General features: G+C 35.8%; 2 protein-coding genes across 9 annotated transcripts; one reads left to right on the top strand and one right to left on the bottom strand.

The window, feature by feature from the left end:
• Positions 1–31,607: 31,607 nt before the first annotated feature.
• On the bottom strand, positions 31,608–80,267 carry LOC149797646 (histidine--tRNA ligase, cytoplasmic-like). 2 transcript variants are annotated; one of them, XM_089962548.1, is made up of 14 exons: positions 79,956–80,267; positions 77,180–77,269; positions 73,673–73,792; positions 72,988–73,083; positions 68,506–68,631; positions 58,457–58,564; positions 56,679–56,777; positions 47,361–47,454; positions 46,589–46,716; positions 44,952–45,024; positions 39,348–39,526; positions 38,526–38,642; positions 36,405–36,551; positions 31,608–35,305 (listed from the first exon to the last, which is right to left on the bottom strand). In XM_089962548.1, exons 1-14 carry the CDS (start codon positions 80,049–80,051, stop codon positions 35,231–35,233), a joined length of 1,548 nt encoding a protein of 515 aa, XP_089818674.1. In that variant the 5' UTR covers positions 80,052–80,267; the 3' UTR covers positions 31,608–35,230. The 2 variants fall into 2 exon arrangements, with proteins under 2 accessions (XP_089818674.1, XP_089818676.1); XM_089962550.1 differs by having other exon boundaries at positions 77,180–77,239; positions 79,956–80,266.
• A 12,384-nt stretch (positions 80,268–92,651) lies between these two features.
• Positions 92,652–194,004, top strand: LOC149797645 (histidine ammonia-lyase-like). Of its 7 annotated transcripts, none has more exons than XM_089962544.1 (23): positions 92,652–92,729; positions 174,143–174,176; positions 176,093–176,159; positions 176,958–176,988; positions 177,394–177,468; positions 178,316–178,388; positions 180,099–180,165; positions 180,693–180,730; positions 181,661–181,786; positions 182,323–182,462; positions 183,124–183,171; positions 183,472–183,523; positions 184,088–184,183; positions 184,519–184,614; positions 186,548–186,606; positions 187,458–187,538; positions 187,882–187,947; positions 188,421–188,499; positions 188,911–188,997; positions 189,528–189,662; positions 190,060–190,168; positions 191,013–191,082; positions 193,424–194,004. In XM_089962544.1, the coding sequence occupies exons 3-23, from the start codon at positions 176,107–176,109 to the stop codon at positions 193,475–193,477; spliced, it is 1,635 nt and encodes a 544-aa protein (XP_089818670.1). In that variant the 5' UTR covers positions 92,652–92,729; positions 174,143–174,176; positions 176,093–176,106; the 3' UTR covers positions 193,478–194,004. The 7 variants fall into 7 exon arrangements, with proteins under 7 accessions (XP_089818670.1, XP_089818668.1, XP_089818673.1 ...); XM_089962542.1 differs by lacking the exon at positions 92,652–92,729 and adding an exon at positions 171,838–171,922; XM_089962541.1 differs by lacking the exon at positions 92,652–92,729 and adding an exon at positions 171,843–171,949.
• Positions 194,005–250,484: the final 56,480 nt, after the last annotated feature.

The following is a 250,484-nucleotide window of genomic DNA, read 5'->3' as shown; positions in this document are numbered from 1 at the left end:
TCAAATATGCATGCACCATGAAAATGGGACCTATTTCTATAGTAGTACAGAAATGGGGCTTTTTTACTCAATCGATACCCTATCGGTACCTGGCCACCCTTTCTCACCCTCTTACCTCCATGAAAAGTTATCCATCATGCAACCTACCAAGGTTTGGTTACATTTGTATTGAGGTGTTGGTAGAGGTCTAAACACCCATGTGATTCGGGCACCAGTCATGGGGGTTAGAGTCTTGTATGAGTGTATATGTCCAAATGGGGTATCAAATAAGGTCAAATAGCTACTTAGGTATTACTCTGTGCTAGTTTGCAGCAATTGTGGAAAAGGAAAATCTTTGCAGAGAGAAAGACAAAAGATCTATAGGAATTATCAATATGTACATGCAGCCAAGCCTACTACAATGAATGAAAAAAATATACTATATGGTTCTGTTGTGTATTGATTTTTTTCTACAGTGCATTATATGTATATTGTTCATTTTATGTTGTTGAACAGAAAAATGTAGCCAAGTTGTGAAATAGAAAATGTTGAGTGACAGACTGTAAATTGATTGATAAAGCATTAGGAATGAGTTTATTGATGTTACAAGCAATAATGTAATGCTGCCTTAGGGGAAAAAATTAAATCGCTGTATCGTTTGAATGCATAAGACAAATTATCTGCAAAAATTGCAGAGTACAGTGATAAGCTGTTAAATTTTGATAGTGACCTTAGAATTACCACAAAATGGCAGATTTTTGAGGCAAACAAAATTAAAAAGAAATTGCAGAATGTCATGAGTCAAAGATTATACCCTCAAAAGAAACATAATAACTTGCCCACTACATCTGAAGCAAGTGACATTTTTGGACAAGGCCAGTGATGAAGACATTTCAGAGCAGGCAAATTAGACACATGCTTCAGGGCCATAACAAGAGCATCTAAACTCAGTTTATTTTAGAAAGCACTTTACTGCACCAAAAACAGAAAAATGTGCCAGTGTTTTTGTTAATTAGATAAACGTGCACACATGTGTAGATAGGAAGCTCTTTGGCTTTAGAACTCAGAAATCCCATGGAATTTGGACCGAAATATGCGGCAGTAGCAACAACAACAAAAACCAACAAAACAACTGTAAAACATAATTTTCATTTGAACTTAATATCTGAATACCCAGAGGTGCAAGAAAAGCTGACCTCCTTGTGATAGTAGACTTGTATGAACAAAACCGTCTTCATGCTGAGGAAGAACAAAAATGTATCATCTCTGCTAGAACTACTGAAGTGGCTGAATATGTTTGTGTAAAAACACAACAATCACAAGTGCCTAAATTGAAATTTCAAAAACATTGTTTGAAAATCACATGGCCAGTAACCAGCCCAACTAAACACCTGGCAAGGATGCTTGACAGCTGCTGTCGAATCTGGTGACTGTAATCGTTGTGGTGTGACAAAACTTTGGCCATGCTGGGGTTAAAGCAGACATTGTTCTCAGTTTCTATCTGTGCATCTGGTCATGCTGCTTAGTCATGACAAGGACGGATTCAAAACTACTACTCCATGAATTCACAGTGGCACCCTCATGATACTGAACTGCAAAGATAGCAGAGCCATCAGCAATGAAATTGACAGAGGCATCAAAAAGATTCTTGAAACACTGGAAAAATGCACCAATGTAGGGTCAGGATTGACACTCGAGGGCTATTGCCAGGCCAAGGACCATCTCTCGCTGTATCACCCGTTTCATGGATCCATTTACATAGCAACACCAAACTAGGTCCTGCTAAGGTCAGTGATCAGTGTGAAGAATTTTGATAATCATTGTTTTGAGTGTGCCATCTCGTTGGCACTATATGCATCCAGCAACAATCAAGACATGCCTCAAAATGTTTGGCAACACCTGGTTAAACTCATTTTTGAAGTTATCAAGTTTCCCGTGCAAGTGAAAAAAGACACATTGGAGAAATTTGAAACACAGTGAAATGAAAGATTCAGAATTGGTATCGCACTACTTATGGATAAACAAACTTGGTTTGCTGCTTAACTGGCACAGCAAATACAAGGGTAAAAAGTATATGTGCAGATATTGCATGCGTGTTTTTAGCACTCAAGAACTGCTCACCAGTCATGACTTTTACTGCGGCTGTATCAGTGAAAATCCACAACACAAAACATGCCCAGGTTTGGTAAAAACACTGTCAAATTTACTGCGGTGCAGCAAAGATGAATAGTATGTCATCTATTAAGATTTTGAATGCATGAATGTGGCAGTAGAAAGCAACTCTGCTGACAAAGACATGAATGCTCCTGATATAGACCAGACAGTACAAGTCGCAGAACGGATTCCATTCAGGTTTTGTTATGCTGTGGTTCGATGTGATAGTAAAACAGAGCCTTTATTGTATCAAGGGTACTTCAGACACAGTGGAGGTATTTCTCTGCTCTATCAAAGTCACATCAAAATGGTTTTGACCACAGCTCGATTCATCAGCACACCTTATTATGACAGCTGATAAAACTCATGAGTGCTGCAGCCACTTACTGTTGGATTTGTGACAAAGCTTTCAATGACAGAGAGCAAAGCCTGTCTACTGGCACAGAACAAAGCCTGTCCGGTGATGTAAGTAAAAGTCCTGGTTCCAAAGCTCTTGATCACTGCCACATCACTGACACCTATAGAGTTGCCACACACAACGCGTGTAATCTACATCTGAGACTGTATCACAACAAAACTAAAATCAATATGGTGTTGCTTAACCTGTGTGGGTACTTTGGCCACTTGATCATGCAAGTGGTAGCCACGGCATCAGACTCCCCAACAACATAGATACTAAGGTATTTCCGCCGCTGACTACGAACATGAGAAAAATGTTTGGTCTGCGTTCGAGTGCAAAAACCTCGGCGACTATCACGATCTGTATCCGCACACGGATGTGTTGTTGTTTGCTGACATGTTTGATGCATTCCTTGACACCGACATACATGTGTACAAGCTCGATCCCACACATTACTTTTCATCACCGGGGCTGGGCTGGGCTGGGCTGCACTGTTGTCAAAGACCAGCATCTAGCTGGAATTGCTCATGGACATTGACCAGCAGTCAATCTTGGACACATTGTAGTGATGAACTCGAAAGGATTTTCCTTGTAGGCTCCGTTAAAGACTGAATATTTGACGATGCCAATGATCAAACGCTTAGGTAACTGCCCTTGGAACAGATGATCTTCGATCATGGATTGATGGTGAGCGGGAATGGTGAAAGTTTTCACTTCCTCACGTCGGATTGGATACTTGGCGGTCGTTCTGCTCAAAGTGTGACTGATGTCCTTTACCACTTTAGGTTACACTTCCACACGTCGCTCGTTAAGTCTTGCTTCTTGGACAATGGTTTTGTAATCGGCAGTTGCAGCCATCAAATGGAAAACGTTACTGCTACAATTCAGTCTCAGGCGATTGTCTACACCATTCAGCAAATATGTTTCTTGCAATCACATGTCCAAATGCAAATGATCTATTAGTTCCAAACTACGGTTTATTTTGATTTGTTTTGCCATCCAGTAAATCTCTTATTGTCTTCATCTAGTTCGGTGAATTTGCTTGCCGTGTCAGGTTTCCATATCACACAGGCATCCAGATGAGTCTTTTTAGCCTCTGTTCCGTACGTTAAGAGATTTTCCAGGTACGCTCGGTAAGGGTAAGTATCCATGCTGCTGCTGACAAGTTTGTTATTTGAGTACAAATCTACTTCGCTGAACAAGTGCATGAAGTTGTTGATGGGGGCTACAATATTCATTTCCTTTAGATTGGGACCGTCCGTTGATGTGTCTTCCATTTTGACTTTCAGGTACAAGTAACTTCTGTGCAGATCGATGTAATCGTCGGGCTGTCCTTTGATTTTAAACTCGATGGGAGCTGAGGCTGTCAAAAACGAGATGGGATGAAATTCGACCCCTTGCGATTCTCGCATCGTCATCATGGTGGGTGGCATGGCAAACAGATCCAGTTCCAACTTGGAACAGGCACAAGACTCTCGGTGCATCATTTTTGTTTCTATGATTTAATATTCCAAAACGTCTAAATCTCGGACGATTCTTCTTTTCTTAGTCTTTATAGCTTTGTGAGTATGAAGTCCTCTGAAGGGGTGTTTTCTTCTCCGTCTCTTTCTGCCTTGTCCTTGCTGTTTCATCAGGGAAGCAGGAATGCCTGACTCGGCAGTGTGCAGGGCATTTATAGGAGTTTCTCGTCCGCCCAAAATGTCTTTGCCCGTTTGAATCAAAATATTGTTCCTGCTCTCAAGAAAGTTTCTTTAGGAGTTTGTTTGTCGATGATGACATTTTGGAGAAATTCTTTGCCTTGCGTCTTTGCAGCATCTTTCAAGGCATGCAATCCTCATGTCACCATCGGTTTCAAAACGGGAGCCACTGAACGAAAGGCTGATTTCAACATATCTCAGAAACCATGTTCTCGCTGTCTTGCGACGCCTCGGTACACTGGATACGTGACTTACGAGTCGTTAGAGAATCGTTTTCGAAAATGGAGTTTCACCGTGATGTTCCCTTGGGTGAATGAGATATTTTGTCCAAGATCTCCTTTTATAGTAATGTTGACAGTGTCAAAGTACGACTTGCTGACGGGTAAATAATGAGGATGTACAAATTCGCGGTGAACGTGATAGGTGTTTCCACCTCCTTCGTCAGCGTTCGCGGCAGAATCTACTTTGAAAGGAATGACACAGTAATGGTACGGAGGTGTGTCCCAAAAAGTTGTACTCCATCACATCGGAATACACAAAGATCAAATTAACTGTACTATTTAATTAGACTGTTCGGTAGAATGGGCTTAGCGTCAGCTGTAGTTTAAACAGCTGAGTGACTGATCAAGTATTCTCGCACTTGGTCGTCATAAACTTCCACCACATTAGTGTTTTGCTTTTCAGTGATGTTTTTGATTTGTGTAAGGCAAGTGATTTCCACCGAAGCCACTTCCCAATGGGCTTCGTGATCTAATTGGATGGCCTGAGGTAATTTGGTCGTGTAACAACACAAAGTGCTATTGGGAAACATCTCTGTGGAACTGTCACTGGGTAAGGTTAAGTAAAATTGGTGATTGTTCTTCATAATTCCAGAGTTTTGTGGCTGTCCGAGGGGTCACTGGAAATTAGAGGAGTGTCTCCGGCCAAAATGAGGTTTTTGTTCTCGCAGTGGTGACTGACAGATGACGCAAGATTCCCGTTGTTGCCGTTCGAGGATAATTTCAGGAATGGATTGGGAAAAAGGTAACCGATGCAACTGCTCAATAAAATGTTCCAAAATTGTTTTTGTCTCCTTGTTACAAGCTCAAGTTGGCGATGGCCGCGCCGATGACACAATACACCACAAAGATTTGGCAGAAAAAGACGATTTGCGTTTTAGGCACACGTTCTCCACACCACATCTACAAGGGTTGCTTTGTAGATCTTGCAGAGAAACTTTGGGTGAAGGAGTGGTAGCTGTAGTGGTAGCAGTAGCTGAGGCTGCCTGGAAGGGCACGATGGTCACTTCTTTTATAGTCGACGACATGCGAAGCGTCAATCCAAGAATCAAAACTGGAGGACATCCATTTCAACTCACTTTGACTTCTTTGACACGTCGTTTTCCCACTTTTTGGGTTCTTCGTTCGAGAATGCTTTCGATGTTGTACAAGTCGTCTTCTATTTTGGTAACGTGTTGTAACTCGGGCAAGTAAAACGTTCCTTTTAACACTTCCTCGTTCATGTCTTCCAATTTATAGACGGAAGGATGACGACCATGCACTCGTCCAGTGACACGAAACAATTCGGTGGTCCAGTTGGGTAAGGAAGCTTTGTTGAAAGTGCGTTTGGTTTTGCCAATGCGCATCCAATCTCCTACGGTCAACACTCCACTTTTCTTAGGGATAGTCAACGTTGGGGACGTACCAAACAATCAATCAGAAACGAGCACTTGGTTGTTCGGAGTCACTTCTTAGGGGGCACGTCCAATGCTTCGATGGTAAGATTGGTTGTACGCTTGATCCAGGTGCGGTAGGATGTCGATGTACTTGAGGGTGTGGTGATGTGTAAAATATTTCCACATGCGTTCTTTCAAGGTGCGTTGAAAACGTTCCACGATGCTGGCTTTGGTTTCGGGATCCTCGGTGGTGAAAAAATGAATTCTTTAACTCTTTTTTGAAAGCTTGGTTCAAAAATTAGGTGCATCTGTCAGTTTGCCATCAAAGAGGATGACGACAGTTTTGTTTCAACGCCTGTTGGAGGGGTTGCATTAACTCACTGCTCGATTTGGAAGTCAATGGCACGACCCAAGCATATTTGGAAAAGACGTCGATGACACAAAACAAATATTTGTATCCGCGATTGTAAGTGGACAAATGAGAGACATCGGCTAAATCGGCTTGCCATTGATGATCAATGCCTTCCACTTGTGTGCGACTTATGGAATATTTTCGTCGGACGGGCGTGTGTAAAGTGTAGATAGCTTGTTCTTGTAACCATCGTTGTACTTGAGGCAAACGGAGACCTTTCTGTCGAGTTTTGGCAGCACCATACGATTTCTGAACTCCGTAGTAACCTGCAGGATTGGATGGATCGTACTAAACGTAGAAGTCGAAGCTAGTGGTGGAAGTGGTAATGGAATGTCTTTGGTCTTCTTTACTTTTTTCACTTCTGGTTTCCTTTCTTTCTTTTTCACTTCTGTCGAAGGAGAAGTGGACATGATCTTTTTAACCCAAACTTTCATTTCCTCTCGTTGGGGTGCGGTGGAAGGGGTCAACAAGGACGCTGAAATCTTACTAGGGATGGAAGCTGCTGACGGTGTTTGAAAAAACTTATCGTACCTCTTTTTCCTCAGGCTTTTGTCGGGTTGCGTCTCTCATGACCAGTGGGGTGGTGGTGGTAGTGGTGTGGGTGATGGACTTTTCATCAAGGTTTTGAAATGTTTCAGAGTGAGTAGAGCTGTTTCGTCTAATGCTTTCTGGTGAAAGAGTTGTAGTCGTTGCAAGAGTTGACTGTTCTTTTGTGATTTTTCTGTTTCGGACAAATCGTGGCGATCCATCAGTGACTGCAATTCGTGTTGTAACTGGGACATCTCGGTCACATTTGGATTGGGAGGCAAATGCGGGGTCCGTTGTTCTTGCCAACGATGGTATTCCATCCATCGTTCGTAAGGCACTAAAGCCAATTTTCATCCTTCCATTCGATTTCAGTGGTCACGTCTGAGATCTTTGGACTCCAGAGGTCCCTTTTATCTTGCTCCCACGAGTACTCCCAACATAGTTCCCAATACTCCTTTCAGCAAAGGTCCTAACAACAGAGGCAAAATTCCTTCGCGTTGGACCAACATATTCTTCTTTTGACGAATGGGTATTTTCTTTTGAATCATTTGGCCAAGAACGTGATGATGTTTGCCTAAGTATTGTTTCTGGTGTTTAGACAAAGGTAACATGCCTTATAAGACGTTCAAACAACATTCGCACACGGGATCAATTAAATCTTTGGAGGCGGTTTGAATGAGTTGTTTTCGCATGGGTGGAGAGGCCTTGGACAGGACGGACAATATGTCCCCATGTTTGACTAAACGAGGAGTCAGTCCTTTCCTTTTCTTTCATTTGGGTTTAGAAGAGGGATGTTTTCGGGGTGGGGTGGGGTGACATCTTTGCTTGTTGGTTCCGGGACACATACCAAAAAATACACTGATGTCGATGTTTTATCACACCCATTTATCTTTTTTTGGACCATCGCTTCGTCAAAACGGTGACAATGTGTTTTCCAAAATCACCAAAGAATCCTCCCCTTTGGTTACTCCTCTTTTTCTTTGGACTACTGTGTCTTTTCTTGGGGTAACGTCGACGCTTGGCTAAGCGCTTTGTCAGAGACGAGACTGTCGATGTCTCTTTTCCTTTTGGACAGGAGAATGACGATAGTGACGGTGTGCACTTCTTTGAGGTGACATCTTTGGGCGTTCAGGAGCACCAAAAAAAAAAAAACCCCACTGATACCCATGCTTTGCCTCAGGTCTTTTTTTTATACTGGAACGCGTCGCCACTGATTGTCTTTAAGTTGGATCAACTTGATGACAGGCATCACGCGTCATTGAGGGGTTGGCAAAGGACTAAATCGGGACAGTTCTTGCTTGGACAAATCCAGTAAGCTCAGTAACATGCTCGATCTCTCTTGGACTTTGATTTTTGGAGTATGTACTTTGTGTGCAGCTGCCACTGCAGCTAAAGAGGAGGAAGGTGTCACCGCTGGAGTTAAAGTTCTTGGAGACGCGGGTTTCCTTGGTTTCATCAAATGATGACGAACGGGTGTCAAATGGGGTTGGGCTGGCATCACCAGCAACGGAGAAGTGGAAGAACCTGAGGCTACCGGAGACGCGGTCACCGTCGATGTAGGTCGTGGTTTGTGACTGTAACGTTGCGTCCTTGCCGAAGTGTCTCTCTTGCGAGTAGAAGCTCTTTTCTGAGGGCTTTTCTTTTTCTGGGGACTTATCGTTTTTTTTCTTCTGTGGGCTTTTCTTTTCCTGAGGTTGTGACCTGGTCTTGACACCGCTGCTCTTTTTCTTCTTTGGGCTTCGTTTGGGTTTTCTTTGAGTGGCTTTTGTCTTGGGGAGAACTTTGGGGGCATTAGGATCACACTTTAAGAGGGAGCGGATGATGACACCTCCTAGAGTACCGCTCCCTCCAGGTTTCAAAATGATTTGCTTTTTGGTTTGAGTGTCGATGCGGGGATCGGCCAGTTGCGTCAAGGCTACTTTGTTTCTGTCAAAAATGCGTTTGGTTTGATGAGGAATCTGAATGATGAATTGCAGTAATTGACGTGCTGTCACCGTTAACCATCGTAAGACTTCTTTGAGACTGGCTTCTAATACGCGAGCACGTATTTGTTGATTTTTTTAGAGACTGATGCCATACAAGGCACGAATCAATTTGACGGGAAGATGAGACTGAAGGGACGTCATGTTGACGATGTGTGAGACAGACGATAAGTGTCAAAGGTTTTTATAGATTTTTTGGTTACGTTGACGACGGAGACATGTACAGGACAGGTCCTCCGTCTTGACACCAGTGGTGAAACAAATGTGTACGAAATCGCAAATAATCGGGGGTAGTGGGTTTCAAATCGACGTGTAGATAGGCGTGTGGGGTTTGAGTGGCATCGGCTTACGCATGAGTCAATAAAGGTGTTCCTAACTGTTTGGCTAAGACTTGCACTTGCAATTTATCTCCAGGGCTTTTAAACAAGACCATGTAATGAACATTCAGACTGATGGTGCGATGGGCTTTCCCTTGTCGAAACAAATTATGAGCGATGTAAATGACACTGGCATTACGATGATGCCCTTTGCGCGTAAACCTCAGTTTAATTTCTTTTTCGTCTTCTCCTATCTTGTCGTCGAAAATGACCAGATGGGTTTGATTGGGGTCAGACACGATTCAGTCATCTTCGTTCGTAATGCCTTCCGCAAACATGATGGAATCGCCTTGACTTTGTCGCATGAGACTGTACTCCGATTGCCACTCTTTGTAACACCACACGATTCGTTTAGGTGGACGATCGATCAAATGATGTTTATGTTCGATCAAACGTTTGACAAATTCATTTTCGCCTAAACCACTAGGTCCAATAATTAACATTGTTAAAGGGATGGCGAAGATACAAGGCCTCCCAACTGGCACGAGCTAAGTGTTGGTTGATGACTTTGAAAGTCGACTAAGATCGAGAAGAATACAGCAGAGGTAGCCATAGTGCAATGATTGTCACTTGTGACACGAAGACAGACAAGACAAGTGTTTTTATACTTTTTCAGGACACGTTTGTTGTTTGTTTAAAAATAAACACGAAAGCCAAAACTACATAAAAGCCAAAATGTTAAGTACCACGATAACATACACATCAAAACGATCAAAGTGGAATAGAAACAAGTCTCTGTACAACACGTGTTTGGTAACCACGGTGTCCTAGGGACAATGTGTAATGTTCTTACAGACTCTGCATGAGGTAATGGCACACAAGTGTCCTCCCGGAATGGTCTTACGGGAATGTCCATGACAGTCCTGTCCTGAAGGGAGCGGTTGTCCTCCGTGACGGGTTCTTCTGTCACTGTCACTAACACAGGTTTAAAAGTGACTTTCTTCCTAGGACGCTTGAGCGGAGGATCACAACTCTCGAGCATAATGGGCCACTTCTTGTGTCCAAGCCTCAAAACCCCAATTTTTCCAGTCACGAACATCTGTCCAATGAGGGTGTAAGCCACAATCTGTTGCATCACTTCTGATAATGGTCGTGGCATGGTAGCGTGTTTTTATACCCTCTTTTTTCGGAAGCAATAAATGTAATTTCTGCACATAGATAATCGTACTCCAGTAGCGAATCCAAATGGTTTTATCACTAAGATACAGATCACAGTTCGTTCAGAAGCTTCCTCTTCCACTAATTTCACGTTGTGCAAAATATTTTGGTAATCCTCCAACCCTTCTTCTGGAATTAGTTGCAGTATGTGTATCTCGTAGTAACAAAAGGCATTAACATTCCGATACTTCTCGTCCTCGAACAGTTTAACAAGCTCTGACCACTGAAACACTTTCTCCTGAATCAGTTCTCTTATAGCATTCAGGTACCGGTGGTTTAAACATCGGTGACGTAACGGATACAATCGTTCTTTACGTTTCACTAGAATTGTGACCTTTTCTCGGTAAATCCGTGCTCTGAACTCCTCAGGCAAGCCAAAAATATTCTCTTGTAAGGTATCCATAATCATATACTCTTTTGGAATCACTGGGTTGTGACCAATAGCCTCGTTTACCTTTGTGACTGAGGTAGTATCCACTCATAATCAGTCTTCTTATACTTTGGAAAAGTGCATACTTTAAAAATCGAGAAATGATTCTGAGTTTGCGATTCATTTGTATTTTGACCAACTCTCGGTAAATGCGCTCTCTCAACTCCACAGGCAAACCCCGAATGTTCTCTTGTAAAGTATCCATGATCATATCAGTCAGTATTATTGTATTTAAAATCTTCTTCTAGAGCGAAAGTAATGAACATAGTGAATAATTTCTGACCACTGCCATTCCGGGTAACGAGCAAGAATGTCACTGAAATCTTCTGATGTAAACAGTCTAAGGCAGAATAATAGGGTGAACGCCCACTTGGTCCAGAACAATCTAATCCGTTTGTTGACTTCTTTCACTTTCTTCTTGTGAGTTTCTCGACACAAAGGTTCTACAGTCACCCATTGAGATTTTGCTCTGGCAAGTCCCTGCCAAACTTCCATGTAGATCTTCTCTTGCAGTTCGATTGGTAATGTTTGAATATCTTTTTTTAAATGGGGTTTAAATACTGGTCTTGGTGGTATCCAACGTTTGACTACTAGCCAATCTGGTTTCTTAAACGACATGGTAGGTCACTTCAATGACTCGGTCCCACTAAAGGTAGGTAGTGACAATTCGGAGACCATTGAGCATGTTCCAGGTATGCTAAATCTTGTTGTTCACTCTGGTGTAGAGACACACTGCAACTGAAGCACTTCACTTTATCCCCTTCGTCCAAGTAGAAACATCCGGCTCTGGCTAATTCTTCAGGGGTCGGTCCTCCCAGATATTTAGGCAAACACACAGGTAACGAATATTCGTTTTTCACAGGTTTGTTTCGTTGAGGGTAGGGTGACATCGACAGGAGTTTGCTCAGTGCTGGATGATATCCGTAGGGTGGTAAACGTGAAGGTTGACATCCACAATGAAAACCAGTAAAGAGTCCACTATCACGAGTGGTCTCGCTTTCGCAGCCGTCAGGTTTGACACGCACATCATCACTTTCTATGGTAGGTGTAGTGGTAGTAGCAGTAGTGAGAACACAGTTCCCATAATGCTTTACTGCATCGCTCTCATAGCATCGCACAGCACGGTACTCCACTGCAAACTCCTTTACGCAATTACAATGGTAACCGCATGCACACTTACAATTTCATTCCGGACAATTTCCGTCGCAATGCATGGGTCTTATCCATCCACTACTAGTCACACTATGGGAAGGTAAATTTTCTTCGAACTTGAATGATGTCTGTTTTAAAAGATTCATTTTGATCGCTTGGTCTTGGTAGTCACAATGAACTGTCGATCTTGGACATTGTCCCTTTTTATACTAGTCGCAGTGAAGTCTCAAGCTTGTACAAAGTTCCTTTATTATGCCCAGTTTTGGAAGTCTTCCTTTTTTTCTTCCTTGACAACGGTACTACCTTCTCTAAGTTACCGTCATATATGTACCAAAGTGTGATGGCTAGAAAGGTAAGGACAGTGCGGAGATCATCGAGTATGTTCCAGAATAGCTTAATCTTTATAGATACATAGATCCATTCGTAACTTCAGGCCGCAACTGAAACACTGTACTTCGTATCCCAATTCAGTCTCAGGTCCCAGTAGACAAATCCTGTTTAAACTAAAACATTCGAAGTAGGTAATCCTTCCCTATCCGTGGGCCATGTTTGAAACGTTTCCAATCGACGGGCACAATCACAATAGTCTGGTAAGAAGACAGGAAAATGGTATGGTTTGAACTTGTTCTCATTGGCTCTCTCACTCGATTCTTGCTGTGGCGAAGTCATCCTTCTTGTTAGTGACTCTCCTCTTTGACATGTCCATACGGTAAAATGAAGTGATTGGAAAGACGCACTCTCTTCTGGTACACGATTTGGTACAGTTTTTCCAAGGGTCGACTAACGATTTGGTGAGTGGGTAAACGTACAATCTTGTTCGGTCCGTAGGTGGTCACTTTAAAGTTTCCATCCTCTCCATACTGCAAGGCTTCTTTCAATACTCCAAAGTTTACCACTCGACTGGTGAGATAATTGAGAGTCAATCCTTTCACTTTACACTCGGCGTGCACTTCTCCTTGTTTGTCTCGGTATTCGTAGCCGTAATTTTTAGGACCGCCACTGGCAAAACTTAAAATCTTCTCGTCGGGGTGCTCGTCTGTCCAGGCTACAAAACGGTCTCCTTCGATGTTCGGGTGACGTTGACCCCGGCGATCGATGTAGATGCAACTGTCGGTGTCAAAGTACAGGGCGCGATCACCTAACAGTTCTAAAACTTCGTACAATTTTAAGCGAGCATGGGCTGTCACGTAAGCCGCAATGATGACATTTCCAAATTCATCGGCATGTCCAAAGTCCAGATCTTCTTCGTAATTGACTAAGATCAAATCCTCGCAAACGACATCCACCTGTTTCATCTATTTGGTTTTATCGTGAATCATCTGAAAGTACTGGGACGTTTCTGTCAAGTACTCCGTCTTGGGTAAACACCGTCGTTGTGCCATATTGCCCCACAAGCAATTTGTTATCCCTTTGGCAAACGATCGCCTGCCTTCGTTTTTCTCGATGTGGTCTAAAGTGATGCCTTCTTATTCCCTGTATTTCTCTTTGGATGCATTTTGATCTTCGGTAGTGTGACACCAGTAAGGATCGCCGTTGGCTTCTTGTTTCAGTTTCAAAAAGGCATCCACGTAGTCTGCGAAAATACCTTTCTGAGTCTCGTCGCCCTTGTCGTATTTGTGTCTTGGGAAAGTGGTAAATTTTGTACACTTCTTACAGTTCGTATCCCATGTCCAGAGCTTTGAACAATTCCACGCTGACCAACATTCCCGTCAAAGCATGTTCTTCCTTGGTGTGCTGACAAGGCTGATGTTGGTTACACGTTTCGGCACAAATACGGCACAAGAGAAACATCAGTTGTCCTTGGCAATATTGAGGTAACACGGGATGGTACAAGTCCGTTGGAGGCAAGACTTTGCACTTGATCAAGCCTTCATATTGTCGAACGTTGTCCAAATCGATGTGTTCCGTCAGCAATTGCGGGTGCCCTGGAAGAAACTGACAATATTTGCACACGTAGTGATACAGTGAACACACGTCCAAGTATTTGATTTCTTCTCCTTTCTCTTCGTCATCATGGTACAGCAAACAGGTGGCATTTGTCCGTCCTCCGTACAAACTATCCATTGGGTTCAGTGGGTCCATCAACTTGTATCTTTCTACGATGCGTTTAAATTCGGGATCAGATATCTAACGGTGATCGTATTCGTGTTCCCACATTTCCACCACTTGGTATCCTTGCTGTTCTAACTTCAAGCGTCGCTGACAAGTAGCCTGGTACAAGTCTTCCATCGTTCGTTGTAAAAACTGATTTTTAGTGCCGCGTTAAGTGTAACAGATGGGACATCCGAGAAATAAGCAACCGTTAAACTCGTACAAGATCTTGCGGTTTTCCCAGCTAACCATCGAATACGTTCCGATAGTCTTTTCGCCTCCTCCGTTGCGGGAATGTTGGATCCATTTGTCTTCCTTGTCACACAAGTAATGTAAGAAGCGTAGGGCTTTGACCGAGTATTGACGTTTGTCAATGTTGGTTGTTTGTGGACTGATGACAGCCAGGGTGTTTTCGGGCATGAATCGATGACGGTACACTAAGGAACATGCTTTAGCAATGGTGCAAGCTTCTTTCAAAGGATCGACCCCTTCGTGTTCCATGAACAGTTCTCAAAATGTTCCACAGCAACATCGTAAAATGTCCACGTCGGAGCGACAATACTTTAACATTTCTTCCTGAAAGTCGAAGGGGTCCGAAGCATCAGCCTGGTACCAAGCGTAGAATGCTTATCGTTGTTCGGTACGCATGTTTTCTGGATCGAAATCGTGAGCCTCATGCAAATTGGGTAGAACGGCATGTTGATCGGCTTTGGTATTGAAAAAGTGAGGAAAGTAGCCTTTGGCCATTTCTGTCATTCCAAACGTTTTAGGCTTTCGACTCAAAGGCATGGCCAGGTAGCTCATCGAATCTTTAAACTGTACTTGTATCACTTGCAAGGAAATGATTTTGGCTCCGTTCAAAGTCACTTTAGGACGTTCGGTGCCTTGTTCCATATAGTATCTCAAAAGAAACTGTCCGTCGTATCCCGAGAAATTGTGTGCCGTCACTTTGGCATGACGAAGACAATCTCCGTAACGTTCGATGTCCTCTTGGCTCCACGTGTTGTCGATGATGTCCAAGATTCATTGGACGAAATCGGCCAGCGTGTTCGGTCCCCGAAAGATATTTTCTCGTCCTCCAGGAATCTTACTACAGTGAGGGCAATGGGGTTCTTGGATGAACTTTTCGCGCGCTCGATGAGCCACACATAAATTAGGAATGTGTATGCCGGTCTTTTGCATGCATTCGAAATAGAAAAAGATGAAATTCCCTTTCTTCTGGTCATCTTTCTCTTGTTGTGGTTGGTATTTCTGAACGTAGCATTAGTGTTCCAAGTCCACGATTTGGTGACAAATGTGACATGGTTTCTTTCCTGAACATGCCTGTGACTTGGCATTATTGGCAACTATGCCTTGTCCACAAGTGGGGCACAATCTCAAGAGTTGACAAGCACTTTTCTATTGTGAACCTTGCGTTTTTAGATTGGTAACAGGCAGGGCTGCGAAAAGTGCGCTGACAAGCAGAGCAATGCACACGTTCTTGTCCTTCGTCCAGACTGGGTTGAGACACCAAACATCCTGAGCATTTCGATCCACAATGTGTTGTGTTGCTCTCGATTGTTATAGCCATAGGTACATTTCTTACAGTAATAACCCATGAATCCAGTGATGTTGTTGTTGTAGTGTTTAACGCCATTTTTGAGCACAAGATAGGCTATACATGGCGGCCAGTATAATTGATGGAGGAAGAACCCTGGAAAACCCCGGGAAGAACCACCTACCCAAGAGAAGCTACTGGCAGGCATTCTCACGTACCAACGTTAGCCGAGGCTGAGACTCGAACTCACGCAGACAGAGGTGAGATGGCAGTGATCCGTAACGGTGAGCGCTTTAGACCACTCGGCCAGTCGGGGCCCCCTGTGATATTGGTAATGGAGTCGAAATGTTCATTGGGATAATAAACGTGAATGTATTTTCCGTCTTGGAAATCTTTGCCTCGAAACAACAAAGGTCCGCGCACTTCTTGAGGGTGTACTTTCAAGGTGTAGCTTGGAGCTAGGGCACCTTTCAATTTTTGCATTTCAGGAATGCCACAGGGTGTGTCTTTGGACATCCCAGCTTGATGTTACAGGAGTTCTGCTTCACTTCGTTGTTTGGCTCGGTCCAATTTTCGAATGTTCTCCCAGGCCCTTTTCCATTCTTCCGTGTCGTTTTCGTCGGCGTATGACCGTCCCATCACGATGGCACGGGCTTCACATATGGTCTTGAGTGTTGTTAATTCGAACGAGACTACGCTTAATGCTACGAAGGTCGTCCACGAATAACACCTTTCTGTCCGGTCCCCTTGGGGAGAGACACGTGGGTCATGAACAGTGTCGCTTTACCATCGGTGATGTGCATCTGGTAATTGGATTGTTGCACGTGTTGAATCTTGTCGATGACTTTGGACGGTGTCAATTCTGCTGGGCTGCTAAACTCGATCCAAACGTGGGATTTCAGACTGTCGTGATGAATGGAAAGTCTCAAGCGATCGTCTTTTTTGGCTTGACATAACGTTTCAGAAGTGGTGGAAAAACCTGTGAAAGTGAAGAAATTAATATAAACAGAGAGAGTATACATAGACATAGAAGAAACCTATGAACTATTTTAAGTGTTATGTTGTACTGTGAATTGGATTGTAAAATATGTACCAGGATAGACCAGAAAGAAGACGTAAATCTCTCTTGGTTTTGACTTTTAGAATATGGACCTACACGCACGAACTCACACGTTCATCATGGGTTAGAAAGGTCGCATGGGCTTCATTCAGGATCCATGTTTGACGTGGCGCAAAAACGTTTATGTTTGTGGCAGGCAAGCCTGCTCTTTGTCATCGTACTTCCAGGTTAATCGGTGGAACTGAAAATTCAGGTTTTTAAACAATTGGCGGTGTTGATGTCGCTGCTGCATTAACAAAATTACCGCGTACACCATGGGGTAAATATGCTGGTGAAAACTATATTTGGATGCAATTATTGTGTAACTGGTACAATACTTTATATGCGATTTAATTTTAATAACCATCCAAAGCTTGGTGAAGTATCTACGAACTGTGTTGATGTTACCGACATTACATTGTTTAAAAATCCTCAAATGATATCCATGTATGTCAATGTGCCAGTAAAAATCTTATTCATGACTTGAATGTGATTATTCCATCACTTGCAGAACGAATCGATGGATGGATCTTCAAAGCTTCAAAGGGGGTTTTAAAGCCAGGATTGCACTTGGAGGCAAATCCTCTCATGGACAGAGTTCGTTCCGTAAAGTATTTTGATTTAATGTTTTCTGAGCGGATGTTTTGCAAAATAAGTTACTATCCTCGCGGTTATTGGAAAGGTGAAGAAGCTTTTTAAATATTAGAAAGGGCAGAAAAGGTCGCACATGGCTCTACTTGAGCACGGTTGGCCAAATAAGTATTGTGGTAAATTTACCAGTGCCATGAAAAAAAATTGATGTTGGTTTGATATGCAAATACCAATTGATGTTCATCAAGCAATATTGTATTACTTCCACATCATCATCGACATGGTTGTGAACAACTATAGAAATACGTCTGAACTATTGTCGATATTGCAAGCAGATACAAAGACGCCGAGTCGCTGACATCAGTAGATTCAGCATGTATCTCTGATGTGCTTACACATTTATGCACATTGACCATTAACAGGGCCATGATTATGGCAAGTCCTTCCAGGCAAGCAGTTTCTTGGAGCTGTTGATACACTGTTATCAAAATATGTGCAAATTCGTGATGGGCATGTTAATATACATCATGACCAAGCCATTGTGGAATGATTGAATTGCACATTACTGAAATGATTATTTGGACATTAATATAAGCTAGAATTATTAACGTGATCGCGGACCACAGCAATTACACATATCGTTAACACAACTTCAACTAGTTATTCTTGCACAAAATAATGAAATAACACTGTAATTCGGTTAAAACCAGCTGATATTATTCGAAAAAGACTCGGTGTTACCCAGCAACTGATTTCACAACCACTGCCATAAAAACCACTTGGAAAGAATTTTGCTAGGTATTTGTATGCAACAGTAGAGCTGGAAGGCAGGCAACATTATGCTACTGACCTTGTATGGCCCATTAATTTATTTACAATTTGAAACATAATTGATTTTCCATGACGACCAGTATACTATCATATGGTACTGTCAATGAGTAAACTAAAACCACAAAGCAAAGCATATATGCGAGAGGAACTGCAAGTTGTTCCAGCGAACACGGAATTACAGTCAATATCTATTTTATTACATTAATAAATCTTTTTGCGATTTGCAATTGCATGATGGACAAATGCGTCGGTGATAACATCATCAAGAAATATCCATAGCTTGTTATCAAGCGGTGAAAAGGTCACTTTGATACATTTGTAAACACCTATGTCATGGTTATTTGACTTAATAATATTTTCTGTTTATCTGAATTCACGTTGCTCTTGGAGACATTCCACATACATCTCATACCAGAGATCCATTTTTTGCAATAGGCAATGGAATACCTTTAACCTTTTTCATGTATTTCATTTCCACCACTATCTGGCACATTTTGGTTTCGAAGTCCAACATGTTCGTTGAATGGTTTACCCAAGGATTCATCTTTGAATTTGCCAACAACCTTTTCTTTGTGTTACTAAACAATGGGTATCATTTCGGAGAATCGCTGTTATCAAATTCGCTCGCAATTGTATTCGGTGCATTATTTAAACAAAAAGTAGTATGTAGCAGCAGCGAGTCAGTGTCTGTATAATACATCTTGACATGTTTCTGATAAAACCGTTTGATCTTGTCATAATGAAACTCATAAATGAGCAGCATCAAAAAGTCAAGTTCTGACATACCAAAATAGATAGGTTTTATCAATTTGGGTGTTGTTTTTCTACTATAAACGGCAGAAGTCCACAATCAATGATCATAGGAATTCAAATGCTGTATCAGCAATACACTTTCGAAGCTTGTTCACTATGACGAACAAGGTTGACTCGAATTCAGTTTTTTTTTTACAAATTTTCCATCGTTTTACCAAATATGGAATTATTCATAAGTTTAAAGAAATCTTCAAAGTCGTTGATGGCCTTAGTTCTGAAATCCATATTGATTTGAATACATGGGGCTATCCAAATTTGTCGGCGCCATTTCAACACTTGAAGGATTTTAAATACACACATTCTTAATTGCAAGTAAAGCTGCAGATTTGGTATATGCACAACATAATTATTTTTGGTCCTCAGAATTGGAATAAACTTCGTTTATTCAGTAAACTTATACTCTGATTCACTCATGATTGCACACTGATAAGGTGACAATGACTCAAAGGTACTGAAAACGCTTCTGGTGTCAGCAGATAATCCTTCTGAGCATTGTTAATTTCTTCAGGGTACTATAAATCAATTTCGAGGAAAAATCTGTGGTCACTATTGTTATTATGATCATGTACGAATTTCTGTCAATTTCTTGTAGGATCTATCCATTAAGGCCCACTAATATATATATATATATATATATATATATATATATATATATATATATATATATATATATATATATATACAATGAAAAGTATGATAATATTTTATTTTACTCTAGTAGGATTAAAAACAATAATCGCCTAAGTCCTGGCTTATTATTTCATCATCAGATATACTTGAAACAGTAGGTTCCATATATATTGTGTCAGCAATGTTTAGCAGATAATACTTGCAAATAGATCCACTTGGTTGGCAAAGTTTATTATATGATTTTATTCCGATGTAACATTTCAGACTTAGTAAAGCATCTGTACCAACTCATAACACCAGCAATGTGATTTGCAGTATGCATAAGTTCTGCCACATAGTTAATATTTTCCTATGTGCACACCTTGACACTTAATTACATACTAATGCTATTGAACTACTTATCTATATTTACAAATCATATTTTTCTAATAGAAAATCATGTTATTTATCATATACATTTTTGATTGATTGTGCATTTACCTCTGATATTATAAGTTCGTCATCAATATAATGGGTCTTGTAGTGGATAGTATGGCCATTTGCTATGAATGGCTTTTCCCATTTATAAATAATTTGCAAATGCTTGGAATCGCAGCCCGTTACAACTTGTTCGCCAGGAATCATCGATGAAACATCAACACAAAATATTTTGTGGTGTTAATATCATGTTTTTTTTATATAAAAAAAATAAAATTCAGTATTTGGCCAGACCACTTGGAGTCTCCATACTGGTCATTTAGTCTTCTTTTCAAAAAATCTTATTCCAACTGTTACGAGTAGATGCTCTTAAAATAAGTAACAGAAAAGAGCGAAAGACAACAAGCTTTGTAAAATTTAACAAATAATTTATTTCCCTTGACTAAAAAGTGAAAATGAGAAGAAAGAACATATGGTATTGCGAATTAAATCCCAAAATAATCCAAGAATTTCAGACACAAGTCTTAGTGATTTAAGGTTATAATAAAATTCAGTACAAGTCCCAAAGAAATCCAGACCTGGAGTAGATGACCTGTCTGTTGTAGCTCTTATTAAAGTGCTGATATTACAACAGTCTTTTGTTGAGTCACAGAAATATAATTCCAGGTTTGAATTCAGTATGAATTCCAGTTAATCTCTTCATCGAAGAATTTTATCAGATCACTTTTGTTTTTCTAGAAAAAATAATCACTAAAATTCAATAATTTGAATAAAATAAAATTCAGCCCAATGGGTCACAGCATAATACAACTTGAAAGTGCTAGATGTTAAAGCACAAATGGTAAAATCCTCACAGTTACAATATATATATATATATAGTTCTCTACTTGACCTCATGGAAAATAGCCTTCTAGAGTGATGTAATGAGCCTTGTTTACTCACAACACAATAACCTGTAAAATTCACTTAGAAAACTCCAAACACCCGATCAAAATAAACATATGTGTTCCTTCTTGTTTGCCTGAATAACTATCCTGATATCAACCTCATACATGAAGAGAATGATTTAGTTATGTATTAGTTATTGACATAAAATGAAAAATAAATAAATAATTAAACGGTCGATAAGATCGAGCAGAAGTGAGCTCAATTTTGGACAAGATCAAGTCCAGCATACCATATTACATTACAATAGCATTTGATGAAGTATATTGTTTTAACACTAACTAACAAACAAACAATTAAATTAAATATACATAACACAACACGTAAATACTCATCACTTGTACAATGAAATCCAATGACTTCAAAGGAACTACATTTATTATATATTGCCTCCGTAGTTTCTGTTTCTTTGCATGAAGATATCTTTTAAAAAATTTAAACGTATGTGTCAGTTGTTTATTCATTTCATTATACTCTTCATTACTACAAACAAACGTTTCTGTAATTCCATATTTTAATACCAAAAGCATTTTCTTGTATTTTATTTACCCTTGGTGATCGTCTGCACTTAATGTATATTCAGTTGATGTTTCAATGTCATTATCATCATCATCTGTACTCATCATTTGTACCTTTCTTTCTTGTACAATATCCGATAATGACTTTTCAGTTTTTTTCTCAATCTGCTTACGAAGCTCAACTCATTGCTGTTCTAAGATAATACCTAAGTTAATAAATTGATCAAAACGTTCTAGATATGTGTTTGAAAACACATATAAAATATTTTGGGCCACTTTGATAAATCTATATGATTCATTGAAAGGAAACAGAGATTTAATCTTTTTTTGTAATGTTTGTTTCAATACTGCAATACTGCAATCATCCTGCAAAATAATACAGCGAATATGTGACTTCATAAAGTCTTTAAAAAACCGATGTGCATCTATCTGTGAATTTGTTTGCCATTTTATGTTATCGTAATTCTTTAATATAATAATATTCTCAGCCACAGTTGGTAAAATATTCTTTGCCAATATATTATATATCTCTTCTACATTGTGTTGTGGTGATGAATGATTCCATTTCTGCAACACTGTAGAGATCGTTAATATAGCCATGACTGAAAATTTTACTAAGTGATAGTGATTTTAACCATTATTGACTTAAGCTCACTAGCTATCAGCTGAATTTTAGTTGTAAAAATCATTAAGGTAAACCACCGTAATTTGCTTTTGTTTTATGTTTGGTTTGGCAGTTATTTTTTATGAATCCTTGGTGAGTACATATGCTGGCGTGTGACAGTGAAAATAAATTCATGGGGATTTAGGCTGTTGTCTATGTAAAACAATCCAGTTTTAACAAAAAAATCTAAAATGCCCAATTGTACTACCTGCATATGTACACCAAATTATTATTAGAAAGGGTTGGGTATGTGTAGTGTTCTATTATCAATTTTTTTCCGTCTCATTTTCGTGTGTGGTACCACTTAAGATCATGTTTGAAGAAATACCGAAAGAGTTGCCCTGATGAGCAGAGACACCATATAAATTAACAGCCAATAGTCTGTTGGGGACAAGTGTTGATCAGCGAAATCTTTTACCAATAGCACACACACACTATGATGGCAGAGTGTTTATATACATGAAACTTGAAACAGAAAATCTATTTGAAGGAACTGGGGTTGTTCCCTCTGTTTCATCACAAAATATCATAAACATGGAAAATATTTCTGCTGTTGTATGTCATGGTTGAACGGCCAACAAGACTTATAAGCATTTAATACTAAATCAAATAGGATTTAGATTTTACATCAATAAATATAAGACCTAAATTGGAATGCAAGATATATATATATATATATATATATATATATATATATATATATATATATATATATATATATATATATATATATATATATGTATATATATATATATATATATATATATATATATATATATATATGTATATATATATATATATATATATATATATATATATATATATATATATATATATATATATATTCCATATTCTGTCGTCATACTGTGCATGTTTGGGAACTCAGACAAAAATCAAAACAGAAATTGTTTTATGCCTGACAACAATTTGTGGAGCTGACTATTCTGTGATTTTGTTCTCAATACAATTGTTCTTTTCACGCAGAAGATAACATGATTAATATCCAATTTACACAAAGAACAGCTGAATGCATACAATTGTTTTGTGTTTCCTTGAATTGTGATGATGTTGACAGTGCTTCTACATTCTCAAGATCTTTTTGTTCTGAAACAAACTTGTATCAGCTATTACATGTTTTCGATAATGAATATAAATAAGAAATGATATCATAACATTACAGGCTATGAAGCAAAGAGAAACTATCCTCATTTAACAGTACCATGCAGCTGAAATAAATGCAAATATGGTTAAATATAGTCTGTACCCAAGACAAATGTATAGTCCATCTATTTCTTACTGAATGTAAGTATTCTCCTTGTGGACAAATATTTTTCACATTGTTGTCTTTTTCTTTGTAGGTTGTAGGTGTTTTCTTAGGTGTGGGTTGTAGGTATTATCTTAATTCTCTTTCCTCGTCATTAATATTGCTTACAGTATATCTCAATATTAGGACTAATCGCATCTTATTCCAATTAAATGATCAATTATTCTCAGGAAATAGATTATACCTTTAATTTTCGCTTGCATTTATTTTCGTAGCATCCATTGCACTGTCTGCTTAGTACATTTTTGACTGATTTCCAATGTAAATGTCATTTATTTGTTCCAATTAATTAATATATAATTCCTATTAATTGCAGGTGTAAGGGGCATTAATAAATTTGGATCATGTACAAAAGTTTTAGCTATCAGATAATCACCTATTCTGTATTATTTGTACTGGGTGACAATCAGACAATATATGTGAAAGTTGTACTATGTGGATGGAGCGCATATCTGCCACCGTTTTGACCCAACAACTGTCATGGGCTAGCATGAAAGCCATAAAGTAGTGTTAAAAAATGTAGATACTCTCAGTGAACTTTTTAATACTGCAGTCACCTCAAGCAGAGAAGTAGCCAGTGAGAAGGGTAGGTATGGAGTGTCTTCACCTGATGTCAGCAAATACATCATCCACCCCAGCCCAATATTTCTCTCGACTTGTGAACAGTTTTTCCAGTTATAAACAATGTTTTCTGTTTTTATGACATAACCACTCCTGGACCCAACATGTACATACCATTGAACACCTGGTCCTGCCACTTCCAACCCTGGCTTTGTCATGGGTGTCCAGCACAACCAGCACTGGATCTGGTGGTGATCGAGCTATCATGATATCCAGTACTGGCAATGCGGACTGAAACTGAATCAATCCATTACAGGTTTTGGCTATGTTGTGACCAAGACCTGTAATGATGATTTCATTTTCCAAGTTAAAAGTTAATGGTATCCGTCTCAGACATTCGAAAACATTCAAAGTCAATGATTGGAGATTACTATTGGAATGACTCTCAGCCCCACTTACTGTCTTTCACTACCAACTTACGCTGCAAACCTTGCTGTTCTCAAATATACTTCTTGGTCACCCCACGCTTCTGATATTGTAGAAGTGTGATCGCAATCCCCTTCATTTTTTTTGATCCGACAATGATCGCGTTTTGTGACTTTTTGAATACTGGGATGCGGGTTGTTAAACACAGAAGAGGCGCATGAATGAAGTCAAACCACCATCACCACAACAAAAATCAAAAAAAAAAAAAACAACAAAAACAAACAAAAAAAAAAAAAACAACAAACAAACGATACAATAGTATTATGTTACTAATGGGGTCTAAAATATATTGAAATAATGGTAGAAATAATAATACTGTGTATCTTTTCCTCACCATGATCGTTTTGAATGACATTTATTGTTTTAATTCGTTTTGTAGACTATATTATACCCATGTTTGAATTTACAATCTTGAACTCTGAAAACCTCATCAGAATATGAAATAATGATGTGAATGATACACATGCAAGATGTGAATTCAGCATTTAACGCATTTAAAATACAATGTAACCTTATTCATTATTTCCCATTTGATGACTGAATTCAGTACACAAGTTTACAGTATCCTCTCCTGAAGACTAGATATTTGTCTCCAGCTGAGAATAAAATGGAAAATGTAAAATGGGAATACCATTATGCATTTTGTCGCAATCTTTATGTTTTTTCCACCTCATTATGTCTTTCTATTGCTTATATATGGATTACGCTTTCTTGGTACATTGAAATAGTAGAGAAAAAATGAAGCCAAAAAACTATGGTTATCATCTTTATGATCATTTCTTTAATTCCACTCATCAAATAAATTTGAGAATATTCTAAAAAGAAGGCTGCATATATATATATATATATATATATATATATATATATATATATATGTGTGTGTGTGTGTGTGTGTGTGTGTGAGTGTGTGTATAGAGAGATAGATAGATAGAGAGAGAGAGAATTATAAATATACACCAGACAGAAATAAAGATGTTGTCCTTGGATTCTATAGAAGAATGCTTGATAATAGTAGGCAGAATTAATATTGAATATAAATAATACTATCATACAGATTAGAGAACGTTTAATTCGTACTCTACGGTGATTGAAACCCAGGTCCGCGGGTAAACTGTACCCATCGCCTTGTCTGCACACGAGAGCCTATATTGCCTTACAACTAAGCACAGATCACCAAACATGATACTACTCAGTTGGTGCTATATGCACTAGTGTGTAGCAGACACACTCGCATCACTCGGTCGTCATGCGAGTGTGTCTGCTACATTTGTTGTTTTTTCTTTTCTTTTTTTTTCTTTAGTGATTTAAATTTGTTCCTCCAGCGCTATTTCTTTCTTTCTGTCTTTCTTTCCACTGCCATCCATCCATAGATTTGAATTAGCTCAAGAATAACCCTAAAATCAGTTTATTTTTCAATACTGGTATTAGTTTCTTGCATTTTTCTAATTATCTAGTGCATTATTCTCTATCGTTCCATTCGTTTCTTATGTTGATTAGTACATATGTTTTGCTCCTGACCATTCACATGTGTGTGTGTGTGTGTGTGTTTGTGAGAAAGAGAGGGAGAGATGAGCAATAAGAATGCACATATAAGAATAGAAAAGAGGCCTTCCATAACTGCTTCCTTTTAACAACTTGAATTATAAACGGACAATTCAGTTGTGGGTCTTAGCACTGATAACAAAATCTCCTTAATCCTTGAGTGAGTACACAGCCTCTTTTAAAAAGTCTCATTGTCCCTGGACTGGTATAAAATGGGTGTATTCATGTGTGTGTGTATGTGCAAGCGTGATTCGCCTGGTTCACGAATCTGTGAGTATATATAAATATATAAATTATTCATATGTATAAAGTCCATATTGGTGCACAAGTAAAACATTTTTGGACATAGTTTGCAAATTTTTTTTGATGATTTCATTTTTGATTGTTCATTATCAGATCAATATAAAAAATGGTATACGTCTTTTAAAGGTTTAGTTCTATGTCTTCATGCGTACAGGAAGATACATGTTACTATTATCAACTTGAAAGTCAGTGCCATATGACCTTGTTTATTTGAAGCACAAATGCTCGGGAATTTAAACTTCATAAAAAGAAGATACTATGGTGTATATCTGGATGCTTAGAAATGACAATCTCTAATTTCCATGTAATTAAATATGACCTTTAAAAACTTGGGGAAAATAACTTCAATAATATCGCAATATTTTCTGAAAAACCGAAATCTTCAGACATTTGATGATTATATTAACCACAGAATATACAGGAGCTTAAGGGATAAATCACATGTATTAAAAACTAAAACATGAGATAAAGTTGAATTCTTATTGGGTATGCCACAGTAATAATACTGATAATATAATGGTTAAGGGGAGCATTGCGCACTGTATCATGACTCTATGATATTAAAAAATCAACAGCGAGAGGAAACAAGCTTTGTAAAATTCAACAAATAAATTATTTCCCTAGAATACAAGGCGAAATGTAAAAAAAGATCTTACGTTATTGTAAATTGAATCCCAAATAATCCTAGAATTACAGATACAAGTTCTAATGATTAAAGTTCTAAATAAACTTTAGTGCAAGTCCATATTGAATCCAATGTTGAAGATACTGATGTGCCTCTGGTGGCCCGTGTAGTGGTGATGTGCCAACAGTCTTTTGTGGGATCACCATAATACTATCCAAGAAGATATTATTATTATCTGAGATTTTACTATCAAACGAGGTCTATTTCAAAGAATGCTATTTTTGATGAACACGTTGTATCTCCAGTGAATACATAATTTGAATAAATAAATTCCAGCCCATGTGAATTACTGGATACCACGATAATACAGTTGACTCTGCTAACATCTTAAAGAAGATTTAATTATTTCTAGAAAAACAAGATTTTATAGTCCTCCACGTGACCTGATGTCACAATTAACATTTTCAAAAAACTATGACCTTATGGGAAATAACCTTGCATAATCTTGTTGAGAAGATTGTTAAAATTAAAAAATATAATGTTGTGACTACAATGTCCTTGACACGGTCAAACATAACAAACCTGATAGATAAAACACATTGAAGGGAAACCTTTTAACTATGTGTTAGTCGTTTACAGAACAAAAAATAAATCAATGATTCAAGTCAAATAGAAAATGAACCTGAATTTGGACTTGATCAGGTCCAATTTACAATGTATTGTTATCAATGGCATGTAATGGAATTGAAAAAAGGAAAGAAACTAATTATGCAAATCAAATATACATAACACATCCCATCATAAAGGAAAAGAAAGATGTATGCCATAAAGCGTTATTTTAATTCATTCTTAGTCAGATCTATATGTCATAAAAAATTACATAAAATGAAATCTTAGGAACGACACAATGTATACATGAAACAATATAATATTTATATACATGTGAAAGTGCATCCGCTGTTAGATTGTAATTTTCCTTGATGTGCCCGTTGTCAATATTGTGTTCCTGTAATATCAGACTAAATCTTAATAATTTTGATATATTTCATCTTGTCAATGAAATTAAGGAGGGGGTCATGTTCAGTAAAGACAATAATTGGAGAAAAAAATGAACTAATATGCACTTCAAAATGTTGCAATGCCAGTATCGAAGCCAAACATTCCTTATCTATTGTTGAATAATTTCTCTGGTGCTTATTTTATATTGTTAGACAAATAGCACACTGAAGGATCAAATTATTTTTGTCTTCGTGAATCAATACTGTACCAACCCCAACATCACTTGCATCAACAGACATTTTAACTGATTTACTTAAGTTTGAAGCTGGAAGAACCGGTGCCATCTTAAGTTTAGCCTATCAAAAGTTGCATGACATGTTTCAGACCACTGAAGCTTGGTTTTCTTACTCAGCAGATTAGTCAGGGGTTTCTGAAAAAATTGGAGCAGAGTTTCCGATACTATGCAGCCATGCCTAAAAATCGCATAAGATGTTAATAGCTCATAGTCACAGGGAATTAACAGATAGTCTTGACCTATGAATTTTTAGGTTTAACTTGTTGATATCCTTCGATACGTCCTAGAAATGTAACACAAGCACACCAAAACTCACTTTTGTATAAAATGAGTATTAAATGTGCATCTGTGAGTCAAATAAGTTAGAAACCGTCTCTAAATGATCTTTCCAGGTGTTGTTGAAGATGATACCATCGATGTAAGCATCACAATTACCTAGAATAGATGAATCATTGAAAACACAGCGCGAACTCCTAATCCCAAACGGCATCACTTTATATTATCAAAGTTCATCTAGAGTCACTATTGTCGAAATTTCCATTGTCCTTTCCGTCAGTGGAATTTGCGAGAATCCTTTCAGAAAGGTCAAATTTGGTGACATATTTTGCATTTTCAAATTTTGTCAATGCCGTCACTGATTCATGACAATGAAATGGATTTGTTTTGTCACATTGTTCCCCTGTCTATAGTCAGTGCAAATGCGGAAACTATTATCTGGTTTCGGTACAAGTATACACGATGAACCCAGTCTCGTTTACTCGGTGCTATGAAATCATTCTTCAACAGATACTGAATTTCATTTTTCAAACATTTCTATTCAATTTGATTCGTCCTGTATGGATGATCATTCACGGGTGTGGAATTTATGATTTAAACGTCATGGTAGATTTTTTATTGATCGTGTAGGAAATCTGGAAAAAAAGTGCTAATATTTAAGTAATGATTGTTTTATTTCATTCTTTTCTTGTTGTTGCAGATGTAAAAGTCTCTTTTTGAGATTATTCATAGTTTCTAAATTCCGCAGATAGGTTACACCAAAGTCATGACAGTCCGATTGCATTCCATCGCTTAAACCCTCACAATTTGGAACATGTACAACTAACTTGACTGCATGGTGAATCTGGCTATCACTATCAACATTCTCATTTAACATTTTTATATTGAAAAGTTGTTTTTGTTTTCGTCTCCCGGGAGAATCAATGATATAATTTAAATCACTCACTTTCTTTAAACTGTGTAAGGACCATAGTACTTAGCCCGAGTAGCATTTTGTGGTATGGGAAAGAAAGCAATGACTCTGTCACCAGGCTGAAAACTCCTTTTCCTTGTATTTACGTCATACCTTAATTTCATTTTTGACTCAGTAGAGTGCAAATCAGTTCTTGGACCCTCATAAGCCTTTGACAACTCATATTTAAAATTGGAAACATAGTCGAGAAGATTAATTTCTGAGAAGATTAATTTCTGTATGATTTGAAAGAAATTTCTTTTAACAACATCAGTGGTCCCCGCACAGTATGTCCAAAAACTAGCTCAAAGGGACTAAGACCTCAAGATTTCTGAACTGATTTCCTAACAGCAAAAATGAGTAAATGAACACCTTCGTCCGAATATTTTCCGGTATCAAAACAATATGACTGAATCATATTTTTCAAAGTTTGATGAAATCTGTCTAAATTCCCCTGGCTTTCACGGTTATAGGTAGATGACCTAATTTGCTGCATGCCTAATTCATGAATTGATTGCTGGAAAATTCCAGAAATAAAATTTGATCTTCGATCAGATTGGACTGATTTGGGAAAGCCAAAATTGAGTAAAAAAACTTTAACGAAATTTTTACTATTGTTTTAGTTTTAATATTCCTTGAAAGAATTGTCTCTGGTAATCTTGTAGACGTACACACTATGGTCTCCATTTTCTCATATGGACCCAGTTTGTAGCAAATTAACAAACAGGAACTTCCGTGGCTTACGTTTCACTAATAGCCTTCTGAAAAAAACAGGCGATCCCAGGATCTTGTCCCTGTTCGAGAAGTGGTTGTCGTTTGTCACCCTGATTAGAATAAAGAAAATGACCAATACCTGTTGATTGATCAATACGAGGAGCAGAAGTGACTTCAACAAAAAACTAACCAATACATATGTCCGTTAAAGAAATATTTCCTGATCAACACGATTTCAAGAGCTTTCTGTACCATAGCTTTTGTAACTGCACATGCTGGATTTAAATCTTGGATTTCTTTCTCACTAGATTAACCCTAATCTTATCTCCAGCTAGGTCATTTCCTAGTAATAGATGAATACCATCGATGGGTGAAGACGACACTGTTCCGACTGTAACGGATCCCATTGATTGAGTCTTCATTAGAAGAAGACTTCTCATAACAATGCAAGATACCTGATAATACAAGACTGAGAAGATCATGTGTCTCTCAAATTTATAATAGGGATAGGATTGGCAGAATCATCTATGAGTGAATAGAACACTTCGACATGAATGGTTCATAACAAAATCAGGCTGGGGTTTGTTAGACCCAACAAGTGTATTGCTTTCAATACATGACCGTGTCCTTGACCTCTTATAAATAAGAGCATTAGGAAAAGGTCTGTCTTGATTATGTTGCTTAGTTTTTAATTTGTATCAATCTGAAATAACGTGCCTTTTCTTCTTGCAATAGTTACATATAGGAAGAAATAAAGACTTCTAATCAATCGTATCAGAAACTTGATTTCTACACGCTATGCCAGATTGAAATTTGGAAATGCTCGTATTGAATTGAAATATTAATATATTTTTAACCAAGTGATTGCTGGAGGAAGATTTGCTGAGAAAATAAACTGTATGAGCTCATTATGAGCCAAGGAATATTCGTTAGCTATACGAGGATTATTTTCTAACGTTTTGACCTTGTGCTCATCAAGGCAAGTCTTAATGTAAATATGGAGGCTAATATTGACATTTTCAACTAATATGAGTTGTCTGAGTTTTTCGTAATCTTGATCAACTTTCTTGGCTAAGTACCACCTATGAAATAATTGTTCTTGTTCTCTTGCAAACTGGACGCGGGCTTTGTCCAGTTTATTTTTTATATTTCCTTTCTTTGTTGATAATGCTCTGGTACCAATTCATACCCTTCAAGATACGTTCTTTAACCAGATCATACCCAGTACTTGGCAGTACAGACAGAAGTTTACATATCACGAGCTTTGCCAAAAAATTGCACTTTGTTATAACTTTCTTTTTAAATTCTATTTTTCTTAATTTGAAAGATAACGATCCTTCATGTATAACTGAAACTATACACAGACAGACCAACACTGTGGCAATGGCTGTTTCTTGGATTGAAACTAGGAGGGCCTGGAAGTAAAGCCGATACATTATGTCACAGAAAATATATAACATCAACACATGACCTCTTCAAATGTGATTTATTCACAAGAAAATCCACACAAAATTTGTTTGTGCTCATATCCTAAAAAGGGTAATTCTGTTTAAGGTTTGTATGAAAATGAAATGAGAGGAAATCAGAAATTTTATATTTTGTCTATCCAATTTTCAATGTTATTGCAATTGAATTTAAAAAAATCTGTTTTGTGAATCTGCATGCAGTCCTCAGATAGCTCGGCAATTGTAGCAGCATAACACATTTCTTATAAAGCTAAGTTATGGGCTCAGTAAAACATAGTCCTCACATAGCACAGCTATGGTTTCATTGCAACAGTCCTGATATAACATGGATATTGACTCAGTGTAAGACAGTCCCCATATATAATTGTAGGTGCAGATGTAGCTCAGTTAGTATAGTGTCTCCACTCGTAAGACAAAAGTTGCAGCTGCGAGACATGCCAGTCCAGTTGGTATTAGCTGCCTTAATTTGTCTTTGGGAAATTGGATTAATGTGTTTATGGTGCCATTAAAACCCACAAAACAATCATATAACTTTGCTATAGTAAAAAGTCCAATTTTCATGGTCCATTGGTTTGGAGACTGAGTATATGTCACCATAAGTGAACCTCACTTACAAAGCAGTAAACTTCATTTCACTACCATGAACACCATTTTAATGAGAGACAACTATAGCATCTTCCTATTATTAATTTGCTCATGAATTTGAAACTTTGATGCCTGTTATAGTGCACACAATCTGAATAGGTAGTCAACATCTTCTGTGACGACAGGGAATAAGTCAGTTGTTTGATTGTGCTTTTAATCGCATAGCAATAGAAGTAAGTTATTTCATGCTGAGTCAATCTGAGTTAAGTGCTTTGTCCAAGGACACATCATGGTAGCTGACCCATAAGCCGGTTGTTAGAGTTGAGCTAGCTGGTCTGTGTTTACATCAATTTATATTTTTTCCATGTAATATTTGAAGTATAAGCATAAAACTATATGACTCAATCCAAAAGATTTTGTTTAATTCTTTACATGCACTGACAACAAAATGATACTATATATACTATACAAAGTAATACATAAAAGAAAACATTATATAGACAAGCGTTTGTTTATATTACAAAACATTAATTAAAGCGTTACAAAGATCAGCAAAATGAGCAATGTTCATATCAATATTAGAACAAAGACTTGCCCTAATTTATTTTTAAATTACCTTGCTGTCATGTCAGTATAGATAAATTATCAACCCGCATACGGTACATATACAGGCAATATTCAATGGCATAGTACTACACTCCTGTTATGGACACAGTTATCAGTGTAAAGAGACATCATTTGCAACATTTGTCACTAGGAACAGCGTTATAATGATGGAATATTGGATCACACGAATACTAATTGAAACATATCCGTCTCATAGCGACACTGCTGTATTTGGCCAGAACTTAAGTCCCAGTAGGTGATAATCCTTTAGACTTCTATAATAATTACGAACTCCGAAAGAAGCACATTAATAATGACTACTTTTCGTAATTGATTGGGTTGGTTTGCTGGTTTTACGGCACTCTCGGCACACTATTTGCTATATTGTGCTGCTTTGATAGGAGTTAATTTTGCTAGGACACAATGTGACAAATGGATTACGAATCTGATGCTATTGAAACTGAGCAGGAACTCGTAATCCAAAGGGTCACGGGTTTTATATCTACCCAGGGTTGGTTTCTTTAGTGAGTCCTTAGAAAGGCACTTATCCCCATGGTCCTTAGCATAATATAGTCAATTATGTGTTAATTAATAGTGCAATTAAAATGTGGGGCTCACATTAGGCCCTTAAGGTGACCTAGGAAAATGTCTGGCACATGGCTAAAATCACTATTGGTATCTTAAAGAACCGCTTGCATTAACAACACTCATACTTCTAGCTTTGATACAAAAATTATTATAAGGCATATTGTCTAGCCAAGTTTTGGATTTTTATATTTTCTAATGGAAAAAAATTGTAAATGCCTTTGCACTTACGGTGCACCTGTTGTAACATACAAAATAGTATGCGTCGTTGGCTGAAATTGAGGTCAATGAGGTCCAAAATGGATGCATTGTTCGCATGTACATCCATACATTTTGCGTAGGGTCTATTCCAATATGTCCCTTCTAGATATTTGAATAGAGCAGATTTGTCAGAACTGAATGTGCATTTGTTTAATATGACGCAACCTGGAGAAGTTCTAAAAATAGTGGCAGAAATCTTTGGATTTGGTTCCATTGCCTTTTGAGTTAAATTATACCAGCAAGGTTGTAGGAAAGAAATATACTCTCATTTCAAGATACTTTAACCTGCCACAATAAAATGAGATGAAGTCTGTTGGAGTCCGAGACCTTTTGATTGTTCCCCTTAACAAAGTTCTGCCTATAACTAATGTGCCTTAATCAGTGTAAGGGCTATGCATGGGACTTACTCCTAAGCGTGTCTGTCAGACAGGTCTCCGTGGTGAGATTTAGACTGTACGAAATTTGCTCCAGAATTGTTATGGAGACCAGAACGTACATGGGATTAATAAATGCAATGTTGCGACCCAGCTGTTGTGTGTCTCACAAATGTCTCCAGTCCACGCATATGCAAAACGTTTCGATATTTACAGATCAGCAATATCTCTGTCGATGGATGTGAAATTTTTGAGAATAAATGATCATTTACTTGAAATAAGATGCAATCAGGGATAGAACTGAACTATACAGCACGCACTGTTGATGATTAGACAATATAATTAGTTATTTTACCGTACAACTAAATAAACACAGACTAACGATACTTTTCTATGATGAGAACAGAATGAACGTGGGTGAGAAATGTTTGCAGTATACTTTAATCTTAGAGAGAAGACCACCTTTTAACATTGTATGTATTTATTTCAACTGCATGAAAGCGTCCAAAGGAAATGATTTCTCTTTAATTAGTGGCCACAATAGTGTTCAGCTATGATATCACTATTTATTGAAATTCATAACGTTAGACGTCTTTCTAAATAATGTATAACACAGAAAACGTGTATGTGCTATTACTATTTTCTAAAACAGACAAAAACAGAGAACATGCGAATATAAAAAGCATTACAATGCATTATTTTATTTCAAGATTATCATAATTCATATGTACTCTGCCCACCACCAAAAAGCAATTATATGGTTTCAAAAACGTTTTTTGTGCAAAAAGGCTGCATGAAAGTCTGAATTACCAAACATGCACAGTGTGATTGCAGAATATGGCTTATATGTCATTCTGTTGCAGGTGGAAGATTTTTTGACCAAATAAGTAAATCCTTTTTGATTTAATATTTAATGAATTTAAATCCCTTTGACCATTCACATTTAAAATACAACATCAGACATAGTTTGCAAGTTCATGACTGGATATTAGGAACTCGAATATGGGAATCACGTCTAGTTCCATCATTCAGATTATTATTATGTTTCATATATATATATATATATATATATATATATATATATATATATATATATATATATATATATATATATATATATATATATATATATTATGCAATCATATTGTGCATGTACTGTTTCTCATAAGAGATTGTGCTCTTTAAAATTTGTCCCCATCACCATGTTGGCTTTTCATTTATTTGGTGTCCAAGCTCATCTGGGTAAGCTCTTTTCTTACTTCGTCAACCAGGATCTTACGAGGCACCACCCGCTAAAATGGAAAACAAAAATTGAGGGAAAACTATACAACAATACACAAAGGAAATTGATTTTTTTCTCTTTTGCATCATGATCATTACAGTGTCTTTTGGTACTTTGGATACATGTGCATAGTGTATAATCTGGCATTAATGCCGGGACGTGAAATATGTGAGCTATTTCTTACTGGTTTTCTACAGATTAGCGTCCCAAAACAATAACAGTTAATCCGTGGTAATCACTTCACTATGAAGTCAGATTAAAAATTACATTATATTAACAAATGTGTTATTAGGCTTTGTACGCTAGAAAGTTATGTACTAGCAAACAAATGCATATACTAAAAATGAAAATTAACCGGGACCTTAGTCCTTTCAGTCACCGAGACCTTGACATTTTGAAACCAAAACAAAAATTAATTTTTTTCTGAAGTACATGCCACCCACAATGCTTGCTCAAGTTTTATTATATACATATAATTTCACTGATTAGAAACTGTTCCTTCCGTTACAATGCTTTTGAAGTTTGACATGTTAACATCAATCGACATACGTCTTCCTTGCCATTAGAACAAGCCATTGACACATTTTGTGGTTTGTTCTAGGTTCGTGATGCAAAGTTACTGCTACTGCGTGAAGCCATAATTCTTAATTATTCTTTCAGTCACAATGCCCTGAATCTTTGATATTTTAAATCAAAGTTACTAGCTTATTTTACCCAAAATGTAAAGCATCGATAACATTGGCCATCTTACTTAATGTATAACAATTGCTATTCTGTTAAAACCGTATGTCTTCGTTCAGTCATAACCATCTTGAACTTTGACCTTTGACTCCGAAAATCAAAAGCGTTATTCCTGCTTACCCATCGAACAATCCATCCACATAGTTTGGTAACTCTAAATGCCAAAAACTGAAACCTATTGTACAGAAAGGATATTGCTAACATAATGATAGACGTTCTAACATACACCACTCTGTCTTGAAAAATAAACACTGTCTTGAGACAAAAAGGTAACACTGGAAAAGTAAAATACACTCTGAACGAGATTTAAAACGCAACATATATTTTAATGCTAATTACAATTACTATGAATACCCAGACTGTCATACCTCTTTTCTTGTTGCCACAACCCTCAGCTTTACTACCCCTTCTTGTATCTCTGACTGACCAATAATAACAGCCAAGGGGATGCCATTGTTCTCACAGTATTGAAATTGATCCAGTGGCTTCGGGTCTTTCTTATATGACTGCTCCGTCTGGAAAGAGAGAAATACCATACACATAGCTTATTGTGATTCAAATGAAACATCTGCAAGAAGTTCATTTGGCACCTAAAGATATTTCTAAGAAACGAGAGCGAGAAAATCCACATACAAAAATCTTATTGTTAAAATATTTTGAAATTGTAGACAGCGAAGTTAAAGTTAATCTTGAATGATCATGAATTCTGGGGATATGTTTAAAACATACAATCCCCAATCATTGATTGATTGGAATGCATCCACACATATAACAAATTTGCTATTAGAGACAACACTACGTGGTAAACAAGCAGTAGATAAGTTTAGACTGTAATCCATGGTAAACATGCATGCGTTTTATATTACAGACATATATCCATAATATACATGCAACATTTATATGGTTAACTGGCATCATATACATTTTTATTACAGCCAGTTTTACATTGTTCACAAGCATCATAAAGGGAGTTTGACAGTTGAAGTACATGGTAAATGCTTTAAATTCGTTTTCTGGCACAGAATGCTTTAAATCGTAAACTTGCATCAACCAAATTTTATATTAGATTTCATTACATGGTAAACATGCGTCAGACAAGTTACTGCTCCAGTGGCCTGATGGTTAGAGTGTCCGCCTCGGAAGCGGGAGGTTGTGGGTTAGATCCCCGGCCTAGTCATGCCAAAGACCTACAAAAATGGTACTAACAGCTGCCTCGCTAGGCGCTCAGCATTTAGAGGTTAGTGTTAGGACTGGTCGGCCTGGTGTCAGGATAATGTGACTGGGTGGGACATCATGCTATGTGTGTGCGGAGTGATGCCCCTGTGTTAGACTCACTATAAACTGCCAAACTGCAGATATCGTAGCGATCTGACTGAAAAATTGTTAAATCTACGTTAAAAATCCAAATCTCTCTCTCTCTCTCTCTCTCTCTCTCTCTCTCTCTCTCTCTCTTTCTCTCTCTCTCTCTCTCTCACACACACACACACACACACACATACAGAGCCTGTTTTATATTATTCACATGTATCATACAGGGAGTTTGACAGTTGAAGTACATGGTAAATGCTTTAAATTCGTTTTCTGTCACATAATGTTTAAATCGTAAACTTGCATAAACCAAATATTCTGTTAGATTTCATTACATGGTAAACATGCGTCAGACGAATTACTATTACAGACCATTATACAAGACAGCCATGCAACAGTTACATTTCCTTTTCCAACTGCATTGCAAGCATTATAAAATATTTTTTTTTGATAGACTGATACGCATGGTATACATGCGTCAAACAAGTTTTCTGTTATATATATATATATATATATATATATATATATATATATATATATATATATATATATATATATATATGAATGAATGAAAAAATGTACCAACCAATTATTTTTGTTACAGACTGCTATGCATGATATATGAACATCCGACAAACGTTATTATTTGAATAAATTGTACAAGCACATCCGATACCTCTTCTCATCACCAAAACATCAGTAAACGAAAGTCCGTTTGAATGGAACTATCTGTCTGGTAATGAATTCCATTTCTTTGCCTGGGATTAGCTTAGTATTTTAAACTTCACTCAAAACTGAAACCTGACATCCATTAAAATAGAAATAATTATCTGCACCCACACTTCCATTATCTTTCCTAAAATCAGATTAGTTAACTGACAATCACTCATCAAACCAAAATCCTTTGTAATGGAAATAGACAGCTGGTCCGAAATATCATCTAACATTAGATTTGCAAGTTGCTAGTATCTTAATACAGAAACCAACAAACTAAATCATTAAAATAAAAATGTCGTCTCGTTCCAAATGTCCCTCTTTGTGATAAAATTATCACTGACAGTAAACTGTAAAATATATATATTTACGTAATTGTAAAAACTCAGATAACGTACAAATACGTAATTGTGGAGGTATATGTCTGTATTTTTATTCAGACAAATTCCACAGAATCTTAGTCTGACCTTGATATCAGCATCCCACAATTCCTTGCATAGCTTCATTCTCTCCTCTGTAAGATTCTTCTGGGCTGAAACAACAAACACCTCTGTTTCTGTTGTCCGGATTTTTGCATTTGATGTCTGCAAATAGCCACAGAACATTTGCATGAAACGGGGAAGTATACATACATACGCATCTACAAACGCATATCACCATGACTTGAACTAAGTTCAATTTTACAAGTCCAGCCATGATGTTTATAATTCTAACTACAGAAGACTGTAAGATGTTTTGGAAGGCCTTATTCTTATCGTTGCCAATAATCGTATGTTCCATATATATAATCAGATCTAAAACAGACAAATATTTCGAAGCAGTTTGATATTACACATGAAATACCGGAAGTTTCGAGATTTGCCATCAGTAAGTCCCAGGAAGAATTTTAAGTAACAATTAAATATTATGCTACACGCTGTAAAACTATATATGACACTGAAACATTATATGCTTAGTATGTTACGCATGCAAATATTAATATTAATACCTTAGTTCAGAGAATGTGTTAGATAACATGTACAAGTGGAAGACTAGTAAAAATGGGGTAATGACAAAATAGAAGCGTTTCATTAAGTGCATTGTCTAACGGCATAACTTCTTATATACTCACTTGTTAAGAGTAATCAGTAGAACAAATTTTGTCAGGGTCTTTGTGGTTTACAGTTGGTATGTATGTACGGTAAGAAAGCCAACAAGATCATTTAATATTCTGAAGGTTTGTTATAGATTCCATTTATTGACACATTCACTGCACATGCTATGCCACTAGTTTTTACAGAGACACCTACCAAAACTCTTTGTTCCAGAATAGAAAAGACCCTTTCAATTCCAATGCTGACACCCACACATGGTACCATCTTTCCGTTGGGATCAAACATCCCCACAAGGCCGTCGTAGCGTCCTCCTCCAGCAACACTTCCAACGTTGAGACTTTCCTCCTCCTTTGTCCCAGGCTTATTAGTGTATCCTGAAATTCATTGGTCGAATTTCAACATTTGTGATTGTGTAAATCAGCAGTACATTAGGCTGCATTGAATAACACATTATATACTCAGCTTATATTGATTATTCTTCAATGCAAGCACATGTAGGGCATAGTTGACTCTGGAGATTATTGTCCAATGAACCTTATCGACCAGGGCTCCGGTCAAGGTAGGTGATTTTTAACTAAACTATTCATTTCTTATTAGATTAATCATGACCATGACATATGGACTTTAGACTCCTGAATATTGATATTTTTTATTACATGAAGCTATTGTTAAACTCGTAAACTAAAGTTTTTCTGCAACAACACATATTGTTTTGTCCCACAGTGATCCCGACCATTCACCGGAGCTCAAGTGCAAGCCCTCTATAAACATTGGTTAACATACATGGTCGATAAGTAAAGTTATAATGCATAAACCAATTCTCATCTTTCAGCCATAGTAATCGTGATCGTTGATCTACGAACTTAAAATCAAAAGGGCTTGATCCTTACCCAATGTGTTAGTTATTAACAGAATTTGGTAAAGGCAACTGTTCGAGAACTTAACTTTACTTAAAAAATATTGTTGTTATTTCAGTCATAATGAACTTGTCCCATTTACCTTTGGATCTTAAAACCGATTGACTACTTTATGAACTAAGCGCAGTCCGTCCAAAAAGTCTTGTCCCGATTTGTAATGTAGAATAAAATGATGTTAATAAGCAGAAATCGAGCATCTTCTTTCTGTTATAGTCAACGTAAAGAGGTAACTTTGTAGCACACAATTAATTGATTTTACTTTACTCTAAGAGCAAGACAACGTCAAAGTTTGGTCCAGATCTACAAGATTGCACTATGTTATTTTGTACAAATCATTTTTATACTTTCTGTTGTAGTGATCTTGACATTGGGCATTTTGGCTGCTAAATGGTCAGACTTCATCCCCACTTAAAGTGAAAGCAACTCATAAAGCATGATATAGATGTGCGATGTAGATCTAATGTTATGGGACTAAAATGATTTTTGATTTCGGTGACGGTGATCATACCCTCGAGCCGTTTGATCATGGTATTAAAATCATTATTTTGCCCCCAAGTGCAAGCCGTCCACAAAGTAACTGTTCATAGTTACGAAATGTTGCTTTGCATAAATGTATATTGTTGATAGACAGACATCATGACATAACAAGTTCTGCCAAGGCGGGCATACGCAAATTGTAAATATGTATAACTGTAAGCACACTGTACCATTTGTAATATGGAACAAGCAATAATGCTACTTTAAAAAGTGGTGAAAGTAATCATGTATCTGATGCTAAGAGTAGAAACAAGTCCAAACAAATTCAGAAAATTAATAGGGCTTAAGCGTGATTAAACATTCAGGAAAAATGACTTCTTTCCCTCATCTTTATGGAAGAGGGCGATGAGAAGCGATTAAACAGTCAAGTTGTGTAAAATCTTTTTCCAGCAACTGATGTTTACTGGTTCTGACAGACCAATAACAAAATTAAACAGACACGACATTTAACAAAATTATGAACAATTATGCCTTGAAATTGAAGTTTTGTATCTCTCTGGAATATTAGTAAAGGCAATAAAAACATTGCGTAATATCCAGCCGGTTGATAGGGGGATAAGCTGACTTCGAACCGATCATAGTCTCCTCGTGCATTGCCATTGGTAGCCCGTGAAACTTGGTCCGCGATGAGAAAAAGGGATCGAAAGCGGTGTTCCACATTCAGCATAACTTGGGAGTTGGGGCGTTGAGTTTATTTCATCCCTCCTAGGCCACGATTGGTGGGCTATGTACCACTGATAATGAGCGAGGTTTTTTTTGGTTACCTGTTGCAATCAAAGAATGACGTTGTGTTGATTATACAGGATAGTAGACACAGCGAGGTATACATCTCTGTCCACAAGCTGTCGATTAGTGGATTTAGTTATGGCTGTGGGAATTTAATGTTGAGTGCTATGTTAGCACAAGAGCCATCTTGGAAACTGACTCTCAAGTCTAACTGTCACCGGGGATATTGACGAGACAGTGTAGGCTATATTCAGAATGATGTAAAACAGTTATAAAAACAACGTCGAATATCAACTCTCTTGCTACTATTCAAATCAGTTGTTGTGTGTCGAGGAAGGATTTCCAGTTTACACTCGCATAAGGAGGTAGAAAAGTCTCAGGTCGGCATTGTCTATGTCGATATCTGGGAACTTAGAGCATATACTGTAGCTCACTGGGTTAAAATTTGATGCAAGTTGTTGTGAATAAGGAAATGCCAATTGACATTTGGGTAATGAAGCGACCTTTAAAAAATACAAAGATTGTCACTAACTCGACCAGAGTGTGGCTTGAGTGGTGGCTGGTCTTTCATGATGAAAGATCAATGGCTGCAGGAATTGGTAAGAACCTATATGCAATTTGCAGGCAGACAAAACTAGGGTGGTAGCAGCTGGGAAAATCTCTTTGACTGATGCACAGGAGGCTGAGTTTTCTCTGGTTGTTGGATCGAAAAGGAAGATGGCATATTTGCACTTGAATCGTCACAATTAGAAGAGTGTGCTGGTAGGAGAGACTTTTGTAAGGCACGTAACGACAGAGGGCAACATAAGCTATTCAGGACGGTTAAAAAGGCTCAGAATCCATCCTTGTTGTATCACGTTTATATCCAGGTATTCACTGCATAATCTACTGTCCAGGACTGGTGATGGAACTGTCCAGTGACGATCTACTTGCTATACGTTCATAGGATTGGTACTTAGGAACTTGAGACTAGTCACCGACTGTGATACCGCGTTGTTAAAGCCAGGACTGGACATAGTTCGAAAATCCCGTCACGTTCCCGATTCCAATGCCAGATATACTTATGTACATAGATCCGGGTCAGCGAATGAGCTGAAACTTTGATGGCCAATTGCCAGGCGCTATGTGTGTCTTCACGTTAGCATGTGCAAAACAGGAACATGCATGACAGCATCCGGTCTTATAGGTTAAAAGTGCTAGTTGAGGCAGTGCCGAAGTTGAATGTAATTAATTGGCATTTGGTATCTAAGTCCAGCACTGGATGTCCTTAGAAACAACATCGTAGTCAATACAGGATTAAGTCTGTGTTGACTTCGGTTCTGCTGTTGGTTTAGAGGGGCCACCAGATCATGTCTCGGTACTGGTCCAAGGTACAGCATATAAAAGCGGAACTATCTGCAGCGTCGGAAGTGTCCACGGAGGTAGCGTTGTCAGTGAGACCAATGGCATCCACATCAGTGATAGTGTATTTCCCACATTGCAAGTCGTTTGATATGATAATTTTCCATACATAGGTACGAACTGCTCCCCATACAATGGATATACAGGCATAGTGATCAGTCATCATTTATCTCGAAATGTTTACAACACACGTTCTAAATCCTGCCCATTGAATTTAGAAAAATCATATACATATCAAATCAATTAAAGATTTAAAATTTATGGGAAAGGGCAGTAAAGATAACGAATTTTATACGGAAATTACATGCATGACTTTGCACCATGTTACAAAAGATAACTTAAATAGAATTCAAGACAAGGTCAAGGGAAGAGTTGAACTTATATAATATGGACCGAATGTGAAGCAATTAAAATCGTATTGAGCTGCTAATTACAATGAAGTTAGATAGGTTAAATGCAGACTATTCTTGTCTGATAAAGATGCAGCGAGATATAGACAGAAATATAGCTGGAGTATACTTCCCTGTTGCAAGAAATCTCAGATGATGGAACGGCGGAAGTGGATTTGGTATTTATAAGGTCTTGAGATGAGTGCGATTCAGATTAGGAACTGTTTGCATGTATGTAAATTTAAAAGCATGTCATCACTTTAATTTCTGTGTTGTGGTAACTAAAGATAAAGTTATACAGATATAAAACAAATGTTCCAAACAACTTTATATAAGCCCGTCTGTGTAAAGGTAAAGGTGAAATTTCACAAGGTTAAAGGTACAAGGTAAACAATGGAAAATTTGTAAAATAGATATTAACGAAAATATCAATGTACAAACACAAATCTTTAAACAATAGGGTCAAAATTAATTATTTAAACTACATTCCTTGAAAGAGCTTAATTTGTATTTGGTGGTGCACGTTACCAAAATTCAATGATGAATAAATAAAGGAAATTTGTCTCACAGAGTGAATGCCAATACACACAACCAAAACGTTTTCATTGTCAATGGACACTGGCAGGTTATGAACTGTGAGGTTCATCTTCAGAAGGAGTGCATGAGTCAGGTAGATGTGAACCTAAGCGATTGGCACATACCACTTCATCTCTGCAACTTGTTCTATATGAGACATACCACTCTCCAGTAATGGGCTTTTATTGTAATGTTCCAGTACCTGTTTTCAGAGATTTAATTCAAAATATTTTGCCAATTATATAGAACATGTTACTTTAAAAGTATTAACTAATGAATTTATACGATTTGGTGCCAATGAATATATTCAAAGGGATATTTCGTTTACCTTCTGTTCACCTTGGTAAACATGGTTTAAACAGTTCTGTTCTTAAAACATGCCTGGGAGTATGTATTTGTCAGGAACGTGACGTACGTCTAATGGACCGCGTTAGGGTAATGTAGTTAAAGAAGAAATCTGCTGGTGTGTACATCTTGTATTATCATGCTCAAATAGTCCAAATTTTAGTGCATTGTTGTCTTTCTTTCAATAGGAGTCAGAAGTGTCAAAACACCATTTTGTCTGACTATTTGCCCCTGTGTCAATGTTCAGTGTGAGATTTAATTGATTTTAGTATATAACTAATAGCTTAGGTTACATCCGTTCTGCCATTTCACTTGTGCGATGAGTCATCTGCACTCTGAAATTAAATTGTTTAATATTGGTTCAAGTTTTGAAGTAATAAAAGTCTGAACTTTAGTAAGGGCTTGGAGTTTCAGGTCCCAACCAACGAGGTTACCTTCCCGGAATAAAATCCATCGTGACTTATTGACACAAATCTCAAGTTCATACTAACATATTTTAAGGTTTAAAAATTTTATGCTTTTAAAGGACTGCTGTTCAAAATGATATGCCTTTGCTTATATCCAGTATCTGTATTACGTTAATAAGTTTAATATATAACGTCTCTCGGTTCAAACATAATACTTCAAATCTGTATAGACGTAATTTGCAAATGTTCATTGTTTAGATACTGAAGCAAGAGCAACATGACTGTGATGAGTATAGACTTGACTATTCAGTGTATATTTACATCACTATAATTATTATTAGGTATACAGGTATTGTCAACATGAATCAGACAAAAAGTTTCATTTATTTGACAATCGAAACATCAACATTTTCTCTCTTTGTGTCCCGCTCTCTTGGCTTAAAAGAAATAATGTATACTGCACATGTGCATTTCATCAGTTTCTAGGACATACATACGTACCTAGCAAAACAGCTTCATAAATCACGCCTGTATAATAGTCTAAACCCCTGGCTAGGCTCAAATGAAACCTAACCTGAAAAGAGAAAGCAAGAAACGCTCATTTTAAGTTCTAATTTTGTTCAGACAGAACTTGAAATAAAGCTTCATTGTGGTTTACATGAAAGACAAAAACAAACTTTCCCACTGACATAAATCTATTTTGTTAACACAAAGACTAATGTAAGGACATACTGCAAGATTCATATAATCAATGTATTGCTTTGTTGAGTTCCTAATTAGGCCGATTCAAGCAAACAATACAACAGTATACAAAAAACAGTGCTAGAGGAACAAATTTATCAGAGAATGGAAATTTAAGGGTACGTGTTTGCAAGAGGAGACAATTGTTATGACTCATGAGGCTGAGACATTTATGGTATCAGAATATACATTTAGTTTCCTCTTTCTTAAATTTATACATGAAGTTGAGCATAGAAGCGAACAATATATGAAAAATAACAATGTGGATAAGTTTGCTTTCTTCTCTTTACATTTCTTTTTAAATTAATGTATCAAGATAACTAGATCAAGTTGAAAAATCAACACTGCTTATTTTCTACACATTATCATTAAATGATCACATATCAGTAATATAAATAACATAGAGATTCATATGGAAATCTGTAACATAATAATAGATTGCTAATAGTGACTACATGACATATGATTTAATACCAAATCTATCACATGACATAAGATTATGTTATTTATAATCAAGGATACTGAAGCTGCGAACAGTCAAGTATAAAGTAGCACTGCATAATACATTCAGCAATTAAATGTACCTATATTTCTCTAACTTAAATCAGAATAGATTAGACATAAATATTTAAGTGAACGAAGTTAGCAAATAGGTCAACAACAATGCAAAGTCTGACTTGTCAGTTATTCATGTAGTATTCATGTAGCAAGATGTAGATTAGAAGAACGCATTGTAAGTACTTCCTTTAATATTGTAGCTAGATCTGTTTCTTATGAAAAAATATTGTGACTACGTATATGAATTTCATTGGCATACGTGATTTTGGTTTTGCTTCATCATGCTTGATTCACATTTAAAACAAATTCATGCTCCCACAAAAATCACAGCCCAAAAATCTAAGCTTAAAAAGTTCACAAATGTGTAAACAATTGAAAAAGCGTCTGGCCTGAAGCTTGAATCAGATTATCAAGATACAACTATGTAAACTAAATGTATTTTGCATTAATGGGGCTGTGCCTAATCATGATTAAATTTGTTTTGTTGCAAAGCATTTAATCACAATGGTCCAAATAGTTTCTTCTTTTAAGATACAAAAATCAAATATTAAATAATCGGTATAATCTCTTGAAAATCTGTTCAAACTATCTAAAATAAATAAGTAAAATGTATTTTTCCTAAGTTGCTTTTTATTGTGCAATCTTGCTAAACAAGCTTTTCTGTATGCCAGATGAACAGATAGACCTATATACAGACTGGCGATCTTGACTCAATCAAGACTCAATGGCTGTAAGCAATGAGACATAACACAAATATGTACCCTATGAAAAAGGTGATTTTATTTGTTCGGTTACAGTATGTGCCTACAAGACAACGTTATATAGGTGTTAATCATTACCTTTTCTGCCATGCCATATAATTCACAGTAAAGGAAAAGCAGCTTCAATTCCTCTAGACCTTCTACAGCTGCCTGTTGATTCTGAAGATTTTCGTCTTTCAAGAGCAGTTCTATTGATTCCATGCTACCTGCATGACGAGAAAAAAAGTATTCAATATTATCAAAAATAAATTAAAAAAACCAGGCTTGTGATAGAAAGAAAGTTAAAGAATACTGCTCCAGCAGGTACTATTTTGAGTCCACAATTGGTAGCAGAACAAAATAACACATTATTGCTCCTACTGGTAAAATTAAGTAAACATCACGACGAGTTAATTATAGAATGTACATAAGTACACTGGTCATAATAATTAGATTTGAAACAATAAGCGCATTTTATGAGTTAGCCATCTGTCAACAATGAGGGTAGTGATACAGTCTGTTTATACCACTGCTGTCTATCAACCTTAAATTATTCGTGCGAAACTATAACATGTTTAATTTCATTTTTAAATTAAAAATTAAAACCGTAAACTATATTGAAAATTTAAAAGATTACGTTTTAGCTTATTATCAATGTCATATAATCGCTGTTAATGCCTGTTGTTAATGTCAATAAACTGCGCACTTGTGCTTAATTGGTAAATTGAATGTTATACACATATCGGATCTACAAAAGAAAGAAAGAGTCAAAAATAGGTTTAATGAAGCATAACTTGTACATTTCCTTTTGAGCCATGAGCAGGCATATACCAGAACGATGACACCAAATTCCTTTACTGATGGAACTTACCCTGAAATTTAACATAATATCCGATCCTGTCTGCAGTTTCTGGGTTTAATCCTTTCTCATCCACCATCTCTGCTCGAACATCTTCCCAACTTGCCTGTCAAACGAGAAAGAGAAACCAATTTTTGGAGTAAAATATGTTTATTCGATAATAATCACCTGAACATTATCTATATATATATATATATATAAAATCAAGCCTGTTTTTAGCAAGAAATGTTCTTAAGTTTGTCTTCCACCTTCTTGGAAGTAGAAATTGGCAATATCCGCATGGAGAGACTGGTGTCAAATTATTCTTCATACTTCAGTTACTTTTCAAGCAAATATGCACTGCCTGTCTTGATTACAAATGTAAAAGAAGAAGGATTCGGATAATGTATCCATATTATTATCCAGTAAATATTATCAAGCAAACAAGAGAAAACTGTTTTGCTTCATAAATGTTTCCATCTTCAAAGATATCAACCCATTATAATACCTACGCAAATTCAGTGATACTTAAGTGGCTATCTCATTGTGAAGCTTAATGATCCTACAAGGTACCACGGAACCGCCCCGGTGGCCTAGAGCGTCCGCCTCGTATGCGGGAGATTGTGGGTTCGATCCCCTGCCGAGTCATACCAAAGACTTACAAAAATGGTACTAACAGCTGCCTCGCTTGGCGTTATGCATTAAGAGATTAGTGTTAGGACTGGTCGGCCTGGCGTCAGGATAACGGGACTGGGTGGGACATGACGCTACATGTCTGTGGCATGATGCCCCAGTGCTAGACATCACTATAAACTGTTACACTGCAGACATCGTAGCGACATCACTGAAACATTGTTAAGGCTACGTTAAAAATCCAAGTCACGCACACACACACACACACACACACACACACACACACACACACACACACACACACACACACACACACACACATGGTACCACGGACTGTTCAGAACATATACCATTTGTGAGACAGATTTGAGTTTCATAACATTATTGACAGTATCGACCAGCATCTCGGAAATCCCACGATTTTGTTGATATCGGTCAAGTTATTACGACTGTCTAGCAGCTTAAGAAAACAAGCCCCAATAAAAAAAAACTAAAATGAAAACCCCAAAGAAAACAAAACAAAAAGAAACAAGAAAATAAACAAAAAAAAAAACCCAAAAAAGTTTACCAGATTGATCTCGTAAAATCACAAACTCTGAAACGTCGACGTCAACAACAACCCTACCTTTTCCTATTTTATAGGATGATGTTTTTGAGATAATCATTTGTTTGACCTCATGAAGTTGATCTAGTTGTGTTTGGGTCAATTGCACGTGGATAATTCCATTACACTTTGCTGGGGAAAGTTTCAATTTGACCCCACCATCATTTTGTTTTGAGCCCTTTATTTTCGCAAGTTGCTTGGGTTTTGACTAAACTTAACCTTGTGATATCATATTGGTTTAATTGTGCTGTTTAATTACAGCCACTGCAAAGGTTCAATAGACGAGTCCATGACACGAAATCGGCCAAATGTGATTCCAACAACATAGCCTTAGCGAAGAATCACAGCATATGAATCTGTAACATGGAACAGCCTGGGGGACCAATAAGATAAGTTACAGGTGCATGAAAGTACATGTCGACGACGGACGGCTTAACCGACTTCAGATGTTCGAAGGAAAAGTAATGAAACGGGCACAGATCTTTGAATCTATAAAGAGCATTTTGCAGAGCTGTGACAATTGTTGCTGATGACCATTTAATGTTAGAGAAACACTAGACACTCTTAACTTTGCAAAAATTGTTGTGCTACTGGTTTGGTAGTCAGCCAGAGCTGCATCTTGAAAGGCCTAAAATACGTGTTTTGGTGGGCTGAGCTTATGTGGGCATTATTTGTTGTGTAAACAGCCCTGGACGAATTGTCTTTGTGTATGTGGTGAACGCAAGCGATGATAGATCTGACGCGTTTCCAGACTTCATAATCGACAATAAAAGGTCTTCTGTGGTCATTGAAAGATTAGCACATACATCCACGCTGTTAATATTGACAACACAACTAGACCAGCATTACTTTCGTCTCCATGCAAACGTCTCTGCAAAACTAAAATATGTGACTGAGAGGAATCGCACACGAAAACAACAATTGAAGTCCATGAAGTAGTAATCGATGCTTTACATAACAAAGTTTAAATTCAACTTTGTATTTTACATAGAGGTGCCGGCAGCACTAGGTCTGGCATCCGGCTCAACTTAATGATGGTTTAAGGGAATCTCCTCAGCTATACGTTGTTGAGTGGTTTCATTGATGATTATACTAACTGGAGCTGCCATTGCTTCTGTTGATGGAAATGTAAATGCTTTTGTGATGCTCGAGGCACTAATTGCCATAGTCTATCTCGAACCATTTGCAATCCAGGTTATTTAACATATCCATCGAAACGCCTTCGGTGCTATGAACGACTTACATTGCCTAGCAATCCTTGCAGCGCATGAGAATATGGATGTTAGAATATTTGGCGCGCCCGTGAACAATCTTCGGACAACGCCGACAACACCTTTTCCGTAATATCACGCTTAAGCGGGGTTTCTCGCGTTGACAACACGCACAGTCATAGATCGTCCACGTGTGATCATCACTGTATTTAAACAACATATCGATCTCAAATATACAGTTCTTTTGTTGGGGGTTCCACGCGCCGTTCTAATACGTCCTCACCCTGTTCTACACGAATGCAATCAAGATGCACCAACCGGTCTCTGTGGCATGGAAGATACACGGGCATTGTCGGCATAATCGAGGACAGATCACCCGGTATTACATTTGAATAAAACCGAAACAATCTGAAACCACGAGAGGCCGAGTTTGCGGAAGCTTTGCTTTTGCAAATACCATTGATTGCATCACAAGCGAGATTAATCTGAATCATTGAAGTAATCTGACAATATCTGGCACGATATAGCATCTAAACCATCAAGGTCGTGTTTTTAAGATTTGATTCTTTACATGAATATCATTAATATCTTCAGGCCAGGCGACGTACACTGCGAACGGTGCAGATTTATTCGAGATGGCAGAGCTGAGTTTGGGGTCGTGTTCGCGTATGAAAATTGTAGAGTCTTTTCCAGTCATGAATACGAGCTTCTATCGAATCTCTTCATCAATCGATTCCATGTCGTATACTGCTTCTATCTCGAGTGTGCGGGATGCCCTCGCGACGATTAATGTAGAGCAATCCTAGTTGAATTCTGGTTTTGTTAACCAACGTTCTCAGCTTTAAAGCAAGTGTTCTCTTAATATAATCCCACTTTTCCCCAGTGTCATATGTATACAAAGTAATGTCCCTGTATGTCCACTTGGTGCTTACATCATGTACGTTTGATGGTATTTTGAGTACCGCTTGTTTCCATTGCTGGTATAGAATAAAACGGCAGATACGGGGTTTTCAAAGATACTTCTGTATTAAATAATTGTTGTGGTGTTTTCAACATTGACTAGTACACAGGTGGAAGCGGCAGTGGAATATTCTCAAGTGTTGTTTTGACGTCTTGGTCAAGTACATGGTAATTGTACCAATGGTTTCTCCATTTCTCTGATGTCATCTCGGATTTCAGCAATCGCCCTGGTATGCTTTCATCGGCTTGCACTGTCCTGACAATCAGACCCGGTTGTTCTTCTGTTCACGTCATTTCTGTCACTTGTTCTGTGGTTTTCGTGTGGGATTTGTCAATGTTTGTTCAAAGTCCTTTGTGAGGTATACTGTTGCAAACTGTCTCGACTGCAATATATCTTTGAGACTCTGCGGCCAATAGTCTATGAATATGTTCAGCTGTTCGCGATAAGCTTTATGGCGTCACTCTCCATCCTTTGATAGGATATAACTGTAGGATCTGAGATTATATTTGTCATGCTCGTTTAAACTGTTATACAAAACACGCTCGTGTACAGACCAGTGTGATACGCTACCCGATGGAGCTGGAAGGAACCGTGAAGTTTATCTTGAGAACACTATACGTATCCCGGGTTATTCGCACAATCATATTCCGAAACTAATACCAACAGAACACAAAGGCCAACGAATTTTGAAAGGGCCATGCGCGTTACCACCATGACATAGCACCAATATGTTGTAGATTTATTAATGACCAGACTAACTTTTTCTTAAACACCGTTAGAGAATTTAAAAGAATCGTAGTGGGAAGTTTATTGCGGAATGAATGCTTTCGAGTCCGTCCAGGTTGTAATGGAGACACCTCAGCGAGCCACTAGGCTGTAGTTGTCCAAGCCGAAACGTATTTTTCCATATTATTTGGGAAAACGTTCACTGATGTATTCAAAGCTGTTTGACCGGTGGTTATCAAGAACCACAGAGATTCTCGATTTGCTGGGGTAAATTCTGAACTGTAGATTGCATGGACTGTGGGCCGCTCATCTGTTGCAGTGATGTGGCAGCGATCTCAAACTCTGGCATCATTCTCAAAATGGAATTTGACATATTCATAAAGTAAATGACCACGGAACATTCGCGACTGTGATAATGTAACTATTGTCGTATCTGTTTCACTGTAACCTATGTCGATTTGAAAACGAAATACCTTAAGTGAGTCCTGACCTACAGTCGCTCTATGACATAGGGCAACAATGTAGTGAAACTCGTATGTAATTTGTTGAGCGACTTGCCAAATATTTGATGGAACCTCAGAGATCGCATAGAGAAGCGAAGCGGGAATGTTTAAGTCCGCGTAGATGATACACGGGGATTTCATTTTCTTCTGCCTAGTTATTTTCAAAACATTCTTGCCGTATTTTGGTATAATCAAATGCTGCGGATTTTCGCTAATTCTACCGAAACTGTTGCGTCAGTATTGTACCTCAACCTTCTCACCTCAGATAGTCAAACTGGCTGCAGACTTATTCCAAACTAACACAGTAACAGCGATAACAAAGATAAATCGGACAAACTTACAGCTTGAAGTAACTTGTACAGGAAATTCAATTTGATCAAACTTTAGTTCTCCCACGTTTAATCAGCAGCAACAAAGGAGATTTTGGCTCGCCAGGTCAACAAAGGAATTGTGATACCTAGTTGTGCTGACGTTCTACGAGACTTAGTTATGCAAGTTATGCAACTGTATCATATATTCTTGGTCCCTCTCGGTACTTTATTCCGCGTTCTCGCGCGGAATAAGTTGTTTCACTGTTAGAATCTGATGTCCTTCATCCAGGGGAAGTTATCTCATTAAACGATTCCAGTTTTCAAGTCCTAACATATGTTTATCTTTCTCGTGCTGCTTTTGGAACCAATATTCCATGCTCTTGTACGAGTTTCTTGAGTAGATTCACAGCAGGTATGCTAATTTATTAGGGAAAATCATTGTCTAATTGCTTATTCCGGCAAGATACTTGTTAAAATAGTGTTATTTTACCGGAATCACAAACCGCAATCGCTTCAATATAGGCTTTTATAATATTGATTTATTTATCGTTTTACTATACAGATTCGTTGGGTTTGTCCAGGACGGTGTTGCTGGTAAGTATCGGCGCGCGCGATAATAATCGTAAAGAGATCTATATGGTCGGCAAAGCTGATCACACGATTTCACTACCATACCACATCGAGGGCATGGTCAAGCATCGAGACTAACACATGATGCGAGCAAACGTGAGTTACATTATTCCTAATATGACATGTTACGCCGCAGAGTCGACGTCCTCCAAGAATGCTTTGGATTGATTGCGTCCTAAAATCTTGAAACTTCTTATATGCACTCACAGTAATTTAATTTGTTGATTTTTCAAGCCGTCGCCGTTTTATCTCCTCATTGGTATGGCTGATATCTGAATCAAGAGGAAAAGGCAAATGTATCATATAAACTGTATATATATTTCATCGAGTACCAAATATATTTTGGCGTTATGGCAGCACGAATTTGCAGATCATCCCTTTGCAAATATGCAGGCTTATTCTTTTCGGAGTCATGAAATTCATTTTGAAGACTGGAAATATTTTTCTATGAAATCAGTCTTAGCCCGATAGAGATCAATTTACCTGTCACAGAGGCTGATGCCAACTCGAACACAATGAGACATTGTCCGTTTATATTAAACATGTTCGAGTACTGTCTTTTCTCCGTCAGAGTTTCTTATGGCTTCGGATAATTTCTCTCTTTGCTTGAGCTGCTCCGCTTTTGCGATTTAGTACATAGATTCATACTATGCCTCATGTAAGTCGGGTGTTGAAGCATTGATGAATTTCAAAAGCATGTTTGTAATTGATCTTCTTAATATTGTCCTTATTACCATTGGTGTATTCATTATCTTCGGTTAACGTCATCGATTTGAAGTTTTCTTCTACGCTATGATATAATGACTTTTTACAATTTTTGCTATAAGTTCAGCAAGGGCGCGTGGGCTTTTAATACAAAATAATTCCTAACTTGATTAATGTGTCAAGAGGGTCTGGATATATATCTGCCTAATGCAACACATTTTTCCGTTTAGGAAAAGAGTCATTTTAAGTTAACATTCCTTTGCCTATTATTTGCATATCCATAATTGGTCCCGTGTATGCTAAATGTTTAAGATCGCTTATATAGTGATGGAATGGTAATGTACGCCTCAAATATTGATTAGCAGTTCCATCAAAAAATAATTTTTTGTCGCTTTTTACATAGTTGCTCGATAGTTTGTATAAGACATGAAATGATCGAGACTGCTTTGCAAATGATAGTCAGACCAGATTGTATGCATTTCCCCCTTGTGAAATGAAGGAAAAAATAATTTTTGTTTTATTTTTTTAATATTACGTGTTATAGAATACACGGTCCTGCGACTCACTGCAACAGAGCACAGCGGTTATACTCATCCAACGTTTGTATATACTGATTAGTCACTAGCAGGGGCTGTATCAACATGACTGGGGCGCAGCATGAGCATTTGAATTGTGGAGCTCACGCCGGTTACACTCGTGTCCTGCAAAATTCCTCTAGAGAAAACATTCACGTAGTGTATTGAAGGAGTTGAGGGATTCGAACCGTAATTGGCCGGCTAAATGTACTTATGCATAAACTCGTGTTTTTGTATGTCACGTCGACAGAGAGTATATCGCGATCTTAGAGACTTGAACAGTATGATAATTGCGGTCGTGACATATGACCAATCACGGTTCGTACCGTGACGCCTCTTGGAGTGAATCACGCTGGTTACACTGGTCTGCAAACATCTTCAGTGGAACAATTTTCACGTGTGTATGGATTTGGAACAGTGACTGGTTGTCCCAATCGTACGCCACTATTATCAAACTATTATTGATTTTTCAAGTTTCATGTCACACTTTACTTGCCAACAAACATTTTACCTTTGAAGCGTAGCTTGTCCGTAAGAACAAATTTACTTCTCAGACAATATACATAATGGATTTTTACAATTCCATATAGCATGCCATGAACACATTTTTGTTTTGAGGCAAACATTAAAACTTAATATAACCTAATAATATCTGGAATGTATATCACTATCATCTTCTTTTGAGTTAAGGCTATGGCACTAACGGATATGCATGCAATCATCGTATTAATATAGCATGACATATGGGGTGACCTACGTTTATAATGTGGGAGTAGTTCTCTCTCCAAGTTTCATGAATCTAGGTATAAGTGTATTCATACAGGGTTGAAGGACTATTTAATCTTGAGCTAAATGCAGACCAAATAAACTAAACTATTAACATGTGAAAGGTAGATTACACCGACATTATTTTGATTGTAAGGGTGGTTTACTAATAAAGATACGTGCGATCATGGTGCTTAATAAAGAAACACAAAATTGAAGGAAAGTATATAGTGCAACGAACCTATTTGGTTGTGAGCAAAACTCAAAATCTTAACATAAGCCAGTACAATGCAAAATGTGGGGTCACATTCACCTTCCTATGCAGCAAGAGCGTGATACTAATAGATACATAAAATCGTCTAGTTGACAAGAGCTTGAGAAAAAAGAAGCAAATCAGGCACAACATTTAATCAAAGTCAGGAAGGCATGATAAATGTCACATTAACATACTTTGATGATGACAGTGTAGTACCCAAGATTGATCACATTTTTCACATTTCCAGGTATAACAGTATTCACACAGTTTGGAAATACCTGAGCTGAAACAAACATTTAATCAGGAATGTATAAAGGGTGTACAAGTAGTTGCAATGAAATACGCTCCAGAATGTTGTCTAAAACTCGGTAAGAAAGAATGCCTAAAAATCAATTAGAGTTTACATACGTACATGATGTTACCGGTGCAGATGTTAATGCCAGTGCCAATGATAATTCAAGAGATTATCTGTACAGGTGAGCAAAAAAGGAGGAACATTTTAGTCTACCTTAAGGAATGTTAACATATTGGTCAACTTTGGATACAAGAGTGTTACATTGAGAAAAATGCATCCATATATCAATGACCCAGCAGGCAACAGCGTGCAGGAGACTGTCGTAAGTAGAAACCTTACTCAAAGTGTAATGCAGCATTACATATGTTATATTTACTGCTGTTTAGTGAAAAAATCTGCCACTCATTAGCAACACAAAATAAACTTCATTTGACGCGATACCAAAACAACCATATTTTTTAACTGGAGCCATATAATACAATTATCATCATGTGTATTTGGTTGAAGATCAGAGACTTCTATTTTCAGGTACAAGCCGAAAAGTGCATTTTGTGTGATTTCATTTATTATAGCGCAATTATTGAAATTACATCGGTTCTGCACATCAGAAATCGTGCTCAGTCGATTTACGGCAGGTAGTAATTCGCTCATTCACAGAACTGTGATTAGAACTGTAAACGTTATACACAAAGATTCAAAAGTAAAATATATGTCCTTTTATGCATACTCTCTCGTAGCGTTCAGAACAACATCACAGGCAAAAATCGGCATCGTATCAATGACATCAATACATAATGATGGTTATTTCTGGCTGTGCAGCAAATGCTGATTTTAGAAAAAGAGACTAAAGAAAAAAGACATACTGCATTAGAAATGTTGAATATTTTCCATTAAATAATGTTAGAATGAGGGATTTCAGTAATACCTTGTAACATTTCAGATCATTGGTTTTATATTCTATTATGCATAAGTATGTAATACTAAACCACAATTGTATAATTTTTTCAACGTGTGAAAATCAGAGTGGGTTGGATTCAAACGTTCTCCGTAATGGTTAGTCAATGAATATTTCGTTTCAGATAGTTTGACCAAGTATATAAAGAAAGAATGATTGAAAACGGACAAATAAAGTCTTCTGATACTTGTGCAAACCTCATAAGTAATGATATTGGTTACCTTATCTAGTTTATCTACACTTGAGGATATGGTCCTGAATTTGTCATCTGGTACGCCACACGCAGCAAACATTCCATCCAGCAGCTTTCTGTGATTCACCTGTCAGAGTAAATGATATAGGATAATGAAAGATATTGTGCTTTAAATAAACAAATCGAAGATAAAAGTTGTAATTTGACAGGCATCTTCTATTATATATCATCTTTTTTTGTTGCATATGAAATGGTGGACGCAGTATTTGCAATTCCATCGCTCAAATATGTCAAGTTATCCATCCATCTGTCCATCGATTCACTGTCTGTTGGATATATATATATATATATTCACACAAGAATTTTAAGGATATAATGTCTGATTTCTGTTTTATGGTACGAGTGAATAAAGAAGAAAATGTATGACTTATGTCAGTTTTGTCGCACATATGATGCCGAGTGATGTTTCAATACAATTTGTGAAATCAAAAAATCAATAGTTCTTAGAGCTGTGTATGCATCATAAATTACTCCACCCTCCACAACTAGCTTGGCATGTCTTAACCAGATGAACATTAGCTGGAAAACTAAAGTTTCGAGATGGACAATCAGTGCTTGTAATTGTTCAGATTGATTATTTGGAATGCTAGAAATTCGACACATTCCATGTTTCAAATATAACATGGTGTGCAATAACTTTGGATGAAATGTAAAATACCTTTATTTGAATTCTGCTGTAGATAGCAACTTTAGGATAATGGAAAATACAGGCTATATATTGTCAGACTGATAACATTGAACATCTGATGTTAGGCACATACAATGTACAACGAATATAAGCATGCAATCCAAATTAGGATGAATTCCAAGAGTTCAAAATAAGGTATCCTGTGGAAACAAAAGTAAGGATGACATCAATCCTGCGTCATAACTCCAGTAAGTTATGTCGTGAAAAGATGCATTCAAACTTACTCAGGGTCTTATTAATCTAAAATCACATGCCAAAGTTCTATAAACGAGGACCATTTTGCGTGTGGTTATACTACATAAACCAAAGTTAGGTACATAGGTCATCGAGGGGCCCTATCTCTTATACATGATATTAATTTTAAATAAGTCACTCGTAAGACTTTGGACAACATTAACCTACCAAACTGAATCAAAATACGCTGAAGGGCTTTGTAACTATGGCGATTACAATCAACATTCCATGTGAAGATATGGAGATAAATATTAAACACAGCGATTGCAACCGCTACAAGAAGTGAAATGGACGGACAGAGTAATGGACGGACAGATGGAATGAAATGGTAATTACTTTAATGCTTCAGCATTGAAAATTAATGGCACTAACAAATTTTATTAAGAACTACATCGGTCTCTAAGCATCTATAATTGCTCAACATATACAAAAAATGTGACCAATGTACATTGCAAATCTGGTGACACGTTGTTCAAAACGTAAAGTGATATTTTTACAAATTACTTGTACATTTGTAATTGTATGCCATGGACGCCATGAATTCACTATTAATTCATGGATTACAATTTTGTTTTAAAAAATGGATTTCGTGATCGACACAGATCACGAATTTAAAGACTGGGTGAACAATAGTCCAGTTTTTGAAACTATGGAACTCCCTTTCTCTATCCAGAAAATATGCCATTATTAGTAAAATGTAGAAAAATATTCTTAAGAAAAGAATCTCAATATAAGTAGATCCACATTTGTTCATTAATCATACTGCAGACTGATTGTAAACAGTGGAGAGAGCAATACACATGCTGAAGAGAATGTATTGTTACCTTAATCTCGTAGTTTCCAAGGTCAAGGCTGGTTAGTATTTCTGCTACAATTTTCACACACTCTGCATCCGGTATCATCGGGTCATACTGGCCAGCAATGTCAAAGTCCTGCAAACCCAACACATAATACAGACACAATCAATAAGTCGTGCTCTCTGTATCAATGTACATTGAACTCTGAATAATTCAAACTCCAAGGGGCCAAATAGTCAATTGACCTTTGAGGGAACAAAATACTTTGATTTATCAGCTACTCTTGATATTATGCACTTCATACACTAGCCAATAAAAATATATCTCCATCAGTAGTGTGACAATATATGTGTTACATAATGATTGCTGACATGATTGATAATAAGTCACCACAATCTATTCGCATGACTTTGTGCTGATATGACGAAAATCCAGTGTGTATGCGCACTCCAATGGATTGTTATTAATAATGACCAACACGCGTCCATACAAGGGAACAGTCATGGGGTATATAAATCGGTGATATATATAAATGATATCTCAGTAACCAATAAAACATACATTCTCACACTATTATGGTGAACACGGTTGTTTATTGTGATTTGATTTGCATGGTAATGTTGTGAGACAGGTCAATGTTATTGATTGTGGCTATACTTTAAATTCCTGGGCTGGTACATAAATAGGATCATTGAACGCCACTACAAAGTGTGAATATCTTCTCGTGCAGAGAATATTTTCTGTTGCAGATGATATTGTTTTTTAACTGGCAAAAATATTTTGTGTAAATCTATTTCCTTGGTATATAATGGCTAACATTTTTTACAAATAGATGAGTATATGGGTTTGAGAGAATTTATGGCGATATCTTACCGTGACAGTATTTTACCAGATAAGTGAACTGATCGCTACGTTGATGAAAAGATTAAACAGCTGTTTTATTCGAATGCATCACACCTTTTTATCAAAGAGGCCTAAAAAATGTTATTTGCGTTTTCCAACATAAATTAAAAATACATTATTACATTCACTAATGTAGGACTTAGTTTGGATAGGATGGATGCAAACTTGATGCATATTGTGCAAGAAAAACATAAAGGAGTTAACGTTGAGTATAGCTGAATGCTACAATGATGATGACGACGACGACATTGAGATATAAAGCGAAATATCACCAATGGTAAATCAATTAGACAAATGCCTTTTAATATTAATATAGTGATTGCATCCGTAGTCTCCAGTTCTAGTCGGAATTGCTACGAAATATCGTACAGCAAAGGAGAAAAGGAACAGAGCAATCACTAAAACATATTCTTAGACGCTATTACTGAAAACAGTGAAGCAAAATATTTTGAGAAAAGCTACAAAGCGCGCCAAGACATTGGGCTTCATTGGATAAAAACGAACACAGTCTCTTCTTGTTGGAGTTAACGCAATACTCAGTTTCTGGCCATTTGTGAGAATATTGGTTGACACAATTTTGGAAGATAATTTAATCGACTTACCAGATGAATCTTATGATGCCAAAAAATATGCACGAGTATTTGCAAAGTGTGTGGATTTTAATGTATACTTTTGATATTGAACTCCATAGTCATGATGAAAAATGTGATGCAGTTCAAACAATAAAAGATTTAATGGCATTGGGTTAGGGTTTCTGTCAATGACATTTGTTAGTGTTAGAAGATCACGACGGGCAAATCACTAGAGGAATGTTGTTTATTATTAATATATGGGCTCAAGAACGATAGTTCTACGTAAATGTGAGATATTGTTAGACCATGAAAGAATCTTAGCAAATTTTTCAATGTCAGGAGCTTTGTAAAAATAGATTGACGTGCAAAGACATAGAATCTATGGAGTCAGGATTCAAGCGGTGTAGTCAGGTGCCAAATCATCAGATGTCATTGTACAAGCGGCGGTCATTCATGAGCTGGAATATATTTTTAAACAGCATTAATTGATTTTGCCAATTAGTGAATTGAAGCAAATTATAATCAAATACCAAAATCTATTTGACATGGATTCTCGGATGATGCAGTATGTTTTAACAATTATGTTATACTGATTGCCAAATATATTTTGCTAATTAGTGTCAAATGCAAACTTATTTCGCAGCAAATTAACGTAAAATGGAATGCTATCCATTGCAAGTATTTTTGTGACCCTGATATTGGAGGAGGAGTGCATAAGTATGACGTTATGTACGTCATCAGTTGAAAAAAAAATTTGATGATTTTGATGGCAACGGAGAAAATTATTTCTGTTGGGGAATACCCTTTTTAAATACATGAAATGTTCAATAGCATTGGAACTTAATAACTGCAAAGGTGTATACCATGGACAATATGAGCTATGCAACATAACATGTCATTATAAATACTTTATTGGATATTTCCGATATTTGTTTCTTACAAGAATTGTGGCTTCTCGACAGTGAGTTAGACTATCATCCGTACACGACGAGTTCTATGGATCAGGGGAATCGCTGATTGAATTTTCTAACGATATCCATACAGGTAGACCTTACGGAGGTATCGGGGTATTATACCGTAGACCTCTCGCAAGTATTATAGAAGCACAACACCTCGATGATCCCAGATTAATAGGTATTACTATCCATACGGGGGATTCCTCCTTGGTTTTTGTCAATATCTATTTACCTTGTGATCTTGCGGAAAATTTTGGCGAACTTGTAGATTATTTGGACAAAATTAATTCTATTGTAGAAAATGTTAATACTCTAAATGCTTATGTAGTAGGTGATTAGAATTCTAATGCGCTCAAATCCACTCCCTTTGGAGATGAACTTCGCCTATTTTATGACGAATATGATTATATCATATCGGACTTAAAACTAATAGTAGACCACTCAACAAATCTGACTTACGTCAGTGATTCACACAATACAGTGTCTTGGTTGGATCATTGTGTCTCTAGACAGTCTGCTCATTCCGCTATAAGTGATATGAGAATACTTCACACCCTAGTAGGGTCCGACCATCGTCCTACTTTAATGTCTATCAAGACGGATTTGCTTCCCAGATTTGATTCTTGCCCCAGTGAACTCTTAGACTTGAAATACAACATCAATTGGTCAGACATTACTTCTGACGAGAAACTGAATTATACTCAGACATCTGCATTCTTATTAAACGAGAATGAGATCCCACATTGTGTTGCGATCTGTAAGGACCACGGCTGCACTAATCAGGTGCACATGAACCAGATAAATAGATTTTACACTGATATGGTAAAAGCTTTGTCGAACTAAGGTGATAATTTGACTAGTAAATCCAAACGTGGCCAACGGGTTATACCAGGCTTGAATGACTGTGTCAAAGAACTACAAGACTTTGCACGAAATGCTTACCTTATGTGGCGTGATAACTGTAAACCTCGTCACGGCCATCCCATTAACCAAATGCGCCAAACAAGAGCCCAATTTAAGTACCCTCTTAGATTATGTAAGAAGGAGGAAGTAAAACACAGAGCAGACTCGCTAGCACAAAAATTTGAAAATGTCGACCAACGTGAATTCTAGAAGCAAGTTAAACAAAATACTACGACAACTTCCAATAAGCTACGAATTTGCATTGATGGGAACGATGGTCCGAATAATATATGCAACATGTGGAAAAATCATTTTGAAGACTTACTCAATAGTGTTGAAAATGAATCGAATAAGATGCATGTGGTTTCAGCATTGAATACCCATTCTGCTCGTATTGAGGTAATCACATTATCTGAGATCCAAAGTGCAATTACAAGTCAAAAAGGTGGTAAATTTCCAGGATTAGATTTTTTATCTATGGAACATTTTAAATTTTCAGATACTAGACTTCATGTGCTATTGATGATTTTATTTAATTGTATGTTTGTGCATATCTTTGTACCAGATGATTTCACAAAAGTTACAATTATACCACTACTAAAGAGCAAAATTGGTAACCTGGCAGATAAAACTAACTAAATACCTATAGCTCTTACGACTATTATTTCAAAATATTTGAATGCATCACACTGCAAAGATGTGAAGTCATAATCTCCGATAATCAGTTTGGTTTTAAAAAGCAACATTCAACAGATTTATACAGATATGCCTTTAAGGAAACTGTCAGCTGTTATGTAGAACATGGCAGCCCAGTGTTTGCATGCTTTTTAGACGCTAGCAAGGCATTTGATAGGGTCAATCGCTGGACACTCTTTAAAAAGTTGATTGATATTAAAATATCTGTCTGCATAGCTCATACTTTAGTTAACTGGTATGACAAACAGTTGTATTGTGTGCGATGGGAAAGTGTAATAACCAGCACTTTCCATGTCACCAATGGGGTGGGACCAGTTAAATTGTATGCGCGGTCAGTGTTACGTGGGGTTTCGTCTGCTATCAAATGCGCTGTTTCTTAATAATTTTAGTTTTGCTGATGATATGTCATTGATAAGTCCTTCTATCACTGGTTTGAGGAAATTATTAAAGATATGTGAACAATAAGCATTTGAGAATGACATCATCTATAATACAAAGAAATCAGTATGCATGGTCTTTCAGCCAACTTCTTTCAAATTACCATCTCCTCCCCCCTGTACATCTTAACGGCATTGCTCATACATATGTCAACAGTTATACCTGTTTGGGTCATATTTTGAAATCCAATCGGTCGGATAATGAAGATATGATGAGACATTACCGATTTTTGTGTACTTGAACAAACATGCTTCTACGTAAATTTAAGAATTGTTCATTGAATATCAAAATTAGATTATTCAAATCTTATTGATGCACTATGTATTGTGCTCTTCTGTGGACAAACTTTAGTGAATGTATGAAAAGAAATCTAGTTATTGGTTATAATAATAGTCTTCGTTTTCTGTTAGGTCTTCCTAGGTGGAACAGAGCCTCCAACATGTTTGTAAATTATAATGTTTTCAGTTTGGATGAAGTAATGAGAAAGTATGTATTCTCAATGATGACAAGAATATCTAATAGTTAGAACTGTATATTGAAATCTCTTTTGGAACTATGACATTCATTTAAATTCTCGTTTTATTAGTAGATGGAACAAATTACTTTTTAAATGTACCATTTAATTTCATTCTTAACAATGCATGGCGCAGTTAATTGTTGTGGATGTATCTGCATACTTGTATGTATGATATATATGTTCTTTTATGTTTACAATGTTTCTACTTTATAATTATATTTTAATTTAGAGGTATGGACTTTGTAGTCTGAAATAAAGAATTCTTATCTTAAATAACTTTATTCGCGTTTCTTTTTTGGCACAACAGCTTGAATATGTCTTAAATGTTGTATCGGAGCCATCTTTGCCAGCCATGCAGATATGTTTGCTATTATAATTGCGCTCGTCGAAGAAGATTTGCTGGCATATGATTGGTAAAACATCCTACTCTTTTGAGGAAACATTTACATATGTAAATGAAATAATACTCAAGATTGAAGAGATGCAGTTTCTGATCTTGGTAGAGTAAACATTTCTAAAACTATTTATCGACGAAATTTGCAATTAGAGAACGCATTTCGCTTTTACATAAAAATCCCTACTGCGATTCAACTAACACGAATCGCGCAACAGCGTGGAATACGAATACCAAGCCATATGCGTAAAGTGGACATACTTGCGTTATAAGGACCCATAGTTACACCAGGTCAGCCACAACCACAACTAGTTATATCGGATTATACACACCCATTATTAACGCTTAATCAAAAAAGATTCAACTTTTGTTGGTTTGGGATGGTTAACATGGGATCGGTTGTACGTAATTCCACCGTCAGCTAATGATCAACAGAGTGATGATCTCAAAGATTTTAAGGTGGTGCTTGATGACAAGTTGTTTAGTGACAGTTCTGCAAGAGAACCAAATTATCTATTAATTTCGTTTGCACAACCGATGAAGCTTTTGCCATTGTAGATATTGGTTCACATGCAGATAATCTTGTTTGTGTACGACAAAGTGATGCTTGAAAACCATGGTCAATCCAGCAAGAATATGTTCACAAAGTCGACACAAAGCACCGATGTGATCTATTAGACTCAATGATATGCACACATGTTTAAAGTAATCCTAGAAAACTGTAACATGTTGATGATATATCGAGGTAGTGACACGCATGGTCTTGCAAATATTTACTGGACTTGTGTTGCCGACCCATCGTGGGATGAATTTCATGATAGTTTGCTGCAATCACTAAGCACTCGAACAAATTTCACAAAATTAATTTGACATGTCGACGCCAAGAAACATATCTTGCGGGTTTAGACGCTACAATTTAACAATCATGAGATATAAAAAATGATGCTTTCCACCAGTGATGTCAAAGAAGAATATCGAAAGCGACGCCATACAGCTGCCACGAACTGATTCGTAATGATATAAAAGACCGCAAAATTGTCAAAGATACGTTACAGTCAAGTCAAAGTGTCCGAGAAAATCTCACAATGGGCGTTTAACAAACATTTGCATCGATAACTAAACCCACAAAGGAAACTGAGGAACGTACTAAACGTATTAAGAAGGCCACAAGAACAACGGCTGAACAAGTGTCAGCACTAACGGGAACAGAAAAAGATCCGGATCTAATTCGCAAAATAGCTAAATAGCTAAGCCACTAGTGCAATTGCAAAGACTGTTGAACGCTCACTAGCGGCAGTTGTTCGAGTCAAAGAAGACGTCCAAGAAATTAAAAAGATCGCAGAAGGTAACTTCATCAAAGAATTACTACGAAAGCTTCCATCTCCACCACCCGCATATTAGTCAATGCTGCAAACAACAAATATTCGAATGAATATGATCGCGGATCTTTGAAAATTATATATATATATATCGGTATTTTTCGTCCACAACTAGTGAAATTTGTGAGCAATTATGTTAAGTTAAACAATTATATGAGAAGCAACAACGTGTAAATGAAGATCATTGGCATATGACAGGCAACAACTAAAACAAAGCGTACGCAGAAACAATAATGTATATATAACTAATACAACAACTTGCATATGAGGAAAAACATATACGAAAAACACAACCTAAACCCTTGTATGAATATGACCCTGAACTCGAAGAATTTGCCCTGGATATAGAAAAACAACCAAACGAAGAAAAGGTCTTGGTGGACTATGTGTGCCTCGCGACCATGGGGATCTATTTGATACACACGTGGAATCAATGCGAGCGGACAACAACACACTAGAAGTCATTATTGTTGCCATATCGTTATTTCAGCGATTGCTCACCAACAATATCATGGACCGGAACAAATTTCGCACGTTGATGCATGAATTCACAAAAGATATTGATGAAGTATATTCCAACACTAATGATCTGTTCTGATGTGATTTAATGTGATTTGGCCGTTTCATTATTTCTAGCCTCGTGAGTAAATAATTTTCATTTCTTTACATCTAATTTCGTATTCCATAACATGTTAGGCTATCTGAAGAGGCAAATTGCAAATGAATTAAGAGTATCGGTAAATTTTGTAGTAATCGGGGTCCAAGAAAAACGAAGTTAGACATCAGCATTAACAGTTACGATGGGGGATGGGCGGGAACTATCTCCCACGAACCACCACCCCTCACTTCGTAACTATTTGTGTCGGCGTCTTCCATTGTAGGAATATGGGTCCAATCGTAATAATGTTTGTATTTGTAACCATTCCTTCCAATCCCTATATCTACTTACCTATGGTTTTAAGTTCAGCCGCAGTGAAAGACAGAGATCTAGATTAGATGCGACCTATTTTCCACAGATTTAGATCCGATCGTGAAAGAATGAATGATTTATTTTCAGAAAAATGCATGTATTTAATCCGTACAGTTTATACAGAAATAAACGGAGCTCGGTGTGATCACATGGTTACATTCTATCAATGGAAATGTTCGCTATATTCGCTTATTAATGCAATCACCGTTATGTGGTCCTAGATGATATTTGCAGGTTTATCGCATTATCAACACTTGTTCTGCGTATTACGGGAATCACGAAAACGATAACCCATCATAGGTGAACTAATCTGAATTTATGTCGGAACTAAATCGATAGTAATCGGTGTCTCTGGTGGTGCTTGAAACATAATTTCGATACTTTTACATTCATCAGTACGTGTTTGTTCAAACCTTTTTGTAGCAGCACAATAACGTCTCAATACGATTGGTAAACTATGCTTGGTGGCTATTAAGGATACAATAATTAAAATGGCCGAGTTCAAGACTGTATTAAGGGAAATGGGCATTCAGGGACAACTCTGAGAACAAATTAGTGTGAGCTGATTTACAGACAATACAAACCGAGTAATGTCCCTTAAAATCGAAAAGTATACAAATTCCCTCCCAAAAAACTGTCATGTAACATTCTCCAAGATACTTACCATAGTATTGTGCAAATGTATGTTTTCTTGGTTACTGGCATATGGTTGATACAGGTCACCACCTTCTATGGCCTATGAATGTTATCTTGTTTGGTCTCATATGGATCGCTTTCGTGATTACAGTCTGTTAGCGTGCGCATACACATGCGATTTTTGTCTTATAAGCACAAACTCATAGAGAATAGAAGACGGTGACCTATTATCAACCAGATGTCAGTACCCGCTGTCCAATACATATATTCTCGCACTACTCAAATATATAGATTGTTACTGAGCAGCAAACATTATCTGACCCTTTCTATTCTTTCCGCTAAATAAATTACTTTGCTAACAGTTCTTCGTAGTCAAGATTGCCATGTACGCAAATTGTCGCTCAAAGCTTAGCAGACTGAATATATAAATTCCATCCAATAGCTTGGGGTGAATTCTGCTGAGTAGTGATTTTCAAAACAATTATCACATTAATCTGTTAGTGACACATCGGCCCGTGCTTTCCCTAACAAACTTATGATAATTCAGTCGTAGCATCTAAGACAGATGCATTGTTTCAAAGTATTTGTTAAATATGCAAATGCTTGCAACAAAGATGTAAGGTTATATAATTAATTCAAGTCTTAACAGGAATTGAAGCTAACAACATTTATTTTGCCTCAAAATTAGCTTTTCAATATGATGTCTAATTTTTTGTAAAATTTATTAAAAATATTTAGAGGAGACACAACAAATTCTGATTAAATAGAAAACATTGTTTTATCTAGTTAAAAAAAGGTACTAGAAATAGTGTTATTTTGAATTCTGGATTTACTACTGGCTTTTTGTTTATTCAAAGTGACTTATTGCCACGAAAATATGTAACACATAACCAATGGGTATTTCCTGCAAAATTGGATGGTCGTACTTGATAAGGTACCCATTTAAGTGTTGGAGGATGTTAATAAACCCTCTTATGGTTTGCTATGTGTTGCGCATGCGCAATCGGGAAAACCGACACTTCTGTTCATTGTTTGAGAAAGTAACAACGTGTAAATTAGACTCTGTCCCCACCGTAGTAAGCTTAGTCCCCACATTTGTATTCAAATACACTGTTGACTTGACTTTTTAATTTTACTTTATTAAGGTCCTGATCTGGCAGTTAAATAGAGAACCAAACTACAGACAAGTTCATGTGATGATATTTTGTGAACACATTACCGATATTTGGCTGCTCATAGAATGTGTGTAACATTATTGTGCTCCAAATGCTGATATTCGCTGTTTTCACAAATAAGTAACTATATTTACAGTATATCAAGATCGATCTTTGGTCTGTTTATTAAGAATATCCTGTGCCAGTTGTGTTTGTTTGTGCAGGATGTCTGATGACATATACATATGTTTATAAAGAAAGTCCAGTGAAACAGATGTTTTGTTTTTGATGTCTTGAGACCCACGTATTCGTACTTATTAACGATGTCATTATTATTAAGGAGATTCGGTCACACAGTTGAAAGTTTATTAAGAAAGATATCTGACACTTATGTTTGTTTAAAGTACTTTAAAGCATAATAAACCAACCCTTCAGCGAGGGAAGGGATAAGACCTTTTTGAATTGTTCGGGTATGGAATTAATGCATCCAACTACTTCTACAATTGTGGAGTGGAACAGGAATTTTCAGATCAGCTAAAGGGACACTCCAGGACTTACACACTGGTAGAATTCTCTGAACCTTCCCTTGGTCATAGCTGGGTTATCTCTCCTGTACACCTTGGCTATGTGGTATCTCTTGATATTGGCAATTTTGTTCATGGCTAGATAACGAGCAAATGGAACCTACCCATTAGTTAAGGCCAATGAACTTGATGAATGCATCTTTCAACATATATTTACTGCTTACGCATGGTATGGACTCTGTAAGATAATATTCTTATAACATAAGAATTTACTAGGCAAGAATTTTGTTACATATGAGAAAGCGGATAAACAGTTCCGCAACAGCATGCATCATCCCTATTTTATTACTTTGTTTTATGTCATGAACACCAGGCTCCAAGATCACAAAGACAGGTTCGAGCCCAAATTCAAACTCAAATCTAAATTCTGATGGCAGTTTATGTAATGTGAACTCACTTAATCAAAGCCAAATCACTAGTAATCAAAAAGTAATATTCTTATTACATTCAAAGAGTAACGATATAACGTAGTTAATCTGCTCCAATGTGAGAATGGCACTCATTCAGTCGAAGGTCTTTCATCATGACATGTTTCATATTACATGGGGAGAATAGTTATAGCCTCCATTTTAATAAGTTGTAGTTAATTATGCTTACAATGAATTTTATTATAAGGCAATCTCATATAAGGCGCTACACTAAATGGCTTCCATAAATTTCATTGTAATGAGGGAGTGATATATCATGTATTTCATTACACTGGTCAACAGTGAAATCATTACTGACTTGAAAAGGCCCTAATCTGTAGTATTTTGGTGTGCCGAACACGAATATAACCGTGAAAAATTTGTATTGGCTCTCGTTTTGAAGATATTCATATACCTCATTTTCTATGTTTCACTGTGTAAATTTCTCCAGTAGGACTGCAGCAACATCCGGAATAATGATGTAACATTGCATAATACCATCATGCTCACATCATCCACAGTTGATTGCATCATTTTCTGATGCAATGCAATACTAATGCCATGCGGCTGCTGAAGTAGGTTGACGTCAGCAGTGTACTATACATGTGTAGGCCTATTATACTAATGCCAGGCGGCTGCTGAAGCTGACGTAAGCAGTGTACTATATAAAGCCCAATCAGATAGGTTCAGCATTTAAAATATTTTAGACGTTGTGCGAGACAGTTCAAGCTACTGTTACATAAAACTTATTATTTTATCCATTTACGTACAATAAAGAACAGTAATGCCTCGAAAGTGTGTTAATACCGCGGACAATTTTTGCTATATTTGTGGGGAAGTGACATTTGCCAACCAGAAGAAAAGTATCAATTCTCAAGTGAAGAAGGCATATCATCTTTACTTCGAATGTAAGGTTGGTGACCAAGACAAGCCTTGGGCTCCGCATATATGCTGTGCTACATGTACAACACAGCTTTCACAGTGGTTGAATTGCAAAAAGTCATCAATGCCGTTTGCAGTCCCAATGGTGTGGAGAGAGCCAAGCAACCACCTAAATGACTGTTACTTCTGCTTGGTTCCTCCTCTTTCCGGCGGAATAACGAAGCGAAAGAAGTCGAGAATAGTCTACCCAAACATTCCGTCTGCATTGAGACCAGTTCCACATGGTGAGGGACTTCCTATTCCAGAACCTCCAGCAGAATATTCTCTTGATTCATCTGACGAAGACAAAGGTGAGTCAACCTGTTCTTCTCCTGGTCCATCAGCATGCAGTGATCCAGATTTTCACTGTGGTGCATCATCAACCCCACACAGAATAACACAGGAAGAACTAAATGACCTGATTCGTGATTTGGACTTATCAAAGAACAAGGCAGAATTGCTAGGATCAAGACTCCAACAATGGAATCTTCTAGAAGAAGATGTCACAATTACTGCATATCGAAAGCGCCACCAGCAATTGGAGCCTTTCTTCAGAAAGGAAAGTAATCTGATATTCTGTTCCGATATTGAGGGCCTCATGAATGCTTTAAAAATCACTCATGACCCACAAGAATGGAGACTATTTGTGGACTCTTCGAAACTGAGTCTCAAGGCTGTGCTTTTGCACAATGGAAACATTCTTCCATCTATTCCAGTAGCGTATGCTGTCCACATGAAAGAGACATACGATAACTTAAGGCAGCTACTGAATTCCATTGAGTATAACAAGTTCAGCTGGCACCTCTGTGGTGATTTGAAGGTAGTTGCCCTTTTAATGGGACTGCAGCAAGGATATACAAAATACATGTGTTTCTTATGCGAGTGGGATAGCCGAGCAAAGGAAATGCACTTCATGAGGAAGGAATGGACTCACAGGCAGAATGTAGCCATTGGAGAGAAGAATATCCAACACCCAGCTCTGGTTGAGGCTCAGAAAATCTTGCTACCACCCCTTCACATCAAACTAGGTTTGATGAAGAACTTCGTGAAAGCCATTGACCGGACTTTGCCAGCATTCCGATACCTGCATGAAAAATTCCCTCGACTCAGCGAAGCAAAGATTAAAGAGGGAGTTTTTGTGGGTCCTCAGATTCGAGAGCTTTTCAAAGATGACCGGTTCAACAACTTGCTGGAAGGTGACGCGAAACAAGCATGGAATGCTTTTCGCCTAGTTTCTACAAACTTCCTCGGAAATGTTAGGGCAGAAAACTATAAGGAACTAGTAGAAGACATGTTGATGAAGTATAAGAAACTTGGCTGCAATATGTCTCTAAAGATTCACTTCCTTCATTCCCATTTGGATTTCTTTCCTAGCAACTGTGGTATTGTTAGTGATGAACACGGCGAACGTTTTCATCAAGATATCGCAACAATGGAACAAAGATACCAGGGAAAATGGTCCACTACAATGCTGGCTGACTACTGCTGGACACTCCTCAGAGATGCTCCCGAACAGCTGTACAAGAGACAGGCGAAGAAATCTAAGATGTAGTCAATGACTTGATTTTTTATAGGTAGGCTATTACAGTTGACCTTTTACTATTGGAATGCATTTCGTTATGTAAACATTAATTTCTTGCAGATTACAAAAAAACTAGAGCCAATTTTGCAATTTGACTGTCATATTCGTGTTCAGCACATAAAAATTGATAAGAATTGACTAATTTTATTTCAGTAACATGACTTTTGTAAAAATTTGTTGTCCAGTGTTATCAGACAGCCTCAGTATACGGCGGATTTCTATATTGCTGCAATAGACATTGTTATACTGTTGAAGTACCGTAGCATTTGTTTCATTATTAGGTGCTCCCACTACAATGCAGTATACTTTATAGCTGCCACGAATAGTGATATAATGAGAAAGGACTGTAATTATGACCAACATTTTTAAATATAATAATTTAATAGATTAAATTTTAAAGTAAATAACCCCAGATATATCATTTTAATGGATTTCATGTTGTTCTAACGAGCGATACATTTACTGACTGAATATAACCGTGATCCGCCTAAATATAAAACAGTAACACACTTTTAACAGAAATATAGCAACACACGAAAGTACTCTCAAAAATCCATTTTGTATTAAACTTATTAGAAATGACAGAGAATCCTAAACATTACCTCCTCCGCCTTAACATATTGCAAGAACCTCAAACTTATGACTTTACATACAAAGAGACAGCACAACTGAGATATATGCAAAATCGGAACGTATTTAATTAAGCATGAATAAAGGTCACCACGACAGCCTCTGAGATGTTAAGTTGTATTCTTCATGACGGTACAGTGTCAGCAAAATTGAGCTGAATACAAAACAGACATACACGCTGGAGTGTCAAAAGAGGTCACTGGGAGAATATACTGACCATTATGAGCTGTACACCTCACCATGAAGATAGGTATCGACTGTCATGACGGCATATACATTAGTGAGCCAAATGTAATAACATAATTGCTGGTGCATGAAAAATAGGCTACTATGACCCGTGTTGCCGGCAGTAGTTGCACCCTCTAACATGAATAAACTCATCTTCAGAGCAACTGAGTTAAATGCAAAATCCAGACGTATAAATCGAGCGTGAGAAGTAGGGCACAAACGAACTATTTTTGCATTTGGCAAGTTGTAAATTCATATGCATTAAGCATCACGACTGAAAATGTAACAATGTCAGAAAAAATAATCTAAAAGCAAATACTTAATGTGACGTTTAGCTTGCATAGGTCAATAGGACTGGCTTTTAGTCACAATAAACAGAATCAACAAAGATAATCACACCTGATAGTTTAAAGCTAAACTTACAACAGTATCAGAGTAACTGTGTTAAATCCAAAACGTTAGCATTTAAACTTTTAACAAAAAAGCGTCATAAACATGATACCTGTGCCTCTATCCCACTTGTGATTCGCAATATAAACAAAAGCCTGATTCAAACATTTTTTTTTTACTTTGGAAAAGTATCCCTTTAATAGGATTCATTTAATTTGTAATGATATAATGAACCTCATCCATCGACAAAGTTGAAGAAACTTCGATTTTCAGGTAATCATATGCAAAAAAAGGATACAGTAAGATCATATCTAAGTGACAAGAGTTCTCCCCCTTGGTCCTTCAGGTCATATATCAGCTTCGAGTCTTCTCCATATTTCCCTGTGAGAGTTTCCTTTGAAGAAATGACGAAAGAAAATGGAAGTGGATGATAATATGTGAAAATGTCAATACCTCTGGGGTGCATCCAAATATATAAATATAGGTCTATCTTTGAATATGTATAATCCATGACATAATGAAAACTAATCCTATCGCCCAAAAAGCAAATACGAGCAATCATGCTTTATTTTTCCATCTCTGCATTTATAGAAAAACTAACTTCCGGACCATCCTTTTGTTTGCTTCACTCATTTTTACATGCCATGTTTGCACGTTTATCAATTCATGCATACATTACTATATACAGATTTACCCAGTCTTAATATATTTCATGAGCATATCAGAAAGTTTGAAATTGGATCAATTATAAGAACCCACACAACACATTACTTAACTAGGTATAAGTCAACAATGTTTAGTACTGGTTATATTTTCTAAGATTCTGCAATACATTTTGAACAAAAAAAGCAAATTAAATAATTGGTACTTGAAGTGACAAAAGAAAATCATAGTAACTCTTTTTGAATAAGTCTTTCTAAGAAGGAAGGTAGAGAAGTATGCTTTTGACCATTTAATAAGTGAACATTCCAAATTTGGATTACCTTCAATTCAAACACTGGGGTATCTATTGTTTCAGCTCCGTGACGCTTAAAAGACTTGATGATGGTGTCGAAGACTCCCTCTCTGATTGCCATCTGTTGGGGATTGAAATCTCTTGTCCCCTACAATCAAAGACATAAACATATTTCATTATCAGCCTCTGTTCCTCGGATAGGAAATGTATGCATCTATATTAATCTGTCATTAAACAGTTGAAACTATACAGTTTGGTAAGGACTCATTGCATCCGCCTTCGTACAAATCAAAATTCGAGATATGCGAACCAATCAAATTTGCTTAAAAGTAGGAAAAACGATCACAGATGGAAGTTGACAGTCTGAGAACAAAGATCTCTATAAAGTTTGATTTAATGACATATCATGTAACAAGCGCACCAAAAGAACATACTGCAAAATATTAACATGAATATGTGCATGTGAATAGAAGTAAACGTTCTTCAACGGAGCCGCAATTTTAGACAATGGCAATTAAGCTGTTTGATATTGAGAAGTCGTGGCCTTTTCTTGCGCCTTATCAAGCTCGTTCTATGCACCGACTCGGAGCAAATAACTTATTTTGTTTTGCATTTAGTATATATCCCATTTTTATATAAACATCTTATAGCTGTTTAATGTGCACGTTTAAAATGAACAAGGCATTTGGCGTTTAATGAACGATATTATACAATCCATCACCATGTACGCATCCAGGGCTAGGCCTTAATATCTAATGTGATCATGTGTTATGGACCAGAAAGGTCACCTTTTGTTATACTCCACTCACTGAACTGACGTTCTACTTCCAACAAATTTCAGAGAAATTGTACAGACCAACGGTAATTATATAGATTAAAGTGTACACAGAAAGCTCTTGCATTTGCTTTCAAAATCTCTACTTTTTATATTTTCATTTAAAACAAGAAATTATTGATCCATTCAACTTAAAGTGTTAATTTACCTTATCTTTTCAAGAAATCTAAAAATTCAGTCTCTTTCCAAAATGCGGACTAGATTTTTAGTATTCAGTTGTATATAATTAACAAATAAATTCTGAACAATATTGCAATATTGTTCTGTTTTCTTCTCTATTTTCTACTAAACGGTCGCAAGAATTAAAATGTACGCATAGAGTTCTCTCTGTGTGTCAAAGTAATGAAAAGCCTCAACACAATGTTACAATATGTAATTATTGTAAATCTGCATCACAATCAAAACAGCTGCTGCTCTATGCGATACGTCTACCTTTACGTTGCAAATGCTTTGTCAGTCTTATCGTCAGATTTACTAAACACATTCAATATTTCTGTACTTTTTGTAGACAAGTTGAAAGTACAGCCGCTTAAACTTTCTCCTTAAAGATATAAATCGGCAGACTATAGTTTTTAAACTCTGAAGCTGAAATGGTACTACGTTTAGTATTTTAGTTGATTACAGGGAGGGCTTATTCATCAAAAGTATTGATGTTAGTCCAATAAATGAAAGATGTTCTTGTGCAATTATTTTTCTTAAGTTCTTGGTAAGAAGACAGCATGCAAAGCGCCCACACACACACACACACACACACACACACACACACACACGACCTAAGTCTTTGAACAATTCAAAAGCAGGTTGAGTCATATGGATTTATTTTATCTTCCTTGTCCTCACATTTTATCAATACCTGTCAAGTTGTAAAACGGGTATCTTGAGAAAACCTATTTATCGAGTTCATAAGGTGCGCCTGCTGGTTCACGAAGCAATGTCATCTCGTACATAAGAACCTTGTTCACCGCAAATTGTTTCTACCCTTATAACGCTGCTCACACAAGAAGATAATAAAAGATAGAAACACTGGCTTTACCGTAAATATTGTTTATATTTTAATTTTATTGCATAGGGTTACAATAATATGTACTATTGTAAAGTGTAATTCAGAAAGCTTTATTATGTGGAACAGTCTAACATTCAATAGAATTTATTATGTGGAACAGTCTAACATTCAATAGAACTATAAGTTAAATACTACAATCTCTATGGTTCAACCGTGATTTAATTTCAGATTTAGAGTTGAAATAAATTATTTGGTTTGCAGTTTTACTTAAAAGTACCAATTTGGTACAATAGGATAAACGTATCAAACGTACTTAAATGATTGGCCGCTGTATAGTATAGACATACAAATTGCGCTTCTGTGATTAGACGGGCATGCGATTTACTTATGATTATGTACCGTAAGAAGTATCGTATCTTTTCCATGGTTGTTTGAAAGCTAAAAAAATATATTTATTTAAGATATTCAATTTATTCAAACAGAGGTAAGTGTATTTTATTTATGCACCTGCAAGAAAATAGTAAGAAAGGTACTGCGGTGTTCATCGTACTGACTGACGAAGATATATAGATACAGGGCCTTCATGGCAAGAAAAAAATTAGAGTTGTAATTAAGTGGAGGTTGTTTTCGCTGTTGTTGCTTTTAGCCGTACATTTAATACATTATTGGCCATATCATGTCGGGATAATGGGACTTAAATGTGTTTCCAAAGGACGCACAAAGGCATGCTAAAAGTTCCCTTAAACCCCAACAACTCCCGAAACAAAACAAAACAAAATGACCTATATTTATTGATATTTTCTAGCATTTGTCACTCTCAAAAAATTTAGTAAAATAAACAAGTAAAAATGCCCTTCCAAAACTCGAATCTGGGGTGACCGTATGGGATCCTGACGCCTTACAAAAGTTTAGGTTTAATGGATATATTGGCTTACAGTGTCCAGCGTGAATATCACGTGTACTTCTTTTCAAATATCCCATTTTTAATCTGAGTATTGTAATAGCAGTTTCACTTGCCTGCAGTTGAGGAAACAATTTCATTTGCCACCTATGTACCACCACTAGCAGTATTTGATTGAAGAACAAGAAGAATTGAAAGAGGACAATTGTAACAAAAATTATTTTGGAGGAAATGAAATAATATGAAGAAGTTATATGATAAAATTCAAAGAGAAAATATAAAGTATATTATGTTGCAGTAAAGGGATGTATTTGCTACAAAAACAAACTTATTGCATTAGCCACATTTCCGTCTTTGGTAGTCATGGGTAGTAGATCCGCAATGTTTCACATATACCATTTGGCAAATACAGCAGGCTGAAAGAGATTTGAGGTCAGCAGAAATATACATTCATCAGACTACTCGTTTTGTTTACTTTAGCTGATATTATGAGAAATAATTCACACACAATTGTTTTTCGTCAAATCAAGGCATATTACCTGTACATAAGCTATCCTTTTCTGTTATATGTGTAATCAGCTCTTGTTTTTAGTCAATTAAGTTTAATAGGGCACTTATTCAAAACATTGTTTTGGTAACGATATATGCCAATGGACGATATGGAACATATAAGCTGAATGTCCATTCTTTAGAAGGATGAATAGTAATCAGAAGAAACTGTGCCTTTATAATTGCATTCCAATATATATTGACCTGAAAATATTTGAACGAAACTAAATTTTAAAGCGGGTCTTACCTTGGGGCACTTGAGAACAAATTGCTGTGGCTGTGCATCATCAGCTACCTGCGCCTTCAGCTGCAATAATTCGCAAACCTCATTTGTTACCTGATCCAGATAATAAATAAATATGGAAAAAAAACCACTATAAATGCTACTTTCAATTTCTCTACTTCATTTTCGCAATAAACTTTTTTTTGTATTATAATGCTGCTAATCTGGAATATATATTGTGTACTGAGAATATGTACAACGTAATCACAGGCCGCAATAGTCTTTTCTAAATTGCATAAAAATAAGTTACGTATTAAACGACGTTTCCTACAAGATATTGTCATTTGTTTTACATTTTGTGCTAAAAAGCTAAAGTTTCAAAAAAGATTAGAGGTATCGCTATAAAAAGATTATATTTCTGAAAAGGTTAAAGTAAGTGCTTTAGTGCGTCAAAACAGGGCTCGAGGATAATAATTCACGACTATTTGATATATAACATAATCTATCAACAACGTTAATAATCATTGTCTGCTTTTCCTCCGTTTAAATTACAGGTATTATTTTCTTGTTCTTTCTGATCGTTTTCTGCCATGGTATAAAGCTTCAATGTATAATCTGACAAGTCGCAACAAGATAGTTACAACTGACAGCCCAACTTATACGAGACTGCTTTAGAAGTGCAGTACACGATAATGCTGCATTATACTTTGTATTCTACAGTTCAATGCACGAATCACTGCACATCTTAATCAATGTCGTGTTTGATTGCAAACTATGCCTTTAATATGCGTCAAGTTTCACTTGCTCTCTGGTGGCAGCAGACGGTACAATTGAGTTATGTACCTTCACGGAGTAGTCCTAAAGGTGTAAATAATTATTGCACTGGATTCAATCTAGTTTAGAAACTCATTGCTACAAGTAACTTAACACCAAGAGCGAATAGATCTCCCAGACCACTCTTCGTCACTCTTTTTGTTTTTAATTTTTTAGCATGGCTGGTAATATCTTCAATCACGGCAGAGTTTCATTTATTTATTCAAATTTAGTTTAATTTATATGTTCGTCGGCTTTTTAATTTTTTTATTTATTACTTTATTTCTGATCTACAATCGTCCATGCAATTGCTAAATATCGGAAAGGTACTACAGTAATCTACAGATTTACATAAGTCATTCACGTTTGTGCAGTTTTTGCAACAGTAATATAATTCTGTTTAAATGTGTCTAGAGACGACTTATAATACAAATAATATTTTATTTTCATAGGATACATTTATTATAGTAACTTAATAGATACGAGTAATCGACGTGTTGGTCTGAGTTCTCTTGAGCAAGGTGTTTTGAGTTTGATAGCATGATGAGTATAATTATGCAACTATTCCTTTAAAAATGATTATTATAATAGTGACACACAGATGAGAAGAATCTTTTATTCATACATAATTTGGTTAAATATTCGTTTAGATAGGCACACACAAACACAAATTTATTTACTTACACAATCACTCACACCAATGGACACATTCATATGTGAGTTGCCTCTATGCTTTTATGTGCAACTTTATTATAGAACTTGTGTATGTTAATCAGACTCTTTTTTATCCATAGATAAAATATTTGTCGGCTTTCCAGGCTTTATTTGCATTGAAATGCCCATTCATATGCAATCAAGGGCCATCAGTCTTAGAACAATCTTCATTACTGCGGGTGAGTGAACGAAACATAATACTTTTGAGGTATAGTTTGGTTCGCAGTCCAGTATGTTTGGTGACTATTATGATTTTTTCTGAAAAGCGTTGACCATATAACCATGTCTTTGACATAATAGGAACCTTACTACCTTCCTTACATCACGTGGCTGGAATCTTTCGTTTCCATAATCTTGGATTTGTTTAAAAGCATCTACTTTTGGTGAAATAATTTTCCACGCGTACGTTTCGCTATTATAAGATTCAATACATCATGTTAGGAATGCTGTAAGAGAAGTGATTGGCTAAAAAAGTATGGAACACCCAATATATTAAGTTTCTAAAAAATAAAGTTTCTTACTGATGGGTGGTGGTGATAAAAGGGCCTGGATTTTTTATCTAGTCGGAGTTTGTTTAAAAAAATCAATGGATATAATAGGTACTTTTCTCCAATATATCACATAAAGAATAGTTTTTCAAGCTATTTTGAGAACCGAATTAAAAAAACACCCAAACAATCCCGATGCTTCTACCCTTTAAAATTAAATGTTCGGTCCGTAACATATACAAGACAATTAGCTTATCTACAAAATTCGTATATTGGTATTCATTTAGTAAAACAGAGCACGAATTATAATATCTTACTTATTCTTCATTTACGACCAACTACACATCATAAGAAGTCAATCAATGCAATGTCCATGCAAATATAACCATTAATTCAAGATAATTAGTGATCTAATGAATTTTAGGTTGCCGCTGTGACAGGCATGTTGACTACCAGAATGGTAGCACTGGGACTAAAAATAATCATATGAAGTTGATTACAAATTTCCTATGCCGAACCTACCATCCATTCAAAAGGATTATTGCTAACGAAAGAGCGTACACTTAAGTGTCGTTCTACAATACATTTCCTACACGGTGAAGACATTTGTCATGCATACTGTGCTAAAATAACTTATGTTACAAAATAAATTAGATGTATTGCTGTGAAAGGAGTATTTTTTTCTGAAAAGGTGAAAGTAAGTTCTTAAAGGCATCAAAACCAAGGGTTCTAGGTTAACAATTCATAACAATTTGATGTGTAGCAATATCTATCAAAAGCCTTACCGAATCCTTATCCGCTTTTTCTTCCTTCAGTTTAGGAATAATATCTCCTTGTCCTTTAATCTGCTCTTGATTTACCTCCAGAGCATTTTCTGCCATGGTCTAATGTATTATGAGACAAGTTAAAGCAAGATAGCTACAACTATAATCCCAACGTACTTCTTTTACGAGCCTACGTTAGAAGAGCAGTAGACGGTATCGCTGCTTTATACTTGGTATGCTATAGTATAACGCATGAATCACTGCACAACTCAATTTATGTCGTGTTTGTGTGCACACCTTGTCTTCAATATGCGTCAAGTTTCACTTGCTCGCTGGTTGCATCAGACGGTGTTTTGAGAGTTACTTACCTTTATGGAGTAATCCTACATTTGATTCAGTCATAGTTAGGGAACTCTTTACTACAGGTAACTTCAATATCTGGGGCCCATTGAGCTTATAAACCAACATATTTATCGGTACTCTTTTTGTTGTTAATTTTCTGACTAGAATATTAACACCGTCCGTCACGACAGAGTTTCCTTTTTGTATTTATTTTGATTTGTTTTAAGTGGCGGATTGTTCGATCACGTACACACACACACACTCACATGCATAAACACAAAAGTAACAACCAATGCGTGTAGCTGAATGCTTTCAATAACATCTTTATTATGGAAATTGAATTACAATAAAATCCCCATCCCCCACCCCTGAGAACTAAATGATTGGTCCTTAACATCACAAGACAGGTAATTTATCTACAAATTTATAGCTAAGAGTGGAGCGCACGAAACGTAATGTCTAATGAGCAATGCAGTGATTGATTAATCTTCATAGGTTCCTGTTGAAGTAAGTTTCTTTTAAATGGACCTTGCCAGTCATCCATCCTACAGTAGGTTTATTCCTTTATGAGTAGTATCTACAATACAACTTAAGGCCCAAACATCATCATTAACAAAGTTTCAAATGTATGCTTGTATTATGATATTAGCCATGATATACAGGTTTTCAAGCCAATTCAATCTATTTCAATGATTGAAAAACATAAAAGGAATAACTCTATGTAGGCAAATATAGTCGTCTGTTACCCTTTGACGGCTACCAGTTGTGGCAAATATTTGAAAAGAAATAAAAAGGCATGGAAGTATTATACTAAAGGCTACGACTAATAACAATGTTTGCCACAAAATTAACACTAAATATCACTGGATGATAACACAAAACAGTTAATCAAAGCTAGATAAGTTTGCGTCAAATCACCACTTATGATCGACAAAAATGAGTTTCGTAAGGCGATTAAAATAATTAGAAAATTAAAAGGTGAAAATCTGAGACAGATAAATAATGAACTTCTGCTTTAAGAATTAAATTGCAGTACGCATTATTAGTTTTGTTCTAATCAGTTTACTTCTTCAGTTAACTGGATATTGCACATATATTAAGAGAGGTGAAAATCTGAAACAGTATACGAGATTATTTCATGTAGAAATCATTACATATTCTTGATAACTACATCTGAGGATGTGGTAATGATAAGTCTGTTAACCAAAAGAGTGAACAGTGTGTGTTAAGAGATTTTGGCAGAATCAAATTAGCTGAAGAGGATATATAATGCGAACTGGATTTTAGAGTATCTTTTTATTTTATATATCAAATACAAATTCAAGAGTTAGTAAAGTTCGTGAATGGGTTTGACGTTTACACTCAAATGCGAAAACTGTTCTTTTAAGGTAAAATACCTTTACCTGAAACACGTTTAACTCTGACAACAATAATATTAACTAACTATAACAGCAATACTACCTGATTAGAAAAACAATTAACAACTGTCAGTGTTAATTTTAACATTCCTACAAAACTTTTGATTACATTGAAACGTTATCAATGCATGCAATTAAGGAAGGAAAATACGCGTAATTGATGAACAAAGTCGCGAATGGAGATATTGGCCTCGCACAATTAAATAAATTATATTCCTTGCAATAATAACATTGATCTAAATTAACCTATTGGCTAGACATGCTTCTTTCTGAAACAGAGCAACGGATCAACATGTGCAGGTATTACAAAATCATCAAAACATTAGATCAGATATGATTAGTATATTAGGTACACATGTTCCAAAAAGAGCATCTATTACAAGGTATGTTTCAGCTGTCAAGAACACTTTCAAATGTTAATTGAGCTATTATCTTTAGGCTAATAGTCATAACTCTAATGAGAAAATTTAATATGATTTCTGCCATTGAGTTTAGATTTTGAATATATGATAGTCTATGTTATTGATCGTGACTTGATAGTATTGCCTAGTAAAATGATGGTGCAAAATCGCTTCATTGTTCGATATAAATAGAACTGTAAAAATAAATACAGCTAGCATTGAACACTTATAAATGGAGCTGCTGTGATAAAAATCCAATATATATGTCTAGCAGCTACTAATGAACTGCAAACTTTCAAGTGACGGACATATTTATTAAAACTTGTGTAGATAAGGAAGAAAAATTGCATTTCATACAATTAGAACTGCAACTGATTTCAACAGAACATGAAACATACATTTGTTTTTATCTATGTCTGAGGTTCCATGAGCTAACATATGTTTTGTTCTTTTTTCTCAAAAGCCCGTTTCCTAAGCTGAGAATAATTCCAGACGTGCCGCTTGTGTTGCTGCATGAAAAAAAAAAAAATTGCAAGCCTATGTATTAAACTAAAAAATGATTCACTTGGAGCAGAATCAGGAGTGCGAGTAGGATCGTGAGTTAGAGAAGGTGGGGCAGAGGGAGTAATACTATTAGTAAAAACAATTACTGATTTTCACTAACTTTTACATTGCATTATTCATTATTGTTTACAAAAGTATGTGTCAAATTTGACAATTGTCCAAATGGGTGAAATTTTGTTTTAGCATCCTAACGGTCTTAGTTACATCTTTTTTGTGACGATATCGTTATTATACCCTCTATTCGCTTGTACAATTTCGTTGACATTATCACTGGTTACAGCATTTATATTTGTACGTACGTAAGTATACTTGCATAACATAGTTGTTTTTATACTCATGAGTTTAATTTCTATGTATGTATGTATGTATGTATGCATGCATGCAGGTATGTATGTATGTATGTATGTATGTATGTATGTATGTATGAATGTATGTATGTATGTATGTTTATATGTATGTGTGTGCATGTATTTATGTATGTATGTATGTATGTATGTATGTATGTATGTTTATATGTATGTATGTATGTATGTATGTATGTATGTATGTATGTATGTACACATCTATCCCACTTTGTGAGCCCCACCGAGGCACCGACACACATTACATACAAGATAAAATTCGGTGACGATCTATCACTTAGCACGGTTGCATATTCCACATTGCGCTAGAATTACAATAGTTTGTCATGACTTCAAAGCGTGAAATATATCCAGTTACATTTGATCTCTTTATTGTTTATTCTACAAAGATCTCGGGTATTTGCAACTGATTTTTAAACACATAATGATAAATATTAAAATGAGGCATCCAGTGACTGAATTAGTTATATTACTCCTGTACCAAACTATCCGGGTATTATTTATAAGTTCCTATCAGGTGATTTTTTCTCCTCTATTTCCTTGCATCTTGTCTGACACTGTTCTGGGATAAGTGCTGACATATATATGTGAATGTCAGCATAGATATGTGTGTCCGTTTCTGTACCTATGTATCTTGTGTGTATGTCTACGTATCGAGATATAGCTAGCTGGTTTTGAGCTCTTGGATTATGTGTATATGTTCACCGGAGTATCAGGTACAATTTCTGTCATGCAGGCTAAGCATGTCGTATAGTGCATTTTATTCGGCCGCGTGACCTTGAGGATAGCAGACATGATCTTATTCAGACAAACTTATCATATTTTCTAATGCATGCAGACGTATTCAGTGTCAGACTATCCCAGCATATTGTACAGTTCAAAAAGGTGCATAACAGGAAGGTTAGCAGACGTGTTTGTAACCAGATGGGCTCATCTTTACATATAATGCGCCTTGGCTAGGTAGCCTACATTTAGGGTAGCAGAGATCTTAGAAAATGTCGACATGTTGTACTGTGCAAGCTGTTCAGATGTTGAAACTAAAGGATAACAAACATCTTCCTAGCACGAAAGCTCAAAATGGTATGTGCTGCAAGTGTTTTGTTTTAGGTGTATAACCTTTATATTATATGTCATATTGTATAATAGAAGCTACCCAGGGTCTCATCAGAAGTATAGCAAACGTCATTTCGGTGAGACAATCTCAACATCCCATGTGTCTAACAGTTAGAGTAGTAGACATCAATCTGCCAAGAGAAGAACATGATGCAAAAGGTGTATAGCCCGTAGGGTAGTATAAGTCTTGGAGAAGGTTAGAAAGGAAAGAAACTTTGAAGAAATGGAAAAACAGCTTGGTATAATAGAAAAGGATTTCAACTGGCCGTAGAATATAGTTTCTTTTATTTAGACCCTTTCGAAAATGAATGTATTTCACGGATTCTATTGTTTCCAGTTCGACCGTGTCAGGTTAAGCTTTGTTAAATCCAATCTAAAAAACAAAATTGATCCCTCCACTGCTCCTGAAGGTATTTTTAGTTTTGAGCATAGTTCTGTATTGATTACTTCCTGGTTTTCTCTCTTTCTTTGTTAGCCTTTTACTCTCAATTGTGTGTGGAGTTTTCTGTTACTTTGTTTGTTTTATTTTGGCACGATAGTCATTGATGATATTTGTTCTGTGGGCTTGTGAATCTTACGCTTTGTTTTGCTTTTTGTTTGCAACATCTCTTATCTAACGTACGCAGTGTGAGGTAAATTTACTTATGTTTGACTTTCATGTAAATGTATGAGTACTTGAATGTTATGAAAGTCTTGTAGACCGATCGCCAAGTGTCTAATTGTTTAGGGTAGCAGAGGTCATCTTAGTCAGACAAATTTAGCATGATATATAGTGTAAGTTGTCTATGTGTCTAATATTTAGTGTTGCAGACGCGAATTCATTCAGACAAACTTAGAATGCTACATGTTGAAAGCTGTCCCGAGGTCTAAGCATTAGGATAGGATACACCGTTTTAGTTCAACAAGCTCAATATATTTTACAGTGTACAAGCTGTCCAGGTGTCAACACTTTCGAGTTGAAAACATGATCTAAATCAGATAAATGTAACATGTTGTACATTGCAAGCTGTCCATACATCTAACCTGTACGTTAGCACACGCTATCTTAGGCATATTCAGCATGTATAATAGCATAAGCAATCCATGTGTCTAGCATACAACGGCGCTCAAAGGGGCATCCCACACACATAAGGTTGTATATGAGTGCGCCTTTGAAAAACTTAATTCATGAAAACATCCAGTACAGTCTCGCTTTTGCCATTTTAAGCAAGCATTTAACTGAATTGATCAATTGATAGGTTTCAAAATTGTATTTGTGTCAGAACTATTTGGGTGTTATAAACACTGCCGGAAGTACGTTAGTAAGGGTGTAATAGATAAAGCCATGCGATGATTTAAATAAATTCTTTTGTAAAATATTTTCTACAGCTCTTATAATGTGTGTGTACGTGATGTGCGTGTAATTATGGACTCATGCGCAAATATAAGTCAAAAGACGTTTGAAATAATTTATGGTATCAATTCATGTATGTATCAAAAATCGTGTTGGGGCTAAAAGATATTAAAAAGATTAGAAAGGTTCCATTTGTGATCTTGATCCCGCAGATACCTTTTTTAATCTGCAAACCACATACTTTTGTTTCGTATTTCTGTCCAAAACAGCATAAGAGCTATTATTCATAGCGATTAACAAAAGATGTCAACCACTAGCCTTGAATGTAGCAACCCTATCATGGTACACAATACACTCCTTATAATGAAAAACAAGCGTTCCAAGTAGAGTGTTTATACCGTACAAATTAGACTTTATTCTGTTTAGTAGCAAAGGTCTTAAAATTGTTTACAACCTATTTTTGAAATCGATTCAACACTAAACTGTGAAACAAAGATAGCAAGAAATATTCAATTTGTATTGTGTTATTCACCTTCGTATATTATAAGGTGATCCATTTAATAGACAAAAATAATAATATGCAAAATACACCAAATCTCAAAATTACAATAGTTTCCTGTCTATAATGTATATAATGTTTCCAATAGATAATCTGTTGCATTCAATATACATGCCTGATCCTGATAAATGAATTGCTATAACTTTCATTAAATTTGAATCCAAGGAGTTGATGAACATCTTTGTAAACATAAAACAATAATGTGGCAAGATTATGACTTCGTATTTATGTAGTTTTTACTTTTTTTACACAGCATTGTCTGACAGAGAAATCATATCATGTTCTAACATGTCCTGCTTCTTAACAAGATGTCTATTAAAACTCTTCAAATAAGTACGATGGAGTTATTATATTGATGTAATCCTCAATTAATGTTTACGAGCATAAATTGCCTCTCTAGCAAGCGAATGGTACAATGAATGATTTCAATATTAAAAAGAATTTGTACAAACTATAATATAATTAATGTACAAACACTGTACTGTTAATTAGCCGCATGAATATTGATAGACATACACACTTGTTACGGAACAAATAACACAGTTTTCTAATTTATCATGGCATTAGAATCTGAATATAGTTTTAAAGCGCATAATGTTAGAAAATTACATTAGATAATTGGACATATTGCCAAAGTGATACTTATCGATTTCAAGTACAGTCCCGAGTTGGCAGGGAGGCATACTGCGTAAATTGCTTTGACCTAGTTAGTCAACTGATATTTTTCCTACCTAATTATTCCCGTCGTTCTGGAAAAAGCTAGGAAGCAATAATCACGTTCACTGTTTATCTGTTGCTCACTCCTTCCATTCATAATGCAGTGTATTTCCTCCATGTAGGATCAACGGTACATACTAGAACATTTGTCAGGCGATTGAAGTTGTCGATAGAATCACAAAATGAGGTTCCAAATGTGATATGATACCAGAAGACTGGTCAAGAGTGTTGGATTGATTTTAAACAATCGTGACAATTTAAGTTTCGTACTTGGATAAGTGACAGTTGAGAATGTGTATTTGTGATGTCTGTTACATATTACTGGATGTCAGGATATTATCCCCTGGCATTTTCCGTGCGTGACGGAATGACGTCAACGGGTCACAAGATAAAATCATTTAAATGACCACTATATGGTTTTGCATAAGTTTAATGAACACGTGGAGACAAAGTCAGATATGCATCCAGTATAGACTCCTGCCGTTTCCGTTATGGGAGTAATGGGTAACACCTTAAGCCCAAAACTTAAACCTATGTTTAACTCCCCGAAAGAAAATAGACCAAATGGGAATGTAACATTGAGGTTATATATGGTAACATAAAAGTGGTTCACCGACAGTGGGTAAATTAAAAGTGGCCCAAAGGTGAATTTTTTACAGGGAACGCCACTAAAGACCAAAACGGTAATGGAAAATTGAGATTCAATGATAAAATTGTGAAAAGTGCGTGACTGAATTGAGGATAAGTGCCTGCTTTGCTAGAAATGCTTGATCTCAGTATTTCTGGAAATGGTACAATACCAGAAATTAACGTGGAAACGACACTATTGCATCAAAGGAGAATTTAGCAGGGAAATCTTACTCTGGATCCAAAAACCATGGTATGTAGTGATCAATATTTATTTATCTACTTTCCGGTACACCACATATCCTACCCAAAACACACTAGTTGATTTCAATCTATCACTCACCATTTGACATATTATCCAACACATATTTTTTTATTACTATCCAACACACACTTGATATACTACCCAACACACACTTTTATATTAACATCCCACACACATTTGGATAAACAATCCATACAGATTTTGCTAACTACTATCCATTATATTGGTAAATAATCTGAAAACACACTTTTTGATCACTGTCCAACAAGCATGTTTTGAATATTATCCAATATCCACATCCACGTCTTGATCGCTCTCTAAGACATACGTTATGATCTCGATTCCAGTAAACATTTTTGTGCTATCCAACACGCACTGATCGATTGAAATCCATCAGACCTTCTGATAGACAAACCAATACTCATTTTTCAGTACTTTGCAGCACACACATTTTGATTACATTCCAACATGCATTTTTTTGTTGTGTTTCCATCAGACGCATTCTTTTCTTTGATATGCCGTCCAATACACAGTTTCTTATAACCGTCCAAACCCAATTGTTCAAATACTATCCATCACTCACTTTTGTTTATTATCCAGCATCACTTAAATAATGTCCAAAAACGCCTTATGTACTGACCATAACCTCACATCAACTATCCAATACACCATACCAAAGCTTAAGTTCGCTACGCTGATTTAAAAGGAAATCTCTTCCTGTAGATTTACAAAATACCAATATATTAGGCATCATTATATTTACATGGTTGACAACGTTGTGAGTCAGACTAGACTTTGAATGATCAGTACTCTGTTTTTGTCATTTATACATACCACGTTTCTGAGTAAAAGAAAAAAAGAGAACCATAATGGTTACGAAACCATTTTCTATATTATAATCATTTCTAGAGAACACAAGAGACATGTAGTATTGCAGAGTGAAGTTCCACATGAAGGTTCATTGATCTTATAGAGTAGATATGTCCCTCATTGTGACCTTGGTCTTCACCCAAATGAAATACCCATAAAACATATGCAACACTTATCCATTGACACGAAACATTTTTTGTCGTACAGCTAGGCAAATAACCGTTGTCAACAGTGTGTTTTGCTTTCCCATATTAATAGTACATTCTTTAGTCTTGTTTGTGACGATCTACATAATCGATCAAACACCATCACTTCGTTTTTAGATGTGACTTCTTCTAATGCACGTCCGATGCTATGATGATTCTATTAAAGATAAGCTTAGATTAAACGTTGTAACGTAGCTGGTAGTGTGCTGATGTGTTAAATATTTCCACATATTCTCTTTCAAAACTCTTTGAAAATTCACTACAACTTTATCTTTGAATGCAATATTTTTATGGAGAAGAAACTAATCTGTCTTTATTTTCAATTGTTTTTGAAAAGACTGGCTAAGAAATTGTATGCTTTTATCACCTGGCGCCTTAGACTACATATACCGATTTGTTTTAGGACCAGTTTCAAATTTTGCACTAAGTCTAAATTTAAAAGTATAAATTTAAAAGAAATAATATCCGGATCTATAAGTAATAAGTCTAAGGAGACCACTGTTGTAAAACCCATGTATATCTACATGTAATAGATAATAAATGTAATGTAATAGTTTTTTGGCGTTCATGCACCGTTCCAGTTCTTGACATTTTACCAATAACATTGCGTAGCGATATCTTTAGGTGATAAAGAAAGTGCAACTTATTCGTTGATTTATTTGATCATTATCTATCACATATATTGAAGTATCTTCATTACGTCTATATTTGGATTGATGTATTTTATAAAGATTCATTTATGAAACATAATATTCAGCATGCCATGAACATAGGATTGCTTCGTGAACGAGGAAACAGAAGTTAAAAAGTAAACGAATATGCATCCTCAAGATGGATGTTTTAAGACTATACAGGTACAGAAAAGCATTGGGCAAAGAGAACAAAAACAATCCACGTGTGTCAACCCAGTTTGAACTGTTTGAGATACTCAAGCCTTATGTTGGAATGTGTATGCATGCATGTGCGTTTCTAAAAGGAGTTAAATGGGGACACCGATGTGAATACGCCCCATCATAGACGTCACACCTCGCAACTAAAGTCCCCCTGTTGTAATAGCGTCAAAAATGATTTATCACGACTTTCCTTTGGGATAAAATCATTTGCTTAAATATATCGGAGCATGTCCTCATTTGGTAGGTGTTTGTTCACATGAAACCATACATAAATATACAACATCCCACTAGACCTAAAATGTCGTGTGTCTTTCGCAAATAATGTCCCCGTTTGCGAGGTAAAATTCTTATTGTCACTCATCTGCTTTCTCGCGCACTTTAATGCTGAACTGTTTATTGAATCTGGCATCAATAATGTTAAACAGGATTCAGATTAGGCACTCAAACCCATAAAGACGTATATATTTGCATTGTATCATAGTTAGGAAGATCAATTACATGTTTATTAATGAAGAATCTAATGTATAACCCACAACTTGTCCAAATTAGACAAGTGAGGACAAAATTAGAATCGATTGGATTGTTTTGCAACATATAGTAAACACAAATAAAATGGTAAGATTTATGAATGCATTCTTCAGAAAAATTATACTGGGCCAGAGACTTTAAGCATTCAGTTTATATTTTATTTCGCATAATACGATAGCTTGAAATATAGTAATGATATTATTGGAGTTAACAATGATACGTCAACAATTATTCTTATCTATTGGTAAGCATGTATGTTATAAATTGAATTTTCGTTAAGAAATTGTAACAACAAAGATATAGTAACTACAGTTTAAATATCAACATGCATTAAACTTGCTGCTACTGCTATAAACCATCATCACCCGTCATAATCATCACCAACACTACTACCACTACCATCATCATCATCATTATCACCTTCAAAACATTGATTCCTGCTGCATGTTATAGTCAAGAATGTGTAAACAGTATAGTTAAAGCCAAATAAACACACCAAAACAGAATATTGTTTAAAATATTATGACATGATTCAGTTTATAAGAATGTTGGTTGCTGAATATATCTGACTATTTAGGTAAAACAACTTAAGGATAGTTGTGATATTTCTTCACATAATTCTGATACACATAGGTGCATCGGCTAATACCCCATGTTTCACATGCATAATCATTTACATAGTTACAGATTTTCTGAGCATGTACAGGCAGTAAACTAAACCGTGTCGTTTATGCATGCTGATGTTCAATTATCAAACATAACCAAGTAAGTCTTATGCATATATTGTTGTGTAAGTATTGGGACAAGAACCATTTTGAAAATTCAATAATTCGTAAATAAATAAATAAATAAATAAATAAATAAATATATATATATATATATATATATATATATATATATATATATATATATATATATATATATATATATATATATATATATATATATAAAAAGGGGGAGAGAGAATATTAGGAAGATGAAAATGCAATTTTACGATTTAGACCAATATATCATACTATCAAAATATATTTTGTGAAAATACGCATAAAAGTAGTTTCGTGTCCTCATGATTTAAGGTTAGCCTTTCTTTATCTTTCACCCTCTCTCTCTCTCTTTCTCTCTCTCTCTCTCTCTCTCTTAGTCAAGAAGCAGATACATATACAACGCCAACGTTGCACAATAACACCATGAAATTACAAATCAAATACAAGATGACTATAATTAAGGAGTAAGCATTATTAGGTCTTGAAGTCTGTTGATGTAGTGAACACGTGTGAGTTTTAAAACTACTCTTGAAATAGATCACAGTGTCCTTGTGTCTAAAAGCTATGGTGAGCAATTCGTTGCACGTAGTAGGGCCTTGGTACACAAAAGAACGCTATCCGTATGGCTTCATTTTGACAGGGGAACAATGTGAATGTGAGCGTCGGAAGAGAAGCGTAAGATTGTAGATTATGTATACATATGGGTAAGGTCAAAAAGGTATATTGGACTGGAGCTAGGCAACGAAATGTAGCACAGGGAATAAACTTTGTGTTTGCTTGCTACTAATACAATATGCTTTACAAAATAGCAATTCAGTCACATATCTTAACTTTAATATTATTCTATGATTTGTAGCATACTCCTGAATTAAGAGTCAGATGAACGATCGAGTGATGACAATGATGATGAGGAACCTGTAAGTAAAGTGTATTTGATTATCCTTAATCCCATTTCAAGTAACCGACATTATAATCAGTTACACCCCAATCACACCTACTATCTTTCTGAAAAAAAATATTCCAATTCATGTTAAATTAGAAAGTAAATACTATCTGGGACTTAATCATAACATTTGCTAGAACCTTTGTTGCAAGTTGGATATGAATATTTATTTCTTGCCCTCAAGTATTGAATTTAAGCGTAATATATTCCGAATATTATATTAGATTAAAGTGCCTGCAACTACCATCACTTAGAACTATTTTGAGTTTTGATCTAGAAGAATCTGATTTCGAGGAGGGAATGCATGGGAAAAGAAGTATAGCAACGGGCCAACGAAAGTAGGGAAAATTCTACCGTTAAATATATAAAGTTTGCTGGGCCGTCACTTTACGATGATATCTATTTGAACGCTAGATTATAAAATGTTCGCGTGTTTGCATCTATTTCATTTTTTCTACAGTGGTTTTTCCATTTTATTATCGTGATTGTGTATTATGACCCAGTCAGGTACAAAATGAAAGACAATTATAATGTTACACTCCCGTACATGTCTGTGTCAATCGAATGACCGTTATGTCATTTCGATATAATAATTATAGACGATGATACCTAATTTGCTATATTTCTTTATTACCCAGGAGACAGTGCATCTGTATTTTGATTATATATATAGTATAATTCAAGTTTATTGTAATTATTAACTTTTGAATTCTTTTGTTTTCAAATTAAGCGTGATGATAAAAGGATGATTTGTAAACTTGACATAAGTATGATTTTTACTTATTTGGAAGAGACAGGTACAAACTGGCTGTTGGAAGAAACGGGCAAGAACACGGAAGAGAAGAGAAAGATCAATATCCACTCCATGAAGGGAATGAATGAACTTGGAGGTAAGAAGAAAAATGAGGCTTACTAAAGCACAAAAACAAATTCCTCCAAATTCAGACAGTTCCCAGAAAAATGAATATTGAGAAATATATTAAAAATAGGAGATGATTGGCAGAAGTTGGAAAAATATAAAACAATTATGGAGAAATAAAACAATTACATCCCACCAACACAAAAGATGCAAAGAACATATCAAAGTATTTTTGAAATAGATGAATTAAGGTAAAATATAATTTTTGACTATGGAACATTGTTGGATCTGCTTTTCTTAGAACGTTTAATTTTCAGCAAATAAAATCATAAGTTGATAGGTGGATGAAATGTGCATTGATTTTATATGGCTTGGGCACTCGAACAGTATTCGTGATCGCTACAATTTAATCACCATAAAGAATGAAATAGGTTAATATGTAATAGGATGATTTATTGTTGAATCATATAAATAGATAGGACCTTAAACATTGTTTTTGTTTCAAAATACATTCAACACTTAGTACATATTACAAGCTAAAGGCCTTCAATTTTCTTCAAAACGATTTTCTACAACTTAAATGAGCATAGTTGTGTCATACGTTTTTCTCTCTGTAGCATATGATTGTGTCAATAACATTATATATTCTTTTTAATTAATTGTACCTACAGCTGCTAGCTAGTTTTGGTTTCAATTCATTCATGCCAATGCGTTTATAATTAATTGATACGATTAATTTAAACTTCTCTCAGTTTTTATATACTTCACGCTGCAGTTCAAAATAAAAAAGCTCTTGGGATGGAAAATTGTTGTTATAGTATAACATATTGGATTGACATGAGAAAATTAGAAGAGAATAGACAAGAATAAGTCCAGACATACTGACAGTTCGATACAAATCAGCGTGTTATATCCTAAATGACAATATTTGTAAATATACACCTTAAATCGGTGCATTCTAAACGTGGACATTTAATTTTACAAATAATCACGCTATGGTACTTGACCAACGTAATTAAATTCATTTGGAGCCATTACATAATTCATACAAAACAAGGACATTTTCACACATACTGTATTAAACATAGGAGACGTGCTTCTTTTATTTATATTTTTGTTTCCATTTGTTCTCTATTGTAGTGATTATTTGTTGATTATAGGGAGTCGGCGGAGGGAAGATATTTCTCAGATTATTAGCCGGTTCCTAGAAGCAGTCGTCATACTATAATGTATTTAAGAAACTTAGTAGTAAAATGGATTATTCTGGTAACATTATCCTTCAAAATTAATTTTCAGAGATATTCTAATGTGTAAGTGTTTGGCAGTTGCAATACGAATAATTCTTTGTCACAGGTGTTTGGTCCTTGTTTCTTGATACATTATGTCAAGTACCAATCTTCGACTTCAAAAAGCTAACTCATGCATGAAATCCGATGCAAGTGAGCTATCAGAGTTCGGTGAAATGTGGTCATATAGGAGATTGTAAGAAATATATTTGGAATATGCACTTTCAAGAACCCATTTTAACCCCCTTTTAGATCAACATGGTTGTGATTTTCACCGACATAATGTACTTACTTGATGTCAAAAGGTTAGTGGTGGATAAATCCGAATGTGTTGGATACGGCTGTGACAGTAATATCGTTGGTAGCTGGGCTTTGGAGAAGAAAGTATTGAAATGTACCAGGTCACAGATCTTATCCTACACACAGTCTTGTGTTTCCCTTATCTTCGTGACCTCATCTCCAAGTCTTCTTAATTCGCTGCCATTATTATCCATGGTATGATGTACCTCTGCAATAAATATTTTACTGGTGAGTAGATACAGCGGTGTCACTGGAAGATGTAGCTTCTTGTGAAGTTCACCAAAATAAAAGACGTAATAAAGGCACTTACCAACAAGGGGTCGTCTTCTTGAAAGCATCCGTGAAGCGTATTAGGGCATCTATCTGTGTAATGTGCTATGTATACCATGCTGGAATAGCTATTATTTCAGAACCAATCAAAGGCATGCCGGTGAAAAGAGCATATTCCTGAAAAGCGTAAAAGTATAGTCTTAATTGCATCTAAACGGACGATTCATTGTTGTAGAAAAGCATCTATCAACAGCCTTATTAAATCCTTTTATATTTTGTCTGCATTCAATTTACGAAAAAGCTAGCATTCTTTTTTAGCCCCTCAACCTGCATCCAGTAAGAACTGGTTGTAAGATAGAAGTAAAGGATAATGTCCCTTTATACTTTGTATTTTATTCTATAAATCAAGAATCACTTCAAAATAGAATTAATGTCTTGCTTGTCTATTAACTTTGCCTTCAATTTGATCTCTGAAGGAAAATATGCTTATAGAATACAAACATCTTGCAAACCTTTTGTCAATGAAATAAAACATCATATCACCTCGTATCATCTGTCAATATATAGATATCGACGCCTTCAGGGGTGCTACAGGATATATTTATTAGTGAACTTTCAAAGATGTATGCGTTTGTTCTCTTGATGGATTGTCATTGCTCTGTTAGCCATATGAATAGTTTGCAGCTAAAAATTAAAGTGCAGGTAGGACCAGTGATTGAGTTGCTAATGGGTTAATTTGTCCAATATCGTTTGGGTATCGTATCTTAGATATGCTTAGATGTTTATTGTAAACGTTGAAAGATTAGTATTTTCAGTCCCTGTGAAATTATAGGAATAATCTTTTGCAGTTTTAATATCCCATCAAACTTAATACTTCATATTCATGAACCTTCTCTGTATATATGAACACCAAATTAAATAACTAATCATTTATACTGACCTAGGATTATTAGGCATTTAAATCAATTAGCAGCGAATAAGATATTTTGCATTGATTACTGTGAGGCTGCAATAACAAAACTGGCTTGGGTTTCGTTCAGAATAATGAAATGTCCTTTAGTTCAAGAAGGTTTAGCTGTACAGTGAATTCAGAGTATAAATGTACAGACTATCATCATCAATTATGGAAGTTTGGAGTGTTGTAGTAATGCATGTTCAGCATGATATCTGTGTGTTTTACATAGTTGATAGACTTAACAAGTTTAAATAGAAGGCCAAAAATAAGATATACCTATTGTCGTGTTAACAAGATCTGAAACCCAAATTAACGCCAATATTGCGCATATATCTGAAGTACTATACACATCTGACAAAAGCTGACAAACTTCATTTTTCGAAAGTAATCTGTTTCCATGTTCTAAAAGAAAAAGATTCTTAAGACTATAGGTTTGCTACACTTGTATTAAACAATGATTTGAAGATTAACAATATGTATGCTGAATATATGACAATACTACTTTTCAAACAACACAAGCAAATGTAAGTAATGATACCAACACATCAAAGTGCAGTTTTGTATACAACTGTTCTAAGTTCATTGCGGCGGTTACATTGTGTTTTGCGTATTTGTTATTGCACTTGCTTGTTTGATTAGCCGATTGTATTTTAATTAAACCTTAGTGTGTCATAACACGTCATGGAAAAGGTATATCGCTCTGTAGATCAGATGAATAAGCTGATTAAATATGAACGTCTTTGCTGTAAAATCTTTGCATGAATCTTCTGAAAAATGTAACAGATTCAACAATCTACGTCATAAGCAACCGATTCATGTTTAGAAATAATGCAAGCAAGTTTATTACTGAAGAGGCAATTTACATTACTATTATGAGTTTAGATGAGAAGAGTGTGATTAAAATTAAAGTTCTACGAATGCTCTTAATCGAATCTGCGCAGTAAGATTTTTATCTGTTTACTTATGTTTACACATATTTAACTTCATTGTATTTACAATCTTACTTGTATGAAACTTTAGGACATAGCAGTGAAAACGATATTAACGTACACCACCTATATCTTGTAAGAAAAACAATTCACATTCATTTAGGATATAGTCTATTTATGCAACCTTCCGTTTTCAACTCGAAACCTTCGATTCATTATACGAACTTTGTTAACATTGCTGTATCTGTTTCAGGCATAAGTGCTATATAGATCTCAAACTCTAGATATTACTTTACATATCCGGTAAATTCTACTTTAAAGCACTAGAATGTTATGTGCGCATATATATATATATATATATATATATATATATATATATATATATATATATATATATATATATATATTACACATACAAACAAAGGAGAATGTGTGAGAGAATCATGCATTAGTCAGTACCAATGACACAACAATTTGTTCGATAAGGCAAAGACATTGAAAATTGTATGTACTAGTGGCACCATAGTGTAACTTAAAAACATAGAATGCTTTCGAAATGTTACTAATTTTCTAGTAGAAGATTTTGCAGAAAATATAACAGCTTCAATATTGATAAAAATGAATGCAGGAGACCATTCGGTCCATCCAAGCAACATTTATATTGCTGTAATGAAGTGTATGTCATGAGTTGTTTTTCAACACTAAGCATGAGCTAGAGGGGTCGGCTATTGTTCAATGAATCGCACGAATGTTGCAGATCCAGGGTTTCTGTAGATACACTGATATGTGTGAAGCGTCACTGCAAACGGATCGTTTCAACCTACATTCAGATCTGATAATGACACAATTTACTGCAATTCTAACAGGAATTTATTTGTATGTTCAACAACAGTGTCATGTACATTCGGTATGACGTGTTGTGCACATATATGCTGTATTAAATATGTACATCATCTTTGTATCTTGCGTTTTCCCACCGTTAGCGATATATATGCATGACATATTAAGAAATATTGCAATGACCGTAAAAAGCACCATCTGCTCTTTTTTTTAATTCAGCTAAGTTTTTAAAGGTTTTAATATTTTACAATTGGCGCAAATAGGAGGAAATAATCTCTGAAACCTGTAATCGGATAGCACAGATCTCTTTCCACGTTTTCCACTGGTTTTAGGTAAGATGGTTTCGGGGTTTTTATCACTGATTTGCAAAAGATATACACTCCAAAATCACGAAAAAACCCACCAAGTATGTAAACGATGATCTTTCTATAAATCAGGGTTTTATAGTATCCCGGGCTGAATTTCTATATCTTCAATTGCATATCACGACTATTTCCTGTATAACAGCATATAACAGCAGCCATACTCAATGTTGGTATGATTTTTCTGCCTTCAAGTTATGAACGTTCTCTTCTTGTTATTTTCTCCGCTCTTGAATTTCTATCCTGTCTTGCTCTACAACGGTCTAAATGTATCAACTTATTAGCTCCCAAGTTGCAACTAGATGGTTAGAACGATATTGTTAACGTGTTTCTTCTACGAGACGGTTGAATGACAGAATCAAATAATGTTGATTTATACTTTTTATTCTATACTGTAATAAACAAATAAATGTAAAATTGAATTATTTTCTTGTTTATTTTCGTGTTTGACTACTAACTTTGCCATTAAACTGCGCCAGCTTCAACTTCCTTGCCGGATGAATAAGATACTGTCGTGAGTGTTGAATAACCATTCCGGAGCGAGACACAGTAATGACAGTAATGACAGAAAAAGAGAAGAAAGTAAGATAAAGCTACTTAAAGGAATGGAACAAATAATTAAGCATTTTGAATATACAGTATTACTAGGCTGAATAAAATGTTTGATTGTTTTACATTGTGCAGGTATTGTTATTGATGTTGTTATTGTTTAACCATTTATAATATTATTGGTACAAAGTAATATCACACCAAATGAATATAAAGTAAGGAATAATATTATATGGTGAGAGATATTAACACGATGTTGAGCTATATAGCTAAGCATATGTATATTTATGTATCTATTCCTGTCTTGATCGCTCCGGTGGCTTATTGGTTAGAGAGTCCGCATCGGATGCGGGAGGTCGTGGGTTAGATCCCCGGCCGAGTCATACCAAAGACTTATAAAATTGGTACTAACAGCTGCCTCGTTTGGCGTCCGGTATTAAGAGGTTAGGACTAGTAGGCCTAGAGCCAGGATAATTGACTGGGTGGGACATCATGCTACATGTCTGCGGCATGATGCTCCAGTGCTAGGCATCACTATAAACTGCCACACTGCAGAAATCGCAGTGATATAACAGAAAAATTGTTAAAGCTACGTTAAAAATCCAAATCACACACACACTATTCCAGTCCAAAGTTTGGACCCTTTTCTTTCTTTTTAATTTTTCTTTAACTTGAATGTAGAGAAAATAATAAGGAGAAGAAATTCACTAACAGAGGTTGAGTTTCATTAATGGAAAATAAGCATTATAATCGTGATTATGGATATTGTAACTTTTGTTAAGAACAAAAATTGTATAATTTGTGTTCATTTTCGTTAGTGATGTTCTTTCTATTTTGAAATTGATAAATTAGATGGATGTACTGCGTTCTATAAATATTGTCATTTGATTTAATTGCCATATAAATCTTTGTGGAAAGATAATCTCACATACGTTACTATTTCACTCGTGGTCTTCAATTTATTGAGACAATTCATAAATATATGAAGTACAAAACACAAATTGCTTTCTGAAAATTAGCTTTTCTCTTTCATCATAAAGGTACCGATTTCAAAATACAGATGTTGAATGAGCAAACATAACTCATTAGGTCTTACAATATTAATGTATTAAACGTTGTGAACGTGAGAAAGAAGATTGAAAATTTAACAATTAACTTGTTAAACAAAAATTACAATTTTAGAAATAATGCATGCATGTTTAATATTGAAACGAGAATGGAAATAACTCTTATGATCGTTCAATGCGAACAGTGTGGTCTAAATTTAAGTTATAAATGTTCTCAATTGAATTTTTTATTAGCAATTTTATTTCCACAAGTATCGATACTGGTCAAAAATGATTGGGAACAGGTTTTTCAACTTAAAGTTACTCTGTATTATAAACACGTTTGTTGTTGAGCAATCTCATATTATCTGCGATTGCATGTCACGACTATTTCCTGTATAACAGCATATATCAACAGCCGAACTAAATGCTTGTAATATATTTCTGCCTTCAGTTTACGAACATTCACTTCTGGCTATTTTATACGATCTTGAGTTCCATCCATATCTTGCTCTCCCATGGTCTAAATGTATCAACTTATTAGCTCCCAAATTGCAAGAAGATGGTTAGAACGATAATCCTAACGTGTTTCTTTTAAGTGACGGATGTAGGACAGAATCAAATAATAATGTTGCTTTATACTTTCAAGTATATTCTATAAAAAAGAATGAATGGAAATTTGATTTAATTTCGTCTTTGACTACTTACTTTGCCTCCAAAATGCGTCAACTTCAACTTTCGCTTCGGCTGTATGAGACACTTGTGTGAGTTACGTATCTTTACCGGAGTGGTCCAACTAAACACAGTAATGACAGTAAAAGAGAAGAAAGATATTAAGATAAAGGCAATTAATTGAATGGAACCAAAAGTAGACATTTTGAACATACAGTATTGACTATGCTGAATAAAATGTTCTATTGTTTTACAGTTTGCAACGATTATTGCTGATGTTGGTTATGTTTAACCATTGAAAATATTATGACCAGAATTGGTATAAATTAATATTACCCCAAATGAATATATGGTAAGGAAAAATATTATATGGTAACAGTTAAAACACGACGTAGAGCTATGTATATAAAGAAATGTATATTTATGCATTTTTTCTTGTCCCAGTTTGGACTTTTTTCGTTCTTTGTACTGTTTCTTTAACTTGATTTAAAATAACTGTGTGCAGTAAAGGAGAATAAATTCAGTAATAGTGCTGGAGTTTCATAAATGGAAAATAAGCACTGAACTCGAGATTATGGATATTCAACTTTTTTAAGGACAAAAAGGTACAATTTGTGTTCAGTTTCGTGTTTGACTACTTACTTTGCCTCCAAAATGCATCAGCTTCAACTTTCTCGTCGGCAGCATGAGACACTATGGTGTGAGGTACGTACCTTTACGGAGTGGTCCAACTAAACACTGTAATGACTGTAAAAGAGAAGAAGATAGTAAGATAAAGGCAATTAATGGAATGGAACAAACAATTAAGCATTTTTAACATACAGTATTGACTATGCTGAATAAAATGTTCTATTGTTTTACAGTTTGCAACGATTATTGTTGATGTTGCTTTTGTTCAACCATTGAAAATATTATGACCAGCGTTGGTACAAAGTAATATCACAACAATTTAATATAAATTAAGGAATAATATTATATGGTAACATTTAAAAGCACAAGGTAGCGCTATGTAACTAAAAATATGTATACTTAAGCATTTTTTCTTGTCCCCAGTTTCGACCATTTTTGTTCTTTGTAATGTTTCTTTAACTTGATTTAAAATAACTGTGTGCAATAAAGGAGAAGAAATTCAGCAATATCGCTGGGGTTTCGTTATTGGAAAATAAGCATCATAATTTAGATTATGGATATTCAACTTCTGTTATGGACAAAAAAGGTACAATTTTTTCAGTTTCGTTTGTGTTATTCTTCTTTCTCTTTCGAAACTAATAAATTTGATGGCAGTATTGCGTCCAGATGATCATCGTAAGAAATATGCATTGTTAATTATCAGCTAAGTTGATTGCCTAATAATCCAATGTGGAAAGAGAATCTCACATACTTTACTATTTCATTTGTGCTCATCAATTTATTGAGACAATTCATAGATATATGAGGTACAAAACACTAATGGCTTTCTGAAAATTAAGAAAGACGACTTAATGTTTTTTTGAGCAAAACGGTACTGATTTGAAAATATAGATGTTGAAAGAGCAAACATAACTCATCAGGTCTTAAAGTATTAAACGTTGTGAACGTGTGAAAGAAGAATGAAAATTTTACAATCAACGAGTTAAACGAAAATTACAATTTTAGAAATGATGCAAGTTTAATATTGAAACGACAATGGGAATGACCATTATGATTGTACATTGCGAACATTGTGGTCTAAATATAAGTTATAAATGTTCTTAATCGAATCTTTGCATTAGCAGTTTTATTTCTTTACCTGCTCTTAAACATAATTAATTGCCAGGAATACCACAAGTATCGATATTGCTCAAAAATGATTCGGACCAGGTTTTTCAATTTAAAGTTACTCTGCATTATAAATACTTTAGTGTTCAGCAACTGTCTAATTTCATTGCATGTACAAACTAACTTGTATGGCAGTTTTTGACATATCGATAGTGAAGAAGATACTAACTTTAACCACCTGTATCTTGTAAGGCACACAATTCACCTTTATTTCAGATATATCAAAATTTAGCGGCCTTCTGGTTTCAACTCGAACCGTTCGATTTATTATACGAACTTTGTTAAGATTATATTCCTTTCTGGCATATGTCCTTGTCAAATGCCTCCTACGGTATTACTGCTATTGCCGGAGAAAGATGGACAATTAAAAGTTAAATTACTCCAAGACCCCAGTAAGCAATTCCGACTGTCAATGAATGAATAACTCAAGCTGGAAAGTATAAAAATTTAAAAAAATATCACAATGATGGTTGACCCCGTTACCCATCTGTAACTCCTCCTCTCGTCTTTGGTACTCCGGTTATCTTGCAAACGTTGTCTTCTGCCACTTCCAGTGCTCACATGCACGTGCTATTTCCGGCACTACACCTCGACATCTGAGGTCACTACGGCGTCTTCCTCGCGCTCTTTGCGCATGTTTCGACGTTTCACCTCTTTGGGCGACAAGCCTCCAGTTCCACCCGGAAATCTTTCTTAAGAGGCCTTTGTAGATCAATCCTCGACTTCCACGAGAATTTCATCTCCCATTTTTGCATAGATATTCCGCCTAAATTTGAACATCATAGTTTTGATTGAATACGGTTTAGTCTCTTTGAAACTGCCCTAATGAATTTAACACTTGCCGGTCGCTCTCTCTCTCTCTCTCTCTCTCTCTCTCTCTCTCTCTCGTTCTCATTTCTAACTGTATCGATTTCTTTCATGTCATTAGGGAGTGACGGGCTATTTGCGACAAACATCTTGGTTATATACACTAGCTCTTTGACTACGGTCTACAAAGAGACTAGACGAATTAACTATGGATGATATATGTATACATGAATGATTTGTAAATTTTCTCACAACGTGACACCCCCTCACCTGAGAATGAAATCGGGATTTTATTCACGAAAATTTGCTAGGAAGTGCGAGTACTCGTATTTATACGAGTTATTATTAGAACCTAATTCTAACGAGACTACATGCTATCTGCAAACACGAATATAGCAGCTCGATAGACGAGAACTCTACTGATCCAAGTTATCAGCTTCGGCACTCCTACTTATGAAATCTGTACCCACTTTCTTCATTCTGTACTGTTGCATGAACGATGACCACCTCATGATTCGTCCATAACTTCACCTGCGTTAGATACACGGGTGACTGATGTTTGGACTCCAATATAAACTACCGCCCATACAATTATCCCTGATATACCGAAAACGATTCCTGCGCATTATTTCTCCGACACGGAGTAGTTCTTCTTGGGCGCGGCAGTTTCCTTCCGCCAAACGCGACGAAAAAAATGGCCCATCGTGTTCCTGCAGTAACACTGCTTTAAGATCCGTATCACAAGCGTGGGTGCGTCTTTGGACAAATCTGGCAGATTAACAACATTGTTGGATGTCAGTCTATCTTTCAAAATTTGGAATGCATGCTCACACGCATCCGTCCAGATAACGTTGTTCAGGACCCGTATCCTAGCAAGATCGGACAACGGCCCCACAATCGCACTGAAATTTGCCACATAACTAATCCGAGGAACAACTTTAACTCGGTCTTCATAGAAGGGCGTGTGGTGTTTCGCAGCTATTCCACCTTAGACGTCTCTGTTGACAGTGTTCTTGGCTTAACATGTATCCCAAATAGTCTAATATCCGGAATCCGATGTGGCATTTTGATGGAAGAGAAGTCAACCCAGTTTAACGTAACCGTTCTATAACGTCTGCTAGTATAGTTAGGTGTTCGCTCCACGTCTCCGTGGCTAGCAGGAGATCGACCATAGAGTTGAATACACCCCTATCGTGTAAGGGCTCCAACAACTTTCTCATCATCCTTGTAAAGACGCTCGGCGCGTTCTGGAGTCCGCAATCCATAACCAACAATTGGTACGTCCACGTCCCGTCGTGGGTAGTATATGCGAGTTTTGACCTATCCTATTCTCATACGGGGATTTGCCAATTGCCCTTAGTCAATCCAAATTCGACAAATATTTAGCCCTTGACACGGAGGCGAAATTACTTTCTCGTTCAGGTAGCATTTCGACCAGACATTTCGTCACTTGATTCAGTTTCCTATAGTCTACACAAAAAAGCTGAGTGCCATCTTTCTTCTGTACTAGGAAATTGGGGAACTGTACTGATAGTTGGCGGGATCGCTTACTACAAGAGCAATGATTTCTTCAGTTTCTTTCCTTACCACTTGTAACTTCGCGTGGGGTAAGGGATAAGGTTTCCTTTGAATTGGTTGTCTGTCTATTAGCTTTAAAATGAACTCGACGAGCGATGTCTCCCTGGTAGTTCCGTAAGTACATCGGAATACCACGTCAGCAACGTCTCAACCTTCTCTCGCTGCTCCCTAGTCAGCATAGGGACCCACTTCACGTCCGAGGGTGTCTCCGTCATTGTCAACGGACATCTCGGAACGGTGTTTCTGTTTTCTGTGTCGCCTTCTGTGTCCTAAGTGACGATCGTGGCAATAAATAAATCGCTATTGGGCTCTCGATGCCTGTATTTCTTAAGGAGATTGGCGTGGTAAGTTTCACCTTAGTTGGTAGCCATATCGGTAGGTTTTACCCAGAAATTTCTCGGTTACGACGTACGGTGCTGTCCACGATACTTGTAGCTTTTTTGTGCTCTTGGGGCAACATCAACAACACCTTGTCTCCTACCTCATACGGGAGTGGTTTAGCGCGGTTTTTGTAGTATCTCGCATGACGAGACTTCGCCTGCTTGATGTTTTCCTTCGCTAACTAAACTTCTTCCAGTTTGTTCCGTGAGTCAGTGACGTACTGGTAGGTATGGTAGGTAGTAAGTAACTCTAAAACAGGGTTGTCGTCAGTTCACAACTACTTCAGTATATCGGTGGGACCTCGTACGGTCTCCCCATGTAGGAGTTGAAAGGGGAAAACCCCAGACTCGCTTGCGACCTTTCTGATATGCAAATAGCAAATAAAACGATCCCAATCCATAGGACAGCATTCACACAACATGTTAAGAGTATTTTTTAGAGTCCCGTTAAACCGTTCGTCCAGTCCTTTGCACTGGGGGTGATAGTGCTTACTTTATAACAGACAATTCACCTCCTCCATCACTTGATCTCGTCATATCATCCTGACTCGGTACCAAATCCAAAGCAAAGCTTTAGCGACAGTTTCCGAATCGATATTTTGTAACCTATCAGCCTCCAGATACCGTGTAGCGTAATCAACGACAGTTAAAACATATCAATTTCCTTGTGAGGACACAGATTTGATTAGTCCGATTAAATCCATTGCGAAACCCCGGAATGGTTGATCGATGAGTATTGTATTCCCCAAGGGACCGTGTTGATGATCTGTTTTCACTGCCATCATTTGTGACATGAGAGACAAAACTGCTTAACATCTCTCGGGACCCCTGACCAGTAGAATCCCTTGACAAGAGGGCCATGCGTCGTGGCAATTCCCTTTGTGACCGCCTATGTGACTTTTATGCGCAAGCTTCAATACTTTGTGTTTCTTCTCATTGGGGACAACGACTTGTTTGAAGTGGATGTGTCCTTTCCTGGTCTTGCGGTGCAAGATTTCCTTCATGTATATAAACTTCACCTAAATATTCGGAGTTCTTTCTTCCTTTCCTACTGCAGCGTATTTATGCAACTGTGACAGAGTTGAGTACTCTTGCTGAAGTTTCCTCAACACGCATGGCAGTTCGTTACCAACCGGTGAAGAGGTAAATTCGATCGGCGTTGACGTTGTCTGACGACTCCTGTATCGGATGTCCACAACACTCACCGGTACAGGTTTCTGGGTTAGGTTGTGGCAGCACATAACGAGATCCTAGTATTACGTCATTTGACAACCCAGACAAGCTGATTTTCCCCTTTACGCACGGTGAATCGAGGTCAAGTAGGGCAACCGGTAATGAGTCACACGCGATACTGGAGTCCTGGACCTCAATTACCTCACCTGTATAGTACCCTGGCTTCACGTGCTTCTGATCGACAAGAGCTGGATAATTAGACCAAATGTCGTACAAGATGATGGCGTCTTCCCCATTGACGGTGCTGGCCGCGAGGTGAATTGTCCTACGTGTCTCCCTGGCAACGGCTTTCACCTGGGTCTGCCAGCCGTTGAGACGGTCCGTGGAAAATGCTGTGTTCGTTCAAAGTTCGTCCGGGTAGGTAACAGAATCCTTCCCTTTAGATCCACTTCCGATTTTCCCGTCCACATGACGGTTACGGACGGCTGGCTCTCCGTCAACCCCATGGCGCGATTAAGTGGGACCGGGTCTGTCCGAACCCACAGAGACCACAGTCTTTCGATGCGCGTGTTCATATCTTTCCGCCTGCTGACTATATCTTCGAGAGTCTTGTGCTCTCTGTCCGCCAGAAAAATTCAGCTCTCCCCTGTATGTACGCAGGACATGCTTTCTTGAGTATCGTTTCACGTAAACCTTCGTACGATAGGTCGACCTATGCCATTTTTATCAACTTCTCATATAACCCGCGAAATCTGGTGTGAAAAAATTAAGATTTGTCTGAGTTTGTTATTTCGTTGACTTTCGAAAAAGTTTCTGTTATATTTCGGCGGTCAGCTGATAATGGCAAATAATGGCCTTCGTCGGTATGTTGTAATCGTCTACTTGGTCTACTGCAAAGTTTTGATAAACGTCTCTAGCTGCACCTTGCAGAAAGGCCAAAACGTTGATTGCCCGATGTTGTTCAGGAATCTTATGTACTTCACGAGTTAACCGAAGTGGACGATCAAATCGTCAAGCGATTCCTTTTTTTCATTGAATCGCGGCATGTTTATTTGGACAACACGGTGGACAGCAATCCGTCGTCCATTCCCTCTAGGACTCGAAGTGATGTCATCTCTATCTGTTGTTCCATCATCTACTCGCAATCTTTCCATCTCGAGATCGTGAATGAGCATTCTTTCTTTCTCAACGCTAGTCGTTCTGCCTCTTTTTCTTTCTCAGCAGCTTCTATCCTTGCCAGCTCTTTCTGGGTTTCTCTTTCAGCTTTTTTCTCTGCATTTAAATCTTTTATTCGTTCTACAATGATATCTGCGAGTCGACCCCCCCTCCCCCGCCCTGTAACATACCTCTTTCATGCCAATGGAAAGATAGTCCCTATCATTTGAATGTCCGTCGTAATCACAAAGTAATGCTAACAAAAATGTATTCCTTGCCTTAGCTTACTATATAGTTAGAAGATGCTTTACCAACGAAATATTTACCAGCTTCAACGAACCGACTTCCCTCAGGTAAGGTCCCTGGCCCGCTATTTGATTTGCTGCTACTGTAAGTAAACGAAAGCTAACAAGCATGCAAATATGAAAATACAACATACACAGAATGGAAACGCTCTTAAAATTGTACAATAGTACTTTCTAAAAATGATTCCTTACTTCTGAAGATGGTATTTTTGTCTATTTTAAATCCCGGAGGATGCTGCCAGTTTTGTCATATGCTTCCTAAGGTATTATTGCTAATATTAACCGGAGAAAGATGGACAATTAAAATTTAAATAGCTCCAAGCCCTCAGTCAGCAATGCCTAAGTATTTAAATAACTCAAGATGGAAAGAATCACAATTTATACAATATAAGAAATGAATTCATTAATTCCAGTGACAATTTCTGATATGTAGCTCTTTCAAACTATTACAATCGAAGATCTTGTACAAGTTGCCAAATGGCACCAAATAAATGCAATGGTCTTAAACGAGAGTGTGATTCCTTTCCGATAGTTGACCTAGCTACTCATCTGTCACTCCTCCTCTCGTGTTTGGTACTCCGGTACCCTTGCTAATGTCATCTTCTGGCACATCCCGTGCTCACAGTCGTGTGCCACGTCCGGCACTGAACTTCGACCTCTGATGTCTGGACAGCGTTTTCCTCGTGCTCTTTGCGCCTTTTCCCAGTTTGCCTATTTGTTCGGCAGGCCTCCACTTCCACCCGGAAAGCTTGCTTAAAATGCCTTTCTTTGCAGATGCAACCTCGAATTCAACGAGAATTTCTTTTCCTCTTTTAGGAATGGCAGAAATTAACGACTTGCTTGCCTACATTATCCGCCCAAAATTTGACTAGTTTTGATTGGATACGATTTGGTCTCTTTGAAACTGCCTTAATTATTTTAACACTTGCCGGCCACACACACACACACACACACACACACACACACACACACACACACAATCTCTCTCTGTCAGTCTCTTTGTCTGTCTGTCTGTCTGTCCTCTCCTTCTATCTTATCTCTGGTTTTCATTTCCTACAGTCTGAATTTCGATCATGTCAGTAGCGGCGCGATGTAAAATAAACATTCTGGTTTTGTGTATTGGCTCTTTGACTACGGTCTACAAAGAGACAAGACGAAGTATGTATAGAAGATATATTTGTATGTATGACGCGTGTGTGTATTTTCCAACAACGTGACAGTACTACAAATATCTGTCTCTTGAAATATTATTTTTATATGTCCGGAAAATTGTACGTTTAGAGTAGTTAAGGCACTAGAATGCCAAGTGTGTAAATATTTATCTTTCAGACAATAAACAGACGACAATGTATGAGATAACCAAGAATTAGTTAGTACCATCTGGCACAAAATTTGTATGATATTGGAATGACATTGAAAATGGTGCGAAAGTGAAACATGATAACAAACAATACATTTGAATCTTTACTCATTTTCTGTAACAGATTTAGCTCAAAATATAACATCTTTAATGTCAATACAAATGCTCCTAAGAAACTAACCAGTCCATCCAAACACGATTTATACTGGGGTATATTTTTTTTTTTTAGAATGAAAAGGATGTATGAAATCAGTAAAGTCGGTAATATGGTCATATAAGTATATGTTCTATTTCAACACAAGATCAAAAAGATTCAAAAATTATTTTACTTGAACTGTAGAAACTTTACTCTTAACCAAATATGATAAAAACGAGAACTGATGTGCATTTATATGATATTTTTTTGTATATTACATCACCATTTTATGTTGCAGTCCATATTGTGTGTTAAGATTATCAATGCAGTTTAAATGTTTTCTTGAGAAAAAGATTTGCAAGGAATTTCCGATGTTTTGAGATGGATATATATAGGGTTACTTTAGTTGGTTCTGTTTGGTGCGCTCTTGAATAAACTTTTCATGAGATGTAAATACGATTAATAATAAATCTACGGCTCGGTATGTCAAATTATACAATCCCCGTCCTCTTAAAAATTGATTATTACTTGATAGTTGTAGTGCAATATTCGATTCTGTTTGTTTAGCTATCCGTAACTTTGGAATTAATCTCACGTGAATAGGCATTTTATTTTCTGAATAAATCACGGCCTCCCTGGAGAATCTAATAAAAAGTTGTTTATATCTCTGAAGGCAAATGATCTCTTTGAAAGCATACATCTTTTAAACCTGTTGTCAGTGTAATAAAATACATCTGAACTCGTATCGTACGTCGCAGACTTGGAACATGTATCTACACGTTCAAGGATGAATCACGATATTTTAATTAGTTACTCAACCTTCTGGTTAATATGCATTCGTTTCCGTGCTGAATTATCGTTGATTTGTAGCCACATAAAACGTAACGTGCAGATAGGATTTATGGGATTCAACATGTCTTACAAAGGTTTTTATTTATATTGTTGATGCTATGAAAAGGGAAGGCAAATACATTTTTAAAATCCTTTCTAATAACGAGTCATTGCTCCTAAACATAATATTTTTGTGTCTTTCAAATCCCGGACGATGCCGTCAATTTTGTCACATGCCTCCTACGATATTATTGAGAATACCTGAGAAAGATTCACAATTAAAATTTAAATATTTCCGAGTCCCCAGCAATCAATAGCCGACGGTCTAATTTTATAAATAACTAAATGTGAAAAGCATAACAAGTTATAAAATATAACAAATTAATTCAATAATTCCCCGTGATAATTTCTCAGTTTCATCTCTTTCAGACTATTACAATCGATGACCTATTACAAGTTGCCTAATATTATCACATGAAGTTAACGGTCGTAAGAGAAAGAGAGTGTTTCCTTTCCGATGGTTGACCCAGTTTCTTATCTGTCACTCATCCTCTCGCCTTTCGTACTCCGGTACCCTTGCTAATGTTTTCTCCAGGCATTTCATGTGCTCACAGTCATGTCCTCATTCCGGCACTATACTTCGACCTTTCATTTCACAGCGGCGTCTTCCTCGTGCTCTATGCACCTTATTACATGTTCCCGCTCTTCGGGCGTCAAGCTTCCACTTCCACCCCGAAAGCTTCCTTAAGAAACCTTGGTTTGCAGATCCAAATTCGAATTCAAAGATAATGTTTTCAATCCCCTTTTACGAGTGGCAAGTTAGGGCACTCGGAGTATAATCTTAACTTTTGTTATCTTCTCTTAGCTGGTACTAGTTTAAAAATTAATTTAGTCCGAAAGTAACGACTTACTTGCCTATATAATCCGCCCTAAATTTGAATATCTTAGTTTTGATTGGGCACGGTTTAGTCTCTTTGAAAATGCCTTAATTACTTTAACACTTGCCGGCCACACACACACACACACACTCTCTCTCTCTCTCTCTCTCTCTCTCTCTCTCTCTCTCTCTCTCTCTCTCTCTCTGGTTCTCGTTTCCCACAGTCTGAATTTCGTTTATGTCAGTAAGGCGGCATTTACAAGAAACATCGTGGTTATGTACACTAGCTCTTTGACAAAGGTCTACAGACAAAAGAAGACTATAGAAAATATATGTATACATAACGAATCTGTAACTTTTCCCACAACGGTACAGTGCTACAAATATCTCACTATGGAAATAATTTTTTGATGTCCTGAAAATTGTATTTTTAGAGGAGTTCATGCACTAGAATACCTAGTGTGTAGATATTTATATTTCAGACAATAAACAGTGTACAGTGCGTGAGATTATTATGAATTAGTACTATCTGGCACTAAATTTGTATCATAATGGAAATACTGAAAATGGTGCGTACTAGTGGGACCAAAGTGAAAGATAATAACATAGTTCACATTTGAATCTTTACTCATTTTCTTGAAACAGATTTAACTCAAAATATAACAGCTTTAATTTTGATTCAAATGCTCCTGAGAAACCAACCAGTCTATCCAAACAACATTTATACTGGGGTACGTTTTTCAACAGCGACAATGAGGTATGAAATCAGTGGAGATGTTAATATGGCCATATACGTATATGTTCGATTATAAGACAAGATCAAAAAGATTCAAAAGTTATTTTACTTGAACCATAGAAATATTACTCTTAATCAAATATTATAAAAACGAGAACTGATGTGCATTTATATGATCTTTATAATACATCCCAGTTTTATGTTGCAGTCCGTATTGCGTATTAAAACTATCAATTCAGTTTAAATGTTTTCTTGATAAATGGATTTGCAAGGAAATTCCGATGCTTTTAGAAGGATATTTATACGGCTACGTTAGTTGGTTCAGATGTGGTTTGCTCTTGAGGAGATGTAAATACGATTAATAAGAAACCTTCCACCCGGTATGTCAATATTGATTATTACTTGTAGTTGCACTGCAATTTTTGATCTTGTTTATTGAGCTATTTGGATCGTTCGAATTATATTCAAGTGCAAAGGCAAATAAATTCCTAAATACGCCACTGTCTCCCGTGGGATTCGTAGAAAAGATTAATTTTGGCTCTGAAGGAAAATGATCTCTTTGAATGCAAATATCTTTCAAACCTTTTGTCAGTGAAATTAATTAACATCTGACCTCGAATCCTATGGCACAGACATGGAACATGTATAGACCCCTTAAAGGCTAAAGCAAGATAAATTAACTAGTTATTCAACCTTCTGAGGTGTATGCATTTGTTCTATTGCTGAATTGTCGTTGTTGTTTTAGCCAAAGTTGAAAGTTAAAACGTAACATGCAGTTAGGACATACTGTAATTCAAGCTCTCATGTAAAGGTGTTTTTTTATATTGCTGAATGCGATTAACTTCGAAGCAAAGCCATTTTGAAAACCTTTTTTTTTGTATTCCCAGGTCGCTTTCTGTGTAATGCATTGTAATGCTTACTTTGAAAAATACACGATACTTAATGATAATGAAGGTGTAATAGAGTCGTGGTATATAACGAGCTATTAGTGTACGATTTGGTTATCACCAAAAAGCATTGTAAATTTGAAAAGCAATGAAACTGTACATTTCTCATTGTCTTATGTTTCATCTCTCTGTATTTTTATATGATACTTCCTTCACAATGAAACCATGAATTAATGAAATTATACATGAAAATATATAGTATACTTTGTAAATCAAAGTAATTAATATTGGAAACAGACACATAAGTATAAAATGACATTGAATGTTGTGGTGTGACGGGTTGTTATGCCATTACTGTGGTAGGTGTGTTATGGTTGAGGTCAGGTTCTCCCAATATTTTATTTAAGTTATTACAGCAAACCCAGCTAGGCTCGATTTTGATTGAAAGTTAAATTAGTGAAAGATCGATGTAAAGCACAGTCAGCACAGTCAGCGATGCCGACGGTTGAATGTTTGAATATACGAAATAACAATTTACTGACAATTCAATTCCATGTACTCTTCCTCAGCTCGACCCTGTGATAGCCTATTGCATCATTTGATTAGTAGTGTGAGATAAATTTCCATTTGTCCTTGTATTCTATTCATCTGTGTATTCTTTTCTCCTATTCCTCCAATTCCTTCTCTTCCTCCCGATTTTCTCCAAATTCCTTCCCATCCTAGACGTTTCTATACTCCTCCTCCTTCTCCACTTTCTCATCCTCTACTCATTTTCCTCCTCCTCCTCGACTCTCTCCACCTACAAGACTTGTCGACTCCAACTGCTCTGCTAATCTCGTTCAGTCTCCCCTCTCGGGACTCAACTGAACCGAATGTTCTGTGCCCCAAAAAGCTTCCTGTGAAAACACAAGGACGGTACAATATTTACCAGAGCCTTCTCAGCTCACACTACAACCAGCCTACCATCAAATAACGGCTATAAATTCCCTAGGTCACGCATTCGTCCACATCGAAATACTCATGCGGTCTTGTATAGTAAAACAACATCGTAATAAAAGCACGGTATCAATTTCTTCTCATACATACATCAATAAATTGAGTTACATCAGCACATATTCCTCGTCCCTTTTGACTGAACAATATCACAGCAATCAGACCCATTTCTTTACATTATAACTCATACAAAGTACACAAATATTCAAGCATCCATGTTCTGACATATCCATACATCCATATTAACTAATCTTATACACTTCAACCATTTTCCAAATTCACAATTCAAGCATGTGTAAATTCTAAGATATCATATGAATAAATGCACTTGTTTACTATGAAGTAACCTAATAGCGAATTACAAAATTAATTCTGACCACAAGCTAACAATCTCAATAATTCTTGACATAATACTCCAACTCATTTCTAAAATGAGCATGTAAATGAACCCTACAAAGGTAATTCTACGACCTAAACAAGCCTAGCAATAAAGAATACATACTATACATAATTACAGTTACAATGCCGTAATATTATGCAAAAATCGAGCAAATAACCTTTGACCTTTACAAAGCTTTCTCTTTCGTTAGAATCTCCTCTCTAAATTTTACTGTTTGTCCACGTGAGGACGGATTTAGAATCCGACCCGGTCCGTCGCGGGTTCCTCTGATCTTAAGATTAAGCTGTAACACGTAGGTGGGAAGTCGAGCGATCTAACGCCTGCCAAATCTTCTCTCGGGTCACGGTAACCTTGCGTAAGAGATTAGCTCTAGCCTGCGGCAATGTTAAGACATCAAAACATGGCTTGTAATAATAGATTAGTTTATACACGACTTACTAACTAGGGCTGAGCAAACGTGACAACCCACATGCTAGAGAATAAAATCAGGATTTCATTACCCCAAAAATTGCTCCAAATGAAATTGTGCGTGACTACACGCAATAAAAGAAACAAAATCATAACGACCCAAAACGCTGAGTACGGACACGAATATACAAACAACATATGGTTATCTACAGATTGATCTATGCCATTTCAGCGCTACTGGTCATGAAATCGGTGACTATGTTTTCGGTTCCTTTTACGTATCTGATCTGCATCTTCTATTGCTGTAAGAACAGCAACCATCGCATCAAGCGTCCATTTGACAATTTCGCCTACGCGAGATTGGCGAGGGGTTGGTGGTTGGTCTACAATATGAACTTCCGCCCGTATAAGTACCGCTCGAACCGTTATATCCCGAACACGATTGCGATGAATTCCCTCTCCGATACAGAGTAGTTCTTCTAGGCAGCAGACAGCTCCCGACTGCCGTACGCGACAGGAAAAAACGTCCCCTCGTGTTCCTGGTGAGGTCAGACAGCGGCCCTGCAATCGCACTAAAATTGGCCACATACCTCCAGTAATACCCGGCCAATCCCAGAAATGACCTCACCACAGTTTTCTCAGTTTCTCAGCTGCTCCACCTTCGACTTCTCTGGGGACAGCGTGCCTTGACTCTAGGTGTGTCCAAAAAAATTGAACTTCCAGAACCCATGGTGACATTTGGAACGGCGTGCCGTCAATCCCCCCTGACGTATCTGCTCCAAAATGTCAGCTAGCAGAATGAGGTAATCACTGCAAGGGCTCCAACAACTTCCACGTCATTCTAGTGAAGACGTTGTGTGCATTCTGGACTCTGAATGGCATGAATGACCATTGGTATGTCCCATCGGGACTAGTAAAAGCGAGCTTTGCCCTATCATCCTCCCTTACAGGAATTTGCCAATATTCCTTGGACAAATCCAACTTCCAGAATATTTTGTTTTCGACACAGAAGCGAAAATATGTTCAGGGTCAGGTAGCATTTCAACTTGAAATTTCGTCACCTGATTCAGCTTCCGGTAGTCGACACAAAACGGATCTTTCTTCTGCACTAAGACTACCGGAGAGCTGTATGGAGAATCGGCAGTTCCGATTACTCCCAGAGCAATCATCTGCTCGATCTCTTCTCTTACGACATTTCGTTTCGCGTGGAGCAAAAGGTAGGGTTTCCACTGAACTGGCCGTTCATCCACCAGTTTTAACCGAAACTCGATAAATGCAGTTCTCCCGGGTATTTCCATAAGCACATTGGAATACCCTACCAGCAACGTCTGTATCTGTTTCCGCTGCTATGCAGTCAACATGGGGTCACACTCCACGTCAGAGGGTGTCTTCAACTTCGTTAATGGACAGCTCGTGACAATGTTCGACCCTTCTGTATCGCCTTCGGTGTCATCTGTGACGATCGTCGCGACGACAAAATCGCTGAAGGTCTCCCTTAATCGGTATCACTTAAGGAGATTGGCATGGTACATCTTCTCCTTAGTCGGTGGCCGTATCCGATAGGTCTGACCTCCGACCTTCCCGGTTACGACGTACGGTCCCTCCAAGAAACCTTCAGCTTGTTGCATTCTTGGGGCAACAGTGACAAAAACCTTGTCCACTACTTCATACTGTCGTGGTTTCACGCGTTTGTTGTAATGCTTCGCCTGATGAGACTTCGCTCCTTTGAGGTTCTCCAGTGCAAGGGAACAAACGTCTTCTAGTATGTTTCGCCAATCCGCGACATCCTGATAAGTAAGTACCTCTGTGAGTGCGTGATCGTCCATCCACAGCTATCTCAGTACTGTGATTTGGCCACGTACGGTCCTCCCATTCAAGAGTTCAAAGGAAGAAAACCCTAAACTCGCTTCTTGTATTTCCCGATATGCGAAACACATGGCAGGAATGTAACGATCCCAATCTTTGGGACGGCCTTCACACAGTTTCTTAAGCGTGTTTTTCAGAGTTGCGTTAAAGCGCTCGATCAGTCCGTTACATTAGGGTGACATCAGTCGGTTCACCTCTGCCATCACGCGACTCATGAATTGTGCCTCTTGATTGGTCAGGATCTCGTCGGGCACTCCGACTCTTGAACAAGTCCCAAGCAGCACTACAGCGACGTTTTCCGAATCACACTTCAAACTTAGCGGACAATGTCCTTCTCGATATCTGTCCACGTGGGGACGGATTTAGAACACGCTTCGGTCCGTCGCGGGGTCCTCTGATGTTGGGACTAAGCTGTAACACATAGGTGGGAAGTCGTGCAATCTAACGCCTGTGCCGATTCAAGCTGTCAAATGTTCTCTCTGGTCATAAAATCGCTACTTATAAAATTATATAACAGCATATATATAGATACATATAGCTGTAATGAAATGTACGCAATGACTCGTCTTTCCACACTAAGCATTGGCTAAAGGCTTGGCTACAGTTCAATGAATAGTAGAAGGTGTTGCAGATCTAGGTTTCTTTAAAAGCATTGAAATATGTGAAGCGTCAATGCGAACAGATCGTGTGAACCTACATTCAGATATGAAAATTGCACAATTTATTGCAATTCTAACAGCATATTTGTTTGCATGTTCAACAGCAGTTTCCATGTACTGGTGGTATCAAGTGTTTTGGACGTATATCCTTGTACTGAACATGTTAATTATCTTTGTATCTTGAGGTGTCTCATCACTATTGATATACATGCATGAAATAGTAAGAAAAATGGCAAAGACCCTAAAGAGAACCAGCTCCTCTTTTTAAATTCAACTAATTTATCAATATTTTACATTTGAATGAAATAGGAGGAAATGCTCTTTGGAAATCTGTAATATGATGGCATAACTCTTTTTCCATCTTCTTCAATAGTTTCTCTGGAAGATGGTTTCGGAATGTTTTCCGCAGGTTGCAGGAGAAATACACTCCAAAATCATGAAGCAGACACCAAGTATATACACGAAGACCTTTCTATAAATCGTGCTTATTGATATACTTGTACTCCATATTTTCCATTAGTTTCCCCAACCCCATACTAACTGGGATTGTATCACTACTATTACCTGTATAAAAGGATATAGCAACAGCCTTACTACATCCTTGTATGCTTTTTCTGCCTTCAATTCGCGAACATTCTCTTGTTTATATTTTATCCGTTCTTGAATTTATTTCCTATCCTGTTCTGCTTTGTTCAATTGCACCAATTTATTAGCTGACAAATTGGAACAAGATCCCTAGAAAAATAATCTTCACGTGCTTCTTTTAGGAGACGGACGTAGGACAGAATTACATAATAATATTTTTAATACCTTGTATTTTTTTACTATAAAATACGAGTCAATGGAAAATTGAATTAATTTTGTGTTTGAGTATTAACTTAGCCTCTAACATGCATCAACTTCAAATTCCTTGCCGGGTGAATGAGATACTGTTGTGAGAGTTATACAACTATTACGGAGCGATTTAACCAAGCACAGTAAACGAAGAGTAAGGTTGTAAAATAAGGTAATTAAGGATTGGAACAAGCAAAAAAGCATTTACAGTATTGACTATCCTGAATAAAATGTTTTACTGTTTTACAGTTTACAATGATCATTGCTGATGTTTGTGTTTAACCATTGATAATATTATGACTGGCGCTGGTATAAAGTAATGGAACACCAATGAATATGAAGTAAACAGATAATATAATATGGTAACATACATAAACACGATGTATTGTTATGTAGAAACACATACATATAGTAAACTATTTATCCCTGTCCCTAGTTTGGACTAGTTTCATTACTTGCCTTTATTGTTTGTAACTTAAGATAACTACGTGCATTAAAGGAATAGAACTTCATGAACAGACCTGGAATTGCATTAATGGAAGATAGGAATTTTAATAGACATTATGGTTATAGCTCAACTTTTGTGAAGTAACAAATGGAATAATTTTATTATGTTTCGTTTGTGCTATTTTCTTAAAATTTATATATAAGATGACAACATTGCATCCAGGAAAGAATCACAAGAAACATATTATTAATTGTGAGTTGATTTGATTGACTAATAATCGTATATAAAACAGATACTGACTTACGTTAGTATTGTATTCGTGCTCATGAAATCGAGACAATTCATATATATATATATATATATATATATATATATATATATATATATATATATATATATATATATATATATAAGAGGTACAAACAATGATAGTTTTCTAAAAAATAAGAAAGAAGATTCAATTTTCTCTTTTCAGAGAAAACGTACCGATTGTGAAAATATACATGTTGAATCAGCAAACATTACTCATGAGTTCTTAGAGTTTTAATGTATAAAACATGGCGATAGTTTAAACGAAAAATTATAATCTACGTCTTTAGATAAATATATATGTATATAAATAGTGCAAGCAAGTTTAATATTCAAACGACAATAGGCGTAACTATTCTGATTGTTCACGAGAACAGTGTGATCGAAATGCCAGTGTTATGAATGTTCTTAATCGATTATTTGCTTTGACATTTTAATTTGTTCAGTTTATCTGAACTATATTAAATTACAAAGAAGACAACACGTACAGATACTGGTCAAAATGATCGGAAAGACATTTTTCGATTTACAATTTACTCTGCATTATAAACATTTGTGTTATTGAGCAACTAATTTCATTATATTTGCAGTCTTACTTATATGTCACTTGTCGACATATGGACAGCGAAAAAGATATTAACATTCACTACCTCTATCTTGTAAGGCACACAATTTATATTTATTTCAAATATACTGAATTTAATAACCACCCGGTTCCAGTTCGAAAACTTCGACGTATTATACTAATTTTGCTTGCATTATTTTTTTTCTTTCTGGCACATGTGCTACAAATATAACAGTCTTAAATACTAGTTTGACATATCCGGTAAATTCTATTCTAAGAGGAGTTAAAGCACTAGAATGCCAAGTGTGTAGATATTTATCTTTCAGACAATAAACAGAGGAGAATGTGTGAGATAACCATGAATTAGTCAGTACAATCTAGCACAAAATTAGTATGATATTAGAAATACATTGAAAATGGTATGTACTAGTGGCACCAAAGTGAAACATTATACCAATGAATACATTTGAATCTTTACCCATTCCCAAGTAACAGCTTTACCTCAAAATATAACAGCTTTAATGTTAATATAAATGCTCCTAAGAAACGAACCAGTCCATCCGAACAACATCTATACTGGGGTACGTCTTTTAACAATGACAAGGAAGCATGAAATCAGTGGAGTTGGTAATATTGTCATTTACGTATATGTTGCATTACAACACAAAATCACAAAGATTCAAAAGTTGTTTTACTTATATTGTCAAAATTATATTTTTGATCAAATGTTATAAACGTGAAAACTGATTTGCATTTATAATTATTTTTGGTATATTACTTTGCAGTTTTGTCTTGCAGTCCGTACTGCGTGTTCAAATTAAAAATGAATTTAAATGTGTTCTTGATAAAATAATTTGTAAGGAAATTCCGATGTTTTGAGAAGGATAATTAGACGCTTACGGTATTTTATCTTATTTGGTGCGCTCTTGGGTAAACTTCAGCTATTTTCGTATTCTATGGTAAACAGGTTTATTAATAAAACTACGGCTCAGTATGTCAAATTATTCAAACCAAGTCCTCCAAAAAGTTGATTATTTGATATTTGATCATGTTTATTGAGCTGTCAGTAACTCTGGAATTATTTTCACGTCAATAGGCAAATGCATTTCTGAATAAACCACTACCTCCACTGAGATTTGAACAGAAGATTCGTTAATTTCTCCGAAGGAAAACGATCTCTTTGAAAGCATATATCTTCCAAACCATTTTGAAGTGAAATAAAATAGCATCTGAACTTGTATCCTATTGAGAAGATTTGGAAAACGCATCGACCCCTTCAAGGATGAAGCTGGATATATTAATTAGTTCCGGGGTGTGTGCATTTGTTCTCTTGCTGAATTGGCACTGTTATGTTACCCACGGTTGCCAGAAAAATCTTAAACTGCAGATTTCTTGAGAATATTGATTTACTAATCAGGTGATTTAACCAATATCGTTTGGTTGTTGTTTTGTATATGTGTTTATATATTTTTGGAAATGTTGCAGACTCAGTAGTTTCGGTCTTCCTGAGATGAAATAAGAGAATCGTTATTTCATTGTTAATATCCCATCAAAGTTAATTTGTCATATTTATGAATTTTCTCCATACATCGATGAGCAGCAACTAGTGAATGAAGCTTCTGTATTAATCTTTTGACGATTATTTTGAGGACGCAAGCTCAATGTGGAGTGGGTATCGTTTAGAATTGATGGGATGTTCTTGTATGTGTATGTGTGTGTGTGTGTGTGTGTGTGTGTGTTGTGTTCTTACACATTAAGAAGAGGGGTGCAAGTTATTGTAAGAAAGAAAGTGAATGAAAGCACTGGGTCCTGTACTATTAACTTGTTTGATGAGATTGTAAAATTAAATGTGTATACACCAGTCTAGACTTATTGTAAAGTCAAAGTATATGGGTACATGATCAAAACAAAGACAAACATTGTGTTTGATGCTGGCCACCTTCGTGACTTTGTGTTGCACACAAGTGAACCAAAAATGTGCTACGTATTTACAGCATAACCTAACTATTTGGACAAAGTCTATTGAGTAAACATGCTAAGAAATTGAACAATGAGACATATCGTATAATAGAGAAATTTTTGGAGGCTGTAACTGCCATAAACGTAAATACAGCAAATAGAGATTGCTGCATGTCTGGCAGCCACAAAAAGGAGGGTGCGGCAAAAAATAAAAATGTGCAGCATCAGAGAAAAGAAAATATCAATGTTGATTAAAATTAAACCGATGAATTCTGTAGTGCCGGGGTAGTAGAGCACCCAGATACTCTCCGGTAATTAGGATATATCCAGCATGTATGGAGGATTGGTAAGAAACTTTTAAACAGATGTGAGCACTTTCTGAATGCACTGTTGGTTTTCCGGAGCTGTTAGAGTACCCTCATACGCTCCTGGCGGTTGAAAGGGCAGGTAGACACAGATTAGTATGTGTCGAGTGAATGATATCCCAGCAAAGCACGGTCGATGCCCAGGGTCTAGGTCTGTGCAACCCACGAGATCTGAAAGTAAAAGTAGCAGACACGATATAATGGAGATCTTAGAAAAAGTGATTGAAGTGCTACAAAGCTGATATCCTTTTGCCTCGCCTTGTCTGGCCGCCTCAGTGGCGGCCCCAATTCTGAAACTATGGAACTTGAAATGGTTAGAGTTAAAGCCAAAAAAGCAAAGGGCTCTTCTAAGTTGTGGACTAAATTTTACTCTGGAAACTTTTTGCCCATTTTGGTTCATATAAAGCGGTCCTGGAGTATTACCCCGGAGGGTTAGGTATGCTTGTAAATGAATTATTGGACATGTCGCAGGATTTTGTTGGGCAGCAGCATGCAATATATATGGTTGTCCCATGCCGTGCTTGAATTGTTGAAAAGTGATTGTAAGACGCTTTCGGGAAAAAGTGACTTGAGATAATAGTATCAAATTATAATTCTGATGTGCAGTTGTTTGCATTGTAATCTCTCCTATTCTGAGAAAGGCTTGGAAAGCCAACGTAAACATGTAAACATTGCCGAATACATGATACGCCTGAAATGGTCTGGGGTGGTATGCATCAGAGAAACTGTAAGCTTATCCAGCGTTACTTTGTCAATTGGCAAACGAAGATCGTGAGATTTACCTTTGTGAATGGTTTGAATGAGTTTTTGAATAAGGAAATATGAAGAAGGGTCTGCGAAGCCGTTACGTTTATGTACATATCCAACTGCAGATAAAAAGGGGGTATCGAAGATGCTGCATATTTATTGTTGATTAAGTGCGCTATGACAAGGGCCAAATTGGTTTTTGAAGTTGGGAGAGAGAACTTGGTCAAAGTGTCCGATCTGAACTCTTTATATAGCGTCTAAGAGCGTTTATATGTGGTTTGTGTAGCTGGGTGTATAATGCTTTTAAGCAAATGGTCAAGCGTACTCGCTAGCTGAGCAAGGTTGGAAGAAGCGGAATGCGTTGAGGCTATGAGTCCGCATACGGAGCTATGGCGTGGAAACTCGACACCTGTTGACGAGAAAGGATATCGCCGAGTCTGTTACGCATACCCCGTATATGTTTTGCCCTGAACACGATATTTAATTTAAGGCAAGAGAGTACAAATTTGTGAATGAAATGCATGATTATTGTGCCCTTACAGGATTGATTGTATTTGATTTCAACGAAGGCTTGATTGTCAGTGTGGAAATATATACATTTATTGGATAAGTGTTCCCCACAGACCTCAACTGCCAGAACGAGGAGTTAAGGCAGTAGAATACCAAACGTGTAGATATTTATCTTTCAGGCAATAAACAGACGCCAATGCGTGAGATACCATGAATTAGTCAGTACCATCTGGTACATAGATTTTATGATAATGGAAGGACATTGAAAATGGTGCGTACTATTGGGACCAAAATGAAACATAATAACACAGAATACATTTGAATCTTTACCTATTCTCTAGTGACATATTTAGCTCAAAATATAACAGCTTTAATGTTGATACAAAAGCTCCTGAGAAACCAACCAGTATATCAAAAGAACATTTATACTGGGTACGTATTTTATCAACGAAAAGGAGGTATGAAATCAGTGGACACGTTGATATGGCCATATACGTGTATGCTGCATTACAACACAACATCACAAAGATTAAAAAGTTACTTCACTTTAACTGTATAAATTTTTCTCTTAATCAAATATTATTAACACGAGAACTGATATGCATTTTATATGATCTTTTTGGTATAATACTTCGCAGTTTAATGTTGCAGTACGTATTGCGTGTACAAATTATCAATGCAATTTAAATTATTTCTTGGTGAAAGGATTTGTAACAAAAATCCGATGTTTTAAGATGGATATTAATACGGCTACGCTAGTTGATTCTGTTTGGTGCTCTCTTGAGTAAACTATAGTTTTTTTAATATGTAAATGTAAATACGTTTATTAATAAAACTTCCGCGCGGTATTTCAAATTATACAAACCACGTCCTCTTAAATGTTGATTATTATATGTAGTTTCAGTGCAATATCTGATACTATTTGTTTAGCTATCCGAAACTTTGGAATTATTTTCACGTATTGTGCATAGGCAAATTCATTTCTGAGTAACCCACGACCACCCCAAAGATTCTAACAAAGATTTGTTTATATCTCTGAAGGCATGTGATCTATTTGAATGCATATATCTTTCAAATCATTTGTCAGTGAAATAAAATATACCTGAGCTCGTATGGTACGTCGCAGACTTGGAACATGTATCGAATCGTTCAAGGAGGAATCACGATATTTTAATTAGTCAACCTTCTGAGGTGTATGATTTCGTTTCTTGCTGAATTGTCGTAGTTATTGTAGCCAAAGTTGTCAGAGGAAACGTAACGTGCAGATAGAACGTATGAGATTCAATGTGTCTTGTAAATGTGTTTTTATATTGTTGATGCTATGAAAGGGTAGGCAAACACATTTTAAAAATCTTTCCCTTCTGTGTATAGCTTACTTTGAAAAATACGCGATACTTTAATAATATGAATGTTTGATGCGGTCATGTTATATAATCTGGCCAGTGCAAAATATTGTGCGATTTGGCTATCACTAAAACTATCATAAATTTGGAAAGCAATGAAACTTCCTTCACAATGAAACGATGAAAGTATTTGCGCGAGGATAATTCATGTTTTGTAAATCAAAGTGATTAGTATTGGAAACAGAAATATACGTATCAAATGACATTGAATGCTTGCATCAGTTTATAATATGTCTTCACATACTGACACATATCTTGCAATTGCGACGATTAAATATGTATTGCTGTAATCAAATATATGTAATGAGTTACTTTTCAGCACTAAGCATGACGTAAGTGGGTTGGCTATAGTTCAATGAATAGCACAAATTTTACGGATGTAGGTTTCCTTTGAATACATTGACGCATGTGTAGCATCAATGCAAACAGATTGTGTCAACCTACATTCAGATCTGATAATCATGCAGTGTATTGAAATTCTAACAGGAATTTGTTTGTATGTTCAACAGCTATTTGTATGACGTGTCGTGGACGTATGTGCTTATATTTTAAGTTTGGATAAAATTGCAGGAAATCACCTTTACAAACCTGTAATTTGATGGAACAGCCATGTTTTCCACTAGGTTTTCGGTGATATGGTTTCGGGATGTGTATAACGGCTTTGCAGGAGAAATACACTCAAAAATAACGAAACAAACACAAAGTATGTAAATGAGAACCTTTCTAAAAGATCGTGCTTTTATATTATCTTGGGCTAAACTTGTTGCAGAGGCAAGATTTGACCCCGTTTGCATATATTTGTACTCCATATATTATGTTAGGTGTCCCTATCCCATATTATCTACCATTGCATATCACGACTATTTCCTGTATAACAGCATATATCAACAGCCTAACTAAATGCTTGTAATACTTTTCTGCCTTCAATTTACGAACATTCACTTCTTGTTATGTTATACGCTGTTGAATTCCTTCCCTATCTTGCTCTTCCATGGTCGAAATGCATCAATTTCTTTGCTCCAAAGTTGCAGGAAGATGGTTAGAACGATAATCCTAGCGTGTTTCTTCTAAGAGAAGGGTGTAGGACAGAATCAAATAATAATGTTGCTTTATACTTTCAAGTATATACTATAATGAACGAATGAATGGAAATTTGAATTAATTTCGTATTTGGCTACTTACTTTGCCTCCAACATGCATCAACTTCAACTTTCTCGTCGGCTGCATGAGACACTATAGTGTGAGTTACGTACTTTTTCCGGAGTGGTCCAACTAAACAGTAATGACAGTATAAGAGAAGAAAAATAGTAAGATAAAGGCAATTAATGGAATGGAACAAACAATTAAGCATTTTTTAACATACAGTATTGACTATGCTGAATACAAAGTTCTATTGTTTTACAGTTCACAACGAATATTGTTGATGTTGCTTTTATTTAACCATTGAAAATATTATGATCAGCTTTGGTATAAAGTAATATCACACCAGCTGAATATAAAATGAGGAATAATATTATATGGTAACAGTTAAAAACACGACGTAGAGCTATATAGTTAAAGACACGTATATTTATGCATTTTTTCTTGTCCCCAGTTTGGACCTTTTTCGTTCTTTGTAATTCTTCTTTAACTTGATTTAAAATAACTGTGTGCAGTAAAGGAGAAGAAATTCAGTAATAGAGCTGGAGTTTCATTAATGGAAAATAAGCATTATAATCGAGATTATGGATATTTATGGTTTGTTAAGGACGTAAAAGGTACAATTTGTTCATTTTCATTTTTGTTGTTCTTCTATCTCTTTTGAAACTAATAAATTTGATGCCAGTATTGCGTCCAGATAATCATCGTAAGAAATATGCATTATTATTGTCAATTAATTTGATTGTGATTTCCTAATAATCCGATGTGGAGAGAGAATCTCACATACTTTACTATTTCATTCGTACTCATGAATTTATTTAGACAATTCATATATATATGAGGTACAAATCACTAATGCCTTTCTGAAAATAAAGAAAGACGACTTAATGTTTTTCTTTCATCAAAAAGGTACCGATTTGAAAATACAGATGTTGAATGAGCAAACATAACTCATTAGGTCTTACAGTCTTAATGTATTAAACGTTGTGAACGTGTGAAAGAAGACTGAAAATTTTACAATCAACGAGTTAAACGAAAATTTCAATTTTAGAAATAATGCAAGTTTAATATTGAAACGGGAATAGAAAAAAAATATTATGATTGTACATTGCGAACAGTGTAGTCTAAATATAAGTTATAAATGTTCTTAATCGAATCTTTGCATTAGCAGGTTTATTTCTTTAGTTGCACTTAAACATAATTAATTGCCAAGAATACCACAAGTACGGATACTGCTCAAAAAATGATTGGCAACAGGATTTTCAACTTAAAGTTACTCTGCATTATAAACACTTTTGTTGTTGAGCAACTGACATAATTTCATTGCATGTACAAACTAACTTGTATGGCAGTTTTGGACATATCGACAGTGAAGAAGATACAAACTTTAACCACCTGTATATTGCAAGGCACACAATTCACATTTATTTCAGATATATCCAAATTTAGCGGCCTCCCGGTTTCAACTCGAACCGTTCGATTTATTATACGAACTCTGTTAACATTATAATTCTTTCTGTCATATGTCGTTGTCACATGCCTCCTATGGTATTATTGCTAATGTCGGAGAAAGATGGACAAATACACTTTAAATAGCTCCGAGCCCACAGTAAGCAATTCCGACTGTCAAAATATATAAATAACTCACGGTGAAAAGTATAACAATTTAATAAAATATCATAATGATGGTTGACCCAATTACCCATCTGTAACTCCTACTCTTGTCTATGGAACTCCAGTAATCTTTCAAAAGTTGTCTTCTGGCATTTCCGGTGCTCACAGGCACGTGCTAATTCCGGCACTGCATCTCGACCTCTGTGGTCACTACGGCGTCTTCCTCGCGCACTTTGCGCATGTTTCCACGTTCTACCTCTTTGGGCGTCAAGCCTCCAGTTACACCCCGAAAGCTTCCTTAAGAGGCCTTTGCAGATCCGACCTCCAATTCCATGAGAATTTCATCTCCCCTTTTAAAAGTGGCAAGTGAGGCCACTCTGAGTGCTGTCTAAACTCTGTGTGTGTACTAATCTCAAAATGAATCTAACCCTAAAATAACGGCTTGCTTGCAGAGATAATCGGCCTAAATTTGAAATATCATAGTTTTGATTGAATACGTTTTAGACTCATTGAAACTGCCATAATGAAGTTAACACTTGCCTCTCGCTCTCTCTCTCTGTCTCTGTCTCTCGCTGTCTCTATGTCTCTCTCTGTCTGTTTCTCTCTCTCTAGCTCTCATTTCCAAGAGTCTGAATGTTTTCTCATGTCAGTAGTTAGTCACAGCGATTTGCAACAAACATATTCGTTATGTACACTATCTCTTTGACTAATGTCTACAACGAGACTTCTGCAAATTTTCTCACAACGTGACACCCTCATGCTTGAGACTAATATCGGGATTTTATTTACGAAAATTTACTCCGAAGTGCGAGTATTCGTATTTACACGCATTATTATTAGAACGTAATTCTGTCGAGACTACACGCTATCTGCAAACACGAATATAGCAGCTCGATAGACGAGAACTTTACTGATCCAACTTATCATCTTCGGCACTCCTACTTATAAAATCTGCACCCACTTTCTTCATGTTGTACTGTTGCATGAACAGCGACCACCTCATCAGGAGTCCACTCGTTAGCTTCATCTGTGGCAGATAGGCGAGTGACTGATATTTGGTCTCCAAAATAAACTTCCGCCAGTACAATTATAGCTGGTTCCCTGATATACCGAGAACGATTCCAAGGCATTTCTTCTCCGACACGGAGTAGTTCTTCTCGGGCGCGGCAGTTTCCTTCCACAATATGCGACGGAAAAAAGTGGCCCCTCGTTTTCCTGCAGTAACTTTGCTTCAAGACCCGTATCACACGCGTCGGTGCGTCTTTGGACAAATCTGGCATATGTACAACAATGTCGGATATCAGTCGATCTTTCAAAATTTGGAAGGCATGCTCACACGCGTCCGTCCAGATAACCTTATTCGGGACCCCTTATCCTAGTAAGATCGGACAACGGCCCCGCAATCACACTGAAGTTGGCCACTTTACTCCTGCCGTTCCCGGCCAATCCCAGGAAGGACATTAACTCGGTCTGCATAGTGGGGTGTGTAGTGTTTCGCAGCTATTCCACCTTAGACTTCTCTGGTGACAGTGTTCTTTGGCTTGGCATGTGTCCCTAATAGTGTAATATCCGGAATCCGATGTGGCATTTTGATGGACAAGAAGTCAACCCAGTTTAACGTAACCGTTTTAAAACGTATGCTAGTAGAGTTATGTGTTCACTACACATCTCCGTGGATAGCAGGAGTTCGGCCATATAGTTGAATACACCCCTATTGTGTAAGAGCTCCAACAACTTTCTCATCATCCTTGTGAAGATACTCGGAGCGTTCTGTACTCCGAAAGGCATAACCAACAAGTGGTAGGTCCCGTCGTGGGTAGCAAACGCGAGTTTTGACCTATCCTATTCTCTCACGGGGTGTTGCCAATAGCCCTTAGTCAAATCCAACTTCGACAAATAGTTCGTCCTTGACACGGATGCGAAAATACTTTCTCGTTCAGGTAGCATTTCGGCCAGAAATTTCGTCACCTGATTCAGTTTCCTATAGTTTATACAAAAGAAACTGAGTGCCATCTGTCTTCTATACTAGGAAACTGGGGAACTTTACGGATAGTCGGCGGGATCGCTTACTCCCAGAGCAATGATTCCTTCAGTTTCTTTCCTTACCACCTGTCACTTCGAGTGGGGTAAGAGATAAGGTTTCCTTTGAATTGTACGAGGGTGTCTCAGTCATTGTCAACGGACAGCTCGGAACGGTGTTTCTGTTTTCCATGTCGCCTTCGGTTTCCTCGGTGACGATCGTCGCAACAAAGCAATCGCTATTGGGCTTTCGTTTCCTGTATGACTTAAGGAGATTGGCGTGGTAAAGTTTCCCCTTATCAGGTAGCCATATCGTAGGGATTTACCCAGAACATTCGCGGTTACGACGTACGCCCTCTACACGATACGTGTGGTTTTGTTGTGCTCTTGGGGCAACAGCAACAACACCTTGTCTCCTACCTTATAGTGGAGCTTTTTAGTGCATGTTTTTGTAGTATCTCGCCTGACGAGACTTCGCCTACTTGAGGTTCTCCTTCGCTAACGAAACTTCTTCCAGTTTGTTCCGCGAGTCAGTGACGTACTTGTTGGTAGTACGTAACTCTTCAGCAGCGTGGTCGTCAGTCCACAACTGCTTCAGTATATCGATGGGACCTCGTACGGTTCCCCCCCCCCCCCTTATAAGATTTCAAAGGGGGAAACCCCAGACTTGCTTGCGACCTTTCCCGATATGCAAATAGCATGTGGGGATATTACGATCCCAATCCTTAGGACAGTCTTCACACAGCTTCTTAAGGGTATTATTCAGAGTCCAGTTAAACCGTTCAACCAGTCCATTGCACGGGGGTGATACAGCCTGGGAGTGCGGTGCTTAATTGGTAACAGGCGATCCAAATCCTCCATCACTTGACTCATGAATTGCGTCCAATGATCAGTCAGGACCTCGTTATATCACCCTGACTCGCTGCGAAATCCCAAGCAGAGCTTTAGCGACAGTTTCCGAATCGATATTTTGTAACCTGACAGCCTCCTGATACCGTGTAGCGTAATCAACGACAGTTAAAACATATCGATTTCATTGTGAGGACACGGGTTTTATCAATCCGATGAAATCCATGGCGATGGTTGATCGATGAATATTATATTCCCCAAGGGATTGTGTCGATGATCTGTTTTCAATGCCATCCTCTGACATTAGCGACATGAGAGACAAAACTGCTTAACATCTCTCGGAATCCCTGACCAGTAGAATTCCTTGACAAGACGGCCATGCGTCGTGGTAATTCCAATGTGTCCCCCTTTGAGACTTTCATGTACGAGCTTCAATACTTTGTCTTTCTTCGCAATGCGAACATCGACTTGTTTGAAGTGGTCATGTTCTTTCCTGGCTTGGCGGTGCAAGATTTCCATCACGTACATAAACTTCACCGAGATATTCGGAGTTCTTTCTTCCGTCCCTTCTGGAGCGTATTTATGCAACTGCGCAAGATTTGCTTACTCTTGCTGCAGTTTCGTCAACACGCCTGGCAGTTCTTTACCAACCGGCGACGAGGTTAATTCGATCGGCGTTGACTTTGTCTGACGACTATTGGACCGGATGTCCACAACACTCATCGGTACATGTGTACAGGTTTCTGGGTTAGGTTGTGGTAGCACATAACGAGATCTTGGTATGACGTCATGTGACAACCCAGAGAAGCTGATATTCCATTTTACGTACGGTGAATCGAGGTCAATGAGGGCAACTGGTAACGAGTCACACGCTATATTGGAGTCCTGGACCTCAGTTACCTCACCTGTATAGTCCTCTGGCTTCGCGTGGTTCTTATCGACAAGGTCTGGACCAATAGACCAAGACTGGTACAAGATGGTACCGTCTCCCCATTGACGGTGGCGGCCACGAGGATAACTGTTTTACAGATCGCCTCGGTTACACGTCTCTCCCTGGCAACGCCTTTCATCTGGGATTGCCTGCCCTTGGGACAGTCCCTGAAAAAATGCCCTGTTCGTTCGAAGTCCATCAGGTTGGGTAGGAAAAGCCTTCCCCGTTGATCCACTTCCAATTTTCCCGTCCACAAGACGGTTACGGTTGGCTAGCTCTTTCTCAACCTCACGGAACGACTCAATGGGACATGTTCTGTCCGAATCCCCAGAGACCACAGTCTTTTAGTGCGCGTGTTCATATCTTTCCGCCATGCTAACTACATCTTCGAGGGTCTTGCGGTCTCTGTCCGCCAGAAAAATTTAGCTCTCTCCTGTATGTACGCAGGACATGCTTTGTTGAGTATTGCTTCACGTAAACCTTCGTACGATAGGTCTACCTGTCCCATTTTTATCCTGTTGTTTACTGACTTTCGAAAAAGTTTTCTTTATATCTCGACGATCAGCTGATAATGGCAAATAATGGCCTTCGTCGGTGTGTTGTAATCCTCTACTTGGTCTACTGCAAAGTTGTGATAAACGTCTCTAGCTGCACCTGCAAAAAGCCCAAAACGTTGATTGCCCGATGTTGTTCAGGAATCTTATATACCTATACGTGTTAATCGAAGTGAACCATGAAATCGTCAAGCGATTCTACCTTTTCATTCAATCGCGGCGTGTTTAATTGGACAATACGGTGTTCAGCAATCTGTCGTCCATTCCCTCCAGGACTCGAACTGGTGTCATCTCTATATGTTGTTCTAGCATCTACTCGCAATCTTTCCATCTCGAGAGCGTGAGTGAGCATTCTTTCTTTCTCGAAGCTAGTCGTTCTGCATCTCTTTCTTTCACAGCAGTTTCTATCCTGGCAAGCTCTTTCTGGGTTTCTCTTCCAGCTTTTTTCTCTGCCTTCCAATCTTTTATTCTTTCATTTGTTCTACAATGATATCTGCGAGTCGACCCCCTCCCCCGCCCTGTAACATACATCTTCCATGACAATTGAAAGATACACCCGTATCATCTGAATGTCCATCGCAATCACAAAGTAATGCTAACAAAAAAGTATATACTGCCTTAACTTACTACATAGTTAGAAGATGCTTTACCAAGGAAATATTTACCAGCTTCTAGGAACCGACTTCCCTTAGGTAAGATCCCTGGCCCGCTATTTGATTCGCTGCTACTGTAAGTAAACGAAAGCTAACAGGCATGCAAATGTGAAAATACAACATACACATAATGGAAACTCTCTCTTAAAATTTTACAGTAGTACTTTCTAAAAATGATTCTTTGCTTCTAAAGATGGTATTTTTGTCTATTTCAAATCTTGGAGGATCCCTCCAGTTTTGTGACATGCCTCCCACGGTATTAGTGCTAAATATGGACAATTAAAATTTAAATAGCCCGATGGCCCCGTCAGCAGTGACTTAGCATTTAAATAACTCAAGGTGGAAAGTATCACAATTTAAAAAATATAACAATCTAATTCAACATTTCCAGTGACAATTTCTGAAATTTGACGATTTCAAACTATTACAAAAGAAAAACGTGTACAAGTTGCAAAATGTCATCAAATAAATGTAATGGTCTTAAGAGAGAGTGTGTTTCATTTCCGATGGTGGACCTAGCTACCCATCTGTCACTCCTTTTCTCGTCTTTGGTACTCTGGTACCCTTGCTAATTTGCTCTCCTGGCACAGCCGGTACTCACAGTCACGTCCTACCACCAGCACTGAGCCTCGACCTCTGACGTCTGTACAGCGTTTTCCTCGTACTCTTTGCGCCTTTTTCCACGTTTGCCCTCTTTTGGCACCAAGCCTTCAATTCCACCCGGACAGCTTCATTAAAATGCCTTTGTTCGCGGATCCAACTTCGAATTCAACGAGAATTTCTTTTACGATCGGCAAGTTAGGCTACTCGGAGTATAATCTTAACTTTATGTGATCATCCCTTGGCTGGGTTCTCCTATGCGTTAAGGTAAAAATGAATCTAGTCCGAAATGAAAGGCTTGTTTGCGTAGATAATCTGCCTAAATCTGAATATGTTAGCTTTGATTGGATACAGTTTGTTCTCTTTGAAACTGCCTTAATTAATTTAACACTTGCCTGACACACACACATACACACAAACACACACACACACACTCTATCTCTATCCCTATTTGACAGTCTCTTTGTCTGTCTCTCTGTCTGTCTGTCTCTCCACTCTCTCTCTCTATCTCTCTCTGATTCTCTTTTCGCATAGTTCGAATTTCTTTCATGTCAGTAACGGCGCGATTTACAACAAACATCCTGGTTTTTTATAATGGCTCGTTGGCTATGGTCTACAAAGAGACAAGACAAACTATATATAGAAGATATCCATATATGATGCGTCTGTATATTTTCCAACAATGTGACAGTGCTACAAATATCTGTCTCTTGAACTATTATCGTAATATTTCCAGAAAATTGTACGTTTAGAAGAGTTAAGGCACTTTAATACCAAGTGTGTAGATAGTTCTCTTTCAGACAATAAACAGACGATAATGCGCGAGATAACCATGAATTAGTACCATCTGGCACAAAATTTGTATGATAATGGAAAGACATTGAAAATGGTGCGTACTAGCGGGACCAAAGTGAGACATAATAACACAGAATACATTTGAATCTTTACCCATTCTGTAGTGACATATTTAGCTCAAAATATAACAGCATTAATGATGATACAAATGCTCCTAAGAAACCAACCAGTCCATTCAAACAACATTTATAGTCGGGTACGTTTTTCTAAGATAAAAAGGAGGTACGAAATCAGTAAAGTCGGTAATATGGTCATCTACGTATATGTTACACTACAACACAAGATGACAAAATTCAAAAGGTGTAAAATACACCTGAACTCGTATGGTACGTCACAGACTTGGAACATGTATCGACTTGTTCAAAGATGAATCACGATATTTGTATTAGCTAATCAATTTTCTGATGTGCATGCGTTCATTGTCTTGCTGAATTATCGTTGTTATTGTGGAGAAAGTATAAGATAAAACCTAACGTGCAGATAGGACGTATGGGATTCAACGTGTCTTGTAAAGGTGTTTGTTATATTTCTGATGCTATGAAAAGGGAAGGAAAAGACATTTTAAAAATCTTTTGTTATAACGAGTCTTAGATCCAAACCCTGATATCTGTGTTATTTCAAATCCCTGAGGATGCCGCCAGTTTTACCACATGCCTCCTATGGTATTATTGCTAATACCGGAGAAATATGGACACTTAAAATTTAAATAGCTCCAAGCCCTCAGTCAGCAATGCCTAAGTATTTAAATAACTCAAGGTGGAAAGAATTACAATTTATAAAATGTAACAAATTTATTCAATAATCCCAGTGACAATTTCGGAAATGTAACTCTTTCAAACTATTACAATCGAAGATCTTGTACAAGTTGCCAAATGTCATCAAATAAATGCAATGGTCTTAAAAGAGAGTGTGTTTCCTTTCCGATGGTTGACCTAGCTGCTCATCTGTCACTCTCCTCTCGTCTTTGGTACTCCGGTACCCTTGCTAATGTGATCTCCTGGCACATAAATAACTCAATGTGGCAAGTACAACAATTTATAAAATGTAACAAATGAATTCAATAAATCCCGTGACAATTTCTCAGATTCATCTCTGTCAAATTATTACAATCGATGACCTATTTCCTGTTGCCAAATGTAATCATATAAAGGTAATGGTCTTAAGAGAAAGAGTGTTTCATTTCCGATCGTTGAGCCAGCTTCTCATCTGTCACTTTCCCTCTCTTCTTTGGTACTCCTGTACCCTTGCTAATGTGTTCTCCAGGCATTTAATGTGCTCACAGTCATGTGCTACTTCCGGCACTACACCACGACCTTTGACGTCACAGCGGCGTCTTCCTCGTGTTTTTTACACCTTTTTCCATGTTCCCGCTCTTTGGGCGTCAAGCCTCCACTTCCACCCGGAAAGCTTCCTTAGGAAGCCTTTGTTTGCAGATCAAACCTTGAATTCAACGAGAATTTTATATGCGTTTTTTATCAACGAAAAGGAGGTATGAAATCAGTGGACACGTTGATATTGCCATTTATGTACATGTTGCATTACAACACAACTTCACACAGATCAAAAAGTTATTTTACTTTAACTGTATAATTTTTTCTCTTAATCAAATAATATAAATACGAGAGCTGATGTGCATTTTAATATGCAAATGTAAATACGTTTATCAATAAAACTACGGCCCGGTATGTGAAATTATACAAACCACGTCCTCTTAACTGTTGATTATTATATGTAGTTGCAGTGCAATATTTGATACTGTTTGTTTAGCTATCCGAAACTTTGGAATTATTTTCACGTTAAGTGGATAGGCAAATTAATCTCTGGCTAAACCACGACCTCCCCGAAGATTCTAACAAAGATTTGTTTATATCTCTGACGGCAAATGATCTCTTTGAGAGCTTATATCTTTGAAAACTTTTGTCAGTGAAAAAAAAATACACCTGAACTCGAATCGTACGTCGCAGACTTGGAACATGTATTGACTCGATAAGCGATGAATTACGATATTTTAATCAGTTAGTTAACATTCGAAGGTGTATGCTTTTGTTTTCTTGCTGAATTGTCGTTGTTATTGTAGCCACAGTTGTCATATAAATCGTAACGTGCAGATAGGACGTATGGGTTTCATCGTGTCTTGTAAAGGTGTTTTTTATATTGTTGATGCTATGAAAGGGTAGGCAAAGACATTTTTAAAATACGTTCCTTCTGTGTATAACTTACTTTGGAATAAAAACATGAAACTTTAATAATATGAAGGTTTCATGCGGTCATGTTATATAAGCTGGCCGGTACAAAATATTGTACGATTTGGCTATCGTACCCACTTTCTTCATTCTGTACTGTTGCATGATCAGTGACCTCCTCATCAGGCGTCCACTCGATAGCTTCACCTGTGCCAGATACGCGAGTGACTGATGTTTGGTCTCCAATGTAAACTACCGCCCATACAATTATCGCTGGTTCCCTGATATACCGACAACGATTCCTAGGCATTACTTCTCCGAAACGGAGTAGTTTTTCTTGGGCGGACTGTTTACGTCCGCCATATGCAACGGAAAAACGTGGCACCTCGTGTTCCTGCAGTAGCTCTGCTTTTTGATCCGTATCACACGCGTCTGTGCCTCTTTGAACAAATCTGGCAGATGTACAACATTGTCGGATGTCAGTCTGTTTTTCAAAATTTGGAAGGCATGCTCACATGCATTCGTCCAGATAACCTTGTTCGGGACCCGTATCCTAGTAGACCGGAAAGCGGCCCCGCAATCGCACTGAAGTTAGCCACATAACTCCTGTAGTTTCTGGCCAATCCCAGGTACGACTTTAACTCTGTCTTCACAGAGGGGCATATGGTGTTTCGCAGCTATTCCACCTTAGACTTCTCTGGTGACAGTGTTCTTGGCTTAGCATGTATCACAAAAGTCTAATATCCGGAATCCGATGTGGCATTTTGACGGAAGAGAAGTCAATGCAGTTTAACGTAACCGTTGCAAGTAGAGTTAAATGTTCACTCCATGTATCCGTGGCTAGCAGGAGATCGGCCATAGAGTTATATACATCTCTATCGTGTAAGGGCTCCTAGAACTTTCTCATCATCCTTGTAAAGACGCTTGGCGCGTTCTGGACTCCGAAAGGCAATTGGTAGGTCCAGTCTGGGGTAGCAAATGCGACTTTTGACCTATCATATTCTCATACCGGGATTTACCAATAGCCCTTAGTCAAATCCATGGTCGACAAATATTTCGCCCTTGACAAAAAAGTTCAAAATACTTTCTGGTTCAGGTAGTATTTGGACAAGAAATTCTTTCACCTGATTCAGTTTCCTATAGTCTACACAAGAAAGCTGAGTGCCATCTTTCTTCTGTACTAGGAAACTGGGGAACTGTACGGATAGTCGGCGGGATCGCTTACTCTCAGAGTAATCATTTCTTCAATTTCTTTCCTTACCACTTGTAACTTCACGTCGGGCAAGGGATAAGATTTCCTTTGAATTGGTTGTCTGTCCACTATCTTTAAGAAGAACTCGACGAGCGATGTCTCCCTGGTAGTTCAGTAAGTACATCGGAATACCCCGCCAGCAACGTCTCAACCTTCTCTCGCTGCTCCCTAGTAAGCATAGGGGAACACTTCACGTCCGAGGGTGTCTCGGTCATTGTCAATGGACAGCTCGGAACGGTGTTTCTGTTTTCCGTGTCGACTTCTGTGTCCTCGGTGACGATCGTGGCAACAAATAAATCGCTATTGGGCTCTTGTTCCCTGTACCTCTTAAGGAGATTGGCGTGGTAAAGTTTCACCTTAGTTGGGAGCGATATCATAGGGTTTTACCCAGAATTTTCTCGGTTACGACGTACGGCGTTCTCCACGATACTAGTAGCTTTGCTATGCTCTTGGGGCAACATCAACAACACCTCGTCTCCAACCTCATTCGGGAGTGGTTTAGTGCGGTTTTTGCAGTATCTCGCATGACAAGCCTTCGTCTGCTTGAGATTCTCCTTCGCTAACGAAACTTCTTCCAGTTTGTTCCGTGAGTCAGTGACGAATGGGTAGGTAGTACGTACCTCTTCAACAGCGTTGTCAGTCCACAACTGCTTCACTATATCGGTGGAACCTCGTACGGTCTCCGGAAGTAGCAGTTCAAATTGGGAAACCCCAGACTCGCTTGCGACCTTTCCGATATACAAACAGCATGGGGAGATATAACAATCCCAATCCATAGGACAGCATTCACACAGCTTGTTAAGGGTATTTTTCAGAGTTCCGTTAAACCGTTCGTCGAGTCCGTTGCACAGGGGATGATACAGCCTGGGAGTGCAGTGCTTACGTGATAGCAGACGATTCACCTCATCCATCACTTGACTCATGAATTGCGTCCAATGATCGGTCAGGACCTCGTCATATCACCCTGACTCGCTACCAAATCCCAATCGATATTTCGTAACCTAACAGCCTCCGGAAACCGTGTAGCGTAATCAACGACAGTTAAAACATATCGATTTCCTTGTGAGGACACGGGTTTTATCAGTCCGATTAAATCCATCGCGACACCCCGGAATGGTTGATCGATGAGTATTGTATTCCCCAAGGGATCGTGTTGATGATCTGTTTTCAGTGCCATCCTCTGACATTTGTCACATGAGAGACAAAACTGATTAACATCTCTCGGGACTCCTGACCAGTATTAATCCCTTTACAGGAGGGCCATGCGTCGTGGCAATTCCCATGTGTTTCCCTATGAGACTTTCATGCTCAAGCTTCAACAGTTTGTCTTTCTTCTCATTGGGAACAACGACTTGTTTAAAGTGGTTGTGTCCTTTCCTGGTCTGGCGGTGCAAGATTTCCTTCATGTACATAAACTTCACTGAGATATTCGGAATTCTTTCTTCCTTTCCTTCTTCAGCGTATTTATGCAACTGCGCCAGAGTTGAGTACTCTTGCTGAAGTTTAGCCAACACGCCTGGCAGTTCGTTACCAACCAGCGACTAGGTAAATTCGATCGGCGTTGACTTTGTCTGACGACTGCTGGACAGCATGTCCACAAAACTCACCGGTACAGGTGTACAGGTTCCTGGGTTATTTTGTGATGGCACATAACAAGATCCTAGTATGACATGATGTGACAAACCAGACAAGCTGATATTCCCCTTTACGTACGGTAAATCGAGGTCAATGAGGGCAAATGGTAACGAGACACACGCGCTACTGGAGTCCTGGACCTTAATTGCCTCACCTGTATAGTTCCCTGGCCTCAAGTGCTTATTATCGACAAGAGCTGGATAATTAGACAACACGGTGGCGTATTTCCCATTGACGGTGGTGGCCAGGAGTTTAATTGTCCGACGTCTCTCCCTGACAACAGTATTTAACCTGGGTATGCCTGCCCTTGAGACAGTCCCTGGAAAATGCCCTGATAGTTCGAAGTTCGCCCGGGTCGGTTGGACAATCCTTCCCTTTAAATCCACTTTCGATTTCCCCATCCACATGACGGTTACGGACGGCTGGCTCTCCGTCAACCCCACGGCGCGACTAGTGGGACAGGGTCTGTCCGAACCCCCAGAGACCACAATCTTTCAGTTCGCGTGTTCATATCTTTCCGCCATGCTGACTATATCTTCGTGTCTATGTTTGTTGTTTCGTTGACATACGAAAATGTTTCTGTTATATTTCGGCGGTCAGCTGATAATGGCAAATAATGGCCTTCGTCGGTATGTTGTAATTGTCTACTTGGTCTACTGCAAAGTTTTGATAAACGTATCTAGCTGCACCTTGCAGAAAGGCCAACACGTTCATTGCCCGACGTTGTTCATGAATCTTATATACCTAAACGAGTTAACTGAAGTGAACGATGAAATCATCAAGCGATTTATCCTTTTTATTGAATCGCGACTGTTTATTTGGACAATACGGTGGTCAGCAATAGGTCTTCCATTCCCTCTAGGGCTCAAACTGATGTCATCTCTAACTGTTGTTCTAGCATCTACTCGAAAGCTTTCCATCTCGAGAAGGTGAGTGAACCTTGTTTCTTTCTCAACGCTAGTCGTTCTGCCTCTCTTCTTTCTCAGCAGCTTCTATCCTGTCCAGCTCTTTCTGGGTTTCTCTTTCAGCTTTTTTCTCTGCCTTCCAGTCTTTTATTTGTTCTACAAAGATATCTGCGAGTCGACCCCCTCCCCCGCCCTGTAACATACATCTTCCATGCAAATGGAAAGATACTCCAGTATCATCTGAATGTCCATCACAAAGTAATGCTAACAAAAAGGTATACCTTGCGTTAATTTACTATATAGTTAGAAGATGCTTTACCAACGAAATATTTACCAGCTTCAACGAACCGACTTCCCTCAAGTAAGATCCTTGGCCCGCTATTTGATTCGCTAGTACTGTAAGTAAACGAAAGCTAACAAGCATGCACATTTGAAAACACAACATATACAGAATGGAATTTCTCTCTTAAACTTGTACATCAGTACTTTCTAAAAATGATTATATACTTCTAAAAATGGTATTTTTGAATATTTCAATTCCCGGAGGATGCTGCTAGTTGGGTCACATGCATCCTACGGTATTATTGCTAATACGGGAGAAAGATGGACAATTAAAATTTAAATAGATCCAAGCCCTTAGTCAGCAATGCCTAAGTATTTAAATAACTCAAGGTGGAAAGAATCACAATGTAGAAAATATGACAAATGAATTAAATAATTCCAGTGATAGTTTGAAACATTTGACTCTTTCAAACTATTACAGTCGAAGATCTTGTACAAGTTGCCAAATGACATCAGATAAATGCAATGGTTTTAAGAGAGAGTGTGTTTCCTTTCCGATGATTGACCTAGCTACTCATCTGTCACTCCTCATCTCGTCTTTGGTACTCCGTTACCCTTGCTAATGTGCTTTCCTGGCACATCAGGTGCTCACAGTCATGTGCTACTTCCGGCACTGAACCTGCACCTCTGATGTCTCTACAGCGTTTTCCTCGTGATCTTGGCTTCTTTTCCCACGTTTGCTCTCTTTGTTCGGGAAGCCTCCACTTCCACCCTGAAAGCTTCCTTAAAATGCCTTTCCAACCTCGAATTCAACGAGCATTTCTTTTCCCCTCTTAGGAGTGGCAAATTTGGTCACTCGGAGTATAATCTTAACTTTCTGTATTCCTCCCTTGGCTGGGTGCACCCATGTAATAATTTAAAAATGAATCTAGTCAGAAAATAACGACTTGCCTACATAATCCGCCCTAAATTTGAATATCTTAGTCTTGATTGGATACGGTTTGGTCTCTTTGAAACTGCCTTAATTAATTTAACACTTGCCGGTCACACACACACACACACACACACACACACACACACACACACACACACACACACACACAGACACGCGCGCGCGCACACACACACACACACTATCTCTCTCTGTCAGTCTCTTTGTCTCTCTGTCTATCTGTCTGTCTATCTCTCCTCTCTATCTTTCTCTCTGGTTCTCATTTCATACAGTCTGAATTTCTTTCATGTCAGTAGCGGCGAGAGTTACAACAAACATCCTGGTTTTGTATATTGGGTCTTTAACTACGGTCTACAAAGAGACAAGACGAAGCATGTATAGAAGATATATTTGTATATATGAGGCGTGTGTGTATTTTCCAGCAATGTAACAGTACTACAAATATCTCACTCTTGAAATATTGTTTTTTATATGTCTGGAAAGTTATATATTTAGAGGAGTTAAGGCAGTAGAATACCAAGTTTGTAGATATTTGTTTTTCAGACAATAAACAGACGACAATGCGTGAGATAACCATAAATTAGTCAGTACCGTCTGGCACAAAATTTGTATGATAATGGAATGACATTAAAAATGGTGCGTACTAGTGGGACCAAAGTGAAACATAATAACAAAGAATACATTTGAATCTTTACTCATTTTCTTTAATAGATTTAGCTCAAAATGTAACAGCTTTGATGTTAATACAAATGCTCCTAAGAAACTAACCAGTCTATCCAAACAACATTTATACTGGGGTACGTTTCTGTTAGAATGGAAAGGATGTATGAAGTCAGTCAAGTCGGTAATATGGTCATATACGTTTATGTTCGATTTCAACACAAGATCAAAAGGATTCAAAAGTTATTTTACTTGAACTGTAGAAATTTTACTCTTAATCAAATGTTACAAAACGAGAACTGGTGTGCATTTATATGATCTTTTTGGTATAATACATCGCCTTTTTATGTTGCAGTCCATATTGCGTGTTAAGATTATCAATGCAATATAAATGTTTTCTTGATAAAAGGATTTGCAAGGAATGTCCGATGTTTTGAGAAGGATATGTATACGGCTACATTAGTTGGTTTCTGCTTGGTGCGCTCTTGAGTAAACATGAGGATTTTCATGAGGAGATGTAATTACGATTTTTAAGAAACCTACCACCCGGTATGTCAAATTATACAATCCCCCGTCCTCTTAAATATTGATTATTGCTTGTAGTTGCAGTGCAATATTTGATTCTGTTTGTTTAGCTATCTGTAACTTTGGAATTATTTTCATGTGAAGAGGCAAATTAATTTCTGAATAAACCACGACCTCTCCGCAGATTCTAACGAAGATTTGTTTATATCTCTGAAGGCAAATAGTCTCTTTGAATGCATATATTGCTTTTAAAGCTTTTTGTCATTGAAATAAAATACCATGTGAACTCGTATGTCGCAGACTTAGAATATATATCGACTCGTTCAAAGATGAATCACGATATTTTAATTAGTTAATCAACCTTCTGACGTGTATGCGTTCGTTTTCTTGCTGAATTGTCGTTGTTACTGTAGCCACAGTTGTCAAATAAAGCCTAGCGTGCAAATAGAACATATAGGATTCAACGTGTCTTGTAAAGATGTTCTTTATATTGTTGATGCTATGAAAAGGAAAGGCAAATAGACTTTAAAAATCCTTTTTAATTACAAGTCCTTGCTCCTAAGCATGATATTTTTGTGTAATGCCGCCAACTGTGTCACATGCCTCCTACAAAATTATTGCTAATACCTGAGAAAGATGAACAATTAAAATTTAAATAGCTCCGAGCCCCAGCAATCAATAGCCGACGGTCTAATTATATAAATATCTAAATGTGGAAAACATAACAATTTATAAAATATAACAAATTAATTCAATTATTCTCCGTGACGATTTCTCAGATTCACCTCTTTCAAACAATTACAATCGATGACCCATTACAAGATGCCTAATGTTATCGCATGAAGTTAACAGTCTTAAGAGAAACAGAGTGTTTCCTTTCCGTTGGTTGACTCAGTTTCTTATCTGTCACTCATCCTCTCGTCTTTCGAACTCCAGTGCCCTTGCTAATGTTTTCACCAGGCATTTCATGTACTCACAGTTTTCTCCAGGCATTTCATGTGCGCACAGTCATGTCCACTTCCGACACTATACCTCGACCATTCACGTCTCAGCGGCGTCTTCCTCATGCTCATTGCACGTTATTACACGTTCCCGCTATTTGGGCCTCAAGCTTCCACTTCCACCCCGAAAGCTTCCTTAAGAAACCTTGGTTTGCAGATCCAAATTCGAATTCAACGGTAATGTTTCCAATCCCCTTTAACGAGTGGCAAGTTAGGGCGCTCGGAGTATAATCTTAACTTTCTATTATCCTCTCTTGGCTGGTTTCTCCCATGTACAAGTTTAAAAATTAATTTAGTCCGAAAATAACCACTTACTTGCCTATATAAACCGCTCAAAATTTGAATATCTTAGCTTTGATTGAATACGGTTTAGTGTTTATGAAAGTGCCTTAATTACTTTAACACTTGCCGACCACATACACACACACACACAAACACACGCTCTCTCTCTCTCTCTCTCTCTCTCTCTCTCTCTCTGGTTCTCATTTCTGATTTTAGTTGATGTCAGTTGTGGGGGCTTTATAACAAACATCTTGGATATGTACACTAGTAGCTATTTGACTACGGTCTAGAAAGAGACTAGACGACTTGACTATGTAAGATAGATATATACATAAGGAATCTGTACATTTACACACAACGGTACAGTGCTACAAATACGTCACTCTTGAAATATTTTTTGTTATGTCCGGAAAATTGTACTAATAGAGGAATTAAGGCACTAGAAAACCAGGTGTGTAGATATTTATCTTTCAGACAATAAACAGACGACAGTGTGTGAGATAACCATGAATTAGTCAGTACCATCTGGCTCAAAATGTGTATGATAATGGAAAGACGGTGAAAATGGTGCGTACTAGTGGGACCAAAGGGAAATATAATAAAAATAATACATTTGAATCTTTACCCATTTTCTAGTAACAGATTTAGCTCAAAAGATAACAGCTTTAATGTTGATATAAATGCTGCTAAGAAACCAACCAGTCCATCCAAACAACATTTATTCTGGGTACGTTTTTTATCAACGAAAAGGAGGTATGAAATCAGTGCACACGTCGATATGGCTATATACGTATATGTTGCATTACAACACAAGATCACAAAGATTAAAAAGTTATTTTACTTAAACTGCATACATTTTTCTCTTAATCAAATATTATAAACAGGAGAACTGATGTGCATTTTAGTATGCAAATGTAAATACGTTTATCGATAAAACTACGGCCCGGTATGTGAAATTATACAAACCTCTTCCTCTTAAATGCTGATTATTATATGTAGTTTCAGTGCAATATTTGATACTGTTTGTTTAGCTATCCAAAACTTTGGAATTATTTTCACGTGGAGTCGATAGGCAAATTAATATCTGAATAAACCACGACCTTCCGGAAGATTCTAACAAAGATTTGTTTATATTTCTGAAGGCAAATTATCTCTTTGAATGCAACTTTTGTCAGTGAAATAAAATACAACTGAACTCGTATCGTACCTCGCAGTTTTGGATCATGTATTGACTCGATCAAAGATGAATCACGATATTTTAATTAGTTAATCAACCTTCGAAGGTGTATGCTTTCGTTTTCTTGCTGAATTGTTGTAGTTATTGTAGCCACAGTTGTCATATAAATAGTAACGTGCAGATAGGACGTATGGGTTTCATCGGGTCTTTTAAAGTTTTTTATATTGTTGATTCTATGAAAGGTTAGGCAAAACATTTTAAAAATACGTTTCTTCTGTGTATAACTTACTTTGAAGAAGTAAACAAACACGAAACTTTAATAATATGAAGATTTCATGCGGTCATGTTATATAAGCTGGCTGGTACAAAATACTGTGCGATTTGGCTATCACTAAAACCATCCTAAATTTGGAAAGCAATGAAATTTCCTTTAAAATGAAACTATGAAACTATGCACAAAAGGATAATTTATGTTTTGTAAATCAAAGTGATTAGTATTGGAAACAGATATATACGCATCAAACGACTTGAATGATTGCATCAGTTTATAATATGTTTTCACATATTGACACATATCTTGCAATTGCGACGATGAAATATGTTTTTCTGTAATCAGTTATATGTAATGGGTTACGTTCCAACCCTAAGCATGACGTAAGTGGGTTGGCTATAGTACAATGAATAGCACAAATGTTACGGATGTCGGTTCCTTTGAATACATTGTAGTATGTGTAGCGTAAATGCAAACAGATTGTGTCAACCTACATTCAGATCTGATAATCACACAGTTTATTGCAATTCTAATAGGAATTGTTTTGTATGTTCAACAGCTATTTGTATGACGTGTCGTGGACGTATATGTTTATATTTTAAGTTTGGATACAAGAGCAGGTAATCACTTTTGAAAACCTGTAATTTGATGGCACAATCATGTTTTCCACTAGGTTTGCGGTGATATGGTTTCTGGGTGTTTATCACAGCTTTGCAGGAGAAATACAATCCAAAATCACGAAACAAACACAAAGTATGTAAATGAGGACCTTTATAAATGATCGTGCTTTTATATTATCCTGGGCAAAATTTGTTGCCAGAAGAAAGATTTGACCCCGGTATCTACCATTGCATATCACGACTATTTCCTGTATAACAGCATATGTAATATTTTTCTGATTTCAATTTACGAACATTCACTCCTTGTTATTTTATACGCTCTTCAATTCCTTCCCTATCTTGCTCTTCCATGGTCGAAATGCATCAATTTCTTAGCTCCAAAGTTGCATAAAGATGGTTAGAACGATAATACTAACGTGTTTCTTCTAAGAGAAAGGTGCCATGCAGAATCAAATAATAATGTTGCTTTATACCTTCAAGTATATTCTATACAAAAAGAATGAATGGAAATTTGACTTAATTTCGTCTTTGACTTCTTACTTTGCCTCCAAAATGCGTCAGCTTCAACTTTCGCTTCGGCTGTATAAGACACTATTGTGTGAGTTACATATCTTTACCGGAGTGGTCCAACTAAACACAGTAATGACAGTAAAAGAGAAGAAAGATATTAAGATAAAGGCACTTAATTGAATGGAACCAAAATAGACATTTTGAACATACAGTATTGACTATGCTGAATAAAATGTTCTATTGTTTTACAGTTTGCAACGATTATTGCTGATGTTGGTTATGTTTAACCATTGAAAATATTATGACCAGCATTAGTATAAATTAATATTACCCCAAATGAATATATGGTAAGGAAAAATATTATATGGTAACAGATAAAAACACGACGTAGAGCTATGTATATAAAGAATTGTATATTTATGCATTTTTCTGTCCCAGTTTGGACCTTTTTCGTTCTTTGTACTGTTTCTTTAACTTGATTTAAAATAACTGTGTGCAGTAAAGGAGAATAAATTCAGAAATAGTGCTGGAGTTTCATAAATGGAAAATAAGCATTGAACTCGAGGTCATGGATATTCAACACTTTTAAGGACAAAAAGGTACAATTTGTGTTCAGTTTCATTATTTTTTTCTTCTTTCTCTTTTGAAACTAATAATTTTGATGGCAGTATTGTGTTCAGATAATCATCGTAAGAAATATGCATTATTAATTGTCAGTTAATTTGACTGTCTTATAATCCGATGTGGAAAGATAATCTCACATACTTTACTATTTCATTCGTGCTCATCAATTTATTGAGACAATTCATAAATATATGATGTACAAATCACTAATGGCTTTCTGAAAATTAAGAAAGACGACTTAAAGTTTTTCTTTCATCAGAAAGGTACAAATGTTGAATGAGCAAACATAACTGATTAGGTCTTACAGTCTTAATGTATTAAACGTTGTGAACGTGAGAAAGAAGGTTCAAAATTTAACAATCAACGAGTTCAACGAAAATTACAATTTTAAAAGTAATGCAATTTTAATATTGAAACGACAATGGAAATAACTTGTATGTAGTGTGTACATTGAAACTGTGTTGTCTAAATATAAGTTATAAATGTTTAACTCAACTCTTTGAATTAGCTTGAACATAATTAATTGCCAAGAATATCACAAGTATCGATACTACTCAAAAAATGATTGGGAACAGATTTTCCAACTTAAAGTTACTCTGCATTATAAACAATGTTGTTGTTGAGAAACTGACTAATTTCGTTGCATGTCCAACTAACTTTTTCAAATATAGCAAATTTAGTGACCTCCCGGTTTCAACTCGAAACCTTTGATTTATTATACGAATTTTGTTAACATTATATTCCTTTCTGGCATTTGTCCTTATCACATGACTCCTACGGTATTATTGCTAATGCCGGAGAAAGATGGACGATTAAAATTTAAATAGCTCCGAGCCCCCAGTAAGCAATTCCGACGGTCAAAGTATACAAATAACTCAAGGTGGTAAGTATAACAATTTAATAAAATATCACAATGATGGTTGACCCAGTTACCCATCTGTAACTCCTTTTCTCATCTTTGGTACTGCAGCAATCTTGCTAATGTTGGCTTCTCGCACTTTCAGTGCTCACAGGCACATGCTAATTCCGGCACTGCACCTCGACCTATGTGGTCACTACGGCGTCTTCCTCAAGCTCTTTGTGCCTGTTTCTACGTTCCACCTCCTTGGGCGTCAAGCCTCCAGTTCCACCCGGAAAGCTTCCTTAAGTTGCTTTTGTTTGCAGATCCAACCTCGAATTCCACGAGACGTTCATCTCCCCTTTTAAAAGTGGCAAGTTAGGCCACTCTGAGTACAATCTAAACTTTCTGTGAACCTTTATTGGCTGGGTTCACCCGTGTACTAATTTCAAAATAAATCTAACCCGAAAATAACGGCTCGCTCGCATAGATAATCCGTCTAAATTTGAATATCTTAGTTTTGATTGAATACGGTTTAGTCTCTTTGAAACTGCCTTAATGAATTTAACACTTGCCGGTCTCTCTCTCTCTCTCTTTCTCTCTTTCTCTCTCTCTCTCCTTCTTTCTCTCTCGCTCTCTCTTGCTCTCTTTCTCTCCTACCCCGTCTCTCTCTCTCTCTTCCTCTCTCGCTCTCTAGTTCTCATTATCAACAGTCTGCATTTCTTTCATTTTATTAAGGAGTCAGAGGCGATTTGCGACAAAAATCTTGGTTATGTACACTAGCTCTTTGACTACAAAGAGACTAGACGAATTGACTATGGAAGATATATGTATGCAGGAGGCATTTGCAAATTCTCTCACAACGTGACACCTCCACGCTTGAGAATAAAATCGGGATTTTGTACACGAAAATATGCTCCGAAGTGCGAGTGTTCGTATTTACACGCGATATTAATATAACTTAATTCTAACGAGACTTCATGCTATCTTCAGGCACGAAAATAGCAGCTCGATATACGAGAATTTTACTGATCAAACTTATCAGCTTCGGCACTCCTACTTATGAAATTTGCACCCACTTTCTTCATTCTGTACTCTTGCATGAACAGCAACCACGTTACGATGCGTCCACTCGATAGCTTCACCTGTGCCAGATACGCGAGTGACTGATGTTTGGTCTCCAATATAAACTTCCACAAATACAATTATCGGTGGTTCCCTGATATACCGAAAACGATTCCTAGGCAATTATTCTCCGACACGGCCAGTTTCCTTCCACCATATGCGACGGAAAAAGTGGCCCATTGTGTTCCTGCAGTAACACTGCTTCAAGACAAGTGTCACACGCGTCTGTGCGTCTTTGGAAAATCTGGCAAATGTAGAACAGTGTCGTATGTCAGTCTATCTTTCAAAATTTGGAATTACATTAATGGGGAATTTGAATTTAAAGACAATATGGTTATTAATCCACTTTTGTCAAAGAAACAAAAAGGAATAATTTTCTTCAGTTTCGTGTGTGCTGTTTTCTTCCTCTTAAAAATTTGTATATAAGATGACAGCATTGCATCCATAAAAGAATCACGACAAAGAAACTGTATTAATTGTCAGTTGATTTGATTGCCTAATAATCGTACATAAAAATAGATACTGACTTACCTTAGTAATATATTCTTGATCATGAAATCCAGACTATTCATATATATATTCTATTGTTAGAAGAGTTAATGCACTACAATGCCAAGTGTGTAGACATTTATGATTCAAAATAGAGGAGAATGTGCGATATAACAATGAATTATTCAGTACCATCTAACACAAAATGTTTATGCTATTAGAAATACAACGAAGATGGTATGTACTAGTGGCACAAAAATGAAACATAATACGATATGATGCATTTAAATTTTGTACTCCTTTTCTAGTAACAAATATAGCTTAGGATATAACAGCTTTAATGTTGACAAAAATGCTCGCAAGAAACCAACCAGTCATCCAAACAACATTTATACTGAGGTACGTTTTTATTAACAATGACAAGTAGGTATGAAATCAATGGAGTTGGTAATATGGTAATTTACGTATATGTTGCATTAGAACGCTGCATCACAAAGATTAAATTGTCAAACTTCTATTTTTGATCAAATATTATAAATGTGAGAATTGATTTGCATTTATATGATGTTTTTGGTATAATCCTTTGCAGTTTTGTCTTTCTGTCCGTATTGCGTGTTCAAATTATACATGAATTTAAATGTTTTCTTGATAAATGAATTTGTAAGAAAATTCCAATGTTTTGAGAAGGATATTTATACGCTTACATTATCTTATCTTATTTGGTGCGCTCTTGAGCAAACTTCAGTTATTTTCATATTCTACGGTTTATAGGTTATTAATAAAGCTACGGTTATTTATGTCAAATTATCCAAACCGCGTCCTCTTAAATGTTGATTATTATCATTAGTTGCAGACCAATATTTGATCCTGTTTATTGAGTTATCAGTAACTTTGGAATTATTTACACGTGAATAGGCAAATGCATTTTTGAATAATCCAGGGCTTTCTCTGAGATTTGAACAAAAGATTCGTTTACATCTCCGAAGGAAAATGATCTCTTTGAACGCATATATCTTCTAAACCTTTTGTTAGTGAAATAATATAGTATCTGAACTTCTATCTATAGACTTGCAACATGTATCGACCCCTAGAAGGATAAACAGGATATATAAATTAGTTCAGGGTGAGAGCAGTTGTTTTCTTGATGAATTTCGTTGTTATGTTATCCACATTTGCCAGAAGAATCTTAAACTGCAGATTTCATAAGATGGTTGATTTACTAATCAGGTGATTTAACCAATTTAACCAATAGCGTTTGATTGTTGTTTTGTATAAGTGTTTACATATTTTTGGAAATGTTGCAGACTTAGTAGTTTCACTCTCCCTGAGATGAAAAAGGAGAATCGTTATTTCATTGTTAGTATCCGTTCAAAGTTAACCTTTCAAATTTATGAATCTTCTCCATAGATCGATACGTAGCAACTAGTTAATTAAACTGCTATTTTGACCTTCGTATGATTATTTTGAGGACATAAGCTCAAAATGGGATGGGTAACGTTTAGAATTGATGGAATGATCTTGCGTTCAAGGAATGTCATCTATATAGTGCAAACCTTAAGTGTATAGGGAATGACAATAATTGCACATCACATATTAAAGTCATAGTAAAACATGTTCGGAATTTTAGCTATATCAGTGTGTTTTACACATTTCGTTGATTTTCATTCTTTTCGAAATGGCTCGAAAGAAGCTATACCCATTGTTATATCAGTGATACGTTCTGAAACCAAAATAACACTGTAAAGCGCATATATATATATATATATATATATATATATATATATATATATATATATATATATATATATATATATATATATATATATATATATATATATATATATATATATATACTATGCACATTTATTGATGTGCACATTTATTGATGAAAGCTGTTAAAATGATCTACTTGAACGTATAATATACTCCCGGCCATTTTACAAATATTTGTGTAAAGACTAAATTTGCTACAGCTGTATTATATCACTGATTTGGAGAGTGACGGAATGTGATATAAATATGACTTTAATATTTATTTAACAAAACGAAAGATCTGAAATTAAAAAACAGAATTGAAATAGAGTTTAGATAACTTCAGCTGCAAAATGAGAAAGAGGAGAAACAAGCGCATTTGGAGTAGACGGGAGAGAGAGAGACAAATGCAGTAAGAGAAAGAAGACAAAGAAGTGCAATTTAACAAGGAGAAAGAAGAGAGACGAATGCAATTAGAAAAAGAGGAAGGAGAGACAAATATGGAAAGCAGTTGCATAATGTTGAAAAAGAAAAAATGAGAAAGGGAAGAGAGGGTTGCAAATAAATATACAACAGGAAAAGAAAGAGATATTGAGATGTAGAGAGAAAGAGAAAATTAGGAAAGGTAATTTCAATTTTACATATAAGAGCAGGTTTTGAGATTTCTAAAAAGATTAAGTTAGTACCCCTATTTAAGGAAAAAGAAGCAGCTTAATATGTCCCTCATTACGAAACAATTTGCTGAAAGTTTGAATCTATCACGATTACATTGGACTCTGTCATTACAAATTGGGCTTTCTGGCAGAGCCTGTGACATCTACAATTCTCTGACAGTACAGCAAAGTGCAGATTACGATCTGGTTATGAGTTGGAATCTGTAGCTTATCGACAAAAGTTTCCCTCATAAAGGAAACGAAAGGAGCAGTAAGCCTTTAGTTTTACTATTAGTGAAATATACATGTGATAAAACTTATATAGAATGAAGTCTTATGAATGACACAAAGTATACACACGTTCAAGTACATCTGCTATTAAATTGTCATTTCGCCTACTGTTCCTGATGTCAATATTGTATCCCTGCAATTTCAAACGTCACTTAATAATCTCTGATTTTGTTTTTCTTCTTACCGATGAAAGTTAGCGGGTGGTGATCACTAAATACAATAACCAGAGAAGAAGCTGAACTAATATAAATTTCAAAGTATTGCAAATATCAAAGCCAAGACATTCCATCTCGATTGTTGAATAATTTCGTCGGTGCTTATCTAATTTCTTAGAAAAATACCGCACTATTTGAACTTTTTCAGGACAACACATTTGCTCAACAAATTTTTCAGGGGATCATCGATTATGAGAAAAAAACAATTTGAACCAAATTTTCGATACTATCCAGCCATACCAACAAATCAAATGAGTTGCATTTTACTGATAGGCACGGGAAGTTCGGAGACAGCCTTGACTTTAGCATCTGACTTGTCCATATCCCAATATGTGTCGTAGATATGTAACTCGAGCACGTCAAAACTCACTCAAATTAAATGTCAAATATTTGTATCGGTGAGTCTGTCAAATAATTTCCAAATTGTCGCAAAATGATCTTGCCAGATGTCAGTGTAGATGGTGAAATCGTCAACGTATGAATCACAATTATCTAGACTAGATGTAATTATGTTCATCAAGCGTTGAAATGCACAAGGCGAACCTATCATTCCAAAATAGGTCACTTTATATTGATATAATACATCTGGAGTCACGAATGACGAACTTTTATTTGCCTTATCGTCAGTGTAATTTGCCAAAATCCTTTCACAATGTCACATTTAGTGACATGTTTTGCCTTTCCAATTTTATGAATGAATCATTCGGTAATTGGCAAACAAACTGAATCCGTTTTATGCAAACTGGTCATCTGTATATAGTTTAGTGCACATGCGGAAAGTATTTTCTGGTTTTGATACAAGTGCCCATAGTGACCTCTAGTTACTTTAACTCGGTTCTATGAAATGATTGTACAGCAAATATTGAATTTCTATTTCAAACATTTCTGTTTGAGAGGACTCATCATGTTCGGATGCTCCTTCAGAGGTGTGGAATCTACAATTTCAGCGTCATTGTAGATTGTATTTGCTCTTGTGGAAACAGCTGCAAACAAGTGCTCACATTCAAGGAATATGTGTTTTAGTTCATTCTTATCTTGTTATTGCACATGTGAAATTACTGCTTGAGATTATAAATAATTTCTAAACTACGAAGATTGTCACCCCAAAGCCAATATAGTCCTAATGCATTCGATCGCTTATATCCTCACTGTGCGTTACAGGTGTAACTAAATTGATTGCATGGTCAACCGGATTTTCTATATGTACATACCGGTTCTCCTCTAATATTTGTACACCATAGGAGAACTAATATTGTAATTCAACTCCCTTATTTTCTTTCTAATTCTGTATTGACAATAATACTTAATCTGAAGAAAAGTTTGAAGATTGATCAAGAGAGACAGAACTCTATAACCAGCTGAAACGTTCTCTATATTGTCGTTCTGTCGTACCTAAATTTAATTTTTGACTTCAGTTGCTGGATGCTTAATTCATGCATCCATTGCTGGAATGTTCCGGACATGACATTTGACGCTTGATCCGAGTTGACAGATTTGAGCAGGCCAAACTGAGTAAAAAAACTTTATCAAAGCTTTTACTATTGTTTTTGTTTTAATATTCCTCAAATGAATTGCCTCTGGGAATCTTGCAGATGCACATATTATGGTCAAAATATATTGGTTACCTGACTTGGTTTTAGGCAAGGAACCGACACAATCTACTATATTCTGTTAGATGCAGGAACTTGTTGTAGATGAGATTTAGTTCTATTCTTATCGGGATTACCTACCATTTGACACGTGTGGCAAGATCTGCAGTATTTATAAACATCACTTTTAATTTTTGGCCAATAAAAGTAATTCAAGATCTTATGATAAGTCTTATTGATCCCTAAATGACCAGGGAAATGGGTTTCATGGCGTATTCTAAAACGTTCCTGTTTATACGATTAAAGATTACAATATGAGAGTTCACTGACCACTCGTCACCAATAGGTAACTCAGGTGGTCTCCTTTTCCTCATAAGGAACCCATTTTTAACCAGTAAAAACAAACAGGTACGTATGTGGCTTTAGTCTCACTAATAGCCCTCTGAAACAGATCGAAGGACCTCCAGCTAGGTCATTACCTAATAATAAATAAATGCCTTCGATGGGTCCGGAGAATGAAACTGATGACAACTTTAGACCAAGGAAAAAGTGCCGAGCTCGCTTCTTTGAATTGGAACTCTCTCATTCGAAGAAGGCCTCTCATGATCATACAAAGTACTTGGTAATAAAAGACTCAGAGAGTTCCTGTGTCTCGTAAAAGTTTAATTGGGATAGGATTGGCAGAATCGCCTGGAGTGATATATAATCATTCGACATAAATGGTTCATAATTCTCCATAATACTATCTAATTGAAGTATCTTTGATCCAACAAATGTAATACTATCGCTTCATCCTCTTAGAAATAAGGGCTATTGGAATACGTATCTTGATTATGTTACTTTTTTAATTTCTAACAATCACAATTAACGCGCCCTTTCTTCTTGCAATAGGTACACCTAGGAAGAGATAAGGACTTCAGATCAGTCTTATCATAAACTTGATTTCTAAACGTTGTGCCAAGTTAATGTTTGTAAGTGCTTCTGCTAGATTGAAATAGTTTTGTACCAGAACACTGCTGAGTGGAAGACATACTGATAAAAGAAACTGTATGAGCTAAAGGATACTCGTGAGCTATGCGTGCAGCATTTTCTAACGTATCGACCGTAGGCTCATCTAGGTAAGTCTTAGTCACTATGGTGACAGTTCTTGAACTTTTCAACTAGTTGAGCTGTCTGAGGTTTTGTAAACGTTTTAGAAGAGCACTACCTATACAATTGTCGAGCTTTTTCCCCATGAAAATAAATTCGAAATATGTTTATTCTGCATGTTTTCTACAATTCCTAAAACCTTGCCGATATGCCTCAGGTACCAACTCATAATCCTTCAAGATATATTCCTTAACCACGTCATGTTCAGCACTCTGCTGAAGTGACAGTAAAATGTAAATAGCACGAGCTTTGTCAATAAATATACATTATAATAAAAGAGTCCAGTGCTCTTTTGGCCATTTCAAATTTTCACAAAAGGAAACAAATATTGATCTACTTCTTTCCCCTAAAAAGGGTACACAGACTTGATAGTTCTGATACTTTCAACAGTAAGAGAGTGCATTGCACTTCCCAGCTCTAATCCTTTTAAATTTAGTTGACATTTCCTTTCTTACTTTTCTCTTTACATTTGCATTATCCTATCCACTCTTTGCCCATCTCTCTATTTCCTCTTTCGGCGCTTGCAATTCTCATTTTTTCTTGCTTTGCTTCATTTGTCTCTCTCTTCTATCTCAACTGGCATGTTTTTCTTCTTTCTGTACTGCAATTGTCTCTCTCTCCTCTTTCTCCAATTACATTCGTTTCTCGCATGTCTCTTTCTGTTGCTGCAATTTTTCTTTCTTGAAGCTCGGGCTTTCTTAATTCAGTATCGTTCTTGTATTTTAATTTTAAATCCATAACTCGTAAGTTAGAGTCATATGGAGACTAGTTAATCAAATCAAAAGCTTTTATATCCAAAACATTACTTTTCTACCAAAATACCGGACCAATATAAATTTTTTTTCTTGCTTCGTTAAAGAAGTACTTGCATCAAAAAAATCATATTTCCTGGCAAAATGAAGCAATTCATCCTTTTTCAACCAGTCTTTTTATGGGTAGACCTTTTAATAAAGTACGCCACTTTAGATGTCTAAAATGTGAAATAACATCCGAGTCTTAGGAAGTTCGAGAAAAATGTTTTATTTAATTTTTAAAAAATGTCTGCTGAAATATTGTAAAGAAATTCGTATCCCGAAGATAACCGCCGAATTTTTGGTTTGGACTCTTATAATAAGTAACATAAAATATGGAAAAGCAACAAGCTGTGGCTCTATAGTGAAACATAATAACATAGAATATTTTGAACATTACTGACTTTCTAGTAACAGTTTTATCTCAAAATATAACAGCTCTAATGCTGATAAAAATTCTAGTAAGAAACCAACCAGTCCATTCAAGTAACATTTTTTTGCGGTATGTTTTGTAACAATGATACGCACGTATGAGATCAGTGGAGTGGGTATTATGGTCACATACGTATATGTTACATTACAACACAACATAACAAAGATTCAAAAGTAGTTTTACTTAAACTTTCCAAATTTCATTTTTGATCAAATATTGTAAACGCGAAAATTGATTTGCTTTTATATAATCTTTTTGGTATAATACTTCGCAGTTTAATGTTCTAGTCCGTTTTGCGTGTTCAAATTATCAATGCAATTTAAATGATTTCTTGATGGACGAATTTGTAAGGAAAGTTCGATGTTTTGAGATGGACATTTATACGACTACGCTACTTGATTCTGATTGGTGGGCTCTTGAGTAAACTAGAGGTTTTTCATATGCAAATGTAAATACGTTTATTAATAAAACTACGCCCCGGTGTGTCAAATTATACAAACCATGTCCTCTTTAATGTTTATTTTTATATGTAGATTGAGTGCAATATTTTATTGTTTGTTTAGCTATCCGAAACTTTGGAATTACTTTCACGTGAATAGGCAAATTCATTTCTGAATAAACTACGACCTCCCCGAAGATTCTAACAAAGATTTTTTTTTATGTCTCTGAAGGCAAATAATCTCTTATACATCTTTTAAACATGTTGCCAGTGTAATAAAATACACCTGAACTCGTATCGAACGTCGCAGACTTGGAACATGTATCGACTCGTTCAAAGATGAATCACGATATTTTAATTAGTTACTCAACCTTCTGAAATGTATGTATTCGTTTTCTTGCTGAATTTTTGTTGTTATTGTGGCCACAGTTTTCAGATAAAACCTAACGTGCAGATAGGACGCATGGGATTCAACATGTCTGAGATTTTGTAAACTTTTTAGAAGAGCACTATTTATAAAATTGTTGTGCGTTTTCCCCATGAAAATAAATTCGAAATATGTTTGGTCTGCTGATTTTCTACAATTCCTAAAACCATGCCGATATGCCTGAGGTATTTACCCATAATCCTTCAAAATATATTCCTTAACCACATCATGTTCAGCACTCTGCTGAAGTGACAGCAAAATGTAAATATCACGAGGTTTGCCAAAAAATATACATTGTAATAAAAAGGTCCATTGCTCATTTGGTCATTTCAGAATTTCAGCAAGTTTCTAAAAAGGAGAACATATTGATCTATTTTATTTTCCTTAAAAGGGGACAGAAAATGGATAGTTCTGATAACTTCAAAAGTGAGAGTCATTTTAATACAAATTAAAACTTCCTTTTTTTCTTTTCTCTTTACATTTGTATTATCCAATGCCCGATTTGTCTTTCTCTCTCTTTCCTCTTTTGGAGCATGCAATTCTCATTTTTCTTTCTGTAACTGCATTAGTCTCTCTCTTCTCTCTCTAATGGCATGCTTGTCTACCTTCTGTAACTGCACATGTATGTCTCTCTCTCTCTTCTTTCTCCAGTTGCATTCGTTTCTCGTCTGTCTCTTTCTGTAGCTGTAATTTTCTATCTTGAAACTCAAGCTTCTTAATTCAGTTTCATTCTTGTATTTTAATTTTAAATCCATAACTGGTAAGTTAGAGTTAGATGGAGAGTTACTAATCAAATCAAAAGCAGTTTTATTCAAAACATTATTTTTTACCAAAATACACTACCAAAATAATTTGCATATCTTGTTACGTTAAGGAAGCACTTCCCTCATAAAGATCATATTTGCTAGCAAAATGTAGGAATGCATCTTTTTTCAAGTAGTCTAACTATTTCTGGGTATACTATTTGATAAAGCACGCCACTTTAGATATCTAAAATGTGAAATGACGCCTAGGACTTAGGAAATTCCAGAACAAGTTGTATTTAAATTTTACAGAAAATGTTTGCTGAAATATTTAAAATATGTTAAATTGAAAGAGTTGGTGATCAAAGGAAGGAGAAAAAGAATACAAAATACAGGTTGCAAGTTTACTTCAAAACAACAACTACAAAACTAAGATGTGCAAAGACGTGCGTGATGATGATAATAATTATGATGATTATACTATTATCATACAATAATGATTACGATGATCAAAATGCTAATAAAATTAATGATAGAAACATTAGTGGGCTCTTGAATAAACTAGAGGTTTTCATATGCAAATATAAATACGTTTATTAATAAAACTACGGCCAGGAATATCAAATTATACAAACCACGTCCTCTTTAACGTTGATTATTATATGTTTATTCAGTGCAATATTTGATTATGTTTGTTTAGCTATCCGAAACTTTGAAATTATTTTCACGTGGATAGGCAAATTCATTTCTAAATAAACCACGACCTCCCCAAAGATTCTGACAAAGATTTGTTTTGTATCCCTCAAGACAAATGATCTGTTCGAATGCATATATATTTTAAACTATTTGTCAGTGTAATAAAAACATTTGAACTCGCATCATAAGTCACAGACTTGGAACATGTATCGACTCGTTCGAAGATGAATCACGATATTTTAATTAGATAATTAACCTTCTGCGGTGTATGCATTCGTTTTCTTGCTGAATTATTGTTGTTAGTATGGCCACAGTTGTCCGATTAAACCTACCGTAGTAATTATGGGATTCAACGTGTCTTGTAAAGTTGTTTGTTATATTGCTGATGCTATGAAAAGGGAATGAAAAGACATTATAAAAATCCTTTCTTATAACGAGTCTTAGCTTCAAAACCTCATATTTTGTTATGTATTCCAAATCCCGGAGGATGCCACCAGTTTTATCACATGCCTCCTACGATATTATTGCTAATACCGGAGAAAGATGGACAATTAAAATTTAAATAGCTCCTAGACCTCAGTCATCAATGCGAACGGTCTCAGTATATAAATAACTCAATGTGGCAAGTATAACAATTTATAAACTGTAACAAATGAATTCAATAATTCCAGTGAAAATTTCTCAGATTTATCTCCTTCAAATTATTACAATCGATGACCTATTTCATGTTGCCAAATGTCATCACATACAGGTAATGGTCTTAAGAGAAAGAGAGTGTTTTCTTTCCGATGGTTGACCTAGGTTCTCATCTGTTACTTACCCTCCCTTATTTGGTACTCCTGTTCCCTTGCTAATGTATTCTCCAGGTATTTCATGTGCTCACAGTCATGTGCTACTTCCGGTACTACACCTCAACCTTTGACGTCACAGCAGCGTTTTCATCGTGCTTTTTTCAACTTTTTCAAGTTCCCGCTCTGTTGGCCTCAAGCCTCCACTTCCGCCCGTAAAGCTTCCTTAAGAAGCCATTGATTGCAGATTTAAACTCGAATTCAACGAGAATTTTTTCACGACCCTTTTACGAGTGGCAGGTTAGGGTACCGGGAATCCAATCTTAACTTTATGTTATCCTCTTTTGACTAGTTTCACTCACCTACGAATTTAGTCCGAAAAGAAAGACTTTCTTGCCTATATAATCCACCCTAAATTTGAACACTTTAGTTTTGACTGTACCCTTGCTAATGTGTTCTCCAGGCATTTCATGTGCTCACAGTCATGTGCCCGAAGTAGCTACACCTCGACCATTGACGTCACAGCGGCGTTTTTCTCGTGCTTTTTGTACCTTTCTCAACGTTCCTGCTCTTTGGGCGTCAAACCTCCACTTCCACCCGGAAAGCTTCCTTATGAAGCCTTTGTATGCAGATGAAACCTTAAATGCAACGAGAATTTTTTCACTCCAGTTTTATAAGTGGCAAGTTAGGCCACTTGGAGTATAATCTTAACTTTCTGTTATCCTCCCTTGGCTGGTTTCACCCATGTACGAATTAAAAAATGAATTTAGTCTGAAAAGAATTACTTACTTGCCTATATAATCCGCCCTAAATTTGAATATCTTAGCTGTGATAGGATACGGTTTAGTCTCTTTGAAACTGCTTTAATTATTTTAACAGTTTCTGGATACACACGCACACACGCACACACGCACGCACACACACACACACGCGCTCACACACACACACACACACACACACACACACACACTCTCTCTCTCTCTCTCTCTCTGGTTCTCATTTCCCACGGTCTGATTTTAGTCGATGTCAGTTGTGGGGGCTTTACAACAAACATCTTGGATATGTACACTAGCTATTTGACTACGGTCTAGAAAGAGACTTGACGATTTAACTATGGAAGATAAATATATACATAAGGAATCTGTACATTTTCACACAACGGTACAGTGCTACAAATACCTCACTCTTGAAATGTTTTTTGTTATGTCCGGAAAATTGTACTAATAGAGGAATTAAGGCACTAGAATACCAAGTGTGTAGATATTTATCTTTCAGACATTAAACATACAACAGTGTGTGAGATAACCATGAATTAGTCAGTACCATCTGGCCAAAAATGTGTATGATAATGGAAAGACAGTGAAAATGGTGCGTACTAGTGGGACCAAAGTGAAACATCATAACACATAATGCATTTGAATCTTTACTCATTTTCTAGTAACAGCTTTAGCTCAAAATAAAACAGCTTTAATGTTGACATAAATGCTCTTAAGAAACCAACCAATCCATCCAAACAAGCGTTATACTAGGTACGTTTTTATCAACGAAAAGGAGGTATGAAATCAGTGGACACGTTGATATGGCCATATACGTATTTGTTGCATTACAACACAACATCACACATATTAAAAAGTTATTTTACTTTAACTGTATAACTTTTTCTCTTTATCAAACATTATAAACAAGAGAGCTGATGTTCATTTTAATATGCAAACGTAAATACGTTTACCTTTAAAAACTACGGCCCGGTATGTGAAATTATACAAGCCACGTCCTCTTAAATGCTGATTATTATATGTAGTTTCAGTGCAATATTTGATACTGTTTGTTTAGCCATCGGAAACGTTGGTATTATTTGAACGTGGAGTGGATAGGCAAATTAATCTCTGAATAAACCACGACCTCCCCGAAGATTCTAACGAGGATTTGTTTTTATCTCTGAAGGCAAATTATTTCTTTGACTGCATATATCTTTTAACCTTTTGTCAGTATAACAAAATACATCTGAACTCGTATCGTACGTCGCAGTTTTGGATCATGTATTGACTCGTTCGAAGATGAATCACGATATTTTAATTAAGTATTCAACTTCTGAGATATATGCATTAGTTTTCTTGCTGAATTATCGTTGTTACTGTGGCCACTGTTATCAGATAAAACCAAACGTGCAGATAGGACATATGGGATTCAACGTGTCCTGTAAAAAAATTTTTATATTGTTGATGCTTTGAAAAGGGAAGAAAAAGACATTTTAGAAATCCTTTGTTATAACGAGTCTTAGATCCAAAACCTGATATATGTGTGTCTTTCAAATGCCGGAGGATGCCGCCAGTTTTATCACATGCCTCCAACGATATTATTGCTAATACCGAAGAAAGATGGACAACTAAAATTTAAATAGCTATGAGCTCTCAGTCATCACTGCCAACGGTCTAAGTATATAAATAACTGAATGTGGCAAGTATAACAATTTATAAAATGTAACAAAAGAATTGAATCATTCCCGTGACAATTTCTCAGATACATCTCTTTCAAATTATTAAAATCGATGACCTATTACAAGTTGCCAAATGTCATCACATAAAGGTAATGGTCTGAAGAGAAATAATAACAATAAAAATGAGGACATTGTATAGCGCCTAATCTTTAGAAGCTCTAAGCGCTTTACAACATTAGACAACACCTATAAGATAAAACAAACATATAATGGTTTGATTACAGAAACAAACACCATTAAATTAGAAAACATTAAAAAACATGCTGAGAATATTCAATGTAGGAAACATTATTAGGTCTTTAAGTTTGTTCTTGCAGTTGAAATAAGTGAGTTTTGAGAGCCCTCTTGAATGTAATCACTGTGTCTTTGTGTTCAGTGGGCAATTCATTCCACATTGCTGGGTCCTGGTATGCAAAAGAACGCTGTCCATATGACTTTGTTTTCATAGTGGGAATAATGAGTAAACGATTGTCAGAAGAGGAGTGTGAATATCTTGCTGGTGTGAACACATATCTGAGATCGGATAGATATGTTGGACTAGAGTCCGACAGTGAAACGTAGCACAGATGACAAATTTTGTGTTTGATTCTGGATCGAATGGATAGCCAGTGTAGCGTACAGAGTATCGGGGAGGTGTGCTCTGATCGTGGTACTCTAAGTATGATCCAAGCAGCTGTGTTTTGAACCTTTTGAAGTTTCTGGAGCAGATATTGAGATGATCCAGAGCGAACTGAGTTACAATAGTCCAGTCTTGAAAATACTAATGAACACACAAGTGTTTTAGTGGCATCAACTGAAAAATGTTTGCGAATGGAGCTGTTGCGTCTCAGCTCAAGATATGCATATGTTCATGACATGCTGGTGCAATGTGAGAGTACTGTCCAGAGTAACACCTAGGTTTCATACTGATTGCGTGAATTTAATGTTGGTGTTGCATATATTTAGTGTTTGAAGTAAAGGATGTGAATGAGAAAGTCTTTGTGTTGTGATCAAAATGGCCTCAGTTTTATCATCATTCATCTGCAGCTTGTTACAAGTCATCCATGATTTCACATCAGAAATGTACCTCTCTACACAGCGTACAATTGGTGAGACACTGAATAATGATCTATGACACTTGAGAGCGAGTGAGTGTACAGAATGAAGAGAACAGGTCCAAGAACAGACCCATGTGGAACACCAGAACATAGACCAACTGGGCTAGAGTGTCTGAAGTTTATTCCATTTGTAGATACAATTTGTGTCCTGTTGACCCTTGAACCACAGTAAGGCTGTATCATGAATGCCAAATACATGCTGGAGAGGTGAATTTATATATCATGGTCTTTTGTATCAAATGCTGCAGACAAATCAAGGAGTGTGAGAACTGACATCTTTCCGCTATCCAACACAGAGAAATGTCATTAACTACTTTTAGATGAGTAGTTTCAGTACTGTGGCGAGGGCGATATGCAGATTTTACATTGCTAAAAAGACTGTTTGAATTTAGATGAGATACAAGCTGGGATAGAAAAACCTTTTCTAAGATTTTTTATATGAATGGGAGATTAGAAACTGGGCGATGGTTCTTTAAATCGTTATGGTCTAGTGTTGGTTTCTTCAGCAGAGTCTTTACAATGGCAGTTTTGAAAAATGATGGGAATTCCCCGGACGAGAGAGAGGTATTAATATCATCAGTTAGTGAAGGCAATACTGGATCTAAGCACTCAAGCAGCAGTGATGTTGGAACTGGATCAAGTTCACATGACTTTTGTACACTTTTCATCAGGATTGTACGTACAAAATCCATAGAAACAGGTTCAAATGCTGGTAATGGTTGCCGCTCAAATTCTGTATCCCATCTGTATGGTGACGACGAGTCAATTGAAATTGTGGTGTCAAGCTTATCTCTAATAGTTTGTACTTTGTCACGGAAGAAATTTGCAAACATGTCCGGAAGGTCACCTGGAGAGAAGGTAGTTGCAAGTGGTGTAGATTTGTTCCTTGACATTAGCTTTTTAATAATCTCGAAAGCTCTTTGCAGCTGGAACTTTCCATGATCTTAGTAGTACAGTGGGCTGATTTCGCTGCATGGATTATATTTGTGTCATTCTTCTTAGCGGTTTCATAGATTTGCTTATGAATAGTGAGTCTGGTGGAAGGCCAAGGCCTCTCAGTTTTACGGCGGTCTCTTTTAGCAGTGCGAAGCTGGTCCCTAACACTGCTATACCATGAAGAACACTTTTGAATTGATACTTTGCACTTGGTAGCTGGTGCATGTTTGTCAAGCAATGAACGCAGGCAGTTATCAAGTTGTTCTGCGGTAGGAGGTAAGCAAGTTGTTAGGTTAGCTTGGATGTCGTGCATTAGTTTGGCTCAATTTATCATACGGATATTTCTCTTAGTAGCAGATAAAGGTGGGGGGTTAGGGACTGATACATCAAGATGGCATATAATGCAGAGGTGATCTGATGCAAGTTCATGGGATACCAGGGAGGACCGTAGAATGTTATCATCAGGTCTATAAAGAATCCAGTATAAAATGTGACCATATTTATGGGTGGGTTGGTTAACGGACTGTTTGAAGTTGAAAACATTAATGGAATCTATGAGTTTTGATGTACTTGGTTTTCCGGGACAGTCAAAGTGAAAGTTGAAATCTCCAAGAATAATCAGTTTGTCACCTATCGAATTGACATAGTCCAGGAGATTCGGAAACTGCTTCAAAAAGAGAGAGTCAGCCAGCTTGTTTTTTCTACAAGGAGGAGGGCGGTATAGGCAGCAAAGATGGACTGACCTTTGCTCCAGTGTGAGTGTGGTTTGGATTAGTTCAAACGATGTGTGGTCGAAATTGAATGTTGTAGTGTGGTTAAGACGTTTTATCATGGAGGTCTTTGTGATGACAGCAATTCCACCTCCGCGAGAATTACGGGGGAACGACTTGATGGAGTAACCAGTGGGTGTTAGATCCACACACTTTGGCTCATCGCCTAATCTTTTTAGCCATGTTTACATGAGGAAAAAGAAATCAATATTCTGATCGTTGATAAAATTAACAATTTCCGTGCTCTTTTCCGGTGGTCCTACTGAATGGGCATTGAATAATGCAATACGCAGAGGTATCTCTTGGATAGCTGAGACAAAGGTTGACGAATTAATTGGGATTTGAATTAGGGTATCTAAATTAATGGTGGAACTTTTTTTAAATTGTTGAGCCGAAATAAGGAGATAACTGGAATTCTACTTCCTGTTCAACGCCGGCCAGCTTTGAAACAACGTTTCGTTTTGCGCTTCTGCTTACATTTAGGTAATGATGAATGTAGTCCTAGTTCCTTTAGTCTATAGCACAATGCAGTGTGGACAGCCAAGGAGTGATCATTTAAAGCAATTAATGAGGGTCCCTCGTAGCATAAACTGGTTGACTGGAGAGTATCACGTGATGGCGGTTTGTTCAAAAACAGTGGAGCAAGACAGCTGAGAAAAAGTCTAATTGTTCTTATTTCCAAACCAAGGAGATGAAGAAACACATACGAATTTAACAGCCAATATATAATGAACACAATAACGTAGATGAAAACAGGCAACAAGCACTCATATGGTGAAAACGGCACTTAAAAACGGAATTTACCTCTCTTCGTTGGTACTCCTCTACCCTAGCTAATGTGTTCCCCAGGCATTTCATGTGCTCACAGTCATGTGCTACTTCAGGCACTACACCTCGACCTTTGACGTCATAGCGGCGTTTTCCTCGTGCTTTTTGCACCTTTTTCCGCGTTACCGCTCTGAAGGCGTCAAACCTCCACTTCCACCCGGAAAACTTCCTTAAGAAGCCTTTGTATGCAGATCAAACTTTAAAGTCAACGATAATTTTTTCACTCCCGTTTTACGAGAGGCAAGTTAGGGCACTCGGAGTATAATCTTAACCTTCTGTTATCCTCCCTTAGCTGGTTTCACCAATGTACGAATTAAAAGATTAATTTAGTCGGAAAAGAATGACTTACTTGCCTATATAATCTGCCCTAAATTTAAATATCTTAGTTGTGATAGGGCACGGTTTAATCTCTTTGAAACTGCCCTAATTAATTTTACACTTGCCGGCCACACACGTACACACACACACACATGCACACACACAAACACACACACACACACACACACACACACACACACACTATCTTTCTCTATGGTTCTCATTTCATACGGTCTGATTTTAGTTGATGTCAGTTGTGGGGGCTTTATAACAAACATCTTGGATATGTACACTAGCTATTTGACTACGGTCTAGAAAGAGACTAGACGACTTAACTATGGAAGATAAATATATACATAAGGAATCTGTACATTTTCACACAACGGTACAGTGTTACAAATACCTCACTCTTGAAATATTTTTTTTTTATGTCCGGAAAATTGTACTAATAGAGGAATTAAGGCACTAGAATACCAGGTGTGTACATATTTATCTTTCAGACAATAAACAGACGAGAAAGCATGAGATAACCATGAATTACTCAGTACCATCTGGCACAAAATGTGTATGATAATGGAAAGACAGTGAAAATGGTGCGCACTAGTGGGACCAAAATGGAAATATAATAAACAGAATACATTTTAATCTTTACTCATTTTCTAGTAACAGATTTAGCTCAAAAGATAACAGCTTTAATGTTGATATAAATGCTCCTAAGAAACCAACCAGTCCATCCATCGTTGATTTTCAATCTTTTCGAAATGGCTCGAAATAAGCTATACCCATTGTGATATCAGTGATACACTCTAAAAAATAAATAACACTGAAAAATATCGCACTATTTGAACTTTTTCAGGACAACACATTTGCTAAATACATTTTTCAGGGGATCATTGATAATGAGAAAAAAAAACAATTTGAACCAAATTTTCGATACTATCCAGCCATACCAACAAATCAAATGAGTTGCTTTTTACTGATAGGCACGTGAAGTTCAGAGACAGCCTTGACTTTAGCATCTGACTTGTCCATATCCCAATATATGTCGTAGATATGTAACTCGAGCACGTCAAAACTGACTCAAATTAAATATCAGATATTTGTATCGGTGAGTCTGTCAAATAGTCTCCAAATGATCTCGCCAGATGTCAGTGTAGATGGTGAAGTCGTCAACGTATGAATCACAATTATCTAGACTAGATGTAATTATGTTCATCAAGCGTTGAAATGTACAAGGCGAACCTATCATTCCAAAATACGTCACTTTATATTGATATAATAATCTGGAGTCAAGAATGACGAACTTTTCTTTGCCCTTATCGTCAGTGTAATTTGCCAAAATCTTTTCACAATGTCACATTTAGTGACATGTTTTGCCTTTCCAATTTTATGAATGAATCATTCGGTAATTGGCAAACAAATTGAATCCGTTTAATTCAAAATGGTCATCTGTATATAGGTTAGTGCACATGCGGAAAGTATTTTCTGGTTTTGGTACAAGTGTACATAGTGACCTCTAGTTACTTTTACTCGGTTTTATGAAATGATTGTACAGCAAATATTGAATTTCTATTTCAAACATTTCTGTTTGAGAGGACTCATCATGTTCGGATGCTCCTTCAGAGGTGTGGAATCTACAATTTCAGCGTCATTGTAGATTGTATTTGCTCTTGTGGAAACAGCTGCAAACAAGTGCTCACATTCAAGGAATATGTGTTTTAGTTCATTCTTATCTTGTTATTGCACATGTGAAATTACTGCTTGAGATTATAAATAATTTCTAAACTACGAAGATTGTCACCCCAAAGCCAATATAGTCCTAATGCATTCGATCGCTTATATCCTCACTGTGCGTTATAGGTGTAACTAAATTGATTGCATGATCAACCTGATTTTCTATACGTACATACTGGTTCTCCTCTAATATTTGTACACCATAGGAGAACTAATATTGTAATTCAACTCCCTTATTTTCTTTCTAATTCTGTAATGACAATAATACTTAGTCTGAAGAAAAGTTTGAAGATTGATCAAGAGAGACAGAACTCTATAAACAGGCTGAAACGTTCTCTATATTGTCGTTCTGTCGTACCTAAATTTAATTTTTGACTTCAGTTGCTGGATGCTTAATTCATGCATCCATTGCTGGAATGTTCCGGACATGACATTTGACGCTTGATCCGAGTGGACAGATTTGAGCAGGCCAAACTTAGTAAAAAAAACTTTATCAAAGCTTTTACTATTGTTTTGTTTTAATATTCCTCAAATGAATTGCCTCTGGGAATCTTGTAGATGCACATATCATGGTCAAAATATATTGGTTACCTGACTTGGTTTTAGGTTATTGACCGACACAATCTACCTATATTCTGTTAGATGCAAGAACAGGTTGTAGATGAGATTTAGTTCTATTCTTATCGGGATTACCTACCATTTGACACGTGTGGCAAGATCTGCAGTATTTATAAACATCACTTTTAATTTTTAGCTAATAAAAAGTAATTTAAGATCTTATGATAAGTCTTATTGATCCCTAAATGACCAGGGAAATGGGTTTCATGGCGTATTCTAAAACGTTCCTGTTTATACGATTAAAGATTACAATATGAGAGTTCACTGTCCACTCGTCACCAACAGGGAACTCTGGTGGTCTCCTTTTCCTCATAAGGAACCCATTTTTAACCAGTAAAAACAAACAGGTACTTATGTGGCTTTAGTCTCACTAATAGCCCTCTGAAACAGATCGAAGGACCTCCAGCTAGGTCATTGCCTAGTAATAAATAAATGCCTTCGATGGGTCCGGAGAATGAAACTGATGACAACTTTAGACCAAGGAAAAAGTGCCGAGCTCGCTTCTTTGAATTGGAACTCTCTCATTAGAAGAAGGCCTCTAATGATCATACAAAGTACTTGGTAATAAAAGACTCAGAGAGTTCCTGTGTCTCGTAAAAGTTTAATTAGGATAGGATTGGCAGAATCGCCTGGAGTGATATATAATCATTCGACATGAATGGTTCATACTTCTCCATAATACTATCTAATCGAAGTATGTTTGAACCAACAAATGTAATACTGTCGCTTCATCCTCTTAGACATAAGGGCTATTGGAATACGTATCTTGATTATGTTACATTTTTAATTTCTAACAATCACAATTAACGTGCCCTTTCTTCTTGCAATAGGTACACATAGGAAGAGATAAGGACTTCAGATCAGTCTTATCATAAACTTGATTTCTAAACGTTGTACCAGGATAATGTTTGTATGTACTTCTGCTAGATTGAAATAGTTTTGTACCAGAACACTGCTGAGTGGAAGACATACTGACAAAATAAACTGTATAAGCTAAAGGATACTCGTCAGCTATGCGTGCAGCATTTTCTAACGTATCGACCGTAGGCTCATCTAGGTAAGTCTTAGTCACTATGGTGACAGTTCTTGAACTTTTCAACTAGTTGAGCTGTCTGAGATTTTGTAAACGTTTTAGAAGAGCACTACCTATACAATTGTCGTACTTTTTCCCCATGAAAATTAATTCGAAATATGTTTATTCTGCATGTTTTCTACAATTCCTAAAACCTTGCCGATATGCCTCAGGTACCAACTCATAATCCTTCAAGATATATTCCGTAACCACATCATGTTCAGCACTCTGCTGAAGTGACAGTAAAATGTAAATAGTACGAGCTTTGTCAATAAATATACATTGTAATAAAAGAGTCCAGTGCTCTTTTGGCTATTTCAAATTTTCACAAAAGGAAACAAATATTGATCTACTTCTTCCCCCTAAAAAGGTACACAGACTTGATAGTTCTGATACTTTCAACAGTGAGAGAGTGCATTGCACTTCCCAGCTCTAATCCTTTTAAATTAAGTTGAAATTTCGTTTCTTACTTTTCTCTTTATATTTGCATTATCCTATTCACTCTTTGTCCATCTATTTTCTCTTTCGGCGCTTGCAATTCTCATTTTTCTTGCTTTGCTTCATTTGTCTCTCTCATCTTTCTCAAATGGCATATTTTTCTTCTTTCTGTAACAGCAATTGTCTCTCACTCCTCTTTCTGCAGTTGCATTCGTTTCTCGCATGTCTCTTTCTGTTGCTGCAATTTTTCTTTCTTGAAGCTCGAGCTTTCTTAATTCAGTTTCATTCTTGTATTTTAATTTTAAATCCATAACTGGTAAGTTAGAGTTAGATGGAGACTAGCTAATCAAATCTAAAGCTTTTAGATCCAAAACATTTCTATATAAAATTTATTTCTTGCTTCGTTAAAGAAGTACTTGCATCAAAAAAATCAGATTTGCTGGCAAAATGAAGCAATTCATCCTTTTTCAACCAGTCTTTTTATGGGTAGACGTTTCAATAAAGTACGCCACATTAGATGTCTAAAATGTGAAATAACATCCGAGTCTTAGGAAGTTCTAGAAAAAAAAGTTTATTTAATTTTTACAAAATGTCTGCTGAAATATTGTAAAGAAATTCGTATCCCAAAGATAACCGCCGAATGTTTGGTTTGGAGTCTACGCTCTTATAATAAGTAACATAACATATGGAAAAGCAACAAGCTGTGGCTCTATAGTGAAACATAATAACATAGAACATTTTGAAACATTACTGACTTTCTAGCAACAGTTTTATCTCAAAATATAACAGCTTTAATGCTGATAAAAATTCTAGTAAGAAACCAACCAGTCCATTCAAGTAACAATTTTATTGGGGTACGTTTTGTAACAATGATACGCATGTATGAGATCAGTGGAGTGGGTACAATGGTCATATACGTATATGTTGCATTACAACACAACATCACAAAGATTCAAAAGTAGTTTTACTTAAACGTTCGAAATTTTAGTTTTGATCACATATTGTAAGCGCGAAAATTGATTTGCTGCTACATAATTTTTTTGGTATAATGCTTTGCAGTTTTATGTTGCAGTCCGTATTGCGTGTTCAAATTATCAATGTAGTTTAAATGTTTTCTTGATGAACGAATTTGTAAGGAAATTTCGATGTTTTTAGATGGATATTTATACGACTACGCTACTTGATTCTGATTGTTTGGCTCTTGAGTAAACTAGAGGTTTTTCATATGCAAATTTAAATACCTTTATTAATAAAACTACGTCCCGGTGTGTCAAGTTATAAAAACCATGTCCTCTTTAATGTTGATTTTTATATGTAGATTCAGTGCAATATTTAACTCTGTTTGTGAAGCTATCCGAAACTTTGGAATTATTTTCACGTGAGTAGGCAAATTCATTTCTGAATAAAGCACGACCTCCTCGAAGATTCTAAAAAAAATTGTTTATATCTCTGAAGGCAAATAATCTCTTATATATCTTTTAAATCTTTTGTCAGTGTAATAAAATACACCTGAACTCGTATCGAACGTCGCAGACTTGGAACATGTATCGACTCGTTCAAACATAAATCACGATATTTTAATTAGTTACTCAACCTTCTGAAGTGCATGTATTCGTTTTCTTGCTGAATTATCGTTGTTATTGTGGCCACAGTTATCAGATAAATCCTAACGTGCATATAGGACGTATGGGATTCAACATGTCTGAGATTTAGTTGTTAGTCACTATGTGACAGTTCTTGAACTTTTCAACTGGTTGAGCTGTCTGAGATTTTATAAACCTTCTAGAATATTCCCCATGAAAATAAATTCGAAATATGTTTGGTCTGCTGATTTTCTACAATTCCGAAAACCGTGCCGATATGCCTCAGGTACTTACCCATAATCCTTCAAAATATATTCCTTAACCACATCATGTTCAGCACTCTGCTGAAGTGACAGTAAAATGTAAGTATCACGAGGTTTGCCAAAAAATATACATTGTAATAAAAAGGTCCATTGCTCATTTGGCCATTTCAGAATTTCAGCAAGTTTCTCAAAAGGAGAACATATTGATCTACTTTATTTTCCTTAAAAGGGGACAGAAAATGGATAGTTCTAATAACTTCAAAAGTGAGAGTCATTTTAATACAAATTGAAATTTCCTTTTTTTCTCTTCTCTTTACATTTGCATTATCCTATCCCCGATTTATCTTTCTCTCTGTTTCCTCTTTCGGCGCTGCAATTCTCATTTTTCTTTCTGTAACTGCATTAGTCTCTCTCTTCTCTCTCTAATGGCATGCTTGTCTACCTTCTGTAACTGCACAGGTATGTCTCTCTCTCTCTCTTCTTTCTTCAGTTGCATTCGTTTCTCGTCTGTCTCTTTCTGTAGCTGCAATTTTCTATCTTGAAGCTGAAGCTTTCTTAATTCAGTTTCATTCTTGTATTTTAATTTTAAATCCATAACTGGTAAGTTAGAGTTAGATGGAGAGTTACTAATCAAATCAAAAGCAGTTTTATTCAAAACGTTATTTTCTACCAAAATACAGGTCCAAAATAATTTGTATATCGTGCTTCATTAAGGAAGCACTTGCTTCATAAAGATCATATTTGCTAGCAAAATGAAGGAATTCATTATTTTTCAAGAAGTCTCACTATTTCTGGGTAAACTATTTGATAAAGCACGCCACTTTAGATATCTAAAATGTGAAATGACACCTAGGACTTAGGAAATTCTAGAACAAGTTGTATTTAAATTGTACAAGAAAATGTTTGCTGAAATATTTAAAATATGTTAAATTGAAAGAGTTGGTGATCAAAGGAAGGAGAAAAAGAACACAAAATACAGATTGCACGTTTACTCCAAAACAACAACTACAAAACTAAGCGGCACATTAAAGTTTAATCGTGCATAGGGTAAGATGTGCAAAGACGTACGTGATGATAACAATAATTATGATGATTAATCTATTATCATACAATAATGATTACGATGATCAAAATGCTAATAAAAATAATGATAAAAACATCACAGTATCATTGAATCTAGCATCGTCATGACTGATACACATAAATGGGATAATTCTATATAAATCAGGAAATTGTTTTGTGTTAGCCATGTCGTAAACTTTAAAATAGATATAATTAAAACATTAAAATGGTAGACACCAAGAATTATCTCATTCAAGTATTTTAACTACACATGCATGGTTTAGTTACTTCATCATATTTTAACGATCTCATATGTTTGCTAGACTTTCAAAGTATTATCACAAAGAACATAGTTGACACTTTATATCAGGTTTTGTTGCAGGAGGGTGCATAAAGAACTTACTCTCTGATTTAATTTTTTTAAATTACTATTTAATTCATTTCAATAGTAAGTTATTTCCCCCTTCAATAGCGCCCCATTCGACAGTTTGACAGAGTACCGTTCTTCCGGATGTTTCTATATTACATGTAAATCAGCATGAATTGAGATATTATGTGAACCGCAACATCTAATAAGTACGATTGACATTGCGAAAGCTTTCATAATGGAAGACTAATTCTTACCTCTAGGGTACGAGTGTGATTGGAAGTTATATAATGAAGTTTGGAAATCGAGTGGTGCAATCTATACTGCTAGCTCCACCCATTGCATATAATAGCTATCAGTGAACAAACGAACTTCAGTCTATTGCGCAGTCACTTCGATGTGAACACAATTGACGTTGCTGCATTTATTCAGGTAAAGCGACCACCAAGTCTTAAACTGGTGAGTGACTTTTAAATCTAGATACCTGTTGTTACGATTCGAACTTATTGCTAGTGTTTGTGCTATCATTAAGCCTTCTACTAGGAACCAATTATTTTGGGTGAGTGTTTTTTTAATCTTGATTTTGACTTCCTCTGATAATCGCATTTAGTCAATACTTTGCGCAGAATTCGTTTTGTCTTTTGCAGTCGTTTCTTGAGTAGGTCTGATTTCAGTTTTGTTCAATATGATTGTTGCTGAGTTTACATGTCCGAACTCTCTCTAAAACGATCATCGGTATACAACAGAACAAACAATTTTGACACATTTATGTGTACAATTTTACAATCTTTCCCTGGAACAATTTTATGTCAAAATTAGTGCAAAGTCAATGATGAAAACAATGAATAAGGACGTACACCAAAATGATAGATAGAACATCAATCATCTCGGTGCTCATTTGAGGCCTATTAGATCTAAACCATCAGGCTTCCTTACTGATTCAGTGTAATGCTTTTCCAGAATCTACAAATTTACTCTAAGGAACTTCTTTTGTTTAACCAATTCCACTATATTTTCCGAATTATAAACATTAAACAAAAACCTCTATTATTGCCGTGAATCAATTATCTGGAAAACGTAATCTTCAGTATAGCATTAAACAGACGAGAGTTGCTGATACTACTCTACACACGTTATATTAAAGAAGGAAAGAGACAAAACAATACAAAAGTAATTTCGCACAGACACATACACACAGCCAAATACAAATTTAAACGAATTAAAAAAATAAATAAAACAACAACATAAAATGAAATATATAATTCTGTCATATCAAGCGACGTAATCGACCGTCCTGACCAAAAAGAAATAAATTGTCTTTAGGGTTTACAGTATGTTCCCGAAATCCGATTCGGTCATAACTTAGATTAACTACAAGTGTAATGCGTTCAACCAACCATCTCAAAAATATTGATGTATGGCTAGAATCACTAAAATATTATAAATGTAACGTATGCCGAATCACGTATAATATGCACGCCCAAATGTTTACCAATTAAGGTATGATATTCAGCTCAAAGTATACCCACTGATGCATAATATTCAGACTGAAATTTGAGTTGATGACTAGAAACAAATCGTTAGAACCGCACTCCTTTAGATGTTAATGACTTGTCATGTAATTATGGTGTGATGGGATCTGCTATTAAATCCCTTGCAACACGCATGGTTTGGTTACCGTCGCGAGTGTTGCTTACTTTGCCTTGAAACAAGAAAATCGTATTGAATAACATTTTACATAAGGTATTGTCAGTTCTGATAGCATAAGAAATGCATACCAGCCAAGAGATAAACCATTTAGATATGTAACTAAATATGAAAACAGATACTTAGAAGTTACTATATTAATTTGATTTTGCTAGCAACATATATTGTGAGGGATGATCTGAATGTCTGTTTACCACTGTTTTCGACAGAAACATTAAAAAAGTCGCGATGTTATTTGGGACTAATATGTTTGCTATTTTAAAACTTTTTTTCACACCTGTATTTGAAATGAGTCAATGCCTTTTGTTTAAAAATATTCTGGAACCAGAGGGCTGATCTCAGGCGCGAATGTTGTGAAGAAAACCGTAAGATACAAGCAAGAAATCGTTGTAAATGTACGGACTTTTAGGGAGAGAGAGAGAGACTATTATTCCATGTAATCTTATGTTATGGGAGATCTGGGATATAGGAGTATTGTTCTAACTGGGTTGCAACTAATTTAAATTTTATATCAAAATATTTCCTCTAAATCAACATGATGGATATAATGTTTTATGTGAACACATACGTGCAAGAATCTAGTTGTATTGAAGCTACTTGATAGTTGAAGGAGGGTGGGGATATAACATTTATTCCAACAAACATTTGTTGTTTTTTTTCTTTATACCAAAGTACTTGTGTTGTTCAGCTGATATGCTGGATATAATGTGATATTTACTATAAACAAATCAGAAGAGGAGATGTTTTTGCCAGTTGTTACGATAGCGTTTGGAAAGATAATATTCTTTTTAATTGAAGATGAAAAAAACAACATATTGGTTGAAGAAAAAACATTTATCTTGGGGTAAGGAATATCAATCTTTTAATTTGAATAGTACCTATAGTCCCGGTGTTGTTGAATTTTATGGTAACAAGTATTTTCTCTATGTACATTTTCCTTTACAGTGCTACAGTTTCCACTGTGTCCGAAACAAAAAAGGTATGTTACAAAATATACAAAATTACAGATAAGTTTTGTCAATGGTTATCTTCTATTGTAGGACAATCTGAACTGTAAACAAACTAAGGGGTGATGGACTACAGACTTTATTTTCAGGACAGCATTGATGCCTGCTTACTGAATGTGCAATTTACACAAAACAGACAATTGCACCAAAAACAGTATTTTTTCGAACGAAAAAGACTTTCCTTAATCTATTACCACTAATGTCTACATCCGAACCACGTATCACGATAAAAAAGAAACGAGAAGAGTATATAAATATCGATAGAGATAGTATGCTGACACTGGAGTAAAAATTGTTATCCTGGTCAAAACAGTTGAACATTTCATTTATGACCAGAGTTAATTAAATTGGTTAATTTCCATGCCAAATATATATTACATGTTTTCAGCATTTGTCACATCTTCCTTAGTGACAGACCTTTAACAATTTTATGAAAGTTATGTACTAATGCTCAATAGTTTTTGACTGTATCTATCTATCTATCTATCTCATATGCATTATTATTAGTAGTAGTAGTAATATTTGTATTAGTTTTATCATCATCATTATATTATTAGTATTATTATTATTATTATTATTATTATTATTCTCTGAAACAAATGTAAATAACGTATGAGTAAAAGTTATTTTTCATACATGCTCAAACTGACTCAGAACTGTCAAACGTGCACATTACTATTCATAGTCACAAAGGTATATTTATAACATTTATGAATAAACAAGTGTGCATCAGCATTGCAAAACATGGCTGTAAAATTAAGAAGTTGACTCACTGATTATAGAAGAATAATATCTTACAATAATTAGCAGATTCAGTCTTTTGTTTGTAAACTCGCGGAGGTGGGATCGTGGATGGCGGCATATCATTATCACAAATATGATAGGAATGAAACGTGGTATTGGGGTGAACGCTATTCTAATTATTTTTGGTTGATTTATCAAGCTATTGAATTCTTTTAGAATTTAGTTCTTAGAAAACTCATGGCAACAGTAAACATATTAAACAACAGACGCTTCTTCTCAGCCTCAGGCAGTTAGTCGGTGAACCTTGCTCTTGTATTGTACACGGTATTCAAAACGATTAAACGATCAAACGAAGCAACTCTTCGTTTTTATATTGAGATGATTCGGTTTCGCGTGGAGCTGGCTCAATCGTGGATGTAGGACAATCTGAACTGTAAACAAACTAAGTATTTGTGAATTAAATCACAACTAATCCTCAAAAGTATATCCCAAGTCCAAAAGTATAGAGTATTTCAAATGTGTTCCAGTGGTGTTTCAAAATATTGTTCTGATGTTGTATTAGCTTTGAATAGTGTTGAGACAGTCTTGACGTGTCTCAATCATATAATCCAAAAGGTCTTTAATGAATTAAACTTAAGTCAAGAATATTCGTTTTATCATATAGTCTATGAGCACGTTATTATTCCAACGAATAATTTAAATAAGTAAATCATTTAAAGGAATAATAATTGAACGCAACAAAAATGACTGACTCTACTTCAGATCTAAATATAGGAATTAATACTTAAAAGGTGAAATTCCTTATATAAAAACAACGACGCAATAACAGAGCCACGATGAGGGTCATTCGTTCATTTCCAGACCATTCTAACCTGCCAAAATAGTCAAATACTTCACGGATTATTTAGCAGCTAATCAATCAGAAATCGTCGAAGTTTTAAAATGAAACATGCTTACAAACCGAATGACATTATCTTAAAGTATAAACCCACATCGTCGACAAAATTTACTTTCTAATATGACTTTTGTTTTAAAAGAATGACCATTGCATCTATAATCGTGAAGTGAAAATGAAGCACACGTTATAGACATACAAAATATTATATCTAACTTACAGTTGTATTGAACAGATAATATTTTTCAGGATAGAACAGTGAAATGGCAAGTCAATCTACGGGGCTTCCAGGGACAGGCCTCCCGATGGAAAAATCGTATCCTTTATAATTTAATAATGTATAAGGTATCTTTAGATCAGAGGCACATCCTTACAAAAATATAAAACCTCCGCAAACGAAAACAACGGAAATTTTCTTTTTCACATCATACTAGATGTTGTTAACTACCTGAATCAGACAAATAAATAAGAGAAAATTTGGTGAGGAGTGTTTGCATGTCTGTTTGTCTGTATTCAGAAATGGAAAATAATCAATAGTGGATTGGAACTTCAGCCACCAAGTTGAAGGAACTCTTTTACGACAATAATTTATGCCATGTATTGCACACGCATACTCGACCATATGTTGCCCTTTTCGTTTCCTCACATTAATTAGAGCTTTTCACTATGTACACTTGCCACACTTTATGCATGGCTTTTACTTAGGGCACAGGATGAAACCTTTCGATTTTAGGAACACATACTATATAGTGTAATTGCATCTTTGGAAGTACACGCGCAATGCATTTTATATATTGAAACTACATTGTGAGAAATAATATAAAGTCCAGCTTTATATATACTGCATCAACTCGCTTGAAGTTCGGAAACAGTCCCATTTATATACACTAACTAACGTCCAAACATAGTTGTAGCATATATGGTTGATTGACAAAAAGAATGTGACACTAATGAATGAACTGTTTGGCAATAAATTGTGTGAAAAATGAGATGGAAAATAGGAAATCGCGTGGATACTAGCTTAAAGGACATAAATGTCAGTTAAATTGACTTTTCTTTTACAATATCTTCTTCATGACCGGAAACAGACAGTGTATTTTCCTTAGCAAGCCAGACAGAACGACAGCATTGTGTTTCCTAATGAGGTAAAGTTTCAGCATAATATTGTTGAGATATAGAATATTAATTTAAGGTGTAATAAAAAACGTGTGGACAGTTTTTTGCATTTATAAGTAGAGAGAATTTAAGGTGTTGTTTTCTGTCCACTCCCAACGATATGCCAAAATTCGCATTACAGAAATATATACACAGGCAAGTAGAAGATTAAAATTGTTTCTTACTGTTTCAGAATTATAGTAAGTTTAAAGCACTGACTTAAGTCTGGATTCGGTGTTTATAGGCTCGTAGCTTTATGCATTGGACGAAATAATTCGGTGTCAATTTATTATTTTTTTCTACCATTGTGAATGAATTGCACATCTATATTTTAGATATTCTATATTCGTGCTTTGTCTTCAAGTTAATCTCGATGATATTTTCTATATTTATAGATCATATATCTTGATGGCAACTCATTAAACACCAGTGAATTGGTGAAACTTGGCAAAGGAATTTACAAAATTGCGGTAAGAATGTCATATTCATTGAAATATAATTAAATATGTTAGTGATTCTTCGTGTAAAAGATCAACATCAGAGGCTGTGATATCTATGAAAAAAACTTTTGTTAAATGCAAAATTGAAAATTCTCAGAAATGCCAGTACCATTGTGACTTAGTAATGTATCATCTGTCTTGTTCCGCAGAGAAAAGCATTCTTTTTCAAAGTCTTCAAAATCCTCAAATCCAAGTTATAGTCCTGTTAAATGTATTTTACATGGACACGTAAAACTAAATTTCCAACACTAAAAGCAAACGCACTGACCTCCTCAAATTCTCGAACACAATATTGTTATCAGCATTAGTCATTAGAAACTTTACTCTCCTCAATATCCAGCTTATAATCAGAAACTTTGTAAATTGACCCGTCGATCACATATGCTTAATTTTTGAACAATTAGGTTGTTCGTTTGGCTCATATTCAAAAGTTGTATGCAACTGTTAAAGTAAACACACACACACACACACACACACACACACAGATATATATATATATATATATATATATATATATATATATATATATATATATATATATATATATATATATATATATATATATATATACATACATATTACATTTAAAGGTTTAATTCATGTAGAAACAGCCATGTAAACTGTTGCAAACACAATTGTTTTTTTGTTTTATTTGTTTTTCTTGTTTATGTTTTGTATTTGTCTTTGAAAAAGACTCCTCTAGAGTAGAAAGCGCTTAGGCTAGTTAGATGGATGGCGTGTACAAACGCGATACATTTAAGTTAATACAAATATACATATATCAATCTTAATCAGGCACGTCGCTTTCATTTTTCAGCTGACCCCTGAAGCAGAGCAGAATGTAATAAAGGCTAGAGATTTGGTGGATGATATAGTCGAAAACAAGAAACGTACGCTCTTTTTTAACATTTTCTTAGGCAATAAATTAGGCTTATGATCAGGAAGAGTATATTCATTTTTTCACAATTTCTTTGCAAATTTTAGAGACATTAACTGTTTTTTCTTATGATAATAATCGCCCCATATCAGCTTGAACACATTTGTACCTGTTGAAATAGTGACATTTTGAGCAAGATTTTCAAAGTGCATACATCAATTTTTAATTATGCAGGTCATTAATCTAAAACAGTGCTCATGCATTATATAAAAATCAGTTAAGGCAACCATCATTATATTGACCATGTGTATTTTCGGCCATTTTGTCTTAGTAACATACAAGCATCTCACTTTAAAGACCTTCAATGTAAATTGGAGGAGTCATCGAACTTTAGTTATTGCTTTTAAACATCAGACGATCCTATGTACATAATTTTATTGGTTTACGTTTCCTCCTCGCACATGTTTTCCTATACATTTAATAATTATAATTCTACAAATAAGATGTTTACAAGTTTACACTGTCCTCCGATATATTCCGATAAAAAGTTACATCCCACGAAATGTCAATACTGGCATATATATATATATATATATATATATATATATATATATATATATATATATAGAGAGAGAGAGAGAGAGAGAGAGAGAGAGAGAGAGAGATCCCATGACATGATATGTTTTTTAAAACCATCCATGATATCATACCTTAAAATTGCAATACATGTTTGACACGAATTTTCTAATCGAAAAATTATGCACTTTTGTGACGTTATAGAAGCCGTTTATCATGTAATTTCTAATGCAAATTATTCCATTCACTACAACATTTAGTCATTAAATGGTTAAATAAACTATCAGGAAACTCTTTTAATACCTTCTACACTTTTCTTTAGTTAGGTTTTTTTCCGAAGGAGGCTTCCTTCCCGGAACACGAATTTCTGGACCAATGCCTGTTTTTATGAGCTGAATATATGTATGTCATATGGATTAAACGTAATCGATGATACCATCGTAAAAAAAGCAGTAACCAGTCGTGCACTGTTGTCCTGATTCTATCCAGACTTAAATGTAGAATCAGGACTGACTTTTCCAGATTCAATCTGGTTCATTTTATTGACAAATATTATATATCTGAATTGTTCTGCTCCCTATACAATTTCTGAGGTTGTAATTGAAATCTCCAGGTAACATTATATACTAAATTGAACCAGTATATCTTACCTGTTTTATTTTATCTTTGCAGCATATTTTTCCTTCCTTCACTGTCATATTATGAATTTTAACGTGCCTTATTTTTCCATCGTTATATCTCCTTTCATATGCACAGATATATATAATCCTTGCTATACCTTGTTGAGTCTATAGCTTCACGTTTATTATATATTTGTATCCAGAATTGTACTGTAAAGTTGACAGCTGAATATCCCATTAACATATTAAATTCACCATCGAACACTTTTATCCCCATAGTTTATTGTAAGGACCCGAATATTCCTTGTAGTGTATGTTGCTGCTACGACAGTTGACAGTATTTTCTTTCCTGTACAGACCCGTCATGAGTTTTAGCTGAGTAATTTTCCTGATTCGCAGGGAAATACATGCATTTGCAGTGGTAATTAAAATATACCCAAATGTTTACAACTTAAAGAACATAAAATTCTCATATAAGGTATAGGCTGAAATCGTCAAATCAGTGCATTTTAATATGTGTTCCTCAGGTGTATATGGCATTACTACCGGATTTGGAAAGTTCGCCGACACTGTCATCAGCATGGATAAACTGGCGTAAGTTTAATCTTGATAACGAAAGAAGGCGTCGAGACTTTGACGGAAGTATATTACTGCATTCAGTCATCTGATGTTCTTTCAGTATATTACTTTTCAAGATCTGATATGTGCTTCATAATTTATGATTTGCTATCAGCAATAGACGACCTTGCGTTATGCGTATTCGATAAATATTCTTCCTGCAGCGAAATTGCTGTATCGAGGTTTCCAAACGTGGACAATCACATTTCTTCACTTACTATGACGATGAAACATGTACAAAATAAATTTGTATTGCATTGCTTATGAAACGAATTGGGGATAGTTAAATACATCTTGACTGTGCTATCTAAGGTAGCTGAACATTTTGGGTGGTCAAATCCAGTCTTTCAAAAATATGTTTAACGATTAAGGACTTTTCAATGTAATAAACTTCATAATCCTAGCAAATTTCTGAGGAATGTTTAATATCACAATGTAACATTATGTATGTTTCAAAATGGGACGAACAGGCAAGCTATTAATATTTACAGTTTCTATTTCAGAGAGCTACAGGAAAACCTGATTCGATCTCATGCTTCAGGTACAATTGCAATATTTGCCATGTAAATATTGTTGACAATAGTTTTGTAGATAAATAGAATACAGTCCATCATATATTTAAATAGAAAATTAAATCAGCAAATAAGTAAATTTATGCTCCAAATTTAAACAAATGGTTGAGTTTTGGAACAGATCGTTCTTAAGAACCACAACACTTTCCGCAAAATTAGAAGAGATACTCTTGCTGCATAAGAAAACCTTATTTATGTATACTCGCAGAGGGCGGTCTTCGTTATTTTATCCATTCATCAGCTGTTAAGCAATTTGTGCAGACAAACTCGAGCTGCCCACCACCTGTAATCATCAACCCATGTTGGGAGCTTACATTGAGGTAAGGAGGTTCTATATCTGTTTCAATTTCCAAATTCAAAGTTGAAAGTCATGGCAACAGTATTGTTTCTCCACAATAACACGAGTTCTCCAACATATATAGTTAGAAATATGTGGTGGTGTCTGGCCCTAGGGGCAAGGAAGAATTGGGTTTATTCGGAGTAAATATGATTGAGACACTATAATGTTAGTTCCAGATGATATACCTTCACAAACATTGAGTATGAGTTAGCTAAAAGTGTAACGAATGTTGGGATCAATCGCCAGAAAGTCGTTTCCATACAAAAGCATTAGTTCTATTCGACTTACCTTGACCAAACTTTATGAATGGCTTACACATGTAATAAGAGACAGTTATTTTTGGATGAACAAATAATGTAATTTTCAAAGAATACTGTTGTTTTTAAATGCTTGATAAGTTATCCTTTTCTTTTCGAATAATAAATTTAAGAGTAACACTTTTCTGAACAAAGTCCTATATTTAAATTGATTTAGTTTGTGGTATGTTAATGAAAATTTTTTCCTTGATTTTAGTCATTAACTGTTTACTTTATTTTCTAATTATTAATAATATTTGTAGGCGTGGGTAACCCATTAACTCCGGAAAGGACTCGCATGTTGATGGCAGCAAGAATCAATATCTTGGCGAAGGGCCACAGTGGCATATCGCTTACCAATCTCAAGAAATACATTGATGCGTTTAATGGTATTAAAACCAGCATTGTGTTTTACTTTCACATTTTGTATTCATGTCATGACAAAGTAAACTCTTAAGTAAATATTTTCCTTTAGCTCTATACGCTTGCGGAATATATTCATAAAGTATTAAATTTATGTTGTGCAAGAATACCATAACGTTTTTAATTTTGGTATCCTGCATACTTAAGTCAATGAATTCTAGCTCTCTAACCACCTTCAGTTTTAAGGATATATACTGGACCATCAAACTATGTATTCTCATGTCTTCAAACAAATGCCATATTTCCTACAAAACCTATACCCGATAGCCCACCAGTCCGCCTAGAAATAATCTTTTATGGAATATTTTAGTTACGATATACATCTATATATTCCATCTGATTTTCAATATATCTCTAACATTAAGAAGAAGGATATATATATATATATATATATATATCTATATATATATATATATATATATATATATATATATATATATATATATATATATATATATATATATATATATATATATATATATATTTCTTGTGTACTGTATAGCCTCCTGTCTGCCTTGGATCCCAGAGAAGGGTACTGTAGGAGCTAGCGGGGATCTAGCCCCACTTGCGCATCTTGCACTTGGAATGATGGGAGAAGGGAAGATGTGGAGCCCGCGAAACGGTTGGGATGCGGCAAAGCATGTATGTTCGATTAGCAATTTTTACGTGTATCCATGTGATAGCTAATTACATTATCTTATTAAATGTTTTGCAGGACTTAATGATTCGTTGTTCTGTCTTTGTTTCTTGTGTTGTAAATGGTAGCCCTTGAAGATTGCAGATATGATGTGCAAAACGATTCTTCTTCGCTATTGAAATCGATGAGAAAATTATCAACAGAAGATTGCGTTTTCATTATGTATTGTTGCAAATATTGTATCATGATAAATGACCTAAATGTTCGATGCTTAATATACTTACATTGTTATCTATTAAATCATATTAACATTCATTCATTTCGGTATGTTTTGCTTTACGTACGATGAAAAACACATACGTTTTGAAAGGTTTACACTTTATTGCCCTCACTGTTGCAGAAAATTGAAATCAACAACAGAGTGAACATCCAGATAATTAACACACAGTCATTGATGACAACGGTTTATATTTTTTGATGTTATTTTAACTCTTTAAGTTACGTTTGCCCTATTACAATACAGATTCACTCGGTATCAAGAGATCACCCTTAATCTCATGGTTAGAAATAAAATATTACAGGTCATTCATATATATATATATATATATATATATATATATATATATATATATATATATATATATATATGCATTTTCTATTCACAAGGTTCTTGAGTCTAACAACATAGAGCCGATCAAGCTCGGGCCAAAGGAGGTAAGATCTGTGCAGAGCTAGTTATTATGATTAATTACTCAGAAACTATTTAGATTTTTAAAAAATATAGAAGAAATACTAATCAGTATTTCTAAAATTGTGTTTGCACATTCAGAAGTTAGAAATTAATACTAAAATATTAATAATGATGTATGAGACTTTTAAGTTGAGTCCTTGAAAAATGATATAGACGGTTGGTTTCTCTTGTAAAGTATGAAAAATTCGATGTCACTGTTAATAAGACGAGGCTGATGGATTCTATGTAAGGACGTGAGCCTCATTATAGTTTCTTTAATAAAGGGCCTGGCGCTGATCAATGGAACACAGCTGATCACGTCCTTAGGAGCAGAATGTAAGTGCCATCCCAATTTATTACACCTTATTTACTGAATAGAGGCATGCTCCAAACATTCGATATAACAATGAGTTGGCTTGTAAGGAGAATTTACGATTGATATCGGCGTCGGAATTATGTACGCAGTAACTATTGTTACTTTCCTATATGTCGCAATCATATTAACATTAAAATGTGATTTTTGTATCAATATTTTAACCTGTTCACCCGAAACCTTCGTCTTGAAGATGAAAAGATGGAATATCCACTAAGAAATAGAAACGATTGTGTAAAGATCAATCAAGATGTGAGATTAAGGTCAATTGAGTAAACCTAAGTCAATCTTGATAATAAAGTTATGTATTATTACCTTTTTCCTTATTGATTTTCGTTGCTGATAGCAATGATTAAATAATAGCTTCGCATGCTGCTGCTACAAGTACTGAAACAGTTTGAAATTCCTTTTTACATTTGCCAATCAATGTTGATTTCTTTTCTTTTAATTTATCGTTTGCTTATATGCATTGTATTATAATCAGCAATGTGAAACAATGAATTTGAAACCATTTATTTAACAAACAGGTGTTGAAAGATCACAAGCTATATGTCGGCAGGCAGATGTTATTACCGCTCTCACCCTTGAAGCCTTGAAGGGGACTACTCGCGCCTTTGATAGCAGTACGTGTTCAGTCAATATACACAGAGATACATAGTGTGGGTACTTTTGTGTGTTCATATCTCCAAACAAGATGTGGTCGACGGACAGAAATTTGACGAGTACCTGTCCTAAATTACAATTCAAAGATAATTACTGACAGGCCCAAATTAATCAAATAATTCGTAATACTATATTGGCAAATATGCAAGTATATATTTAGTGCAGCCTATAACATTTTCAAAAATTGTGCAACAATGTTTAATTTCGCTGTGTTATGTATGTTTAAAAAACAGACTGACAAGTTTTAGCACTGTCAGATTCTTAAAGTGATCAATAGTTAAATATTTTTTCGTAGATATCCATAGAGTGAGACCTCACAAGGGACAGATAGAGGTGGCTGCAAGATTACGCTCGATTCTAGACTCCGAGATTCATCCTTCTGAAATTGCAGGTTAGTAAGCCTCTATGAAGACTTTGAAGAGAAAGAGTTGGCACGCTTTGCTTCTCATGACCTATATTTTGACTGCGTTTTCCATATTTCAGTTTCGATACTGATTTTATTACACGTGTCCACTGATATCATGGAAGTTCTTTTACAAACGATTATAAACTACCCCTAATTTGTGTTATTGTACATTGTACTGACAATGCTATTATTTATAGTGTGTAAAAATCAACACGAACAATTAAATTTGCGATCAGGAACAATTAGAGATTTAATTTGTAATTAATTAAACACAAAGGCTAAATGTTGAAATGAATAAAGAGATTTTTTGAATGCCAATGAACAACTGATAAATGATAAGTCACTTCAGTAAACACTGATTACAATTTACACTCAATTAACTATCAAATGTGGTTGAAGGGCGTTTATATTTCTCTGCCAAAATACCTTTGACATATTTTAGGATGCCATATCAGTTTTAGAGTCTATAATTTCAACTGTTAACAGTTCAACTAGTAGTTAAAAAATACAATTTCATATATATATATATATATATATATATATATATATATATATATATATATATATATATATATATATATATATATATATATATATATATATATCCGCAAGTTGTGCAAGTAGGAACCTCTCATATGGGGTCATAACTATACCTGTAATCTTGATATTTGCTTGGCACAAAACAAATCTATCTACGTTATACTAATCTGAATGTTTATTGCCCTTGAAAACGTATTTACCTCCAATATCCTTTTCATATATTGCCAATATTGTGTTAAACGTTTCACTAAGATTAACCAAGAATACAAGAAAGATGTAATATCCCTTTGCTTAACATGAGTTGCTCAGTTTCTGCTGCTTGTTTATTTTTTATTTTCCTGTTTGTGCCTTGTTTGTTCTCTTTTCAGCGACATACCTCTCGCATCTAAGTGACGCAGAGATAAATCACATCATATCAAATGTCTTTTAAACATTGTAAATGTTGAACCACACATCCTTTTATTGCATTCACACACGTAAAGTCGAGAGGCACCCATTTGAAAGTATGAAATAGCTACGAAGTCTGAAGTAGTGCGTACAATCCATGAGCTACTTTTATAAACTGGTTTAGTTCTGACGACGAAAAGGCAAACTTTAATCTTTTGATGGGAAATACATGAAAATAGTTACTGGGAAGTGACGTAATATTGGTGGTTCCAGTAAGTGCACCAAACCATGATAAGCTTGCAAAACACTTTCACCTTAGGCATCACTATATGTGTCTGTCTTTGAATATTAGTTTTAATTAAAACGTCTCAAATTATTTCTTACTTTGATGCTATAGTTTCAACAAATATAGAAAATAAAAGAAAGGAAAATCACTAGTTATGTTCCACAAAGGTTGAATTAAAGCAAAAATCTTAGACTAAAGTATAACTCATGTTCTTCCGTAATGGATATAACCAGTGATTATTTTGCATGACTCTTTATTTTGTGCAGTAGAGTGTTTTCGGACTTTACTATAAAATTCCGCGCCCTACGAAAGTTTACAGAGGTTTAGTACCAGACTTGAATCGAGGTCACTGCGTGCGTTGTAATATTGTGATATACATCCTAGTCCTGCAACTCTTGCTTGTTCCTCCTGTTGCACAATGAGACCAGGGAAGATACAGCATAGAAATTATATAGTTAAAGTAACCACTTCCTGTTATTGATTTTAATTAAATGAAAATACTATATTAAATGTGAAAGAGTCACTTTAATGACCGTAAATGGTCTTCCTGAAAGATCACTAACCAAACTAAAGTATACATATATAATTATTTTTTACTATGCACACATATCGGTCTAGTCTTGGAAGACAATATGAACCTTATATTAAATAATGTAATTTTGGAGCAATATTTTAATTAATATGATATTTTCTTCCTTAATTCAGAGAGTCATAGAGCTGGTCAACTAGTCCAAGATGCGTACACGCTTAGATGCGCCCCACAGGTAGGCTTTCATACTTACCCAAAAAGGGTAACTTTTACTGTAATTGCGCTGTGTGTATTGACGTGTTTTTTTTCTTCTGAAAATCGAGTTGTATCAAACTTTTGGATCCCTTGCGATTGCGGTAGAGAAGAAGCCATCTGCGTTTGTGATCTAAAACTGCCAGGTGAACGTCATGTGACTAATATAAGACACGTTGTTTATGCACAATGATAGTAGTTTAAACCTAAATATAACCTTGTGGATACTTGAACGTAGGGATGAGAAACGAACCTATACATTTTGGGTCCGAAATATGAAGGATCAATGACTGCATAATGTTTATTAATATTATTGAATAGATTTAGCAAACAAATAATTACAAGTTTTAAAAAGAGGACTTGGAATAGAATCTAGGCCTAATCAGGTTTGTGTTGTTCTTGAAATGTTGGATTTTTTCAATGAATCATAATCACAAAAGTGCATGCCTCTATACCTAAGTGATTACAGGCTATGATCACAGCTAAGAGACCAGTTACAAAATATTATACGTATAAGTACATCTAGACGTTTGTTCTCCTCAGGAGATACTTTTGCAATAGTAAAGACATCAATTTGCCTTCTATGACCTCAAAGTAAAGGACAAATCACTACTGACCCAGTAAGTACGCTTAACTTAAATCATTTTAAAATGTGTCTTAATTCTATTATTCTAGCTTTATATATCCGGTTACAGGGATATTTATAGAATATAACTGAAATATGGATATTGTATATTATAAAAAGTAATATGCTCTTGGGTAAATTAAATAGCAAACTCAGAATACTATTAAGTGCACTGAGGAAATAGATGCATCTTTTTTGTATCATAACAGGTGCACGGTATAGTGAATGATACAGTGGATTTCGTCAGAGGTGTCTTAAATACAGAAATCAACAGTGCTACAGATAATCCAGTATCCTTCCAAATATCAGCCTTGGACAGCTGAAATCTACTCTTTTTATACGAACTGCACAGTAGGTTCGAAACTAGTATCAAACGCAGTATCGCATAGATAGAGTGAGTGCATTCCATCGGTAACATGCAGACCTCAGTTACTTAAACAATTCTCTAAGTTAAATAATGAAATAAAAAATACGTAAAGAGTATTAAAGTATATTCATTGACATCATGAACATAGACTCAGAGCCACGCTTTCTTTGATAATCGATGCATATTGCATATTATCGCATATTGAATATATTAGTTACAATGTATAAATAGTATTATACAATAAATTATTCCTTAGTTGTGTTCAGATAGTATTTGTGGATTCTGGTGATATACTATCTGGAGGAAACTTCCATGGAGAATATCCAGCGAAGGTATGTTACAGATCCTCTCCAAAGACAGGATAACAGCGATGATCAGCGATGTGTGGATTGCTAGAATCCATCTACATTGTGAACTATCGTTTCTGTTGCTAAACATGCTGTATTCGTGATAAGTGATAGATAAACTGTTGCATTTAAATTTTAAACGTTTCTGAAACCTTACAATAAGATGAAAATTTATTGCGTATAAATTCATCAAAAACAGTTAGCTACATTATCATAATAACAGCAATCAACATCTCTATGTGCCGTATTTTTAAAGAGATGTAGCAATTTAATGAAGATAACAGTCTGTTGTAGTTATGTAATGAACATATCATAAAACTCATGTTCAAGCAAGCACACCATTTATAAAACTCTTTGAATGAGATTGCCTGTATATGCCTCATGCGGAAAGTTGTTCGACTTGCTTCATAAATATATCATTTGATGACTTGTGATGTATACCTCTTTTTTTCTCAAAGGTAATGGATTACCTTGCAATCGCTGTCCATGAGCTGTCTAATATCAGCGAACGGAGAATCGAGCGTCTGGTTAATCCAGGTAAAGCAAATATTATGTTTTGAAGTCGGAGTATTATGTATTGACATTTGATTGCTTGACACTTAAAAACAACATATTTTTTATTGGAAGTAGATATGGCGACAGACAATGGTGGATAACGCCGATTGATATGTAAATTAAAACGTAAAGTTACATTAAGGTTGCATTTGTTTTGATGCTTCTACAATAGCTCACGTCCTGCTAGTTATGGTTAATATACATCTAATATGACACGATGTTAATAAACCAATCGTTGTTTGTGTTCAATATGCATGTATCATGGCACTGTTCGTATCAACGCATACACTAATGTAAATCGCAAATTTCCTGTTGATTCAGTCAAAGATGTTACATTATGGTACTATCCGGATACCACAATGTAGTAATATAATTAATAATCCTTTTTTTCAGCCTATAGCAAGCTGCCTGCATTCTTGACGCCAGATGGAGGTCTGAACTCTGGATTTATGATTGCACATTGCACAGCAGCTGCATTAGGTTAGTATGGATATATATATATATATATATATATATATATATATATATATATATATATATATATATATATATATCGGTTGAAGCTTTTGGCAGTCGAATCTCATGACCTTGAGGCTAACCGATCGCAACTGTCGCAGTCTACTAATTACTTGCTTGTATTCTGGTACTGTCTGGTTCAGTTTTTGACAATTGTGCTCAGAACAGTCATTGTTCTATTATCCCATTTGTGCAAAGTAGATTTTATACAAATAACTAGTATGAAAGGACATATCTTTCAAGCATAGGGAAAAAGTATCCTTGACGTAAAATCGTTCTATTTCACCGGGCACTGAAACATAGCATTGGAGAAACGCATCTGTCTCATTTAAGCCATACTTGCTGATAAATGCCACATCGGTTCACCACACGATTCACATTCATCGTTTTATAAACACTAAGGCAGTCCATTATACTATTATTAAATTTCATCACCTTTATAATGTTATCTTGTGGGTAAATATTTCTTCTAAACATCTTCTCTATCTATCAAGTATCAGAAAACAAGGTTCTGTGTCATCCTGCATCCGTGGACACCCTAAGCACAAGCGCTGGAACCGAGGACCATGTTTCTATGGGAGGGTTTGCAGCCAGGAAGTGTGTGACAGTTGTGGAACACGTAGAACAAGGTACAGAGTAAATGAGTCTTTCGTTTTAATATTTGTTGTTGATATAAAAAAATGTCTGGACTTTTAATAATACTTTGAAATCATGTTTGATATGGCAGGCAAAGTGACAAAGTAGTCTAAAACATTCTGGTTATTTGCAGTGGAAGCGAATGATTTCTGATAACATATGTTATCTGTGAAATCAAAGTTTTCTCACCAACTTAAACTAGTGTTAGATAATTTGGTTTGCAATATATAAGTATTCAACACAAACATTGGTAATGTATGGTTAATGCTAGTATTTATCATGTTGAACATGGAGAAAATTTGCACACCACCGCTTCTCATTAGGTGTGTTTATTTTCTTTAATATAATACGGCGATACGCTATAGTAGTTTCATTTGTATCTTTCCCCAGTGTTGGCGATAGAGTTGCTGGCAGCGTGTCAAGCAATTGAATTTTTGAGACCTCTGAAGACAACTGCACCCCTAGAAGCTGTCTACAAAACCGTCCGTAACGTTGTTGCGTACGTATGTTTACCTGGAACAATGTTAGAGATGCTACCAGGTTTAGTGGATTTTATGATTCTGTCCAAGGCAATGGAGAAAATTGTTTAACAATCAAAGAAAAAATGCACGATTCAGGCACATCCACCAAACTTTAAGTATATCTAAAGAATAAAATAGTCTTAATCGGAAATTTGTGAGCAATCATCGGTAAAATCAATTGGAAAACCAAAAATAACGCCATTTTTGTTTGTGTCGACAAGAACAGGCACGTGTAGCCAGCGATTTATCATTTAAAATCAGCCAATTTGTTGCTTCTTGTCATAAAATATTACGAAATGACTAAAATGCACGAAAATACTATAATTCTGACACCACAAGTAATAATGGGTGTAAATCAGACTGACATCATAAAGAATGGATCATAAGCAGAGAGAGAGAGAGAGAGAGAGAGACTGAGAGAGAGAGAGACTAACTCCTCACTAGTAATTTGTACACTGGATTACCCTTACTGCGACCAGATCTATCTAGCGTTATTTCAACTTGATTCTACTTCTGCGCGAGAGAGATTTTCCTTACGAAAATGTGTAAAAAAGGATTACGTGCCTTGCAACTAGGTCCATTTAGCGTCATGTCAACGGCATTCTAATCGTGTTATCTAGAGATACATCGTTTACAGCTTTGGTTGAAATGATATAATAGTAAGTAAACTCTGAAGTTCAATGTGAGTTTATTGCCGATTTTATAGGGAAATACTTTGTCTCCCTATCGAAAACAGTATATTTAGATTTAAAAAATTACAACATACGCAACGGTGAATTATTTCGTGATGAAATAATGTATGGTCTTTTTTTTTGTTTACAGTCCATGGACGAAGGATAGATTCATGGCTCCCGATATTGAGGCGGCAACAAAGTTGCTCCGAGAAGAAGAGGTATGATGTATATTATCATATTCTCGGTATAGTATCAAATATAAAGCAATAATTGGCATAACTTTGGTTATAGTCAGAAAGATACAGATAGAAAAATAGTCTTTGTTTTGAGAGATAGAATATTCAACACTGAGGGAAATTCGCTACAAAAGGCGGGCAGACATGGCAATGCTGTATCAAAATATTTAGATATTGTACAATTTCTCTAAAAATGGACTTGGTGAATAATTGCTCGAGTTTTTAATTTCCATTATAAAAATATAGAAATCCGCAAAATGGCAAATACAATTTTTTTTCACGTTAGTCGACTATGCTGTCATACCTAACACAGGAAGGCATTTGTAATAATCACTTATTTTGGCAAAGAAAAAGAAGTGACATATTAATCATAGATAAGACAGAATGAAAACGTTTTAAAAGCAGTAAACCAAAGAGAAGAGAAACTATGTTTGTTGGATGCCATATTTTTTCAAATGAATGAAACATGGTAAATGATGAAAATGTGAATTTGCATGTATTCGTGATGTTTCTTGCATTCGGAGATATAACATTACAAGCGAGTAATACAACTCTTAAAAAAAAGTAATAGCAGAAATATCGCATTACCACAAATAAGTTCTTAAGAACGTTTAACTGCATTTGTGGCAAACTAACAAGCCAAACAGTCATATGAAGTAAATGAGTTATTTGGGATGAACAAACATTACAATATCAAAGAACAGAAGAACAAGGAAATGTCTGTCATGCATCTATTACCTTCAACACTTAGAAAGGACAAGATAAACAGAGTAAGTACCCAGGCATCATATTTGAAAAAATATATAGTTATTAGGCCATTATCACAAATTTAATTATGACACTTCTCTGCCTCGGTCTTAAAGCCTTTGAACTAAACCTGTATACTTGTTTATAAATACTTACGCAGTTATTTATTCGTGAATAAAACTTACATCTGTAAATAATCTAATTAAAAACACTACTCTCAGTCAATAATGATGACAGGTCACTAGGGAGTGGAAGAGTGCTGGAAACTAAAACTCATTTTCATCATGGACACGACAAAAATGTCCTAATTCCTTGGTCACTTTGAGCCCAAGCCATTCATGAATGCAGAAAAAAAGATGAAGTACGTGAACTGTTTTCAGCCATTCAAAACAATTTTCTTCCTGGCGAATCGAAGCCTAAGTGGGGTTTGAGAAAGGAGAGCCTCATGAAAGGCTCTACAGGGGAGGCATTTGTTTCCATCAAATATGCTTTACAAATAGCTTTTATTTGTGGTATGCTAGTCTCATAATAACAAATAGCAAATATAAAGACTTCACAGGTAGAATGCAGACGATACATACTGCAAACGTTAAAAACAGTTAGCATTGAACACATGTAATTTGTTCGTATAATACTATACTGAGTCATGTGAATGCGATACTTGGCAAATTATCTAACTATTCGTATGCATATAGCCATTATGTTTCATGCATTAAAAGATATGGTGTTAGTATCGAATAATCCATTTCTTTAAAGCAACATATATGTATTACAAATTGTCTACATGCATATTATTCTGTAAAAGATCCTTCAAGACAGTAAGCTCTTGAAATATTTGCCCCATATAATGAAACACAACTACCGTATAGCTCATATAAAACGACGACTCATTCTGCGCAGAAATCACAGTCGCTCAAAGAAGATGGGCGTGCTATTATATCATTATTAATGGTGTTCTTAGAACTTCTTAGTTTCATGTACGCAACTGTTTTACGCCATGATTTGATACCAAACAAAGAAAGGAAAATATTTTCTATCATCAGCTAATTATATGGTTAGGCCAATTTTAAAACTATTTGCCATCTGTCTATGTGATATTTGGCATCGCTGTTTTTATTAAAAACAAAGAAAAATCACGTGGTCTTATATGTAGCATATATTAAGAACTTTAACAAAATATTTATTAATTTGCTTTGAATGTTTTGCAGAGAAACTAAAACCAGTTTCTTCGAGAACCAGGCATTTATTTTATGTGATATACGCCTTGCAATTTTTTTCCTTACCACTGAAATGTTTGCTTTGGGACAAAACCAGCTTCTAGTACAAAACGATGCATTATATTTTGAAATCACTCATATGAAAGGATGAAAGGTACAACGTACACATATAAATGTGAGATAGTGAAAATACACCAGGCTATTATCTTTATGAGCAATTTTGTTTTCAAATATGACTTTGCTTCCTGTATCTAAGTAAATGAAACAAAGACATAAGTACGTCATATGAAAATAATGGTTGTAATGATACTGTACTTAATGATTATAACATATCTAGACATGGTATTTTCTTTCTTCAGATTTGGAAAGCTGTGAAACCATACATTGATAACTACCATTTGCACACCATATAAATACAGGTGATGTCTGCTACAATAAGCAACTGACGCTGTCAATAGAACACTGATGAAAAGGAAGTGTACGCACAAATAATGGAGTAAATTTTGTAAATTGAATGAAAGCTCGTAAGCCGAAATGTATCAATATGCTTCAGTGGAAACAGTTGATAAGTGTATGACTTTGTTGGTATTTCAGTTCCCGTTGAATGCAAATACTTCCTTTGTTACCAGAACATGCAGAAATGAACTTTGTTTGTTCAAGACTTATCTGGGATAATAGTTTGTATTTTTACTACAACAATCATAATAGATTTACAATAGGTTTTTTATATTTTATAAACTTGAGTTTTTCTGAATTCCTTTCAAATTTAGTTTTCCAAAAGTGTTTTGGATGTTGTATATCTTAGCTCCGTTTTAGTGATAGGTTTTGAAGGTATTCTGATGCTGTGCGCTATAATGGTTTATGTTTTAAGTGTAAATAAAAAACAAATGAATGCATATATTTTCAAAGAGAATAATCTTGAATAAAGAATTATAGAGTACATGTATTGCGTGTGATATTATCTCTAGCACTCAGTCTTAGAATTGTTTAGATTGTTTCATGATGCGGTTTACAGCTTAACAGAAGGTGGTTGGCACAAAACCCAGATCAGTGACGGATGTTAACTCACTGTTGAAATCGGCAGCCTCAGTTAGTCAGACTTTGGTAACATAATTAAAGTTAGATACCGGAGACAGGCTCCATCTAAGAGGACAATATATTTCCATTTAATGTCATATTACGTCTGACCAATATTTATACTAAATCTCCAAAATTCAATTTTCGTGTTACACCCCTTCCCAAAATATTCTCAACAATGTTCGCTGTTGCTCTAAATATTAACCAAAATCAAGCTGTTTATTAGTAACTGAAAACCTGTCAATCGTAAGAGTTTCTGAATTCAATGTTGGGAAAGCGGTGGAGATAAAATCTGATTGAGTCGGGTCTTAGAAAAGATATTCATTGTATTAGCGGAACTATCATTATCCTTTTTTCTTCCCGCACAGACAACATTCGTCATCAAACATGCCAAAGTTCTACATAATAAAGACCCATACAAGACAGTTCATCAAATTATGTTTAAACATGCAGTCTACAAATTATTAATACTATCAGCCAATCAGTTGCAAGATCACTTCATCGATGCACTAGAATGTTACTCGTAATCCGCCTTGGTAAAATCTTTAATGATATAAGCTTACTCAGTTCTTTAATGATTACCCATTACATACACTTGGATGTCGTTCATCATCCAAATCAACATTTATGTTTCATCATATAAGTCTCCATACTGAATCTGATACAAATGGGTTAAGAAATGATGCCTCCCAAATTGTAATAGGGGTGGTCAAATAGTACGGAGGGATCGCAAAAGCTCGATATAATTATATACACTGAGTACGTTTTAGAATTCAATGCTCACAAACGATGACCGAAGGTATAGGAAGTCACCAACACATATTCTTAAAAACAAACATACATGCCTATAGACAAAATGTCAGAAAATGACAGTCAATGGTCTCTCATCTACTTATGAACACATTAACTCACAACGAACAAACATGTATGCCAAACAACCACACTCATACACCCCTCATGGAGACACATGAGAAAGCAGTAGGAAACGTAGACTATGGATAGGGGTTGGTATATGTCTGACCACATTGTGATATGCATGCATGTATGTACATGAGAGATAATAGCTCTAAAACCGTAACGCTCCGGTGGCCTAAGTAGATAGAGCGTCGGTCTCGGAAGCCGCGGCCGAATCATACCTAAGACTAATAAAAATGGTAATAACAGCTGCCTAGCTAGGTATTAAGCATTACTAGGCTGTTGTTAGGACTGGTCGGCCATGTGTCAGGATAATGTAACTGAATGAGACACGATTTTACATGTCTGTTAGTGCTAGACTTCACTATAATCTGCCACACTGAAGACGTCGTAGAGATATGAAACCATATTGCGGGAAATGTAGGCATTCTCATTGTTTCAATGTTCATATCCATACACTATTTAAGGCATTCTTGGCTTTTACAATCTTTTTGTTTCTTTACTAATAAAGCTTTATAGAAAAATAACACTTTATAAAAAATCTGAATATGATGCATCATGACGCTTTCTTTACCCCACCCATCCCCTCTTATCTGATGTATAATATGCCCTCATCTATCTACTCTTTTCAGTGTATGAGAGAGAGAGAGAGAGAGAGAGAGAGAGAGAGAGAGAGAGAGAGAGGGGAAGAAACAGAAAGAAATGTATAGTAATGAATTCGATCATTAATTTTCTTCCCTTGTTATCCATTCTTCACACATGTTACGATGTTGCTCACTAACTTTTGAAATGATACCCAGTCAGAATATTTATCTCTTCTTGATCTATAATTTGTGTAATGTATAGTTGCTTGTAATATTTGTGTGTCTGTTCTAAAATGTTCAGGCAGTCCATAGCAATAGCATTACCAGCTTTGAGCAATTCCTTTGTCTTTTCCTTTTCCCCAATGTTTTTCTTTTTTAAAGTCCTTTGGCTCTACTTTATAGTTCCTGACTTATTCTGCCCTAATTTGTATGCCCTCAGTTTATATGTCTTGTATTTTTCTAAATTATTGGTTGGCATTTTCTTTAACTTGCAATTACTATTTTTGTCTCAATTAATTTTAAATAAGATTTCATTTTCTATTTTCTTAGCCATCATTAGATTTCGGTGTTCCTTTAAATCCTTGTTATTCAGTCTTCCCACCCAATTATAGTATGTTGTATTTCCTTTCCCATTCTTTTTAATAATTCTGCCTTCATCGTATGCTGGTACTTTTGATCTTTTAGTTTTGGATTATTTAATGTCTATTTCTCAGGAACCCATTTCCACCTTGTTTGTATTTCTTTTGGATTGTTGTATAGTGGTACAATATCTTAAGTCCAACAATTAGCATTCTTTAACAATATTGTTCCCTTTTCGTGATATGATGAGACCATCCAATCTAAGTCTTTTATTAGTCCCATATACAAACGTATAGTATTTGCTTAATAAATTAAGTATTCTGTTTATATCTATTATATCAATTTTACTTGAAATGACTAAACTACCCCCTTAGTGGTTGATTCTTACCTGAAAATCCCTTGCACTTATCTATATCCGCCTCTACCCAGTTAAAGTCTCTAGCAATTATACAAGTTTCTATTGCGAAGTTTATGTGTAATCTAATAATTGTTTGCACAAATTAAACTTTTTAGTGTTGTAATGGGAGCGTAGAAGGTTTTCAGTAACGAGTAGCCTCGAGTTGTAACTCTTGGAATTTGAATGTGATGATCCATTTCTGACGCATGAAAATTCCAACCTGTTCGTGTTTTGATGCATGTTATTTGGATTTTATCTACACTGCCTTAATACCTTAATATCTGGTAACATTAGTTACAGTATTGATGATAAATGTATGGACTATTTGCTGATACCCAAGTTGTTATTATTGTTGTTGTTTTGTTCATGGGGTTGATTAAATTGGAACTGATTGATCCATTTCTTCGCATAAAATGAATCGAAGTAATGCAGTTAGTGCTGATTGATGCGATTTTTCACATAAAATGCATTGAAGTGATGAAACATCTACGATTGTTACCAAATCACATATATGTTTCGTTTAATCTTACGCTTGGTGGGAAATTATTTAATACCCCCTTCGCATGCATTAAATAACACATGTGAACAAATTTGCATATATATGTTTTGCATACTTATATAACATTAGCAAATTCATCGGATTTACTCCTTTTCAAATTTGCATGATGTGTACATTTGCACGAATTTCTGAGGTAGTGAAAAAGGAGATGGGAACGTCTAAACATTTGCACCGAATCAAAATGTCAACATGTATACATGTAAGAAACTATAAAAATGTGTTTTTTATGTATGCTTCAAAACTTTTGCCATGAAATTATATGACAGTATTTATATGTAAACATTTCAGCCAATTTCAGTTTTGATTATCGGCCTATCTGTACATAGCTATGTGATAAGGTTACTATTTTCTTTCTAAATACATACGCCCATCTCTCCACTATATAAAAAATTGTGTTTTCTAATCGAGACAGAGTAACGGCATCGTGATCATGCTAAAACGTGTTTGGCACGTCCATCTTTCAGGGACTTTTGTCTTTAACATAGGAGTCCATTATCTTTACATTATATAGCCAAATAAAGTTTTGACAGTGCCGTAGAAGCCAACCAAATAACACAACATAGTACTAAGAACTTTTCAGGCTTAGATTTTGATGTAGTGGGGTCTATTATATTAGAGGTAACTGGCGAGCCATCGACCCTTGATCAAAGACCACCTTATCCTCTTGTATGCTGGAGCCGGTGTAAAAAAGCAGTACAGTAGAGGAGCGAGACATGTATGCTACCAATGCACTATACTTGCAATCTTTCGTTCAAAAATATCTTTGTTTTATGGTTGAAGAATATATATTATATTCTACAATGGTATTGATTTCTATCGTTATTCAAATAGATATTCTTCTATTATTCTCTTTAATTGTTTTCTTTTCTCTCTATATGTATCTATTTATCTGTCGAACTATTTTGCATTTATGAGCGATTGACGGAATGTGCTTATACATCCATACATTTCTTTGAGTCTCTTTCTTTCTCCATTCCGTGTGTCACTGTTCGCATAAAATCATATCATTATGTGTTGAATGTTGAAAACTTCTATCTAAAATCGCTTCGATTGGTATGTGTCTTGTTGGTTTGAATAGAATATATTGTTTTGTACTAAATGTATATTTTGTGTAAGCGCTTTCGGTATCAGCGGTCTCAAATTTATGTTTTTATCTAATTACTCTTAGTTTCATTTTAGGTTTTCATTAATAAAACACGCCATGGACTGCATTTTTGCCCAAAAGCAGTTAGTCAAGTTCTTTTCAGATATAATGTATTCGTTCCTTTTAATTGCCTTGCCCACCGCTTTGTTAGTAATGCTAAGCTCTTATAACAGACTTAAGTGGGTGTCAAATATCATTCTAATGCATGATCCAGGTAATTATCTACTGAAAGGAATTAGTTCAGGAGGAGGCAGGTTGGAGCTTGGTTTTTACTTTTATTTGAATATTGTTGTACCAAATTTGTTATTTTCAAGGCTTTAGTAAGGGATCAATTAGTGGGTAGATTGTCATACACGTGGTTCCTTGCTCACCGCTGGACTTGCCCCCATCTGAGGAGAAGGTGTTGAAGTCCGTTGAACAGATGGCAGAGCAGAGAAACTGTTGAAGATTACTGTGTACGTATCCCACAAAAGGAAAACCATCTACAGACCATTGTAAATAAGTTCTCTGAGACATCCAGGCCGTTTGGTCTGACAAAAAGCCTAGATAAAATAGAGGTACTCCTTCAGCCAGTTCCTTACACAAACGCACCAAAACCCAGAATCTAGATTAAGTGAAAACAGTGGAAGAACGTGGAGAGCTTTACATACCTCGGAAGCAAAAACGTCTTTAGATGGATCTCTGCAGAATGAAATCACACACAGGATCTGGAAAGTAAGCCATGCCCTAGGAAGACTTCGTTAAGTACTGCAGCAAAAAAACTTTCAGATGCCCACCAAGAGGAATGTTCACACAGCTGTCTTCCTCACTTCCCTACTCTACGGTTGTGAAACCTGGATCTTATACCACAGGCACGTGAAGGGGCTCAAGTAGTTCAACGTGCCCTTACTACGGGTCATCATGCACATTCGACGGCAATACAGGGTGTTCAGCTGATAAGTCCTCAATAGTGCCGATGTTCCAGATAAATGAATTTGTATACCTTTCATCGAATTTCCACTCGAGGGTGCTGATGAATATATTTCTCTTGTTATTAGTGGCTAACGTAAATTTTTCTTGGAATTGCATTATAGATGGGATCGAGGATTCAACACGAGAATAACATCCTGGATTCAAAGGACACCGTGTATAGTGATCACTTTTTATCTATCTACTATGCGAAACATACACACTTTTTGATAAACTATTTAGCACATACTGTTTGATCACTATCCAACAAGCACGTTTTGATATATCTAACACAAGTATTTTGATTATTATCCAATACCATCCAAATCGCCTTGGTTATTGTCCCAAATCCCCATACCAACTATCAAATCAAAACCACATAAATATGCTATCACACTAGATCACAATCCACAAAGATCGATAGCAAGAATGTGAAAAAGCATTCTTAGACTGAATTTGTTTGTATAAAATAACACACCTAAACTCATTTTTGCATATCCATATTGTTGGATTAATAATTCCGATTAATAAAACATCAACTATGAAAGGGACATATCAGGGCAAATCGATTTCTTTTCATTAACCCCCCAAAATACATTTAACATGCATATACTTACAAGGCATATAATGTGGTGGAGTCAGACTAGTGTTATGCATATCTATATCATGTGTGTAAATTTTTCTGGTTATAGATTTTAATAGTCATTTAGTAAATAAACTCATATTAAACAGTTACTTTTGTCCATTTTGGGTTTGTACTATAAAATAACATCATGTTATTTGGTACATATGCTATCGTGGCGTTTTCTTTCTTGAAGGTGTCTTGTTCACAGATTTGCTGGGATTTGATCCAGGTCATGGTTTTCACCTATGTTAACCAGAACAACTGATTCTTAATTGCCTGGATGTTAATGGACCTGACAAGTTAGAATGATTTTAAAATGAGAATTCGACTCTCATCTTGATTCTGAATTGTGTCTTAAATTTTTTTATATAAGGGATGTGTACCTGAGAATTAAGTTTTCCTAATTGTTCAATCAGTCTTAGTAAAGTTATTTAGTTGTGTTCAGTTGAGATGCTTCAATTCATTGATTTAAATTATTCAGGACTAACTAAATATTTTCAAATTATTGTAAATTAATGTAAAGATATTTTGGATTATAGTATTGTATTCCATCAAGACTGTTATCATATCAAACATTTCCAGAGTATTGACACTCTATCACAATAAACTGGACTTTATTCGGTATACAACCGGAACTCATTCGGAATAACCCATAGCGTTTTTACTTGTGACATAACTTGAAAGACTGCATAAAATCTCATTCACCATCCTGTAAATTATTCTTAATTGTTCACTTTGTATTCTAAGGAAATTAATAATTTGTTGAATTTTACAAAACTTGTTGGTTTTTGCTCTTTTCAGTTACTTTGTTTAAGAATAATGAGTCCTAGCACTAGATTTCCCGTATTACCCTGTCATTTTGCTATTGATGTACACCGCATTTCTAAGCTAAACAAATATATGAAGCCATAATGTTCTCAAAATCACCTTACTATTTTATCTTCGTTTCTAAAGTATACAAGATAAAATTTACTACTGCAAACTGAAATTCCACACGATTTTGAGTGCCAATATATTTGAATACATAGAAGAGTGACCTCGGCCCATTAAACAACTGGCTACTGGCGAAAAGTGCACATGGTCATTTTTCACATTGCTGATGATCATATATAAAATGTGTATATGTGTTAAATGGCTACAACACTATCTTTTGTCAATTTTGTTTAAAGATTTCATAGAGGCTGAAATCCTTAAAAATTTGTAGTTTATTTATATTGAACACAAGCCGGTATAGGAACCTATGCAAAAATTTTACAGCTTTAAATTGTTGAATGTTCATGATCAACCTCATATCTATCAGTATAAATATATCATTGATGGAAGCTTTTGAGCAGAGAAAACCATTTGAGCGGCAGACTTTTCTGGATCAACACGTGCATGACATGTGCTTTCAAGACTGCACCAAAGTTTCAGTAACAGGTTTTCCAATTTGAATTCAGTAATAGGATTGAAATACCATTAATAAAACATGGCCTCTGTTGTTTTTTTTTGTCATGTTACAGTTGGGGCAAACTGTCAAAATATTCTTGTCACTGAGATTTTACTTTCACTATCCAACCAATCCTGGCCAGCCAAACCAATATATATATATATATATATATATATATATATATATATATATATATATATATATATATATATATATATATATATATATATATATATATATATATATATATATATATTCCTTTATCTACACTCATTTCTAAAATGGCCCCCTCCCATTTCTAGACTGGTTCCTTTTTTCCATATAATTAGTACCGTCAGTCCTATAGACAACAAAATCATAATCTCTTAATTGACCCCTTTAATTAAATGTTAATCACTGTGCCTCATTCTTATTGTTTTAACCTGGACTTAATTTCAATTCTTGTTGCAAACGACATTATTGTTTTTAAATTTCATTCGCGTAACTTTGTTCCTAAGTTGCCGCGAAACACGGCAGAAAAGTCTGCCAGAAAACACTTAGTAATTCCTGGAAAGTACCTTGAAATTTTATAAAGTGTCAAACTCCATGGACGATTCTATGATAATGACATCTTTATGTTGTATTCACGTAACATATTGTTCCTAAACTGCAGAGAAACAAAGCCGAAAAGGCTGTAGGAAAAGAACTATAAATCTTGTAAAAAGTGTAAAATTTCATGCATGATTCTGTCAATATGATCAGTGTCCTAAGTTTGATCAATCAAGGGACATGATGCTACTCATCTGCCGTGAAAAGAGGCCGAAAGTAAAATCAAACATATCTCTCTGTGTTTATTTGCCTTTTCCGGTCTATGTACCGTGTAAAGGACATGACACCCGATTTTGTTTACGTAATATTATCGACTTTTCAAGTACCCTGATGGTCGAATGAAAAAAAAAAACAAAAAAACAACAACAAAAAAAAACAAACAAACAAACAACTGTTGACGAAATTTCCATTCGGTAAACATTCTAATTCTAATGGACTAATTAAAAAAGGCAATAACAAAATCAATCAAGGTTTAAATCAAAGCAATGAATTATAATAGTATACTCAATGCGTTCTAATTATCCTTAGTGATACGTAAGTATTAGTTATCGTCGGAACCATTGCTAATGACTAAACTGATTAAAAGAGTATACTGCAAACATAGATCTATAAATGAGCTTAATAATCTACTAAAACCACGAACATAAGACAAATACCATGAATTTAAAAAAATATATATTTAGTAAACATTTTAAAATCTTAGCAGTGAAAGCAATTATATTTCTCGACTGGTACGTTTTTAACATTAAGGGATTCTGAAATGAAGTGATCTTTTGAAAAGTGGGATCGTTTTTGACATGATGCGATTTTGATGTTGAGGTGATCTTGCGAAAAGACGGGGCGATTTTGCAGTGGGGGAGAATTGACATATATTCATTTCCATTTGTACTTGGATTGTCTGTTGACTGAAAGCTACTAACGCATAGTTCTCATGGATGTTTCGTTTCGGCTAATAAAAGAGTTTGAATGTTAACATTTAATTTTTAAAAGTTTTTTTCCTGTAATTGTTGTCAATTTTTTAAATAATTACTCACACATAAATACGTGGACTCTGTTTCGTTGCGTTACAGGCATTCTGACTTTAAAAAAAATAGAATAGAATAGAGATGTCGATTACATGCTCCATAAAGGGACATTCTGTCCCGTTTTCTCAGTAGCCATCATCCTGTTTACCCTCACTTTATCACATTAACGATTCCAACTGTATACATGTAGCTGAATACAGTAACTAATACCTGGAAATATAGGCTGGTCACGCATGTAGAACGAGGGCTGTATCTGATAGTGTTACACTAAACAAATGTCAAGGTTTACAGCCAAACGAAGAAATCAGTTAAAAGAAAAATATATTAGAACTAGAAACGAAACAGAAACACTTAGTAATAGGCACGATGTTACGTACAGGTAAGGGAACCCCAGTGGACGAGTGGTTTTAAGTGTTCACCGTTACGGATCACTGCCGTCTCACCTATCTGCGTGGGTTCGAGTCTCCGGCTCGGCCATTGTGGGTATGTGAGAAACTTTGTAGTTTCTCGTAGGTCGGTGTTCTTTACGGGTGTTCACGGGTTCTTCGTCAACTATTTATACTGGCCGCCATGTATAGCCGCGATGAAAAATGGCGTTAAACCCTACAACAACAATAACAACGTACAAGTAATAGTTTCGGAATGTGTTTCTGTACGTGGATGCATTAACAATGACTAAAAAGAATATTGAAAGTATAATTTAAACATAGATGTATAAAAAAACTTAATATCACTACTAAACAGGCAAGAAGGAAAACATCACTATGTCAAAATTAAATTAAATTTAGTATATTTATAGTTTGAAAAAGTTGAAATCTTTGACCGAAGGCGATTTTTAAAAGGGGGTATTTTAGACATATTGGGATTTTGAAATGGGGCAATCCTGTTAAAAGTGGAATCGCTTTCGACATGATGCGAACTTGAAATTGGTCAGCACTTGTGAATCGGGGTGGGGGAACGATTTTTGCAGTAGGGCGAATTGACATGTATTCGTTTTTCTTTCCACCTGGATTGTTTGTTGACTGAACGTTACTAAATCACAGTCCTCGTGGATGTCTTTTTTTCGGTTGATAAACATTAGAACGACTGATTGTAGCATGCTTAAATTTAGACAAATATGAACCGTAACTCGCAAAACTTTAAACGTGTATTTGTTATCGGTTGAGTGTTTGAAATTTTGCATCGATTTGGGTGCAGTCAAACAAAAAATAAGTGCGACGAATGTTCATATATTCACAAGGCACTTGGTAATTAGATGTTGATGAAATGTTATGGCTATAAGAAATATAAAGTCAGAGTGTTCTTTGTTTCTTTCCTTGGACTGAAGTAACACTGAGTTTTTTTTTATAAATAGAGAAACAAAAGTTTTTCTTCATGGACGGACGTATGGACGAATGGGCTTAAGAAAGAGGACTTTGCTAAAGTAACGACAAACGGCGGGAAAGAATTAAAGAAGCATAACATTTACACTGACTCTTTTAAAGCTCTCGCTGCTAAACAATGAGCGAAAAAGTACAAATGTGAACAGGCACATGTAATGTACAGATGAAATATCATTATAAACGAAGATCATATTTGTTTAGTCAAGCTTGAAGTGTAGATGATTTACTTTGAAAGGTTCAGTTCTAATGGAAAATATATATTTACAATAATAATATGATATATGTGGCGGTGTATATCTGCATGCTTATCTGCAGGTACGAGTCTGTCAGTCTTTATTGAACTCTGTTCTCTTTTATACTTCGGATGCTGTTTCACAGGTGTGGAATCTGCAATTTCAGCGTAATGGTAGATTTTATTTGATCGTGTTGGAACAACTTGAAACAAGTGCTCATGTTCAAGCAATAGCTGTTTCAGATCACTATTTTCTTGTAGCTGCATATATAAAGTTTCTGGTCAAGATTATGCAATATTTCTGAATTCCGAAGATTAATTACTCCAAAGTCACATCAGTCAGATTGCATTCCATCACTTAAATCCCCACTGAGTGGGACAGGTAGAACTCAGTAGATTTCACGAGTAACATGGCTATCCTATCAACATACTCCTTTCACACATTTATTTGGCAAAGTTGTTCTTGTTTTCGCCTCCCAGGGGCATTAATGATATAATTTAAGTCACTTAGTTTTTATTGACTGTATAAAGACCGTAATACTTAGCCTGAACAGGAGTTCGCGCTACAGGCAAAAGTGCCAGATCTCTATCACCATGTTGAATAATCCTTTTCCTTGCATTTCTGCTATGCCTTCGTTTCATGCTAAATGCCTTGTCAAATGCATGAATAGGTTGCAAATGAGCTTCGACATTGTCTGATTATATTTTCCTACCGCTTGACATGTGTGACAATATCTACAGTATTTAAACAACACGTTTAATTTTCGGCCAATAAAAATGATGCAAGATCTTGTGATCAGCTTTACAGATCCCTAAATGACCAGCCAACTGAATTTCCCTGGCCAGACTAAGAATATTCTCTCTATACGACACACTATGTCAAAATTAAATTAAATTTAGTATATTTATAGTTTGAAAAAGTTGAAATCTTTGACCGAAGGCGATTTTTAAAAGGGGGTATTTTAGACATATTGGGATTTTGAAATGGGGCAATCCTGTTAAAAGTGGAATCGCTTTCGACATGATGCGAACTTGAAATTGGTCAGCACTTGTGAATCGGGGTGGGGGAACGATTTTTGCAGTAGGGCGAATTGACATGTATTCGTTTTTCTTTCCACCTGGATTGTTTGTTGACTGAACGTTACTAAATCACAGTCCTCGTGGATGTCTTTTTTTCGGTTGATAAACATTAGAACGACTGATTGTAGCATGCTTAAATTTAGACAAATATGAACCGTAACTCGCAAAACTTTAAACGTGTATTTGTTATCGGTTGAGTGTTTGAAATTTTGCATCGATTTGGGTGCAGTCAAACAAAAAATAAGTGCGACGAATGTTCATATATTCACAAGGCACTTGGTAATTAGATGTTGATGAAATGTTATGGCTATAAGAAATATAAAGTCAGAGTGTTCTTTGTTTCTTTCCTTGGACTGAAGTAACACTGAGTTTTTTTTTATAAATAGAGAAACAAAAGTTTTTCTTCATGGACGGACGTATGGACGAATGGGCTTAAGAAAGAGGACTTTGCTAAAGTAACGACAAACGGCGGGAAAGAATTAAAGAAGCATAACATTTACACTGACTCTTTTAAAGCTCTCGCTGCTAAACAATGAGCGAAAAAGTACAAATGTGAACAGGCACATGTAATGTACAGATGAAATATCATTATAAACGAAGATCATATTTGTTTAGTCAAGCTTGAAGTGTAGATGATTTACTTTGAAAGGTTCAGTTCTAATGGAAAATATATATTTACAATAATAATATGATATATGTGGCGGTGTATATCTGCATGCTTATCTGCAGGTACGAGTCTGTCAGTCTTTATTGAACTCTGTTCTCTTTTATACTTCGGATGCTGTTTCACAGGTGTGGAATCTGCAATTTCAGCGTAATGGTAGATTTTATTTGATCGTGTTGGAACAACTTGAAACAAGTGCTCATGTTCAAGCAATAGCTGTTTCAGATCACGATTTTCTTGTAGCTGCATATATAAAGTTTCTGGTCAAGATTATGCAATATTTCTGAATTCCGAAGATTAATTACTCCAAAGTCACATCAGTCAGATTGCATTCCATCACTTAAATCCCCACTGAGTGGGACAGGTAGAACTCAGTAGATTTCACGAGTAACATGGCTATCCTATCAACATACTCCTTTCACACATTTATTTGGCAAAGTTGTTCTTGTTTTCGCCTCCCAGGGGCATTAATGATATAATTTAAGTCACTTAGTTTTTATTGACTGTATAAAGACCGTAATACTTAGCCTGAACAGGAGTTCGCGCTACAGGCAAAAGTGCCAGATCTCTATCACCATGTTGAATAATCCTTTTCCTTGCATTTCTGCTATGCCTTCGTTTCATGCTAAATGCCTTGTCAAATGCATGAATAGGTTGCAAATGAGCTTCGACATTGTCTGATTATATTTTCCTACCGCTTGACATGTGTGACAATATCTACAGTATTTAAACAACACGTTTAATTTTCGGCCAATAAAAATGATGCAAGATCTTGTGATCAGCTTTACAGATCCCTAAATGACCAGCCAACTGAATTTCCCTGGCCAGACTAAGAATATTCTCTCTATACGACACAGAAACAACAATTTGACAGCTGAATGACCACTCATCACCAGCAGGAAATAGCAAATTGTACATCTGTGGCTTCAGTTTCCTTAATATCTCTCAAAAATAAATAGGTGACTCAGGATCTTGCTCCTGTTTGATAATGAGTGATTGTGGTTTGTCATCCTGATTAGAATAAAGAGAATGAGTAGTAAAAAGAGGACAGCTGTGATCAATACCTTTTGCTTGATCCATGCGAGGAAGGAAAATGACTTCTGCTAAATACTGGCCAATATATGTGTCAGCTAGAACAATATTTTCCTGACCAGCATCATTCTCAAGAGCTTTCTTTTGCCATAGTCCTATTAACTTTACAATCTAAGTATAAATTAGAGGATTGATTTTTGATAGGATCGATTTTCTGATCCAATCACTGTTTGCCAGTTACTAGTGGATTAACCAGAACCTTATTTCCAGCTAGGTCATTGCCTAGTAAATGAATACCTTCGATTGGTAAAGACTACAATGTTGTTTCTATCACGGGTTCTGAGGCTTCGTCCGAATGTTAAATTTAAGCAACAGTGCAGAACCCTACACCCTGAATACTAAAACTCTAATTAAGAGAACACTTATCAGAAAGAGGCAAAGTACCTGATGATAACAAGATAATGTGTCTCTTTATAATTTTAATAGAGATAGGATTGGCAGAATCGCCAATAAGTGTTATGTACATTTAATTTACGTTGTTTGTTTGCTACAGTTTTTCATTTTGTTCAAATTTCATTATACGCTGTTGATAAGGTAACATGGTATTTTGGACTTGACCTTGTCCAAAACGAAGTTCTTTTTCGACCTGACCTGAATCATTGATTTTAGTTTCATAAACAACATGTTTATCTCAATCTGAGTCTAAAACTTTGGAATTCCACTTAAATTGCCAGATCTACCTGTTGTTTACTACATTTTAAATGACATATTTAGAAACATACTTCTAATAATAGCTAAGATTTTACTTTGGAAACATTCCACAGACAGAAACCTTCCTAAAGAAATATTTCCTTTAGGTAATTATTTTTTTGTATATAGAAAATGTTAATTGTGACCTGACGTCAAGTAGAGAATTATATAATCTTATTTTTGGAGAACTTAATTATTCGTGATATAAGATCTTGAGGCAGAATCAGTTGTATTATTGCTATGTTCAGTAGTTCATTGGGCTGGATTGAATTTATTCAAATTATATATTCACTGGAAATACTGAGTGCTCATGAAAAATAACATTCTTGGAAAATGGTCTTAAATTTAGAGCGAAATTGCAGGTAAGGATCTGATTCGTGGATTGTATCATTGTGATCCAACAAAAGACTGTTGTTACATCACCACGACACTGAAAACGAGGCGCATAAACACTTTCAGCGTAAGTTTTAATTTGGATTTCCACTAAAGTTTAGTCAGCACTTTCATCATTAGAACCATAGTCTGTAATTCTAGGAGTATATGGCTTTTAATTGGCAATACCGTATGTTATTTTTGTCTTCACATTTTCAGATTGTATGCAAGTAAAATAAATTATTACTTGAATTTTACAAAACTTGATGCTTCTCACTCTTTTATATTACTTGTCAAACCACAGAGTTGAAATATTAGAACTTTCTTCGTGAATGTTCCTAATTCTCTATATTAAAGTCAGACTATGGTTTGTTTGACACAGCAGATATATTGTTTCTATAATGACAGTGTCGTTGACCACGTAGAAATAAGATCATTTGGCAAAGGTATTTCTTGCCGCTGATGCTGATTTTTCAATCTGTAGTAAGCATAAGTAAGGTATTCTATCTTCTTGCATTAGGTGCATGTAGGAAGATATAAGCATTTCTGATTAGTCTTATCTTAAATTTGAATCCTAAAAGTTGTGCCAGATTGAGATTTGGAAGTGCTTATATGATTTAAATGGTTTTAACCAATAACCTTACTGACTGGAAAACGTACTGACACAATAAACCTTGTGAGTCAATGAAGAATCGTCATCTGTACGAACAGCAATTGCTAAAGTTCGGACCTTGTGTTCATCAAGGTAGATCTCAATGTCACTATGGACCTAAATCTTAAACTCATCAATTTATCTTCCTACTTCCATTAGTTCTTCCTTTGCTTCAAGCATAAACTCTCTTGTCTTACCTTAAAGGTTCACGAGACAATCTGTCCTAAAACATAGTTCTGAGGGCCAAACTTCCAAAAACTTTAGAACCATTAAAGCCTCTGCTTCAGAAACATATTGTCTGGCAAGCTGATGCAATAAATTTTTCAGGGACTGTAATCATTCTCGGGTAGGAATAAAAATACTTTTCTCCACTTTATTGTGAAAACGTGTTGGTTTCACTATATATTTCTCAGATTTGTTAGATAATACATGGGACTGATAAAAGAAAACAAAGTGAATTTAAATTTCAGAAACAATGTGGGCTGTATTATTCTTGAGAAATTCGTATGTTGTGTATGGTACCCCATTTTTCTGTTACAAATCCATGGTCTTCAACTAAGTAATAGAAAAGAATGAAAACCAATAAGAACTGCAAACTTCAACAAATGATTTATTTCCCTAGAATAAAAAGTGAAAATTTGAAAAAGAACTTACAGTATTGCGAATTAAATACCAAATAGTCCAAAACGTTATATGACCAGTTCTAATGAACAAAGGTCTAGTTACATTTCAATGGTGTTCAGAATAAGATCAACTTATAAAGGCTTCCATGTGCATGTAGTTTTGAATGTACTAATGCGCCCGTTGCTTGAAGTGTGATAATGTACTAACCGTCTATTGATTAATCACAATAATATAATCCAAGGTGTGCTTATATGAATTATAAACTACCACACTGCAAACATCGGAACGATATGATGACAAATTGTTAAAACCCAAATCACACACACACACACACACACACACCTAAATTCTCTTTGATTGCAACTTAATGTCTTTGTCTATAAATATTATTGAGCACTTTGTTATTACAGAGACGAATTTTTTGAATAAATCATTCGACACAAATCAAATACTGAACACAACAATACAATTGATTCTGCTACAACGTCTCAAATGAAAGAATGAGTAATTTCTAGATAGATAAGATTATAAAACCCTATACATGACGTAGGTTATAAGTAGCATTTTCTGGAAATACTATGATTTAATGGAAATGGCAAAAATTAATCTCCTTTCTCATAGCAAGATAATGATCCTAATATTTAACCCGCAGTCTTATTAGGTATTAGACATGTATGTTTTGATTATCTGAATAATAACAACATATGTATCTCTAATCAGAAACAAAATGAACTTGATTTTGCACAAGGCAAAATCCAAACTAACTTATAGATAAAATTTAATCATGGAGAAAATGAACCTTACAAATAATACAAATTAAATATACATATATATAATAATAATAATAATGAGGACTTTGTATAGCGCCTAATCTTTAGAAGGTCTAAGCGCTTTACAACATTAGACAACACCTATAAGATAAAAAACTTAATACTATTATTACAAAAACAAACACCATGAAATTAGAAAAACATTAAAAAATAAAAAACAGGCTGAGAATATTTCAGGTAGGAAACATTATTAGGTCTTTAAGTTTGTTCTTGCAGTCGAAATAAGTGAGTTTTGAGAGCCCTCTTGAATGTGATCACTGTGTCTTTGTGTCTAAGTTAAAAGGGCAATTCATTCTACGTTGCTGGGCCCTGGTATGCAAAAGAACTTTGTCCATATGACTTTGTTTCCATAGTGGGAATAATGAGTATACGATTGTCAGAAGAGGAGCGTAAGTATCTTGCTGGTGTATACACATGGGGGAGCTCGGATAGGTATGTTGGACTAGAGTCAGACACTGAAATGTATCACAGAGAACAAATTTTGTGTTTGATTCTGGATGGAATGGATAGCCAGTGTAGGGTACAGAGCAGCGGGGAGGTGTGCTCTGATCGTGGTACTCTATGATCCAAGCAGCTGTGTTATGATCTTTTTTGAAATTTCTGGAGTAGATATTGAGATGAACCAGACAGAATTGAGTTACAATAGTCCAGTCTTGAAAATACTAATGAACACACAAGTGTTTTAGTGGCATCAACTGAAAGATATTTGCGAACTGAGCTGATGCGTCTCAGCTCAAGATATGCAGCCTTGCATATGTTCATGACATGTTGGTGCAATGTGAGAGTACTGTCCAGAGTAAAACCTAGGGTTCGTACTGATTGTGTGAATTTAATGTTGGTGTTGCTGATATGTATTGTTTGAGGTAAATGATGTGAATGAAAAAGTCTTTCTGTTGGATCAGAATGGCCTCAGTTTTATCATCATTCATCTGCAGCTTGTTACATGTCATCCATGATTTCGCATCAGAAATGCATTTCTTTACACCTTGGATGGTAGCATCAACTTCAGTTGGGTGGCTAGATTTGTATATTTGGGTGTCATCAGCGTACAATTGGTGAGACACTGGATGATGATCTATGACACTTGAGAGCGGCTGAGTGTACAGAATGAAGAGCACAGGTCCAAGAACAGACCCCTGTGAAACACCACAACATAGATCAACTGGGCTGGAGTGTATTTCATCTGTACATACAATTTGTGTCCTGTTGATCAAGTAGGACTTGAACCACAGTAAGGCTGTATCATGAATGCCAAATACATGCTGGAGACGGTGAAGTAATATAGCATGGTCTATTGTGTCAAATGCTGCAGACAAATCAAGGAGGGTGAGGACTATAATCTTTCCGATGTCTAATGCAGAGAGAATGTCATTAACTACTTTTAGAAGAGTAGTTTCAGTATTGTGGCAAGGGTGATATGCAGATTGTACATTGCTAAAAAGACTGTTTGAATTTAAATGAGATACAAGCTGGGATAGAACAACCTTTTCTAAGATTTTTTTATACGAATGGGAGATTAGAAATTGGGCGGTAGTTCTTTAAATCGTTATGGTCTGGTGTTGGTTTCTTCAGCATAGGCTTTACAATGGCAGTTTTGAAAAATGTTGGGAATTCCCCTCATGAGATATAGGTATTAATATCATCAGTTAGTGACGGTAATAATGGATCTAAGCACTCAAGCAGCAGTGATGTTGGAATTGGATCAAGTTCACATGACTTTGGTGCACTCTTCATCAGGATTGTACGTACGAAATCCATAGAGACAGGTTCAAATGCTGCTAATGGTTGCCGCTCAAATTCTGTATCCCAACTGAAATTGTGGTGTCAAGCTTATCTCTAATGGTTTGTACTTTTTCATGGAAGAAATTTGCAAACATGTCCGGAAGATCGGCTGGAGAGAAGGTAGTTGGAAGTGATGTTGATTTGTTCCTTGACATTAGCTTTTTAGTAATCTCGAAAAGCTCTTTGCAGCTAGAACTTTCCATGATCTTAATAGTGTAGTGGGCTGATTTCGCTGCATGGACTATATTTGTGACATTCTCTTTAGCGACTTCATAGATTTGCTTATGAATATGAGTCTTTTGGAAACCCAGAGCCTTTCAGCTTTACGGCGGTCTCTTTTAGCAGTGCGAAGCTGGTTCCTAATACTGCTATACCATGGAGAACACTTTTGAATTGATAATCTGCACTTGGTAGCTGGTGCATGTTTGTCAAGCAATGAACGCAGACAGTTATCGAGTTGTTCTGGGGTAGGAGGTAAGCAAGTTATTAGGTTAGCTTGGATGTCGTCCATTAGTTTGGTTCTATGTATCATACGGAGGTTTCTCTTAGTAGCAGATAAAGGTGGAGGGTTAGAGACTGATACGTCAAGATGGCATATAATGCAGAGGTGATCTGTTGCAAGGTCATGGGATACCAGGGAGGACCGTATAATGTTATCATCAGGTCTATGAAGAATCCAGTCTAAAATGTGACCATGTTTATGGGTGGGTTGGTTAACTGACTGTTTGTGGTTGAAAACATTAATGGAATCTATGAGTTTTGATGTATTAGGTTGCCACCTATCGAATTTCCATAGTCCAGGAGATTCGGAAACTGCTCCAAAAAGAGAGAGTCAGCCAGCTTGTTTTTTCTACTAGGAGGAGGGCGGTATAGGCAGAAAAAACTGACTGACCTTTGCTCGAGTGTGAGTGTGGTTTGGACTAGTTCAAACGATGTGTGGTCGAAATTGAATGTTGTGGTGTAGCTAAGACGTTTTATCATGGAGTTCTTTGTGATGACAGCAATTCCACCTCCGCGAGAATTACGGGGGAACGACTTGATGTATCTTACTGTATCAATAGGATGCACTTTATTTTTTTAAATACATGATTTCGCTTTTCTTAACTTCTGTAGACCTGTTTTCAACTTCCTTGAGATTACATTACGTCCGGTCTGTATGCATTTAGGTGATGTGAACATAATACAATGATTGCAATGGAGGATACTGTGGGCAAGACTGAAGCACAAAACAGCGAATTTGTGATCCTCTTTTACTTATAGGACTCATGTTTCTTTGTGCTACAAACTTTTTCATTCTTGATAACTACCTAAGTGGCAAGTTTTTTGTCGAATTTTATGGGCAAACAGACCAGGAGCATCCAGGCGTACACACTTTACTTCTTTGGGTGCTTTATGTGACAGTCCATTCTTGCTTTAAATGAAACCCCTACAAGCTAGTGTTCTCCACAATTTGTATTGAACAACATTAGTACAAAACGTATACAATGTAAATCTGTGCGTGAAACATAGTTAGAAAGTATTGTGCCTTGTTTGTGTTTGCATGTATGCTTGCATGGGCTTTGTTTCACTTTAAATTTTATTATTGCTTTGTTTTTGAATTACTTTGTGTTTCTTTACTTGATGGGGTACTTTTATGGGGCAATACCAACAGTATTTTAAATAACTGAGACTCGTTTCAGAGTCGTTTCGCTGGTATGCAGTTTGCTGCAAGTAATATAGGTTCAGTTTTTCTGAAACATATCTCTACTTGATCAAGGTTCGTTCCTACTCGAACAACGCTTCGTATCATCCTCTTGTGTTGTGTCTCATTATCTTTAGTTTCCGTCTTTATCTAAGCTTCTAAACCCAGAATAAGTGCAGAGGTGGTAAAAAAGGCTGATTGATCAGAAATGCTTATATCTTCCTATGTGCACCTAATGCAAGAAGATAGAGCACCTTACTTATGCTTACTACAGATTGAAAAATTAGCAGCAGAGGCAAGTAAGACCATTTCCAAATGATCATATTTCTACGTGGTCAACACTGTAATTATGGAAACAACATAGTTGTTGGGTCAAACAAACCACAGCCTGACTTTAATATAGAGAATTAGGAACATTCACGACGAAAGTTCTAATATTTCAACTCTATGGTTAGACAAATAATACAAAAGAGTGAGAAGCATCAATTTTTTTAAATTCAAGAAATAATGTATTTCACTTACATACAATGTGAAAATGTGAAAAAAGGAACCTACGGTATTGCCAATTAAAACCCATATACTCCTAGAATTACAGACTAGGGTTCTAATGATTAACGTTCTCAAAAAAAACTCTAGTGGAAATCCAAATTAAAACTTACGCTGAAAGTGTTTATGCACCTGGTTTGCAGTGTCGTGGTGATGTAACACCAGTCTTGGAGTCACATTACCCATATGTTCCTAGGTAAATGATTTATCCTCATATTTAGGTGTAAGAGCCTCGCTTGCTTCGTTTTTTGTTAGGTCCATCTGGTGTTTTTGTAGAATTGGTTTGTTCCTTGAACCGTCAGTTTTTCAAATATAGACAAGATCTCATCAATCGGTTCATTCAATTGCTCACGGATAATATTTTATATTGATCCGGAGTCTCTTTGAATTTACTTGAGCCACCCTTGGACATTTTTCATTTTGTTATTCTTGCTATTCTGGTACGTTTCTTTTCTTTAAATTACTGAACTTACTGACATGAAGGACTGTATTGAATGAAAATGTTTCCTGCCCCCATATATATGAAAATGTAATATTGCTACATTTCTGATTGTTTGCTAATTGTGTTATTCAAGATACATACTGATACATAATCAAGATATTTAATGAAAGCTCCTAAATTCATTATGTATACAGAGTTCCATTTTATGCTGAAAATCGACATTCGAACATGAGCTGATGTTAAAAATTGCAAAATGCATAGTGAATCTGGCAATTTCATATTCTATATATTAGTGCAGTATTGCTCCACTAAGAAATAGCAGCAATCTGTGCTTTTTCTATTACCAAGCTTGTTTTGATAACGTCATCTTGGAGCAATGTCTCGTTGATACCTAAAAGCTATCATTCACAAGTTTACGGTCCACGTACCGCTAGAATTTATTTTTTGTCGCTCGGTTGTAAATCCGTCTCTACTGTGCGTACGTATATAGAACTGATGTTATTCTGTTTCTGTTAGTATTGAACTAAAAATATTCAGGAAAAACAACAAAGATATTTTTAAAAAATCTTGCTTATTTCTTTCTTACCTTTTCATCCATTTAATCGTTTAGCTTGCATTGTGCAGATGGCTGAAGTTTAGGATTCAACAGATGTAACAGGAAACTCTGTTTTGTCTATAATGCAAAATATTTTATTGTATATCGTACTTAAACCTTGCCAGTTTATCACATAATGAATGCCATAACAAATAGGAAAATAAATATATTAGTGTCATTTACAAAAGTAGTATAAAAAATAATGTACGTTTTATATTCAGTTATGTCATGAGACAACCCATAATGTGAGGAATTAAACAACATATGGTTGACTGCTATTATGCATATCTTCACACACATATACATAATCCGAAGGGGGCCTCGAGTGGTCTAAAGCGCTCTCCGTCACGGATCACTGCCATCTCACCTCTGTCTGTGTTGGTTCGAGTATCGGGCTCGGCCAATGTGGATATGTGGGAAAGCTTGCCGGTAGCTTCTCGTGGGTCGGTGGATCTTCCGGGGTTTTCCCGGGTTCTTCCTCCACCATTAATACTGGCCGCCATGTATAACATATCCTGTGCTGAAAAATGGCGTTAAACCCTATAACAACAACAACAACAACAACATAATCAGAAAATACAGCCTGCTTTGTGCATATCATATGGTCAAAGCTAAAATACATTTAATAAAATGTAATCTAGCCAATATTTCTTTACGATTTAAGAGTAATAACTTTGTAAAAAATGGACCCAAACTGTTAGGTACTTCCGTGGAGTAAAATGAACGTTTCCAAACGTACAATAAAGTTTACATTGCGTCTGCTGCATAAAAAATGTCCATGCTGGATTTTTGAACAGAACTACAAGTTATGGTACGCCAATATATTTGTTGAACCTAAGCCTAGGGAAAGTATCCGGCGGCTAAAGGGTGGATCCAGGTTCGAATTTCGGACGGGTATTTATTGTACTAACCTTTTGAATGTGACAAATAATAGAAAATAGAAATAGAGATGGTTTTCAAGGCACTTTTAGCATATCATTGGTTATATTGAACCTGCGATACCCGCCAAAACTATCCTCTGTGTGTCATTGGAAAATGCATTAAGCTCCCATTTCCCCATCATAATACAGGCAATAATCTTTTAAAGTGCCGCTAGAAACAACAACAGCAAAAACAGTTATATCTTTATTACAACGTTGATCATTTACAAGGTATAATCCCATTGTACCTAATAAGGAGTATGGTTTTTTTTTTTTTATCAAACGCTATACTGAACCCTTGTATGTCATAATATTTACGTTCAGGTGTATGAACGAAATACACGTAACTCTTTTGGATGAAATATGAATCTTGAATTAATAGCGGAATTGCATTATTCCAGCTGTAATTGTAAAGATACGATTCTTATTATAATACATAATTATAAGTTAAGTTAATCTAACCACAGACACACAGTTTAATTAGTCCATTTATTGACTCTGTCTCAGCACATCTGTATCTCACTCAGTAGTAATAAAACAATGGTGATATGAACTATTTAACTCATCTAGCCATTTTTCAAGAGTTTTAATATCAGCGGTGTAATCATGCTGTAGGAAATGAAGACAACGATTTCGGGACAAATTCTAAAGTTTCCTTTTTGCAATTAGGAATGTTGTAATAGCGTTGACGCCATGAAATATCGGTAATGTTGCAATGGAAGTTTAAATCTGTTTCGTTCTGATTAAACTTCAAATGGACCTTCTTTCTATATAATTACGCAGCACCGGAAGGATTATAAATCAATCTTTAATGTACGGTATTTATCTCTCAATGTATTATGTTTGAACTGTCGCATTACTTTGTCGCATGTCAAGTATGTCAACCTGGGCTTGATACAACTACACATATTGTGATACTAGGATTTGTTTCATTTTGTTGTACCGATCATACTTGTAGTCGTCGTAATGTTCCACATTAAACCTAAACAAAAATGGCTTTTCCTGATAGGATATAGACTACAACAAAGCAAAGAAAAACTTGTCCTTGTATTTTCCAAACATGCTAAGCAATAAACTCACTAATATGCTCATAAAAGTAAACCCAGATATTATACGTGGATGAAATCATCGTAATCCAAATTTAGCAAGCTAATAAAGGAATCGAAGTCTAGAAAATCCTGAAGGTTCATTTCATTCAAAGTTAGAATAGATCTAATGTTTCTGATTTTGAGTCTGAGTTTGATTTTCGATTAAAACATTTCACAAGCATGGGACCAGGGATTTAAGTATTCAATCATTTTTTAGCAAGGTAATATCCAAGAGTAATCTCTTCATTTTCAGTTCTAAGGTTACATAATTGAATTACAGTTTGTTCATCAGTCTCATCATATTAAACCAATACAAATCTTAAAATTACGCTTTATACACTCATCCAATCTCACCAAATCTGCAATGTTAAGTAAAACTACAACCAAACGTATTCATTACAAAGCTATATATGAAACTAAATCAAGGTTGAGCCATAAAGCTCGTGCTCTTTCCTTTTAAGTTTCTATACATCAATATGTGGAATGTTCGACTGTTCCACTAAATAAATGCCTTTTGAGATATATTATAAATTATTGTGATCCTATGCATTCAAAATAAAATATACAAATAATATTTAAGGTGTAAGGTCATTGTTTCTTTTTCTACTTAACGTCTTTTGCGAGCACCTTTGTAAGATGGAGCAGAAAATGGCCCTTATTCAATATAGCGCTTTATACCTGTCGGAGGTCCCATTTGTGACTTTGTTGACATAACCTAGTCAGCATAAGGCTCATTGAGGGAAATTCGTTATTCCTTTATCTCCAAATCTAACCAAGCCTGATCAAGCGACATTTGAATTTTTTATTGCGGAATGGCTCCAAGATGAGTTCAACCACCGTGTGCTCAGGGCCAGGGCGTGCCATACTATATCAATGGATTTCGGCTGTAGTCATCCAGTCTGGAGAGGGATGGGCTCCTCCAGGCTGTGTCATGCCCTTGACATACTACATGAAGACAACTAACAAATTCTTCCATACGGGATCGGTCGCAGCCCGGATCAACAATGACCGCGCCTTCAGCACACACCATGACGGAGGTGACAAGTATGCTACTGGTACCCCCACTACCAAGATCCGTGAGAAAGACAACATCATCATCGCAACATGGAAAGTTAGGACACTGAGGGCGGTGGGAAAGTTGAAAGAACGTACGCATGAATTAGAGAGGTACAACTGTAACAGTATTGGTGTCTGCGAATGATCTGGAAAAACGTTAATAACAACAGATGAAGGGCATAAGCTCTACTTCAGCTGAAGAGGGGACAAACACATTCATGGCGTTGGATTTCTTATCCACAAGGGCATTGTAAACAGCGTTATGGGATGCTGCCCGGTCTCAAGTAGGCTCATTATAATCTGCCTGAGAGTGACTCCCTTCATCATCACAATCATACAGGCCTATGCACCCACATCTAGCTATGATGACAACAAACTGGATAAATTTTACAACCAACTGCAAGTAGAAATTTCAGTTAGGTCACTAAATATCGGAAAGTCAGCTGGCGTTCACAACATACCGGCAGTTCCATTCAAGCAGGAGGAGAAGAGATAGTCACAGTCCTGACAACAATATGCAACAAGATATTGCAGCCAGGAGAATGGCCCACCACATGGACTCATTCCTTGGTCATCGTGATCTCCAAGAAAGGAAACCTACAGCTATGCCAGCACTACAGAACCATCAGTCTTATCAGTCATCCGAGCAAAGTCTTGCTGAAGATAATTCTCAATAGCCTAAAGCATCAAAGTGAGCAAATTATTGCTCAAGAGCAATCAGGCTTCCGAGCAGGAAGGAGCACCACAGAACAAATCTTCAATTTCAGACTCCTATGCGAGAAATTCCTTCAGCATCAGCATAATCTATACCACGTCTTTATAGATTTCCAAAAGGCCTTTGATAGAGTATGGCATGCGGCCTTATTGCCAACTATGAGGAAGTACAACATAAGCTCAGAACTGGTGCAGGTTGTTGAGCACCTCTATGATAAAGCCACAGTTGCTCTCCTCATCAATGGCAGGAGAATAGATTGGTTTCGATCAATAGTTGGAGTCAGACAGGGATGTATACTGTCACCTGCACTCGTCAACATTTTCCTTGAAAGGATCATGGAGGATGCGTTGAATGACCACAAGGGCACTGTCAGCATCGGAGACAGAACAATCAACAACCTTCACTTCGCAGATGATATTGTTGGTTTAGCAGGAACGGAAAACGAATTGGATGACTTGATTGCGCGGATCGACACAACCTTCACAGCATACGGAATGGATATTACCTCCGAAAAAACCAAACTGATCATTAACAACACCAACAGCATTAGTGCAGAAATAAAGGTCATTGGACAGAAACTGGAAAGTGTCACAAGCTTAAACTACTTGGGATCAGTTATCAAAGATAAGGGCTCCAAACCAGAACTACTTTGCATGATTGCCCAGACAACAGCAGCAATAACAAGGTTGAGACCAATATGGAAAGATACCAACATTGTTTTCGGTTCCAAAATTAAGCTGATGCGCTCGATTGTCAAATCCATCTTTCTGTATGCTTGTGAAACATGGACGCTCACATCAGATATACAGACAAGAATTCAAACCTTCGAAATGAGATGCTACCACAAGATCTTGGTCATCTTATACATTGACCATGTAACTAACGAATAAGTCCACTACAGGATCCAATGAGCCGTCGGATCCTATGAAGACCTCTTGACCACTGTAAAAAAGCGTAAACTGAATTGGTACGGTCATGTCTCAAGATCATCTGGACTAGCAAAAAGAATCTTACAATGCACAGTGCGAGGGTGCAGAAATAGAGGCAGACAGAAAAAGAGGTGGGAAGACTACATTAAAGAGTGAACAGGCATGGGATTTGGAGATTCCCAAAGGGCAGTATAGAACAAGGAAAGATGGAGAGAATCGGTTGTAAAGTCAACTGTGGTGCCCGAATGACCTCTTGGGTTAAGGGTTTGATGACGATGATGATGACGATAATGATGATGATGATAAATTTGAAAAAAAAATCCCATTTCAACCAACTTACTGGGTCATGTGTGCGCTTGATAGCGCTAAATTCGTTTCTGACAATAAACAATAAGTGGAATATTGACGGGATTATCCAACGAAATTCATTTACATAGGATGTCAGTCAATGGGCATTTAATAATCTAACGTCTACCTCCAGATGAAAAACATGCAATTAAATCCTCTTCCAAAGGTTACATGACGTTCAAGGCAAGACATATTAATGCATGGGTCCACGTGGTAATAACTGAAATGTGTTAATCATATTACTGGTTGCCTATTGACCATTTCATCTTGATCTGTATATACAGTCCTTTACAAATGATTATCATGAAGATTCTGTTTTATCGCATTTATTTAATTGACGCTGTTCCTATACCACTTACTGTTTCATTAAGAGCTAAATCTTGCATATTTCCAATTAGCATCACGCTTGTCTGTGTTTAGATCAATTGTTGAACAACACTTATTTTGATGTAGTTATCAATTTCACATTTGGGTGGAAACTAGGCAATGCGTAGAAAAGAAGTAAAATAAAAACGAAAGCTACCTAGGGAAATATTAAATGTACTATAGCTTCTATGATCACAAAACGAGTTTCTTGCATTAAACGTCACACTTGATAAATTTGTCATCTGCATTTACACCTAAATCACTTAGTCGATCTTGCATTTGAAAACAGCGCTCAGGAACATTGGTGAAGAATTATGAACACATTTGAAACACCATCTACAATTTTAAAATATGAACCTATAATGTCCAATTTTAAAAGATATCGGATGCCCCAAAACAGTTCTCATCTTAGACATGATGCTTTCGCAATCATTATTGTAATTTCTTAGCAGTTTTCGGATAGAAATCACTGTTTTAGAATGCAAGCTCCCTTTGATCATTAACTAAGTCTTGAAAAGTTCAAATAAAATATATCAAATACTAAATGGGACAGAAATGCGACATTTAGCTTTTCAGAAAACAATAATTGATATAAAAAGTAACTTTGGTTCAAAATAGAATAGAATGAGGATCTTCATGGTAATAAATATAGACAAAAACAACATAAAACTCTCATAATTGCAATTTTAACTTAATTTTACTTCTTTTCTTTATCATTGTGCTAGTATTTTAAAGCTTCGTTCAGTGTATGAATGCTTGTTTGGGTTTCTAGTACTTATGAGCTAATAAGTATGTCGTTATCAAATGAGTACTTTAACAAATAGTAGCCAATCTTAGGTATTTAACCTAGGATTGATCTTTATATTTACCAAAACGAACATATGCGTTAGGACCCAAAATTCTATATTCAATGTAAAGATAGTTAAATCTTTTAAATATTAAAGGCTCTAATATTGGATAATTTCACAGACTGATTGGAAGTGATTAGGAGAATTCACCACTTTCATTCTCGAGAAAATTCTAATTAGAAATACTGTGTGATCAGTCTTGTCTGTTAACATGCATACATATTTATTTGCAAAATAATTAGAATTTATTTGATCCACATAATTGTTTCATGCGTTTTACTCGGTTAGACTTTTTTTTATACATTCGGAACATAACGCCAATTAATATATTCCTTCACTTTAACAACTTAATAGACACATACTCTAAACGATAAAATCAAGAATGATGGTTGCTGCGGAATACATCTCGTGTAAAACGTTATTTCACACAAGTAATCATAACAACATGCTTATTATTTGCGAAATGTGTGTTTGTTACTAACATCTATTCTAACATATATTGAAGCAATATTGTAACAAGGATTAAAATACAACAATAAAATATAACTAGAGAATGAAATTAAATGTTTGAAACATTAATATTTTGACTGATAAGTACTTGTATTTGCATTAGTATACTGGTTCTGCATTTCTAGATCTGCATGTAATGATTAATCGCAAAGTGACATTATATTTATAATTAAAACGAAAAGTGATAGATGGTTCATATTATCGTGATTGTTGCATTTTTAGTAGACTCTGAGACACTTACCTTGTAAAAGCAAGTATCTCTTAAACTCATTGGGGCACAAAATTGTAATTGGAATCAAGCTGTAAAGTGCTGTTGTTGAAATGGCATGTGTAACGTGTGATTAAATCTAACATTGAGTTCATTCTATTTTCTGAGGGTGGTAAGGGTGTCGGAACTGTTGGAGAAAATATTTCACAGGAATAAATATTTTGACAGTCCATAATGTATATTGGCAATCAGTCAAAAAGTAAACCAAACTAAATATGGACTGAATATCAATTACATTTATTTCATATAAATAAGGCCACGTTCTCAAACAGTCTTTTATTACGCTGACCACGTATGCAGATTGTTCAATTTCGTCCGAGCAGGTATATGAGAATCGTGACATTGTTGTTCTTGTGTATGACCAGGTTCATTTTTCAATAACTGATAAGTGGGTGAAGCGAGTTGGTTGCAGAAAAGTTGGAAAACGTAGTGGTCAGAATATATCAGTAGCATTTTCTCGTGCGATACCAATTATATCGTATGGTGAGGGACTCAAAGATAATATTTATTGAGAAAACGCGATAGCTAAGTAACAATCAGTTTATTTACCATTACCATTGTTGACATTCTACCAGATGATATCAATGGTATCCCACTCGTCCATATTGTTCAACAGATGCTACATTTTAAACCAATCGATTAACAAACTCTTCAGTTTACATACACATATCTAAGGGTAAACGATATGTTACTGCAAAATTGGCAGCTGTTCATTCCATATGTGAATTTATGTTATCCGTTCTTTATTATATTAATAGCTGTGCATCAAATGCATGTTCCGTCAGTGTAACTCATCTAAGGGTGGACATTACGGAAATGCAGACTCTGTAATATAATAGAACGTGCGTTTCTAGTCTTGCTAATTAAATCGATTTTATGTATTCAACGCCAATTTGGTTTCAATGTGATACGAGTTTATTCTCTTAAAATGAGTAACAGAAAATAGCGAAGGAGAATAAGCTTTGCAAAATGTAACAAAACTATTTACTTTCCAACAATACAAAGTGAAAATGAGAAGAAAAAATAAAGAACTTACGGTATTGCGAATTAAATCCCAAAATAATACAAGAATTAGATCAGACACAAGTCCTAGTAATTTAACATCCTGAATAAATTTCAGTACAAGTCCCGAAGAAAACCAAAACTGAAGACGATGACATATGTTATAGCTTATGGAGTGCTGATGCGTCAACAGTCTTTTCTTGAATCACAGTTATATAATCCCAGGTTAGAATATACTACAAATTCCAGTGAATGCCTTTATCCAATAATTTTGTCAGAGCACTTTTGTATTTCTAGAGAAAATAATCACTTGAATTCAATAATATGAAGAACAGAAAATTTAATCCAAACTGGTCACAATATAATACACCTTGAAGGTGCTAGATGTTAAAGCTCGAATGGCAAAATCTTCACAGTTAAAATATACATAGTTCTCAACTTGACGTCTGGTCACAAGTAGCATTTTCTATTTTAAAAATTATAGTCTGATGGAGAAAACATTCTAGAATGATCTAATGAGCCTTGCTTACTTACAACACAATAACCTGCAAAAGTCACTTACGAACCTCCAAAAACCCTGACCCAAATCAACTTATTCACTCCTTTTGTTAATAAAGCTCCTGATATTAAGCGCACAAACACGGAGAATAATTTAGCTATGTATTAGTTGTTGACATAAAATGAAATAAGAAAGTCAATCAGTTCAAGCAGAAATGAATTCAATTTTGGACAAGATCAAGTCCAACATTCTATGTTACGTTACAATAACAAATAATGAAATAATTTTTTTTAAACTAACAAACAAACAATTAAATTAAGTATACTTAACGGGCTATCTTGTTGCATATAACAAAATATAATTGATTTCGCACATTAGGCCACTTTTCCTCTTAAGATAGCTCTAACGGATTTCAGGTTGTAAAATCTTACATTTAGATTACGATCCCAGGCATATTTATGTGCTCTTGTAACAATTAGTGGTTTTGCTTAATGTATTTCCTTCTTTTATTGTGTCCCCTTAAAAACACGCATACAACATCGATTAGTATTTGTTTGTACCATAGAACGTGTTTCTCATTACACCGATATTTCAGTCGCTCAGAAATCTTGATGTACGTACATAATGTTATAAATTGTTATATATGCCGTATCCTTATGTGATCAAACACTGATAAACATAATACAATACTTGATCATTGGTAGGGGAACTCTGTGAGTAAGGTGTAATATCAAAATCTTTAAAATTTACTCTCATTTCCAATTAATCAGTTTGAGCGTAAACAGAGGTCTGGGCATTGGGGGATATATGGTGTTACTATAAGTTGGGGTTATGGTACTTTGCTATATTCCAGGATAGCGAACAATTATTATTCGCATATAAATTGTCCAGGCTATTAAAATTTTGTATATATACCTAAAAACCGTATTATGCATATTGATAAATTCAATTTCAGTCAACGATTTTCTCTAATGCATTTTTTTCATTGGCTATCTCCCGGCTGGACAAATTATAGAACAAATAATTTATGCATTGTTAAGAGATTTAATTATGATATCATACATTTATTTGATGTTACACATAAAATATCTAATTTTTCTGTATTCGATGAATCTGTCTATAATGATCAATTTTAAATTGCCAATACATTTATAATAAAACTAGATGTATCATGTTTCTATTATCATTGTTGCAGCAAGGTTATTTGACATTCAGGTACCTAATTTGAAAAGCAAATATTTCCAAGAACATGTTCGAACACATAGTTTTAACTGGAATCAAAACTGAAAGTACTGTAATTTAAATGATACGTGGAGCATGTAATGAAATCTGTTCTAGGGTTCATTCTAGTTCATTCTTACCGCACAGGTATATGATAATGGCGTATTTTGTTATTGTCTTTTCTTGTAGATCATTCACTTCATAATTGGTCACAAACAAATGGAAAGAAGTTGCGATCAGAATAAATCAGTTACATGATTTTTTTCCAGGCATATAGAATGGTGTTGGGACTTGGAACGAAACATAATATTGGCAGAGAAAACTCGATAGCTAAAGAACCCTAAATTTATGTACCAGCACCAATTGTCATAGAAGCCAATTCAATTTTGTACTCGAAATTACACTGTTTGACGTTTCAGTTATTTAAATTGTATGTATTTAATGGTCTTTTGTTTTTCTATATGTCTCTATTATTGTAAAATATTGCAAGCTAACGGAGTTTTCCTTTTCTGAGTCTTTATTGTTTGTCTCTCAGACTAACATGAGTGTGTTATACAGCATCATGGGATTGATCTAAATGTTAACCATACCCTTTTATTACAGCAAATGCGGACTGTGGAAGATATTGTTATCAGGTGTATGGCGTCACCGAGAGAGAGAGAGAGAGAGAGAGAGAGAGAGAGAGAGTTAACCAGAAGTGTTCTTGCAGCAGTTTGATATATGCATTTTCAAGAGACACAATAATAACAAATTGTTCGGATACTACCCACATCAGGCCATAATCATGGTTGTTAAATCTAGCCATAAGGAATGCAAATGGGCCCCGTAAGCAAATATATATTAGCACACATTAGGCTTATGTTTCCTCTACAGAATGCTGAAAAGGATTTCAGGTTGTAAAGGCTATCAAATTTGATATATACACATAATGAACTTAATTTAACAGTTTCGAGTTAGATTATTGCAATGTCTTCTTTGACTTTATACCATTTGAAAAATATATATTTAAAGAGTTAATTGCCCTTATTTCCACCACATAATGCATATATCTTTCCGCCGATATTCTAAGTTGATTACAAATCCGTGTTGCGTGCATATATTTTAAATCTGACATGTTTCAACATATAATATGTTTTCTCCAAGAAAAAATGGAACATATATAATATAACGAATGCTATCAAAATGCGATTTTTCCAAATGGATGTTCTTCCTTGATTCTATCAGTGACGAACATTATCATACAAAATGATGGTGTGCATTTCCAACTGATGTCCTGTCATACATGTTTTGCGCTGATTATGCTTTCTGTTAAAGCGTAATGTAACATGTATTCCTCAGTGAGCAAGTACGCATCAGATAAGAAACCTGTCAATATGTTAAGAAGGCCGTATCTCTTATTACCTGTAAAATGAAAATCTTTATATTTACACCCATCTCATATCAATAATAGTTGGTGATTTGTACTTTCTATCATCATTAAATGCATTTAGCGTATATCGGTACAAAAAAGGTGATTACAATTGTCTGTATCTTCAGACAATACAACATAACAGGCGATGTGCTTCAAGTTCAGCAATTTCAAGTTTAAGTAATTAGTGGTGTAGTTACATTCCCCAATGTTATCATGTACCCTCTGTATTTGTAATATGATAGACCACGTAATTACAGTACTGAATATATTGTATGTCCTCGTTTAAAAGTGCGACAGTTTCTTGAACGTATTAAAACAGTGCGAAAACGTAACGAAAACTAGCACGTGAGTGAAACTGAATTAGGAGACCATACAAGCTCAGTCTGAAAATGCCAAATAAATTCTGCAAACATAACATACGTACCCCAAAGTGATTCCAAAGAGTATATTTTTTTAAAAATGGAATGTATTAAGAAAGCCAATATGATCGAAGGGCAGTAATTTTTTCCCTACGTCTGAGACAAAGATATATGCATGTGCTAGAGAAAGAAGTCGTTCGAGCCGCATCGTCAAGGAAACGAGATGTTTAGATAAGAAAGTCCAAGAACGTTCGTTTTATTCCTAGATACTCACTATTCGTGCTTGATTTCACTATGAGCCAAAAAAGGTATTGAAAAACTTAGCAACAGACTACTTCAAATCAACAGCAGTAATTTGAAAATTTATTTTTAAATAATAGGCAAAGATCAAAATAAGGAATAAAAGTATTCTATCATGGATTTAAGGACTCGTATTAATAACAATTTTTTGTCCTAAAATGAAACCCTGTGTCTGTTTTGTATGAAATTTGTTTAAGGGAAGTAAGACTTTCTGAAATTCATTTGTAAATCGACACAGATTTCCCATGGACGAAATTGTTGGTTGAAGAGATGATATACATTATCAGTGAAATTCTTCCTTGTGATTAAGAGAGGCGTCATGTTTGATTTTATGTTACAAAAAAGGATGATACTGGTACAGAAATGCATTTGTGTAACAAAAGGATCAGCTCTGCCATGAAAATCATATCATTGATTCGATGTATCAATTTTCTGAAAGATTCGAAAATGTATATATGTTGATGGTTATAGAAGTTTGTTTTATAAAAGTGGTTTCAAAGGCAAGAATGTACATTTTGGACCCTGAAAGTAGCAAAAACATTATTAGTGATACCTTATTGAGCATTTTAGTACTGATGATGATCTCTTCTTCGGATTTTAAGTTAAAAATAACGTTAGTGTCTGATTCGCACTGCACATTACTATTTGTCTGATTCGCACCGCACATTAATATGTCTGATTCGCACTGAACATTAATATTTGTCTGATTCGCACTGCACATTAATATTTGTCAGCGTTCTTTGAACATCACATTAGGAAGATAGCTTTTTATCCATCTTATTTGTTTAGTAATATGAATTAGCGATATATGACTCAGTGACTTATTTTCACGTTAACGTAGTATTTTAATTTACCTAAAGCATGTTGTTACTTTTCGTCTCAACTTGTGGGTAAGTTACTTTAAAATGTCGATACATGCAGCAAAATAAGAACATAGGTGAATAGAGGATTTGAAATTACTGATATCACCATTAGGTACATGTCAAACAAACCGGAATAGTTTTGCTGTGCATGCAAGAATATCTCCTTTTGACAGCAGTTGAGGCATCATTATGGCCTATTGATATTCTATTTGTATAGATTTAAAATGAACGAGTTGCAGAAGAAAGCACACAAAATATTTTGTTTTCAAAAACTTTCATCTTCAATGCTGCACGAAATGGTCCGTAATGGATAATATTAAATGGTACAAGCAAGTAGCGGATGGTGGAGTAAAATGAAATATTAGGAGCCATATTGATCAGCTTTTAACTTCGATTGCGATAAATTCTTTTGTGTTCAGAACTGGGAATGCATTTTGCCATAGAAGCATCACTCGCAATTTCGTGGCTAATATTGTATTACACTATACAAAACCTGCAATAATCATGCATACATGTAGTTTACGAAAATGGTATTAATTATTTAAACATTAATTCAATATCCTGTATTGATGCAGGGTACTTATGACATGTTGTTTTGGCAAACTATCTTGTGCTGTAGAATATAATGTTAGGTATATCCATTTTTAAAACAAGCATGTTTGTTAAATAGAGACATCACATTTTGCGTGCTATTAAAACATGAAGTCAGATACGAAACAACTACAAATAGTCCTTATTATTTCACTAAACTTGATTAACTAAGAGAAATAAGCTTAGATAGGACTACTGATAATCACAATTTTGTATGCAGAGTTCTATCCCTTCTAGAAATAACGAAAACATTATTAAATCATTTATGGTTATTATGTTTATATCAGATTGTACAAAAGCATCAAAGCTCGAACATATTGCTGATGTCCACAGATGATGCTGTTCCGCCATCAAATATGGCAGTCACTTCTCAACGCAGAAAAACATGCCAGAGCTTTATCCGAAAAAATGTTGACCATAATCACACTAACTTAACCACTACTAATATATATGATTTCCGAACTGAATGTTGATGATGCGCTATTATATGCTTGTTAACGTCTCTTATAGAATGACGTTGTTTGCCGTCTCACGTCCGTTGTCTGTGGTCTGCCCATCTGTTTGTCGTCACAAGTTTGTTATCGCTATCCCACCAAAACACCATGGATTTCCGTGAAATGTATAACAGATTCCACCCATGTTCTAGTTTGTCCTAAAGGAAAGGTATGCTGATCTAACATCTTCGTATTGTAACTTCTTACTGGATGATCACATCAACATGGAGGTTTAATTAAAGACTTCTTTTTATGTCTTGACTATATTGATATCCAATATGGAATACACAATGCCCAGCTATAAAATCATTTTGCTACTCGTTTTAAATCGATGGCCATAAAATTCATCTTATAAAGTCTAGTTGGTCCTAAATGAAAATGGTGCTGGATTGCTATCCCAAATATTTACAGTTATAGCCATCTTCAAAGTCTTGTTATTGCTTTTCCTCCCCATTTCAACTTCGAGTTTTCACCGAAGACTTCTTGTGATGCCTGGTTGGTTAAAAATGAAAATGGTTGGGTGTAACATGCATGTAACAGGATTAGACCTAGATGGATGATTGGATTAAATGATAACACAACACAGTGTGATGAAAGGTGGAAATGTATGAAATTAACTAATAAAAATATGTAGATAATCTATAAATACAGTGTGATTGTTCAAACTCTAAACACACGACTGATTCCATTTCTTTACACAAAAAATTCACAAGTGGGAAAACAAAAAATGGGATTATTATATTCTCAAATATGAGGGTAAGATTCATGTAATCTCGAGTAATGAAAGTAAGATTCAAATAATCTCATGTAATGAAAGTAAGATTACAATAATCTCTTGTAATGAAAGTACGATTCAAATAATCTCATGTAATGAAAATGATTCAATTGTCCTCAGTTGAAATAATTACTCAGTTGAAACAAACATATGACTCGTGACTCATATGTACAGCCGTATGACTCATAAATACTTATAAATACTCGCAAACGTGTCCATTGTCATACCACACAGTACTCCTGAATTCCTGGGTTGGCCGACACTTGTATTAGCCACACACCTTTCATGGATCCAAAATGCGCACAAGTTTAGTAATCAGCGGTTCCGTCCTTGTATGGCCTTGATGGACACATCAGCTTCTATCCCCATACTGACACACAGACGGCCAGACCGTCAACCTGACATATCCGTGCACACATAAGCACATACACTATAATAAAACCAGATAATAACAGGTACGGAATTAAAATCTATAGATACAGGCTACTAAATTAAACACTTAATAGAAATTTGTAACAATTCAAAAGTTCACAAAATTTCAACTCCGCGTAGGGGTAAAGGCACCATTTAACGCTACGACATTAAAAACTGAATATTCTTTATATATCACATAAAATAAAAATGTAACACTTACCCCTATGGCTGTAGAACAAAAATGGATAACGTACACTCCTCGACAAAGACCAGTGTGTTAGTTAGAAAAAAAAACTTACCTTAAATCTACAGGAGATCGAGCATTAGTAAGAGTAAAATGCCTGTGCATACCGTGCTTTTAGTGCTCTCTCCGCAAGCGATCTAAGACGAGATACATATAAATAAAATATTAGCCGCAAAATTACAAGCCGTGCTTCCACTGCAATGTGAATTAGGCTAGTTCAGTCGCTTAACTAAAAAGCAATTATCCGCCCTAGGTAACGTTGTACGCATGTACGACGAAAATAATCGAATCGTTCTAAGGCTAAACCAAGTTATTTCTTGCCTTATTCTGTAACAATGCAATACGGCCAAAATCACACAATAACTTGTTGCTCCTACTCCTCCTGAAGAGAAATAGAAATGGTGCCAATCTGATATCCAGTATGACTGACACAGCGACAAATCTTGCAAATACTGTTAATGCTACAACTTCGGCATGAATGGTCGTATTCTCTTGGGGATTCACCGAGAACTTTCTTCTAATCTCCAGTTTGACTTTAATGAAGATTCTGCTAGGCTGGTTTGAAATGTGGCCATCATAGCTGTTATATTGAATACTTTTAGTTTGGCTTCTCTTAATCTCTAAGAGATGGCAACTTTTTATACCAGAATAGTCCATATAGTATATAATTGGTTTTACATTTAAATGGTGCCAGTCTGACTACCAGCTCATGTGCTAATGTTCAATATGGTCACCGTGCTGAACTTCTTAAAGACTTGTTTTCTGACTTAATTGATGATCATATTCGCGTAGCTTTAATGCTGGTCCTTTATTAAAATTGTGTGATCGTAAGACTAACTTAAACGTCAGGCTGTTATTCGTGCTTTATTCAATGCCTTTAAAGGCTTACCGGTAGTAACCAAGACTTGTACATTATGTGTATAATTATATGGCTGTATTTTAGTGAGTTCTCTCAAAGATAAAGTGTCATAAATTTCAAAGGTGCATGCAAAATCTGGAACTTGAACTAGGGTCATTGTTTTATGTTCATCAAACGTGGAATGTGCTTTCGGGTGGAGCAATACGCTAATAAATGTGGATAAAATGATAAAAAGTTAAATCGTTTTAAATAATTTCAAAACATAAATTTCATGCATTTAAACCGAATTGACTAAATGAAAGGCGTCCATTAACTGTGTATTCTATTTGGGATTATTGTATTCATTTGCAGTGACTTGAGCATACTTGAGCTTACTTGTGAAAACTGTCGGCAACTACTCATTAAATCGATAACGGACATAACCGTCTATATAATGTTGTTTCTCCTTTGAATGCAGTCCCAGATTACACTGATATTAGGGGAAGCAATCTGCTAGTACTTCGTAGAAGACAATGAAATCGTGATATTCCTCCATATAAGATATAATCGTCCTATTTCTCCATATAAGGTATAATCGTCCTATTCCTCCATATAAGATATAATCGTCCTATTCTTCCATATAATATATAATCGTCCTATTCCTCCATACAATATATAATCGTCCTATTCCTCCATGTAAGATCAAATCGTCCTATTCCTTCATATAAGATATAATCGTCCTATTCCTCCATATAAAATATAGAGGAAGATATAGATGAGGGAAGGGAACTCATACAAATTGCTTGTCCTTGGCCACTTCTAGGTATGGTCCGGTTGCAGACTTAATCTGCAATACCATCAACATAATTCTACAAGAACTCCAGAAAAACTTCGTCTTCGTCATTACAAGCTCTCTACATAGAAAGACGGTATATAAGAGTGTTGTTAGGATTTTGCTACATGTGGTAAATATAAGTTTAGAATTTTGTTCAATATAATTGTGGATTTGTTTGGTCGTTGTTATTCGTGCTCATGGTAATGTTATTTCCACTAATTGTTATTTTGTGAACATTTTCGGGTTATACGTGTTGGATTTATGTTCTTCTCTAAATTCATTTCCATCCTGACGATGAAATGCAGTGATTGCAAGAAGGGTAACGCTGGAGAGGATACACATGAGAAAATCCTGTCAATCTGGTATCCAATGTGTCCTGAGGCTGCTTTCTTTTTGAACATTGTTTTTTTTGGTGCTAATTTCATCATCGAAAACATGTAAACTTGAAGTTTATACCACAAGTACCTTGCATGAATACATGTTACTAAATTGAAGTTTAAATAATTGATCCCATCTTTGGAAACGTACACGTACTCATGCTTGGGGCCGTTGTTTAAAAGAGTAATACAATATTAGCCGCAAAATTACAAGCGGTGCTTCCACGGCAATGTGAATTAGGCAAAATCAATGCCCATTTCTGAACAAGATATATATATATATATATATATATATATATATATATATATATATATATATATATATATATATATATATATATATATATATATATATATATATATATATATATATATATATATATATATATATTATGTACGCTGTATCAATAATATACCACGAGATGTTTACATTTTTCATTAATTTAAAAAGGAAACGTATTGACAGTTTATCTAAGTCATTATTCTGCTTTAATTAACATTACTAAATATTATAAAAGTCTCTCTTTCTCTCTCTTTGGGACGGTTTGACTAAACGTTACCATCATTAATAGGTCTAGAGACATTGTCATGTGATGCAAGCGAAAATCCCCAAAACTCGTATTTACATGAATTTTCGAACATATCTAGCTACAATAATCCAGAGATTGAGAGAGAGAGAGAGAGAGAGAGAGAGAGAGAGAGAGAGAGAGGACCATTTGGACATTTTTATATTGAATATTGAAAAATCGAGTTTTAGAACATTATAATTGGTTTAAGAAACAAAGACAACAAGCATTCAATAAGCTACAGTATGTGTGCCTAGTAACCGACAAATTTAACACATGGGCCTAGTGTCTACTTGCGATTGCAACTATGTATAATTGATATTATGAACACTGTAGATAGATCCCATGGAAAGCGTAAACATACCGTTACGACGAACCAGGTTACTGTAGGTTACTTGGTACAAGTTCAGATTTACTGTTTTTGTCCAGCGCCATGTTTTTCTCTATCACTCCAGATTTGTGCTTTTTTTTTTGTCGCTTACGCACGAAAGTGGAGAGGAGAATGGAAGAAAACAAAGGATCCCGATGAAATTGTTTACCAGTTTAGTTACATTTAGAAAGCAGGCATTATTAATATTTTTTTATTGTTATGTCAACACAAAGTTTGTTACTGATCCAACAAATGAACATTTTGATAAGGTTAATGATAAACGTCTGCAATTTCTAACCCTTTATATGGCGTATGTACTAATTTGCTGCATTTAATAGTAAATTATCCACAAATTAATACAAAAGATAGTAATATGCTTTAGGTATTATATATTATTTTAACGTGAACAATCAATGGTAAAACTTAATTTTACATTTCGACAATAACTGCAACAGCCACATAATTAATTGTGAGGTTAATCGGTACAAAAGTACAAAGTACCATCTGTAAAGTATCCCCTGACAAAGAGCCAATTTCACACAACAATTAAAATGACCAGTGTGTTTACTGTGTTCGGAACTTCAAAATGTCCGAGGCTACATTTAGTTGCGAAGGTGTCACTAATTTGAGAGATATATAACATGGTTTAGTAGTATGTTTTTAATATTCAGTTCTAATAATTCATAATTCAGAGGAAAACGATCATATATGTTTAGGGACAAGTGGACAATCATTACACAGTTCGATATTAGTTGAAATGATAAAGTATGCAAAAGACCACTCATTAGAAGCTCATATTACCTCAAAGAACAAATACATAATAATTTGGTATTATTTCATGAAATCCATAGGTAACAATTAGCTGATAAGGCACATGCCAATACTTAATTATTCTGGAAAGATTCTGGTGTGAAACATGTTATATAATTCAGGTGTATCAGTGTGACTAATATGTGCTATACCAACGGCACCTTTCTATCAGTAAGTCAAAATCTAAATTCTTAACACAAAGCAAGGTTTGGTGTAATGTATTATAGCAGCATTGTTAAATGAAATAAAACTATATGCAAATTATAAAAATTTCCTGGTGTTTAAAAATACACTTTACACGTTTGAATGTAATCCCTAAAGCTTGATAGTTTGCATATGTTCCTGTGTGCTTGTGCATGTTTGAAATCAGTCACGTTTAAATCACTAAAAAAATAAAGTTAATAAACTTCTTTCCATACTGTTCAACAATTCTCTTAGTACAAAATGTCCGAACGGTGCAAAAGACTGGCACGACTTTTAACCAAACAATAATTGGCTCTTTAATTACTGGAATTGGAAGTTATACGCAAAGTCTGGTTGAGATCCGTGATATAAACAAATGTTATTGTGCGGTAACCATGTTTTCTCAGTCAATGAAAGAAGATTGCCACTTTTGTACTGAGTTCCACAAAGCATTACATACATACATACATACATACATACATACATGCATACATACAAAGTATTACAGATTGGGACTCAAAGAAGCTAACAAGACATCTAGCTATTCAGGATGGCTGACGACGGAAGTTAAGTATGATGCCCTCACAGGTTTCGTAGTAATATATAAGTTTAAATGGGAACAGGCCTCTGTTTCAGGACATTCGTTCATATCAGCCTACATCTACTTTAATATATTGAAACCTCGAGACTATAAAAATGTTAATAATAATAACTCTCATCAACAAAGGAGGCCACTCAAACAAAATCTAGTATACAGCCGAAAACTGATAGTTGACTGGAAGTCCCACCTCGATCTAAAGACTAGAGGAACTTTTAAGAATGTATGTGATACTTATTCAAAACGGTAGCAGGAATTATTCTGCAATGATCTGTCAAATAATAAACCCTGCGAAAAAGACGCTAAATTAAAATAATTTTAATTTGGATGATTTCCTGGTTTTAATAAGCCAAATAATACAAATAATTCCATTATTACGTTTTGTGCTACGGCGTGTATATTATTCTCAGTACTATCATTTGATCATATATATATATATATATATATATATATATATATATATATATATATATATATCTTATCTACAATCTTATTTGTACGTGCAGACTTTATCTTATAGTCCATTTTTAACAAAATTAATTATCAAGGGTGTTTATATTATAACTCTTGGTCAGTTCCTTTATATGCACATCGGTATGAAAATATTTAATTGTATCGGCCGGTGACAGAAACAATTTTATTCAATGAAATCGAATTGTTACACAAACGACATATACCCATACAGAGATATTTATTACAATATCGTTTGCGTCTGCACGACAGCTACAAGGACTACTGCTCTACTGACTTCTTTTAAGATTGTACTTGTGCATTTGCTTTGCCAAGAATGTATATATATATATATATATATATATATATATATATATATATATATATATATATATATATATATATATATATATATATATATATATATATATATATAATGTACTTGTGTATTTATAGGCAAGTTGTTGCTTATTTGAAAATACATATATGAATGCTGGTCAAGAAAAGTGGTTCTTGCAATGATATTTTTTTATTAGAGTTCCACAAGTTATAGAAGACATCTAAATCTATGTAGAACTGTGATGAATACGGTTCAGTCATTGATACTTGAAGCCAATCAGTATATTTTTCTTGGCTTGAAAGTTACCTGGTCATTGGAGCTGATATTATAACTGGAGATAAAAGCTCGACGATTATATACCAAGCTATTGACTTCCATACAAATGCATTAGATTTGGACATCTCGTAAATTTAACACTGCTTGGATGTCGTGAAACATTTATTGCGTGCTCTGAAGTGGTATTGGATGTAACATCTGAAGACATTCAAGTGGCTTTTGTTTTGTTCTTTTTGTATTAAAGATAAGAAGAAAAAAAACGGATTCCCCTGACTGTGCCTGATCCTGGATAATTGAATCGGGATAACTCTGTCAACAAAATTACAAATTAGACCTCAGACGGAGACACATCAGTGTGTTAATTGGACTACAAAGAAAGAATCATACCAAGGCACCAAGGGCAAGAAACATAAAACAAGGCCTTAAGGTGTCTTTAGGATTGTGTTCAAAGAGTAAGGGAATCAAAATGATGCTGAAGACTTTGTCTCTATTACACAACAATAACTCATGATTCTATAAAATAAAACATAGACCTAAAGAAAATATTCTAAGAAGCAAATATCGCACACCATTGCATCACGCACCTAACAACAAGGATACATATTTGTTTGCGCAGTAAACCCTTTGTTTAACAATTCGGCATGATCTCTGGGTTTAGAAGTATATAGAAGGTGTTGGAATTTAAATCGTTGGGACATGACACGAGAGGTTAAATGCAAACCCGGGAAAACTAAAGTAGAGATAATTTTCAGAAAAACTAAACCTAGACTACTGTGTACCGGCCGAAAGTGAACCAGTTGTTATCTGTTTTGAGTACTGCAAGCATTGCCCAGCGAAAACAAAATCCACAATTCAAACCAACTTTGTGAGAGATATTTATTAAGAACATGCATGTCTTCTCTTACAAAAGGCAACTGTGGGAAAAATACTTGGTCAACTAATTACAAGTTTGGGAGGTAAAGTATGCATCCAGATCACATGAAAAACCAAGGTGTGACGAAAACAGAGGGCAGTATCTCTTATAAAACTGATATACCTATCCATAAAACGTTGTAAGTAACTGGTCATAAAATATCACCTCCGTTATCCACTACGATAATAGTTTGTAAAAGAGAAAAATAGAAACGATCACTAATATACCGTGTTTCCCCAGGATGAAAATTATTCCTAACTTGTACATTAAATGAAAGTGCTACCGCTATTAAATAAATTAAGCAACTTACCCCATCTCAGTCAGAAGCTCAAGTGAGTGAATCCAAAAATGTGCCCCAATGACAGTTTTAGAGATCTATTTAACCATGGTCAATAATTACATTATCAACTTTAATATAACACATCAATATGAAAACATATTTACCGTGGATAAAATAAATATATAGGAGTTAGATATAATAACCTGTCTTGAATGCACCTAAAATCACGATGTACCTGTAAAGGTTTGCAATCGATTAAATGTATTGGCAAGCGCGCCACTATTATTAGTTTATTTTACTAAATACGTTGGTTACTTTTGACAAAGCACGTGTCCACCATTCAATATTCAGTTTTTTTCCAGCTGGAAGAATCAATTTAATAGGAATATTCTAATGGAAGATTGTAACACAGAACTTGTGGTTTAGTGTTCAATATTTGATGATTATCACACTTATAAATAAGAGACAACATAGCGTAAGAGTATGCAAAGTCTAAAGACGACATTCCATGTATTCATACGGCTTACACTCAAGGATTTTTCAAAATATTCTAATTAAGTAAATTTTCGTTCAAGCCGTTTCCTTTCCAATACTGTGTTAGTAACTATAAATGCATTTTTTAAATTGGGGTATGTAATAAAAAAAGCCTAATGTTTGCACTGTTGAATTTTGGGGTGCACCGCCCGAAGTAAACGAATAACAAACTCACCTACTTTACTTCGATCTCGCCCACGTTATCCAACAGTACAAACACGAGACTCTATTAATGTCATTTAAACGCATAAAGACCTAAAATACTTTTGACCTCAAAATTGCTTGACAGCTCTATGTAAACAAAGACAATATAATGCTGTTCTAAACTACAACATGCGTTCCAATGATACAGTACCGTAGTGTATATTCAGTGCTGTGCGATGCAGGATGCACTGTTTACTGATACAGATTAAGTACGAAAGAACAGAAAGCACAGAATGGTATTATGACAATTAACAGGCACTTTTAACTTCACTCTCATCGTATACAAAAATGACACAGCAAAGATTTTGCCAATATCAAAAGACAAAATAAGTCTGCTTATTTAACTATGCACTTGTTCCAGCTTTTACTACGCGGTAAAATATTTTGCTGATAATACATACAATATTTCAATGTTTGTAAATGATAATATGCTTTTTGAATCCTTCTAAACAGGAATACATTAATATTTCTAAGAAAAAGAACATCTTATGGAATCTACGAGCAGACACTAGTATAGGTTAGAACAAACAATTTCTGTACAATTCCATCCCATTATAACACTGTTCAGACATGACTTTCTGTCAGTTTTGGCATGAATATTGAATAATATTTCGAGGTATTTCGTCATAAGCAGTTTGCTCTACGAGAAACATATTAATGTCGAAATGGCTTTCTTTTCTCTTTCCATTTGATAAAGGTGAACGACGAAATATGTGCATGTTGTCCTGGCTTCAGTTTATGTGTTATCTTCTGGGTAGTGAATCAAAATCAGAAATCTGATGATGCCAATTAAATATCGTAAATATTTGTTAGGTCAGGAAGTTAGAAAATGTAATAAAAGTTACATACGTTATCATTATATGTTTGCGGTTTTCACTTGTTCAGGTAAAACAGTATTAAATGTTAAGATTCAACCAGTCTTCTGAGTATTTTCTATATATTTAGGAGGTACCTAGTAGTTACAATTCAAGATTCAAACATGTAAGTGACGTTGACGTATTTATATCTTGTGTTTGTCAAGCAATTTCCTATGGTAAATAATAGTTAATTTTGTTAATATTACAACGTTCACTTTCACGAAACAAGGATGATCGAAAATGACGTAATATATATATATATATTTTATAATATATATATATATATATATATATATATATATATATATATATATATATATGTCTGTGTACCTTCCTACTTACTTATCGCACATCACCTATTTTCTTATGCAAGTTTATAAGTATCAGTCCTGAAATTGATCTATATATTTTTGTTGTAGGACCCTGATATGAAAACCACACATTTTCGCACAAGTTCAAATTCAGCTACATGCAAAGGAATTTATTTTCTGTGATGAACCATATAGTATTCAATACTAAGGCCAGATTCTTCAGAAACGAGTGCTTGATTCTTGTTCTCATTTTAACTTTTATAGAAAGTGTCCGTTCTTTATACATTTTGTCTATTAAATTGTTAGCGGTCTTCAAGTATGGAACTCATTTTCACCTGAGCGCAACAAAGCAGTAGTTGTAGTCATAAAAGTTTGTGTATGGACAGTAGTATTCCCTAGAACCAAAATATGATGTTTACTTATGGGTTTGAGAGTTTTACACAAAATACATAGCGCATATGTATAGACAGCTGGTTATGGGTACAATGAGGTCAAAATGTTGTCTTACATGACCAGTTTCTAACATACACCAAAACCAAAATAGTTGATTATCAGGTGTGTCTCCATCTCTTGCTGTGTCTATTCCTTTTTCTTCAGTCAAAAGAGGACCGACTACAAGAATTTGTATCTTTAATTTATTTACCTTTCTGTGATATGTACACAATATGTACAAGGACCAATTCGTTGTGGTGTTCAAAGGCATTCATTGTAAAGTTCATGTTAAATCAATTTACAATTCAGTACCCACACCTCTCGCCACATAATGGTATATGCATGCATTTAACAATGTGGATAAATATTTATTTGAATTCTGTTCATATATTTATTCCTGCTTTAACTTGACATTAAAATCACAAATAATTGGTAGACTGGAATTGAAGTCATAGAATAGCACTCTGTATACTTTTCACTATTAAGTACTCAATATTAACACCAGCTTCTGTCAATAATGATACCACTGTCCAACAATTGGATTATTTACGATGTGAGTAGGACATTACGTTTCCTTAGATATGAAATAGTTTATTGTTTTTTGAACGACTTGGTTTTATTATACAGGATTACGTATGTACAGGCAGCTGGTTATAGGCATAAAAGAATGTATTAATTTAAGGATGTGTCGGTATCTTGTTCGTTTCATCTCCTCACGTTATTTAACTTAAATTTTATCATATATAAAATACTGCCATATACTTTAATCTTTTGATAATATTCTTTTACAAAATTAACTTTACAGATCTTTATAAATATCATGTCTTTTAAAATTAATAAAGGATTCTTCGTTATGTTAAAGAATTTAACTATAATTGTATTTATTTATCATTCCACTTTCCTATGAACATAGATACATACACTAAAACTGATAATGCTATCAAATTGGCATTATATTTGCATTTCGTTTGCGTTCATTCTGCATTTCATTTACATTTCATTCGTATCTACATTTTGACTATAATCTTTCTGCTGTTCTTTACGGTTGCAGGCAGGCATTCTAATTTTGTATTTATTACTTCAAATGGTACTCTACCTCAGTTTCGTTTATTATTGGAATGCATTATCAGGATTTGGTGATTCAGTTTTCGACGATGTTAAATGAATATAACGACTGCCTTTGTTTCTAGTTTGAGTAACGGTGTGCTGTCCATATGAAAATCTATTTGTAAAATCATCATATACTGCAAAATACGAGGATTATTACAGCTTGGTCTTTCTTACATTAATTTTACGTTTAATTCATTTTTTTTTTATACAGAATTCTTGTCCATTCATTTATATTCGATGCATAAGCGGTGGATGTGGAACTGGTTTCGGTGAAGAGGAAATTTCGTAAGTATAGATACTGACGTGATGTTTCCCATGCACTATAATTTTGGCCATCTTACTCATTAATACTACGACTATTTAAGCTGCATTGATACGTTGAAATCCTATGAAAATTCTCGATAAATTTTGCTGTTGGCGTTAGGAATATTCTGAAAGTTAGCACATACAACTCTACTATGAACGTTTATAGTTCATCATGTGTAGCGGCTTCGTTAATTGTAGACATTCATCCAGGCATAAAAATCAAACATATGAAACGTTTTAATAGTTGTCGAATGGTTTTCTTCACTTATCTAAAGTCAAACGTTAAACCCTTTCACCACTTCCCGCCCATTGCAGCAACTTTCAAGATTGTCCAAGCACATGCCATCAGGTAAAAATTAATATGCATTTCCGATATTGATGTGGTATGAGGGCATTCGATAGTCACCGATGGTAACCTGGTTTTAAAACGTCGACTATTTGTATATATCTGCATCCCTTAAACTCTGTTAATAGTGACCATTTCTTAATCATTTCTATTTTAACATGAAAACAGTAAGAACCAGTAATTTTCCTAATTATATAGGTACGGATCCTTTATTTATGCCCCAGAACTGGCTTTCCTTTGTTGGTTTGCTAGCATTTTTCATTTAATGAAAGCTTTCTGTACGGACAAAGAGGTGTGTTGGGTGACATTTTTGCAGCTTATAAAACTCATCCTCGAGAACGTTATTTAGTACGATCATAGTGCTAAACCTTTGACATTTGTACATATAGCTGTATAAATTAATCGAATGACATGACGTGTCAATGTAAGTGGAACTGAACTTATCATTTGCAGAAGTTTTCTTAAAACATGAATAGCACCGCCATTGCGACGAAGGTCATAAACTTTGCATATATAATTTCATCTTTTCTCTTAGTCTGGTTATCGTAAATACTGAATTGAATTTTGAATTCTAGGTCAATTACACAATTAATTTTGGAACCAGCAATTTTGAGATAAAGATGCAATAAGCTTTATTTAACGTCGCTGTCTTGTGAGGCTCAAACCCGAAATAATTGGTCCCATTTGACCCTAATTTGCATGTAGGCTGTTGACCACATGACCATTGTTGAAGCATAGCTGACAATAAACGCATATATGAAAATAATTGTCAGTAAAAGTATTGTTTTCATAAAGATAAGAACAGACGAACGGACAAAAGATTGACAAAGTAGACAAACACTTACAACATCAAAAATATTATATTCTTTCCTATGGGAGGTAAATTTAGATTTCCAATAAATCGAACATGGGGCTTTATGTCCCACGAAGTAAAGAGAATAGATTGCTGCCTGTACTACTACTGCTGCTACCACTGTTATGAATATCTATATTTTCTGTAACTCGTGTACATGGTTTGACCTAATTTTTTATAATTCTTATTCATGGCTGTAAAATGTATACAGAATATAATTAGTTCAGTTTGGCCTACATAACATGAATCTGTTAAGAGTATAATATTGCATAGAATCTATAAATAGATGTTTACGAAAGTGTCGGCAATTGTTAATCATAATTTTAATAATAAGTCTTAAATTGGCAACATGGCGTAATTTTTCAGTGACTGGTGGGATTTTGAAGTTTTGAAAATACTTCTGAAACATAATATTGGTTGTGCTAGGTCACGTGAAAAGGCCCAAATCGACGCAAAATGAGTAGTGTATGCTACCACGTGAGGTCTATTACGGGATACAATAGCACTATACGGTGTATATAAGGAGAGAATTAAGCATTCAGTTTCATTCCGATTTTTACAGTGATTCACACTTATTGTGTTCCTGATGTAAGTCTGCTAAAGTGTTGTATGTTGTACTGAGATATTTTTCGAGAGGAAATAGAAAGTGCTCATTATCTGGAGGTTAATATAATCCTGAAGTGTTATCAATTATTGGAAGAAATTCTGGACAATGCAATCTTAAAAACGTCACGGTCCTTGGAGGACCAGAACATTTTCAGTTTTGAAATTTATATGGGACTTTTCATTCATTAAGACTTTCAAGAACTTTTTACGGATTAGTTGGGATTCTCTTCATAATGCTGTAAGTTCGTCTCACATTTTGCATTTATAACTTTGATAATTACATTGTTTGTTTGGTTTTATAAAGTTAGTTAGTTTTCTTTTTCTGTCACTTAGTTTATGACCACAGAGTTGTAACATCACGCCTTGATGTATCTTGAAATCTCCCAAAGACAGATCTTTTCTCAAGGACAGATAATTATAGTCACCAAGGTTTGCTATTTGAATGCGGACTAGACAATTTTTGCATGTTAGGAGTCATTCGTCAAAATACCGTCGCGAACTTACCATAAACAGAATGCTGAGGTTGGTGCGCATAGACAAGGCGATGGGTGCTGAAATCCGTGGATTCAGGATTCGAATCTCAATAACGTATAAGTTACAATTTTATGCCATGTATGATATTAGTTATTCTCCACGTTTAAAGATTCACTTCTAAGTATCACGTATTGTAAATTATGATTGAGTGATATGTCATAATTGTTGAAATGAATTTAAATAAATATATAACAAATTTCTCAGAACATATTTTTCAAACTCTGAAGCTGAAATGCTCGGAGGAATGGTTAAGAAATTTTGTTCTTCAATTTACTGGACCTTTTGGTTTAAGTTCGTTGCGCCCAGAATTCAGTACATTGTTGCAATTAACAAACTCACTTCAAAATCAAATGCTGTAGCTGTATATACTATCACTTAAATATCTGTCTGTAGCTCTGTTGTAACTATTAAGAGTATCTAATCATTGAACAAACTATCCAGTTTCGTCAGAATAACAGGGTATCAGGGAGGATCAGGTTAAATGTTGGAGCAGAGAGTTTAGGGGGGCTCCAAAATTTGAAAAAAGACCCTGACTTCCCTCGAAACAACACAAGGTAACAGTGTACCAGTGTCTGTTTACTCAAAGCCTTCATAACACCCAACAAACGTGCACAATAATCAAACGATCGTCACACTTCAAGTGACTTGTGGCTGTACGTTGTGTTTGTGTGTAAGTTCCTTTCAGCCGGGGAGAGGGCGGAAACCAAGAACCCCCAATCCGACCCTAGTGAAGTACTTATTTAATTGTCTAATTAAACAGGGGGTAAATTTTTGTCCGAACTTAAAGACATCTCTAACCATAACTTGAATTTTGACATGACCACTGCGTCTAACTCACTGTGTCAAGAATTTTTAAACTTTCAATACACGATTTCAGCGGTAAATTACTTGGACTCTCCCTCGCTATCAAGTAAAACGAAGTTTTAGTCTTATGTCCTCATATTTCATAATAAAGTCAAATCAACTTATTCCATCAACAATGCATTCCAATTGAAGAAGCGCGTACTTTCATTTCATTCGCCGCTTCACATCGCCCAATAATACATAACCTGTACAGAATCACACGAACATAATGGCCACTGTCACAGTTACGTTTATTCAGAAACTTCATAATGTACATCTTAGGCAAGGTCTGTCGATGGTTTCAACACATTTAGTTCATTTACCACAACATTCTTGTTTAATTGTAGACAGTCCCATCTACTACGTCAGATGACAATGACCTTACATAATAACAGGTGATACGGAATGAACTTTACAGCAGAGGAGGTGAACAGTCCTTTTGCTGGAGCGTCTTTTTTGGAAAAAAAAAGCTTCCTACGAAAATGAAATTACAAGGGCAATAACGCCAAAACAAAAACCTCTAACTAACTGAGTCTCTAATTGGGTTCGTTTTTATTGTTACTTTATTGTTGTCGTTAGTGTTTTTTAAAAGGTATGCGTGCGTGTTCACCCACCGGGCGTTTCGCTGAGGTCGCACCTACTCTGCTGCTATAATTAAATCTGTCTCTCATCCAAAATGTTATCAAGACCTTTGCGATATCGTGATCGAGGATCATGTAAACTTATCGTTATAAATCCTGTGGGGATGACTGTGCTCGCAAAAAGAAGTTTTAAATGCAATTATTATCATGTCTCCACTACACCAAGTCTGAATATTTCGCAGGGTATGTGTATCAACTCCATTAAATACAACAAAAATATTTCAGTTATCTCTAATCACTTTCGGTATTTGTATATATCGCTGAGTAGCATAAACCACATCTGTGTTTTTGTGTCTTTCTCTGGAAAACATTCTAGCTGGATTTGATTGTTAGTCCAGCATCACATCATCATAAACTGCGAGATTATTAATAAATACATAGAGGTCATCTACAGATGGGGCTACATCAATATTAGTAATAAATTCAAGAATATCATTGCCGTCCTCGTCTAACAAGTTTGCGTTTTCTTTAAAATCTTTAAGCACTTTGTAGCATCGCTGATTATCAACTGACGGAGCTATCAAATACAACTTATCCCATCTGATCCATCTCATTATCATATTAAGCAGCAATTGTGTTTCACCAGACCCAGATGGACCTATGATAATTGCTTTGATAGAATTTGGCAACCCTGGATGATGTTTGACTAGTTTTCGCTTTCGTGTCGCTGAGAAATCAAATACATCCATTTACTTATAATATGAATCTATATTGTGTTCGATGTAGAGTACCCACCTTCACAAGTGGATTAACAACAACGATAACAAAAACATAGCAAGCATGCGGTTACAGGCAAGTATGTACGATGTGGTACAAAAATATATATTTATTTCTCTGACATAGTCAGGCGGTGATATCTCTACTTCACTGGGAAAATTACCAGTAACTCCATGGGCCAAATACCCAGGAGAAAAGCATCTTCGTAGATGTAATTACTGTGGTCCTGGAACCAGACTTGATATTCGACTTGATAACCAAGATCAGCCAAAACCTGGTAAATATCCAATAAACGCTATTAATAAAGCATGTCATATTCATGATATAGTTTATAAAAGTAAAGATCTTCAGCAACGACATATTGCAGATGTGAAGTTAATTCACTTGTTAAATTCTATTAAAAATAAATCTTTTAGAGAATCATTAGCTAACACTTTAATAAAATCTGCGATGAAAGGTAAATTATTATTCGGTGCCGGTAAATAATCAACCGAGTATTATAAAATAATGGAATCGATTTATTATAGACCAAGATGATGTTGGAAAGGTAGAGCAGCGATTAGTAATCTCGCTGATGCAGAAATTGTGACACTTTCTAATGCTGCAAATGGGTTAGCAGGACAGACAATATGGCAAAGTTTATTTACACCACCTAAAACAATTCAGCATGCACATTCTTATGTCAGCGTTCCAAATGAAGTTCTTCAGGCTGATATTTTATTTTTACCACATGATACTATTAAAATTGGAATACGTCAAATATCGTACAAATACGCGTTAACTGTTGTTGACGTTGCAAGTAGATATAAGGAAGCAGAGCCGTTATCAGCTAAAACAGCAACTGAAGTTTCATCTGCTCTTGAACGAATTTATCGGCGAGGACCCTTACGATGGCCACAACGATTACCAGTTGTTCCTGGCAAGGAATTTTTAGGTGCAGTATCGTCGTTGATGAAGCACCACAACGTCACAATCAGATGAGGACATATGTGACTGTCAGGTATTTATATGAACCCGGTGAATTTGAAGGTGGTATAAAAAGAGCGACTTATCCTATTTGGAGTGTTACGACACATACTATTTCTAGCGTGGTTACATCTACGGGTCGACCTGCAATATACAAATTTGATTCAACTGCTTCTCAACGTTGATTTGTAAGCGAGTAAGTACAAGTAATTCTTGAAGACACACAATTATCACCGGGATCACTTTTGTTAAGCACCAGGGGTGCTATCACCCCTACGTCGATTACACTCTAGACAGGTCAGCAATGTATTGTCTCGTGTATACCCAAGACAATACTATTAATTCTGTCTACGGTAGGTTGTCTTGGATTATTACCTGAGTATCGCCACAACACTACTGTGTTGCAGTCAGCACGGTGATTACTGTGTCGCTGTTTCAGCGTCATGACAATTTCAGCATCGAGATCAAAGTAGCGCTAAAAAAATTTGTTACATTGTTTATAACTTACTAATTTTTTTCTTTTTGTATCATCGTTAGTTTCCTGAGTTTGATTATTATTTTCTGTAAATTCTATTATATTTCTCCGCAGCTGAGATATTCTTTTGACTCGAGGCACTGCGAGATAAACTAAATTTGACCATTCGATACAATCATCGACGATCCAAACTCTCGTAACAGAAATAGTTAACCACTGAGATGAATGAATTATCATTGCGTATCCTAGCGTCCAGGAGATTTGTCCCTGACTCAGTCAGGAGCTAACGCGCTTTCAACAACACTGACAGGAACTAAAATAATATAATTTAATACAAGATTTTGTTTCTCTGACGATCATGGTATATCAACGTTGATATTTTGTCGTTGCGTATCTGCAGGTCGGTAACACAACGGTACGGGTAGATTTGAAATCGGTTCTTTATGTAACAAAAATAACCGCTGTTGAAGTGTATCACGAACTATCTTTCTAATTGCAACTATCAAATCATCTGGTCTACACACTTGCATAAAATCGTTCATAGAAGTTTCTGAAATTATCTTACCCATTATTTCTCATTGAATTTTATTCGGTTGTAATCTGATTAATTTCTTAAACTTTCTTAATTCTGGATCAAGCGCTCTATGATCAGGAGTTATTTCTTCCTAATAATCTACAAAAGTCCTCAGCCACTTATGTGGAAACAATCCAACAAAAGGCGGTGGATGACCATGATTGCCACACATTATTACAGCAGTATTCTTCAATAACAGCCAGTCATTAAATATTTTTAGCATTTCTAGCGACACTGTACATATTTCATCACAAACAATAATCCTAGGAATATATTTCTCACCCATTTATCTCCCATCCATCGAAAGCATTTATAAGTGGACGATTTAATATTTCTTTCTCTCATTTCTCCTGCGAGTCTGTGTGTAGGTGTTAATACAACTATTTCTGAACAACTGTTAAAGAATAATTCGATCACACGAGTTTTACCACATCCACCCGGTCCATTGAGATAAACTGTTTTATGTCTTGCTACAGGATCATATACTGATGACAATTTTGATATTTGATTTTTTTGGTAAAAAATAGCTTTAATCTAAACTTCCGCGGACTCAGAATAATCAAGTATAATTTCTTGTCTTATACTCCATTCACCCCATGATGCATAAGTGCCGATATGTAGTTTTAGAAATTTTGTATTTTTTTTATTGATATAAAAAGAATCTGTAGCGACTCTGACTGCAACCTCAGAAATTTTATTTATCATAAGATAATAGATTTATCGAAACGTATTTACTATTCCACAATCAACCGTGTCCATATTATATACAACTACGTTGTATTTCTTCAAGAAAATCAAACCAAGTTGGTTTCCACGAATTTTTCTTCCGAGCAAAATGAGCGGCGACTGACAGAACGCTAAAACAATTCAGGCTCCCCTATATTTATTCTTTGATTCGTACAAAATCTGTTCAATTATCGTTTTTAGTATCATTAGGAATTGTAATTTCTTTCCTATTTCAGCAACATTATTTATTGTTGCTCCGGTATCCTTGACTGATTCAGCACCTTTATTTTTTCACCTCCCTGATCTGTTAAACCATTTCCACGTATCGCGTTTGTAAAATGTTCCGTTACTCGTTCGGCTACACATTTTGATTTTAATAATTTCATCGGCGCAAGATCATTAACGCTGGTTTTATCATTAAGCGGATAAATGGCATAAATAACCGTGGTCACAGAATATGCTCTTTCATAATACGGTTTGTAAATACCAGTCAACATTTCTGGTCTGGAATCTTTGCTCAATACGGATAACTGTTTCATTATGAAGGACAGGGTCACGTTTGTCATAGATAATCCAAGTTTTATTTTCTGTTTCAGCTAATACAATAAAGTTATTTCTAGAAAATATCTTTGATCATCGAGATAATTAATAATCGTTTCCGCACGACCATCGTTCATGAGATCGTCGATAACACCTTTGCTGTCATGCATGATTTTAAATGTTGACCACAAGAGAGATGCACCATTGCTGGGAAATTCTTTTTTAGCACTTGGGATACTATTAATCAGAGTTATCGTCGGATCGAATAAGTATATATAATCATTCAAACACAGAACAAATGTAGATGGCTAATGATAGGCTCTACAACTTGAGTTAGAGGAGAAACGCAGTTGTGTGGGCAATGTGGTGATAAAACATACATATAGTTGAAACGATATTATAATTAAAAAAATAACACCGACAATAACAGGGTTATAAGAAACGCTGAAGACAATCTAGCTAGATTTGCAAATAAATATTTAGATAAATAATATTATATATAAATGGAGCAAAAAGAATTATGAAGCATCTCGTGATGATGTAATCAAACACCGTCGACTAAAGAAAACCAGTCCATTTTGTTAATTATAATGGTTATCTCATGTTTACATGAGAAGAAAAATTATCTTTGTTATAAAGTTTGTATACGAGTCTGTGGGTAATCGAAGACGGTCTTGTGATTGACCATATCAACGCCAGTAAACTCGATAACACTTTAGATAATTTGCGAGCTATTACACAGAATGAGAATTGTAAATTTGGTGGTACTGAAAAATATAAAAAAAAATCATAGGGTCGTTAAATCCGTAAATACAGGGACGGTAAGAAATAATATTACAATCAAAGATTGCTCCTGGCGAATATTTCGATATTTACATGCCTTCGGTACAGCGTGTCGGAAATTATATTGCTAAATCGGCGTATTCAAAGGCGTATAAACAAAAAGTATTATTTCATTATCTTCCGATTGTATTAGACAACTATGTCAAGGATACGTAAAGCGGTCACAGACTTATCTCGATTATATTGCTCACTAATTATTTAATTTTTTCGTGTAACATAATCATTGTTGGAATAATAATGATATACCATGTATTTCATCGACCTGATGTTGAAGGGAGATAACTCCGTCAAGCTAAAGTTCTCCGGTAGATTACTTAAGTAGTTATCTCGTTTGTTACTGCGTAATTATTTGTTGTGTGATTATAACTATGTGTGATTGTCTACATGATAATTAACATAACACATTCACTT

Source organism: Sinohyriopsis cumingii, chromosome 6, assembly GCF_028554795.1.
Source record: "Sinohyriopsis cumingii isolate HCF-2022 chromosome 6, ASM2855479v2, whole genome shotgun sequence".
In the NCBI taxonomy this organism is placed as follows: domain Eukaryota; kingdom Metazoa; phylum Mollusca; class Bivalvia; order Unionida; family Unionidae; genus Sinohyriopsis; species Sinohyriopsis cumingii.
This window is presented reverse-complemented; position numbering and strand designations above follow the sequence as displayed.

Bases quoted from the DNA above. Each gene is read 5' to 3' on its own strand.
- LOC149797645 (XM_089962544.1), top strand. From the start codon at position 176,107: ATGGCAAGTCAATCTACGGGGCTTCCAGGGACAGGCCTCCCGATGGAA. The intron at 176,989-177,393 runs GTAAAGTTTCAG...CTATATTTATAG, and splicing joins GCATTGTGTTTCCTAATGAG to ATCATATATCTTGATGGCAA. The intron at 180,166-180,692 runs GTAAGTTTAATC...TTTCTATTTCAG, and splicing joins ATCAGCATGGATAAACTGGC to AGAGCTACAGGAAAACCTGA.
- LOC149797646 (XM_089962548.1), bottom strand. From the start codon at position 80,051: ATGGCAGAAAATGCTCTGGAGGTAAATCAAGAGCAGATTAAAGGACAA. The intron at 77,270-79,955 runs GTAAGGCTTTTG...TATCTGGATCAG, and splicing joins AAAAAGCGGATAAGGATTCG to GTAACAAATGAGGTTTGCGA. The intron at 73,793-77,179 runs GTAAGACCCGCT...CTTTGATTGTAG, and splicing joins TTGTTCTCAAGTGCCCCAAG to GGGACAAGAGATTTCAATCC.